The 278285-nt window shown below is 42.0% G+C and overlaps 4 protein-coding genes across 13 annotated transcripts; 3 read left to right on the plus strand and 1 right to left on the minus strand.

Annotated features, from left to right (window-relative positions):
- The first annotated feature begins 3792 nt into the window (after window positions 1–3792).
- On the plus strand, window positions 3793–21452 carry epdr1 (ependymin related 1). 2 transcript variants are annotated; one of them, XM_064942813.1, is made up of 4 exons: window positions 3793–4197; window positions 5580–5788; window positions 14896–14992; window positions 20264–20347. In XM_064942813.1, the coding sequence occupies exons 1-4, from the start codon at window positions 3953–3955 to the stop codon at window positions 20265–20267; spliced, it is 555 nt and encodes a 184-aa protein (XP_064798885.1). In that variant the 5' UTR covers window positions 3793–3952; the 3' UTR covers window positions 20268–20347. The 2 variants fall into 2 exon arrangements, with proteins under 2 accessions (XP_064798885.1, XP_064798876.1); XM_064942804.1 differs by lacking the exon at window positions 14896–14992 and having other exon boundaries at window positions 3802–4197; window positions 20264–21452.
- A 9619-nt stretch (window positions 21453–31071) lies between these two features.
- On the plus strand, window positions 31072–62724 carry stard3nl (STARD3 N-terminal like). Of its 4 annotated transcripts, none has more exons than XR_010452103.1 (10): window positions 31072–31177; window positions 37057–37505; window positions 47953–48030; window positions 48131–48208; window positions 48495–48548; window positions 52358–52475; window positions 53804–53902; window positions 54311–54369; window positions 56980–57035; window positions 60714–62724. XR_010452103.1 is itself a non-coding variant. In XM_064942834.1 (9 exons), the coding sequence occupies exons 2-8, from the start codon at window positions 37311–37313 to the stop codon at window positions 54364–54366; spliced, it is 678 nt and encodes a 225-aa protein (XP_064798906.1). In that variant the 5' UTR covers window positions 31072–31177; window positions 37057–37310; the 3' UTR covers window positions 54367–54369; window positions 60711–62724. The 4 variants fall into 4 exon arrangements, 2 of the variants coding, with proteins under 2 accessions (XP_064798906.1, XP_064798897.1); XR_010452105.1 differs by having other exon boundaries at window positions 56985–57035; XM_064942834.1 differs by lacking the exon at window positions 56980–57035 and having other exon boundaries at window positions 60711–62724.
- Window positions 62725–96497: 33773 nt separating this feature from the next.
- On the minus strand, window positions 96498–219163 carry amph (amphiphysin). Of its 6 annotated transcripts, none has more exons than XM_064942883.1 (24): window positions 219046–219163; window positions 189950–190030; window positions 177071–177125; window positions 166958–167052; window positions 153004–153099; window positions 152398–152505; window positions 151915–152000; window positions 147273–147348; window positions 134114–134196; window positions 130829–130967; window positions 127186–127302; window positions 122478–122579; window positions 122327–122350; window positions 121632–121655; window positions 120950–121180; window positions 119329–119361; window positions 117122–117166; window positions 110162–110392; window positions 109559–109615; window positions 107489–107542; window positions 106554–106607; window positions 98737–98925; window positions 98251–98352; window positions 96498–97823 (listed from the first exon to the last, which is right to left on the minus strand). In XM_064942883.1, the coding sequence occupies exons 1-24, from the start codon at window positions 219112–219114 to the stop codon at window positions 97719–97721; spliced, it is 2256 nt and encodes a 751-aa protein (XP_064798955.1). In that variant the 5' UTR covers window positions 219115–219163; the 3' UTR covers window positions 96498–97718. The 6 variants fall into 6 exon arrangements, with proteins under 6 accessions (XP_064798955.1, XP_064798926.1, XP_064798963.1 ...); XM_064942854.1 differs by having other exon boundaries at window positions 120950–121291; XM_064942891.1 differs by lacking the exon at window positions 120950–121180.
- Window positions 219164–253295: 34132 nt separating this feature from the next.
- On the plus strand, window positions 253296–262463 carry LOC135518063 (zinc finger and SCAN domain-containing protein 23-like). Its single transcript, XM_064942915.1, has 3 exons — window positions 253296–253817; window positions 253959–254019; window positions 260845–262463. Exons 1-3 carry the CDS (start codon window positions 253440–253442, stop codon window positions 261813–261815), a joined length of 1410 nt encoding a protein of 469 aa, XP_064798987.1. The 5' UTR covers window positions 253296–253439; the 3' UTR covers window positions 261816–262463.
- Window positions 262464–278285: the final 15822 nt, after the last annotated feature.

Raw genomic sequence — 278285 nt, forward strand, 5'->3', positions numbered from 1 at the left:
ACAATCTCTCTCTCTTTATTTCTCTCTTGCTTCTCCTTAATTTTGGAAGAAATTAATTTGTTCAAAAGTGTTCAACTTTGGTCTTTCTCTCTCTTTGAGTCAACTACTCGCCACATTTTATACATTGCAGTGCTAGCTAGCTGTAGCTTATGCTTTCAGTACTAGATTCATTCTCTGATCTTCTGATTGGGTGGACAACATGTAAGTTCAAGCTGCAAGAGCTCTGATAGGCTGTAGGAAGTCCTCTGGAAGTTGTCATAATTACTGTGTAAGTCTATCGAAGGGGGTGAGAACCATGAGCCTCCTAGGTTTTGTATTGAAGTCAATGTACCCAGAGAAAGATGGAAGCTAGCTGTCCTCCGGCTACACCATGGTGCTGTTGAGGCTACTGTAGACCTCCTTTGCAAAATAGTGTGTTTTAATCACTTATTTGGTGATGTGATTATATTTAGTATAGTTTTATCCCAAATATAACTTTTTTAAATGTTTTACAATTTACATTTTTATGAAATTCACTGAGGATGGTCCTCCCCTTCCTCCTCTGAGGAGCCTCCACTGTCATGAACACTCGGAAGTCGGCATATTTCCAGTTGTTTTAAATGCGGCATTATAACCAAACCCTCCCACATAGGGATCAATAGCAAAGATTATGGATATACTGACAAGATGCAAGTTACTGCTACTCTGTTTATCTTATACCCTGTTGCTTCGTCCCCTTACCACTATACATATCTACCTCCATCACTCCAATCCCTGCACATGTAAATATTGTATTGGAACTGACTTAAAATATTTCCTGTGTATAGTATGCGTACTTACTTACTTTATTGTGTATTTCATATTCTTATTTCTCGTGTCTTTTTTTCTAGTAATACATTATTGAATATTGCATTGTTGGGTATTGAGTTTGCAAGAAAGGCATTTCACTGTACATTGAAACTTGAAACAAGATACATGTCTCTTCACCCTAACAATATGAGTCGTTGTCCACAAAGTGGCCCAGCGGGCTGTCTAGCTCCCGCCTATCATATCTTTTGATTGGTGGATACATCTCATTATAGTGATATTATTTTGAATATGTCATGAAGGTTGTTGACGTCAACCACCTGTATTCCATGGAGAGAGACGCAATACTACTATGAATATGCATAGCAATCTTGAGACAATAACGATACAGCGTGTTTTCTCAAAGTTGCTGGGATGTGACGTGTCGTACTTATATCAGTACACTAGTAACAACTTAAGCATTACGAAACTTATATTTGATCAATAAACCAAATGTAGCAAACAAGCCATACATGTTGTTGCTAACCAAATTCGAAACTCTCATTTACCGCCATACAAAAACTCATTGGTTGGTGGGCGAATAAAAAAACGCCACCTACTGGAGGGAGACAGATTTTCCGCCGAGTTGGGCCTCTCTTCCTTCTTTGGCAATTAGGTAATGGCGTCTTTTTGTAGGCACCAACACCGCAATGGTTCGTTGAACAAAGCCTATTGGGAAATAGCGTTTTTGTAGGGTTTTGGATAAATGCCCAAAATAAGGTATGTGGTAAACACAAGTTTAGGAGATCTTATAGGTTTTGTTAACATTTACATTTAAGTCATTTAGCAGACGTTAAATTAAATCATCTTAATCAGCTAACTTCACTTTTTGTGAATTATGACGCATTTTATGTAATTTAAAAAGGTACATAAAGCACAAAGCCTTCATCAATCATAAAGGTCACGTTAATTGACTGATATGATCTCATAGAACAAAACGTATAAAATCTCCAAAACCTGTGTTAATCTCAGACCTTATTTTCGCTATATGTGCCAAAACCCTATTCTTTCTGCATAGCAATGGCTGAACAAACCAGAGGTGGGCTAACTAATGTCCGGTTTTTAGGACTTCAAGCGGGCGAGCTCTATTGTCAAAGACAGTACAGTATGGTTTAGAAATTGTGCAATTGTTTTATCTCTGGCGAAACTCGCATCAGCTGATTGATGGAACCAAAACTTTTACAAGCCCGCCCTCTCATGACAAGTTTGATAAAAAAAAACATGCACATAAACAGATCTAGATAACAGTAAGATAAATAAAAAACATAATGTAATTTAGCCTACGCACTATTGTACGGAACGCCGTGTGGGTCTTTGTGCGTAAAATATACTTGACGCGTTAAATAAGCGTTTAATTTGACGCGTAAAATAACACAGTTCTATTATAGAATGTTGTGTGTGCTGAATTTGCACGTGCAAGCCAAGCGCAACATTTACGATCACTGTCACAGCTATACAGTACCGCGTTGGTAATAAGGCATTATTTGTTCGAACGAATGGGAAAACGTCTGTGTAAGCATTCGATATTATTTAATATTAGATCAGGATCAAAAATGTTTGCAAATAACTTTTGGGGTAACTAGCTAGCTTTAGCTTGGTACCTCGCCAGCACCAATACAACCAGCCTGAAAACAATGAACAGTAGAAACTGGAGTCATTTTCATTATTCTTAGCAATGATTTAGGAATCCATGTGAGTAAGTATTAGCTTGGTAGCCACTTGTTGTTCTCCTATTGAAAAAAATAGCTAGCCTGCTACTTAACCCTGTTGCCCAAAACTAACGTTATAATCATGCAGCTAGCTTTATCTAACTACTATATTATGGCTTGACCGTACCGGGATATGTGTTGTGAAGATAGAGTTATCAAGCTCCAAAACATCCACGATGTATTATTTTTCCTCTGGAACAGTGTTCAATACAGATAGTAGGTTGACTGGTACAATAAATGTGGATCAATTCACAGTTGTTTCAGAGTCCCGCAATAAGAGCTACAACTGATACCCCATGTCATTGATCCACAATCCATAGGTAGGCTGTACAGTGAAATAAGTATGCCCCCAATGCAATTCTAAAGTCTAATACATCCAGTGTGATTTCAACATTTTTGTCAAATCAATAAATTATTGTATTTTGTTGAATTTTGGCATAAATATACTATTTGTATTCATTTGCATTACTGTCAATGACATTTTATTTTGAAGGCGAACCGCAAAGTCCACTATTGTGGCTAATCCTTATTGTGGCTAGCTTCACATAAATGGGTCCGCCCACCATTAATCAAGTAAGAACTGTTTTACAAATTAGGGTTATTTTAGATGATGACACCTAGCTACTTGATCTGTCCCCCTTAGCTAGCTAACTATAGCTACTGAAACATATTATGTCGTTTTGCCTTGTTTTGGGGGAAGAACATTGTTTGCATCCATCAGCTAGCTAGCGTTTTTACGATCAGCACTGTCCAGGGAAGGGCAGGTGCGCGAGACAACTATACCAGCATCATAGCATACATATCGATGAATCCTTGTGACATATGAAATACGAGTGATACTGTAATCATTGTGTAATAACTACGTAAAACATGTATGAACGCGATAAATTGTTATGTGACTGCAGTCATATTCAGGTCCTGATTGGTCAACAAGCTTATTTGACACGTCAAATAGTGTTTGAATTGTATCATTTTTGACAAGTCAAGACCCAAACGGCGTTCCATACTATGTATGGACTATTATTTGTTGGCTATTATTTATGTTTATATCATTTATATAAATACATTGTAAAGAAATAAAGATAAGTGGGCAAATATCAATTTTAAACATGTAAATTTCAAAATGCAAAATGTTCCTGTGCTTGTTAAAATCTAAGGTACGACTACATATCATGCTATTTATGTTTACAATAATTAATATAACAATGTTACCGTAAATGTATCCTTTTTATACAAACATGTTTATTATCATAGGACGGATTTGCGACTGCGTGAGCTGCTCTGAAAAAATAAAAGGGCTTTTTATTTGAGTAACGGTATCAAAGACTCTGTGGTGTTACCAACCTGCTGCCACATATCAAATGAAATCAACAGTTCATAATTTTTACCTTCACTTAAATTAATTCCATATCTCCAGGATGACTCATGTTGTACCTCTTGTGTTTGCATTTTGCTTGGGAGCGGTGGTACCTGCTTTGAGCTACCCGGAGACAGCTTTCGCCCCGCCGGTTCAGCCCTGTCTTGCGCCCTTGCAATGGGAGGGCAGATCCGTCGAATACAACCACAACACAGGACGAAATACACGGGCCTCGGTGTCGTATGATGCACAGAACCACAGAATAAGGCTTCTTCAACAGAATAAAAGACATACACCATGCCAGAAGTAAGCAGGCTAATTTGAAACATTCGTTTTTATTCATGAATAGCGTTTGTCCAACTGCTGAGGTCAAGTAAACAAAGGTTAGGTATTGTGGATACTGATGAAATACCGATGATGGCCGCTACAAAGCGTCAATATGGCTTGAGCTGTCCCTCTACCATTTTGATTGCGGACCTAAATAGACAATAACAGCAAAATTATGAAACAAAAATATCCAATCTAAGACATTTTGTGTGATATAGAACCTTTACCAATATAATAAGACTATAAATGTTTTTGAATTCATATTTTAAATAATAAGCATATGTGTTCTTTATGAACTAGAACTGTTTTATGTTCAGACCTATGAGTCAGCACTGCTGACCTTCATGAAAGCAGTTGATCCAGTGCCCTGTTTTTGGATAAGCTCTCCGTACCCCTAATAGGCCTAATATGCTCACCAGACACGTCGCGTGCGCCACAAAATTAATTTAGAAATCCATGTTCAATTATTGCACCCACACTGCTCGCACGCGACCACAAGCGTCTGCGATGCCAAGGGCTAAAATAGAAGTCATTCCTATTGCTGACACCAATCGCGCTGAAAGTCCCGCCTCTCCCATCTCCCCATTGGTTTATAGAAGCAGGTACCCACGTGCCATCTCATTGGTTATACCCACGTGGGTGATTGAAAGACGAACTGTTTTGCCGATTGTCGTGGTAATACTATGAAAGATGCGATCACCATATAAATTCAACGATGAAAGATCCTGCAAGGAGGAGAGATGACTAGAAACGATTCAGTTGGCCGTTTTGTGTTGATTAATGGTCAGAGTAGAGGAGTTTCAGGTAAAATAACAACTCATTGTTTATATCCCAGGACAAATTAGTTAGCAACAGCAAGCTAGCTAAATAGGACAAATTAGCTAGCAAGTGCAAGCTCACTAGCTAAATTGCCATACATGATTAATGCTTTTCGACCTGTCCCCAAATTAATGTCATTAGTTCAGAGTTTATTTTGATATTTTAACCTGCGTGTCGTGATCGCTTTTGGTGTAGGGGGACAAAATACATTTATGCACAATAGCGCATGCGCGCAGCCGGTTTTGGGTTCCATGTAAGTAAAACAAATGACAACAGCCAGAGCCAAAAGAGGAAAAGCGTTTTTCTCACAGCATAGATAGACCTTGAACAATAATCTAATTACTTGGTTATTATCAATGATCAATCAGTAATGCAAAAGGCAATATAGTAGGCCTAATGTTAAAAGGACTAGCCCTGCATTTCTTGTTGAATAGCTACTATTTACCTAGCTACAGTATGATTGATTCAAATCACATGCATTCTCTCCTATTATTACAAACTTGACATTTTAATATTTCCTTTGTTTTGCACTCACTCTCCAGATACTTTGAGTTTATCTACCTGTACAACAGTGGCCTGCTGTTCCAGATCGAGCAGAAGACGAAGCAGTGTTCTAAGATCCCTTTGACCCAGACCTGGGACCCCTTTGACATCCCTATGAACTCCACCTATGAGGACCAGTACTTTATCGGTGGACCTGGAGACATGATCGAGGTGCAGGAGTGGTCAGATAGGAAACCAGCCCGCAAAAGTAAGTAAGTGCCTTTAAACGGGGTATGGTAGTATGGTAGTAGGTTCCAGGCGCACCGGTTTGTGCGTCAAGAACTGCAATGCTGCTGTGTTTTTCACACTCAACAATTTTCCCTGTGACTCAAAAATTGTCCACCACCCAAAGGACATCCAGCCAACTTGACACAACTGTGGGAAGCATTGGAGTCAACATGGGCCAGCATCCCTGTGGAACGCTTTCGACACCTTGTAGAGTCCATGTCCCGTCGAATTGAGGCTGTTCTCAGGGCAAAAGGGGGTGCAACTCGAGTTTAGGAAGGTGTTCCTACACTCACTCCATTGTGTTACCAGGTGCTTGTTGAAAAACTGTATACTTAGAAGGAAGTGAAGCTCCCTGATGAAGGTCCATTGAAGACCAAAACGTTGGTTTATAAATGTTTGGAAGCATCAAGCTCACCTGGCTGGCAAACACCATCTTATTTAGAAGAAACAGGAAATGCTTCAATGTTTACTTTTATTTTCATATACAGAGCAATGTTAAACCAGTAGAAATCAACTTTTTCAAGATGAAAGACAATGGCCAGAGCTTACCTATAATGTTGCACAATGATTTAAGTCATTGTTTTAGTCAAAGTATGATACATTTGGGCTTGAGTGACAAATCCAAACTGCAAATCCGTGTGAATGAACCAATTCTTTTCTGCCTACATTTCGTTTCAGGGCTGGGTTTTATTTGAATGTTACCACCCACCAGCATGGCATTGCTTATTTATTTAATTAAATAGGAAAGTCAGTTAAGAACAAATTCTTATTTACAGTGGCCTAGGAACTGCCTTGTTCAGGGGCAGAATGACAGATTTTTACCTTGTCAGCTCGGGGATTCGATCCAGAAAGTTTTCGGTTACTGGCCCAACGCTCTAACCACTAGGCTACCTGATTATTATCAATCAGAAACAACTGTAAAGTTATTCTTCTTATCGACTCAGAGAACCAAACAGCCTTGTGTTTTACTTGGCCAACTGAGCAATGGTTCAAATACATTTTAAAATATGGGGTGCAAATTTAAAATAGGGGGTGCAAACATATGTTTTTGCACCATTTTTTTTTTACCAGAACATTATCATAATCAATTGGATAATTTATAAATGTTCACTTATTTTTTAGCTAGTCTGTTTAAAAAAATATATATTATAGTTTTATAAATGGTATAAATGTGTGATATGCTCCCCCCATAGCCCCAAGATGAATGGTTTTGATCTTTAAAGTTTTGTTTCACTGCAATTTATAGAAGATGCCAAAACTGGATATAACAATAGGCCAGTGTGGCCCAATTTTTTAAAATTTTCCATTTGTTAGTAGTTACTATCTTGTCTCATCGCTACAACTCCCGTACGGGCTCGGGAGAGATGAAGGTCGAAAGCCATGCGTCCTCCAAAACACAACCCAACCAAGCCGCACTGCTTCTTAACACAGCGCTCATCCAACCCGGAAGCCAGCCGCACCAATGTGTCGGGCGCACTGCACCCGGGCCGCTACAGGAGTCGCTGGTGCGCGATGAATCAAGGATATCCCTACCGGCCAAACTCTCCCTAACGACGCTAGGCCAATTGTGCGTCACGGACCTCCCGGTCACGGCCGGCTGCGACAGAGCCTGGGCACGAACCCAGGGTCTCTGGTGGCACAGCTACCACTGCGCCACCCAGGATGCCCAGTGGGGCAAAGTTTTCCCTAAATCAATACTTATGACATATCCAGCTCCAGAACCAGCCACAGAGCCAGTTGGCTAATATTTTGAATACGGTGTAGTAATTATTTTTTAAGCAACATCTGATAACATTAGCTAGCTAGATAATGTTAGCAAGATAGCTAGCTAGATAAGGTTAGCATTCAAGCTAGCTTCACTGACAGCCTTCAGTGCCCTATTTCTGTTGCAGGGGGTCCGTTCGAAATTAAGAAAATGCTTGTTATTGTTATTAAAATCAATATTTTTCAAATCAAATTGTATTTGTCACATGCGCCGAATACAACAAGTGTAGACTTTATTGTGAAATGCTTATTTGCCCTTAACTCACAGAAACATTTGCTGAATAAACTAAAGGAAAAATAGTAACAAAATAAAATAATAGCAGATAACAATTGATCGAGACAGGTGATGATGACAGACTCCAGTCTCGATGAATGAGAGAATATTTTAAATAGAGAAGATGGAGAAAAATTTGTATTTACTTTAGTAACTGAGCATTTTCTGAATTCAAACTGACCCCCTGCAAATGAACATGGATATTTTATGAGACTTGTGTTTCCACGAATTGAGGACGAAGACCGCAAGGTTGGTCAAAAATTCTGTGCTACACCAAACGGTACCTATTCTGTAACTCGCAGTAAGGGATACCAAAATGTTTTGGTTAAATCACATTATCTGGTGTAACAATCTGTAGCTAAAAGAACTGGTGAATGTACAATGATGGGAGAAGTGGTCATGGTGGAATTGCCATTCCAAAGAAACATACAGTAAGTTCAGGGAACACTTGTCGGTCAGGGAACACTTTGTCATGATCAAACTGCCATTCAGCTCCTCTTGAGTCATCTTCTAACAGGCATGCTTAGGAAAATATTTGCTCAGGAAAAAAAAATCAAGCGTATCAGTTTTTGAGATTTACAACTATTAAATTGTTGTATTTTTGTTTCTCCTCACTGTTAGCTAGCTAGTAAACAAAACTAGCTTAGTTGCTGGATAGCTAATATATGTTATTTACAACTGTTTGGAATCCTATCTTGCGTCATGCCTATAAATTTGTCATTTTGAAATGCATCCACAGTCATAATCATAAGCAATGTCAACCCTCATCAATTATGCTACATAACTAGCTAGTAAAACTATTTAAAGTTGCTGATGTTACACATTTGCTAAAAAGTTACAAATGGGAGGCCTGGCGCATAGTAACAAGTTAGCAGGTGCCAGGCTAACTAGCTAGCAATCTCCAGTCATGTACTAACGTTTGCTGGTAAACCTAGCTTTAGGTGGCTGGTTGTAATGTTATAGCTTGCTGTTTAGTAGCCATATCTACAACTAAAAAGAGAAGAGCTTTTACAATGGAGATACAATAGATGTCTGACTTTAAAACCTCTTCTATTTATAGTCATAGATATGGCTACCTGTAGTTGTTTAGCAAATTTTGTCATCTAAACCCAGCAAAAAAAGAAATGCCCTTTTTCAGGACCCTGTCTTTCAAAGATAATTAGTCAAAATCCAAATAACTTCACAGATCTTCATTGTAAAGGGTTTAACTTCTGTAGGGTAGGGGGCAGCATTCGGAATTTTGGATGAAAAGCATGCCCAAATTAAACGGCCTGCTACTCGGGCCCAGAAGATATGATATGCATATAACTAGTAGATTTGGATAGAAAACACTCTAAAGTTTCCAAACCTGTTACAATAGTGTCTGTGAGTATAACAGAACTGATTTGGCAGGCGAAAACCCGAGACAAATCCATTCAGGAAGTAGTTTTTTGGGGGTTTTGTAGTTTTCTATTCAATGCCATTACAGGATCCATTGACTTAGGACTCAATTTGCAGTTCCTATGCCCTCCACTAGATGTCAACAGTCTTTAGAAATTGTTTCAGGCTTGTATTCTTGTAAATGAGTGAGTAAGACCATGAATGAGTGGACCCTGATGTGTCACAGAGCTTTTTCATGCTCAATCCCGAGAGAGTGCATTTCTTGTTTACCTTTTATATTGAAGACGTTATTTTCCGGTTGAAATATTATAGATCATTTAGGCTAAAAACAACCTGAGGCTTGAATATAAACATCGTTTGACATGTTTCTATGAACTTTATGGATACAATTTGGATGTTTTGTCTCCCTGTTTTGACTGCGTTTGAGCCTGTGGATTACTGAAGAAAACGCGAACAAAACAGAGATTTTTGGACATAAAGAGACTATCGAACAAAAGGAACATTTATTGAGCAAATGAATGTCTTTTGAGTGCAACCATATGAAGATCATCAAAGGTAAGGGATTCATTTACATTTACATTTACATTTAAGTCATTTAGCAGACGCTCTTATCCAGAGCGACTTACAAATTGGTGAATTCACCTTCTGACATCCAGTGGAACAGCCACTTTACATTAGTGCATCTAAATCATTTAAGGGGGGGGGGGTGAGAAGAATTACTTTATCCTATCCTAGGTATTCCTTGAAGAGGTGGGGTTTCAGGTGTCTCCGGAAGGTGGTGATTGACTCCGCTGTCCTGGCGTCGTGAGGGAGTTTGTTCCACCATTGGGGGGCCAGAGCAGCGAACAGTTTTGACTGGGCTGAGCGGGAACTGTACTTCCTCAGTGGTAGGGAGGCGAGCAGGCCAGAGGTGGATGAACGCAGTGCCCTTGTTTGGGTGTAGGGCCTGATCAGAGCTTGGAGGTACTGCGGTGCCGTTCCCCTCACAGCTCCGTAGGCAAGCACCATGGTCTTGTAGCGGATGCGAGCTTCAACTGGAAGCCAGTGGAGAGAGCGGAGGAGCGGGGTGACGTGAGAGAACTTGGGAAGGTTGAACACCAGACGGGCTGCGGCGTTCTGGATGAGTTGTAGGGGTTTAATGGCACAGGCAGGGAGCCCAGCCAACAGCGAGTTGCAGTAATCCAGACGGGAGATGACAAGTGCCTGGATTAGGACCTGCGCCGCTTCCTGTGTGAGGCAGGGTCGTACTCTGCAGATGTTGTAGAGCATGAACCTACAGGAACGGGCCACCGCCATGATGTTAGTTGAGAACGACAGGGTGTTGTCCAGGATCACGCCAAGGTTCTTAGCGCTCTGGGAGGAGGACACAATGGAGTTGTCAACCGTGATGGCGAGATCATGGAACGGGCAGTCCTTCCCCGGGAGGAAGAGCAGCTCCGTCTTGCCGAGGTTCAGCTTGAGGTGGTGATCCGTCATCCACACTGATATGTCTGCCAGACATGCAGAGATGCGATTCACCACCTGGTCATCAGAAGGGGGAAAGGAGAAGATTAATTGTGTGTTGTCTGCATAGCAATGATAGGAGAGACCATGTGAGGTTATGACAGAGCCAAGTGACTTGGTGTATAGCGAGAATAGGAGAGGGCCTAGAACAGAGCCCTGGGGGACACCAGTGGTGAGAGCGCGTGGCGAGGAGACAGATTCTCGCCACGCCACCTGGTAGGAGCGACCTGTCAGGTAGGACGCAATCCAAGCGTGGGCCGCGCCGGAGATGCCCAACTCGGAGAGGGTGGAGGGGAGGATCTGATGGTTCACAGTATCGAAGGCAGCCGATAGGTCTAGAAGGATGAGAGCAGAGGAGAGAGAGTTAGCTTTAGCAGTGCGGAGCGCCTCCGTGATACAGAGAAGAGCAGTCTCAGTTGAATGACTAGTCTTGAAACCTGACTGATTTGGATCAAGAAGGTCATTCTGAGAGAGATAGCGGGAGAGCTGGCCAAGGACGGCACGTTCAAGAGTTTTGGAGAGAAAAGAAAGAAGGGATACTGGTCTGTAGTTGTTGACATCGGAGGGGTCGAGTGTAGGTTTTTTCAGAAGGGGTGCAACTCTCGCTCTCTTGAAGACGGAAGGGACGTAGCCAGCGGTCAGGGATGAGTTGATGAGCGAGGTGAGGTAAGGGAGAAGGTCTCCGGAAATGGTCTGGAGAAGAGAGGAGGGGATAGGGTCAAGCGGGCAGGTTGTTGGGCGGCCGGCCGTCACAAGAAGCGAGATTTCATCTGGAGAGAGAGGGGAGAAAGAGGTCAGAGCACAGGGTAGGGCAGTGTGAGCAGAACCAGCGGTGTCGTTTGACTTAGCAAACGAGGATCGGATGTCGTCGACCTTCTTTTCAAAATGGTTGACGAAGTCATCTGCAGAGAGGGAGGGGGGGGGAGGGGGAGGAGGATTCAGGAGGGAGGAGAAGGTGGCAAAGAGCTTCCTAGGGTTAGAGGCAGATGCTTGGAATTTAGAGTGGTAGAAAGTGGCTTTAGCAGCAGAGACAGAGGAGGAAAATGTAGAGAGGAGGGAGTGAAAGGATGCCAGGTCCGCAGGGAGGCGAGTTTTCCTCCATTTCCGCTCGGCTGCCCGGAGCACTGTTCTGTGAGCTCGCAATGAGTCGTCGAGCCACGGAGCGGGAGGGGAGGACCGAGCCGGCCTGGAGGATAGGGGACATAGAGAGTCAAAGGATGCAGAAAGGGAAGAGAGGAGGGTTGAGGAGGCAGAATCAGGAGATAGGTTGGAGAAGGTATGAGCAGAGGGAAGAGATGATAGGATGGAAGAGGAGAGAGTAGCGGGGGAGAGAGAGCGAAGGTTGGGACGGCGCGATACCATCCGAGTAGGGGCAGTGTGGGAAGTGTTGGATGAGAGCGAGAGGGAAAGGATACAAGGTAGTGGTCGGAGACTTGGAGGGGAGTTGCAATGAGGTTAGTGGAAGAACAGCATCTAGTAAAGATGAGGTCGAGCGTATTGCCTGCCTTGTGAGTAGGGGGAAGGTGAGAGGGTGAGGTCAAAAGAGGAGAGGAGTGGAAAGAAGGAGGCAGAGAGGAATGAGTCAAAGGTAGACGTGGGGAGGTTAAAGTCGCCCAGGACTGTGAGAGGTGAGCCGTCCTCAGGAAAGGAGCTTATCAAGGCATCAAGCTCATTGATGAACTCTCCGAGGGAACCTGGAGGGCGATAAATGATAAGGATGTTAAGCTTGAAAGGGCTGGTAACTGTGACAGCATGGAATTCAAAGGAGGCGATAGACAGATGGGTAAGGGGAGAAAGAGAGAATGACCACTTGGGAGAGATGAGGATCCCGGTGCCACCACCCTGCTGACCAGAAGCTCTCGGGGTGTGCGAGAACACGTGGGTGGACAAAGAGAGAGCAGTAGGAGTAGCAGTGTTATCTGTGGTGATCCATGTTTCCGTCAGTGCCAAGAAGTCGAGGGACTGGAGGGAGGCATAGGCTGAGATGAACTCTGCCTTGTTGGCCGCAGATCGGCAGTTCCAGAGGCTACCGGAGACCTGGAACTCCACGTGGGTCGTGCGCGCTGGGACCACCAGATTAGGGTGGCCGCGGCCACGCGGTGTGGAGCGTTTGTATGGTCTGTGCAGAGAAGAGAGAACAGGGATAGATAGACACATAGTTGACAGGCTACAGAAGAGGCTACGCTAATGCAAAGGAGATTGGAATGACAAGTGGACTACACGTCTCGAATGTTCAGAAAGTTAAGCTTACGTAGCAAGAATCTTATTGACTAAAATGATTGAAATGATACAGTACTGCTGGAGTAGGCTAGCTGGCAGTGGCTGCGTTGTTGACACTACACTAATCAAGTCGTTCCGTCGAGTGTAATAGTTTCTACAGTGCTGCTATTCGGGGCTAGCTGGCTAGCTAGCAGTGTTGATTACGTTACGTTAAAAGAACGACAATAGCTGGCTAGCTAACCTAGAAAATCGCTCTAGACTACACAATTGTCTTAGAACAAAGACGGCTATGTAGCTAGCTAGCTACGATCAAACAAATCAAACCGTTGTACTGTAATGAAGTGAAATGAAAATGTGATACTACCTGTGGAGCGAAGCGGAATGTTGACCGGGTAGTTGAAGTTCTATTCGGTAGGGATTGGCTAGCTGTTGGCTAGCTAGCTAGCAGCATCTCCTACGTTAAGGACGACAAATAGCTGGCTAGCTAACCTCGGTAAATTAAGATAATCACTCTAAGTCTACACACTCTAAACTACACAATTATCTTGGATACGAAGACAGCAAAGACAACTATGTAGCTAGCTAACACTACACTAATCGAGTCGTTCAGTTGAGTGTAATAGTTTCTACAGTGCTGGTAGACAGTGGACGTTAGCTAGCTGCTTAGCTAGCTGCTGGGCAGATAGCAGTGTAGACTACGTTAGGACGACGAAATACGATAATTACGCAATTATCTTTGATACAAAGACGGCTATGTAGCTAGCTAAGAAGAAATTGCCAAGATTAGACAAATCAAACCGTTGTACTATAATGAAATGTAATGAAAATGTAATGAAAAGTTATACTACCTGCGGACCGAAGTGTTTTGTAACTCTTCTGCTTGGCTGGTTACTGTTCGTAATGATTTGTCAACTGGGCTATGTTCTCAAATAATCGTAAGGTATGCTTTCGCCGTAAAGCATTTTTAAAATCTGACACCGTGGTTGGATTCACAGGAAGTTTAAAGTTTAAAGATGATGTAACATATGTTTTGTTTTCTGAATATTTATAATGAGTATTTCAATATTTTGAATTTGGCGCTCTGCAATCTCACTGGATCTCGCAATCTCACTGGATGTTTTCCAGGTGGGACGTAGCGTCCCACATACCCTAGAGAGGTTAAACACTGTTTCTCATGCTTGTTAACGATCGTTACCCCCCCCCCCCCTCATAGCCTGCTTGGTAACGTTATGTGTTAATAACATTTAGGCTACAACACATTTTCCTTCCTTTAAAAGAAAACTACACAGGAAGATATCATGTGGTATGCGCGTGACCTGGAACTGGCTCTCTGCCAGTAGTCTGACTCATTCCCCTCTCATTCAGTCCCACAACACAGTAGAAGCCTCATTCAAATTTCTGTAGATGGTTGACATCTAGTGGAAGCCCTAGGAAGTGAATCTTCATTCATATCCCAAGGGGATTTCAATAGGGAATGGGTTGAATATATACCAACCTCAGATTTCTCACTTCCTGTTTGGATTTGTTCTCAGGTTTTTGTCTGCCATATGAGTTCTGTTATACTCACATACATCATTTAAACAGTTTTAGAAAAACTTCAGAGTGTTTTCCATCCAATACTAATAATAATATGCATATATTAGCAACTGAGACTGAGGAGCAGGCCGTTTACTCTGGGCACCCCTGGGAACCTTTCATCCAAGCTACTCAATAGCCTTTCAGGGGCTCTGACAGTCTTTTTTGGTCATTCTGCTGAAGTGCTTCCTGAAATAGTTGGACAGCGTTGTCAGTCAGGGTGTTCTGACTGACTTGTACATTTCTAAAGGCATTTGACGCTTTAGCAGTATCCTCCTGATGATCCTCAGTCCCTTGAGTTGAATGGCTGAAGACGTAGATCCACTCTGTTTCGTCTCCGTTGTGATCCATGCTCCGTTTGGATCTCATAGGATCGCGGTGCAACTTCTCTCTGCACACACCCTTGCTGCATCCAGATTCCTGTAGTGATGTCTCGGAGTCGTACATGATCTCCAGGTTTCAGTTCAGGTAAGTGCCTTGCACTTTTACCGTGTTGCTGTTTTTGTCTGTCTTTCTGTTTTTCCTTTGCGAATAGTGACTTTGTGAGCACCTCTGGGTGTTAGCAAGTCCTCATGGATGGGTAGGTTGGTTCTGATGCGATGTCCCATCAACATTTGTGCAGGTGAAAGTCCGTTCTGCAGTGGTGCGCTGCGGAAGATCATCAGATTTTTTAGGAAATTCTCCTTTCCAACGTGTGCCTTTTTCATCAGACCTTTGACGATTTTGGCTGAACTCTCTGCTAAGCCGTTGGACCTTGGGTAGTTGGGGCTGGAAATGTTGTGTCGGAATCCCCAGTCGTTAGCGAACTATCGGAATTCGGAACTTGAGAACTGCGGGCCATTGTCTGAGTACAGTTCAGATGCAACCCCATGTCTTGCAAAGACTGATTTCAGGTAGGTGATTACAGCTTTGCTGGAAGTAGTTGGCAGTGTTGCTACTTCACGGTAGTTTGAGTAGTAGTCGGTAACAACAATGTGACTTTTGCCATTGCAGTCAAAAAGGTCAACTCCAACTTTGTAGTAGGTGTCTGTTGGGTACTGGATGAGGGATTAGCGGCTCTGCTTGCTGCTTTGGCAGTTCACATGAAGGTCTGGCTGATTTCCTGGTTCAATCTTGGCCAGTACATTACTTCTCATGCTCGTCGTTTGCATTTTTCCTCACCCAAGTGGCCGTCGTGTATTTTCTGTAGCATTTCTTTACATAGTGTCATGGGAATGATAATCTTGTTGCCTTATGTCTGGAACACTATGTCACCCACAACGGTGCGCTCTGCTCTGCACATCCAGTAATCCTGTACTCTCTTTGGACAGTTGTTTTTCTGTGCGGGCCATCTTATCAGTGTTGTTTCTTTCAACTCTGTCATTGTTTGGTCAGCCGTAGTCTCTCTTTTGATCTGCTCCATTCTCTCAGAAGACACAGGAAGTGATGCTACGATCATGTCAACGTAGGCCTGAATCTGTGTTTTTATGTGTGTCGAAGCTCTCTTTCTTGTTGACTGCTCAAGAAAGCGTGTCGTGGCGAACATGAACTTTCCCGGGGTATAGATCATCTTCACATCATACTTTTGCAGTCGGATCAACATTCTCTGGATTCTCATTGGTAAATCGTTCAGTGGCTTAGATATGATTGACACCAATGGTCTGTGGTCGGTTTCTACTTCGAAGTCTCGTCCTTAGACTTATTAGTGAAACCTTTCACAAGCGTATGTGCTCGCCTGTAGTTCTTTCTCTATTTGTGCATACCTTGTCTCTGCGCCTGTCAAGGTTCTGGACTCATAAGTGACGGGTTGCCATATGTCTTCATGCTGTTGCAGAAGAACTGCACCTAGGCCAAACTGACACATCTGCAGAAATCCATGTGCTTTTCTCTGAATCATAGAACTGTGATTGTCTTCTTTAGGTTTTTGAAGCAGTTTTCCTGTTCATGGGACCATTCCCATTAATTTTTCTGTTCCAGAAGACATCTGAGTGGAGCGGACTGTGCTGACAGTTGAGGTATGAACTTTGCAAGGTAGGGGATCAGGCCCATTAAGCGTCTCACGTCGTCCTGGTTTTTCGGACGCTCCATGTTGTTGATGGCTGATGTTTTCCTCGGGTTTCGTCCTCTGAAAGTACGTCTCCCACGAAGGTAAGTGTTTTCATACCAAACTCGCATTTGTTCTTGTTTAGTTTTAGGTTGACTTTCCGTGGTTGGCAACTTGAAATGCTTTATTGAGATCTCTCGGGTCTAGCCATATCCTGAGATCGCCCTTCTTTTTCACCACAATAACCAGTGAGCTTACCCAGTGTGTAGGTTCATCCATTATTGTCCATCTTTACATATTTTGTGTTCTCCTGGTAAACATCCAAGACCCTCAAACACATCCTCATACTCAGCCAGTAATGATTTTTGGTCATTTTCACTCTGTGACGTCACTACATAACTCTTTTCAACAAATTGAGCTTTTCACATGCATTGATTCCTAGAATAGGCTGTACACTCATTTCCACGATCAGCAGCTGTGCTCTGAACTGTTTTCCTTTGTGCTGTAAAGTTACTATGCAGCTTCCTTTGACTGGTACGTTCTCCCCAGTATAACCAGTAACCTTAATTTTCACCGGGTGTATTTTGCTCTTCACCTTCAGTGTTTTGTAGTCATCCAGCGACAACAGGTTTACCTGTGCTCCAGTATCAAGCTTGAATGATATTATAGTTTCATTCACAGTCAATATCACATTCCATTCAGCTTTTACCACATTGCATATTTCCACAGAATCAACAAAGAATTATTCAATCTCCTCCTTGACTGTGTGAACCTTTTACTTTGTAACCTCAGCTTTGCAGCATTTTGAGACACTATTATTTTTCCAACAGTTGTTGCATGATTTTCCATATGGAGGGCAATTTTTTGGCTTGTGGATAAATCCACATGTAGTGTTTTGATGTCTCTTTTGCTTGTTTTTGTTTTGTAAGTTGTTGTGTGTGGTGCTCCTCTCTTTTTATTGCCTGCGCTGACATCTCAACCCTGCGTAGCTTAGCTTGTGCTCTGGTGGTTTCAGCTGCTCGGCACATTCACTTCACTAAATCTTGCTCATGCAGCAATCTCTCCTTGAGTCCATTATCAAGTATGCCACAGACTATCCTGTCTTTCACTAGTGAGTCTTTCAGATTTTCAAATTCACACGTTTTGCTCAGTGTGTTCAGCCAAATACTGGTCAAAACAGACTCCCTGATTCTGATCATGAGAGAAAAACTTGTATCTCTCAAACGTGACGTTCTGGCTTGGTACAAAGTATCGACCAAAACTACCAACCAAAAGTACCAACCTCAAATTTAGCCATTAGCACAGTCCATGTCAAGTTTGCATCATCTTGCTGAAAGTTATTGAACATGTCCAATGCATCCTCTCCAATAACATGCAGAAAAATGGAAGCTTTCAATTTGTCATCATCTCCCTCTGCTCCACTGGCTGCTAGGTAGATATTGAATCTCTGCTTGAAACGTTTCCAATTGTCAGCTAAATTGCCTGCTAACTGCATAGGAGTAGGAGGACTAAGCCTATCCATGACGGAGAACAGGAACAGTGTCAATTTCTCTTACTTCAGCATGTTGCTCATCAACTTGCTAGTCAGATTCCAATGCAGCCTCGCTCTCGCTGCTGTCACTCTTGCTGCTGCGGCTCGTTGTCCTCGCTCTCGCTGCTGTCACTCACTGCTGCGGCTCGTCCTCACTCTCGCTGCTGTCACTCTCGCTGCTGTCACTCTCGCTGCTGCGGCTCGTTGTCCTCGCTCTTGCGACTACTCACGTCACTTGACTTGTGGTAGAATGTTCAATTTTCGTTGCAGAAACTACCAATCTAACACCATGTTATGTTTGGTCCTTGTATGATGACAAACCGGGGCGTACGTTTAACTACTTTTAATGAACATATACTTCAGCTAGCAACTGCCCGAGTTACACCAGGAATGCACAATCCGTCCGTCAGTGCTCAAACTGTCCGCAATAGGCTGAGAGAGGCTGGACTGAGGGCTGTTGTAAGGCAGATCTTCACCAGACATCACCGGCAACGACGTCGCCTATGGGCACAAACCCACCGTTGCTGGACCAGACAGGACTGGCAAAAAGTGCTCTTCACTGACGAGTCGCGGTTTTGTCTCACCAGGGGTGATGGTCGGATTCGTGTTTATCGTTGAAGGAATGAGCATTACACAGAGGCCTGTACTCTGGAGAGGGATCGTTTTGGAGGTGGAGCGTCCATCATGGTCTGGGGCGGTGAGTCACAGCATCATAGGACTGAGCTTGTTGTCATTGCAGGCAATCTCAATGCTGTGCGTTACAGGGAAGACATCCTCCTCCCTCATGTGGTACCCTTCCTGCAGGCTCATCCTGACATGACCCTCCAGCATGACAATGCAACCTGCCATACTGCTCGTTCTGTGGTTGATTTCCTGCAAGACAGGAATGTCAGTGTTCTGCCATGGCCAGAGAAGAGCCCAGATCTCAATCCCATTGAGCACATCTGGGACCTGTTGGATCGGTGGGTGGGGGCAAGGGCCATTCCCACTAGAAATGTCTGGGTACTTGCAGGTGCCTTGGTGGAAGAGTGGGGTAACATCTCACAGCAAGAACTGGCAAATCTGGTGCAGTCCACGAGGAGGAGATGCACTGCAGTACTTAATGCAGCTGGTGGCCACACCAGATACTGATTGTTACTTTTGACCCTCCCTTTTTTCAGGGACACATTATTCCATTTATGTTAGTCACATGTCTGTGGAACTTGTTCAGTTTGTCTGTTGTTAAATCTTATGTTCATACAAATATTTACACGTTAAGTTTGCTGAAAATAAACGCAGTTGACAGCGACAGGACGTTTCTTTTTTTGCTGTGTTTAGATTAGCTGGGTACCTACCTAATTAAGTCAGCAAACATAAAAATGATTTGATTTCAAAATGAAGTTATTTTGTCAGCTTGTATATTTAGCAATGAGTCCGCTGATAGGAACATCACTGAAAGACATCCAATAGCTCTACTGAACAAGGACAACCATATCTACACACACAATGACTTATTGAAAACAAGCCCAGATTCCCCCAGGGTGAAAATCCCCTTTTTATTAAGGGGTTCAGTGCAAAGTGCTTGTCAGGAGATGACAAGCAACTTATTTCAAAAGGTCAAGGGCATCATGTGAATCAGTCAACGGTCAACACAGATTTTGTCCACTTGACCCCTGGTGGCGATTTTTCCTAGTTGTCTTGCTGCAAATTGGCTCTTGGTGAAATGGGATCGTTTTCACCAGTCTGAGAATACAGACCCTTGCAAAGTATCCTATTTGTATGTTGTGATGTCTAACTCATAATTGTGCATTATTGTGGAAGATATCCATGTGCATAGTGTTTTTTCAAGTATACATTTTAAGGGATTTTCAGAATTTATTGAAAATATCGTGATAGAGGTTGTCAAAGGGCAGTTGGCCAGATTCAAACATAAGCAGACACTAGATATATGTCAAATGCTGCGCCAGTACTGCTAGGCCACATTAGCCACTATGTGACTAATGTTTAACTTCTTAAATCATGTGGAACAGACCACCAAGTCACAGCCTTGCCATGGACTGATTAACCTGTGTGTGTGGGGGGCGGGGAAGCTCATGTTTTTAACCTATGGTATTCTATGTAGACGCAACAGAACATTTTAATGTACAAATTTCCCCTCGGGGGACAATAAAGTCAATCCTAATCCTACCTCTCCCTGCTACACCAGATGAGGCGTGGGTGGGCGTCTACACAGTGAAGGACTGCTACCCTGTCCAAGAGACCTACACCAGGAACAGCAGCATCACTACCTCTACCCGCTTCTTTGACCTCCAGCTGGGCATCAGCGACCCGGAAGTCTTCACACCGCCCAGCAGCTGCCAGTCAGCCCGCCCAGAGAGGATGGACTCTGACTGCTGAGGCCTTCACCTTTCCCCTTTGACCCCATGCTCGTTGACCCCATGCTCGTTGACCCCATGCTCTGTTTTCACATTTCCCCCACTTTTTTTATTTTTAAATTTAACCTTTATTTAACTAGGCAAGTCAGTTAAGAACTAATTCTTATTAGTGCCGGTTTAGGTGTAGGTCCAACTGTCCCGACATCCCGGTTAGAGGATGTAGAATGACCATCAGGAGACAGGGAGACAAGGCACACTTTATTACCAAACACACACACATGGCAAACTGGAAGAGGAGACTATTAGTAGTGTACGTGTTGTAGTGGTTGACTACAAGAGAAGAGCATGTATTACATAATGGCATTACAGGCTAATGACTATGTAATAGCAATGAGGATGACACGTACTATAATGGTCAGGTATTAGCATAAGCTAATGTGGTACACAGTAGGATACAATAGTACACTATGGACAGAGCTACTAGCATGTATTAGCAGCTAGGCTAACAGTATGGCTTACAAAGAGAAGTTTGTAGCAGCCAACTAATGTAGCACACATTATGACAGAATATACAGGTGGGCTAGCATAGCATAGTATACACAAGATACAATTAGTGGCGAGCATATGTAAAATATACAAGATAAGCTAGCATGCCATCTTGGGTTCCATAACAACAATGAAGGGATTACTCCTCATGGCCTGGATACTGTACTGTAGCCAGAACTATGCCAAGCGGGTAGATAACTTGTTTTATGTTACATGGGATTGCAGACAGAAGTAATCCTAACATAACAACTACTGAAACATGTATAAGCATATACTAACATAATAATAATATCAGCCTATAACATGTAAGCAGATGTTTTGTAGTGATTTCTATGTTGAAAATGTTAAGAAGATTTGCTTGTCTATGGTGTATAATGAGGAGCAACCAGATGCTGAATTTGACATATTTATTAATTTGCTTGTTCCAGTTCCTAATAAGCATGCATCCATTAATAAAAATGACTGTAAAAACTGTTACATCTCTGTGGATTGATGAGGAATTGAAAAATGTTATGGTTGAGAGGGATGAGGCAAAAAGATTGACCAATATGTCCGGCTGCACAGCCGATTCGCAAACATTAAGAAATCATGTGACTAAACAAAATAAGAATCTGTACTTTGAAACAAAGATAAATTATATAAAGAATGATAATAAAAAGCTTTGGAGTATTGGGGCAAAAAGGGGCAACCTTGGCTCCATTCATTGAATCAGATGGCAAAAATCCACTGATATTGCCAAGTACTTTAATGATTTGTTCATTGACAAGAATAGCAAACTTTAGGCATGACATGCCAACATCAAATTCTGAACCTACACATCCATTTATAACTGACCAAATTATGAAAGACAAGCGTTGTAATTTTGTATTCCGTAATTTGAATGTGGAAGAGGTGAAACAATTATTGTTGTCTATCGACAATGACAAGCCACCTGGGTCTGACAACTTGGATGGAAAATTACTTAGGGTGATAGTGGATGATATTACCACTCCTTTTTGCCATCTCTTCAATCTAAGCCTTCAGGAAAGTGTGTGCACTCAGGTCTGGAAGAAAGCAAAAGTCATTCCGCTACCCAAGAATAGCAAAGCACCCTTTACTGGTTCAAACATCCAACCAAACATCAGCCTGTTACCAACCCTTAGTAAAGTTTTGAAAAAATACAATGCTATTTCACAGTAAAAATAATAATTGGTCTCTTCACAGTCCCCAAATCCAGAACAGATTATGGGAGGTGTACAGTACTACATAGAGCCATCACTACATGGAACTTCCACATGAAGTTACTCATGCAAGCAGTACAATTAGATAAAACATTTTTTTAAAGAGATAAAAATACACCTTATGGAACAGCAGGGAATGGGAAGACACACAGGCACAGACATATGGATACACTCACATGATAACATACGCACACTATACACACATGCACACGTGTGCATTTTATGTCGTAGATATGTGCTAGTGAAGTAGTGGACTGAGGGCACACACATAATGTGTTGTGAAATCTGCTGTGAATTGAGGACAGATAGGTGGTTGGCCGAAGCCTTAAGGGAGGAACAGATTTGTTTGTATATGACGGTAAAACATTCTTGTGACACAAATTTGTTGGCCCAATTCTTACACATTTTCTCCTGAAACATATATACTTTTTTTCTACCTTTATTTTACTAGGCAAGTCAGTTTAGAACAAATTCTTATTTTCAATGACAGCCTAGGAACAGAACCTGTTCAGGGGCAGAACGACAGATTTGTACCTTGTCAGCTCGGGATTTGAACTTGCAACCTTTCGGTTACTAGTCCAACACTCTAACCACTAGGCTACCCTGCCTCCCCAAAACTCAGCCGCTAAGAAAAATTTGCTCAACTACTAAACTTAAAACCAATCAGAACTCCCGTACATACACCTCGTGATGAAGGCTATGCTTCTATCTATGATGTAAACACAGCTTCTTGTGAAAACGTGAGAAGAGGAACATATACATAGCTAGCTAGCTCCCAGACTGAAAAAATAGAAATATCTGTTTTTGAGTGCACTTGAAATATGTTGCATACAATACGAATTGTCTTGACAATATGACGAGATAAATCTGTTTACCATTTAGCCAATTTATTGAAAGCTAGCCAATGTTACAGACAAGCCTACTGTAAATGTCAACTTGTGTTTCATTAGCCATCTCTCTGTCAGTTAATTAAATTGTTGAATGATGTTTTGGCATGATGCATACAGTATGTCTCATTTCAAATAACTAGCTGCAGGCTTAAAGAAACATACTTTGCATAGAAACCCAAATAAAAGCAGATAGATAGAAAGATGTGTGTGTGTGTCATGTATGCTAGAATGAGGGTTTAAAAGCGACAGCTGCATATTAGCCAATACATATGGCATAGCCTACACATAAAGCATACCTTGTAATACAATATAATATTTTCTAAAAAAAACAGTTGTACAATGTGCTCTGCAATAAGATAACTAGAGTTTGATTTGTAAACCAGATGAGTTCTCAAATAGCATCTGCCCAATACCATGGACGGCATGCATAATGTGGTTGCTTTGGAATATAAGGTACAGAGGTACAAAGCAGTTGGGAAATGAACGTTTGAGTTTCAGATACGTGAGGATATTCAGGTGGTTAAAATGAATAACTTTCCTACTAACAGTGCCGTGGGGGGCTCAATCGTACAGTCCAGAAATGAGAGCGTTGCCATCTATGCCAAAAGCCTGGGCCTCTGATGGAAGCGTTAGAACTGCCATCAATACATGCTTCTTTTTAGGAGCATTTGTGTGCCCGGGCCCCATATTGAAAGGCCCCCACCCATGTACAGTGGGGAGAACAAGTATTTGATACACTGATGATTTTGCAGGTTTTCCTACTTACAAAGCATGTAGAGGTCTGTCATTTTTATCATAGGTACACTTCAACTGTGAGAGATGGAATCTAAAACAAAAATCCAGAAAATCACATTGTATGATTTTTAAGTAATTAATTTGCATACATACATATATATATATATACATACATATATATACATACACATACACATACATATATATATATATACATACACACATATACAGTGCCTTGCGAAAGTATTCGGCCCCCTTGAACTATGCGACCTTTTGCCAAATTTCAGGCTTCAAACATAAAGATATAAAACTGTATTTTTTTGTGAAGAATCAACAACAAGTGGGACACAATCATGAAGTGGAACGACATTTATTGGATATTTCAAACTTTTTTAACAAATCAAAAACTGAAAAATTGGGCGTGCAAAATTATTCAGCCCCCTTAAGTTAATACTTTGTAGCGCCACCTTTTGCTGCGATTACAGCTGTAAGTCGCTTGGGGTATGTTTCTATCAGTTTTGCACACCGAGAGACTGAAAATTTTCCCCATTCCTCCTTGCAAAACAGCTCGAGCTCAGTGAGGTTGGATGGAGAGCATTTGTGAACAGCAGTTTTCAGTTCTTTCCACAGATTCTCAATTGGATTCAGGTCTGGACTTTGACTTGGCCATTCTAACACCTGGATATGTTTATTTTTGAACCATTCCATTGTAGATTTTGCTTTATGTTTTGGATCATTGTCTTGTTGGAAGACAAATCTCCGTCCCAGTCTCAGGTCTTTTGCAGACTCCATCAGGTTTTCTTCCAGAATGGTCCTGTATTTGGCTCCATCCATCTTCCCATCAATTTTAACCATCTTCCCTGTCCCTGCTGAAGAAAAGCAGGCCCAAAACATGATGCTGCCACCACCATGTTTGACAGTGGGGATGGTGTGATGAGCTGTGTTGCTTTTACGCCAAACATATCGTTTTGCATTGTTGCCAAAAAGTTCAATTTTGGTTTCATCTGACCAGAGCACCTTCTTCCACATGTTTGGTGTGTCTCCCAGGTGGCTTGTGGCAAACTTTAAACAACACTTTTTATGGATATCTTTAAGAAATGGCTTTCTTCTTGCCACTTTTCCATAAAGGCCAGATTTGTGCAATATACGACTGATTGTTGTCCTATGGACAGAGTCTCCCACCTCAGCTGTAGATCTTTGCAGTTCATCCAGAGTGATCATGGGCCTCTTGGCTGCATCTCTGATCAGTCTTCTCCTTGTATGAGCTGAAAGTTTAGAGGGACGGCCAGGTCTTGGTAGATTTGCAGTGGTCTGATACTCCTTCCATTTCAATATTATCGCTTGCACAGTGCTCCTTGGGATGTTTAAAGCTTGGGAAATCTTTTTGTATCCAAAATCGGCTTTAAACTTCTTCACAACAGTATCTCGGACCTGCCTGGTGTGTTCCTTGTTCTTCATGATGCTCTCTGTAACATTCATCTCTATGTGGATGATACAGTCATTTAGTCCTGTGCCTCTTCAGTACAGCAGGCCATTCATGACCTTCAGCATGGGTTTGACCAAGTTTGTTGTTCTCTTTGTCTCATAATATTGATCCTGAGGACCTGCATATTTCCTCATTGAAGGGATCCCAAATGTTGCAAGTTCCCCATTATAAATACTTGGGTATTTAGATTGATGATAAGCTCTCTTTTTAAAACACACATTAAGATTGTTTTTTTATATATAAAAAAACGGTCTCGCTTTGGAAAGTAGAAGGAATATTTTTCAAGCAACGCTTCTCTCAGTACCTGATTACGGTGATATAATCGAAATGCCTGCAGCAACCTCTGCTTTAAAACCTTTCGAATCAGTCTAAATGTTCTGATTACCAGAATGGTAGACAGCACTGTTTTTTTATCACTTGGGAACATTTTCGTTACATCACTGCATTTTGTACACAATAGTTCTGTTGGCTGGGAGTCTCTGACTACGAGAAGGGCCCAGCATTGTCAACTTTTTGTATTTAAAGCGGTTCTTCGGAGATGACTTCAGCTCACTTATTAACTGGAGATCCAGCCATTTTTAGACCCACTCTCTGGTCTGGCTGGTTCTGGAGGTCCCGCGGGTCTCCACTGACCTGGGGGAAAAAGCTTTTAGTTTGTATGCCCACAGCTCATGGAATAGCCTTTAGGCCATCTTGAAATTAGACTTGCTTGTCTCCATTGGACAGTTCAGATCAAGTTTAACCTGTAGTGACACCCCATCCCGTGAACGGGACCGTTGTCATCATCTGACACTAATTAGCATAACGCAACGGACATAAATCTTCCTAGAAAATATTCCTATTCATGAAAATCACAAGTGAAATATATTGGAACACAGCTTAGCCTTTTGTTAATCACCCTGTCATCTCAGATTTTCTAAATATGCTTTACAGCCAACGCTAGACAAGCATTTGTTTAAGTTTATCATAGCCTAGCATAGCATTATGCCTTGCTAGCAGCAGGCAACCTTGTCACAGAAATCAGAAAAGCAATCAAATTAAATCGTTTACCTTTGATGAACTTCGGGATGTTTTCACTCAAGAGACTCCCAGGTAGACAGCCATAGTTAATTTTCTCCCAAAATATTATTTTTGTTGGCGAAATAGCTCCATTTGTTCTTCACATTTGAGAAATCGCCCGGAAATTGCGGTCACCACAAACTGAAAAATATTCCAAATTAGCTCCATAATATCGACAGGAACATAGCAAACATTGTTTAAAATCCATCCTCAAGGTTTTTTTCTAATATCTATTCGATAATATATCCGTTGGGACAATTCGTTTTTCACTAGGACCGATTGGAGTAATGGCTACCTCTGTATTTTACACGAGAATCTTTCTCGGAGCCACCATGTGACCACTTACGCAATGTGGCCGCCTACTGCTATTCTTCAACAGGAATGCGTAAAACTACGTCACAATGCTGTAGACACCTTGGGGAATACGTAGAAAGCGTAAGCTCGTTGATGGTACATTCACAGCTGAATTGGGAGTCATTGGAACGCAGCACTTTCAAAACCTGTGGCACTTCCGGATTGGATTTTTCTCAGGCTTTCGCCTGCAACATCAGTTCTGTTATACTCACAGAGAATATCTTTACAGTTTTGGAAACGATAGAGTGTTTTCTATCCTTAAGCTGTCAATTATAGGCATATTCTAGCATCTTTTCCTGACAAAATATCCCTTTTAAAACGGGAACGTTTTTTTTCCAAAAATGAAAATACTGCCCCCTAACACTAAGGGTGTGAGAGTTGTGTTTGTTTTATTTCCTGTGGTCTAATCAGATGGGACATTTACCTAAATCTAATGAATTCTAATAATAGCAGGTTTATATTTTGAATAAATTAATGCAACAGGTTGCAATTGTTAGTTTACCGGTTATGAATATGGGTTAGTGCCGAGGTATCTTAAGGGGACACACACATGGACTTTTAATTGAACACATGTAAATTCTTTGGATAGGAAATGTACTGGAAACTTACTGTACACCTGGGATACGATATGTACGAAAGATTTGACTTTTCATTAATTTGTCTAATTTAGTAAGAAACACTTCTTTGAAGGGTTTGTATGACCTCTGACCTCTGCCCTGACTTTCCAGTGTGGTTTGATGCCATTCAGATGATGAATTTAAGGTAATTTGTAATACTGATTTGAAGGTGATTTATAATACTGATAATTCTGAAGAAGTTTAGAGTTCATAGCCATGTTTGTGAGTTGGACCAACAGGAAGAAGGAGAGGGCGTTTGAATAAGAGTAGGCTGTCTTGTCTATTTTCCTATGACCGTATGGGTGCAATATTTTATTTTTTTACCTTTTAACACATTCCATACATTTGTCAGGAGGATGTAATTTGCTATAAAATGCTGTGGCTCAAATCCCTCGTTGGGCCCACAACGAACCATCTAAGGGTGGTTTGTCGACCAGCTTCATTATGGCAATATATAATCTGTTTTATTAATACATTTTAAATAAAGCTATATCCTGATTGGTGATTGACCTTGATGTGGCATTTCATTATTGATGATTATTTCCATGACAAAAGTGAGAGACAAGAATTAATAAAATAAATAATCACAGCAAAGAAGTTTGTGAGCTAGAAAATGAACATCCTGACTGTCTGAGGCAGGGTGCTCTGCAATCATCCTACTCAAACTATTGACAGGGATAATGTGGCATTTCTTATTTGTCAGTATGAATGAAATGAGTGTGTCCTGCCTTGATGACCGTATTAGATTTACACCACTTGTCCTTTAGATTTTTGTAGTCCTGAATTATTAGTGAAAGCTAAAACGCTTCTTGTCCCAGAATGACATGCTAGCTATAAAGTTATCTGCTCCTGCTAGCTAGTAACAGATCACCTCATTGTAACTAGCTAGCAAGCTAGCTACATTACTAAGGTTGCTGTGTTTACATCTTGCATTAATGGCATCACGTTTCTACAACAAAATAAATTGATTTAAAATAAAATAATTAATAATAATAATTAATAAAAAATACTTTACATGATAGCAGTTTATCGGACGGAAATCTCTCTCTTGAGATGTCACCTGCTGTCTACTACCTTAGATACGGATAACGGGATTAGCAGATGTGATCAGCAGAGATAGTAACATGGATAGTACAGTGTAGTACTCTGAGGCATTTGCCTGTCCAGCTAGCGAACATAAAAGTAACTATTTCAATTTTCTTTGCAAGATTTGACATTGCCAACAAACTCAAATGTGTTCAGAAGAAATAAATATACACAATACGAAAAAAACAGCTTCTCCCTCGACAAAGATGGATCAACTCGAAAACTAAAGTCGATACAGTAGCTTGCTGCCCTTCTTTTTAGGGAGCGTGCAATTGGCATGCAGGAATGTCCCCCAGAGCTGTTGCCAGAGAATTTAATATGAATTTCTCTACCATAAGCCGCCTCCGTCGTTTTTAGAGATTTTGGCAGTACGTCGACCAGCCTCACAACCACAGACTACGTGTATGGCGTCGTGTGGGCGAGCGGTTTTCCAATGTCAACATTTTCAACAGAGTGCCCCATGGTGGCGGTGGGGTTATAATATAAGGTAGGCATAAGCTATGGACAACGAACACAATTGCATTTTATCGATGGCAATTTGAATGCACAGAGATACCGTGATGAGCTCCTGAGGCCCTATTGTTGTGCCATTCATCCACCACCATCAACTCGTGTTTCACTATGATGTATTTATTCCCAGTCACGTGAAATCCATAGATTGGGATCTAATCAATATATTTGAATTGACTGATTTCCTTATATAAACTGTAACTCAGTAAAATCTTTGAAATTGTCGCATGTTGCGTTTATACTTTTGTTCAGCATTTGAATGTCTCCTTGCTCTTCTCCTCCATCATCACTCTCTCTCCACCTCCTCATTGTTCCTTTTTGTTCTCCTTCACATCCAATTTGACTGTCAAAAAATGTTGTCCTACTTTTTCCAATAGTGGCTCATTTTTTCTGCACAATGATAAAGATATGGATAATCTCATAAAGAAAAACCTACTTGGCCAAAAAATATACATTTACTATTAGACTACATATCCCATAAGCCCACACAAGGTCGAAATATTGGGCTCGTTTGAGTAATAAGGTGAACACAACAGACTGTAGACGAAAGTCCAGGAGTGAAGTCGGTGGAGGTGCGACAGCTGAAAGTCGGACACGTAGTTGTCCAACAGGAAGGCAGTATATCACATTTTTTGTCATTGAAAAAGTTGAAGATATATTCCAATGAAGTTAGATCTATAATTGTTTTCTAAATATACAAGTAGGAAAGCATTAAGACAAATAATCCACTTGTTTAGAGAGCAAAATTTAGATTTTTGTTGTTGTAAACTAGTAATATGTTGCATGAGTGTGTTGGGGGCAACTCGCCCCCCCCTACGGGGTAACTGGCCCCTGGGGGCTGGTTACCCCTTCATGGTTATGAATGTGTTTCTACCTGTCATTAGACAATGACTAACCAAGTTTGGGCTAGTTTATGCTAACTTGGTAGCGAGCAACTTCACTGCTAGCCAGCTAGCTAGTTAGCATAAGCTGCTAGGAGTGCTAGCTAGCAACCTCACTACCAGATTGTCTGAATTAGAATACTGTGGCGATCCACAGAAACAGCTGTGTGTTATGAGTTATGCTGTTCATTTGTTGTGTTGGTGGAGCGGCGGGGGGTGGAGCACCGCAAGTTTAAGACCATGCTTAGCTATTGTTCTCTCTCTTACTTTTTTTCTTAACAAGAGATGGTGATGGTTGTTTTATACTGTTATCCTTGGCTTATTTCGCGAGGGCTACACCCAAACAGTAGCCTGTGTTGAGTTGGGTTAATAAAACAGGAATTCGTAAACTCAATCCCTCGGTCTGGACATTTGTTAATTTATGATCTAGCCATGTCATTACAATACATTAAAAAGGTAATGTAACTTAATTGCAGTTGTGAATGTTCCCACTAGTGACTGATAGATTAAAGTTAATGTTACTTTATAGCCTTTTAGCAATTTTACACAGCATTTCATGTCATATTACTGGATAGCTAGCTAAACATTTTTAATGAGAGCTTTTCAATTGCATCTCCCTCTGTTTTCAGTCACAGGTGGGGACTGGATTAGGCGTGAGCAGTGCTGGAGGTGGGCTCATGAGTTGTGCTCCAATTTTAGTGGGGATAGCTTTATTTGTGACCTATGCTCCCGAATGTAATTTTAAAGTCTTGTATTATTCAAACAATATCTAGTGCAATTATACATAATGGATTGTATAGAAAAGGAACTACTAAGAAAGAACAAAGAAAATGTAATTGCAGGTGAGTTAAAAAGACTACATCAAATAGCCCCATAGTGCGGCTACTAATGGTGATAACACCACCCCACCCCCCATATTTTATTGAAATAATTAAAATAAGACAACTAGACTTAGATTTTAAGCATTACTTACTAAATCATTTCCAAATAAAACTGATTCAATGGATTTTAACACACCACTTTTTTGTTTTTGTCCTGGCACTACATAGCTAATTCAAATAACCAACTCATCAAGTTTTGATTATTTGAATCAGCTGGGGAGTGCTCGGGTAAAAGCCAAAACGTGCACCCAGGTGGGGCCCCAGGACCGAGTTTGGGAAACCCTGCGCTAATGCGACACACTTTGGAAGGAGACTTGACAAAAGTGATCCACTCGAACGCGCCCATTATCACCCCATTTCCTGTCCGACGGAATCAAGTATTTCCGCTGTATTCGAGTGACAGTTTAGTCTTCCGCATAATATGCCAAAGACAGTAGGGTGTAAGAAGAAAACGACAGGTAGCTAGCTATACAATTAAAGGTAAGATAACAATTTCACTGCAACACAGCCTATTGTCATTTGCATACGTTCATTAATCGTTATTAGAATATTTCCAGTTTCGAAAACATTCATGAAGAATAATTTCCTTGGGCGCAATACTGCCTGCTCAGGAGCAGATATCCGCGGACTGTCTTGTTTTTTCCTCCAGCGTCGGTCGAGTCTGTATATGTTGTTGTTGTGCTGAATTCGATGCCTTATATGGACATCTATTTAACCAGTTTAACGGATCATAATGATTTAATATCACTAACCCCAATTTGCATTAGGTAAAGTAACTGCACATTTGTGATTAGTTGATATATTTGGAACAGAACTTGCAACAATGTAGCCAAATGCCCAATTACAAGAAACTCACATAGCAACATTAAGCACAACAGTAAGTGGTTAGTTCCAGTAGTCTCGCGTTGCGATAACTCAAATCACGTCGCCTCTTTATAGACGTTGTCTATACTCAATATGCCCCAAACCTAACGCTAGCATTGCATGTTTTCACGTAAAATGTGGCATTTATAAAAACTGAACTAGACGTGAGAATTTGCTTGTCCTCCAGCAAACTTAGACCATGCTTAGGACAGATTCTAGTGGTTGAAGTATTACATTGCAAGGAGGCTAAAGTAGCCTAGTTCATGAATATGACACTTATTCATAACAAAAACGGGTAGCAAGTCATAGTATGCACATTTTTCCTCAATCAAGTAGACATCTAGTTCCAACTATTTATTTCATTTCCATGATCATTGCAGAATAAATGACTCACCTTTTCTGACTGATGGTTTCATGCTATAGGCGAGAGTATATCTCATTTTTCCATTGACGTTTATAGGCTACGTCTGAATACTGTAATGTCATATTTTGAGTAGACTATCATTTCTAAACATAATACATGCACTGAGTGTACAACACATTAGGAACATCCCCTTTTGGCCTCAGAACAGCCTCAATTATTTGGGCTACAAGCTGTCGAAAGCGTTGATGTCACACTGTTGTCAGGATGTCCTTTGGGTGGTGGATCATTCATGATACACACAGGAAACTTGAGTGTGAAATACCCAGCAGCATTGTAGTTCTTTGACACACTTAAACCGGTGCACCTGGCATCTACTACCATACCCCGTTCAAAGGCACTTACATTTTTTGTCTTACCCATTCACCCACTGAGTTGACCACACACAATCCATGTCTCAAGGCTTAAACATACTTAATTGACCTGTTTCCTCCCCTTCATCGACACTTATTGAAGTGGATTTAACAGATGACATCAATAAGGGATCCTAGCTTTCACTTGGGTTCACCTGGTAAGTCTGTGTTTGTATTTAATATGAATCCCCATTACCTGCTGCCAAGACAGCAGCTACTCTTCTTGGGGTCCAGCAACATTAAGGCAGTTATACAATACATTCACAACAGATTTCACATTAAGTGTTTGTCCTCTGGCCCCTACTCTACCACACATATACAACACAAAATAATGTGTACCTGTGTGTGTATAGTGCATATGTTATTGTGTTTGTGTATGCATGTGTCTGTGTCTGTTTTTTGTGTTTCACAGTCCCTGCTGTTCCATAAAGTGTATTTGTATGTCTTGTCTTGTGGGCTGTGCATGGGTGTCCGAGCTGTGCATTCAACATGTCAATACCTCTCACAAATACAAGTAGTGATGAAGTCCATCTCTCTTCCACTTTCAGTCAGGAGAGATTGACATGCATATTATTAATTATAGATCTCTGTGCTGCTCTGTTCTATTTTGTGGCACGTGACCAATTGACTAAACAGTAGACCAGGCGTAACAAAACTAGGGCCTGCAGGACCTGCCTTGTTGATAGTGTTACAAAGGTAGAAATTAGGGCCTGTAGGACCTGCCTTGTTGATAGTGTTACGAAGGTAGAAACTAGGGCCTCTAGGACCTGCCTTGTTGATAGTGCTGTTAAGAAGGTAGAAATTAGGGCCTGTAGGACCTGCCTTGTTGATAGTGTTACGAAGGTAGAAACTAGGGCCTGTAGGACCTGCCTTATTGATAGTGCTGTTAAGAAGGTAGAGTAGTGCTTTATTACGGACATACTTCTCACCATCTTAGCTACTGTTATATCAACATGTTTTGACCATGACAGTTTACAATCCAGAGTTACTCCAGCAGTTTAGTATTGCTCAATTTCCACATTATTTATTACAATATTTAGTTGAGGTTCAGGGTTTAGTGGCACTTTAGTATTGTCAGTGTAACAGTATAGCTTCCGTCCCTCTCCTCGCCCCTACCTGGGCTCGAACCAGGAACACATCGACAACAGCCACCCTCGAAGCATCGTTACCCATCGCTCCACAAAAGCTGTGGCCCTTGCAAAGCAAGGGGGGGAACAACTACTCCAAGTCTCAGAGTGAGTGATGTTTGAAACGCTATTAGCGCACACCCAGCTAACTAGCTAGACATTTCACATTGATTACACCAGCCTAATCTCGGGAGCAGATAGGCTTGAAGTCATAAACGGCTAAAAGTCTAAATATTGCTGTTACATTGTAAAACCTTAAATGTTATGTCATAATTACGTAAAATTCTGGCAAATTAGTTCGTAACAAGCCCAAACTGTTGCATATACCCCGACTCTGCGTGAAATGAACGCAAGAGAAGTGACACAATTTCACCTGGTTAATATTGCCTGCTAACCTGGATTTCTTTTAGCTAAATATGCAGGTTTAAAAATATATATATACTTCTGTGTATTGCTTTTAAGAAAGGCATTGGTGTTTATGGTTAGGTACAGTCGTGCAACGATTGCGCTTTTTTCGCAAATGCGCTTCTGTTAAATCATCCCCCGTTTGGTGAAGTTGGCTGTCTTTGTTAGGAAGAAATAGTCTTCACACTGTTCGCAACGAGCCAGGCGGCCGGAACTGCTGCATATACCCTGAGTCTGTTGCAATTTACCTAGTTGAAAGAAATTCATGTTAGCAGGCAATATTAACTAAATATTCAGGTTTAAAATATATACTTGTGTTTTGATTTTAAGAAAGGCATTGATGTTTATGGTTAGGTACCCGTTGGCGCAACGACAGTCCTTTTTCGCGAATGCGCACCGCATCGATAATATGCAACGCAGGACAGATGGATAAACTAGTAATATCATTAACCATGTGTAGTTAACTAGTGATTATGATTGATTGTTTTTTATAAGATAAGTTTAATGCTAGTTAGCAACTTACCTGTGCTTCTTACTGCATTTGCGTAACAGGCAGGCTCCTCGTGGAGTACAATGAGTCAGGTGGTTAGAGCGTTGGACTAGTTAACTGTAAGGTTGCAAGATTGAATCCCTGAGCTGACAAGGTAAAAATCTGTCGTTCTGCCCCTGAACAAGGCAGTTAACCCACTGTTCCTAGGCTGTCATTGAAAATAAGAATGTGTTCTTAACTGACCTGCCTAGTTAAATAACGGTGTAAAAAAAATAAAGAATCTGTTATGAAAACTTGAATCGGCCATTCTGATTATTCGGTCGACCTCTAATCTATATCGACACATGCTCCAATGATGCCCTTAGCAACTGTTCTCTCTGCATGGTGTTTTGGGAAACGGCCGTTGTCGGAAAGATACATTGTCAAAACACTTGTGAGTTCCATCGGAAACCAGGCCCAGGCAAGTGTTTGAGAAGTGAAAAATCCTTCCTTGTGAATTTTCTCTGAACCCAAACACAAAGATTCAAGCTATGTGTTAAGTACTTGAACATGTTATTACTCCAACCTCTTGAAAGTGAAACACGTTTTCATTTTTGTTAAAAACAACTTTATATCGAAGGAGTGCCTTTTTGATTTGATGACCGTTGGACCCGATGACATGTTTCTGTGCATGAGCTTAGCTAGCTAACATCACAGACATTGCCAAACAGGGAAGTAGGTTCTGCCTATGTTTTGGGGGGCTATGTCAGCTTTAATATGACATATAGATTGTAGCTTCCATCAATGTAATTGTCTGCATCATGATGGGGTTAGGGGAACATAAAGGAAAATATATTTGACATTATTATGTTCCCCTAACCCCACCACTAATTGGAGTAAACTAATGGAAAACAACACTTAGGCTTCTCCTTCCAGCTTATACACACAATATACATTTTACGGACACATATTTTACAATAGTTATTTTTAATCCCATCCTTCAGCTGCTCTATTTCCCCTCCCATCTACAGTGCATTAAGAAAGTATTCAGACCCCTTGACTTTTTCCACATAATGACGGAACGAACAGGTTTTTGGAAATATCACATTTACATAATTCAGACCCTTTACTCAGTACTTTGTTGAATCACCTTTGGCAGCGAGTACAGCCTAGAGTCTTCTTGGGTATGACGCTACAACCTTGGCACACCTGTATTTGGGGAGTTTCTCCCATTTATTCTCTGCAGATTCTCTCAAGCTCTGTCAGGTTGGATGGGGAGCGTTGCTGGTTTAAGTCCGGGGTCTGGCTGGGCCACTCAAGGACATTCAGAGACATCCCGAAGCCACTCCTGCTTTGTCTTGATTGTTTGCTTAGGGTCGTCATCCTGTTGGAAGGTGGACCTTTGACCCAGTCTGAGGTCCAGAGCGCTCTGGAGTAGGTTTTCATCAATTATCCCTCAAGGATCCCTCTGTACTTTCTCCGTTCACCTTTCCCTCAATCCTGACTAGTCGATGCTGCTACCACCTTAGGGATGGTGCTAGGTTTCCTCTAGACGTGACGCTTGGTATTCAGGACAAAGAGTTCAATGTTGGTTTCATCAGACCAGAGAATCCAAGCAGGCTGTCATGTGCCTTTAACTGAGGAGTGGCTTCCATCTGGCCACTCTACCATAAAGGCCTGATTAGTGGAATGCGGCAGAGATGGTTGTCTTTCTGGAAGGTTCTCCCATCCCCAGTCCCCAGATCTGTCAGAGTGACCATCGGGTTCTTGGCCACCTCCTTGACCAAGGCCCTACTCCCCCGATTGCTCAGGTTGACCGTGCAGCCAGCTCTAGGAAGAGTCTTGGTGGTTCCAAAGTTCTTCAATTTAAGACTGATGGAGGCCACTTCTATGCTGCAGACATTTTTTGGTACCCTTCCCCAGATCTGTGCCTCGACACAATCCTGTCTCGGAGCTCTACGGACAATTCCTTTGACCTCATGTCTTGGTTTTTGTTCTGACATGCACTGTCAACTGTGGAACCTTATATAGACAGGTGTGTGCCTTTCCAAAGCATGTCCAATCAATTGAATTTACAACCGGTGGACTCCAAGTTGTAGAAACATCTCAAGGATGATCGATGGAGACGGGATGCACTTGAGCTCAATTTCGAGTCTCATAGCAAAGGGTCTGAATACTTATGTAAATAAGGTATATTTGAAATTTATTTTTATACGTTTGCAAACATCTCTAAAAACAAGTTTATGCTTTGTCATTACAGGGTATTGTATATAAATTGATGAGGGAAAAATGCACTTAATCAATTTTAGAATAAGGCTGTAATGTAACAAAATGTGGATAAAGTCAAGGGGTCTGAATACTTTCCGAATGCAGTGTATGTACAGTATGTGTGCTGGGATGTATGGATAGAATCTGTAGTATATCTGAAGAATAGTATATGTACAGCAATAGTTAAATATGTTATGTACAATATACATTCAGTCACACTTGAGGGAGGCTTTTAATGCAAGTAATGAGGATGTAAGGTTTTAAGCAGAGCCATAGATGGTAATATTAAGTATTATTTTACATGGGGTAATATACTAAAGTAAATGGCAGTGATGCAAATAGGTCTACTGCCTGCATTTGAAGTAAAAGCAGGCAAGCAAATCGAATTGACCCTTTCCTTGATGTGAAATGTAAACCGCATTTACTGAAGCCCTGGCTTTTCTCTTTTTCAGCTGAGGCAGGGATGCATCTGACATCCATCCGCAGTGATCGTCACTGGATGTGATAAGTAGGCGGGCCTTCTTCTGACCAGTCGACGGGGCCAATACCTGCAAGCAGCAGGTGTGGGCACACCCCTTGAGTGGTGGGCGTTGCCAAAGCTCCTCTGCCTTTACTGTCATTGGCTGTGACTGGAGGAGCAACCAAGTAGCTGACTGACGCTTCATTAGTGGGTGGACCCAGTCCAGAGTGAAAGGCGTGGCCAGTTATGGAGAGCATAAGTGGTAGCAGCATGGACTCGAGAGCCACCCTTCGGGGCATAAACACCACACCTCTCTTGGCCCGCATAGAGTCTTATGAGGCGAGCGAGAAGAAGTGCATCTCCGATGTCAGGAGGACATTCTGCCTCTTTGTCACCTTCGACCTCCTCTTCATCACCTTGCTCTGGATCATTGAGCTCAATGTAAGTTTTTTTTTTTAATGCATCATGAAAGTGAATACAAACTCCTGGTAAGTGCAGTCTGGACATGTGCGAACTCTTGCAATGAGGGTTTTCAGTTTTCAATTCAATGACATTACAATGCATCGCTCCTGTAACCTTCATGCTCCGGTTTAGTGCACACTGTCACTACACGATAAATGTATCGATGTATGAATCATTTTGAAACGCTACCTTTTGTGACTGGGAAAGGTTTTCCGTTACTGGTAACGTCTATCCGAAGTGCACTTCATTTACTTGAACAGGATTTTAAAAGCTATATTGCTTTTTCTGAACTTCTACTTAAAATATCAAAAGCACACTCCCCCCGTTTTGCAACCGTTTACTCCAAATGGAAACTGTTTTGCAAAAAAATGGGAGTTTCAATTGGACAACTTCAATTAGGTCCCTTTTCATTCTGTTTGGTTCTTCCTTTGAAAGACGTATTGAATCCACTCCTGGTTTCAGTGTCTTTTCATTGTGGTAAGATAACACTTCTCATTGTTAAACAGAGTAGGCCAGTTGTAACCAGCATTGGCCACTAGACTATGGCCAGCTGATCTCTCCTTAAACCATCAAAACACACTAAAATCACCTGCACAGCTGATCCCATACACACCGCAGCATACATGTTGGACCCCAAATATGCTGGCAAGAGCATCCTGTCTGGTGCAGAGATCAACAAGGCCTATGGTGTCACCACTACCATGTCTCTCCACTTTGGCCTGAATGAGGGCAAGGCTCTTGGCAATCTGGCGAAGTACACTTCCAAGCAAGAGCTTTGGGATGGAGATGCAATATGGCAGTCGTGCCAACATATCTCATCAGCCACCTGGTGGAAGGGACTTTGTGGATCTGAGACTCTTTCCCCTGTTGCCTCCATCATCCTCCAAATCCCACCAACATCTCCCGCCTCAGAGCGCAACTGATCCTTGTTTAGGGACACACATCAAAGCACGCAACAGGCTGTCCAATACAAGGGTTGAAAAATTGGTGGCCATCCTCAACAAGGTTGGACAGTGAAGATGAGGCCTTGGAGTCTGATGTTCAAGAGGTGGACATTGAGGAGGTCCAGGGAAAAGATACGGAAGCCTGAGGAAGACAACCAAAGTTTTAGTTTCTAGACTATCATTTTACAGATGTATGTTGAAAACATTTTTGGGAGATGCAATGGGTCATTGGGAATCATTCAATATTCCCTTTTGTTGTTTAGTGAAATCATCCTATGTGAAGAGTCAACTCATTTAATTAAAGTTCAATTCGTATCAAATATCTTTTCTATTGGAAGGATTTAATCATTTGCAATGTCTAATTATGATAAGGTAAAAGGTTTGTTTCTGTCTCCATATGATATATCCAATGCAAAAAAAATCTTAATTTTTGAATGGAATTAATATTAATTCCTGTTATTTCCCACGGAACGTTTCCACCTCTGAATATTCCCTACTACTATATTATATATAACCCTAGCAGCTGGCATAAGAGATTTTAGAGCTTTACTGGTGTTCAGCGCTTCCTCATTGAGTTTGTGAAAAACAAAACCTTTTATCTTGTTTTCCCCCTTTACTTTTTACTCCATATTATATGTTTTTGTGGGTTTTGGTTGGCTTTTTCTGGGGCAGATTTAGTGGGCACACATGGTGGGTGTCTTTTAGGACCCTCTTTCTTGTTGCTAGTCAACTTTCAGTGGACACCTAGTGAACACTCCACCTGCTTCCTTTTGGTTGTTAATGACTGTTAGTTCCCACTTCTGTTTGAGCGGCTACATTTTTGCATTCTTTTTGGGGAACGTAACATGTCACAAGACTTTCATGAATACAACCAACTTATTGATTCGAGGGTTGAGATCTCTGAACCAATGGCAATTTTTTTTTTTTGGTACTCTGGACTCTGTCCTGGCCTTTCAAGGCCGCATTGAGACAATGACTTATCAGTGACCCAAGACCTGCTCAGATAATCCCTACTATTGTGTCACCAAGCTGTCGTAGTACTGCTGCAAATGCAGATTTTCCCAAGCAGTCGTAATGTAAGTAACCTAATTTATGTTCTTCTAAATGCCTGTCAATCCGATACCTATTATCATCAGTAATCATCTGCCTATGATCCTGAGTTATACCTTTTCTGCCTCGCCTAAAGCCTGTTCTTGTGGGAAGTTGCTATTTGACCACTAAGTGTTAACAATCCGTCTCTGGATAATGTGTGTGAAATGCTTGGTAATGTATGTAATATCAATAGAAGCAGATTTTCTGGGTGATTTTAAATATTGACTGGCTTTCATCAAGCTGTCCACAGAAAAAGCATACAACTGTAACCAGTGCCTGCAACCTGGTCCAGGTTATCAGTCAACCTAACCAGGGTATTTACAAACGTAACAGGAACTAAGTTGATACAAGTGGATAATTACATCTTTACCAATGTTGTAGAAATCTGCTTTGAAGCAAGATCCACACCCATTGAATGTAGTGATCATAATATAGTAGCCATATCTAAAAAACAATGTTCCAAAGACTGGATTTAAAATGGTTTCTAAGCGATCATAGCGGTTTTACAATGATTCCGAATGTTGAAGATGTGGAATATTTGTTGGTCTTTGTGTAATGAGTGACATCCTGATTCTGCACTTGAAGCATTTATGAAATTGCTTATTCCAGTTACTAATAAGCTTGCACCCATTAAGAAAAAGATTGTAAAAATTGATTAAATCCTCTTGAATTGAAAAATGGTATGGTTGAGAAGGATGAGGCAAAAGGAATGGCACATAAGTCTGGCTGCACAACCGATTGACAAACGTACTGCAAATTTGAGAAATCATGTGACTGAATTTAACAAAAATTATACTATGAAACTAAAATAAATGATATAAAGAATGATTAGTAAAAAGCTTTAAAATGACATTTTGGCCAAAACATGCAAACTAATTTTTGCTGTAGCGTTAAGATTTCCCTTCACTGCAACTAAGGGACCAAGGCCAAACCATGTACAACCGCCCCAGACCATTATTCCTCGTCCACTGAACTTCATAGTTGGCACTATGCATTGCGGCAGGTAGCGTTCTCCTGTCATCTGCCTAACTCAGATTTGTCCGTCGAACTGCCAGATGGTGAAGTGTGATTCATCACTCAAGAGAACGCGTTTCCACTGCTCCAGAGTCCAAAGACGGTGAGCTTTACACCACTCCAACCAATGCTTGGCATTGCGCATGGTGATCTTGGTCTTGTGTGCGGATGCTTGGCCATGGAAACATTTCCAACAGTTATTGTGCTGATGTTGCTCCCAAAGGCAGTTTCAAACCCTAGTGAGTGTTGCAACCAAGGACGGCTGATTTTTTTTAAATATTTTTTTATTTTTATTTTTTTATTTTTTTACGCACTTCAGCTCTCGGCGGTCCCGGTCTGTGAGCTTGTGTGGCCTGCCACTTCGTGGCTGAGCCTTTGCTGCTCCTAGAAGTTTCCACTTCACAATAACAGTACTTACAGTTGACCGGGGCAGGACAGAAATGTTTCAAACTGACATGTTGGAAAGGTGACCGTGCTGTGTTGAAAGTCACTGAGCTCTTCAGTAAGGCCTTTCTACTGCCAATGTTTGTCTATGGAGATTGCATGGTTGTGTGGTTGATTTTATACACCGGTCAGCAATGTGTCTGTGTGTGTGTGTGGCTGAAATAGTTGACAGTGCATGACTGCGCAAAAATAAAGCCGTGAGGTCGAAGGAGTTGTCATTAGAGCTCCGAGACAGGATCGTGTCGATGCACAGCTCTGGGAAAGGGTAAAAACAAATGTCCGCAGCATTGAAGGTCCCCAAGATCTGTGGCCTCTTCCATTCTTAACTGGAAGAACTTTGGAAACACCGAGACGCTCCCTAGAGCTGGCCGCCCAGCCAAACTGAGCAATTGGGGGAGAAGGGCCTTGGTCAGGGAGGTGATTTAAGAACCTGATGGTAACTCTGACAGAGCTCTAGAGTTCCTTTGTGGAGATGGGAAAACCTTCCAGAAGGACATTCAACTCTGCAGCACTCCACCAATCAGGCCTTTGTGGTAGAGTGGCCAGACAGAATCCACGACATCAGTAAAAAGCACATGACAGCCTATTTGCCAAGAGGTGCCTAAAGGACTCAGACCATGGCCTGAATGGCAAGTTTCACATCTGGAGGAAACCTGGCACCATCCCTACGATGAAGCATGAAGGTGGCAGCATCATGCTGTGGGGATGTCTTTCAGTGGCAGGTACTGGGAGACTAGCTAGAATCAAGGCAAAGATGAATGTCGCAAAGTACAGAGATTCTTGCTGAAAACCTGCTCCAGAGTTCTCAGGTCCTCAGACTGGGGTGACGGTTCACCTTCCAAAAGGACGATGACCCTAAGCACACAGCCAAGACAATGCAGGAGGCTTGGGGACAAGTCTCTGAATGTCCTTGAATGGCCCAGCCAGAGGCCAGACTTGAACCTGATCGAACATCTCTGGAGAGACCTGAAAATAGCTGTGCAGCGACGCCTACCTGACAGAGCTTGAGAGGATCTGCACAGAAGAATGGGAGAAACTCCCCAAATACCGGTGTGCCAAGCTTGTAGCATCATACCCAAGAAGACTCCAGGCTGCCAAAGGTGCATCAACAAAGTAAAGGGTCTGAATACTTAGGTATATTTAAGTTTTTAATATACATTTCCCAATTTGTCATTATGGTATGTAGACTGAGGAAGAGAATGATAACCAAAAAAACATGTAGGCTAATTAACCTACCGTAGCAAAAATATTTGTGTTTGTCCATGAGGAAAAAGTACAATTTGAGTCTTGTCTTAATCTGATTTGCAGCTTAATTTTGTCCACAAATCTATTGGTTATAGGTGAGTATCCAAAAATCACATTCCCATAACTATATGCATGTTTGTGGCATTGTTTTGATTGGAATACAACAGACAAAACAATGTGTGAGAATAGTCACAGTTCATGCCCCTATCCCTGGCTCTCTATACACAGTGAGTACTACACACACACACACACACACACATCACCTCACTATACACTATTAATGAACACAGTGATTACTTGATCTCTCTAAAACACACCACAGGTCTTTGTTACACGTGAGAGGCATTTGCGCGCAAAATTATATTCTCGCTCGCTTTCTCTCCCCTTTTTCTCTCCCAATTTTCAGTTCAGTTTGCTTTATTGGCATGATGTAACAATATATGTATTGCCAAAGCTTACTTTGGAGGTTTACAATATTAACATACTCTTGTGCCGTTGACAATATTGATTAACAGCAATAACCAAAGGTCAAAATAAGCATAGAGGACATGTGCAGGTATGTTGGTCTGTCAGACACTGTCCCTCAACTTATGGCAGGCAGCAATGTAGTGCGCTGCCAACCCACAGTTGTCTGCGTCCTCACCCAACAGGACGGGTAACCTATCCTCATCAGAAAGGTCTGAGGAAATGGCACTCTTAATTGTTTTATATTTTTACCATTGTGCCAGGAAATGCAGCTCTGTTCAGGTTCTGCTGTTGTGCAGTGGTTGCACAGCCTTTCCTTTACAGGGGGCCTGGTCAAATATCTAGCCATGGTGTACTGTCAATTTAGGGCCAGATAGCACTGCGCTTGTGTTTCCCTATAAGTAATGTAAACTCAGCAGAAAAAGAAACATCTTCTCACTGTCAACTGCGTTTATTTGCCGCAAACTTAACGTGTAAATATTTGTATGAACATAAGATTCAACAACAGACAAACTGAACAGGTTCCACAGACATGTGACTAACAGAAATTGAATAATGTGTCCCTGAACATGGGGGGGGGGGGTTGAAATCAAAACTAAGTCAGTATCTGGTGTGGCCACCAGCTGCATTAAGTACTGCAGTGCATCTCCTCCTCATGGACTGCACCAGATTTGCCAGTTCTTGCTATGAGATGTTACCCCACTCTTCCACCAAGGCACCTACCTGCAATGGCCCTAGCCCTCACCCTCCGATCGAACAGGTCCCAGACATGCTCAATGGGAATGGGATCTGGGCTATTCGCTGGCCATGGCAGAACACTGACATTCTTGTCTTGCAGGAAATCATGCACAGAACGAGCAGTATGGCTAGTGGTATTGTCATGTCAGGATGAGCCTTCAGGAAGGGTACCACATGAGGGAGGAAGATGTATTCCCTGTAGTGCACAGCGTTGAGATTGCTTGCAATGACGACGAGCTCAGTCAGATGATGCTGTGACTCACCGCCCCAGACCATGACGAACCCTCCACCTCCAAATTGATCCCTCTCCAGAGTACAGGCCTCGGTGTAATGCTCATTCCTTCAACGATAAACACGAATCCGACCATCACCCCTGGTGAGACACAACCGTGACTCGTCAGTGAAGAGGACTTTTTGCCAGTCCTGCGATGGTGGGTTTGTGCCCGTAGGAGACGTTGTTGCCGGTGATGTCTGGTGAGGACCTGCCTAACAGGCCTACAAGCCCTCAGTCCAGCTTCTCTCAGCCTATTGCGGACAGTCTGAGCACTGATGGACGGATTGTGCGTTCCTGGTGTAACTCGGGCAGTTGTTGCCATCCTGTACCTGTCCCCAGGTGTGATGTTCGGATGTACCAATCCTGTGCAGGTGTTACACGTGGTCTGCCACTGCGAGGGTGATCAGCTGTCTGTCCTGTCTCCCTGTAGTGCTGTCTTAAGCATCTCACAGTACGCAATGTATTACCTTGGCCACATCTGCAGTCCTCATGCCTCCTTGTAGCATGTCTAAGGGACGTTCACGTTCACGCATCTTTCTTTTGGTGTTTTTCAGAGTCAGTAGAAAGGCATCTATTGTCCTAACTGTGACCTTAATTGCCATTAATTGTTTATTGAACAAGTTGTTTTAAACCATTTTTACAGATCTGTGACGTTATTTGAATTCGTAAAAATGATCTTTGACAGACAGGGTCCTGAAAAGGGAACTTTATCTTTTGTTTTGACTGCGTTGTCGTTTTTGATCTGATTGATTGGATTGTCCTTAGGCTTCAGTGTGTTAGAGGTTTGTGAACTCAGGGCCAGGTAGATGAGGGGACTTATTTACAATGACGGCCTAACGGGGAACAGTGGGTCAACTGCTTTGTTCCGGGGCAGAGCGACAGATTTTTAACTTGTCAGGGATTCAATCCAGCAACCTTTCGGTTACTGGCCCAACGCTCTAACCACTTGGCTACCTGCCGCCCCATTGCAGGGTGTGGTAATGATATGTTTTAGATGTTTCCAAAACTTAATTGCTCTTCTTTGAGTTTTTATTATTAGTGGATATTGACCTAATTCTGCCCTGCATGCATTTTGTAGTTTTCCTTTGGACATGTAGGAGAATTGTACAGAACTCTGCATGCAGGGTTTCAACGGGGTGTTTGTCCCATTGGGTGAAATCTTGTTTTGCAAGTTGACACCACACCTCGTGCACCAATTTTGATGCTGCACGTATTGCCAGTATACATTGATTAAATTATGTAATGTTTTACCCCCTACACCACTTTGTAGAACAGTCCTGTATGCCAAATAGAATCAAATGCCTTTTGGATGTTGATAAAGCAAGCATTTATTTTGGTGGACATGTTTATCTATCAGGGTGTGTAGGGTGTAAATATGATCAGTTGTGTGAAGTTTTGGTATGAATCCATTTTGGCTTTTACTCAAGACATTGTGCTTATTAAGGAAGTTTAGAACTCTTAATACTATAGCAAACCTTCCCCAGTTTACTGTTCACACAAATGCCTCTGTAATTGTTAGGGTCAAATTTGTCTCTGTTCTAAAAGATTGGGGTTATGAGTCCTTGATTATAGGGAAATAACCTACACTTGATCAAATTAAACAGTTTTAATAAAGCCAATTGACATTTTGCACTAGTGAATTTGAGCATCTCATTTAGGGTGCCATCAGGTCCGCATGCTTTTTTTAAATTTGAGAGCCTGACGTTTCTTATAGAGCTCCTAGTCAGTAATTGGGGAGTCCATTGATTTTGATTGTCCTTTATAGCTTTTTCTAATCCATTCAACTTCTCATGAATTTGGCGTTGTTGTGCGTTTGTGTCAATTTGAACGGTGTTGTAGAGTTTTAAAATGGGTTGTCCATATGTCTCCATTTTGTATTGCTAATTCCTCTTTTTTTGGGGGAGGGGGGTCTGATTTAGCCAGAAGTTGTTTGTTTATGGACTCCTCAATTAGTGTCCAGCTGCTTGCTGTTGTACTGTGCTTTTTTTTTGAGTCTGAGTGTACGTTAATAGTTAATGTCTCACTGTAATGAAGGTGTAATGCAACATTTTTGGGGGGTTTCTGTGCGTTGGTTTGATAGTGTTCTGGTATTTTTCCCCCTCTTTATTTTACAACCTGCATAAAACCAGCTGTCATCTGGTCTTTTGTTTTGTTTATTTATCAATTTCTGTTTTGCCTATTTTTTTGTTTTTTTGCCTGAATATATTTCTAGGTTGATGCCTTCTTTACTGTGAGTGAATGTGGTATCCAGAAAGTTATCTGTTTGGATATTTTGGCTACAGGTTGCTTTCTGGTATTCTTCTGTGCTGTTTTGGGCCCATCTGTATACATTTCTGATATTGTACAGCTTACTGGGCTGTGACTGTGTGGTTGTTTCCAAGTCTGTTCTCTTGAGGAACAAGATCATTTGGCTGTGATCAGACAGAGGTGTTAGTGGCTTGACAGTGAATGAGCTGAGAGAGAAAGGGTCAATGTCTGTGATCATATAGTCTACTGTACTGTGTCCAAGAGGTGAGCAGTAGGTGAATCTCCCCAAAGAGTCACCCCATAATCTACCTTTGACATAGTACAGAGCTGCAACAGATTCCTTTCTGTGTTTGTTGACGGTGCTGTCACTGTTGTTTCTATGGGGGAGATGAAGACTGTTAGAAACACTATGGCCTGTAATAAAGCTGTCCCCTCGTGTTGTCGTTAGATCAGGTAGTGTTCCTGTGCACGCATTTGTGTCCCCACAGATGAGCACATTTCCCTGGGCCTGGAAATGGCACGTCTCTTCCTCAAGGGTGGGGGAGATCTCCTCTGAGTAATATGGGGATATATACACTGCTCAAAAAAATAAAGGGAACACTAAAATAACACATCCTAGATCTGAATGAATGAAATATTCTTATTAAATACTTTTTTCTTTACATAGTTGAATGTGCTGACAACAAAATCACACAAATGATCAATGAAAATCAAATTTATCAACCCATGGAGGTCTGGATTTGGAGTCACACTCAAAGTTAAAGTGGAAAACCACACTACAGGCTGATCAAACTTTGATGTAATGTCCTTAAAACAAGTCAAAATTAGGCTCAGTAGTGTGTGTGGCCTCCACGTGCCTGTATGACCTCCCTACAACACCTGGGCATGCTCCTGATGAGGTGGCGGATGGTCTCCTGAGGGATCTCCTCCCAGACCTGGACTAAAGCATCCGCCAACTCCTGGACCGTCTGTGGTGCAACGTGGCGTTGGTGGATGAAGCGAGACATGATGTCCATAGCATCAATGCCTTCCTCTTGCAGGAACTGCTGACACACTCCAGTACATGAAGTCTAGCATTGTCTAGCATTAAGAGGAACCCAGGGCCAACCGCACCAGCATATGGTCTCACAAGGGGTCTGAGGATCTCATCTCGGTACCCAATGGCAGTCAGGCTACCTCTGGCGAGCACATGGAGGGCTGTGCGGCCCCCAAAGAAATGCCACCCCACACCATGACTGACCCAACGCCAAACCGGTCATGCTGGAGGATGTTGCAGGCAGCAGAACGTTCTCCACGGCGTCTCCAGACTCTGTCACGTGCTCAGTGTGAACCTGCTTTCATCTGTGAGGAGCACAGGGCGCCAGTGGCGAATTTGCTAATCTTGGTGTTCTCTACCAGTTTCTACACTGACCCTTTGACCTTTAAAAAAAAATAGTAACTCACACACAAACTTCTCAGGCTTTTTAATCTATGATTGAACTGATATCATCTTGTTCATGGGGCGGCAGATAGCCAAGTGGTTAGAGCATTGAACTAGTAACCAGAAGGTTGCAAGATCAAATCGCCGAGCTGACAAGGTAAAAATCTGTCGTTCTGCCCCTGAACAAGGCAGTTAACCCACTGTTCCTAGGCCGTTATTGAAAATAATATTTTTTTTCTTAACTGACCTGCCTAGTTAAATAAAGGTAAAATAAAAAATTAAATGTAATATTTACTCTGTCTCCAAAGTAACATTTTGACCGGTTGCTCACCTACATTGCCAATGCCGCCAACACAGTTACAAAAATGCATGCCAATCACGGATAACATAGCAAGTCGCATATCTGAATGGGGGAATATTGAAAATGTTTGGTATTTTAAGAATGAACTTGTCATAGATTCAATTAACTCGATGTATTGACTACAGATTTGGGTATTTTGCATCTGTCCTGTCTGTCAAATCCATTTTTTTTTGTCTTCATAGGTGAATGGAGGAATCGAGACACGGCTCGATAAGGAGGTCTTACACTATGACTACCACGCCTCATTCTTCGACATATTTGTAAGTCCATTATGCTGCATCTTTGCTCAGAGTACAGTGCTCATTTGTTATCCAGATCAGGCAGAAATGATGACGTAAATTGCGACTGAATATTCCCTAGCTCCTGGCTGTGTTACGGTTTGCAGCCCTAATCTTGGCCTATGCTGTTTGTAAACTGCGTCACTGGTGGGCCATAGCGGTAGGTGAACCATCCTATGACTCAAACACATTTTCACATTTGCTACTCTAGAGGATGCAGTTTCCCCTGTGCAGGTCCTGTTTTACATGTTCATCGTGCCTGTTTTCAGTCGAGCAATGAATCGAATAGACAGTAATTGCATGGCAACACATTTCCTGTTTTTGTTTTGTTCAATAGTTCACTTATGATGCAGTGACATTTTTCATGATTTCATTTTTTACTGATGTAATGTATTTAATGCCAACTACAAGTAGTAACTGTTTTCTGATTGGTCTTTCCATCACAGGTAACCACAGCAACCACAAGTGCTTTCCTGATCGCAAAAGTCATTTTATCAAAGGTTTTTATTAAAGTATGTCTGATGTAATTTTAACAAGAGGAATGGAAATATATTTCATCATTTGAGTACAATAGGAGGGATATGCACCTTCTCTCTGACAGAGTTGAAGGGTGGTAAGATGTTTTTGATTTTTCATGTTTGGATTGGGAATCGAATAATGTAAGCATTACTGTAGGACTTGGTGTTGGTACAGTGGTTCCTCCTTTAAAAGATGTGAGCTTATGCCGCGGGACTTAGAGGTACCCAGCGTCACGGCTTCATTGCTCCAGACCACCACAAGGGGGAGTTAGGGCACTCATTATGCATTTGGGTCCCAAGGTTTTTATATGACTTCATATTAATGAGGAATTTCACGCGAGCCACCTGTCCCTGGTGAATTTCTTCAGCAAAGATGGCTGACATTACGGGGGAAGCAGATGTAAGTAGTTATAACGTCATAACAAGTTAAGCAAAAAATGTACAATTAAGAGGAATATGGTAGTTAATGTACGATTGTGCGTATTTTTTTGTCAGTTAATTTACGAAAATCGCTATTGAGCAAGTTTTTTTTTTTTTTTTTTTTTTTTTTGGTGTCATATCTAATACCAGGTGTATCAAACTCCATTCTTTGAATGATGCTGTGTCTGCATGTATGTATTACAATTAACAACAGTGTTTACCGCTCCTGGGACATCAATGATTACACATTGTAACTGTGAAATAGACTAGAAACATGATTTAAGTAAAGGCTGCTTTGTAATTCATATATACAGAATAAAAAACAGTACATCCTGCCAGCACACCCACAAGCATGCTGAATGACGCATTGGAGGAAGCGAGGAATGATATTGGAGTAACAATCCAGGCTATTTGATCTGAGACCGGCATAATAATGTAATGAAACAAGCAGGGAGCAGGTTTCGAACCCCCAACTGTATTAATTGGGGTTGGGGCCGATTGTGGCTAAAAACACTATCAAGTGGAAAAAGTATTATTAGTTTTTCACAGACATAGCAGGATGGGCTATTAGCTGAACAATAGACTATTCAACCTTTTAAACTAAATTATTGTCTAATAGCTGAGCCAACATGCAAGTCATTAGGATCTACCTTTCCACATCTACCTACACACGGTTAATGTTCTGGGGGAAAAAATGTGTGTGTGTGTGTGTGTCATTGGTCCCGAGTGGTGCAGCGGTCTAAGGCACTGTCTCAGTGCAAGAGGCGTTTTCTACAGTCCCTGGTTCGAATTCAGGGTGTATCACATCCGACCGTGATTGGGAGTGCCATAGGGCGCACAATTGGCCCAGCGTCATCTGGGTTTGGCCGGGGTAGGCCGTCATTGTAAATAAGAACTGGTTCTTACCTGACTTGCCTAGTTAAATAAAGGTTCAATTTAAAAAACAACTGGCCGCAACCGCAGCGCAATCAATAGGAGGTGAATAGTGGCTGGTGCTGAAAATATAGCTAACTTGTTGGTGTGCAAGTGTTGCACACCAACAGATGGAGAAAACAGTCGAGCAATTCATTTCAACAATAATCTTCAATTAAGCCCTCTTGTTGTTTGTAGTCTATTTCTTCGGACCTATATAAAATAACTTAGCCTACCTCAGCCAGTTATGAAGCTTAACAGCATAAAATAAGTGTGATTTTTTTTTTAAGTAGCCTACTTACAATTGCAACTGGTCAAAAATGTTGCATCCTAGCACTTAGCATTTAAAAAAGACTTCACTTTCGAACTAAAACAATGTAACTAATAATTAAAAGCGCACATTTGTAAATCCCAAACTCTAAAATGAATTGGAAAGGTAGATACAAATTATGTGACCTTTGTGGTTACAATAAAGAATGTAGCCCATCATGCAAATGTTTCCTATTAGCAGGACAATAGCCTTTTTATAGCCCGGCTACTGTCCCTCAACTTGCAATGTATTTGATGCTTAAGTACTGTAAAGTGTAACATTTCTAACTCAAAACACCATTCTTCATTAATATCTTTATGCTTCCGTTAATCTTCTTGATTTTCTTTTTTTCCTGTAGCAATTTTGAGCAACTTGCTCAAGAGCCATGGTTGATTAGTCTGTGAAGATGACGTTTATTGAATGTCTCGCCAGCCTTGATCCATGCCGGGGCTTGCACGACGCAAAGTTATTTGTTTGTCAGACGAGTTATTGGAATCATTGACTTACTCACGCGTTGAAAAGGGCGAGGAACTATCAATGCCAGGCACACCAGTGAGCTCTGGAACTCCACCTCCGACAGGCAGTCAACATATGTGATGGCTTTGTCAGGTCTTCGGTTCACACAGACATGTCCATTCCTCTTCTGACAACAGAGCTTGACCAACTGCTCACCAGGCACAGCAAGGGCCACCTGGACCGTTATGCTGTTCTGCCATTCCAAGGATGTGTAACCGAAGAGATGCCCAAGTGGGCACCGCTGTGGATGTCTATTTCAGCACCATTTCGCACTGCTCTGAGACAAGCATGGAGAAATGTTCAAATATTCTTAAGATATGTGTTGACTGAATATAAGCAAGTGATGTCTGCTTTCTCCAGAAACCTAATGGAAAATGCCCCTTTAGATATTAATATAGTGTCCTCCAATCCTCTTAAGTGCAATTATTGTCGGAGAGTCACATCATTGAAAATAATATTTGTAGATATAATGTTAAGTGGTGTAGGTCTTATTTAAAGAGCATACTGAAGTTAAAGCCTACAACTATTTTAGCACTGTTTCGCGTTGCTCTGAGACAAGCATGGGGACTCTTGAGACAAGCCTACTCCTTCCTCCCCACTGGCGATTTGAACCCCGGTCTCTTGTCTGCACGACACAGGGATTCTTTAGCTAAATAGCTTAGTACTGTACTGCCGACCGTCATGTTGTACAGCGCCATATTTTCCATTCCAGCAGGTACCAGTCAAAAGTTTGGATACACCTACTCATTCCAGGATTTTTCTATATTTGTACTATTTTCTACATTGTAGAATAATAGTGAAAACATCACAACTATGAAATAACACATGGAATCAGTTAAGAACATATTCTTATTTACAAGGACAGCCAACTCCTTCCTCCCCAACGGGCTGCATTCTGTAGTACAGACACAGCCTGTTCTCCCTTATGTAAGAAATTAGGCACTTTCCCATGTTTTACTACAGTATCTATTGTAGACTGCACAGTAGCCTAATAAACACATTTTGTTAATAAAATAATGATAAAAAATACTCTTTCAAAATGCAGATGTTATTTACTTATGGATCCATAATGAATTATTATGGGAATAAATATCACTGATTTACAGAAATATTGGAGTAAAGTTGAAGGCAAAAAATGTTCAATCCTGTAGCCTACTCCCGACTGTCACATTGTACAGCGCCATATTTTCCATTCCATCCTAATGGAAACCCTGAGGGTTTCTTTTTTTCTCTGAATAGGAACACCATAATATCAATCAAATGAATTAAGCCATTTGTTTTAATCAATCCCATATACTATGTTATTACAAAAAAGGTTTTAAATTCTCTGGTAATGCCAATATGGAATACTATCAAATGCTTCTCAAAAATGCCCTCTGGTGGTCAAACTAGCAATAATTTGCAGTAACAGAGAAAATGTCTGACAATTAAATGACGTGCCACAGAATGCTGCGGCAGCACGCAAGGTGTGCCGCAGTATGATGCAACTTTTAAAGGAGGAATCGCTGTACATGTTTAGTGTCTGTGCATGTCAGTTTTTTTTGTCAGTATGCAAGTAACAACATGTTTGCTTATGTGTGTTTTGCCATATGAACTAAGAGCAAATTTAGTTTTTTGTGTGTGCATGTTCCAGCTCCTTTCCCAGGGGGCCTTTGGGTACCTGCTGCCCATCATCTCTTTCATCCTGGCCTGGATAGAGACGTGGCTACTAGACTTTAAGGTTCTACCTCAGGAGGCTGACGATGAGAACAGTGAGTATGGGAAACTCTCCCATTTCACTCCTAGGGTGCATCCCGATAATATCTCCCGTTCACTACTTCCCACAAATCTAAAAGCATTGGCTAGAGGGAGTCTTCACCAGATATTTTAACAAATAAGTAAATGAAGGGAAAGGAAAGTGAACAAATACACACTTTGGGAGGAAGAGATAATTGGGACGGAGCCCTAGACAATCTTCTAAATTGACTTTTTTTGTTTCATACTCACATTTTACAGAAACGGAAGAAATATAGATTTTAAATCATAATATAATATAAAAACATATGAAAAGACAAATGGGTTACATATCCTTTTGTCTTGATTGGAGTCATTTGTATTGTTAAAAGCTCAAATTATTGTAGTGGGTCTCTTTTGAAAAACAAACGTGCAATTGTGCTTGTTGCCACAGTGTTTTCCTTCACCGCATTCAGCAAAACATGACCGCGTCTGTATATACAGTGCGTCCGGAAAATATTCAGACTCCTTCACTTTTTCCACATTTTGTTACGTTACAGCCTTCTCTTAAAATGTATCAAATACATTTCTTTCCTCATCAATCTACACAAAATACCCCATAATGACAAAGCGGAAAACATGTAATTCAGACCCTTTGAGACTCGAAATTGAGCTCCGGTGCATTCTGTTTCCATTGATCACCCTTGATGTTTATACAAATTGATTGGCATCCACCTGTGGTAAATTCAATTGATTGGACATGATTTGGAAAGGCACAAACCGTGTCTAAGGTTCCACGGTTGACAGTTCATGTCAGAGCAAGAACCAAGGTGGAAGGATTTTGTTACAGCCTGAATTCAAAATGGATTATGTTGTTTTTCTCTCACCCATCTACACACAGTACCCCCATAATAACAAAACATGTTTCAAGAAATGTACATTACTTGCAGAAATATCGAAATTACATAGGTATTCACACCCCTGAGTCAATGCATTTTAGAATTACCTTTGGCAGCGATTGCAGCTGTGAGTATTTCTGGGTAAATTTCTTGACAGCCTTTTTAAATTCTTGCCATAGCTTTTCAAGATGATTTTAAGTCAACTGTCACTAGGCCAATCGGGAACATTCAATGTTGTCTTGGTAAGCAACTCCAGTGTATTTTTGGCCTTGTTTTAGGTTATTGTCCTGCTGAAAGGTGAATTTGTCTGTTGGAAAGCAGACTGAATGGGATTTTCCTCTAGGATTCTGCCTGTGCATAACTCTATTCTGTTTGTTTACTCCTGAACTTATTTAGGCTTCTGAAGGCACAAGTGATACTATGTTACAGTGACACCTTGTGTCATCATTGTGTTTTCATCCCATCAGGATTTCTTTCTATAATGGACGCCCCTGAAAGGACCCCCTTCCTGCAACCAGGACCACTTTCAGATGGGCAGTTCTACTCCCCACCCGAGTCTGTGGCAGGTGAGAATGTGTGAATCGAAGGTTTGAGTTGAACTTTTACAGGCCTGTTTGTGGATTGATTTCCATAGAGAATGTTGTAGCTGTTTAAACTGGGTTTAATCTATGTGTGGGATTCACAGTGTATAAGTAAGTGTCTTTTTAAACAACAAATGAGACATTTTGTTTTGGCACCAACGACTGGTATGACAAATATTGGGGAAGCTCTCTGGCGACCAAGACCGTATGAAGTGTCGTCAGAATAATATTTTTTCTCATATCTGTATCCTCTGATATGTCACCGCATGGTGATATTGTCATTTTCAAATCCATTTATTGCACAGCTCATTTACGCTATTTCCTATGTCTGTGTGTTTTGTCATTTTCTTAGATCTATTTGACTTTTTGGTGTTGTGCTTGCTCTGTTTGTAGACTCTGATGAGGAGCTGTTGGATGATAAACATGACCCGGAGAAGGCTCTTATTTAGCAGGTAACTATACTGTCTTTACCACTCAAACTAATGAGGCGGGTAACTGAATAAAATCAAGAGTCTTTTGGTGTTTAGAATGGTGCCTATAACAGGTAGGATTTATTTATAGCATTATAAATAAGCATTTATAACATTCAAGCATTATGGATGTTACATTTGCACGCAAAATCACAACTTTAATCTCTCACAGAATGGACAAACAAAATAGAAATGGACCTTTTGATGTGTCTATAGTACCATTTAGGGCAGTGGTATTCAAACTTTTTCAGCAGGGACCCCAGATCTAATGACACAACCTTAAAATCTGTACATTTTGATTTTTACGTCAACAAATAACCTTAAATTCATTGCATCTTCATCTCTTATCAAAATTAAAAGAAACATGTAAAACATTTCTCTAAAATAGTATTTAGTTAATTATCTTTCTCAATTTTTGTATATGGTCCCATACAATCTGTACCGGGATGTTTTGTTCGCATATTATTATTGGATTTTTTTGGGGTGACCCCACTGCAGTTCCCCCGCACCCCGACTTTGAATACCACTGCCTTAAGTCATCTGCATGCTTCCCAGCCGGAAGAGTTTGTGCATACACTGCTGTTCAAAAGTTTGGGGTCACTTAGAAATGTCCTTGTTTTTGAAAGAAAAGCTTATTTTTTTGTCCATTAAAATAACATCAAATTGATCAGAGAAATAAAGTGTAGACATTGTTAATGTTGTAAATGACTATTGTAATCGGAAAAAGCAGATTAAAAAAATTAAAAAATTAAATGGAATATCTACATATGCGTACAGAGGCCCATTATCAGCAACCATCACTCCTGTGGCACGTTGTTAGCTAATCCAAGTTTATCCTTTTAAAAGGCTAATTGATCATTAGAAAACCTTTTTGTAATTATGTTAGCACAGCTGTAAACTGTTGTGCTGTTTAACCTGTTTGGGCGCATGAACCGGTAGTGGGACACCTACGACAACATCCAGTGAAATTGCAGAGCGCGAAATTCAAAATACAAAAATCGTAATTTTAAACATTCATGAAAATACAAGAGTCATACATCATTTAAAAGCTTAACTTCTTGTTAATCCAACCACGTTGTCAGATTTCAAATAGGCTTTACTGCGAAAGCATACCATGTGATTATCTGAGGACAGCGCCCCACATCAAATACTTTTTCAACCAGCACAGGCATCACAAATAGCAATTAAATAAATCACTTACCTTTGTAAATCTTCCTCTGTTTGCAATCCCAAGGGTCCCAGCTACACTGAATGGTAGTTTTGTTCGATAAAGTCCTTTGTATCCAAAGAAATCTGTTTAGTTGGCGCCAATGATCTCAGTAATCCACTCGTTCAACATGCATACAAACACATCCAAAAAGTTACCGTTAAAGTTCGTCCAAACAAGTCAAACGATGTTTCTAATTAATTCTCAGGTACTCTAATATCTAAATAAACAATAATATTTAAGAATAGTATGTTCAATAGGGAAGATGAATAACGAAGAGCGCACCCCTCATTCACGTGCCAACAAGACAACTTTTATAATGAGACAACTTGGAAAAACTACAACTACTCACTCATTTCTTTTTTTTAAACAAGCCTGAAACCCTTTCGAAAGACTGTTTACATCTAGTGGAAGCCATAGCAACTGCAATCTGGGTCCTATCTATTCCTATTTCCCATAGGCTAGCATTGAAATGGCCTGTGACTTCAACCCAAAAAAAACATTCCGGATGGATTTTTCTCTGGTTTTCACCTGCCATATCAGTTATGTTATACTCACAGACATTTATTTTAACAGTTTTAGAAACTTCAGTGTTTTCTATCCAATGCTACCAATTATATGCATATCCTAGCTTCTGGGCCTGAGTAACAGGCAGTTTACTTTGGGCACATCAGTCATCTGAAATTCTGAACAATAACCAGTATGCTAATAAAGTTAAAGAAGCAATACAACTGGCCTTCTTTAAACTAGTTGAGTATCTGGAGCATCAGCATTTGTGGGTTCGATTACAGGCTCAAAATGGCCAGAAACAAATAACTTTCTTCTGAAACTCGTCAGTCTATTTTCATTCTGAGAAATGAAGGCTATTCCATGCGAGAAATTGCCAAGAAACTGAAGATCCCGTACAACGCCATCTACTACTACTCCCTTCACAGAACAGCGCAAACTGTCTCTAACCAGAATAGAAAGAGCAAGAGGACAAGTACATTAGAGTGTCTAGTTTGAGAAACAGACACCTCACAAGTCCTCAACTAGCAGCTTCATTGAATAGTACATGCTAAACACCTGTCTCAATGTCAACAGTGAAGAGGCGACTCAGGGATGCTGGCCTTCTAGGCAGAGTTGCAAAGAAAAGCCATATCTCAGACTGGCCAATAAAAATAAAAGATTAAGATGGGCAGGAGGAACTCAAAAAGACTACTGTATTTCTGATCAATTTGATGTTATTATAATGGACAAAAAATGTGCTTTTCTTTCAAAAACATGGAACTTTCTAAGTGACCCCAAGAGTAGTGTATATCATGATGACGTTTATGTGCAGGTTGTACTTCAATAAGTTTTTTTCTCGGTTGTTTGTGGGGGGGGTGTACACTTCTTTTCTCAAGGCCAGCTGAAGTTTGGGAGCTGACACGTACGCCCCTTGGTCTGAGATTTGTTAATGGTAGGGATTCTTCAATAAAATGTATCGTTCAACGAGCGATGACTCGTTTTCATGCACCTTTATTCATTGAAGTACTGCACCAACCATCTTAGTAGAACGACTAAGATCTCATCGGTAAAAATGTCAAACTTAATGACAACTCAAGAAATCTTTCTTAGATTAAATCGGACTATTTTTAGGAATTGTATACTGGCTACGGCATCTCAAAATGGACAAATAGTATTATTTGCTGCTTTTTTTTCCATTTTTCAAGAGAAGGTATTTTTTTAAGGGAGTTTGAGCACACTCGTCCGGTTTGCCTCGTAGACTTCGGCTGGCCAGACTGAAACATGCTGACGCCTTTAGGGGGTTAAGTCTATATCGAAATAAAGCAAATATGAAGCAGTATGGATGCTACATTAAATAGACAAGCTTTTTGAACATATTAGCAAAAGTCTTAGGTCAAAACATGGCCGTTCTCAAGGGATTCCAAAACCATAATATAGAAAATATGGCCGTTTCCATGATTACTTTTGAGAGCAAAAACAACCGTTATGGATGTTAGTATGAAATCATGAAATCTATCATGTCATTTGGAGTGTTTTTAAAAAGACAGCATAAGGCATAGTACCTGCAAAATTACTGTTAGCCTTAATAGTATACACAGCCAGGCACCACACTCTTAATAGGTTAACCAGTTGATTGTAGACCCAAAGATAAGTGTTTTTTTTTGTATAAAAAAATAATCTGAAATATTGTAATGCAAATGAGGCATGTGCCTGTACTGCCAATCCACTTTCTGGACACTGGATGAAGTCTGTATATTTTGGGGGGCTCATTTGAAAAAGACACTCCAGGACTATTCCGTTTGTTGATTAGCACTATCTAAAAAAACGTGTACTGCCATGTATGAGATCAATTTCACCATACGTTTTCCAAGATAATCTTAGCTAGAACACATTTTCAAGATATCAACAATTGTGTCACTAAAAGTATGAAGAATATATTTCAGAACAAGCACATAAAATGTGGTGAATGCACAAGCTTCTGAAGCTAAGATATGATAATTCAATATCCATCACATCCACAACCATTATGGATCTCATAATGCTAAAAATGGATACTAAATTTCAAGAGAAACCAATTACAGAGCATATAAAATGATGAAAGAAATGCGGCTTTACAGACAGTTTCAAGATCAGATGTAAAGAGGCATGTTTTACAAAAACTTTTCCTAAAAAATGTAATGTACAGTTGAAGTCGGAAGTTTACATACACTTATGTTGGGGTCATTAAAACTCGTTTTTCAACCACTCCAAAATTTCTTTTTAACAAACTATAGTTTTGGCAAGTCGGTTAGGATATCTAATTTCTCCAATCGTTTACAGACAGATCATTTCACTTATTCACTGTATCACAATTCCAGTGGGTCAGACGTTGACATACACTGAGTTGACTGCCTTTAAACAGCTTGGAAAATTCCAGAAAATGGTGTCATGGCTTTAGAGGCTTCTGATAGGCTAATTGACATAATTTGAGTCAATTGGAGGTGTACCTGTGGCTGTATTTCAAGGCCTACCTTCAAACTCAGTGCCTCTTTGCTTGACATCATGGGAAAATCAAAAGAAATCAGCCAAGACCTCAGAAAAAAAATTGTAGACCTCCACAAATCTGGTTCATCCTTGGGAGCAATTTCAAAATGCCTGAAGGTACCACATTCATCTGTATAAACAACATGGGGCCACGCAGCCGTCATACCGCTTGGGAAGGAGACGCGTTCTGTCTCCTAGAGATGAACGTACTTTGGTGCAAAAAGTGCAAATCAATCCCAGAACAGCAAAGGACCTTGTGAAGATGCTGGAGGAAACGGGTACAAACGTATCTGTATCCACAGTAAATGTACTTGGCTAAGGTGTATGTAAACATCCGACTTCTGACTTCAATGATCCCTTATTGATGTCATCTATTAAATCCACTTCAGTCAGTGTAGATGAAGGGGAGGAGATGGGTTAAATAAGCATTTTTATGCCCTTAGACAGTTGAGACATGGGTTGTGTATGTGCCAATCAGAGGGTGAATGGGCAAGGCAAAAGATTTAAGTGCCTTTGAACGGGGGGGTATAATAGTAGGTGCCAGGTGCACTGGTTTGAGTGTCAACTGCAACGCTTCTGGGTTTGTCACGCTCAATCGTTCCCGTGTGTATCAAGAATGGTCCACCACCCAAAGGACATCCAGCCAACTTGACACAACTGTGGGAATCATTGGAGTCAACATGGGCCAGCATCCCAGTGGAACAATTTCGACACCTTGTTGCCCCGACAAATTGAGGCTGTTCTAAGGGCAAAAGGGGGTGCTACTCAGTATTAGGAAGTTAGTATTAGGAAGTTGTTCCTAATGTTTTGTACACTCAGTGTAAATTGTATTCACAAAGAAATTGGAAAATTATATTATTTTATACCACCACAGTTGCTCAAAGAAAGATTTTGTTCAAGTTAATAAAACAAAATCTCAAAACGGCAAGTTTAACTAGGCAAGTCCGTTAAGAACAAATTCTTATTAATGCTCCGGCACCTTCACCTTTTTGAGAGGATATAACCTTTTTACAAAAGGTTTTATGAGATTGAAAAACAAATTTAGGACGGATCGTAAGACCATTCATTTTTTTGGGTGGAAGATCCACTGCGGCCAAGTTTCAGCCTACCTGACAGAGGCAACCAGGTTTTAGACTAAAATTCCCTTAATTTGTTCAGAGCACTTTGAATAGCGGGTAGTTAGAACGCAAGAATGCGTCTTTTTGCGAGACTTACCTTGAAAAAGGTCATGTCTCGTTTTGTTTTGAATTTTCTCAATGGCGATATTAATCTGATCATTCTTGTAGCTCCTCTCCTTGAACTTGCTTTGCGTCTCAGCCATATTTCTGTCAAAATCGGACTGTTTTTTGCAAATTCTTTTGATTAGACAGAATTGGCTGTAGGGCAAACTGTTTTTCAAGGGAAGTGGGTGACAACGATCAGCCCTCAACAAACTGTTACGATCAGTAGGCTTCCTGTAAAGATCAGTGTATAAAACATTATCTTCACACAAGATCAGAAGATCAAGAAAACTGATTAGACGTGTATCAAATTGCATAGTAAATCTCAGATGCTCAGAACAGGAGTTAAGAAAAGCATGGAACGCCTGGAGCTGTTGCAGCAATTGACCACACCAGGTTCCACTCCTATCAGCTAAAAAACAATATCTGCCATAGTGGGCACGCAATCACCAATACTGGACAATTGAGTGGATAAACATTGCCTGGTTCGACAAGTTCCTGTTTCATGTTGAGTCAGGATTTGGCGTAAGCAGCATAAGTCCATAACCCCATTAAGCCTGGTGGTATAATGGTGTTGGGAATGTTTTTCTGGCACATGTTAGGTCCCTTGATACCAATTGAGCAATGTGTCCATGCCCTGAAGAATTCAGGCTGTTCTGGAGGAAAAGGGATTTCTGACCTGGTACTAGATGGGTGTACTTAATAAACTGGCTGCTGAGTGTGTGTAAATATAAAATTTGAATGACTATTGTCAAAATGTCATTTTGTGAATGTTGACATGAAAATACTTCCATAATACATAATTTCTGGTTTGATTAATTATGTAGGTCATAATATAATTGGTGTTTTTGTTTGCTTATAATATGCTTTGTTTTGTTTTTGAGAAGTACCAGTGGTCATCCTGGGAGGTGAAACCCATTTGAAGATTCACAACCCTGAGTGACTGCGTCTAAAGTTACTCAAGTGCTCACAGCAGCTGCCCCATCTAACAACGGGGAAGACTTACGACCTGCATGTTCTTCATTCCTCCAATGAGAGCTCTGTATTCCTCAGCCTATCACCCTCTACACACCTGCTTCATGTCCCGTCACCTCTTCACTCAAGCTTCCAAACAATTATTTTTAAGAACTGAGTGCATACTGTTTTGTTTTTGTTGCCAGATATAAGTTCCTGATGTGCTTATTCTTGTATCTCTTGCTGATATGGTTAGAAGCTTCAAAATCAGTTCAGAATTGAAGACTGAGAAGTCCGCATGGGCAGTGTGTGCCAATTTCAAGTGTGGCTATAGGGCTGTTGAGCTCTAACGAAGGCACTTGAATATAAATAGATTACTCAGAAAACAAAATGTATTGCTATTAAGCAAACTCCTTCGGACAGCTGTCAAGGGGGGAAATATAGACTACACAACCAACACAGCTTTGCCTGCATATGTAATGACTTCAGTTGGTATCTATATATGTCTGAATGCATGACTTTGGGAACTCAATGACAGTGTTTTTTGATTTCTTCTTATGACTACCCTCTCTTCATCATAGGAAAGGAAGAAATTGTATACAGCACATTTTTTGAATCACTGGAAAATGTTATACTGTTTGTTTTCTCAACTGACCATTTGGAAGTAGAAGGGCATTAGCCCGGAAGCTTCTTAGTAAACTTTCCACTTGGCTTTGCAAAATGTATCAATACACACTTAAAAATGGCAGAATACATTTCTCATGAATTCATATTAGAGTTCAACACTGGTATCTTTTACACCACCTGGAAGTTTCATACTTTAAATCAAAATATCTGCATGGTATGTTTTCAAAGTGAACCGTCCCAAAGCTTTTTATGCAGAAGCAGACTAATGGAGTTTGTGCTCTTATCATGGTGAATGCAGTTCCACACATGGGAATACACAAACAAACAGCTAACACAGAGGGAACTGTTTAATGTAGTTACTCCCACAACAATTTCCATTCACCATAAGACTATGAAAATGGCAATAAAACATGCTTCCTCGGACTATTAACAGATCCCAGTTGTGTGTACATATCACCATGGAAATAACATGGGTAGGATGTAGATTTTACACTGAAATGTATATTTGATCATTTTTATTAGGTTAACCTCTGAAAATGAATGTGTGTTGGCATGTAATGCTCTTAACTTGCATTCATAATTAGTGTATGCTGATGCATGGACCTGTAATCAAGAATTTCAATGCGATCAGTGGTAGATCTGCGTAATAATGTGCTTAACATTTTAAAGTGATTTCCGATTGAGCCTGAAAGAGTTTACAGCACAGCGTGACTGCAGTTTCCGTGAACATGGGAACATTGGCTTTTTATAAAAGGTGCATACTGTAGACGACAAAGCGCAATCGGATTGAATACCCACTAAAGAGAGTATAGTCTTCGCTTTTATTTTTTATTTAACTTGGCAAGTCCGTTAAGAACAAATTCTTATTTGCAATGACTGCCTACACCGGCCGAACCCGGACGACGCTGGGCCAATCGTGCGCCACCCTATGGAACTCCCAATCACGACCGGTTATGATACAGCTTGGAATCAAACCGGGGTCTGTAGTGGCACCACTAGCACTGAGACCGCTGCGCCACTCAATACAGTAAAATAATAAGGTTCACCATTCAAGACACCAAGTTCATTTTAACAGTGACAAGCCTGTGTGCATTTAGGAATTAATGGTTGGTTACCACGTTTGATCAAGAATTGCATTGCTTGTCAATTCAATTAAGCAATAATCTGTATCTAGCTTTATGAGTTATTGGTTTTACTCGTCTTTGTATTTAGTTTTGGATTAAAGTGAAAATTGTATGATTTGTTAATGATGGTATATGTTCTGTTTTTGCATTTAATTCGATTTTAATACAAATAAATTGCACATTGTTAAAGGGCCTTCTTTGGGTGGTGTGTAGAGTTTTTTTAAATTTACATTTCAGTAGCACTTTACATTACAGCACGTAATAAATGCACGTAGCATGATATTAATATAGATTTACAGTGGCTTTCGGAAATATTCATCCCTTTGGAATTTTCCCTTTGTTGTTGCCTTACAACCTGGAATTTAAGTAGATTTTTTTGGTATATTTTTTTGTATTTTGTATAATTTGATTTACACACCATCCCTACCACTTTGAAGCTGCAACATTTATTTATTGTGACACAAACAAGGAAAACAACTTGAGCGTGCATAACTATTCACCCCCCCCCCAAAAAGTCAATACTTTTGCAGCAATTACCGCTGCAAGTCTCTTGAGGTATGTCTATAAGCTTGGCACATCTTGCCACTGGGATTTTTGCCGATTCTTCAAGGCAAAACTGCTCCAGGGCCTTCAATTTGGATGGGTTCCGCTGGAGTACAGCAATCTTTAAGTCATACCACAGATTCTCAATTGGATTGAGGTCTGGGCTTTGACTAGGCCATTGAAGACATTGAAATGTTTCCCCTTAAACCACGTTGCTTTAGCAGTATGCTTAAGGTCATTGTCCTGCTGGAAGGTGAACTGCCGTCCCAGTCTCATCTCTGGAGGACTGAAACAGGTTTCCCTCAAGAATTCCCCTGTATTTAGCACCATCCATCATTCCTTCAATTCTGACCAGTTTCCCGTCGATTGCGGATGAAAAACATCCCCACAGCAATGCTGCCACCACCATGCATCACTGTGGGGATGGGAGGTGTTGGGTGTGCGCCAGACATAGCGTTTCCCTTGATGGTCATAAAGATCAATTTTAGTCTCATCTGACCATAGTACCTTCTTCCATATGTTTGGGGAATCTCCCACATGCCTTTTGGTGAACACCAAACGTCTTTGCTTATTTTTTTCCTTAAGTAATGGCTTTTTTTCTGGCCACTCTTCCGTAAAGCCCAGCTCTGTGGAGTGTATGGCTTAAAGTGGTCCTATGGACAGATACTCCAATCTCCGCTGTGGAGCTTTGCAGCTCCTTCAGGGTTATCTTTGGTCTCTTTGATGCCTCTCTGATTAATGCCCTCCTTGCCTGGTCTGTGAGTTTTGGTGGGCGGCCCTTTCTTGGCAGGTTTGTTGTGATGCCATATTCTTTCCATTTTGGGTTTAATGGTGCTCCAAAATGGGTTTAATGGTGCTCTGTGGGATGTTCAAAGTTTCTGATATTTTATTATAATCCAACCCTGATCTGTACTTCTCCACAACTTTGTCCCTGACCTGTTTGGAGAGCTCCTTGGTCTTCATGATGCCGCTTGCTTGGTGGTGCCCCTTGCTAAATTGTGTTGCAGACTCTGGGGCCTTTCAGAACAGGTGTATGTATACTGAGATCATGTGACAGATCACGTGACACTTAGATTGCACACAGGTGGACTTTATTTAACTAATCATGTGACTTCTAAAGGTAATTGGTTGCATTAGATCTTATTTAGGTTCTTCATAGCAAAGGGGGTGAATACAAATGCACGCACTACTTTTTTATTTTAAATCGTTTTTTTCATTTCACTTGACCAATTTGGACTGTTTTATGTATGTCCATTACATTGAAATCCAAATAAAAATCAATTTAAATTACAGGTTGTAATGCAACAAAATAGGAACAACACCAAGGGGGAACTTGTACAAAGCACTGTACATAAATAATTACTCCAGCCATGATTTCATTTGATTTGTTTCAAGGTGAAACATAAACAAGCTTGTTTTGCCTTTGGCATACAATTCTGCAAATGTATGAACCATAAGCTCTGGTTATGTAAATACTATATTCTCGAGACTCGTACCCACAAATGGAGAAGAAAAAGATGAAAGCAAAAAATGAAGCATCCAGCAGGTTTTAATAACCAACAACTCGTCACACGATTGAGCTGGGGTCATTTATCTTCTTTCCAGTAACTACCATTTCACCTTTAATCAGAAAACCAAAGAAACATATTACACTAGACAACCAGTTCTTATAGCCTTATCCTACTCCTCCTCTTCCTCTGGTGATGTAGAGGTTAACCCAGGCCCTGCAGCCCCTAGCTCCACTCCAGGCGCCCTCATTTGTTGACTTCTGTAACTGTAAAAGCCTTGGTTTCATGCATGTTAATATTAGAAGCCTCCTCCCGAAGTTTATTTTATTCACTGCTTTAGCACACTCAGCCAACCCGGATGTCCTAGTCGAGTCTGAATCCTGGCTTAGGAAGACCACCAAAAACCCTGAAATTTCCATCCCTATCTATTACATTTTCCGACAAGATTGAACTGCTAAAGGGGGCGGTGTTGCAATCTACTGCAGAGTTTATGCTATCCAGGTCTGTGCCCAAACAATTCGAGCTTCTACTATTAAAAATCCACCTTTCAAGAAACAAGTCTCTCACCGTTGCTGCTTGTTATAGACCGCCTTCAACCCCCAGTTGTGCCCTGGATACCATATGTGAGTTGATTTCCCCCCATCTATCTTCAGAGTTCGCACTGTTAGGTTACCTAAACTGGGACATGCTTAACACCCCGGCCTTCCTACAATCTAAGATAGATTATCATGGAACCTACCAGGTACAACCCTAAATCCGTAGCCATGGGCACCCTCTTAGATATCCACCAACTTTCCCTCTAAACTTGCCCTCCAACTTGCCCTCTTAAATTGCCCTCGAAATACACATCTGCTGTCTTAAACCAGGATCTCAGCGATCATTGCCTCATTGCCTGCGTAATGGGTCCGCGGTCAAATGACCATCCCTCATCACTGTCAAACACTCCCTAAAACACTTCAGCGAGCAGGCCTTTCTAATCAACCTGGCCCGGGTATCCTGGAAGGATATTGACCTCATCCCTTAAGTAGAGGATGCCTGGTTGCTCTTTAAAAGTGCTTTCCTCACCATCTTAAATAAGTATGCCACATTCAAAAAATGTAGAACTATGAACCTTGACCAGCACAAAAACATCCTTTTGGGATACTGTAAAGTCCATGGAAAATACGAGCGCCTCCTCCTCCTCATTTCAATAAGCGTTTTTCTACGGCTGTCCATGCTTTCCACCTGGCTACCCCTACCCTGGCCAACATCTCAGCACCCCATGCAGCAACTTGCCCAAGCCCCCTCCCCCCACACTTCTCCTTCGAACAAATCCAGCCAGCTGATGTTCTGAAAGAGCTAAAAATCTGGATCCCAACAAATCTGCTGGGCCAGACAACTTGGACCCTCTCTTTCTAAAATTATCCAGCAAAAATTGTTGCAACGTAACGGCTTTCTTCTACCTCCTTATCTGACGAAGAGGTGGAATAAGGATCGGACCAAAATGCAACGTGGTTCGTTCGATACATCTTTAATATTGACGAAACACGAACAATACAAAACAACAAACGTCGAAAACCGAAACAGCCCTGACTGATGCAACAAACACAGAGACAGGAACAATCACCCACAATCACACAGTGAAACACAGGCTACCTAAATAGGGTTCCCAATCAGAGACAACGATAATCACCCGACTCTGATTGAGAACCGCCTCAGGCAGCCATGGACTAATCTATACACCCCACACAACCCCAAGACGAAACACACTACAAATAAACCCATGTCACACCCTGGCCTGACTCAATAAATGAAGATAACATAATAAATATAGACCAGGGCGTGACAGAACCCCCCCTAAGGTGCGGACTCCCGGACGCACATCAAAACAATAGGGAGGGTCCGGGTGGGCGCCTGTACATGGCGGCGGCTCTGGCTCGGGACGTGGAACCCACTCTATGAATGTCTTAGTCCCCCCTCCTCGCGTCTTAGGATTGTCCACCCTCGCCGCCGACCATGGCCTAGTAGTCCTCACCCAGCACCCCACTGGACTGAGGGGCAGCTCGGGACAGAGGGGCAGCTCGGGACAGAGGGGCAGCTCGGGACAGAAGGGCAGCTCGGGACAGAAGGGCAGCTCGGGACAGAAGGGCAGCTCGGGACAGAGACGCAGCTCGGGACAGAGGGGCAGCTCGGGACAGAGGGGCAGCTCGGGACAGAGGGGCAGCTCGGGACAGAGGAAGCCCAGCACTGAGAGGAAGCCCAGCACTGAGAGGAAGCCCAGCACTGAGAGGAAGCCCAGCCAGGCAGTAAAATCCGGCAGATCCTGGCTGGCTGGCAGTTCTGGCAGATCCTGGCTGACTGGCGGATCTGGAAGAGTCTGGTTGACTAGCAGATCTGGAAGAGTCTGGTTGACTAGCAGATCTGGAAGAGTCTGGTTGACTAGCAGATCTGGAAGAGTCTGGTTGGCTAGCAGATCTGGAAGAGTCTGGTTGACTAGCAGATCTGGAAGAGTCTGGTTGACTAGCAGATCTGGAAGAGTCTGGTTGACTGGCAGATCTGGAAGATTCTGGTTGACTGGCAGATCTGGAAGTGTCTGGCTGACTGGCGGATCTGGAAGAGTCTGGCTGACTGGCGGATCTGGAAGAGTCTGGCTGACTGGCGGATCTGGAAGAGTCTGGCTGACTGGCGGATCTGGAAGAGTCTGGCTGACTGGCAGATCTGGAAGAGTCTGGCTGACTGGCGGATCTGGAAGAGTCTGGCTGACTGGCGGATCTGGAAGAGTCTGGTTGACTGGCGGATCTGGAAGAGTCTGGTTGACTGGCGGATCTGGAAGAGTCTGGCTGACTGGCGGATCTGGAAGAGTCTGGCTGACTGGCGGATCTGGAAGAGTCTGGCTGACTGGCGGATCTGGAAGAGTCTGGCTGACTGGCGGATCTGGAAGAGTCTGGCTGACTGGCAGATCTGGAAGAGTCTGGTTGACTGGCAGATCTGGAAGAGTCTGGCTGACTGGCAGATCTGGAAGAGTCTGGCTGACTGGCAGAGTCTGGCTGACTGGCGGATCCTGGCAGACTGACGGCTCTGGCTGCTTCATGCTGACTGACGGCTCTGGCTGCTCCATGCAGATTGACAGCTCTGGTGGCTTCTTGCAGACTGACAGCTCTGGCTGCTCCATGCAGACTAACAGCTCTGGCAGCTCCTTGCAGACTGGCAGCTCCTTGCAGACTGGCAGCTCCATGCAGACTGGCAGCTCCATGCAGACTGGCAGCTCTGGCTGCTCCATGCAGACTGGCAGCTCTGGCTGCTCCATGCAGACTGACAGCTCTGGCTGCTCCATGCAGACTGGCAGCTCTGGCTGCTCCATGCAGACTGGCAGCTCTGGCTGCTCCATGCAGACTGGCAGCTCTGGCTGCGCTAAACGGGCAGGAGACACCGGCAACGCTAAACAGGCGGGAGACTCCGGCAGCGCAGGAGAGGCGAGGCGCACTGTAGGCCTGGCTGCATGGAGCAGCCAGAGCCGTCAGTCAGCATGAAGCATGGGCCGAGGACACGCACAGGAAGCCTGGTGCGGGAGCTGCCACCGGAGGGCAGGTGTGTGGAGGTGGCACAGGATGGGCTAGACCGTGAAGGCGTACTGGAGATCTTGAGAGCAGTGTTGGCACAGGACGTGCAAGGCTAGGGATGTGCACAGGAGGCCTGGTGCGTGAGGCTGGCACCAACTTCACCAGCCGACTAACACGCACCTCAGGACGAGTATGGAGCGCTGACCCAGGTGCCATCAAATCCCTGACACGTTCCGTCGGGCGAATTCCATGCAAAAAGCACCAACACAGCAACTCCCTCATTTCTCTCTCCTCCAATTTCCCCATTAACTCCTTCACAGTCTCTGCTTCGCTCACCTCCAACACCGGTTCTGTTCTCCTCCTTGGCTCCTCACAATAAACAGGGAGAGTGGGCTCAGGTCTGAACCCTGACTCTGTCACATTCTCCCTGAGCCCCCCCCCAAGAGATTTTTGGGGCTGACTCTCGGGCTTCCATCCGCGTCGCCGCGCTGCCTCCTCATACCGGCGCCTCTCAGCTCTCGCCGCCCCAAAGAAGAACTGGCTGATCCAGGCTGATCCCAGGGTCCTTCTCCGAACAAATTCGCCTCCCAATTCCAGAAGTCCTGTGATCGCTGTTGCTGCCTTTGTTGCTTCTCCTGTGGCTCCTGCCCGTTGACACGTTGCTTGGTCCTTTTGTGGTGGGTGACTCTGTAACGGCTTTCTTCTACCTCCTTCTCTGACGAAGAGGTGGAATAAGGATCGGACCAAAATACAACGTGGTTCGTTCGATACATCTTTAATATTGACGAAACACGAACAATACAAAACAACAAACGTCGAAAACCGAAACAGCCCTGACTGATGCAACAAACACAGAGACAGGAACAATCACCCACAATCACACAGTGAAACCCAGGCTACCTAAATAGGGTTCCCAATCAGAGACAACGATAATCACCTGACTCTGATTGAGAACCGCCACAGGCAGCCATGGACTAATCTATACACCCCACACAACCCCAAGACGAAACACACTACAAATAAACCCATGTCACACCCTGGCCTGACTCAATAATTTAAGATAACATAATAAATATAGACCAGGGCGTGACATGCAACCCCTATTACTAGCCTATTCAACCTTTCTTTCGTATCGTCTAAGATCCCCAAAGATTGGAAAGCTGCCGCAGTCATCCCCCTCTTCAAAGGCGGAGACACTCTAGACCCAAACTGTTATAGACCTATATCCATCCTGCCCTGCCTTTGTAAAATCTTCGAAAGCCAAGTTAACAAACAGATCACCGGCCATTTCAAATCCTACCGTACCTTCTCCACTATGCAATCTGGTTTCCCAGCTGGTCATGGGTGCACCTCAGCCACGCTCAAGATCCTAAATGATATCATAATCGCCATTGATAATAGACAGTACTGTTCAGCCGTCTTCATCGACCTGGCTAAGGCTTTAGACTCTGTCAATCACCCCATTCTTATCGGCAGACTCAATAGCCGTAGCTTCTCAAATGACTGCCTTGCCTGGTTCACCAACTACTTCTCAGATAGAGGTCAGTTTGTCAAATCGGAGGGCCTGTTGTCCGGACCTCTGGCAGTCTCTATGGGGGTGCCACAGGGTTCAATTCTCAGGCTGACTCTTTTCTCTGTATACAACAATGAGGTCGCTCTTGCTGCTGGTGATTCTCTGATCCACCTCTACGCAGACGACACCATTCTGTATACTTCTGGCCCTTCCTTGGACACTGTGCTAACTACCCTCCAAACGATCTTCAATGCCATACAACACTCCTTCTGTGGCCTCTAACTGCTCTTAAATGCTAGTAAAACCAAATGCATGCTTTTCAACAGTTCGCTGCCCGCACCCGCCCACCCGACTAGCATCACCACCCTGGACGGCTCCGACCTAGAATATTTGGACAACTATAAATACGTAGGTGTCTGGCTAGACTGTAAACTCTCCTTCCAGACTCACATTAAACATCAAAAATCAAATCTAGAATCGGCTTTCTATTTCGCAACAAAGCCTCCACTCACGCCGCCAAACTTACCCTAGTAAAACTGACTATCCTACCGATCCTCGACTTCGGCAATGTCATCTACAAAATAGCTTCCAACACTCTACTCTACTCTACAAACTGGATGCAGTCTATCACAGTGCCATCCGTTTTGTTACCAAATCACCTTATACCACCCACCACTGCGACCTGTATGCTCTTGTTGGCTGGCCCAAACTACATATTCGTCGCCAAACCCACTGGCTCCAGGTCATCTATAAGTCTATGCTAGGTAAAGCTCCGCCTTATCTGAGTTCACTGGTCATGATAACAACACCCACCCGTAGCACACGTTCCAGCAGGTATATCTCACTGATCATCCCCAAAGCCAACAACTCATTTGGCCGCCTTTCCTTCCAGTTCTCTGCTGCCAGTGACTGGAACGAATTGCAAAAATCTCTGAAGTTGGAGACTTTTATTTCCCTCACCAACATCAACTATATAAACATCAACTATCTGAGCAGCTAACCTATTGCTGCAGCTGTTCATAGTCCATCTGTAATTAGCCCACCCAATTTAACTACCTCATCCCCATACTGTTTTTATTTTATTTACTTTTCTGCTCTTTAGCACACCAGTATCTCTACTTGCACATCATCATCTGCTCATCACTCCAGTGTTAATCTGCTAAATTGTAACTATTCACTCCTATGGCCTATTATTGCCTACCTCCTCACGCCTTTTGCACACACTGTATATAGACTTTATTTTTTCTACTGTGTCATTGACTTGTTTTGTGTTATTGGCTTGTTTATTGTTTACTCCATGTGTAACTCTGTGTTGTTGTCTGTGTCACACTGCTTTGCTTTATCTTGGCCAGGTCGCATTTGAAAATGAGAAATTGTTCTCAACTAACCTGGTTAAATAAAGGTGAAATAAAAAATTAAATATTACAGTGCCTTGCGAAAGTATTCGGCCCCCTTGAACTTTGCGACCTTTTGCCACATTTCAGGCTTCAAACATAAAGATATGAAACTGTATTTTTTTGTGAAGAATCAACAACAAGTGGGACACAATCATGACGTGGAACGACATTTATTGGATATTTCAAACTTTTTTAACAAATCAAAAACTGAAAAATTGGGCGTGCAAAATTATTCAGCCCCTTTACTTTCAGTGCAGCAAACTCTCTCCAGAAGTTCAGTGAGGATCTCTGAATGATCCAATGTTGACCTAAATGACTAATGATGATAAATACAATCCACCTGTGTGTAATCAAGTCTGCGTATAAATGCACCTGCACTGTGATATTCTCAGAGGTCCGTTAAAAGCGCAGAGAGCATCATGAAGAACAAGGAACACACCAGGCAGGTCCGAGATACTGTTGTGAAGAAGTTTAAAGCCGGATTTGGATACAAAAAGATTTCCCAAGCTTTAAACATCCCAAGGAGAACTGTGCAAGCGATAATATTGAAATGGGAGGAGTTTCAGACCACTGCAAATCTACCAAGACCTGGCCGTCCCTCCAAACTTTCAGCTCATACAAGGAGAAGACTGATCAGAGATGCAGCCAAGAGGCCCATGATCACTCTGGATGAACTGCAAAGATCTACAGCTGAGGTGGGAGACTCTGTCCATAGGACAACAATCAGTCGTATATTGCACAAATCTGGCCTTTATGGAAGAGTGCCAAGAAGAAAGCCATTTCTTAAAGATATCCATAAAAAGTGTTGTTTAAAGTTTGCCACAAGCCACCTGGGAGACACACCAAACATGTGGAAGAAGGTGCTCTGGTCAGATGAAACCAAAATGGAACTTTTTGGCAACAATGCAAAACGTTATGTTTGGCGTAAAAGCAACACAGCTCATCACCCTGAACACACCATACACACTGTCAAACATGGTGGTGGCAGCATCATGGTTTGGGCCTGCTTTTCTTCAGCAGGGACAGGGAAGATGGTTAAAATTGATGGGAAGATGGATGGAGCCAAATACAGGACCATTCTGGAAGAAAACCTGATGGAGTCTGCAAAAGACCTGAGACTGGGACGGAGATTTGTCTTCCAACAAGACAACGATCCAAAATATAAAGCAAAATCTAAAATGGAATGGTTCAAAAATAAACATATCCAGGTGTTAGAATGGCCAAGTCAAAGTCCAGACTTGAATCCAATCGAGAATCTGTGAAAAGAACTGAAAACTGCTGTTCACAAATGCTCTCCATCCAACCTCACTGAGCTCGAGCTGTTTTGCAAGGAGGAATGGGAAAACATTTCAGTCTCTCGATGTGCAAAACTGATAGAGACCTACCCCAAGCGACTTACAGCTGTAATCGCAACAAAAGGTGGTGCTACAAAGTATTAACTTAAGGGGGCTGAATAACTTTGCACGCCCAATTTTTCAGTTTTTGATTTGTTAAAAAAGTTTGGAATATCCAATAAATGTCGTTCCACTTCATGATTGTGTCCCACTTGTTGATTCTTCACAAAAAAATACAGTTTTATATCTTAATGTTTGAATCCTGAAATGTGGCAAAAGGTCGCAAAGTTCAAGGGGGCCGAATACTTTCGCAAGGCACTGTATATGACCCTGATGGTCATCTGCTAACGTTGGAACATCTAGAAAAACAATAAGGGCCACATGTACAGTACTCTTAAATGTCCACTCAGCACAGCCCTTGGATCATGGTTCCTCTCTAATTTTAATTCTAGATTTATGACGTTTAGGGAGTGCTTCCTAGATGCTGTGGTTCGGCATATGCATTGATTGGTCTTGGATTTTTAAACGGGGTAAAACACTGCTGATGCAAAAAGGGGTTTTAAGAAATACATTTGGTTGGTTGACAGATTTGTATTATTAGAAAAACAATATAACAATATTATTATTATCATAATCATTATTATTATTATGTTACAGGTGAGACGTACCCAGAAATGTCAACGTCTTGTCAAGTGCTCAAATCTGTACAGTAGCACCAATTTACAAAAATGTGTTTACAAGGCAGTGATGAAAACTGTTTATATGAGCGCTAATTCAAACATACAATGATATATATATATTTGATACAATTACCCATTCAAAACTGTTGTTACAAAATCAATTCTCAATGTGTTCATTTCATGGTTTCACAAACATAAAACAACTATCTAGTTAATGTTTCTCGGACTAACACATTGTTGAGTTTCCTATTTACTAAAGAACAATCATTAAGACAAAACACAAAGAGTTGTAATATAATCTGTATACATGTCATTCTATACTGAAGACAGGTACATTCTGAAAGATTTTGTTGCTGTTGATGTGATAACACATGTTTAATTCATGTCTCATTTCAGGATAATACTGTTAATTTGTATTTTACTTAAATTGTATAATTTATGTTGTCTCATACCATGCTAATACACTACCAAGCAATGCAAGCAGATGTGGAATTAACCCCAAAACAGTTGTGTGTGTTTTTGGATCAAGAAAACCAATAGACATGATCAGATCCTCTTTCCTATTCAGGCATCATATAATATACAGCTAATCCATAAACTCCACCAATAAAACATTGAAAACCTTAACATGACCACTGGCTATGTCATTATTTTCGTCACCATCCATCAATGATTGAATTGCGTGTTCTTTTTCTTTGTACAAGCACCGAGCTTCCAATGGCTGGAGCCAATCTACAGGGTAAATGAAAAAGACCCAAATAAAACGTGTGTGAAAAGTTGTGGTCAAAGTATAAATCTGTTTTTTGTGTGTTTTTGTTACAACAACCAGGTCTTCCTAACATTTGTCATAACTAGTAAGCCTTACATCCTGAATGTATATGTGCTATAAAATATGCACCTGGGCACACATGGGAGGGGTGGGACCACATACCTTTCTAAGTAATTGCAACGAGAAAATAATTGCTATATTCTAATTAAAATCATTGACCCATAAGAGAACACATGACCAAAGCAAGGCATGACCCATATAGAATTAAAACAACATTATTCTTAATGAGAAATATAATCTAATAAACAAATGTTTGCATAACGAAAGACATGAAAACTGTCTCCAACAATGTATTTAGCTAATTATAAAACTGTCATATTGGCAGTAAACTCATTGAGAATAACAATAGACAAAAGTTATTGTGGGTAGTTTAGGGATAAATATAGTGAATGATCATGAATGTTAGAGATTTGATCACAGTGGGGATTCTGAAAGAGGGGGATTAGAACCCCAAAGTAATAGTATTCTGAAAGAGGGAGATTAGAACCCCAAAGTAATAGTATTCTGAAAGAGGGGGATTAGAACCCCAAAGTAATAGTATTCTGAAAGAGGGGATTAGAACCCCAAAGTAATAGTATTCTGAAAGAGGGGATTAGAACCCCAAAGTAATAGTATTCTGAAAGAGGGGGATTAGAACCCCAAAGTAATAGTATTCTGAAAGAGGGGGATTAGAACCCCAAAGTAATAGTATTCTGAAAGAGGGGGATTAGAACCCCAAAGTAATAGTATTCTGAAAGAGGGGGATTAGAACCCCAAAGTAATAGTATTCTGAAAGAGGGGGATTAGAACCCCAAAGTAATAGTATTCTGAAAGAGGGGGATTAGAACCCCAAAGTAATAGTATTCTGAAAGAGGGGGATTAGAACCCCAAAGTAATAGTATTCTGAAAGAGGGAGATTAGAACCCCAAAGTAATAGTATTCTGAAAGAGGGGGATTAGAACCCCAAAGTAATAGTATTCTGAAAGAGGGGGATTAGAACCCCAAAGTAATAGTATTCTGAAAGAGGGGGATTAGAACCACAATGAAATAGTATTCTGAAAGAGGGAGATTAGAACCCCAAAGTAATAGTATTCTGAAAGAGGGGGATTAGAACCCCAAAGTAATAGTATTCTGAAAGAGGGGGATTAGAACCCCAAAGTAATAGTATTCTGAAAGAGGGAGATTAGAACCCCAAAGTAATAGTATTCTGAAAGAGGGGGATTAGAACCCCAAAGTAATAGTATTCTGAAAGAGGGGGATTAGAACCACAATGAAATAGTATTCTGAAAGAGGGAGATTAGAACCCCAAAGTAATAGTATTCTGAAAGAGGGGGATTAGAACCCCAAAGTAATAGTATTCTGAAAGAGGGGATTAGAACCCCAAAGTAATAGTATTCTGAAAGAGGGGGATTAGAACCCCAAAGTAATAGTATTCTGAAAGAGGGGGATTAGAACCCCAAAGTAATAGTATTCTGAAAGAGGGGGATTAGAACCCCAAAGTAATAGTATTCTGAAAGAGGGGATTAGAACCCCAAAGTAATAGTATTCTGAAAGAGGGGGATTAGAACCCCAAAGTAATAGTATTCTGAAAGAGGGGGATTAGAACCACAAAGTAATAGTATTCTGAAAGAGGGGGATTAGAACCCCAAAGTAATAGTATTCTGAAAGAGGGAGATTAGAACCCCAAAGTAATAGTATTCTGAAAGAGGGGGATTAGAACCCCAAAGTAATAGTATTCTGAAAGAGGGAGATTAGAACCCCAAAGTAATAGTATTCTGAAAGAGGGGGATTAGAACCACAATGAAATAGTGGTAAAAACGATCATAAAGGTCATTACAGATTCAGGTTTAGAGGGGTAAGGTTTTGCTAAGGGATCTCTCTCTCAATTCAATTCAAGGGGCTTTGTTGGCATGGGAAACATGTTAACCTCTCTCACTCTCTCAATTCAATTCAATGGGCTTTATTGGCATGGGAAACACATGTTAACATCTCTCACTCTCTCAATTCAATTCAATGGGCTTTATTGGCATGGGAAACACATGTTAACCTCTCTCACTCTCTCAATTCAATTCAAGGGGCTTTATTGGCATGGGAAACAGATGTTAACATCTCTCATTCTCTCAATTCAATTCATTGGGCTTTATTGGCATGGGAAACACATGTTAACATCTCTCATTCTCTCAATTCAATTCAATGGGCTTTATTGGCATTGGAAACACATGTTAACATCTCATTCTCTCAATTCAATTCAATGGGCTTTATTGGCATGGGCAACACATGTTAACCTCTCTCACTCTCTCAATTCAATTCAATGGGCGTTATAGGCATGGGAAACACATGTTAACCTCTCTCACTCTCTCAATTCAATTCAATGGGCTTCATAGGCATGGGAAACACATGTTAACCTCTCACTCTCTCAATTCAATTCAATGGGCTTTATAGGCATGGGAAACATATGTTAACATCTTACTCTCTCAATTCAATTCAAGGGGCTTTATAGGCATGGGAAACATATGTTAACGTCTCACTCTCTCAATTCAATTCAAGGGGCTTTATAGACATGGGAAACATATGTTAACATTGCCATAGCAAGTAAGCAATAAACAGTAAACATTACACATACAGAATTTTCAAAAGAATAAAGACATTACAAATGTCATATTATGTATATTTGCAGTGTTGTAAGAATGTACAAATGGTTAAAGTACAAATGGGAAAATAAACAGTTCTGTCACGACTTCAACCGACAGTGGCTCCTCCCCCTGTTCGGGCAGTGCTCGGCGGTGGTCGTCGCCGGCCTACTAGCTGCCACCGATCCGTTTTTGCTTTTAGTTTGTGTCTGTCTGTTTTTGTTTACATCTGTGCCCTATTAGTTAATTCCGGTGAGTTTATTAACCTCCGCTGCCTGCTATGCTTTGTGAGGGATTATTTTGCTGTGTTAGCTCTGTTAGGGGTGTGTGTTTTCAACACAGGTTTTTCTTCTCTCTCACAGTCGTTGTACCGTTGGTACTGTATTAGGAGTAGAGGTTTCTCCTCTGTGTGTTTCGTGATTTTCCTTATGTGTGGCGACTCCGCTGGGGTGTTTCCCCACCTGTTGTTGTTGGGTTGGGACTTTATAATAAACGACTGTGCCACTGGGACTTCCTTGCTCTCCTGCTCCTGACTCCTGCACCTACCTCTTCTTAGGAGGCACCTAAGAAATTCAATTCAATTCAATTTGCTTTATTGGCATGACGTAACAATGTACATAATGCCAAAGCTTACTTTAGATATTTACAATATGAAAATAATAAGGAAAAAAATTGTCAACGGGACAACAGTAACAACAGTAACCAAGGGTCAAAATAACCATACATTGACAATAACAATAAGCATACAGTAGAGGACATGTGCAGGTTGATTGGTCTGTCAGACACTGTCCCTCATCTTATGGCAGGATGGCAGCAATATAGTGCGCTGCCAACCCACAGCTCTCTGCATCCTCCCCCAACAGGACGGGTAGCCTACTCTCATCAGAGAGGTCATTTAAAACTCAAATTTGGGAAATTACACTCTCTAATTGTTTTATATCTTTGACATTTTGTCAGGAAATACAGCTCTGTCTCAGGTTCTACTGTTGTGCAGTGGTTGCCCATCCTTTCCTCTACGGGGAGACAGGTTTTCCTGTGTCTACCCTTCTCAATGGCAAGGCTGTGCTCACTGAGCCTGTACTGAGCCTGTACTTTGTCAAGGTTTTTCTAAGGTTTTGATCAGTACTATGGTCAAATAGTTTGCCACGATGTACTGTCAATTCATGGCCAGATAGCACTGCATTTTGCTTTGTGTTTGTGTTTCCCAATAAGCTATATAGTTTTGTTTTGACTGTGTTATAATTTAGTTTATTCTGATTGACTGGATGTTCTGGTCCTGAGGCTTCAGTTTGTTAGTAGAACAAGTTAGTGAACTCAGCCCCAGGACCAGCTGGATGAGGGTACTCTTCTTTGCTCAGTTCTGGGCATTGCAGGGCTTGGCAATGATATGAGATGGGGTCACTATATTTTAGATGTTTCCAAAACTTAATTGCTCTTTTCTGAGTTTTTATTATTAGTGGATATTGGCCTAATTCTGCCCTGCATGCATTGTTTGTAGTTTTCCTCTGGACATGTAGGATAATCTTACAGAACTCTGCATGCAGGGTTTCAATGGGTGTTTGTCCAATTTGATGAAATCTTATTTTGCAAGTGAATCCCAAACCTCGCTGCCATGAAGTGCAATTGGTTCAATGACATATTCAATTAGTCTTAGACCAATTTTAATAGGTATTTCAACTTATTTCAACTTGAATTTGTTTCTTAATGGTGTAGAATGCCCTGCGTGCTTTCTCTCTCAGTTCATTCACTGCCTCATTAAGGTGTCCAGTTGAGCTTATTTTTAAACCTCAGTAATTGTAGTGTGTGCAGCACCCTACTTGTTTTGTACCAGTTGAGAACTTTGGTCTAATTCCCTGAGATCTGGATCTTCTCTGGAAAATCATTATTTTAGTCTTTTTTGGGGTTTACTGCCAGGGCCCAGGTCTGGCAGTACTGCTCTAGCAGGTCCAGGCTCTGCTGTAGGCCATGTGCTGTGGGTGACAGCAGGCATAGGTCATCTGCGAAGAGTAGGCATTTCACCTCTGAATTGTTGAGACTAACACCAGGGGCTAAGGATTTTTCTAGTATAGCGGTCAATTCGCTGATGTAAATATTGAGGAGCGCAGGGCTCAGATTGCAACCCTGGCGAAGGACCCGCCCCTGTTTAAAGAATTCTGTTATTTTCTTGACAATTTTGATGCTGCACGTATTGCCAGTGTACATTGATTTAATTATGTCATATGTTTTACCCCCTATACCACTTTCAATAACTTTGTAGAACAGTCCTGTAGGCCAAATAGAATCAAATGCTTTTTGGAAGTCGATTAAGCAAACATATTTTGGTGGACATGTTTATCAATTGTGTGGGGTGTAAATATGATCAGTCGTGCAATGTTTTGGATTTATACCAAATTGGATTTATACCAAAACATTGCAATTTGGCTTTTACTCAAGACATTCTGCTTATTAAGGATTTTTAGAACTCTTACATTTATAATACTACAGAAAACCTTCCCTGGGTTACTGTTCACACAAATGCCTCTGTAATTGTTTGGGTCAACTTTGTCTCCATTCTCACAGATTGGGGTTATGAGTCCTTGATTCCAGATGTCAGAGAAATAACCTACACTCAGGTTCAAATTAAACAGTTTTAATGAAGCCAATTGAAATGTTAAACTAATGATTTTGAGAGTGTCATTTAGGATGCCATCAGGTCTGCATGTTTTTTAAATTTGAGAGCCTGAAGTTTCTTATAGAGCTCCTAGTCAGTAATTGGGGAGTCCAGTGGATTTTGATTGTCCTTTATAGCTTTTTGTAATCCATTCAACTTCTCATGAATTTGGCCTTGCTCTGCGTTTGTGTCAACTTCAACGGTGTTGTAGAGTGTTTTAAAATGGGTTGTCCATATGTCACCATTTTGCATCAATTTTGACAGAAGTTGTTTGTGTTTATGGACTCCTCAATTAGTGTACTTGCTGTTGTACTGTGCTTTTTTGGTTCTGAGTGTATGTTTCTAGAGTTTTAAAGTTTCATAGTAATGAAGGCGTAATTCACCATTATTTAGGTCTCTGTGCTTTTGGTTGGATATTGTTCTAAGTTTATTCCTTATAATTTTACAATCTGCATGAAACCAGTTGTCATCTGTGGTCTTTTTTTGTATTTTTTAAAATCAATTTCAATTTAGATTCTTTTGCCATTTGCCTGAATATATAGTTGATGTTTTGTACTGATAGATTGATGCCTTCCTTACTGTGAGTGAATGTGGTACCCAGAAAGTTATCTAAGAGTGTTTGGATATTTTGGCTGCAGGTTGCTTTCTGGTATTCTTCTGTGCTGTTTTGGGCCCATCTGTATACATTTCTGATGTTGTACAGCTTACTGGACTGTGACTGTGTGGTTGTTTCCAAGTCTGTTCTCTTGAGGAACAAGATCATTTGGCTGTGATTAGACAGAGGTGTTAGTGGCTTGACAGTGAATGAGCTGAGAGAGAAAGGGTCAATGTCTGTAATCATATAGTCTACAGTACTGTGTCCAAGAGGTGAGCATTAGGTGAATCTCCCCGAAGAGTCTCCCTGTAATCTACCATTGACAAAGTACAGACCCAAGCTTCTACAGAGCTGCAACAGATCCCTTCCATGTTTGTTGACGGTGCTGTCACTGTTGTTTCTATGGGTGAGATTAAGGCAGTTAGAGACACTATGGCCTGTAATAAAGCTGTCACTGTTGTTTCTATGGGTGAGATTAAGGCAGTTAGAAACACTATGGCCTGTAATAAAGCTGTCACTGTTGTTTCTATGGGGGAGATTAAGGCAGTTAGAAACACTATGGCCTGTAATAAAGCTGTCACTGTTGTTTCTATGGGGGAGATTAAGGCAGTTAGAAACAGTATGGCCTGTAATAAAGCTGTCACTGTTGTTTCTATGGGGGAGATGAAGACAGTTAGAAACACTATGGCCTGTAATAAAGCTGTCCCCTCATGTTGTCGTTAGATCAGGTAGTGTACCTGTGCGCGCATTTGTGCCCCCACAGATGAGCACATTTCCCTGGGCCTGGAAATGGCACGTCTCTTCCTCAAGGGGGGGGAGATCTCCTCTGAGTAATATGGGGATTCTGATGGGGGGGATATATATTGCGCAATATATATATTAACCAAATGTGATATTTACCCATTTTGAGGGGATTTGTACCAAATGATCAGTCCTCCAGAGTCTCTGCCTAATTTGACAGAGCTGTGTTTCTGTGACGGCACAACTACCTCTCTGTAGCCTGTGGGACAGTGAGTGACAATGTCAGCCTTATACATCATGTCTCCTGCAGAATGATGACGTCAACATCTTTGTAAGATTTTTGTTGAACTCTAGTTCTACTATTCAGTCCAAAGGTTGATGAGTTAGGCCCTGAATGTTCCACATGCTAACTGATAGTGATTTCATGTTGCAAAAAGAAAGAATAGCAGTCAGAAATACAGTAACTACTAACTAATACGTTGTTAAGAGTGGGATAAACAGGATAACAGCTAACATTTTACTGTTATATGTATACAAATTCCTATTAGTTGAACAAGTAAACTTTTAGTACAATAGGTGTGTGTGTGTGTGTGTGTGTGTGTGTGTGTGTGTGTGTGTGTGTGTGTGTGTGTGTGTGTGTGTGTGTGTGTGTGTGTGTGTGTGTGTGTGTGTGTGTGTGTGTGTGTGTGTGTGTGTGTGCGCGCATGCGTCCGTGTGTGTGTGTGTGTGTGCATGAGTCCGTGTGTGTGTGTATGTATGTGTGTGTTTAGTGCAGTTTAGTGCAGATGTATTGGAGATGATGTTTAACCTCACTTAATCCTACAGGGCTCTCTTGTCCTCTGATGACCTCCGCGTAGCTGCGCTGTTGGGGCCTGTGGCGTGGCGGGAGTAGGCCACACCCTCTGATGACCTCCGGGTAGCTGCGCTGTTGGGGCCTGTGGCGGGAGTAGGCCACACCCTCTGATGACCTCGGCGTAGCTGCGCTGTTGGGGCCTGTGGCGGGAGTAGGCCACACCCTCTGATGACCTCGGCGTAGCTGCGCTGTTGGGGCCTGTGGCAGGAGTAGGCCACGCCCTCTGATGACCTCGGCGTAGCTGCGCTGTTGGGGCCTGTGGCGGGAGTAGGCCACACCCTCTGATGACCTCCGCGTAGCTGCGCTGTTGGGGCCTGTGGCGGGAGTAGGCCACACCCTCTGATGACCTCCGCGTAGCTGCGCTGTTGGGGCCTGTTGCGGGAGTAGGCCACACCCTCTGATGACCTCCGCGTAGCTGCGCTGTTGGGGCCTGTGGCGGGAGTAGGCCACGCCCTCTGATGACCTCGGCGTAGCTGCGCTGTTGGGGCCTGTGGCGGGAGTAGGCCACACCCTCTGATGACCGCCGCGTAGCTGCGCTGTTGGGGCCTGTGGCGGGAGTAGGCCACACCCTCTGATGACCTCCGCGTAGCTGCGCTGTTGGGGCCTGTGGCGGGAGTAGACCACACCCTCTGATGACCTCCGCGTAGCTGCGCTGTTGGGGCCTGTGGCGGGAGTAGGCCACACCCTCTGATGACCTCCGCGTAGCTGCGCTGTTGGGGCCTGTGGCGGGAGTAGGCCACACCCTCTGATGACCTCCGCGTAGCTGCGCTGTTGGGGCCTGTGGCGTGGCGGGAGTAGGCCACACCCTCTGATGACCTCCGGGTAGCTGCGCTGTTGGGGCCTGTGGCGGGAGTAGGCCACACCCTCTGATGACCTCGGCGTAGCTGCGCTGTTGGGGCCTGTGGCGGGAGTAGGCCACGCCCTCTGATGACCTCGGCGTAGCTGCGCTGTTGGGGCCTGTGGCGGGAGTAGGCCACGCCCTCTGATGACCTCGGCGTAGCTGCGCTGTTGGGGCCTGTGGCGGGAGTAGGCCACACCCTCTGATGACCTCCGCGTAGCTGCGCTGTTGGGGCCTGTGGCGGGAGTAGGCCACACCCTCTGATGACCTCCGCGTAGCTGCGCTGTTGGGGCCTGTGGCGGGAGTAGGCCACACCCTCTGATGACCTCCGCGTAGCTGCGCTGTTGGGGCCTGTGGCGGGAGTAGGCCACACCCTCTGATGACCTCCGCGTAGCTGCGCTGTTGGGGCCTGTGGCGGGAGTAGGCCACACCCTCTGATGACCTCCGCGTAGCTGCGCTGTTGGGGCCTGTGGCGGGAGTAGACCACACCCTCTGATGACCTCGGCGTAGCTGCGCTGTTGGGGCCTGTGGCGGGAGTAGGCCACACCCTCTGATGACCTCCGCGTAGCTGCGCTGTTGGGGCCTGTGGCGGGAGTAGGCCACGCCCTCTGATGACCTCCGCGTAGCTGCGCTGTTGGGGCCTGTGGCGGGAGTAGGCCACACCCTCTGATGACCTCCGCGTAGCTGCGCTGTTGGGGCCTGTGGCGGGAGTAGGCCACACCCTCTGATGACCTCCGCGTAGCTGCGCTGTTGGGGCCTGTGGCGGGAGTAGGCCACACCCTCTGATGACCTCAGCGTAGCTGCGCTGTTGGGGCCTGTGGCGGGAGTAGGCCACACCCTCTGATGACCTCCGCGTAGCTGCGCTGTTGGGGCCTGTGGCGGGAGTAGACCACACCCTCTGATGACCTCCGCGTAGCTGCGCTGTTGGGGCCTGTGGCGGGAGTAGGCCACACCCTCTGATGACCTCCGCGTAGCTGCGCTGTTGGGGCCTGTGGCGGGAGTAGGCCACACCCTCTGATGACCTCCGCGTAGCTGCGCTGTTGGGGCCTGTGGCGGGAGTAGGCCACACCCTCTGATGACCTCCGCGTAGCTGCGCTGTTGGGGCCTGTGGCGTGGCTGACGCTGTTCCTGTCTCGTTCCATGTCCGTATTAAATGTGTTACACCCCGTACCTGCTTTGTCTCTCCAGCGTCATTCCACGTGACAATGTGACTCTGAAGGAGGATTTGATCAAGTGATGCTCATTTCCCTGCATCTGTCAAATACAAGATGTGGCCATCAAATTGTCAATGTTATCTTGTCTATAGGCTAACTCTTATTATGAATGAAATTGAATTCGGTGTAGTTTAGGTGTAGTTCCAATGAGCCGGCTGACTGGAATCGTTTGTTTCCCGCTCATCAACTTGGATATGGTTTGCGTTATTCTAAAGGCCTACCCTCCCAAAAATCAAAAGATATTTATCACGTGCGCTGAATACAGGTAGACCTTACTGTGAAATGCTTACTTATAAGCCCTTAACCAACAATGCAGTTCAAGAAATAGAGTTGACTAAATAAGAAAACATTTGAATAAAAAGTAACAATAAAATAACAATAATGATGCAGGGGGTACCGGTACCGAGTCAATGTGCGGGAGTACAGGTTAGTCGAGGTAAGTTGTACATGTAGGTAGGGGTAAAGTGACTATGCATAGATAATAAACAGCGAGTAGCAGCAGTGTGAAAACAAAAGGGGGATTCAATGTAAATAGTCCGGGTGGCCATTTGATTAATTGTTCAGCAGTCTTATGGCTTGGGGGCAGAATCTGTAAATTAGGAGCCTTTTGGACCAAGAATTGGCAGAGAGAACAGTCTATGACTTGGGTGATTGGAGTCAATTTTTTGGGCCTTCCTCTGACACCGCCTAGTATATATGTCCTGGATGGCAGGAAGCTTGACCCCATTGATGTACTGGGCCGTATGCACTACCCTATGTAGCGCCTTATGGTCGGATGCAGAGCAGTTGCCATACCAGGCAGTGATGCAACCGGTCAGGATGCTCTCGATGGTGCAACTGTAGAACTTTTGAGGATCTGGGGACCCATCCCAGGATCTGGGGATCCGTCTCCTGAGGGGGGAAGGTGTTGTCATGCCATCTTCACAACTGTCTTGGGTGTGTTTGGACCATGATAGTTTGTTGGTGATGTGGACATCAAGGACCTTGAAACTCTCGACCCGATACACTACAGCCCCATCGATGTGAATGGGGGCATGTTCGGCCCTCCATGTTTGGTAGTCCACAATCATCTCCTTGTCTCTCCGCTGGTAGTCCACAATCATCTCCTTGTCTCTCCGCTGAGGGAGAGATTGTTGTCCTGGCACCACACTGACAGGTCTCTGACCTCCTCCCTATAGGCTGTCTCATCGTTGTCGGTGATCAGGCCTACCACTGTTGTGTTATCAGATAACTTAATGACGGCCACGCAGTCGTGGGTGAACAGGGAGTATAGGAAGGGACTAAGCACGCACCCCTGAGGTACCCCGTGATGAGGATCAGCGTGGCAGATGTGTTGTTGCCTACCCTTACCTCTTGGGGGCGGCCCATCAGGAGGTCAAGGATCCAGTTGCAGAGGAAGGTGTTTAGTCCCAGAATCCTTAGCTTAGTGATGAGCTTTGAGGGTACTATGGTGTTGAACGCTGAGCTGTAGTCAATGAACAGCATTCTCACATAGGTGTTCCTTTTGTCCAGGTGGGAAAGGGCAGTGTGGAGCGCAATTGAGATTATTATATTATGCGATTGAGATTATTATATTATTATTATTTATTATTATTATTATTATTACATTATTATTATTATTATTATTATTATTTATTATTATTATAATTATAATTAAAAATAATTCATTGATCAGTGGACTAGTAAGAGAATTGGATACAACACTGTGAAATAATAGTAACATAAATAATATTGTGTTAATAACAAAAAGAAAACATAAAAAGGTACACACACTATGTATATATAAATATAAACTCAGAAAAAAATAAACGTCCCTTTTTCAGGACCCTGTCTTTCAAAGATAATTCATAAAAAATACAAATAACTTCACAGATCTTCATTGTAAAGGGTTTAACGTTTCTCATGCTTGTTAAATGAACCATAAACAATTAATGAACATGCACCTGTAGAACGGTCGTTAAGACACTAAAAGCTTACAGACGGTAGGCAATTAACGTCAAAGAAATTAAAACGTAGGACACTAAAGAGGCCTTTCTACTGACTCTGAAAAACACCAAAAGACAGATGCCCAGGGTCCCTGCCCACCTACGTGAACGTGCCTTAGGCATGCTGCAAGAATGCATGAGGACTGCAGATATGGCCAGGGCAATAAATTGCAATGTCCATATTGTGAGACGCCAAAGACATCGCTACAGGAACACAGGACGGACAGCTGATCGTCCTTGCAGTGGCAGACTATGTGTAACACCTGCACAAGATAGGCACATCCGAACATCACACCTGCGGGACAGGTACAGGATGACAACAGCAGCTGCCAGAGTTACACCATTAACACACAATCCCTCCATCAGTGCTCAGACTGTCCGCAATAGGCTGAGAGAGGCTGGACTGAGGGATTGTAGGCCTGTTGTAAGGCAGGTCCTCACCAGATATCACCAGCAACAACGTCGCCTATGGGCACAAACCCACCGTCTCTGGACCAGACAGGACTGGAGAAAGTGCTCTTCTCTGACGAGTCGCGGTTTTGTCTCACCAGGGGTGATGGTCGGATTTGCGTGTATTCGTCGAAGCAATGAGCGTTACACCGAGGCCTGTACTCTGGAGCAGGATCGATTTGGAGGTGGAGGGTCCGTCATTGTCTGGGGCGGGGTGTCACAGCATCATCGGACTGAGCTTGTTGTCATTGCAGGCAATCTCAACGCTGTGCGTTACAGGGAAGACATCCTCCTCCCTCATGTGGTACCCTTCCTGCAGGCTCATCCTGACATGACCCTCAAGCATGACAATGCCACTAGGCATACACTGCTTGTTCTGTGTGTGATTTCCTGCAAGACAGGAATGTCAGTGTTCTGCCATGGCCAGCGAAGAGCCCGGATCTCAATCCCATTGAGCACGTCTGGGACCTGTTGGATCGGAGGGTGAAGGCTAGGCCCATTCCCCCCAGAAATGTTCAGGAACTTGCAGGTGCCTTGGTGGAAAAGTGGGGTAACATCTCACAGCAAGAACGGGAAAATCTGGTGCCGTCCATGAGGAAGAGATGCACTGCAGTACTTAATGCAGCTGGTGGCCACACCAGATACTGACTGTTACTTTTGATTTTGACCCTCCCTTTGTTCAGGGACACATTATTCCATTTCTGTTAGTCACATGTCTGTGGAACTTGTTCAGTTTATGTCTCAGTTGTTGAATCTTGTTATGTTCCTACAAATATTTACACATGTTAAATTTGCTTCAAATTAATGCAGTTGACAGTGAGAGGACGTTTCTTTTTTTGCTGAGTTTAGCATTAGTAGAGCATGAATCAGCTATTTTAACTAGCTAGCTAGCTAGCTAACTGAGCGCTTCGGTGTCCTGACATTCTCATTGGTAAAAACAAAAATCTTCATCAGATGATGACCCATTCCAGGACGTTCCTGTGAGCTTCCATATGTCCATGTTATCCTGAAATCATTTTAAGGTATGTGGGTGAATTCAGATAATTTCAGTCTGTCACTGTAGTTCATATTAGGGCTAACAATGTTAAAAAGATCGGGTTAATTTTTCCAACTTTTTGTTAAGAATCGCGCAACATTTCAACGTCCTGCTACTCATGCCAGGAATATAGTATATGCATATGATTAGTATGTGTGTATAGAAAACACTGAAGTTTATAAAACTGGTTAAATCATGTCTGTGACTATAACAGAACGTGTGTAGCAGGCAAAACCCCAAGGAAAACTGATCAAAATAAATAAATATCACTCCGCCAGTTGTCTGTATTGTCTATGGCAAGGGAAAATAGATAGCTCCCAGTTTACAATTCTTACAGCTTCCACAAGATGTCGCCAGTCTTGGCAATTGGGTTGAAGTTATTCATTGGTGAAATGAAGAATAGGCACTTCCTGTCATCAGGGTACACCAAAGGAAGTTTTGATAGAGAGAATATCGACAATCATTTCAAGACCTGCTGCTATTGAATACAGATCGCCCCGTGATCAATTTGATCGATTATTAATGTTTACTAATATCTAAAGTTGGATTACAAAAGTATGCTAGCGTCTAACCTTGCTCTAAGTTATTAACAAGGTATCTTGGTCTTTTGCACAATACATTATAGCTTAGGAAGGTTTTTTAAATAGTAGCATGCCCCCTATTTTACGGTCAACATTTCCTTCCTCCCGTAGGGCTCAGAAAGCATATGTGATCGAAGACCTGCGCCTTTTCCGCATCCAAACAAACTGAGCTTCTGAAGAACTACAGGCTCAGGCATGGACACAGTCAATCACTGCCTTGTCTCTATTAACATTTTCTTCAAAACACTGAGTCACATTTGTCCGAACAACATCCAACTGACCAGTCAGTAAAGTGAGGAGAGGTCTTCTCTTTTTGATGTGAAGTGTGCAACCCTCACAGTTCCTCAACTTTTAGATGTGAAGTGTGCAACCCTCGCAGTTCCTCAACTTTTAGATGTAAAGTGTGCAGCCCTCGCAGTTCCTCAACTTTTAGATGTGAAGTGTACAGCCCTCGCAGTTCCTCAACTTTTAGATGTGAAGTGTACAGCCCTCGCAGTTCCTCAACTTTTAGATGTGAAGTGTACAGCCCTCGCAGTTCCTCAACTTTTAGATGTAAAGTGTGCAGCCCTCGCAGTTCCTCAACTTTTAGATGTGAAGTGTGCAGCCTTTTAGATGTGAAGTGTGCAGCCCTCGCAGTTCCTCAACTTTTAGATGTGAAGTGTACAGCCCTCGCAGTTCCTCAACTTTTAGATGTGAAGTGTACAGCCCTCGCAGTTCCTCAACTTTTAGATGTAAAGTGTGCAGCCCTCGCAGTTCCTCAACTTTTAGATGTGAAGTGTACAGCCCTCGCAGTTCCTCAACTTTTAGATGTGAAGTGTGCAGCCCTCGCAGTTCCTCAACTTTTAGATGTAAAGTGTGCAGCCCTCGCAGTTCCTCAACTTTTAGATGTAAAGTGTGCAGCCCTCGCAGTTCCTCAACTTTTAGATGTAAAGTGTGCAGCCCTCGCAGTTCCTCAACTTTTAGATGTGAAGTGTACAGCCCTCGCAGTTCCTCAACTTTTAGATGTGAAGTGTACAGCCCTCGCAGTTCCTCAACTTTTAGATGTGAAGTGTACAGCCCTCGCAGTTCCTCAACATTTAGATGTAAAGTGTGCAGCCCTCGCAGTTCCTCAACTTTTAGATGTAAAGTGTGCAGCCCTCGCAGTTCCTCAACTTTTAGATGTGAAGTGTGCAGCCCTCGCAGTTCCTCAACTTTTAGATGTGAAGTGTACAGCCCTCGCAGTTCCTCAACTTTTAGATGTGAAGTGTGCAGCCCTCGCAGTTCCTCAACTTTTAGATGTGAAGTGTGCAGCCCTCGCAGTTCCTCAACTTTTAGATGTGAAGTGTACAGCCCTCGCAGTTCCTCAACTTTTAGATGTGAAGTGTGCAGCCCTCGCAGTTCCTCAACTTTTAGATGTGAAGTGTACAGCCCTCGCAGTTCCTCAACTTTTAGATGTGAAGTGTGCAGCCCTCGCAGTTCCTCAACTTTTAGATGTGAAGTGTGCAGCCCTCGCAGTTCCTCAACTTTTAGATGTGAAGTGTACAGCCTTTGCAGTTTCTCAACTGAGAATGCATATATACTGTCACGCCCTGGCCATAGAGAGGTTTTTATTCTCTATTTTCGTTAGGCCAGGGTGTGACTAGGGTGGGCATTCTAGTTTCTTTATTTCTATGTTGGTGTGGTTCCCCATCAGAGGCAGCTGTCTACAGTTGTCGCTGATTGGGGATCATATATAAGTTCTTTTTCGTTTGGGTTTTGTGGGTAGTTGTTTTCTGTTTAGTGTCTGCACCTGACAGGACTGTTTCGGTTTCGCCTTTTTGTTATTTTGTTTGAGTGTTTTGAGTATTAATTTATCATGAACACTTACCACGCTGTGTTTTGGTCCACTCCTTCATACGACGATCGTTACAGAACTACCCACAAAAAAAGGACCAAGCAGCGTGTTCAAGAGGAGCAGGGATCCTGGGCCTGGGAGAAAAGAGAGTGGAGGACATCCTGGGTCTGGGAGGAGGTTATGGCAGGGGACAAGACCCTGCCATGGAAACAGGTGGAAACAGCGAAAGAGGAATGGCGACGATAAGAGGGGAAACGGCTAGTACGGAAACCCTCGAGGCAGCTCCAAAAATATTTTTGGGGGTGGCACACGATGAGAGTGGCAGAGTCAGGGTTCAGATGAGCCAACTCCTCGTGCTTACCGTGGGAAGCGTGTGACTGGTCAGGCACCGTGTTATGCAATGATGCGCGCGGTGTCTCCAGTGCGCATTCATAGTCCGGTGCGTTCTATTCCAGCTCCCTTCATTGGCTGGGCTAGAATGGGCATCCAGCCAGGACGGATTGTGCTGGCTCAGTGCTCCTGGTCTCCAGTACACCTCCTTGGACCAGGATATCCCGCGCGGATCTGCGCACTGTATCTCTGGTGCGTCTGCACAGCCCAGTGCATCCTGTGCCAGCGCCACGTATTTGCAGGGTGAAAATAAACATCCAGCCAGGACGGGTTGTGCCAGATTTACGCTCCAGACCTCCAGTGCGCCTCAACAGTCTTGTACGTCCTGTGCCTTCTCCTCGCACTCGCCCTGAGGTGCGTGTCTTCATCCCGGGACCGGTCCCACGCATCAGGCCTCCAGTGAGCCTCCACAGTCCAGAGCTTCCGGCGGCGTTTCACAGTCCGGAACCTCCAACGACGGGCCACAGTCCGGAACCTCCAACGACGGGCCACAGTCCGGAACCTCCAACAACTGGCCACACTCCGGAACCATCCAACAACGGGCCACACTCCGGAACCTCCAACGACGGACCACACTCCGGAACCTCCAACAACGGGCCACAGTCCGGAACCTCCAACGACGGGCCACTGTCCGGAACCTCCAACGACGGGCCACAGTCCGGAACCTCCAACGACGGGCCACAGTCCGGAACCTCCAACGACAGGCCACAGTCCGGAACCTCCAACGACGGGCCACAGTCCGGAACCTCCAACGACGGGCCACAGTCCGGAACCTCCAACGACGGGCCACTGTCCGGAACCTCCAACGACGGGCCACAGTCCGGAACCTCCAACAACAGGCCACAGTCCGGAACCTCCAACGACGGGCCACAGTCCGGAACCTCCAATGACGGGCCACAGTCCAGAACCTTCAACGACGGGCCATCTTGGACTCCATCTTGAGAGGCACAAAACTGTCCTCTGCATATTTGACAAGTGTGTTTTTAGAACAAATGTTTATGTAACCATTGCATCTCATAGCAGCTGAAACACAATCCTCATAGTCTGAAATCTTGCTAAAATATGATGACCTGTCAAATACCCAAGATAATGTCTAAGTCCTTGAAGAGGACGATACTTTAGAAGAATCAGAAGAATTGCAAAATGTAATTTTGCTGAAATTGGAGAGTATTTCCAATGTGTCTAACAAGTGTATCAATGAGGTGGTAGAGGAGTTGCAGTTCATATCAAATGTTAATGGTCACATACACATGGTTAGCAGATGTTATTGCGAGTGTAGTAATTCCGACAGTGCAGCAATATCTAACATGTAATCTAGCAATTCCACAACAACTAACTAATACACACACATCTAAGTAAAGCAATGGAATAAGAATATTTACATATACATATATGGATGAGCAATGACAGAGCGGCATAGGCAAGATGGCATAAAATACAGTATATACATATGAGATGAGTAAAGCAAGATATGTAAACATTATTAATGTGCCATTATTAAAGTGACTAGTGATACATTTATTAAAGTGGCCAATTATTTCAAGTCTGTATGTAGGCAGCAGCCTCTCTGTGTTAGTGATGGCTGTTTAACAGTCTGATGACCTTGAGATAGAAGCTGTTTTTCAGTCTCTCGGTCCCAGCGTTGATGCACCTGTACTGACCTTGCCTTCTGGATGGTAGCGGGGTGAACAGGCAGTGGCTCGGGTGGTTGTTGTCCTTCATAATATTGTCTGTGACATCGGGTGCTGTAGTGTGCCCCCGGTGATGCGTTGTGCAGACCGAATCACCCTCTGGAGAGCTTTGCTGTTGTGGGTGGTGCAGTTGCCATACCAGGTGGTGATACAGCCCAACAGGATGCTCTTAATTGTGCATCTGTAACAGTTTGTTAGGGTTTTAGGTGACAAGCGCCTTCTTCACCACACTGTCTGTATGGGTGGACCATTTCAGTTAATCCGTGATGTTTACACCGAGGAACTTTCCACCTTCTCCACTACTGTCCCGTTGATGTGGATAGGGGGGGTCGCGGCTAGGAATGCCGCCTGGGCCTGCAGCCTTGCGAGGGTTAACACTTTTAAATGTCTTACTCACGTTGGCTATGGAGAAACAGAGTCCACAGTCCTTGGTAGCGGGCCGCGTCGGTGGCACTGTATTATCCTCAAAGCGGGAAAAGAAGGTGTTAAGTTTGTCTGGAAGCAAGACGTCAAGTGTCTGTGACATGGCTGGTTTTGCTTTTGTAGTCCGTGAGAATCTGTAGACCCTGCCACATACAGTGCCTTGCGAAAGTATTCGGCCCCCTTGAACTCTGCGACCTTTTGCCACATTTCAGGCTTCAAACATAAAGATATAAAACTGTATTTTTTTGTGAAGAATCAACAGCAAGTGGAACACAATCATGAAGTGGAACGACATTTATTGGATATTTCAAACTTTTTTAACAAATCAAAAACTGAAAAATTGGGCGTGCAAAATTATTCAGCCCCTTTACTTTCAGTGCAGCAAACTCTCTCCAGAAGTTCAGTGAGGATCTCTGAATGATCCAATGATCCAACTAATGTTATTAGTCACATGTGCCGAATACAAGAGGTGTAGTCCTTACAGTGAAATGCTTACCTACATGCCCTTAACCAACATTGAAGTTAAAAAAACATATGAATAAGAAATAACAGTAACTAGTAATTGTAGATCAGCAGTAAAATAACAATAGCGAGACTATATACAGGGGGGTACCAGTACAGAGTCAATGTGCGGTGGCACCGGTTAGTTGAGATAATATGTACATGAAGTTAGAGTTATTAAAGTGACTATGCATAGAAGATGATAACAGAGAGTAGCAGCAGTGTAAAAGGGGGGGACAATGCAAAAATGTCTGGGTGGCCATTTGATTAGATGTGCAGGAGTCTTATGGCTTGGGGGTAGAATCTGTTTAGAAGCCTCTTGGACCTAGACTTGGCGCTCCGGTACAGCTTGTCATGTGGTAGAAGAGAGAATAGTTTATGACTAGGGTGAATGGGGTTTATGAAATTTTTAGGGCCTTCCTCTGACATCGCCTGTTATAGAGGTCCTTGATGGCAGGAAGCTTGGCCCCAGTGATGTACTGGGACGTACGCTCTACGCTCTGTAGTGCCTTGCGGTCGGAGGCCGAGCAGTTGCCATAACAGGCAGTGATGCAACCAGTCAGGATGCTCTCGGTGATGCAGCTGTAGAACCTTTTGAGGATCTGAGGGGGAATAGGTTTTGTTGTGCCCTCTTCACAACTGTCTTGGTGTGCTTGGACCATGTTAGTTTGTTGGTGATGTGGACACCAAGGAACTTGAAGCAATCAACCTGCTCCACTACAGCCCCGTCGATGAGAATGCTTGGTTGTCTTTTTCCTGTAGTCCAGAATCATCTCCTTTGTCTTGATCACGTTGAGATAGAGGTTGTTATCCTGGTACCACACGACCAGGTCTCTGACCTCCTCCCTATAGGCTGTCTCATCATTGTCGGTGATCAGGCCTACCACCGTTGTGTCATCGTAAAACTTAATGATGGTGTTGGAGTCGTGCCTGGCCATGACCAGCCTTTCAAAGCACTTCATGGCTACAGACGTGAATGCTACGGGTCGGTAGTCATTTAGGAAGGTTAACTTAGTGTTCTTGGGCACTGTGATTATGGTGGTCTGCTTAAAACATGTTGGTATTACAGACTCGGAAAGGGAGATGTTGGAAATGTCAGTGAAGACACTTGCCAGTTGGTTAGCGCATGCTCGTAGTACACGTCCTGGTGATCCATCTGGCCCTGCAGCCTTGTGAATGTTTACCTGTTTAAAGGTCTTACTCACATCAGCTGCGGAGAGTGTGATCACACAGTTTTCCGAAACAGTTGGTGCTCTCATACGTGTTTCAGTGTTATTTGCCTCGAAGCAAGCATAGACGTAGTTTAGCTCTTCTGGTAGGCTCGCGTCACTGGGCAGCTCTCGGCTGTGCTTCCCTTTGTAGTCTGTAATGGTTTGCAAGCCCTGCCACATCCAACGAGTGTCAGAGTCGATGTAGTATGATTCAATCTTAATCCTGTATTAAAGCTTTGCCTGTTTGATGGTTCATCGGAGGGCATAGTGGGATTTCTTATCAAATTCTGGGTTAGAGGCCCGCTCCTTGAAAGTGGCAGCTCTAGCCTTTAGCTCAGTGCGGATGTTACCTGTGATCCATGGCTTCTGGTTGGGGTATGTACGTGCGGTCACTGTGGGGACGACATCATCGATGCACTTATTGATGAAGCCAATGACTGATGTTGTGTACTCCTCAACGGCATCGGAGGAATTTCGGAACATATTCCAGTCTGTGCTAGCAAAACTATCCTGTAGCTTAGCATCTGCTTCATCTGACCACTTTTTTTATTGATCAAGTCACTGGTGCTTCCTGCTTTAGTTTTTGCTTGTAAGCAGGAATCAGGAGGATAGAATTATGGTCAGATTTGCCAAATGGAGTGTGAGGGAGAGCTTTGTATGCGTTTTTGTGTATGGAGTAAAGGTGAACCAGAGCTTTTCCCCTCTGGTTGCACATTTAATATGCTGATAGAAATTTGGTAAGACAGATTTAAGTTTTCCGGCTCTCTGTGAAGCATAAGATATTATATATTTAATTACTGACATTGGTTTTATAGTTTAAATATGACTTTTATGATGTTTCTTGTGTCCTTGAGTATTTAGAAAAGTGCTTGTCCTATTTAAATAAATATTAGTATTAGGGTTGCACATTTTGGGGACTATTCAGGAGGTGGAAACTTTCTGTGGGAATTAAGGGAATATATGGGAATTAACAGGAATATATGGGAATTAATGGAAATACATGCAAATTAATATTAATACTATTTAAATGTAGATGTTTTTTTGCATTGGATATATTTACCATACCATATGGAGACAAAGTAAAAAGTTTGTTTCTATCCCCTCCCCTCCCCTCCTGCAGATGACTCCTCAACCATTTTGAAAAAGAAGGTCGTACTGGTTCTGCTCACAGTAGACATAATTGCAAATTATTAAATCTTTCCAATATTTTTTATTTTTTAAATGAAGTTACGTATTGAACTTTAATTAAATGACTTGACACTTCACATGGGATGATTTCAATGAACATCAAAAGATAGAGAATATTGAATGATCCCCAATGATCCATCGCATCTCCCAAAAACTTTTCAACATACATCTGTAAAATGATAGTCTAGAAACTAAAGCTTTGGTTGTCTTCCTCTCAGGCTTCCATGTCTTCTCCCTGGACCTCCTCAATGTCCACCTCTTGAATATCAGACTCTGAGGCCTCGTCTTCACTGTCACTTTCCAACCTTGTTGAGGATGGCTCGTTGTCAGGCTCAAAAAGCCTCAAATTTGCCCGGATGGCTACCAATTTTTCAACCCTTGTATTGGTCAGTGTGTATTCCCGAACAAGGACCAGTTGCGCTCTAAGGCGGTTGATGTTGGTGGGATTTGGAGGATGATGGAGGCAACAGGGGAAAGAGCCTCAGATCCACAAAGTCCCTTCAGGTGGCTGATGAGATATGTTGGCACGACTGCCATATTGTATCTCCATCCCAAAGCCCTTGCTTGGAAGTGTACTTCGCCAGACTGCCAAGAACCTTGGCTTCATCCAGGCCAAGGTAGATTGCTGCTATAACTTGATGACCCTTCACATACCTAACCATTTCCTTGGCTCTTTTGTAGAGTGTATCCATTGTTTTCAGTGACATGATGTCCTTGAGGAGTAGCCAATGGGTGTGATGTGAGGGTAGGACTCCTCTACTTTAGACCAAGCAGCCTTCATGTTCGCAGCATTGTCTGTCACCAGCAAATACCTTCTGTGGTCCAAGGTCATTGATGACTGCCTTCAGCTCATCTCCAATGTAGAGACTAGTGTGTCTGTTGTCTCTTGTGTTTGTGCACTTGTAGAATACTGGTTGAGGGGTGGAGATTGCATAGTTAATTATTCCCATCAGAGATGATTGCAATGCAGTGCTTTCTCTATGATTTGCTTGACCTTCACTTGAACTCTATTGAACTCTGCATCCAGCAAATGAGTAGATAAAGCATGTCTGGTTGGAGGGGTGTATGCTGGGTGAAGAACATTCAGAAATCTCTTCACCTCAGGATGGTAAGTTGGTGGTTGAAGATATCCCTCTGCCTGTTTGGCCCTGTCCAGGGGTATCATCGGATGGGGCCACAGTGTCTCCTGACACCTCCTGTCTAAGCCTCCAGTATTTATGCTGCAGTAGTTTATGTGTCGGGGGGCTAGGGTCAGTTTGTTATATCTGGAGTATTTCTCCTGTCTTATGCAGTGTCCTGTGTCAATTTGAGTATGCAATTTAAGTATTACTTCAACTTGATATCGAAGGAGTGCCTTTGATTTGACAGGCTGCTCATGCACAGGCCAGTGCGACACAACGTCGCCATAACATCACCTACAAGCGTGATCGGGCATTTCTATTGGAGAAGCCGTTGAATGTCGATGACCCCGCCACGCTGTGCAACTCACAAGTTCCTGTTTTTCATGAACAACAAAAATCGTATTTGGATATTTTTCTTTGAAAATGATTTTGAATATTGGAATGTATTTGGAAAGTATTGACATGTATTTTCAGATAGAAGTGTATTTCCAGATACAAATATTTAAATACTCCATGCATTTGTACCCGGTCTGTTTGGTCCTCCAGGGTATTTGGAAAGAAGTATTTGAAAATAGTTTCAAATAGTATTTAGTGGAAATGATTAGAAAAATACTTTCAAATACTTCAAATAGAAGTCGTTGATTTGGCCAGAAAATAAGTATTTAAAATACAAATACTTAAATACGCATGTATTTGAACCAGATCTGCAAATAATTCCCAATCAACGAGGAGCTGTAACATATTAACTATTCTTTATTCACCTTTAGATAAATAATCACAGATATGTATATCACAAAAAAAGGTTATACAGTGAGGGCTAACTGTACGAAAACAGGAGTGACGTCATATACATTGCTATACTGAACAGTTGGACTATTGTGACCCTACAGTATATAAACCAATTACATAAATTGCATATCTGATTTCTCTCCCAGCACCTTCCCAGTGATCTTAAACTTTAAAAATATAAAGTTAAATAAATACAATTTATCATAACATTTCATTCACAAATAAATAACTTCATATGTCTTTCCACTGGTTGACTTGGTTTCTTGTATATATGTAATTGCAGATATAAGGTATAAGGATATACACATTAACGTTTTATGTTAGGGAGCTACAGTGTTATTTTTTTATTTTCCTTTGAGAAAGCTGCATCTGCCAGTTCCCGGATCTCAGCTTCATCACAAACATCATTTTTCATGCTGGAACCTCATCGGACGTCCCATTCCAATGCTCAGCTTCATCACAAACATCATTTTTCATGCTGGAACCTCATCGGACGTCCCATTCCAATGCTCAGAATTTCAACGTCAGTTATGTTGTTTCGACAAGAGTCTTGTCAATGAACAATGTCAACACTGAGTACTCCCAAAAAAATAATCACTGCAGCCGCACACATACAGCCATGACACTACAAGAGAACACTAACAATGATGCAAGGTAACATTTATGGCTGAAATGTCAGAAAGAAAACACTTAAAGTAACACTCAAGAACAGTTAGATAGATCATAGCACTACAGATTCTTAGAAATGCCACTGCAGAGCAACAAAATCAATACAATACACTTGGTGCAGAGAAGATAACTTATTTTTTTCTTCAGGAGGCATTTCTCATTTTAGTTTATCCTTGAAACAGGGATTTACATGTGGAGGTCACCACACTTCCAACAAAGCACACATCAATTCGCTGCTGCTTAAAGGTTAACAAACAAAAAAGGGGTAGACCATACTATCGCATCATGCTCATGTTATTTTTCGTTATGCTCCGAGCAGGTACTAGTGTTTATCCACACTTGGTTTGTTTTTTTGTTGATTGTTTGTGTCCTTTCCTCTATCAGTGACGGTCTGTCTTGCAGACAAGGTCACAGACAGGTTAGCAGACGCTCGGCTAGACGTTGTCTGGAGAACACAGGCCCCTCCCCCACAACTCTTTTCTCCAGGCTCAGATGGTTACTCCAAGCGCTGTGTGAAGTTTTCTGGGAAGAGTCCTTTGTGGGCACTGGCCCCAAGGTGCGACCATTCGCTTTCCTTGATACCTGTAAGCCAACCCGCATCCTGGAAAACATAGAGAAAGTGAGGCAAGGGGTGAATTTCATTGGCCATGGATATGCCTGTGTACTCGGCATAAAGCTAAACTACTCTATTTGTGTATGTGTTAGGTAGACAAGGACCCAGCTCTATTTCGGTCCTTTTACTTCCTCAAAAGCCTATCCTTTCAGTGTTCACAGATCTATGAGGCATAAGCAATATGGTTATGGCTCCACCAAGTGGATCATCGGGAATACTGTTACATGGAATCTGGTCACTGTACTGGAGTGCTGTGCTAGTTTTTTTTTTACCAATGATCTGAGATCCACTCTATTTTACCATATTTCTGATATTCTATGGACGTGAAGTGCTCAGTATTTGTACAGGATTAATATAGCGTTTTTAGAATTTGAAAGCTCATTTAATACAGTATGAATACAGAGTTTTTCCTCACCTGATCTTCTGCTGTAGCCGTGGGAACAACCAGAACCACGTCACCTTTCTTCAGCTCCAGCTCGTCTGAGTTTGCAGCTTCAAAGTCATGCAGAGTCTCCACCTACAGGATAGGAGTTCATAATACAGCATGAGAGCACGTGTGTGTGTGTGCATCCAAGTGTGTGTTGATAACGGTATACAACAAAATACAGTTATTCTATTTTGAGTGTTGCCAGTTTCACACTATAGGGCCAAACCTGGCAAAGCCCAGCTGTACTATGAATCCACCATAGTCGCTGGAAAGACCAACTGAAAAGAAAATATCCTACCTAGCCAGCACAGTACAATTCAGGTCAGTCTTTTTGTGTGAATCAGGGAGGTCTTGTGTGTGTTTGTGTGCGTGTGTGTGTGAGAGGGCAAGAGTGAGAGGGAGACTGACACAAAAAAGGAGTATAATGGGTTAGTGTGTGTGTGTGTGTGTGTGTGTGTGTGGACCAGGGAAAACCTTGTAAAGGAAGCCAGGAGGGAGTCCTGGTGGGCCGTCGGAGGTGGTGATGTCTTTGGCCGTCTGGGTGTCCGCTGTCACTCCGTTGTCGCTGATGGTCGTTGGGGAAATGTCAATAATGTCGCGGTCATCGTCTCCTTCGTTGCTGGAGGCTGGCTCAATCACCACTGAGGGAATAGGCATCTTCTCCTGGTGAGGAAAGAAACCCGTTAACGGGACACAATAACACACACAAATCCACACATTTATACATGCTAAAACGTAGCCATACAAGCAGTTAACATATTCTTCAAGAAATAAATAGAATGATTTTCACACCACAGATCCACATAGTTTCGAAACATGGTTTCATTGGATTAATATGTTGGCATTTCAGTGTCTATTTTCATGAATACCATCCATGTTTACATCAATGGCTACAGTACATCCCAATAGTTCTAAAAAATGTTCCTTTCCTTGTCTCTTTTCCTTCATGACCATTCATCACAAACATGATGACCTTGTGTAAACAACATGGTGGCAACCAAACCTCGAAGGTCATCAAGCAAAGTCGGTGAGGGATCAGAGGACATGACCAAGAGAAATTCTGGGCCCCAATTATATTTTTTCGTTGTATACTGACATACCGGTAAGATATTTAAAGTTTGCACAGGACAGCGATTACTCACCTCGAACTGGACGAAGATTTTGTCTTTAACGAGTCGGACGCAAAGGATTTAAATCCCTGTCATTCACAGTAGCGATATCAGGGACGTAGGTCGGGGAGCCTTCTAAAGATCCGATGGCGATAATAAAATCTGTGTAATCTGGGTAATCTGCCTTCACCATTGGTCCAATCATTGGATAAATCTAGGATTTAGTAGAGTTAGACTATTTCATGATAAGCTGTAGACCACACTATTTACTGAGGTGGTAAGGGTATGTAACAACATTTGCCACACTGATCCTCGACATGGGGGCCCCTCGGGTAAGTGCTCTGTCCCCTCCTGTACTCCCTGTTCATGGCTAGGCATGACTCCAACACCATCATTAAGTTTTCCGATGACACAACAGTGGTAGACCTGATCACCGACAACGATGAGACAGCCAATAGGGAGGTCAGAGACCTGACAGTGTGGTGTCAGGATAACAACCTCTCCCTCAACGTGATCAAGACAAAGGAGATGATTGTGGACTACAGGAAAAGGAGGACCGAGCACACCCCCATTCTCATCGACGGGGCTGTGGTGGAGCAGGTTGAGAGCTTCAAGTTCCTTGCTGTCTACATCACCAACAAACTATCATGATCCAAACACACCAAGACAGTCATGAAGAGGACACGGCAAAGCCTATTACCCCTCAGCAGACTGAAAAGATTTGGCATGGGTCCTCAGATCCTCAACAAGTTCTACAGCTGCACCATCGAGAGCATCCTGACTGTTTGCATCACTGCCTGGTACGCCAACTGCTCGGCCTCCGAACGCAAGGCACTACAGAGGGTAGTGCGTACGGCCCAGTATATCACTGGGACCAAGCTTCCTGCCATCCAGGATCTCTATACCAGTCGGTGTCAGAGGAAGACCCTAAAAATTGTCAAAGACTCCAGCCCTAGTCATAGACTGTTCTCTCTGCTACCGCATGGAAAGCGGTACCGGAGGGTCTAGGTCCAAAAGGTTTCTAAACAGCTTCTACCCCCAAGCCATAAGACTCCTGAACAGCTAATGAACTGATTACCCAGACTATTTGCATTGTGACCCCCCTCTTTTACGCTGCTGCTACTCTCTGTTTATTATCTATGCATAGTCATTTTAACTCTACCTACATGTACATATTTCCTCAATTAACTCGACTAACCGGTGTCCCCGCACATTGACTCTGTACCGGCAGCCGTGTATATAGCCTCGCTACCGCTATTTTACTACTTCTCTTTAATTATTTGTAATTATTATATATATTTTTTAAACTATTTTTTACTTAACATTAACATTTTCTTAAAACTGCATTGTTGGTTAAGGGCTTGTAAGCATTTCCCAGTAAGGTCTACCTACACCTGTTGTAATCGGCGCATGTGACAAATTCAATGACTTGATTTGATCAACGAGTCAGAGCATCTCTGCTCTTATTCTTATACCGTTTGAAAATATGGGGGATTATTCCGTTCTATGGTATTCAGAACAGAGGCATTTATAAAGGTGGGAATAGATTCCCACTCAAATGGAATTAGATTGTCATCAATCTACATGTGCGAATAGCATTTGATAGGTAATGTAATTTTCAACAAATACAGCATGGAAGTGATCACCACAAACGAATACACAGTAAAAAATTAAAATAATAAATAATAATAACAATAAACACCAGTGCAATAAGGTGACAACATTATTTTACAGTTCAGAATGTGAGAAGTTTGGGAGATTTTTGGTATTTTCTCTACTGCTCAAAGACTACTTGAAACTAGGCAAGATATGTTCATCTGTCTCCTAATCATTCATACCATTTATCGGTCTGTACATAAGACCGTCAGATCACAATATTGATTTTAGTCCAAAAAGTCTGGACGTTACAATTCTTCTGGCATGGGGAAAATGTCACAGTAGCTGGGGTCAAATGTCAAATAAATCAATCATATAAACTCACTTAACTTAAAAAAAACATTCAACTTTATGAATTATCATATCATAGACATACAGTATGGAATGATTTTGCAATAAATATAAGTATTTCTATGTACGTAACCAATATTTACCGTAACAACCCCATTCGGTTCCGCTCAAAACATCTTGAATAGTCTGATGTTGCACAGGTCATATCTGTTTTAAATTATTTGGCACTCTACAGAACCCCAAGGCTATTTTAAGTTAGCATTTGTATAATTAAGTAAAATCCCTTGTTTTCAACATTTGGCTGCTTGTATTACAATTGCACCCCAACCCTAGCAGCCATGACAAAACATTATGTGTCTAGCAAGAGACACGAATAGTGACACTTGTCAGTGTTAAGCCAACATATAGTGATAAATTATTGGACATTAATTTAATGGCCAGGAGAGTAGAAAAACATATACATGTTGTGGAAAAAACGACTTTCACCCCTAAAAACCTATGTTCAAACAAGCTAATAGTGAGATGTTTGACTGAACAATTTCAAGCAGGGAGAGAACTTCAACATTGGCATATACTGTTTCATCACACTAGTTGGTTTCTGTTTGAAAAAAATAAATATGTTACAATTACCCCTGGTCTCCCCTACTAGCAGCACTGCAAATGATAGTTTAACCACCAGAATACAACACAATATATACATTCAAAATATATACTGCAAAAACAGCACTATTCAATACAAAACAATATATGAACATAAAATATTTAGAGCATAGATAGGTTGGTTATAGGGCAAAACAGACGGGGTTGGCTTAGGTTGTTGACAACTTGTAAACTATATTCCTACGATTCCCCACACGGCAGCTTCTTGTCATTGTTGCCATCTGAATCCAGAATCACAACATACAGACTTCTGCCATTGGCGCGTACGCATCGTTTCCGTGACGTTGCCAGCTAACCCGTCTATAACGACACGGAAAACATAATTCTATCAGAACTGCTATTTGAATTTTGAATTTAAGGGGTAAAGTTATAAGTGATAATAACAATGTATGTATGAACAAACAGGATCTGGAAGAATTACACAACACAGGTTTTTTATTATCCTCATCGGCAGACGGGGTGCTACAGGGTTCAATTCTTGGACCGACTCTCTTCTCTGTATACATCAATGAGGTCGCTCTTGCTGCTGGTGAGTCTCTGATCCACCTCTACGCAGATGACACCATTCTGTATACTTCTGGCCCTTCTTTGGACACTGTGTTAACAACCCTCCAGGCAAGCTTCAATACCATACAATTGCTCTTAAATACAAGTAAAACTAAATGCATGCTCTTCAACCGATCGCTACCAGAACCTGCCCGCCTGTCCAACATCACTACTCTGGACGGCTCTGACTTAGAATACGTGGACAACTACAAATACTTAGGTGTCTGGTTAGACTGTAAACTCTCCTTCCAGACCCATATCAAACATCTCCAATCCAAAGTTAAATCTAGAATTGGCTTCCTATTTTGCAACAAAGCATCCTTCACTCATGCTGCCAAACATACCCTTGTAAAACTGACCATCCTACCAATCCTCGACTTTGGCGATGTCATTTACAAAATAGCCTCCAATACCCTACTCAACAAATTGGATGCAGTCTATCACAGTGCAATCCGTTTTGTCACCAAAGCCCCATATACTACCCACCATTGCGACCTGTACGCTCTCGTTGGCTGGCCCTCGCTTCATACTCGTCGCCAAACCCACTGGCTCCATGTCATCTACAAGACCCTGCTAGGTAAAGTCCCTCCTTATCTCAGTTATCTCGCTGGTCACCATAGCATCACCCACATGTAGCACGCGCTCCAGCAGGTATATCTCTCTGGTCACCCCCAAAACCAATTCTTTCTTTGGCTGCCTCTCCTCTGCTGCCAATGACTGGAACGAACTACAAAAATCTCTGAAACTGGAAACACTTATCTCCCTCAGTAGCTTTAAGCACCAGCTGTCAGAGCAACTCACATATTACTGCACCTGTACATAGCCCATCTATAATTTAGCCCAAACAACTACCTCTTTCCTTACTGTATATATTTTATTTATTTTGCTCCTTTGCACCCCATTATTTTTATTTCTACTTTGCACATTCTTCCACTGCAAATCTACCATTCCAGTGTTTTACTTGCTATATTGTATTTACTTCGCCACCATGGCCTTTTTTTGCCTTTACCTCCCTTATCTCACCTCATTTGCTCACATCGTATATATACTTGTTTCTACTGTATTATTGACTGTATGTCTGTTTTACTCCATGTGTAACTCTGTGTTGTTGTATGTGTCGAACTGCTTTGCTTTATCTTGGCCAGGTTGCAATTGTAAATGAGAACTTGTTCTCAACTTGCCTACCTGCCTAAAGGTGAAATAGATAAAATAAAAAAACATCATTCTTTGGGGATGCTTTTCTGCAAAGGGGACAGGACGACTGCACCGTATTGAGGGGAGGATGGATGGGACCATGTATTGCGTGATCTTGGCCAACAACCTCCTTCCCTCAGTAAGAGCATTGAAGATGGGTCATGGCTGGGTCTTCCAGCATGACAACGACCCAAAACACACAGCCAGAGCAACTAAGGAGTGGCTCCGTAAGAAGCATCTCAAGGTCATGGAGTGACCTAGCCAGTCTCCAGACCTGAACCCAATAGAACATCTTTGGAGGGAGCTGAAAATCCGTATTGCCCAGCGACAGCCCCGAAACCTGAAGGATCTGGAGAAGGTCTGTATGGAGGAGTGGGCCAAAATCCCTGCTGCAGTGTGTGCAAACCTGGTCAACTACAGAAAACGTATGATCTCTGTAATTGCAAACAAAGGTTTCTGTACAAGATATAAAATTTGGCTTTTCTGATGTATCAAATTGATTGCAAATTAATTACTTAAAAATCATGCAATGTGATTTTCTGGATTTTTGTTTTAGATTCCATCTCTCACAGTTGAAGTGTACCTATGATAAAAATTACAGACCTCTACATGCTTTGTAAGTAGGAAAACCTGCAAAATCGGCAGTGTATCAAATACTTGTTCTCCCCACTGTAGTTGTACAATTTAGATAATGCATTGATATATAGCTAGCTAGCTTGCTGAAATGATAACAGAGAGAACAAACAATATAGCTATTTGATCATGTCCGTGTGCAGTGGTGAAAAAAGTACTGAATTGTCATACTTGAGTAAAGGAATACATTGGGGCAAAAAAGTATTTAGTCAGCCACCAATTGTGCAAGTTCACCCACTTAAAAGGTGGTTCACCCACTTAAAAGGTCTTGGCCATAGTGGAGTTTGGAGTGTGATTGTTTGAGGTTGTGGACAGGTGTCTTTTATACTGATAACAAGTTCAAACATGTGCCATTAATACAGGTAACGAGTGGACAGAGGAGCCTCTTAAAGAAGAAGTTACAGGTCTGTGAGAGCCAGAAATCTTGCTTGTTTGTTGACCAAATACTTATTTTCCACCATAATTTGCAAATAAATTCATAAAAAATCCTACAATGTGATTTTCTGGATTTTTTTTCCTCATTTTGTCTGTCATAGTTGACGTGTACCTATGATGAAAATTACAGGCCTCTCATCTTTTTAAGTGGGAGAACTTGCACAATTGGTGGCTGACAAAATACTCTTTGCCCCACTGTAGATACCTTAATAGAAAGTTACTAAAGTAAAAGTGAAAGTCACCCAGTAAAATAGTACCTGAGTAAAAGTCTAAGAGTATTTGGTTTTAAATATACTTAAGTATCAAAAGTATATGTAATTGCTAAAATATACCTCAAAAGTGTCAAATTCCTTATATTAAGCAAATCAGACGGCACCATTTTCTTGTTTTTAAAATTTACGGATAGCCAGGGGCTCACTCCAACACAGACATTATTTACAAATAAAGCATTTGTGTTTAGTGAGTCCGGCTGACCATAGGCAGTAGGGATGACCACGTGTTCTCTTCATAAGTGCGTCAATTTCACCATTTCCCTGTCCTGTCAAAATGTAAGGAGTACTTTGGGTTGTCAGAGAAAATGTATGGAGTAAAAAGTACAATATTGTATTTAGGAATGTAGTGAAGTAAAAGTAAAAGTAGTCAAAAATATAAATAGTAAAGTACAGATACCCCAAAAAACGACTTAAGTAGTACTTTAAAGTATTTTTACTTAAGTACTTTACACCACTGTCTGTGTGCAGTCCAAATACTAATGATTAGAATCTGACTTGGTTTCACTGGAATTATCAAATGGCAAGAGTCAGACAAACGTCAACCCTCAACATTTCAACAGCTCGTAGAGGCACATTTCAGTTGAGATCTCTCGACCGGTAGGTTGGTTTTCTTATTATGAAATCATTATTTTCACCTGTGCTAACTGAAAATGGTGCTCACAATAACTTTCATGAGCTGGCTAAGGTTAGCATGCTAGCTCGTTAAACTGGCAGCTGTCAGCCAGTGACGTATTTGTTGTTATTTCTCTGCTACATGTGGAAATCACCACAACGTTCCCCATTTCTAAATATGTATTAACAGCCTGGGTCAGTCTTCGAGGTGGAACCGAAACAGTCATTTCTGATCTAGGACAGGAATGACTCTAAATAAGTGCAGCAACTTCCTCTGAGGAGGGCCTTTACATTTGAACGCCTCATGTTCTTGGAACATATACCTTGTAACATGAAAGTATTACAACAATCAACACTATTTTCTGGAGCCTATTTCAGGCTTAAGTGACTCAACGGACTTTCGGACAGGTCCCAATAGGTCCTAGTTACTGAGCTTGGTTGAATAAGGCAAATGTGGGATCATGGATATTAGGGTTTTGGGAATGGGGGTTTTGGGAATGGGGTTTTGGGAATGTGGGATCATGGATATTAGGGTTTTGGGAATGGGGGTTTTGGGAATGGGGGTTTTGGGAATGGGGGTTTTGGGAATGGGGGTTTTGGGAATGGGGGTTTTGGAATGGGGGTTTGGGAATGGGGGTTTTGGGAATGGGGTTTTTGGGAATGGGGGTTTTGGGAATGGGGGTTTTGGGAATGGGGGTTTGGGAATGGGGGTTTTGGGAATGGGGTTTTTGGGAATGGGGGTTTTGGGAATGGGGGTTTGGGAATGGGGGTTTTGGGAATGGGGGTTTGGGAATGGGGGTTTTGGGAATGGGGTTTTGGGAATGGGGGTTTGGGAATGGGGGTTTTGGGAATGGGGTTTTGGGAATCTTGGGATAATAATTACCGGAGTCTCCTCCACAGGGGACTCCTTCATTTCCTCCGGGGTCGGAACGGATTCCTACGTACAAAAGAGAGTTGATTCACAATCACATCTGGGGGAAAAAATATTCAAGCCTCGAGGATGGCCTCTCTCGACTCTCCAGATGTAGTTTGGTTATTTCAAGTTATTTGGTATGTTTCCTTTAATTTTGTGTACTCCTATGTCACAGGTGGATAGCTCATAAAAAATGGTTGGAATGGAATGGTATCAACCATGGAAAACATGTTTGACATGTTCGATACCATTCCATTCCATTTATTCTCTATTACTATGACCCTGTCCTCCCCAATTAAGCTGTCACCAACTGACTGTGACCTATTTGCTATACTTCTAAATAAATATAGCATTTTGATATTTTATATATAATGTGGCATAACTGTGTGACATAACTATCAATTTATGTTAGATTCTGGGATTTTAAAGCATGGAGCTTTATGTGGAATACATGGAACAGGGGTTTGGGGATATAGCCAAGCTCATATGAGACTGGGTGCTATTCACACAAACCCAGATTTTGGTGAATACTGTTGTCTGGAATAAACATTATCCCCTGCCCCACGTTAATGATGGAAAGTGACAATTTATGTCACAGTATACATTGCGTGACATTTCTACAGTATAAATGCTAATTTCGAATGGCACATGAAATCCAAGGTTTGAGTTTGTTTTAATAGCATCCTCTGTGTACTTTGGAGTGAGTCAGACCTCAAAGTCATACCACTCTGTCCGGTATGACTCAAACTTAAAGCTTATATGAGACACTGTGTCAAATACAATTGAATGTTTAAGATTCTACAAAACATTGTAAAATATGACTTGAGGTTCAAACTCACACAAGATACTCGGCCAAATATGATTTTAGCTTCCTTTTTGCCAAATTTGGCATAAGTTATAGTTACCGGGGGAGCTGTTTCGCTGGGGGAAGTTTTTTCAGCCTCTTCAATTGGGAGGATCTAAGCGCAGAAAGAGGTTTTAATGCACCTCGCTAGCTACCTAAGCTTTTTCACTACAGCCTTTAGCATTGAATTTGCATTTGATATATTGAGATGAATCTGCATCAATTACATACATAACAGCGGTTCTCCTTTGTATTGATATTGTTAGTATAGCATTCATGCAAGTGCAAAACGTAAAGTACTGAGATGCTTTGAGGAATCGTTGCATCCAGTCATTGCTGTGTTGGCAAGGAAATGTTTGGTCCATTCTTTCAAGGTACAGGCTATCCTGGTGTATCAAGATTCTGCACAGATTCTGTGGTTATTATATTATTATTATATTTTGTGGGATATACTCTTGTTCAAGGAAATTATAAAAAAAAATGAGCATCTATATCAAGGAAAATCTCAAATCAAATGAATGAAAATAAGGCTACTCATCTTTTTGAAGTCGTTTTGATACATGGTTGGCACATGGAAGAAAGTAAATGGATATACAGACATTTCCTCCACTCCCATGTCAAGCATGACAATAAGAGCCATATACACACAGCAATTGTAATTACCCTTCGTAAATTAGCAACTCCCCAAGGCACATACCCAATATATACAAACGTATGTGGACACCCCTTCAAATTTGTGGATTCGGCTATGTCAGCCACACCCGTTGCAATCTCCATAGACAAACATCGGCAGTAGAATGGCCTTACTGAAGATGTCAATGACTTTCAACGTGGCACCGTCATAGAATGCCATCTATCCAACAAGTCAGTTTGTCAAATTTCTGCCGTACTCGAGCTGCCCCGGTCAACTGTAAGTGCTGTTATTGTGAAGAGGAAACGTCTAGGAGCAACAACGGCTCAGCCACAAAGTGGTAGGCCACACAAGCTCACAGAATGGGACCGCAGAGTGCTGAACCGCGTAGCTTGTCAAAATCGTCTTTCCTCGGCTGCATCACTCACTACCGAGTTCCAAACTGCCTCTGGAAGCAACATCAGCACTAGAACTGTTTGTCGGGAGCTTAATGAAATGGGTTTCCGTGGCCAAGCAGCCGCACACAAGCCTAAGATCACCATGCACAATGCAAATGGTCGGCAGGACTAATCTCTGGAGTGATGAATCACACTTCAGTATCTGGCAGCCCAACGGACTAATCTGTGTTTGGTGGATGCCAGGAGAACGCTACCTGACCCATTGTTTAGTATCAACTGTAAAGTTTGGTGGAGGAGGAATAATGGTCTGGGGCTGTTTTTCATGCTTCGGGCTAGGCCCCTTAATTCCAATGAAGTGAAATCTTAATGCAACAGCATTCAATGACATTCTGGATGATTCTGTGCTTCCAACTTTGTGGCAACAGTTTGGGGAAGGCCCTTTCCTGTTAAAGCATGACATTCCCCCTGTGCACAGAGCAAAGTCCATACAGAAAGCCTTCCCAGAAGAGTGGAGGCTGTTATAGCAGCAAAGGGGAGATCAACTCTATATCAATGGCCATGATTTTGGAACGAGATGTTAATTAAGACGAGTAGGTGTCCACATACTTTTGGTCATGTAGTGTATCTCTTTGCGATGTGTCTAGTGCTTGCCCCAGGTTCCAACCTGGAGTAGGATTGAACAGCTCATACACTCAAATATAACAAGTCTGCCACAATGTATAAAACTACACATACCAGCCTCATAGGAACAGAACATGAGCATATTTTGGAATACACAAGAATAGTATGTGCATGCATGACATCCCAACAGAAACATATGGTAGATCATTAAAAATGCCACCCTAATTCTTCGATCACATTCCGACACAGACACACACACATTTCCCAGCCAAGATGACTATGATGCACTCAATACAATCAGTTATTCACAAAGTCTCGACGCGGACAATCTCTCAACCTCATGACACTTTGACAATGGTGATGGTAGGGTTTGGGCCCGGCTACTGAAAGAAGATGGACTTCAATGTAACACTCACAGAACCGAGTCACAGAACAGTAATGGGAGGGCGTGAGTGGACAAAGGGGAGGATCTTACACATACCTCAGTTGGTGAAGCCCCCTCAGGCTCTGCAGATGTCACTGGAGACCCCACAGTGGACTATACCAAGAGTGAGTTAGAGAAGAATGTAATATTTAAGACTTGAATCCTGTCATACTTTACAGATGTGTTATAAAACAATAAAATGGGAGTTGTGGAGTGGATTGAGGTCAAAACAAAAAGTACGAAGTTTAAAATGGTAAGTTTTAAAATCAAGGAGAACATAATTGAATGACAAGGAAGGTGTGGATAATTGCAAAGTAAAATTTTTAAAACATAGGATATCAGAAAGCATCTCCACGGATATAATGAATGGGATGACAACGATGATGATAATGACAAAGGTGAAAACACTGATGATGATGACGATGATGATTATGACGACGATGATGATATTGACAATATGAAAATATTGATGATGACGACGATGATGATGATGATAATAAATCCGATGATGATGATGACGGTGATGAAAAGGTTCCCTTAAACAGAGGGATACAACTATGAGGATGACTTGGACCATAGATGGCTGGGGTATGACCCATGCTTGTGATGACGAGAGTGCTACTTCACAGCTACTGTATATAATAGCTAACTGTCACTCACATCAGGCTTCTCCTCTCCAGGGCTGGTGGCACTCTCGGCTGCCTCAGCCTCACTAGTCGGGGAAGCAGCCTCCTGGATTTCCCCTGCCTCGGCCGCTGCCTCTGTGGCATCTGAGGTCTCAGTCCCAAGGACCTCCGGGGCCACAGCAGTCTCAGCTGTTGCCTCCCGGGCCACAGCAGTCTCAGCTGGGGGCGCAGCAGCTTCAGGGGCCATGGTGGCATTGCTTTCATTCTTTCCACAAAGACAGGCGAGGGAAGAACTGATCAACATCCCCTGTCTGTTACAGCAGCCCCCACAACCCCCCTGTCCCAACTCACCATACCTCTTTTGTACTTTTTGATTATGCTGTGTAGCACCTTGGGTGCAACAAATGCACTACCGTTAAAATGAATTATTATCATCATCATCATCATCATCATCATTATTACCTGGATAGGTATGGCTGGTTAGCCCTTTTACCCTCTGTATAACTATACAACATAAACATTCCGAGTGGAACTGCAGCACAGTTTCCTTTAATCTGCTAATTGAATAATTGAATCAGTTACAACAGAGAATACAATGTGTTTGAAGCTCTTAAAGGCAGACTTAATAACATGACATCATACAAGGCAACCTTACAGATATCACAGAACTCAAATCAGAATAGATTGTCACGGTTGCCTCTTTCCAGTGTGGAAATACCTCAAGGGAGGGCACAAATTGGGAAGAGCTAATAGGGGCAGTCTTGACAGATTAAAATGTTGTTGTTGTGGAGGTTTGTATTCAGGAACTTGTTCCTCTATGTACAGTATGATGATTCAATATTGCCGAGTATAGTTTAAACGTTGCTTCAGAGTACAGTTTGAGCATTTTGGCAGCAACACAAAAAAACAAAAAACATAAGTGTTTTGGATAACATATTCAACATAAGTGTGAACACATCCAAAACTGCACTTAAAGATGCACTATGCAGAAATCACTCCGCCATTTCCTGGTTGCAAAATTTCAGTCATTGTGTCAAAAAACATTGTACCGTCTAAACCGCTGTGAAATATATTTTCCATAACCCAAAATATTTTATTTTCAGCTGTTTGAAGATGGTGTACAAAATCGAAAATAAAAGTGGCAAAACATTACCGTAGGAACGTGAAACATAGAAATAGCGCACATGGAACAGATCTAAAGCGTCATAGACTTGCTTTCAATTGAGAATGACAGATCTATAACTCTCATTTCTATGTGAATTTGGAGGGGTCAACCAAAAACTAACATATTGCAGCTTTAACAAATACAACTGAATGAATGTGAAGATGGCGCCGAAGAACATGGCTGACGTTTTACATTCTCCCAACCAATTGTGCAATTCTGTTATTTTTTGTGCTTTTTGTGTAACTTATTTTTTTACTCATTGTGTACATAATGTTGCTGCTATCGTCTCTTATGCCTGAAAATAACTTCTGGACATCAGAAAAGCGATTACTCACCACGGACTGGAAGAAACTTTTTCCTTTAACGAGTCAACGAGAAGGAAATCCTGCTTTCACTGGAACAGGCCCAGATCCACGCCTTTTACGTGAAGAAAAGACGCCGGAAAAGAGGACGCAGATCGGGGCTCCTTCTGAGAAGTCGGAGGCGAGCGAGTAAACTCCCAATGCCTTCCATTCTCCTTGCTAATGTGCAATCGTTAGAAAATACAATTGATGACCTACTATTAAGATGATCCTACCAACGGGACATTAAAAACTGTAACATCTTATGTTTCACTGAGACGTAGCTGAACGAAGAAACGGACAATATAGAGCTGTCAGGATTTTCCATGCACCGGCTGAACAGAGACGCTCCCTCTGGTAAGACGAGGGGCAGGTGTGTGTGTCGTTTTGCCAATAACAGCTGGTACGCAATGTCTAATATTGAAGAAAGCCTCGAGGTATTGATGTATTGCTTGCCTGAGGTAGAGTACCTCATGATAAGTTGTAGAACACACTATCTAAAAAGAGAGTTCTCATCTGTATAATTCGTAGCCGTCTATTTACCACCACAAAGCGCAGCTGGCACTAAGACCGCTCTCAACCAACTCTTGCCATAAGCAAAGAAGAAAATGCTCAAATTGGTTTGACCAAATTTTTACCAGCATGTAACATGTGCAACCAGGAAAAAAGAAATCCTAGACCACCTCTACTCCACGCACAGAGAAGCATACAAAGCTCACCCCCGCCCTACATTTGGCAAATCTGAATACAATTCTATCCTCCTGATTCCTGCTTACAAGCAAAAACTAAAGCAGGAAGTACCAGTGACTCGCACAATACAGAAGTGGTGAGATGACACAAATGATATACGACAGGACGGTTTTGCAAGCACAGAGTGGAATATGTTCCGGGATTCATCCAATGGCATTGAGGAATACACCACCTCAGTTATCGGCTTCCTTGTAACTGCATCGATGACCTCGTCCCCACAGTGAGTGTATGTACATATCCCAACCAGAAGCCATGGATTACTGGAAATATCCGCATCAAGGTAAAGGCTAGAGCTGCCACTTTCAAGAAGCTGGAGACTAATCCGGATGCTTATAAAAAATCCCACTATGCCCTCAGACAAACCATCAAACAAGCAAAGTGTCAATACAGGATTAAGATTGAATCCTACTACACCAGCCCTGACGCTCGTCGGATGTGGCAAGGCATGAAAACTATTATGGACTACAAAAGGGAAACCCAGACGTGAGCTGCCCAGTGATGCGAGCCTACCAGACGAGCAAAATGCCTTTTATGCTTGCTTTGAGGCAAGCAACACTGAAGCATGCACAAGAGCACCAGCTGTTCTGGATGACTGTGTGATAACACTAACTGTAGCCGATGTGAACAAAACCTTTAAACAGGTCAACATTCACAAAGCTGCTGGGCCAGATGGATTACCAGGAAGTGTACTCCGAGCATGCGCTGACCAACTGTCAAGTGTCTTCACTGACATTTTCAACCTCTCCCTAACAGAGTCTGTAATACCAACATGTTTCAGGCAGGCCACCATAGTCCCTGTGCCCAAGGAAGCGAAGGTAACCTGTCTAAATGATTACCACACCGTGGCACTCACGTCGGTAGACATGAAGTGCTTTGAAAGGCTGATCATGGCTCAAATTAACAGCATTCTCCCGGACACCCAAGACCAACTCCAATTCGCATACCGCCCCAACAAATCCACAGATGATGCAATCTCAATCGCTCTCCACACCGCCCTTTCTCACCTGGACAAAAGGAACACCTATAAGAGAATGCTCTTCATTGACCAAAACTCAGCGTTCAACACCATAGTGCCCACGAAGCGTATTATTAAGCTAAGGACTCTGGGACTAAACACCTTCCTCTGCAACTGGATCCTGGACTTCCTGACGGGACGGCCCCAGGTGGTAAGAGTAAATCAAATCAAATCAAATTTATTTATATAGCCCTTCGTACATCAGCTGATATCTCAAAGTGCTGTACAGAAACCCAGCCTAAAACCCCAAACTGCAAGCAATGCAGGTGTAGAAGCACGGAGTAGGCAACAACACGTCTGCCACGCTGATCCTTAACACTGGGGCCCCTCAGCTGTGTGTGCTTAGTCCCCTCCTGTATTCCCTGTTCACCCACGACTGCGTGGCCAAACACGACTCCAACACCATCATTCAATTTGCTGACGACAACAGTGCCTGATCACCGACAATGATAAGACAGTCTATAGGGGGGAGGTCAAAGAACTAGCAGTGTGGTGCCAGGACAACAACCTCTCTCTCAATGTGAGCAAGACAAAGGAGCTGATCGTGGACTACAGGAAAATGCGGGCCGAATAAGCCCCCATTAACATCGACGGGACTGTAGTGGAACGTGTCGAGAGCTTCAAGTTCCTTGTTGTCCACATCACCAACGAACCATCATGGTCCAAACATACCAAGAGAGTTGTGAAGCGGGCACAACAAAACCTTTTCCCCTCAGGAGACTGAAAAGATTTGGCATGAGCCCTCAGATCCTCAAAAGGTTCTATAGCTGCACCATCGAGAGCATCCTGACCGGTTGCATCACCACCTGGCAACTGCTCGGCATCTGACTGTAAGGCGCTACAGAGGGTAGTGCGAACGGGCCAGTACATCACTGGGGCCAGGCTTCCTGCCATCCAGGACCTATATAATAGTCGGTGTCGGAGGAAAGCCCATAAAATTGTCAGACTCCAGTCACCCGAGTTATAGACTCTTTTCTCTGCTACCGCACGGCAAGCGGTACCGGAGCGCCATGTCTAGGACCAAAAGGCTCCTCAACAGCTTCTCCCCCAAGCCATTAGACTGCTGAACAATTCATAAAAATCGCCACTGGGCAATTTACATGAACCCCCTCTTGTACAAAGCTGCTACTCGCTGTTTGTTTGTTACCTATGCATAGTCACTTCGCCCCCACCTACACGTACATATTACCTCAATTAGCCTGTACCGCTGCACACTGACTCGGTACCGGTGCCACGAGAAGCCTCGTTATTGTGTTACTTTTTATTATTACTTTTTATTTTAGCCTACTTGGTAAATATTTTCTTCTTCTTGAACTGCACTGTTGGTTAAGGGCTTGTAAGTAAGCATTTCACTGTAAAGTCTACACTTGTTGTATTTGGCACATGTGGCAAATCAAGTTTGATTTGATGACAGTACACAAACACAACACTGTAACGGAATGGGGTCACCAAAAAATGTAAATAAATATCTGAAGTGAAGCCCTAATTGACTCATTAAAATACTATTCCCTCAACAGTATTACATATATATCTACAGTTGAAGTCGGATGTTTACATACACTTAGGTTGGAGTCATTAAAACTCGTTTTTCAACCACTTCACAAATTTCTTGTTAACAAACTATCATTTTTGCAAGTCGGTTAGGACATCTACTTTGTGCATGACAAGTAATTTTTACAAAAATTGTTTCCAGACAGATTATTTCACTTAGAATTCACTGTATTACAATTCCAGTGGGTCAGAAGTTTACATACACTGAGTTGACTGTGCCTTTAAACAGCTTGGAAAAATCCAGAAAATGATGTCATGGCTTTAGAAGCTTCAGATAGGCTAATTGACATCATTTGAGTCAATTGGAGGTGTACCTGTGGATGTATTTCAAGGCCTACCTTCAAACTCCGACTTCAACTGTGTGTATGTATATCTATATAATGCCATTGAGGGAATAGTATTTTAATAGATATACACACACACACACACAGAGGCAGGTTTATTAGGTACACACATCACTGAACAAAAAATATAAATGCAACAATTTCAAAGAATGTATTGCGTTAGAGTTATATTTAAAAAAAATATGTCAATTGAAATACATTCCTTAGGCCATAATCTATGGATTTCACATTACTGGGAATACAGATATGCATTTGTTGGCCACAGATACTGAAAAACAAGGTAGGTACGTGGATCAAATAACCAGTCGGTATCTGGTGTGACCACAGTTTGCATCACGCAGCGAAACACATCTTTTTCATATAGAGTTGATCAGGCTGTTGATTGTGGCCTGTGAAATGTTGTCACACTCCTCTTCAACAGCTGTTGCTGGATATTGGCGGGAACTGGAACACGCTGTCGTACACGTCGATCCAGAGCATTCCAAACATGCTCAATGGGTGACACATCTGATGAGTATGCAGGCATGGAAGAACTGGGGCAGTTTCACCTTCCAGGATGGTGTACAGATGCTTGTGACATGGGGCCGTGTATTATCATATTATTAGTATTATCACATGTGGTGATGACGGCAGTTGAAACAGCCTGAATTCAACAGCCTGAATTCTTTGGGGCATGAAAACTTTGCTCAATTGGCATCAAGTGTGGGGAACGTTTTCCTGTGGAAATACAGAAACACAAACACAAAAGCTGCCAGTGGAGGACGCCTGTGAGGTGTCTGTTTCTCAAAGTAGACACTAATATACTTGTCCTCTTGCTCAATTGTGCCCTGGGGCCTCCCACTCCTCTTTCTATTCTGGTTAGAGCCCGTTTGCGATGTTCTGTGACGGGAGTAGTGCACAGCGTTGTACGAGATCTTCAGTTTCTTAGCAATTTAGTCTCACCAGAGGTGATATTCAGATTTGCGTTTATCGTCGATGGGAATGAGCGTTACACCGAAGGCTATACTCTGGAGCGGGATTGTTTTGGAGGTGGAGGGTGTGTCACAGCATCATTGGACTGAGCTTGTTGTCATTGAAGGCAATCTCAACGCTGTGCGTTACAGGGAAGACATCCTCCTCCCTCATGTGGCACCTTTCCTGCAGGCTCATCCTGACATGACCCTCCAGCATGACAATTCCACCAGCCATACTGCTCGTTCTGTGCGTGATTTTCTAGAAGACAGGAATGTCAGTGTTCTGCCATGGTCAGCGAAGAGCCTGGATCTCAATCCCATTGAGCACGTCTGGAACCTGTTGGATCGGAGCGTGAGGGCTAGGGCCATTCCCCCCAGAAATGTCCGGGAAATAGCAGGTGCCTTGGTAGAAAAGTGGGGTAACATCTCATAGCAAGAACTGGCAAATCTGATGATCCACTGCAGCACTTAATGCAGCTGGTGGCCACACCAGATACTGACTGTTACTCCCCTTTGTTCAGGGACACATTATTCCATTTCTGTTAGTCACATGTCTGTGGAACTTGTTCAGTTTATGTCTCAGTTGTTGAATCTTGTTATGTTCATACAAATATTTACACATGTTAAGTTTGCTGAAAATAAACGCAGTTGACAGTGAGGATATGTCTTTTAATTGCTGAGTTTACACACACACACACACACACACACACACACACACACACACACACACACACACACACACACACACACACACACACACACACACACACACACACACACACACACACACACACACCTATAATAAAGCAAATATAAGGACATAAAAGTTAGTAATGGAAGAGCAAAAATGTCTGTCATATTGACACTTGACTTACCAGCTTATCAAAATCCGCAACAAATGTTGGGGCTGTTGCTTCCATCTTTAAGATAAGTTGGTGGAAAGAGAAAGAGAGGGAGAAAGTTAAAACTACACTGGCAGCAAACCAGCAGTAATAAAATATCAGAGCATATAAAATGTTAGTTTTGAAAGGTAAGTTATGATGGGATAATTTTGGGGAGAGTATTAGTGAGGGATTGACAAAGTGTTTGTAACCGGGATAGAGTGGAGGGTAAACTCATGTAAGCATAGTTCTCTTTTTAAACAATGAAGAGTTTTTGCAGCAATTACACTATATTCGCGTTGTTAGCAAATTTGCCCAACTACATTATTGTTGTTAGCATAAGTTTACCCAACCTGTTTTTTTTACATACCTGGTTAGTTTACAAAACTGTTTAGTTCTCGTTTATTGTAATATCCCTAAATGCTACAACCATGTAAACTTCATACTATTCTACTACTAAGACAGTCTTTAGCTTCTTTATGCACAAGAGGAACTGTTTTTTATATATCTGGAAGTTCAATGTTATGGGTCAATTGCAACCAGTATTCGTGGTAATGTGTTACAAAAGTAATGCGTTACTTTTTCAAATTGGGGAATATTATTGAAGTTACTTTGTTATACAACGCGTGCGTAACTAAGCCCAACAACTAGCAGCATCAGGAGATAAGCTTTTGCGACCTCCAATCTTCTAACGTCACTTTATACCTAATTTAAATACTTCAGTTGTTTAAACTAATCTGCAAGTAAGTGAACTACATGACAAATAGTATGTGAACACCTTCTCGTCGAACATCTCGCTCCAAAATCATTGGCATTAATATGGAGTTGGTCCCCCCCTTTGCAGCTATAACAGCCTCCACTCTTCTGGGAAGGCTTTCCACTAGATGTTAGAACATTGCTGCGGGGACTTGCTTCCATTCAGCCACAAGAACATTAGTGACGTCGGGCACTGAAGTTGGGCGATTCGGCGTGGCTTGCAGTTGGCGTTCCACTTCATCCTAAAGGTGTTCGATGGGGTTGAGGTCAGGGCTCTGTGCAGGCCAGTCAAGTTCTTCCACACTGATCTCAACAAACCATTTCTGAATGGACCTCTATTTTGTGCACAGGGACATTGTCATGCTGAAACAAGAAAGGGCCTTCCTCAAACTGTTGCCACAAAGTTGGAAGCAAAGAATTGTCTAGACTGTCATTGTATGCTGTGGAGTTAAGATTTCTCTTCACAGGAAGTAAGGGGCCTAGTCCGAAGCATGAAAAACACCCCAAGACCATTATTCCTCCTCCAACAAACTTTACAGTTGGCACTATGCATTCGGGCAGGTAGAATTCTCCTGGCTTCCGCCAAACCCAGATTTGTCTGCCAGATGGTGAAGTGTGATTAATCACTCCAGATAACGCGTCCAATTCCAGGAAGCTTTACACCACACCAGCCAATGCTTGGCAACACGCATGGTGAGATTAGGCTTGTGTGGGGCTGGTCGTCCATGAAAATCCATTTCATGAAGCTCCCGTCGAACAGTTCTTGTGCTGAAGTTGCTTCCAGAGGCAGTTTGGAACTCGGTAATGAGTGATGCAACCGAGGACAGATGATTTTGACAAGCTACGTGCTTCGTGAGCTTGTGTGGCCTACCACTTCGCGGCTGAGCTGTTGTTGCTCCTAGACATTTCCACTTCACAATAACAGCACTTACAGTTGACCAGGGCAGCTCTAGTAAGGCAGAAGTTTGACAACTGACTTGTTGGAAAGGTGGCATGTCACGTTGAAAGTCGTTGAGCTCTTCAGTAAGGCCATTCTACTCCAAATGTTGTCTATGGAGATTGCATGGCTGTGTGCTCGATTTTATACAGCTGTCAGCAACGGGTGTGACTGAAATAGCTAAATCCACGAATTTGAAGGGGTGTCCACATACTTTTGTATGTATATAGTGTATAATATTTATGGTCAGTTTTAACAAGTAATTCCATTCACAGGATGAAAATAAATAAATACGCGACACAAATGGAGATTATCTTAAACCAAAAAATGGTAACATCTCCTCCTAATGATCTGTTGCAACTGATCCAACTTGATCCTGTCCTCTACCATATTATATTTTAGGTTTTTAATGACAAAGCATCTGCTCGAACTAACAAGGCAGTGATGAATCCTTTTCTCAATATCATCTTGTGATCACTAAAATAGAAATTTGGTCGAGACTAATTACCTGGGGAAATCCGTTAAATGCATTGTTGGTCACCTAAATCAAATCACAGACACACAATTAGTATGGGAGGCTTTTGGCATGGCTGCTTTGAAATGTCTTTTAATTATGCGGCAAGTGATGGAATGTTTTTTATCAAATTGACAGAGTGGAACCGACAAGCAGACAAGCAAGCAGAGGAGAGAGAGGAGAAGAGGACTGGGATTCTGTGGCGCTGCAGGATCCAGGTAGGGTTGCGGGACAGCACTTTTTATTTTATCATTTGTACATCTGTGGGAGGGAAAATAAGGAAGAGGGGATTCTGTTTGCTCTAGACTACTCTACGCTATTCTCTACGTAGAGGGGGGAGGAAGTCAGGTACCTCTTCCTTCTCTGTATCTATCTCTTGGTACAACTTTCCGTATCTCCTGTTCGCGACCTCGTCTTCGGACAGGTCCGAGTTATCAGGCTCTCTGTGAGCTCGGCGGACGACTCCTTCCTTAGCTACTGCTTCGCTTCTTGGCCCGGGAAAGGAGGCGAAGAGGTCCCCTGCCTGGCTGCCGTCACCCCCTGAGGAGAAGAAGCCACTGCTGTCGCTGACTTCCTGCCAGGACCCGCTGTCGGTGGTGGCGCCCCCTGTCTCTGCGGAGGGAGCTGGGAAACCTGCCCACTGGACTGAACCATTGTTAGCGAAAGGGTCTGCCGCCCACCCTGCCCCAACTTCCCCGGTCGTCTCTGCGAATGGATCTGTCGCAAACCTAACTTCCCCACCTCCCCCTTGAGTTACGGCAAAGGGACCAGACTCAAATCCCCCTCCCACATGAGTTTCCGCAAAAGGATCAGACACAAAATCCCCTCCACCGCCTTCCCTCTGAGTCTCCGCAAAAGGATCTGAGGCAAATCCCCCAGGCGTCTCTGCAAAGGGGTCAGACTCAAAACCACCTTCCCCAGGGATCTCCACAAAAGGATCGGTCCCAAAATGGATCACCTGATCACCGGTTGAGCCCTGTTCTGGGACACTGGTTGGATCCGCAAATGCTGTTCCTGTTTCGGCAGTTGGTGCCTGTTCTATTGGTTGGGCCCAGTCAGCTGTGAACCCTGCATGGCTTGCCAGAGCCATCTCCTCCTGTAAAGGGGTGGCCCGATCACTTGAAGCCCAGTCTGCAAAGCCTTCCTGGGCTGTGCTACGGTCTGTGAAACCCTGGTCTGCGGCGGAATCCAGTTCATCGTCAGTGCTGGCCCATCCCCCGTTCTGCCCCACTGAGTCCCCCCACTCCTCTGTTGTCTCATATTCTGAACCGAAACCTTCTCTGCCGGCCGGCCGGACCAGGTACAGGCCAGGTTCGCTGCCTTCAGGGGTGTCCTCAATAATCTGGCCATGCTCGTTGGTGATGCGCAGGCCCGGTGTGGATTTGCGACGAGCTCTCCAACCTGCCTCGTCTCCCTCTGAATCTGCCTGACCTGCTCCCCACCCTGCCTCCCATCCCTCTCCTGACCCTGCCTCCCCTTTCCTTGCCTCCCCTGCCTCTCTCCATCCCCATGATCTTGCCTCTGGTGGCCCCTTCCCCGGCTCCTGCTGGTCGCCCCCCACTGCACAAGGATCACAGTTGGGGGTAAGTTGGGGGTTGGGATCCCAGCTGCTAACCTCGTCTCCAGCTGCGGCCGTTTCGGCCCCCTGTGGCTGCTCTGCTGCTGCTGCCTCCCCTGCCTCCCCGCCCCAGCCGTCCGCTGCAGGCCAGCCTTGGGCCTCGTCCTGCACTGTGGTCGCTGGAACCTCGCCGGCTGCCGCCTCGGTGGCAGACGGGACAGAGTCTCCTTTTGCCGGGGCCGAGCCGAAGTCAGCAGCCCAGTCGGTGGCGAAGCTGGGGTCTCCCGCCTGCTCGGGGAATGCGGGGAACCCAGGGTTAAAGTCGGCAGTGTTCGGGGCCTCGCCACCGCCGCCCCCATCCTCCTCCACACCCACAGTACTCATAGACCCAGAATCCATCTGGAAGGACCAAGCCGGTGCGTGAAGGTAAGGTAAAGAGAGCACAGAGAGTGTTTATCACAAGAGGACAGAGAGAGAAGGTAAAGAAAGAAGACAAGGCATAGACACAAAAGAAGACAATTGTGACTGTGGATTGTGGCTAATGGAGTGGTCTGTGGTGGAGTCTATTGAACAGTTCTGGATTGTGACGAAGAGTGAAAAACATACAGGTATCAAACAACTGGCTTGATGACAGGTACGACCAGAGGTCACAGATATTAACACGTTTAAGGCACGTAAATATTTTCCGAAAGAGATTTTGATTGGTGATTTGGAAGTCAGGTGTGGATGTATTACGTACAGGCTGTGCAGGTTCAGCATTTCCCTGGGGAAAAAACATTTGTATTTAATGTCAGTTTCATCAGTATACTACTGTAAAAGTACTACTAATACTATTTTTTTTATCAATAAGAACAAAGTTAAATATAACTTTCATTCATTGTTACACATACAAATTGTAATAAAAATATACATGGAGTAGCATAAGAATAAGACAGGGGCAAGTTAATTGCTTGGAACTTAACTTGCAATCTGCTATTTGGTATTCTTAAATACTGTTTCATTGGAGGAAAAACACTTGGCATAACAAAAGCCACAAAATGGCTACTTTGTTTTAATATTAGTCTACTGAGCATGCAGATCACCATGCCAATCAAAGCTAGCAGAGGTCAGGGGTCCTACGTGTTGAGACTGATAGCTTTTGCTCAATGTTTTTTCTTAATTTTTCACTTGATTGAAACACTTGAATAAAGATCCGTGCTAAATGGGGACATGTGAAATGGGTTGTAGTCTTGTATTTTTCAAAACTCAGAGACTACGACCGGTCAATTTTTTAAAAAGGAATGTATACTTGATTCTCTAACATATCTAGGTATAATATATATTATTATAGTGTATTGTAACTAACTAATGACTATCTCGTACATCAAGGTTATAAATGCCATCAAGCAACCAATCAACCAACGAATCAATCAAGGAGGACATTACTGTACTTACTGTCCACAAATCCCAGGGTAGTTGCTGTAGAACAAAACATCTGATTATTCACTATGAATGACGAGCTCTATGTGCTCTATTGGTGTGCACGTATATTACTAGAGAGAACATAGCATTGTGGTATAACAGATGAAAATGGAGATAACTGGACCTGTGTTATGGGTGGTGCAGCCTGTCCGATAGTGGCGTTGCCGTCAGGCTTGAATGGATCAAAGTCCAGATCCAGGAGAGATTCTCCGGGTCTTTCATTTGGCTGAAAATAATAGAATTCAAGTGTTGGTTGAGTTAACAGCTCTCTAACACAACCGTACTGAAAGGCTGGACATTTGAGATCAGGAGCAGTATCTGACATACATCTCAGAATAGGAGTGCTGGTCTAGGATCAGATTCATCCTCCCTGTCTTTGTAATCTTATTCATTGTGATGTCAAAGGCAAAACTGATCCTAGAACAGCACTCCTACTTTGAAACCCTTCATATGGCCCCAGGTTATTTGTATGCTTTGTAGTTTATAAGGGACTTGTAATCTTGACGCCACTCTCTTAATAAACCCTTGACCCCTCCCCTCTAAAACAATACATGTTTAATATATCCCACTCCCACTGGTGGAAAACCTGCAAACACTGTGACCCACCAGGACCAGGAGCAAACAGTACTGTAATAGATGGAATAATGACGGGGCATGCTAGTGGAGACCTCTGCGTCTCAGGTAGTTGTGGAGAGTAGTTTAGTGCCCAGTTTGAATACTTTGAAAAAGCCAGATAGTTGCATGCACAAAGCTAAGTATAGACACAAAAGAAGACAACTGTGACTTGTGGCTATTGAAGTGGTCTGTTGTGGAGTCTACTGAACAGTTCAGGGCCCGTTTCCCCAAAACATCTTAAGGCTAAGTCCATCAGTAGAACATTCGTAGGAGCATCGTTAAATCTATGAGCCGTTTCCCCAAAACCATAGTTACTAAAGTTGCAATTGAAAATGTTAGTTATTTACCAACTGCCTCAGAACAGTCTTAGAATAGCTCAGCGTTTTTTCCCTACCACGTCACTGTATACACAGAAGAGCACCGCTAAACATACAACACATGACTAAAATGATGTGGACACGTGCTGTTCGAACATCTAATTCCAAAATCATGGCCATTAATATGGAGCTGGTCCCCCTTTGCTGCCATAACAGCCTCCAGTCTTCTGGGAAGGCTTTCCACTAGATGTTGGAACATTGCTGCTATAACAGCCTCCACTCTTCTGGGAAGGCTTTCCACTAGATGTTGGAACATTGCTGCTATAACAGCCTCCACTCTTCTGGGAAGGCTTTCCACTAGATGTTGGAACATTGCTGCTATAACAGCCTCCACTCTTCTGGGAAGGCTTTCCACTAGATGTTGGAACATTGCTGTGGGGACTTGCTTCCATTCAGCCACAAGAGCATTAGTGAGGTTGGGCACTAATGTTGGGCGATTAGGCTTGAATTGCAGTCGGTGTTCAAATTAGGGATGTGGCGGTCACGGAATTTCATCAGCCGTTGACTGTCAAGCAAATAACTGTCAGTGTCTTAACTAACATAAACACATTTAGCTGGACACAGCCTACAAGGCACTGATGCAGACCAATTCTGAGGTGCATAATGAAGATATTGGAAGAACTGTCCACATTTACTTTTCATCACCCAACAAGATGAGTAGGCTTAACGAACAGCAAAAACACTAGCCTATGTCAATCTACAATCCCCCATAGTACAATATTGACCTACTCTATTCTGTGCGAGAAATAAATATTCCAAACATAGACTGGGAGAGTTGTGGGATGCGATAGATCCCAAATGAATACAATCACTAGCATAAAAAAAAGCAATGTGGCTGACGCAACACATCAGAACGTTTATCTTAAAATTTTGATAAACTATTCAGTTATTTCCTCACATTATAAGTGCTTTTATTATAAAGGTGCATTTTTATGGTGAAATTATTTTCCCCAAGCTTGACTCTCACGCACTGCTCATGTATCCCAGTTAGGCTTTACACCCCAAGCGGATCAATGTGCTTAATTTTAAGAAGTAATTTGGCCACTTTAGTTGTGATACAAACCTTATTAAAACATATAGGGCTATGGGCTAGGCTAAATGACTATGATTCATGTCATCTATCCATTTAAATAGCGAATGGAGGACATTTTTTCCGTGGTTATTTTTCATGCCAGCCAGGTAGGCTATACTACTGTTGTATAGATAAGCAATGTGCTTAATATAAGGAAAGTTGAGAAATAAATATAGTCGGCCTAGCCCATAGAAAGCTGATGGGATCCTCCTATTTTTAATAGAGGCCATCACTGTTTTCTTGCTCAATTGCATAGCCTATAGAAATGTTGCACAACATGACCTCATGGATTCTCGTTAAGTGTTTGATTCGATTTTTGAAAACATTTACATTGATGTCAGTGATTAGAGGGACATTAGATTGCTGAGTACCAGGCAGTTATGAAGTTTGGTAGGCTACTAATGACCATCAGCAGCATCAGAGCTTGGAGAAGCCTAATTACCGTGACTAAATGGTCACATTGAATTTGACTGCCTTCATGACTCGTGACCGCAGGTGTGGCCGTAATACGGTCACCGCAACAGCCCTAGTAATAACACCCATTTGACTCTAGTGGGAAATTATCGCTCTCCCCTTGCCTCCTTATGTGCTCTTAACAAATTGTCATTCCTGCTGTCTAACTCAGCTGATAACTAAACAACTCGCCCCAATTTTAATGAGCAACATTTTTCGTCTGAGCTGCGACTGAGTGACTGGTGGGTTGTTTTAACTATCATTGACATGGATCATGCCCTCTAATTGTTGGCCTGTTTAACACTAGAACCGCCTGGCCTTTCAAAATGAAAGGACCCGCTAGAGTCAGGCATCCCCTTCAGCGTACGCATCAGATGCATGTCAACTTGCAAGATGTGCAAACATGCTTGAATATGCAAACACGTCTTTATTTTAAATCTGTACACCGTGAGTGCTGCTTTACCACTCTCCAGCACTGATGTGGAGTACAGATCCACTGGTATGTTTTGCACAAAGGGGGGGCAGCTCCCGCCTTTGTTTGTTTACGAGCAGGCTCGTCTTCTTTGCAATCAATTCTGTGCAACTTCCAGCGCTTTAATTTACAGTTTTAACAGTAAGTAGGCTACTGTGGCTATTTGATCATAATGAGGACCTACCAGAGTGGACTACCATCAAAAGCAATGGAGAAAATGCACCGCGGAACATTTTAACATGGAAATAGCTGCTCTATAATTCAGCCTACAGTAGCAGTCAATGTACGGAGCTCAATGCAAATCAAATCAAACTGTATTGGTCACATACCAGATGTTAATGTGAGTGTAGTGAAATGCTTGTGCTTCTAGTTCCGACAGAATACTTGTTAGATATTACTCCACTTACAAATTCACAACGACTATCTTATACACACAAATGTAAAGGCGTGAATAAGAATGTGTACATATACATATATGAATGAGCGATGGCCATGCGGCATAGGCAAGATGCAGTACATGGTATAGAATACATATATATATATATAGTGGTTAGAGCTTTGGACTAGTAACCCGAACTGACAAGGTACAAATCTGTCGTTCTGCCCCTGAACAGGCAGTTAACCCACTGTTCCCAGGCCGTCATTGAAAATAAGAATTTGTTCTTAACTGACTTGCCTAGTAAAATAAAGGTAAAATAAAAAATACAATAAAAAAGGCCCATAGATGACTTCCTTATTCTCTTTTTGTTTACAAAGCTCTAATACACAAGCTTCCAACTTTCCTAACTTAATTACTAACGTATAAAAGAATGAGCTACCGAACCCACTCGCAGGATTGATTAACTCTTGAGGTTCCTCTGGTCTCCACTGAGTTAGATAAATTCCACGTTGAGTTTTAATGCACCTCACTGCTGGAGCAATTTGCAGAACTCATTACAATTAGATGTTCTGGTGCCGCTTGGGTAGTTTAAGGTGTTAAATTGAGGACGTAGTAGCTGAGGACTAAACGTTTCCATAAATGTTGTATTGATTGCTGTTTGGTTTTACATTGTATTGGTTGTGATCAGTAAACCCTTGGGAATGAGACCCTGTTCTCAATGGGTTTCCCTGAATAAATATAGAATAATAATAATACAAATGTAATAAAAAAGGAGATGACTGCATTAAAAGATACATAGCCTACCGCCAGTAGAGGTTACATAGGCCTATATATGTAAATGACATTGAAATAATCAATTAGTATTCATTCAATTGAGTTTTATTTTGCTATTTGGCTAATGTCTATAATTTTTGCCTAAATATATTTCATATTGTGTAGCCTAACAGGTGCGCAATGATGTGCCAAATCTTGATTTAGTGCATTATTATAGGATATGCATTAGAATAAGCCGTCTCAATATTTGCAGCCAATAGGTGACAATTCCTCTCTGAGAGCTGATCCGTAATTAGTATTATGGAATAATTCAAATACTAAAGTAAGATTTGAATGGAGAAAGCTGATCCAAGAGCAGCGTTGCCTTTCTTTCGATCCTATCAGTATCGACACATACGTCAATAACGCACTTAGCGAACCTTCTCTCTGTGTGGTGTTTTGACAAACGCATGTTACATCTTAAGCCGTTGCAGGAAAGATGCAACGTTAAAACACTCGTAAGACTAAGTTCTTTCAGGAAACCGGGCCCTGGATTGTGATGAAAACGCTCTCTCTAAGGTCATCTAGACAGATGGGAATGTTCCACTGCATAGCTTTCACAAATACAATCATGTCAATGCATGTCCAAGGAAAGGAGAGCATAAGAATCCCTTGTTAAAATGGTGAAATTGGACCCAGGAGGTGACTGACCTGCGAGGGCGTAGCCGCGGGTAAGAACTGGCCCCCAAACAGGTCGATTATCTGCTCCTGGTGCAGCTCCTTGGTCGGGGTCTTGGGTGGCGGGGGCACTGGTGGTCCCTTTTTGAACTGGGGAGGTGGAGAAGGGTGCCAGAAGCATTAGAGTTTTGGTGTTGGGTAACATAGATATCCTATGAAGTGTTCTATTTAGTTCCGTGGTGGATACATTCTTGGGGTTGTTAATGCCACTCCATGTCAGACATACTGCAATTCACTGATTCACCTGTATCTCACATCATCATTGACTGTGCTGTACATGTATTCAACATGTGACTATACTATGGCAATCTAGACAATCATAGGAGAGTGACCAGATTTGTATATAACCACTGAACCTTATACAACTTGCTCTTGGAAGATGTTTTACAGATATATATGTATGACTTGCATGAGTACTTAAAGAGGTTTTAAGGGACAATTTGGTTGCCAAGGTAATATGGCATTACAAATTAAATGGGCTCACAGAACATATCCATTTTAATCTTATGTGAATATATGAAATATAATTGACTGTAGTAAGTAAACTGTATACATTCTGGTTGGTTTTAATCAGTTAGATAACCATGAAGTAGATACTGTAGATACTGTAGTGTAGTAGATACTACAATACCTCTGAATGCCTTAGGAAACACTGATAGGTGAACATGCTAATGCTAAATATGTCTACTACTCATACTAGTCAGGGATCTACAAACTGAGTGTGACATGCTAACTTACCATGGCACATCACATGCAATGTGCAGGGAAAGAGACAAAGCCAAGGACAGGTGAACATGAGAAGACAACTAAAATCGTTTCCCAAAAAACTTTGCTGTGTTCAAATTGGATACGTGAAATACAGGCAATATTTTATTTTGTACATCAAAAGCACAAAACATTGTTGGTACAACTGTACAAAATAAATGTTAGTCTGGTGGTGGGGTATGTATCGTAGAACCGTCGACGCACAGAGAGTTCTGCAGTGCATTCGGAAAGTGTTCAGACCCCTCGACTTTTTCGACATTTTGTTACGTTACAGCCTGATTCCAAAACGGATTAAAAAAATATCCTCATCAATCTACACACAATACCCCATAATGACAAAGCGAAAACAGGTTTTTAGAAATGTGAGCTAATTTATAAAATAAAAAATACTGGAAATATCACATTTACATAAGTATTCAGACCCTTTATTCAGTACTTTCTTCTGCATGGGAGGTGTGGAACCAGCCATGACTAAGCATTGTTAGTGTCAGAGATATAAAGAACTCTGCCATGTCTGTAAAGGTTAAGCTTTCGGCAACACACACTTCAAAGTGTGTGGTCGATAGTTTCATTATTGCAATAATTAATCGAATTGATTGCTTGAATAATTGTCCAAGACTCTCTTAGTATACATGAATGCAATAATTAATCGATGTTAAATAAAGATTGATTGCTTGAATAATTGTCCAAGTCTCTCTTAGTATACATGAATTTCCACAACAGATTACAGCATCGCTCCTTCATCCACAAGCTTGGCACATCTGTATTTGGGGAGTTCTTCTCATTCTTCACTGCAGAGCCTCTCATGCTCTGTCAGGTTGGATGGGGTGAATTACTGCACAGCTACTTTCAGGTCTCTCCAGAGATGTTCGATTGGGTTCAAGTCTGGGCTGTGGCTGGGCCACTCACGGACATTCAGAGACTTGTCTCGAAGCCACTTCTGTGTTGTCTTGGTTGTGTGCTTAAGGTCGGTGTCCTGTTGGAAGGTGAACGTCCTGAGCGCTCTAGAGCAGGTTTTCATCAAGGTTCTCTCTGTACTTTGGTCCACTTATCTTTGCCTCGATACTGACTAGCCTCCCAATCCCTGCCGCTGAAAAACATCCCCACAGCATGATGCTGCCACCACCATGCTTCACTGTAGGGATGGTGCCAGGTTTCCCCCAGACGTGATTATTGGCATTCAGGCCAAAGAGCTCAATATCGGTTTCATCCGACCAGAGAATCTTGTTTCTCATGGTCTAAAAGTCTTTAGGTACCTTTTGGCAAACTCCAAGCGGGTGGTCATGTGCCTTTTACTGAGGAGTGGCTTCCGTCTGGCCACTCTACCATTAAAGCCTGATTGGTGGAGGGCTGCAGAGATGGTTGTCCTTCTGGAAGATTCTCTCATCTCCACAGAACAATTCTGGAGCTCTGACAGAGTGACCATCGGGTTCTTGGCCACCTCCTTGACCAAGGCCCTTCTCCCCCAATTGCTCAGTTTGGCAGGGCGGTGGTTCCAAACTTCTTCCATTTAAGAATGGAGGTGACTGTGTTCTTGGGAATTTTCAATGTTGCAGACATTTTTTGGTATCCTTCCCCAGATCTGTGTCTCGACACAATCCTCTCTTGGAGCTCTATGGACAATTCCTTCGACCTCATGTCTTTGTTTTTGCCCTGACATGCACTGTCAACTGTGGGACCCCATATAGACAGGTGTGTGCCTTTCCAAGTCATGTCCAATCAATTGAATGTACCAGAGGTGGACTCCAATCAAGTTGGAAACAGGATGCACCTGAGATCAATTTCAAGTCTCATAGCAAAGACTCTGAATACTTATGTAAATAAGTTATTTCTGTTTCTGCCATTATGGGGTATTGTGTGTAGATTGCTCAGGATTATTTAAAACAAATCAATTTTAGAATAAAGTTGTAATGTAACAAAACGTGGAAAAGGACAAGGGGTCTGAACACTTTTCGAAAGCACTGTTCTCCATGTTGGCATCCAAGAACAACAAGTGTCTGGCATTTGGGGAACAAAAATCATCTGGGTTTTGGGTTCCTATAGGGAGATTTGCATGGGGTAGTGTGTTTTGGATGTTTAAGACACTCCTCTTTGCACACACACACACACACACACACACACACACACACACACACACACACACACACACACACACACACACACACACACACACACACACACACACACACACACACACACACACACAAACAAACAGTACCTTCATAACTATCAACACATCGCAACTTAAATATAACACTACTCTTAGTAGTTAAACCATGGTGTTTAAAAATGAATGTGACACCACATGAGATATTATTACTCACCATTATAACAATACATACAAAGTGTGCGGGAAAGAAATAGAGCCATAACAAGTCAATATGATCTCAAACTGCCTCTACAACTACAGTGGGCTAAACAAATCTGATTCTCAAATAAACAGGCTGTCATTGATTAGTTTGACTTCAAATGTAATGATCTCTTGTTGAACCAGAATTAGCTGGAAATGAACTACTGAACAGGTGTTTGGTTAGCATACGTCAAAGGAAGACTCGCGGTGGTGTAATTGTACATGGATAGTGTACAACTGAGTAGACTAGAGCGTCACACAGTATACTGAAATACTTTGGTCTGGCGCTACATGCGTTTGGTTAGAGCATGTTACCAACAGGGGTGGACTTTGTTGATCTAGCCAATGGAAAACACACGATTCAACTAATCAGCCAATCATAAAGGCTTTGATTAGTTGAACCAGGTGTGCAAGTGCTAGGGTGGAACAAATACCTGCATCCAGGACTGAAGTAGGAGATTTCTGTGGCTGTCAATAGGAGTGTATTGGGGTAAGGCATACCTGGCCTGAAGGAGATTTGGGCCGGGGCGGGCCGGGAGAGGCAGGCGCCAGCATGTGGTTAGGAGTGTCCACTGGGCTCTCGTCACTGTCGCTGTCCGGTGGCGAGGGGGCCCGAGAGAGTCGCAAAGGTCCTGAATCACTGAGGAAAAGAGGATATAACAATGAAGATATATATTTTTTTACTCATTAACACATGCGCCAACAGGAGAAAGGCTAACTCAAGGAATATGGCTTGTCTATATTTGTGGTGTGAGGGGGTAAAACTGTTATCGTCATTTAAATTAAACGTGAAAAGTGCACAATGGTGAGGGTGCAAATGCTGGGATATGATATGCTATGTGTGTAAATATACTCTAACACATAGAAAGCAGCTATTTAGTTCATTTGCAAAGTTTAAATTAAAATACATTTAAATGTTGCATATGTGAGAAACATTCCCTGCGCACATAATCCTTTGGATGTTGGGTTGCAATTTGTATTTTAAATCAATTAACATAATGGAATGAGGTTAAATAGAATACATTATCCATAGATGACTGGAATTGGGTGTGGACCTTCTAATTGCGACCCCTGGGAATCAACACAAGATCAATGTTAACAAATCAGCTAATGCTAATAGGTTAGTCAAAGAGGTTTAAAATAAATCAATATTTTAGCTTCATATTACCAGGTTAGTCTCATTGAGATTAAAGATCTATTTTTTAAGAGAGACCTGGACAGAATAGCACATAAAGATGTTTATATTGTCACATACATCGGATAGGTGCATTGAAATGTGTTGTTTTACAGGGTCAGCCATAGTAGTACGGCACTCCGGGAGCAAATTAGGGTTAAGTTCCTTGCTCAAGGGCACATCTGATCCAGAGAATGTTTGGGAATCTCTGGATTGACGTGTACGACAGCGTGTTCCAGTTCCCGCCAATATTCATCAACTTCGCACAGCCATTGAAAAGGAGTGGGACAACATTCCACGGGCCACAATTAACAGCCTGATCAAATCTATGCGAAGGAGATGTGTCGCGCTGCATGAAGCAAATGGTGCTCACACCAGATACTCTGATCCACGCCCTTAAGTGTTTTTTAAAGTATCTGTGACCAACAGATGGATATCTGTACTCCCAGTCATGTGAAATCCATAGATATATATTTTTAAATTTTACCTTTATTTTTGACAGGGAAGACATTATTATTGAGACCTCGGTCTCTTTTCCAAATGTGCCCTGTATAATACAGTATAAAAACACATATTATACACAAAATAAATATATCTACATATTAAAATACAAAACCATAAATAAAACTTCGTAAGCACAAATAAAACATCACAAATCACCCAGAAAACATTCATCCACAAATAAGTTCCCAGTCAATTCTTTAAAATAGCCAGAATGGCACCAGGTCATCAAGATTAAATGTATTTAGAATTTTGTTCCAGCAATACAGTGCATTAAAACTAAAAGTGGATTTACCTAGCTCGGTGCAGACCCTAGGAACCAATCCTGTAAATGAATCAGGCAACTCGGGTGTCTATACTTCAACAGCACAGTTAGATGGAAGTTCATGAAGTAGGGCATAGGGATGTAGAGATCTATGGGTCTTTAGTCCAGACAACCTTTTCTGCTCTGAAAGGCACAATCTGTTTCTGTAGAACAAGCCTACTTTAAATATTAGCTTCTTAACCAGCTCATCTACAATTCATTTGGAAAGTATTCAGATCCCTTGACTTTTTCCACACTTTGTTACGTTACAGCCTCATTCTAAAATGTTGGTGCAGCGGTCTAAGGCATTGCCTTAGTGCTAAGGCAACCTTCCGGTTACTAGTCCAACGCTCTAACCACTAGGCTACCCTGCCGCCCCAGGCTCTATCACAACCGGACATATTTAGGAGTCCCATAGGGCGGCACACAATTGGCCCAGAGTCGTCCGGGTTTGGCCGGTGTAGGCCGTCATTGTAAATACTGACTTGCCTAGTTAAAAGAAGAAATTAAGATGGGCAAAAGAACACAGACACTGGACAGAGGAACAATGTCAAGAAGGCCAGCATCCCGGAGTCAACTATTCACTGTTGACGTTGAGACGTTGAGGTGTTTTGCGGGTACTATTTAATGAAGCTGCCAGTTGACGACATGTGAGGCGTCTGTTTCTCAAACTAGACACTAATGTACTTGTCCTCTTGCTCAGTTGTGCACCGGGGCCTCCCACTTCTCTTTCTATTCTGGTTAGAGCCAGTTTGCGCTGTTCTGTGAATGGAGTAGTACACAGCGTTGTACGAGATCTTCAGTTTCTTGGCAATTTCTCGCATGGAATAGCCTTCATTTCTCAGAACAAGAATAGACCGATGAGTTTCATAAGAAAGGTCTTTGTTTCTGGCCATGTTTTTGAGCCTGTAATCGAACCCACAAACGCTGATGCTCCAGATACTCAACTAGTCTAAAGAAGGTCAGTTTTATTGATTCTTTAATCAGGACAACAGTTTTCAGCCGTGCTAACATTATTGAAAAAGGGTTTTCTAATGATCAATTAGAATGATAAACTTGGATTAGCTAACACAACATGCCATTGGAACACAGGAGTGGTGGTTGCTGATAATGGGCCTCTGTACGCCTATGTAGATATTCCATTAAAAATCAGCCGTTTCCAGCCGCAATAGTCATTTAAAACATTAACAATGTCTACACTGTAGTTCTGATCAATTAAAAAATGTCAAAAAACATGGACATTTCTCGAAGTGACCGCAAACCTTTGAATGGTAGCGTAAATATATATATTTTTTAATGTGAATCACATTTGTATTTGGCATACCCCCGACGGCATTGCACTTACCCCGTTCTCCGGTTTGGGAATACCTGGTGAAAAGCATCTTTTGTTTCCAAAAAGTATTCAAATTGTCAATAAAAGTTATGCCAACAGAGTGGCACTAGTCAGATATGAAGTGCTAAGAGCCTGCTGAAACTTTCACAGCCGTGACCCAGCGACGGGACCAGAGATAATCGGCTGCTTTTCAGGGCCTTTTAGGGTGTTGAACAGCTCAATAAAATCCTGTTTCATTAGCTCCGATTGACCCTTTTTGATATAATTTGATCCCACAACAGCCCTCTAGTATGTATAAGCTGGAAGTAGAAACCTAAGTGTTGTTGTCCATTAGTTTACTCAAATTAAGGGAGGGGTGGTAGGGTTAGGGGAAATTAATAAATATCTGGGAGTTTGGAAATGATGCAAACAATTACATTGATAGAACACATAATCTATCTGCAATATTAAAGCTGACATATGAAAACTGCTCACCTGGGCGCTCCCTGTATGGTGAACATTTTGTCAGAGTGTTGCTCTCCCAGCTTGGTCATCACTTCATACAGCTGCTTACAGAGCTACAACAGCCAGAAGAGAGAGATAGAGGAAAGAGAGAGACAAATGTTGATGTGATAAAAGTGTTAAAGGTAGAACATCCAACTCCTTTCTTTTCATGTTAGCATGGGCCTCGCACGTATCGCAATACCATATCAATGTCATTTATACAAGGGGGGCCAGTTACCAATAGTGAAATACTACTTTTGTCATAGTGCACCAATCCCGCCATGTTGCCTCGTTCCTTCCCTGTCCCATTCAGTTCAATCATAAACAACAGACAGCAAAAGAAAGTCTGTAACCACTAAATATCATAATGAAGTAGTCACTGTTATTTATTATTTTTATGAACTTTTACTTATTCAGCTTAGCCCAATTGAGACCAAGGTCTCATTCCCAATGGTGCCCCGGGTACAAAACTTTTCTCAGAAACGGGAGAGTTTTTGTAACAAATAAACCACTACAATCAATCAAAACAACAGCCATCCTCAATGAATTCATTCAACACAAGTCCTAAACCGCCCTAGTGGCACCAGGCAATCAACATGCAAGGAATTTTGTAGGTTATTCCAACAATGGGGGGCACAAAAACTAAAGGAGGATTTACCTAAATTTGTCGAAACCAGAGGGACCTCTGCGAGTGGGTTCGGTAGCTCATTCTTTTATACGTTAGCAATTAAGTTAGGAAAGTTGGAAGCTTGTGTATTAGAGCATTGTGAACAAAAAGGGAATAGTGAAGTGATCTACGGGACTTTAATGAGGACCAGCCAACCTTTTGATACAGGATGAAGTGATAAAGCGAAGGGCGCCATGGTAGACAGCATTCAAAGGTTTAAGAGTAGTGGCTGCTGCAATCTGGTAAATGAACTGTCAGGAAAGTTGACTACCATCTGCTTCCTGCTACTTAGATAAAGGCAAGATTTTATTCAAAAAAATAAGCTTTGCTTTTTAACTAGCTCATCCATGTTGTTTAAACATTAAATCATTGTCAATCCAGATGGCCAGATATTTATCGGTGGAAACCCAATCAATTGGAGAACCATCCAATGAATAAATATGTCATTCATCTGAAACATATTTGCGACAACTAGAGAGCATATTTAGTCTTGCCGCATTAAGTACAACTGTTAAACCAACCAAGGCAACAAAGTCACAAAGACTGGTTAACATTTGGGGCAATTGCAGACATAACAGTGTCATCTGCGTACAGATAGACCAATATTATTTACATAAATAGTAAAGAGCACAGGTCCCAGTACCGACCCCTGCGGTACACCTTTTGTACTATCCAGGAAACTAGACTTGACACCATCAGAAATCACGCACTGAGTCCCATCTGACAGATCATTCTCAAACCACTTGCACAAAGTCTGATCCTATTTCAGTCATCCTTTGAATGAGTGTGATGGTCAACAGTGTCAAAGGTCTTGGAACGGTCTATGAATAAGGCAGCACAGTGCTGTTATACATGCTGACTCGATGGCCAAGTTGTGTATGTGAACGTTACAAAAAAAATTAACAAATACATGTTATTCAATCATTTCATCCAAACTGCTTGTGCGGGTCAACATCTATGATGCAAAACGCTAAAATGGATGTCCCGCCTCGACCACAAGCTTCCAACTTACCTAACTTCACAGGGTTGGTTAACTCTGGAGACTCCTGTGGTGTGTCCAGAGTTAGGTAAACCAGCCTTTAACTTCCTTGCACCCTATGTTTGGAATCATCTCCAAAATGCTTTGGTGTTACTAGGGCAATTGACAGAGAATTTTTATAATGAAGAAAGATTGTTTTTTATGTTTTTGTGTTGTGCGGGGCTCATTTGCAAAAGAGACTTTCGTCTCAATATGACATCCCTGTTGAAATAAAGGTTAATAAAATCCCATCTCCTTATTGGTTTTCACAAAGATACAGCCACACGTGGTTGCTTGAAAGACAAACGAGATACTAATTTGAAACTACAAACTAAAAACTAACTAGGTTTTCCTTTTTATCTGTGGATTAATCGTCTGAGTAAAGAAATACAAGATTTTTGTATGAGCCAAGTCAAAATTCTACAAGAAAACAGCTAAACCCAATGTACATCCCTCAGGACAAACTGCTAGCAACAGCTATCTAGCTTTTAATGTCCATTCATGTTTTATGTGCGTTTCCACCTGTCCCCAAATGAATATAGTTGGTTCATAGTTGGTTTTGGTATTTTAACCTGCATGCCAGGATCTCGTCTGGTCGGATTGACAAAATCAACATGCGCACAATGGCCAGTGTAGCGAGTACGAACTAACACCCTGATCTTGGGAGCTTTTATAAATATTTGTAGGTCTTTTCAGACTTTATTGAACAGAGAGAGAGGATGACAGTGGGGAAAGATAGAGAGAGGTTGTGTCAAAGGGCAGTGTTCCGGATTCAAACATATGTCGTCACCGTAGGCTGCGGCACAGACCGCTCGACCACCTGAGGCCACCTGCCCACTCCCTTCTGACACAAACCCTCTTCCAACTTTCCTGTCTCTCTCTCACTGTCTCCCTTCAATAAGATGAAAAATGTTGGACGACACCACTCTACAACTGTTTTTCTTCTACATTTCTAGAGACATCATACAGTGACTCAGTCTCGTACTACCATCCTGATCTCGCGGATCCATGTAGCTAAACATATGTATTAAAAATGAAGGCTGTGGGCGTATCCCATCCCACGCCGACACAGTTTGTGTTCTTGCAGCAGCGGCTAAACCACCCCAGACTTCATCTCTTTAGAAATCTTGACCCCAGTGACCACTCCTATAATACAGTATAAGCAACCGGTGACTGACTCATTTTTTATCTTTATTTAACGAGGCAAGTCAGAACAAATTATTATTTCTTATTTCAATGACAGCCTAAGAAAAGTGTGTTAACTGCCTATTCAGGGTCAGAACGCCAGATTTGTACCTTGTCAGCTTGGGGGTTTGAACTTGCAACCTTCCGGTTACTAGTCCAACGCTCTAACCACTAGGCTACCCTGCCACTCCATGCTCAGAATCGGCAAATGCTACGTCCTTCCAACAGTACACCTGTGCATCTTTCACATCCCAGTGCACAACAACATGGAAAATATGAAATATCAAAAACATGGATTTCATCTTGAGATACAATTATCTTTAAAATTCATCTCTTGTGGACAGACGCATGCCAAATCACATTTTATTTGTCACATGCACTGAATACAAAAAGTTACAGTGAAATGCTTACTTAAAAGTCCTTAACCAACAATGCAGTTAAGAAAAATAAAATTAAAACTATAATGAGGCTATATACAGGGGTACCGGTACCGAGTCAATGTGAAGGGGTACAGGTAAGTCAAGGTAATTTCGGTAATATGTACATGTAGGTAGGGGTAAAGTGACTATGCACAGACAATAAACAGCCAGTAGCAGCAGGGGTCAATGCAAATAGTCCGGGTAGCCATTTTATTAACTGTTCAGCAGTCTTATGCCTTGGAGCCTTTTGGACCTAGACTTGCGCTCCGGTACCGCTTGCCATGCGATAGCAGAGAGAACAGTCTATGACTGTGGTGGCAGGAGTCTTTGACAATTTTCAGGGCCTTTCTCTGCCTTGGTGTTCTTGGGCACAGGGACTATGGTGGTCTGCTTAAAACATGTAGGTATTACAGACTTAGTCTGGGACAGGCTGAACATATCAGTAAGTACACTTGCCAGTTGGTCAGCGCATGCTCTGAGTACATGTCCTGGTAATCCGTCTGGCCCTGCGGCCTTGTGAATGTTGATCTGTCTACAGATTGTGTTCGTTCCATGTTAATTAATTCTGTGTTCCCGGTCCAAAATGACCGCCCCATTATAGCTGATTCTAAATACATAATAATATCACCTAATGTTGTGTTAGATCTTTTTTTTCACCTTTATTTAACTAGGCAAGTCAGTTAAGAACAAATTCTTATTTTCAATGACGGCCTAGGAACAGTGGGTTAACGACAGATTTGTACCTTGTCAGCTCGGGGATTTGAACTTGCAACCTTCCGGTTACTAGTCAAACGCTCTAACCACTAGGCTACCCTGTATGCCTCATTGACATCAGCTCATTCAACTCGTTTTTGGGTTTTAAAAAATGCATAATGTATGGATTATTTTGACTATAACAAATACTTAGATGAAACACATTGTGCTATTTATCACAGACTACTTTGTGTCAAAGTTGAACAAGAACTCTCTCTTCCTCCCCAGTGTCATGATCAAAGATACGATCAAGAGTCTCACATACAGTATATCGTTTGGTCATTGTGCTGCAACATAATGAATTGTGAGCAAGGCCTCAAAAAAGCTTTATATACCAAAGCTGCGAGAAAAGTTCTATATATTCTTGAAACAATGTTGCGATTGTTTGTGAGAATGCCAACAGGTGTGGTTCTCGTGGGGGAAAGATTCTATTGGGGAAAGGTTCCCTTGGGGGTTGCCATGGAAGCCAAGAAGGGGAGTGAGGTGTACGTGTGTGTGTTCAAACACACATGCATGTGGGAGTCTGGGAAAGGAAGTCCATCTAATGAATGGGCATGTGACTGAACTCAATTTTGTACACAGTAATTGTAGTCACACCTACTCATTTCTAATGACCGGTCATTTTTTACCGGGAACACCACAGATGTACAAAAGTTCAATAAAACACCATAAAGTATTCTGTGTGTTCAGATGCCCTGTGTGGACAAAGTCATGGAACCGTATGTGGAAAGACCACCAGAGGGCAGGCTGGGCTCATGGATAGTAGCCCAACAAGGCATGGGAGACAAGGTAACCAGAGGCAATTAAGCACAGCTGACGGTACTAATGACATACTCTCCTTCCCCTATAAGAGAGAGAATGGAACCAGCAGAGAAAGTGGGGAAAACTATCTCTGGAAGATGGCCACCGAGAGAGAGGAGCTATCCAGGAAGAACCACTAAGACGGTGACAATCCCGTGACTTTTTGTTGTAGTTTAAAGATAATCATATTGTGTTCCTGTTTCATCTGGAGAAGAAGATGTATGTTTTTCCTTGGGAGATTTTCATTGATTATGTTGGAGTGTTTGTGTTGACCAAATGCCCTCAATAGAGAACTGTGTTAAACCAAGAAAACCTACTCCTGACTAGTTTATTCCACCTTCCCGCTTTAGAGTGACGCCCAATTACTTGGTCCGCTCACACTTATGACAATCAGATTAAATTAACTACATTTTTCAAAGAGAACTTGTCAAATCGGTCCAATTCGACCGGAACACAGCAGGAGTGTTATTAAAGGTCTTACTCACATCGGCTATGGAGAGCATGATCACACAGTCATCTGGAACAGCTGGTGCTCTCATGCATGCTTCAATGTTGCTTGCCTCAAAGCGCAAATAGAAGTAATTTAGCTTGTCTGTTACGCTCGCGTCACTGGGCAGCTCACGGCTGGGCTTCTCTTTGTAGTCCGTAATAGTTTGCAAGCCCTGCCACATCCGACGAGCACCAGAGCCGGTGTAGTAGGTTTCAATCTTAGTCCTGTATTGACGCTTTGCCTGTTTGATGGTTCGTCTGGAGGGCATAGCGGGATTTTTTATAAGCATCTGGGTAAGTGTCCCGCTCCTTGAAAGCGGCAGCTCTACCCTTTAGCTCAGTGCAGCTGTTGCCTGTAATCCATGGCTTCTGGTTGTTATCCTCTCTGGCCCACCCGGGACGCAACCGCACCCCCTGCCAACAATAAATGCAAATGCGCTATGCCAAATGCTAATAGCACTCGTTAAAACTCAAACGCTCATTAAAATTCACATGCAGGGTACTCAATTCAAGCTACACTCGTTGTGAATCTAGCCAACGAGTCAGATTTGTAAAATGCTTTTCGGCGAAAGCATGAGAAGCTATTATCTGATAGCAGGCAACACCCCGAAATACCAGAAGGGGACATAAACAAAGGAATTAGCGTAGCCGGCGCTACACAAAACACAGAAATAAAATATAAAACATTCATTACCTTTCACGAGATTCTTTGTTGGCACTCCTATATGTCCCATAAACATCACAATTGGGTATTTTTTTCGATTAAATCGGTCCTTGTGTACCCAAAATGTCCATTTATGAAGACCGTCAGATCCAGGAAAAACACATTTTTTTAAACGCGACGTTATTTTTTTAAATTAAAAAAGTTGTCTATAAACTTTGACAAAACACTTCAAACTACTTCTGTAATCCAACTTTAGGTATCACTAAACGTTAATAAACGATCAAATTGATCACGGAGCGATCTGTATTCAATAGGCACAAGTTTGGGAAACGTAGCCAACTTTTCCGGTTCCATTGTTTACAGCTGTGGACTTGACAACCGGATGTGGCTATTACTCAGATGACCAACGATTTAGTTGAATGGAAATCACAACACTGGCGACATCGTGTGGAAGCTATCGGAACTGTATTCTCAGCCTTAAGTATTTTTCCTTCCAATAGACAATACATGGACTGGCGGATTGATTTTTTTCTCCGTCGATTTAGTGACCAGGTTTTCTGGCGATTTTGACCACGGAACTCGTTCTGTTATAGTCACAGACACCATTGAACCAGTTCTAGAAACTTCAGAGTGTTTTCTATGCACACATACTAATCATATGCATATACTATATTCCTGGCATGAGTAGCAGGATGTTGAAATGTTGCGCAATTTTTAACAGAATGTTGAAAAAAGTAGCCCGATCTCTAATAATTATATATGTATGTACAGTCACTATGGGGATGATGTCATCAATGCACTTATTAATGAAACCAGTGACTGATGTGGTATACTCCTCAATGCCATTGGATGAATCCCAGAACATATTTCATACTGTGCTAGCAAAACAGTCCTGTAGCTTAGCTTCTCCGTCATCTGACCACTTCCGCATTGAGTGAGTCGCAAGTACTTCCTTCTTTAGTTTTTTTGTTGTAAGCAGGAATCTGGAGGATAGAATTATGGTCAGATTTGCTAAATGGAGGGGGAGGGAGTGCTTTTTACTCGACTCTGTGTCTGGATTAAATCTAAATCTAGATCTAGAGTTTTTTTCTTCTGGTTGCACATGTTACATGCTGGTAGAAATGAGGTAAAACAGATTTAAGTTTTCCTGCAATAAAGTCCCCGGCCACTAGGAGTGCCACCTCTGGATGAGCATTTTCTTGTTTGCTTATGGCCTAATACAGCTCGTTGAGTGTGGTCTTAGTGCCAGCATATGTTTGTGGTGGTAAATAGACAGCTCCAAAAAATACAGATGAAAACTCTTGGTAAATTGTGTGGTCTACAGCTTATCATGTGATACTCTACCTCAAGCGGGCAAAACCTCAAGACTTCTTTAATATTAGATTTCGCGCACCAGCTGTTATTGACAAATAGACACAGACCCCCACCCCTCGTCTTACCGGAGGTAGCTGATCTGTCTTGCCAATGTATGGAAGACCCAGCCAACTGTATACTCTATTATCCATGTCGTCGTTCAGCCACGACTCTGTGAAACATAAGAAATTACAGTTTTTAATGTCCCATTGGTAGGATAATCTCGAATGGAGCTCATCCAGTTTATGCTCCAATGATTGCATGTTGGCCAGTAGGATGGATGGTAGAGGCTGGTTACTAACATTCCAACGAATTCTCACGAGGCAGCTGGATCTGCGTCTCAGGTATCAGCGTCTCCTCTTCATGTTAATGATGGGGATTTGGGCCTGGTCTGGGAGCAGAAGTAAATCCTTCACGTCCAACTTGTTAAAGAAAAAGCTTTGTCCATTCTCAATCAAAGGCCTAACATTATTGGTAGTAGGATCTGTGGGATGACACGACTAATGAGGAACTTCCTTCCAGTACGCACATTTTTATTCACTGATCATTTGGACAAATCACGATTTCGCAGGTGCTTGCTGGGTGACCGATAGTACTCAAAAATAAAGGACTAATTAAATAAATACAAATAAATCAGGGTTGTGGTCAATTCCAATTGAAGGTAGTCAATTCAGGAAGTGATTTAAATGTAAAATTCACAAATGTAAAAACCTTTCAAATAAATAACTTATACTTTCAGTTTATTCAGATGCCATAAAAAATGATATTGAATTGTAATTTCAGTTCTCTTCCTGAATTAACTGCCTTTCAATTGAAGTGCGAACCAAATACAAGGCGACACTCTATCTTAACTCCACATTTACTGGATTGGTTGAAAGGTGCAGAAGGATTAGAAAGAAAAAGGCCATCAGAAGTGTTTATTTGACATCTGCAACTTTAGGTTAAATTGATTCAAACTCTGAAGTAAATGAAAAATGAATTAATGAGGCACAATTTATACTTTTCCCTGCAGAGGGCAGTCTAAAACCAGAAGCTAAAATGGATGTCTGTCACCGCAAATGTTGAACTTCGAGATAAAAATGTCAGGACACACACACACACACAATGTGGATGGGTAGTGAGGATAGGAATTGCAAGAGGCTATAGTTTAGGGAATAGGGTACCATTTGGGACACAGCTGAACTCATATTATATTTCCATTGCCTACAAAGAATAACGCTAAAAACAACAGCTCAAATGAGTAGTGTAAGATTAATACGTTGACACACCTTAGTAACACAATGACCTTTATATTCACCAGTAATACTGCTGACAGCCAATACAATATGATAGGCCTAATATGTGGCAGTTACTGTAGTCCTTTCCCTAGACCTCAGTAAGACAATTACAATCTTACATGACAGTGCTGTCCCTGCTAGTTGGAAATGCAGTAACTTTGAACACAGGATAATAAGGTTTAAGTGGGTAAGTGTGAGCAAACCATGTGCTGGCCAAAAGTTATTTCAGGAAGTCAAATAAAAACATCATCATTGATGAGTATTTTCCTCAGTGCACTTCATTGATGGAGTTCAAATAGCATTGAGCCAAACACAGATTGAGTCTGTAATACCTTCATGTTTCAAGCAGACCACCATAGTCCCTGTGTCCAAGAACACAAAGGCAACCTAACTAAATGACTACAGACCCGTAGCACTCACATCCGTAGTCATGAAGTGCTTTGAAAGGCTGGTCATGGCTCACATCAACACCATTATCCCAGAAACCCTAGACCCACTCCAATTTGCATACCACCCATCTCTATTGCACTCCACACTTCCCTTTCCCACCTGGACAAAAGGAACACCTATGTGAGAATGCTATTCATTGACTACAGCTCAGCATTCAACACCATAGTACCCTATAGTACTAAGCTAAGGATCCTGGGACTAAACGCCTCCCTCTGCAACTGGATCCTGGACTTCCTGATGGGCCACCCCCAAGTGGTGAGGGTAGGTAGCAACACATCCGCCATGCTGATCCTCAACACTGGAGCTCCCCAGGGTTGCGTGCTCAATCCCCTCCTGTACTCCCTGTTCAACCACGACTGCATGGCCAGGCACAAAGCCAACACCATCATTAAGTTTGCAGACGACACAACAGTGATCACAGACAACAACGAGACAGCCTATAGGGAGGAGGTCAGAGACCTGGCCGGGTGGTGCCAGAATAACAACCTATCCCTCAATGTAACCAAGACTAAGGAGATGATTGTGGACTAAAGGAAAAGGAGGACCAAGCATGCCCCCATTCTCATCGACATGGCTGTAGTGGAGCAGGTTGAGAACTACAAGTTCCTTGGTGTCCACATCAACAACAAACTAGAATGGTCCAAACACACCAAGACAGTCGGGAAGAGGGCACGACAAAGCCTTATCCCCCTCAGGAAATTAAAAAGATTTGTCATGGGTCCTGAGATCCTCAAACGGTTCTACAGCAGCAACATCCAGAGCATGGTGGTTGCATCACTGCCTGGTATGACAATTGCTCGGCCTTCGACCGCAAGGCACTACACAGGGTAGTGCGTACGGCCCAGTACATCACTGGGGCTAAGCTGCCTGCCATCCAGGACCTCTACACCAGGCGTGTCAGAGGAAGGCCCTGAAAATCGTCAAAGACACCGGCCACCCCAGTCATAGACTGTTCTCTCTACTACTGCATGGCAAGCGGTAACTGAGTGCCAAGTCTAGGTCAAAAAGGCTTCTCAGCTTTTACCCCCAAGCCATAAGACTCCTGAACAGGTAATCAAATGGTTACCCGGACTATTTGCATTGTGTGCCCCCTCCCAACCCCTCTTTTACGCTGCTGCTACTCTCTGTTTCTCATATATGCAGTCACTTTAATTATACATTCATGTACATACTACCTCGATTGGGCCGACCAACCAGTGCTCCCGCACATTGGCTAACCGGGCTATCTGTATTGTGTTCCGCCACCCACCACCTGCCAACCCCTCTTTTACACTACTGCTACTCTCTGTTCATCATATATGCGTAGTTACTTTAACCATATCTACATGAACATACTACCTCAAATCAGCCTGACTATCCCGTGTCTGTCTGTAGCCTCGCTACTGTTATAGCCTCGCTACTGTTATTTTTCACTGTCTTTTTACTGTTGTTTTATTTCTTTACTTACCTATTGTTCACCTAATACATTTCTGGCACTATTGGTTAGAGCCTGTAAGGAAGCATTTCACTGTAAGGTCTACACCTGCTGTATTCGGCGCTCGTGACAAATAGACTTTGATTTGATACCCCTGAACCAGTATTCCTCAGAGGACACAGAGTTGTAAATTCAGTCCAACACAGTACTGGCATGTTTCTTTCAGGTGATTTATCAAAGGTTAACGAAAACAGCGTTAGCAGTTTCTGTCACTCTCGTAGCATTCTCCTGACTTGCCTTAGTAACATGTTCACATTGGTATTCTGAAGCTCTATGACTATGTTCAGAATTCAATATTTCAATGGCAAACCAGAGACAAAGAGATCTGAGTTCTGGTTCACAGGCTTGCCATACCTCTGATATTTCCCACACACAAACAAATTATGATTGACTAGCATTTCTGAAGGAAAGAGGAAGGCCTAAATTATAATGTTTCACTCTTGATCACTGACAGGAAGAGAGGTGTTATTACAGAAACTGCAGGAGCAAATTTGAAGCTATAATGCTAGGTTTTCAGCCCATATTTGAAGTGAAAGGATTTTAATGTTCTAATTACAAGTGTTAAGTGCAGCAAAATCTTAATATAAACCCTTTATTTCTAGGTAAATAATTCTACATTTGACAAAAAATGTATTCTGCTCAAGGAGACACATGTAAACGTCTTGTGTAGACGTTTTCAATTCCACATTAAGTCATTACCAATTTTCATGCTCCTTGAATCAGCAATTTGTCCATTTCTATTTGAATAAATTGTTGAATTAGTAATTTGGTGTATGTCTTAGTGAATGGTGGAAAGATATCAGAACATTTAAAAAGTAGGCGATATGATCAAGGCTAATGTGATATGATGTAAGCCCACGATTAGGCTATAGAAGTAAAGAGCGGTGATGGTTGTTTTGGAAAACAAGAATTACAGTTACTTGCTCATCTTCACTGTCTGGTGCTTGAGGTTGGTCAAGCGGTTAGGGCTGCCTCACTGAGAATGTATGCAATCTCCTGCCTGCGTGGGATTGGAGCCCGGCCCCACCGGTCTAACCACTAGGTTACCTGGGGCGACAGGTAGCCTAGTGGTTGGAGTGTTGGGCCAGTAACCCAAAGGTTGCTGGGTCAAATCCTTGAGCTGATGAGGTAAAAATGTGTCATTCTGCCCCTGAACACTGTTCCCCAGTAGGTTAACTGACTTGCCTAGTTAAATAAAGGTTACACACACTATGTTCCCTCTGTCTCCCAGCTCTCTTCTGTATAAAATGAATTTCAAAAAATAGTGGGAAGAAAAGTATGTGAACCCTTTAGAAATACCTGGATTTCTGCATAAATTGGTCATAAGATTTTATCTGATCTTCATCTGAGTCACAACAATAGACAAACACAGTCTGCCTAAACTAATAACACACAAACAATTATAATTGTTCATCTATTTATTGATCACACCGTGTAAACATTCACAGTGCAGGTTGGAAAAAGTATGTAGACCCATGGTTTTAATAACAGGTTGACCCTCCTTTGGCAGCAAAAACCTCAAACAAACGTTTTCCGTAGTTGCGGATCAGACCTGCACAACGGTCAGGAGGAATTTTGGACCATTCCTTTTTACTAAACTGTTTCAGTTCCACAATATTCTTGGGATGTCTAGTGTGAACCGCTCTCAAGGTCAACAGCATCTCAATCGGGTTGAGGTCAGGACTGACTGTGCAACACCAGAAGTGTTTTATGTATCGTAGACTCTTCAACAGAGATGTTAGCATCTTCCAGAGATTTCTGTAAGTCTTTAGCTGACACTCTAGGATTCTTCTTAAACCTCATTGAGCATTCTGCACTGTGTGCTCTTGCGGTCATCTTTGCAGGACGGCCACTCCTAGGGAGAGTAGCAACAGTGCTGAACTTTCTCCATTTATAGACGATTTGTCTTATCGTGGATGGATGAACATCAAGGACTTTAGAGATACTTTTGTAACCTTTTCCAGCTTTATGCAAGTCAACAAATCTTAATCTTAGGTCTTCTGAGATTTCTTTTGTTCGAGGAATGCTTCACATCAGGCAATGCTTCTTGTGAATAGCTAAATCAAATTTTGTGAGTGTTTTTGTATACGGCAAGGCAGCTCTAACCAACATCTCCAATCTCGTCTCATTGATTGGACTCCAGGTTAGCTGACTCCTGACTCCAATTAGCTTTTGGACAGGTCATTAGCCTAGGGGTTCACATACTTTTCCCAACCTACACTGTGAACGTTTTATTGATGTATTCAATATAGACAAGAAAAATGCAACAATTTGTGTGTTATTAGTTTAAACACACCGTGTTAAGTCTATTGTTGTGGCTTAGATGAAGATCAGATCAAATTTTATGTCAAATGTATGCAGAAATCCAGGTAATTCCAAAGGGTTCATATACTTTTTCTTGCAGCAGTATATATGTTTGGATACGCTAAGCATACTGTAGATGAACATTCAGAGACACCCATGGTAAACCTCATGGCACATCATCATACTGAACAGTACTTTATCCCTTGTGTTGATGCAATGTCAGAAGAAAGAGACTCAACTTTCAAAAGCACCGCCCACCGCAAATCGCCTTGAGAATTTATATTTTTGATACTTACCACAGAGATTTCCCGGTGGAATTTGGCCTCCAGGTTCGTCACGTTCTTGAATGTGTTCACGTAAAAACCAACTCGGCTAGAAGGGGGGGGGAAACACATCTGTTACCATGGTGATGTTTTTGTCACCAACAAACATCTTCATTAAAGCCCTAAAAGAGCTCTTAAATGGACAGCCTCAGCTGTAAGGCGAATGCTGCTAGAATGAAGAATTCCATACATTCGAATGAACAGTTACCATAATGATATACTTTTCAAAAAAATAAAACCATATCAAACTGGTAGTCAGAGATACAAAACGCTGTTTAACTACAGTCCCCTATACATGGTTATTGCCTTCTAAGGAGTTTCCTGGCCACTGTGCTCTTTGGGATTTGAGGCTGGGTTTCTGTAAAGCACTTTGTGGCAACTGCTGATGTAAAAAGGGCTTTAAAAAATACATTTTGATTGATTGATACATTGTTTAACAACTAGTTCGCAAAATGTTAGATATGTATTTTAAATTGCGATCTGTTGCTGCTATTTATGTGAACTCCTAGCACATCTTCCTGCTGAACATATAAGCAACAAGTGCCAATTTCAGAAAAAGGTCAACCAAAGTGTACAGCAAACATTGCGTTGACCATGTGAGGATCCTCTCTCCGCAATGCCCTCTAGCACTACTCAACTCTTGTCATTTTGCATTGAAGCAGGCAGGAGACCTGTGGTCATTCATTCACACAGAAGCACAAACACATACAGGGGTTGAATTGATTCTGACACATATCCTGAACACATATACTGTAGCTCAGCAGTTGAAGCAGATGTTTTAACAAAAGGATGACTGTCATTATAATGACAGGGCTAAAAATAAAAGCATTGCAATTCCCATCCATGAGTAGAGCAGTGCTAGAGGGCATTGTAGAGAGGATGCCTTCTCATTGGACAGATTAGGTAACCACGGCTGCAAGCATTCTTCTCCAGTGAGCAGCCAGTGTGCTCAAGATGGCAACACACATACAGTGTACACACACAGGGGCGGACTTTGGGATTTGTAGGCCCCCATGACTGTTCAACAAAATCATGGCTACTGAAAGAAGAGCTGTTCGGAAGTGGCCTTTTTTAGTTGAACGAAGTAGAATGAAAAGGTTTCCTGAAAATAGTAGTCTTTACATCAGCACATCATTTCAACGGAGGGACAAACCAATTCTTTTGTTTTTGAAAGCAATTTGTGGGCCAGAAGAAAGGCAGTTATTTTTGAATATGATAGAATGTATTTAGAAATGATAATGGTCCAATCTGGTTTATTTCTTATTCATATTTTTAAACTGCATTGTTGGTTAGGGGCTTGTAAGTAAGCACTTCACTGTATTCGGCGCGTGTGACTAATAAAAAGTGATTCGATTTTTGATTTTGAATATCAACCAGTACCTATATTTTGGAAGATTTTTAACCATTCTAGCACAGATACAAACTGCAACCAAGTGTCTATGTTCATAAGGCTAATAAGAAAATATGTCAAATTACTTGAATATGGGAAAGGTGTAACAATTTTTTATTTTATTTCCAAAAGTGTGTGAAATGCATCAGAAAAGGTATTGGAAAAAACTTTTTGAAAATACTGAAAAATTGAAAAGACAGCCAGGTAATAATTGTGTGTGTAGAATAAAATAAATGCATTATTTTCAATTGCGGTTTTGTCACACTCCCTTCTAACGTGTCCTGCGCAGCTTGTACGCGTTGTAGAGGGAAATAGAAAGAGTCTTAGCTCTTCTATTACTGTACGTATTATTAAATGAAATTATGCCAAGTTCACGAGGCCCCCTGATGATGTGAGGCCCTAGGAGTTGCCTAATGGTAAGTCTGCCACTGCGACCCACAGCACATACATTCGGAAAGTATTCAGAACATTCCCCTTATCCACATTTTGTTACGTTTCAGCCTTGTTCTAACATTTATTAAATATCTTTTCCCCTCATCTCTACATACAATACCGCATAATGACAAAGCAAAAATAGGATTGTAGAATTTTTGCCAATTTCTAAAAAATAAATGAAATATCACAGTATTCAGACCCTTTACGACCGAGCAGCGTTGGCAGCGATTATAGCTCTAAGCTTGGCACATCTGTATTTGGGGAGTTTCTCTCATTCTTCTCTGCAGATCCTCTCTGTCAGGTTGGATTGCTCAGTTTGGCAGAGGCGTGCGGCTCCAGGAAGAGTCTTTGTGGTTCCAAACGTCCTCTATTTAAGAATGATGGAGGCCACTGTGTTCTTGGGGACCTTCAATGCTGCAGAAATGTGTTGGTACCCTTCCCCAGATCTGTGCCTCGACACAATCCTGTCTCGGAGCTCTACGGACAATTCCTTCGACCTCATGGCTTGGTTTTTGCTCTGACATGCACTGTCAACTGTGGGACCTTATATAGACAGGTGTGTGCCTTTCCAAATCATGTCCAATCAACAGTTGGACTCAAATCAAGTTGTAGAAAAACTGTTTTCGCTTTGTCAATATGGGGAATACTGTGTAGATTGATGAGGGAAAATAATTATTTGAAACTTTAATGAAGTTCATTCATGAATAATGAGTAATCTTCAGCACAGTAATTGCATTTCAATTAAGGTCTTCAACTTATTGTTAACCATTGAGATCCGTGATCTAGAGTCCAGATACGCAAACATCTTTAACCTAAGAACAATCAGAATCAACTAAAAGCACAGTATACTGTATGTGCTTTGATAATGCTAGACAGTCACACCTAACAATGTGAACCTGACAATTACATAAGAGGCACCATCCTAATGGTAAAACAGATTATAGTAACCGGTTGTACAGTCATTGCCTAAATTAAATCATAAGAGGCAGCATGTGACCACATCCTAATGGTAAAACAGATTATAGTAACCGGTTGTACAGTCATTGCCTAAATTAAATCATAAGAGGCAGCATGTCACCACATCCTAATGGTAAAACAGATTATAGTAACCGGTTGTACAGTCATTGCCTAAATTAAATCAGAATGCTTGATGTTAATCACTACTCCAATCTCCAGGCATTCAACGTTCAAAAGGATCTAGAATGAAAGTTTCCCCAAAGATTTTCACTTTCCAATCCCACAGCTTTCGTATATTTAGAATATGGTCCTCCTTGTGTATATTTTTTAAAGGATTTTTGTCAGTACAGCGGGAGATGTAGAGAGGGTGGCCGAGGTGGGGCTGGGACCTCTGTCTACAGGGAGCATATGTGGTCCGGTATCGGGAGCTTAGACCGCTACACCGGATCCACTACACATGCAGTTATTTTTATTGGCCAGTCTTGGTGAACACCTATTAACTTCGAGAGAGATTTTGGAAGACAGGTCTCTTTTGTTAAATAGACAGCTATATTAACAGTCCAATTCATTGCACAATAGCAGTTGGCTCCAGTTGGCAACCTAGCTAGTCACCATCTGGTTAGGCGTTTCCCTAGTCACAAGGCAATTCTGCTTAGCCTTCTGTGTGAGACTGGCTACCTCATTGATAAGGAGGAAAAACAACATGTTATATGAACATTGAGGACACCTGCACACACACACAACACAATGGACAATATCTCTCCCCCAGAACAGATCAAATTCCCTAACACCTTATCTCACCACTAGTTTAACTGCATGTCTGACAGAAACAGAGATCGACTGAAAGGGAATCTGATTTTATTATTGCGATTCTGTCAGCACATTTTCAGGCAATCCCCTACGTCTGAAAGCACCATGATACTATTATGCTGTGTGTTGAATTCTATTTATATTTAGGGCTTTCTATAGCTGTAAAGCCACAATTCATTGTTTCCATTCACATTTCATTATTAAATGTATATTATTCTGTACATCACGACTGTCATTCACACATATAGGAAAAGTAAATCAGTATAATATATTATTTTAAACAAACGTACGATAGACAGACAAACACAGACACAAGCTAATACCTTGGCTACAATAATGATCATATCAATCGTTTTAAACTAGTGCTTATTCTGGGAATAATCTTCTGGTCTAGGCATATCTATGGAGACTTGTTGACCCATGGATATACATGGACTTCATCACGAGAGACTGACAGAGAGAAATAAAGGTATCTAGAGTCACATCTCGACTGACAGTCACCTAGGAACTATAGAAGAAATCTTGGGTTGCATTCCAAAAGGCACCATATTCCCTATTTAGTGCACTACTTTGACCAGGGCCCACATGTAGAGCACTATGCACAGAATAGGGTTCCACTTGGGATGGATGTAAAATGATTAACACATTTTTATTCACGACTTTAAAGGATTTATATGTTAAAGCACCTAGAATAGAACAATAACAATACAAAAATAACACTGCATAATAGTACTGTAGTATATTATATATTTATATTTTTTTTACAGTATCCGAAACCATTAGTTTTGATTTGTAATTGACCATGGGAAGAGGAGCTACAGCATAAAGACCACAATGTTGGTTTATCTATACGTTTGAATTAGGGTCGTATTAATTAGTGCACATCGTACCAAAACGTTTTTCAACGGAAAACAAAAACAGCGCTTCTTATTGGACAAATCAGGTTAGGCCACTCTCCATGTTGGCCCATTTCCTTCCATATGGTGCGTAGTGAATGTGACCCAGGTGTTGATTTTAGTTTACCTATCCCAGAGAGTTGGTAGCTCGTCCTGCAGATCAACATTGAGCTCATCAAACACCTTCTGGGCTTTTTTCAACTCGTCCTCTGCCTGAAGAGAGAAATACATAACGAGGGGGGAAATATTAACATCTCTTTCCTGCCATAACCAGCACCTTGAAGATGAACTGCACAAGGATCCTCTTTTACACTTGAGACACAGTACTTTACCCGTCGTGTACTGTCGTGATGCTCTTAGAAGACTGCCATAAGAATGACGTAACCTGACGTCCAGTATGTTAATGAACACCCACTTTCAATTATGGTTGGAGACTAGGCTGTTGTTAAATGGCTCTAGTCTGTTGGGTTTACATCACAAAACTATTGGAAAGGTGAACTATTATAGCATATGAGGTATTTTCGTTTTGGTAAAAGAGTTGTGTTCCTCTTCACTACAATGGTAAAGGCGGACAGAATAGCACATTGTTGCATTACTGCACAAGACTTACCTTGGAGACCTTCCGATCACTTCTATTGACCACCGCCTGAATGGTCTCGAGATGGTGCCGTGCACTATCGTAGTCAATTAGCTTTCTGCTTCTTTTCGCCACACGGATCTGGCGGTGAGTAATTACCACACGGACCGGTTTTAATACAATACAGTAGTACACAAAGTCCTTCCCCTAAGCAAACGTTCCAAGCATAAAGGTGTCAACAGGTTCTGAGGCTGTGACCCAAATGGAACCCTATTCCATTTATAGTGCACTACTTCTGACCAAGGGCCAGGTCAAAAGTAGTGCGCTACATAGGGAATAGGGTGCCATTTGGGATGCACAGTGAGCCACAGGGAAAAAAGCCTGAAATCTCTCTAAGTCTTTGGGACCGTGAGCATATTACGAATATGCCGGAATAGCTAATAGCTAATTTATTACAAATAGTGCTGTACTATAAACAATATTGGATAAATAAATGACAAATACATAGCTAGTGTTTCAACATTTATCAATTTGATTGAGTTGGTCAAAGGCAAGAGTCAACTCGTGTAGCCCAGGACTGCTATTAGTTTCTATGACGACAGAGCCAAGGCTAAGCTGTTTTTATGCAGTACACTGTACCTTGAGGTCGGGGAACTGTTGCAGGTACGTGTCCAGTGTGATAAGTGATGAATCAACCAGCTTCAGATGGAAGTCCTCCCATAAGACATCACAGCTCTAAAAGAGAGACACAGAGAAACATTTCAGTTAGCCAGATGCTGAACAAGATGAGAACAGGCATATGGTGTAATATACAGTCTACCTACATTTAAAGTTTTAGACATTATTAGAACCTTAAAGTAGTCTAATGTCCAGATGAAACCACTTCCCATAACATCTGTTATGTAGATCCAGCCATATGCCTCCACCACAAATGAATAGAAAATATAAATGAACCAGGAAGTTAAGACGGCGCCAATCTTTTCCATTAATTTGGGATTGAGGCATATACAGTTGCTGCGTCTACACAACAGATAGTCTGGAATGTTGACATATCGCAACATTTGTCTACTTTTGAGATCTGAAAACATCTGACAAACTTTAATTTAAGAGCGAAATGTCCCTCAAAAGCAGTATCTGTATTATGCAAAGGTTCAGTAGTGCATTTAGCTTGCTATAGTGTACATACATATTCAAATAATGTTTCTATTTTTGTCTCATGTTCAGCATCACACACTCAGTGTCCCTGTTTCCACAGACTCCCAAAGGGTTTGTCTTCATGTATGTTGTCGAGCCGCTTCATGGGGTGATATCAGTGCCAATAGATTCAACTCCATCACAGTGATTGTATCCCATCACAGTGATTGTATCCCTATGATAGAGTTTACAGTGATGAAGGGGGTAAATGAAAAGGTGGATGCTAAATACATGATGTTCTTCCTGCAACAGTTGTGAGTGAGATGAATTAACATACAGTGCCTTCAGAAAGTCTTCACACCTAGGGCTGTTACGGTGACCATATTACCGCCACCCCGGTGGACACGAGTCATGAAGACAGTCAAATTCCACGTGACCGTTTAGTCACGATAATTAGGTTTATCCAAGCTCTGGTGATGCTGATGGTCAATAGTAGCCTACCAAACGTGCTAACTGCCTAGTACTCAGCACTCTAATGTCCCTTTAATCTGTCTGATATCAATGCAAATGTCATCGAAAATCTAATCAAACACTACATGAGAGCCCATGAGCTCATGTTGTGCAACATTTCTACAGGCTATGCAATTGAGCGAGAAAACAGTGATGGCCTCTATTAAAAATAGGAGGATCCCATCAGCTTTCTATAGGCTAGGCCTACTATATTTATTTCTCAACTTTCCTTATACACATTGCTTATCTATACAACAGGAGTATAGCCTACCTGGCCTGCATGGAAATAAACCACAGGAAAAGAGGAAAAGAGTACTTCATTTGCTATTTAAGTGCAGAGATGACATGTATTTTTCCCCTGGCCCTGTTTCAAGACAGGTGCATGATAACGGTCCATTCTAAATCAAAACAAATTTCACACATATATTATTTAGTATATGTAAAGACAAGATTAAATCGAGAATAGTCTGATATTAGACTATGACTTGTGAATTTTATATTATCACTTGTGAATGACGCCCAGCGTAAGGCAAGAAACATGAATCATAGTCGCACACCTCATGTAGCCTAGCCCATAGGCCTATATGTTTTGATAAGGTTTGTATCACAACTAAAAGTGGCCAAATAACTTCTTAAAATTAAGCACATTGATCCGCTTGGGGTGTAAAGCCTAACTGGGATACATGAGCAGTGCGTGAGAGTCAAGCTTGGGGAAAATAATTTCACCATAAAAATGCACCGTTACAATAAAAGCATTACATACATAAACACAGTTACGGTCACTTTTGACAATGGTGTTTTCCTGCTAATGGAACATATGCTTATAGCCTACTGCCATGTGCACATTGATGCACTTATAATGTGAAGAAATAACCTAATAGTTCATCAACATTTTAAGATAAACGTTCTGATCTGTTACGTCAGCCACATTGCGTAAAAACATATTTTGCTTATGCTAGTGGTTGTATTATTTGAGATCTATCGCATCCCACAACTGTCCCAGACTATGGCTGTGTTCGAATACCCAAACTAACATACTGTATGCTACATACAGTGCCTTGCAAAAGTATTCGGCCCCCTTGAACTTTGCGACCTTTTGCCACATTTCAGGCTTCAAACATAAAGATATAAAACTGTATTTTTTTGTGAAGAATCAACAACAAGTGGGACACAATCATGAAGTGGAACGACATTTATTGGATATTTCAAATCAAAAACTGAAAAATTGGGCGTGCAAAATTATTCAGCCCCTTTACTTTCAGTGCAGCAAACTCTCTCCAGAAGTTCAGTGAGGATCTCTGAATGATCCAATGTTGACCTAAATGACTAATGATGATAAATACAATCCACCTGTGTGTAATCAAGTCTCCGTATAAATGCACCTGCACTGTGATAGTCTCAGAGGTCCATTAAAAGCACAAAGAGCATCATGAAGAACAAGGAACACACCAGGCAGGTCCGAGATACTGTTGTGAAGAAGTTTAAAGCCGGATTTGGATACAAAAAGATTTCCCAAGCTTTAAACATCCCAAGGAGCACTGTGCAAGCGATAATATTGACATGTACTAGGAATGACATTTAGCATGAAGTCACCCAGGTGTCCCACACAAGTTGCACCAAATGTACCCAAGTGGCCCGAATTGGTGAACAGTGCAAAACAATTCTAACACACAAAAAATATACATAATGTTTTAAAAAATATTAGAAAAAACGAGGCAAACTGAACAAGTTGTGCAGGTGATGGCCCCATATGAACACCACTGGAGGCAGGAGTAGAGGGGGCAGAGGTAGAGCGAGCAGCTTGGCACCGGGGGCTCCCAGTCGGAGTCGCTATCACTGTGAAAGAAAATATTTAAAAATATTTGTATTGTATGAGCCTTTTATCATCACATAAAATAAACAGATATGTATTGTATAGAGCAGAGGGAACAGTTACTAAGGTGACTATAGCCAATGTGTACTTTACACATTTCATGACACATTTCATTGCAAATTGCATTTCATAAAACGGCATGAGCACTTACCCGTCCAGAAGTAGTCCTGTCTTTGCAGAAACAGCTCTTCAATGTTTGAATCATAGCACTCAAAGATTCCTCAAACAAAAAATCTGTCTCACTTTCCCCATCAATCTCTTATATAATCTGGTGCAATTCTGTATACTTAGACTTGGACTTTGCTCTTCCTGATTTATTCTCCATGATGTCTTCAATGAAATCGTTAAAAAAACACTTTCCAAAATACTACTTTCCAAAACACTGCTGTGCATAACAAGCGTGACTGCAACTGCTCTGATGGTCAATGGCGAGAATGAAGTTTGTTACGCGTGCGTTTACAAACAAGGGATGGTGGTCCAACCCATAACCATCACATACTGGCGTTTACCTCAGCTATTTGGCTATCTACCCAGCTAGATTTCAAGAAGATCAGTGGTCATTGGGCAGAAATACAGTCAATCAACAAAGCTTTGCAATGAAGTCATTGCTCGTTGTCTTCAAATCAGTTCACTTTGGTCAAAACTCCCCGCAAAAAAAACAATCACATTTGGCTGTGTTGCAAACATCTAGAGGATTGCAATGAAACCAACTATGACGAGATAAACAATTGAAAAAGTTGACTGTCAGATTGTCCATTTGTCAGTTCAGAGCGTTGTCAGATTTTCTGTTTGTCAGTTCAGAGAGTTGTCAGACTGTCCGTTTGTCATTTCAGAGCCTTCATTGGCAGAGTAGAGGGCTGGGTAGGCAGGATCTGTCCTTCACACCAATGAAACCGGCTTCAGCTCTTTGTAAATCATGGACCGCTGGCTTCAAACGGAGGGCTTGGAATGGGTGGAGAAAAACAATCACAGCAGTAGGGGAATGGGCCAGTCTACTTGGACCTCTGCCTCATCTTTCGCCTTTTACGCTTCAGCCTGCGCATACGCTTCTTCCTCTACTTTGCTCTCATCTTGTGGAGATGTGTCTCTACAGCAAGGACACCAAATTGAAAGAGCACGGAAATAGTGTCTACTGCTTGTATACTTCGTATTTTGGCGAATGTAGGATGACATCCGAGAACTTTTGGCATACTAAACTCAGCAAAAAAAGAAACGTCCTCTCACTGTCAACTGCGTTTATTTTCAGCAAACTTAACATGTTTAATAGTGGGTTACTCAAAACTGTAACCGTTTCCTCATGTAGTCTTACAGCCACATCTGTTTCTGTTGATTGCTGTAATATGAACAATAAAGTTGTATTGAATTATATTGTATTTCATTGGGCCCTCAGACGTGGATTGATTATCAGCTGTGAACAAATTCACTGGTGACTTGATGGAACTATCAGAGAATTTCAATTTGGCTAAGAGGAATTTGACCGAAACATAAATTCTGGTTGAACTATGCCTTTAAGGGTGGCAGGTAGACTAGTGGTTAGAGCGTTGGGCCAGTAACCGGAAGGTTGCTAGATCACATCCCCGAGCTGAAAAGGTACAAATCTGTTGTCCTGCCGCAGAACTAGACTGTTCCTAGGCCGTCATTGTAAATAATAAGTTGTTCTTAACTGACTTGCCTAGTTATATAAAAAAAATTAAGGGGCACTCTGGTCTTTTAGTTAAACAATCACTACTTTCAATGACTAGATCATAACTCCCCACATCTCAGAGAACATTAGTATATTAAAAAGTGTAACTGACAGCTTTTAAACTACTTTGCAGATATGAAACAAACAGACAATCATAACATCAGTAAAACATATCAGATTCCCAGTTTATGCTGCAAAACCAACTTCACAAGAGGTTTTAAAAATAGGTTCTATTTGACTCAACGCTCCATGATGTACACTAAGCCATTGTTGGTAGAATAGATGGATGCAGTTCAATGCATAATTAATATAATTCACCAATACATTTCTTGGTTGTAAATAATGGCTGGACTGGTCTTTGTATTCATATTTATTAAGGATTCCCATTAGCTGCTGCCAAGGCATATCTACAATACAAAATCCATGTGATTGTCTGTGTAGAGTGCGTGTGTTACGTGTATGTGTGTCTGTGCCTGTGTGTGTGTGTGTCTCGTCACAGTCCCTGCTGTTCTATAAGTTGTATTTGTATCTGTTTTTTAAAATCTGATTCTACTACTTGCATCAGCTACCTGATGTGGAATAGAGCTCCATGTAGTCATGGCTCTTCGTAGTACTGTGCACCTCCAATGGTCTGATCTGGACTTGGGGATTGTGAAGAGACCTCTGGTGGCATGTCTTGTGGGGTATGCATGGGTGTCTGAGCTGTGTGCTAGTAGTTTAAACAGCAGCTCGGTGCATTCAGCATGTCAATACTTCTTGCAAAAACAAGTAGTGATGAATTTAATCTCTCCTCCACATTGAGCCATGAGAGATTTACATGCATATTATTAATGTTAGCTCTCTGTGTACATCCAAGGGCCTAGCCATGCTGCCCTGTTCTGAGCCAATTGTAATTTTCTTCAGTCCCTCTTTGTGGTACCTGACCACATGACTCGACAGTAGTCCAGTTGCGACCAAACTAGGGATGTAGGACCTGCCTAGTTGATTGTGTTGTTAAGAAGGCAGAGCAGTGCTTAATTATGGACAGACTTCTCCCCATCTTAGCAACTGTTGCATCAACACGTTTGTACTATGACAGTTTACAATCCAGGTACATTGTTTTGCTGCCTCCATCCATTCAGGATGGTTCAGTTTCTACTCAATATAACAATGTAGAAAATGGATGGCTGTAAATAAGTCTGGGAATGTCAGTACAATCAAACTAGCAAGGACCCAAGTCAGTCATAACGTGGCTAAAAGGCTAGTGCACGTGTCAAATACAAGGCCCGCGGGTCAAATAGAACACACAAGTCAGTATACTGTAAATGAGTCAACAGTTGAGTCCTCTGCTTCATGAAATCACAGCCTGATGCGCTCGCATCGGTGAATTAAGTTCAATTGCGCTGCTTTCGTGTGTCCTTACAGTGGGACAGTGTACAGACACACGCCACAGTTCTAGCTTGACAATGAATAACTAAAAAACAACACCTGCAACAACACACCATGCAAAGGAGATGTAGGCATATTGCAGCAACATTTGAGCAGTAGCCCGGCTACTCAACTATAATACATTTTGAGTTCACCATATAGCAATGCTGCATTCAACCGCACTGGTGCAGTGCAAAAAAAATGAAAACCGTGTTTTAAAGTTTAAACAACCATTTAGCTACATTTTTGTTATTTGGAGTTATAAAATACTTTTTGATTAGGGTCGCAGCATACACTACATGACTCAATGTATGTGGACACCTGCTTGTCGTCAAACATCTCATTCCAAAATTATGGGCATGAATAAGGAGTTGGTCCTCCCTTTGCTGCTATAACAGCCTCCACTCTTCTGGGAAGGCTTTCCACTAGATGTTGGAACATTGCTACGGGGACTTGCTTCCATTCAACCACAAAAGCAGTGGTGAGGTCGGGCACGGATGTCTGGCAATTAGACCTGGCTCGCAGTCGGTGTTCCAATTCATCCCAAAGTTGTTTGATGGGGTTGAAGTCAGGGCTCTGTGCAGGCCAGTCAAGTTGTTCCATACCGATCCCGACAAATGTTTTCTGTATTTAGCTCACTTTGTACATGGGGGCATTGTCATGCTGAAACAGGAAAGGGCCTTCCCCAAACTGTTGCCACAAAGTTGGAAGCATAGAATCGTCTAGAATGTCATTGTATGCTGTAGTGTTAAGATTTCCCTTCATTGGAATTAAGGGGCCTAGCCCGATCCATGAAAAACAGCCCCAGACCATTATTCCACCTCCACCAAACTTTACAGTTGGCACTATGCATTCGGGCAGGTTCGTCTGTCAGACTGCCAGGTGGTGAAGTGTGATTCATCACTTCTGACAACGCGTTTCAACTGCTACAGAGTGGCGGCAAGCTTTACACCACTCCAGCTGATGCTTGGCATTGCACATAGTGATCATAGGCTTGCGTGTGGCAGTTCAGCTATGGAAACCCATTTAATGAAGCTCCCAACGAACAGTTCTTGTGCCAACGATGGTTCCAGAGGCAGTTTGGAACTCGGTAGTGAGAGTTGCAACCGAGGACAGACAATTTTAACGAGCTCCTCGCTTCAGCACTCGGCGGTCCCATTCTGTGAGCGTGTGGCCTACCACTTTGCGGCTGAACCGTTGTTGCTCCTAGACGTTTCCACCTCACAATAACAGCACTTAGTTAATTGTGGCAGCTCTTGAAGGGCAGAAATCTGACGAACTGACTTGTTGGAAAGGTGGCATCCTATGACGGTGACGTTAAGTCACTGAGCTCTTCATTAAGGCCATTTTACTGCCAATGTTTGTCTATGGAGATTGCATGGCTGTGTGCTGAATTTCATACACCGGTCAGCAACGGCTGTGGCTGAAATAACCAAATCCATTCATTTGAAGGGGTATCCATACTTGTGTATATACTGTGTAGTGTAGTATGTACATCTGCATGCATAGCATGAAGTTCTAACAAATATTATGCATCTCTGCTTTGTTTTAATATGTTAAAATGCTACATACAGCATCCTATGTACAAAAGTGGGCATTAAAAAGGGCCATTCATTTTCTAAAAAAAACAATTGGCAGTTTGGGTTGTTATCTAGCTAGCTAACGAGCTGCTGCGAGGATGTGATGCCATTGGAGGAGTGGGTAAGTGACTTGACTTTTTCCCCTCGTATCGTTTTTCAGTGGCTACAGTAGTTAGAGATGCAGGTGTCATTAGGTTAGCTTGCAAGAAATGTGAATCGCTTTGCAAGCTAGCTATGCTGAACTTGGTTGGGACAAGCATGCATTGGCAGGCAAGCTGCAGAAGCACGGGCAGGCGACTTACTATTCCCTATCGTTTCAGTGCAAGTCTGATGGCCAACAAGCTTAAAGTTTGAAAGGGTTTATCTAATGTTCCCTCGTTAGAGTTTAGCTTATCTCGCTCTGGCTAGCTCTAGTTGATCTTGTTGTTGTCGATTTGCATAGGCAATTGAGGGAGAGACAGCCTACCTTTTCATGGTTGTTTGATCAATAGGACTGAAGTTCCCAAATGTAAGAGGACTCCCGTGGTGTTTACATTTTAGCAGAAATACATTCAAGTGGCTTTTGTAAAATGCGTTCTAATGATCTAAAGTCGCGCTGTTGCTATTGCCTGTAAACACCCAGTCCAGTTCAAAGTGAATGATGGCAAATGGCTTACTTGCATATAGGCCTACTGTAGCTCTGGTTGGCTATGGTGCACTGGTCTGCGCAGACTCCGGTCCTGGACAAGACAGATGTTTTTATTATTTCTTGCCGTGTCTATTTATTATCCAAACGCATGGCCGTTTTCCCACTGTATACTGCTATAGAATGTTCACATTCCCAAACATTCTATGAATTTACGAAAATTACCATATGTAAGTGCTCGTTCTTCCTGTGGGTGTATATGACTTTAATACGATTTCATGTTGTAAAACACTGTCACTTCCACTTTAAATATTGCAGAAATTCATTCAGTTGGTATCATATCTCTTTACTGCTTTCAATAAAGCATTTCTTTAAAATTGAAGGTTTTATTTGATTCCAAAACGATCATTTATTCCTCCCATGATCAATATTGATGGATATTGTCAGGGTGCTATTGTCCTCTTGACTTGACTCAGTTCAGGAAATGGGTCAGTGTCTAGTATGCTCTATGTATGCTGTTTATGTACACTACCTTGACTCAGTTCAGGAAATGGGTCAGTGTCTAGTATGCTCTATGTATGCTGTTTATGTACACCACCTTGACTCAGTTCAGGAAATGGGTCAGTGTCTAGTATGTTCTATGTATGCTGTTTATGTACACTACCTTGACTCAGTTCAGGAAATGGGTCAGTGTCTAGTATGCTCTATGTATGCTGTTTATGTACACCACCTTGACTCAGTTCAGGAAATGGGTCAGTGTCTAGTATGCTCTATGTATGCTGTTTATGTACACCACCTTGACTCAGTTCAGGAAATGGGTCAGTGTCTAGTATGCTCTATGTATGCTGTTTGGCTCTGTCATAACCTCACATGTAACCTTGACTCAGTTCAGGAAATGGGTCAGTGTCTAGTATGCTCTATGTATGCTGTTTATGTACACCACCGTTCAAAAGTTTGGGGTCACTTAGAAATGTCCTTGTTTTCCATGAAAACGTACATGAAATGAGTTGCGAAATGAATATGAAATATATGCAAGACGTTGACAAGGTTATAAATAATGATTTTTAATTGAAATAATAATTGTGTCCTTCAAACTTTGCTTTCATCAAATAATCCTCCATTTGCAGCAGTTACAGCCCTGCAGAGCTTTGGCATTCTAGTTGTCAATTTGTTGAGATAATCTCAAGATTTCACCCCATGCTTCCTGAAGCACCTCCTACAAGTTGGATTGGCTTGATGGGCACTTCTTACGTACCATAGGGTCAAGCTGCTCCCACAACAGCTCAATGGGGTGACTGTGCCGGCCACTCCATTATAGACAGAATACCAGCAGAATTGTCCTGTTGTAGGAGGAAATTGGATCCAACTACCACAGGGTATGGCATGATGTTGCCTTCCTTCTTCAAGATCCCTTTTACCCTGTACAAATCTCCCACTTTACCACCCCCAGACCATCACCCTGACCTCCACCATGCTTGACAGATGGCATCAAGCACTCCTACAGCATTTTTTTCTGCATCTCACGAAAGATCTTCTTTGTGATCCGAACACCTCAAACTTGTATTGTCCATAACACTTTTTTCCAATCATCCTCAATCTTTTATTTTTATTGGTCAGGCTGAGATATGGCTTTTTTTTGCAACTCTGCCTAGAAGGCAGCCTCTTCACTGTTGACGTTGAGACTGATGTTTTGCGGGCACTATTTAATGAAGCTGCCAGTTGACGACACTAATGTACTTGTCCTCTTGCTCAGTTGTGCACAGGGAATCCCACTCCTCTGTCTATTCTGGTTAGAGCCAATTTGCGCTGTTCTGTGACGGGAGTACAACACAGCGTTGTACGAGATCTTCAGTTTCTTGGCAATTTCTCGCGTGTAATAGCCTTAATTTCTCAGAACAAGAATAGCCTGATGAGCTTCAGAAGAAAGTCCTTTGTTTCTGGCCATTTTGAGCCTGTAATCGAACCCACAAATGCTGACGCTCCAGATACTCAACTAGTCTAAAGAAAGCCAGTTTTATTGATTCTTTAATCAGGACAACAGATTTCTGCTGTGCTAACATAATTGCAAAAAGGTTTTCTAGTGATCAATTAGCCTTTAAAATTATCAACTTGAATTAGCTAACACAACGTGCCATTGGAACACAGGAGTGATGGTTGCTGATAATGGGCCTCTGTACGCTAATATAGATATTCCATAAAAAAAATCTGCCATTTCCAGCTACAATAGTAATTTACGACATTAACAATGTCTACACTGTATTTCTGATCAATTTGATGTTATTTTAATGGACAAAAAATGTCCTATTCTTTCAAAAACATTTCTAAGTGACCCCAAACATTTGAACGGTAGCGTATGTTCTGTGTATTTATTTATAGGGCATAATGCACATGAATCAACATCAATATTACAATAATGCAACAACCATGTAAATGTGCTGGGGTTTAGCCAAAATATCATTTGCACCCGTAGTCCCAAGGCATCTAAGGACAATTACACAACCACAATACAAATACTCACTAAAACAATACAACATACCAATAATATATAATTCAAACAAAAACAACAACACTATCATCAACTGTCGTTTTATATAGAGGAACCACAGATAACTCATGTGTACAGGTTTGGATAGATTTTTAGCCATGCTTTCAATTCAAATTTAAACCTAACTTTGGATAATCCAAACTTAACAACCTTCTTCAGATGTTTCTTAAATGTCAAGTTCGAGTCCAAAATTAAACCAAGATACCTGAAGTTAGACACAACTATCAGATTATCCCCCATTAATAACATGAACAGCTGGTTGGGAAGAATCAACGGATTTCTTACAGAAGTACATACAAACAGTCGATATTTAGATGCAGGCAAGAATTTGTCATGCATTTAGAAACATGTACCATAGCATCAGTTAACTTGTTAACAACCAATTGTCAATGTTTTGTGTGTACATACAGAACCGCATCGTCTGCATACTGCATGTTAACTTGTGGGCAAGCAAGTGGGAGATCATTTATATAGATGGTAAACAGAAGAGAGCCTAATATTGACCCTTGTGGGACCCCAATTTTATAGTAAAGAGAGTCTGACTGAGTGTCCCCCAAACAAACACTGACTTATGTTTGTCATAAAGGAAAACATCCAACTAATGACATCAGTGGACACATTAAGGGAGGATGGTTTGGATAGTTGAACCTTATGATTCACAGTATCAAGGACCGTTTTAAGATCCAAAAAGACTGCACCGACTTCACCAATGGTTAGATCTGAATCCAAATGGCATTTTATGTATGGAGTTGCCCTGAACTTGGTGATCAGTCAGACGATCAGCTACTTTTGACTGTAAGAATGCTTGTATGTCAGTACATTTCCACCAGTGTTGGGTTTAAAACAGATATAACAGATAAAACAGATTTAAAACAGGTATCACTGCAGCAGACTTCCAAGCATTGGGGAAGAACCCATATTTGACAAGACAGATGAACTAGATGTACAGTTGAAGTCGGAAGTTTACATACACTAAGGTTGGAGTCATTAAAACTCATTTTACAACCACTCCACAAATTTCTTGTTAACAAACTATAGTTTTGGCAAGTTAGATAGGACATCTACTTTGTGCATGATGCAAGAAATTTTTCCAACAATTGTTTACAGACAGATTATTTCACTTCTAACTCACTGTATCACAATTCCAGTGGGTCAAAGGTTTACATACACTATGTTGACTGTGCCTTTAAACAGCTTGGAAAATTCCAGAAAATGATGTCATGGCTTTAGAAGCTTCTGATAGGCTAATTGACACAATTTGAGTCTATTGGAGGTTTACCTGTGGATGTATTTCAAGGCTTACCTTCAAACGCAGTGCCTCTTTGCTTGACATCATGGGAAAATCTAAAGAAATCAGCCAAGACCTCAGAAAAAAAATTGTAGACCTCCACAAGTCTGGATCATCCTTGGAAGCAATTTCCAAATGCCTGAAGGTACCCCGTTCATCTGTACAAACAATTGTACGCAAGTATAAACACCATGGGACCACGCAGCCGTCAGAGCGCTCAGGATGGAGACTCGTTCTGTCTCCTAGAGATGAACGTACTTTGCTGCAAAAAGTGCAAATCCATCCGAGAACAACAGCAAAAGACCTTGTGAAGATGCTGGAGGAAACAGGTACAAAAGTATCTATATCCACAGTAAAACGAGTCATAGATCAACATAACCTGAAAGGACCCTCAGCAAGGAAGACGCCACTGCTCCAAAACCGCCATAAAAAAGCCAGACTACGGCTTGCAACTGCACATGGGGACAAAGATCAAATCATACTTTTTGTAGAAATGTCCTCTGGTCTGATGAAACAAAAATATAACTGTTTGGCCATAATGACCATTGTTATGTTTGGATGAAAAAGGGGGAGGCTTGCAAGCCCAAGAACACCATCCCAACAGAGAAGCACGGGGGTGGCAGCATCATGTTTTAGGGGTGCTTTGCTGCAGGAAGACCTGGTGCACTTCACAAAATAGATGGCATCATGAGGCAGGAACTGGTTCTTCCAAATGGACAATGACCCCAAGCATACTTCCAAAGTTGTGGCAACAAAGTCAAGGTATTGGAGTGGCCATCACAAAGCCCACAAATTGCCCTATAGACAATTTGTGGGCAGAACTGAAAAAGCATCTGCGAGCAAGGAGGCCAACAAACCTGACTCAGTTACACCAGCTCTGTCAAGAGGAATGGGCCAAAATTAACCCAACTTATTGTGGGAAGCTTGTGGAAGGCTACCCGGTAGCAATGCTACACTAAATTAGTATTTGGTATATAAACTTCTGACCCACTGGGGATGTGATGACAGAAATAAAAACTGAAATAAATCATTCTCTCTACTATTATTCTGACATATCACATTCTTAAAATAAAGTGGTGATCCTAACTGACCTAAGACAGGGAATTTCTACTTGGATTAAATGTCAGGACATGTGAAAAACTGAGTTTAAATGTATTTGGCTAAGGTGTATGTAAACTTCCGACTTCAACAGTCTCATTCCAGACCTCGCAGGCCGTCGGTCGATAAATAAACAAGCAAGCCGTCTGGTGAGTATCAATTGACCTTTGATCCATAACACATTCATATGGAGTTGGTCTCCCATTTTTTTTTATGCTGTCTATGTATTCTCTATGTATGCTTGGCCGAGATAGAAACATGCTCACATACAGTATGTATTATCTACCATTTTAGATAATTTTGGACTACAGCGTGTGGAGCCGTGGTCCAGTGGTAACACTCCTGGTTCCATGCATATATGCAATTTTCTGCCTGAGACTGGGGTCCATTTGTACTTACTTCTCACTACTTCTCCACTGTTTCTAATATTTTTGTCAATAAAGCATAACAAAATATGAAAGGAGAGTGACTCTCCTGTCTCCTTTAAAAAATGTAATAAAAATATAATTATGGACCACAAGACTATAGCGATTGCTGTGGCTTCGGCTAATGGAGATGCAAAAAATTAAGAAAGAATTTAGGCTAACATGATTCATTTCAGACTAAAGCAAAATCATAAATACTGATAAGTGATCATGCCTCCCCCAATATAAATTACTGACATACAGGTATGAAAACCCCAGAGAGAATCATGACTTTTGAGTGAACCCTCCTAGCCTCCGAGTATCTGGAGTGAGCCTTCCTAGCCAATCACAAGTGGTCGCATTGAAAATCGACCATTACCAATGAACGAAAGACTGAAAGAACAGAGGGATATGAGAATGAAAGAAGAAGAAAAGTAGCGCTCACCTTCCCGATGCTCAAGACATCGTCCTTCCCGTGCCAGTCCGGCTCGTAGACTTCATGTAGGGACTCTGTCAGGTTCATGGAAGCCTGTTGCATTGCTAGAAGACACCATCAACATGATAAGAGCCTCAAACAATCCATCGGACCAGGTTCCCAGACACAGATCAAGGCTAGTTCTGGATTTAAGAGAACTTCCAATGAAGATTATCCATTTCGTACCCTCTTGGAATCCAGGATAAGGTGTAAAGCAACCCAATACCACTGTACTGTCCTACCAAACAAAGAAAAAAATGATGATCCAATCGCTTTGATCAGATGATGGAGATCAAAGTGATCAGCATCAAAAAAGAAGACTGAACACTGCCATGTTGACCTGGGGCTGTATCCACAAATCATCTCAGAGTATGAGTGCTGATCTACGATCTGTCCATATAATCGTATTCATTATGATCGAAAAGGAAAAACTGATATTAGATCAGCGTCATAGTAAACATCATTTTAGTCTGTAAAAATAGAATAGTTGTGCGAAAATATCAGCTTGATTCCCCTTGCAGCTGCTGACTAGTCATAATGGAAAAAAAATGTTCATTTGTATATTTTACGTTTTAGTCATTTAGCAGACATTCAGTTAATGCATTGAGGTACGACAACCACTTGTGCATTCTCCTTTCAATGGAAGAATGGTCTAAGATGCCCCCCCCCAATGTGTTCTTCTATTAGTTTTCAGATTTTTGTTTAGCTTCATTTAGTTTTCTGATCCACATTACTAGTTTTTATTTACTTTCAGTTTTATAAAAACATTTAGTGTTAGGGACAGAAAGTTGATCATTCTTGGGAGGCTCGGAGCCATTTAAGTGATGTATAGTTTTTGTGCTTTTGGTGGTCACTTTCTGCCAGTGTGGGGCAGTAATGCAGGTTTAAAGGTAGACTCAGTGAGATGACGTACCGTAGATGCACAAAATAAACAGTTGTAGTGGGTAGACAACCAGGAGCGTTCTCCACTCTTTTGGTCCCGTAGCTACCACGTGGTAGCAGCACATACGCAGACACTCCGTGTGAGAGCAAAGTTTAGCCTTATGCTCATCTCAATGGGCGCGTTCCAGCAGATCAATTTTGTCAAGTCGCCACCGCCTTTCAAAGTGTGTTGCATTCTGGGGATACATTTCTTTTCCTAACTTGCGCCTACATGTCAACTCCATGAACTTTGCAAAAATCGTGTGATCAAAGGTCATGAAGTTTTGACTGCAGTTGACTGCATTTGCTCTTCACCAACTTCATTCTGCAGCTATTTCCTGCATTCTGTACAAATGTGTTATTCAATGCGTTTCAATGGGCTACAGCAGTAAAGGCCAAATGCAATGTTTAAAATGATTGTGTAAATACACTAAACGTTTAGAGTCACTTAGAAATATCCTTGTTTTTGCAAGAAAAGCAAATAAAATAACATCAAATTGATCAGAAATACAGTGTAGACATTGTTAATGTAGTAAATTAATATTGTAGCTGGAATATCTACATAGCAAAACACCAGTCTCAACGTCAGCAGCGAAGAAGCGACTCCGGGATGCTGACATTCTAGGCAGAGTTCCTCTGTCCAGTGTCTGTGTTCTTTTGCCCATCTTAATCTTTTATTTTTATATGGCTTTTTCTTTGCAACTCTGCCAAGAAGGCCAGCATCCCGGAGTCACCTCTTCACTGTTGACGTTGAGACTGGTGTTTTGCGGGTACTATTTAATGAAGCTGCCAGTTGACAACTGGTGTCTGTTTCTCAAACTAGAAACTAATGTACTGGTCCTCTTGCTCAGTTGTGCACCGGGGCCTCCCACTCCTCTTTCTATTCTGGTTGTAGCCAGTTTGCGCTGTTCTGTGAAGGGAGTAGTACACAGCGTTGTACGAGATCTTCAGTTTCTTGGCAATTTCTTGCATGGAATAGCCTTCATTTCTCAGAACAAGAATAGCCTGACGAGTTTCAGGAGAGAGTACTTTGTTTCTGGCCTTTTTTAAGCCTGCAATCGAACCCACAAATGCTGATGCTCCAGATACTCAACTAGTCTAAAGAAGGCCAGTTGTATTGCTTTTTTAACCAAAACAGCAGTTTCTGCTGTGCTAACATAATTGCAAAAAGGTTTTCTAATGATCAATTAGCCTTTTAAAATTATACACTTGGATTAGCTAACACAATGTGCCATTGGAACACAGGAGTGATGGTTGCTGATAATGGGCCTCTGTTCACCTATGTAGATATTCCATAAAAAAACTCTGCCGTTACCAGCTACAATAGTCATTTAAACATTAACAATGTCTACACTGTATTTCTGATCAATTTGATGTTATTTTAATGGACATAAAATGAGCTTTTCTTTCAAAAAACAAGGACATTTCTAAGTGACCCCAAACTTTTGAACAATATAGTGTATTTTTTTTAATACCTACAATATTCCTAAAATTCCAAATCAAATGGCTAAATGATCAATTTTATGACCATCTTAAAATAATCCCATATGTTAGCTTAGTAGATATTGTGATCTAAGGGCTTAGGCATACAGAAGTTAGGGTGTTTTTATGAGACTCGAGAAATGTGACCAATGACATGACAGTGGATATATACAAATAAATGTGACATTCACACAACAACAACAAAAAAGCTTGAAAACCCCATTAGAAAACAAAGACTGAACATAATTATTTCATTTTGGAGTCAAATATAATAGTTTCAGTATATATACATTATTTTATATCAGTTCACTAAAAAAATTGTTTGTTGTTGTTTTAGTTTCTAATAATAATCTTGAGACGAACAACCACCGATATAAACAAAAACTTCTGACATTTTTTAGAACTGTTTTGTTAGCATTTTAATGGCTATAGGGAAGGCTGGTCATGTGGGGATGTTCCTATTGAAACATGTATATAGATTTACGTTGCTAACTTTTTTAATTAGTAAAGATTAGAACTCAGTCAGATCAAGAATATAAGCATTCTGAACTTTGACCAATGCTGGGCGCAATATTAAGATGTTGACCTGTAATTTATTATCTTTATTGTGTAGAAAATAGATATTTTTTTAAATAATATATATTTTTTTATAATTCGAAAAAGAATACCAAGGTCTGGACGTCGGTGTCCTCATGTTGACCCCTACCTTTTAGAGAGAACAGTTATTACATGTTCAACAAAATCTCTTTCTCTGAGCAATTGTATTACTGTCATGTCTTGTTATGTCTGTTCCTGTCCTTTCTCTTCACTCTGTCTCTCTCTGCTGGTCTTTTTAGGTTACCTTCTCTGTCTCTCATTCTTCAGCTGTTCTACATCTCCCCTAACTAGCTCATTCACTCTTTCCCACCTGTTCCCTCTTCCCCCTCTGATTAGGTCTCTATTTCTCTCTCTGTTCCTGCTACTTTCAGTGTCTGATTCTTGTTTGTGTTTTTGATGCCAGAAGCAAGCTGTCGTCCCGTTTGCTTCCACCTTGTCCTATCCTGTCGGAGTCTGCCTGGCAGGTGCATCCTGCATTATACTAACGTTCTTTTTGTTCCATTGACTACGTTGGAAGAGGATTTATGCCATTCCTGTTTTTCATTAAAGAACTCTGTTTTCTGTTAAAACCGCTTTTTGGGTCTTCACTCAAGTACATAACAGAAGAATCAGACCAAGAATGGACCCAGCGGCTCCGGACCCTTTTCACTCCGCCGTCGAGATCCAGGGAGCGATGCTAGGCAGACACGAGGAGGAATTGTCTGCTGCTCGACATGCCGTTGAGACCCTGGCCGTCCAAGTCTCCGACCTCACAAGACAGGTTCACCAACTCCACCTCGATCCACCGACCACTTCCAGGGTTTCCGAGTCTCCGGAGCCCAGGATCAACAACCCGCCGTGTTACTCTGGGGAGCCCACTGAGTGCCGCTCATTCCTCACTCAGTGTGATGTGGTGTTCTCTCTCCAGCCCAACACTTACTCCAGGAGCGCAGCCCGCATCGCCTACGTCATTTCTCTCCTTACCGGACGGGCGCGTGACTGGGGCACGGCAATCTGGGAGGCGAGGGCTGAGTGTATTAACCAGTATCAGGACTTTAAGGAGGAGATGATACGGGTTTTTGACCGTTCTGTTTTTGGGGAGGAGGCTTCCAGGGCCCTGTCTTCCCTATGTCAGGGGAATCGATCCATAACGGATTATTCTATTGAGTTTCGCACTCTCGCTGCCTCTAGTGACTGGAACGAGCCGGCTTTGCTCGCTCGTTTTCTGGAGGGTCTCCCCGTCGAGGTTAAGGATGAGATCCTCTCCCGGGAGGTTCCTTCCAGTCTGGACTCCTTAATAGCTCTCGCTATTCGCATAGAGCGACGGTTTGATCTTCGTCGCCGAGCTCGTGGAAAGGAGCTCGCGTTCTCCGTTGCTCCCCTCTCCACATCACTGCCACCTGCCGCATCACTGCCACCCTCCTCCGCCGGCTCGGATGCTGAGCCTATGCAGCTGGGGGTATCCGCATCTCGGCCAAGGAGAAGGAACGGAGAATCACCAATCGCCTCTGTCTCTACTGCGGCTCCGCTGGTCATTTTGTCACCTCATGTCCAGTAAAAGCCAGAGCTCATCAGTAAGAGGAGGGCTACTGGTGAGCGCAACTACTCAGGCCTCTCCTTCTGGATCACGCACTACCTTTCCGGTCCATCTCCGCTGGCCCGGTTCATCTGCTTCCTGCAGTGCCTTGATAGACTCTGGGGCGGAGGGCTGTTTTATGGACGAGACCTGGGCTCGGGAACATGACATTCCTCTCAGACAGTTAGGGGAGCCCACGGCCTTGTTCGCTTTAGATGGTAGTTCTCTCCCCAAGATTCAGCGTGAGACGCTGCCTTTAACCCTCACTGTCTCTGGTAATCATAGCGAAACCATTTCTTTTTTAATTTTTCGTTCACCTTTTACACCTGTTGTTTTGGGTCATCCCTGGCTAGTGCGCCATAACCCTTCTATTAATTGGTCTAGTAATACTATCCTATCCTGGAATGTTTCTTGTCATGTGACCTGTTTAATGTCTGCTATCCCTCCTGTTTCCTCTGTCTCTTCTTCACAGGAGGAGCCTGGCGATTTGACAGGGGTGCCGGAGGAGTATCACGATCTGCGCACGGTGTTCAGTCGTTCCAAGGCCACTTCTCTCCCTCCACACCGGTCGTATGACTGTAGTATTGATCTCCTTCCGGGAACTACTCCCCCGGGGTAGATTATACTCTCTGTCGGCTCCCGAACGTAAGGCTCTCGAGGATTATTTGTCGGTTTCGCTCGACGCCGGTACCATAGTCTCCTCCTCCTCTCCCGCCGGAGCGGGTTTTTTTTTTTTGTTCAGAAGAAGGACGGGTCCCTGCGCCCATGCGTGGATTATCGAGGGCTGAATGACATAACAGTTAAGAATCGTTATCCGCTTCCTCTTATGTCTTCAGCCTTCGAGATCCTGCAGGGAGCCAGGTTTTTCACCAAATTGGACCTTCGTAACGCCTACCATCTCGTGCGCATCAGGGAGGGGGACGAGTGGAAGACGGCGTTTAACACTCCGTTAGGGCACTTTGAATACCGGGTTCTTCCTTTCGGCCTCGTTAACGCTCCAGCTGTCTTTCAGGCACTAGTTAACGACGTCCTGAGAGACATGCTGAACATTTTTGTTTTCGTTTACATGGACGATATCCTGATTTTTTCACCGTCTCTCTCGATTCATGTTCAGCACGTGCGACGCGTCCTCCAGCGCCTTTTGGAGAACTGTCTTTATGTGAAGGCTGAGAAGTGCACTTTTCATGCCGCCTCTGTCCCTTTTCTCGGTTCCGTTATTTCCGCTGAGGGCATTAAGATGGATCCCGCTAAGGTCCAGGCTGTCATTGATTGGCCCGTTCCTAAGTCACGCGTCGAGCTGCAGCGCTTTCTGGGCTTCGCTAATTTCTATCGTCGTTTCATCCGTAATTTCGGTCAGGTGGCAGCTCCCCTCACAGCCCTTACTTCTGTTAAGACGTGCTTTAAGTGGTCCGTTTCCGCCCAGGGAGCTTTTGATCTTCTTAAGAATCGTTTTACATCCGCACCTATTCTTGTTACACCTGACATCTCTAGTCAGTTTGTTGTTGAGGTTGACGCGTCAGAGGTGGGCATGGGAGCCATTCTTTCTCAGCGCTCTCTCTCTGACGGCAAGGTCCATCCTTGCGCGTTTTTCTCTCATCGCTTATCGCCGTCAGAACGTAACTATGATGTTGGTAATCGCGAACTGCTCGCCATCCGCTTAGCCCTAGGCGAATGGCGACAGTGGTTGGAGGGGCGACCGTTCCTTTTGTCGTTTGGACTGACCATAGGAACCTTGAGTACATCCGTTCAGCCAAACGACTTAATGCGCGTCAGGCTCGTTGGGCTCTGTTTTTCGCTCGTTTCGAGTTTGTTATTTCTTATCGTCCGGGCTCAAAAACACCAAGCCTGATGCTTTATCTCGTCTCTTCAGTTCTTCTGAGGTCTCCACCGACCCCGAGGGGATTCTCCCTGACGGGCGTGTTGTCGGGTTGACTGTCTGGGGAATTGAGAGGCAGGTAAAGCAAGCACTCGCTCACACTCCGTCGCCGCGAGCTTGTCCTAGGAACCTTCTGTTCGTTCCCGTTCCTACACGTCCGGCCGTTCTTCAGTGGGCCCACTCTGCCAAGTTAGCCGGCCACCCCGGCGTTCGGGTACGCTCGCTTCCATTCGCCAGCGTTTCTGGTGGCCCACTCGGGAACGTGACGCGCGTCGATTTGTCGCCGCTTGTTCGGTCTGCGCGCAGACTAAATCTGGGAACTCTCCTCCTGCCGGCCGTCTCAGACCGCTTCCCATTCCCTCTCGACCGTGGTCTCACATCGCTTTAGATTTTATCACCGGACTGCCTTCATCAGCGGGGAAGACAGTTATTCTTACGGTTGTCGATAGATTCTCTAAGGCGGCTCATTTCATTCCTCTCGCTAAGCTCCCTTCTGCTAAGGAGACGGCTCAGATCATTATCGAGAATGTTTTCCGAATTCATGGCCTTCCGTCTGACGTCGTTTCCGACAGAGGCCCGCAGTTCACGTCTCAATTTTGGAGGAGTTTTGCCGTTTGATTGGGGCTTCCGTCAGTCTCTCGTCCGGCTTTCATCCCCAGTCTAACGGTCAAGCCGAACGGGCCAATCAGACTGTTGGTCGCATTTTACGCAGTCTTTCTTTTCGTAACCCTGCGTCTTGGTCAGAACAGCTCCCTGGGCAGAGTACGCCCACAACTCGCTTCCCTCGTCTGCTACCGGTCTATCTCCTTTTCAGAGTAGCCTCGGGTACCAGCCTCCGCTGTTCTCATCTCAGCTTGCCGAGTCCTCGTCCCCTCCGCTCAGGCTTTTGTCCAGCGTTGCGAGCGCACCTGGAAGGGGGTCAGGTCGGCACTTTGCCGTAATAGGGCGCAGACTGTGAGGGCCGCTAATAGCGTAGGACCAAGAGTCCTAGATATTGTTGCGGTCAGAGAGTATGGCTCTCCACTCAGAACCTTCCCCTTAAGATAGCTTCTCGCAAGTTGGCCCCGCGGTTCATTGGTCCGTTCCGTATTTCTCAGGTCATTAATCCTGTCGCAGTGCGACTTCTTCTCCCGCGCTATCTTCGTCGCGTTCACCCGGTCTTCCATGTCTCCTGTGTTAAGCCCGTTCTTCGCGCCCCCGCTCGTCCCCCCCCCATCCTTGTCGAGGGCGCACCCATCTACAGGGTTCGTAAGATTTTGGACATGCGCCCTCGGGGCCGTGGTCATCAGTACCTAGTGGATTGGGAGGGTACGGTCCTGAGGAGAGGAGTTGGGTTCCCTCTCGGGACTTGCTGGACCGTTCGCTGATCGATGATTTCCTCCGTTGCCGCCAGGTTTCCTCCTCGAGTGCGCCAGGAGGCGCTCGGTGAGTGGGGGGGTACTGTCATGTCTTGTTATGTCTGTTCCTGTCCTTTCTCTTCACTCTGTCTCTCTCTGCTGGTCTTTTTAGGTTACCTTCTCTGTCTCTCATTCTTCAGCTGTTCTACATCTCCCCTAACTAGCTCATTCACTCTTTCCCACCTGTTCCCTCTTCCCCCTCTGATTAGGTCTCTATTTCTCTCTCTGTTCCTGCTACTTTCAGTGTCTGATTCTTGTTTGTGTTTTTGATGCCAGAAGCAAGCTGTCGTCCCGTTTGCTTCCACCTTGTCCTATCCTGTCGGAGTCTGCCTGGCAGGTGCATCCTGCATTATACTAACGTTCTTTTTGTTCCATTGACTACGTTGGAAGAGGATTTATGCCATTCCTGTTTTTCATTAAAGAACTCTGTTTTCTGTTAAAACCGCTTTTGGGTCTTCACTCAAGTACATAACAATTACTCTAAAATAATATAATTTTCCCATTTATTGGAGCAGACAATATAGCTCCGTTTTTGAATTATGTAATACAGTCATTTTTGCTCATCTTTATCAAAGGTGTCAATCATTTTGGGCCCCACTGTAGGTAAATAGGTTACTGTTCATGAAAGTACATGTGAGCATCATACACAATATGGCAAAGTGAGGGCTTTCGGTTTTAATAATTAATGACAAAGCAAAAAAAGGTTTTTAGACATTTTAGCAAACGTATTCAAAATTTTAAAAAATTATATCACATTTACATAAGTAAATGTCTTCTTGGGTATGTTGCTACAAGCTTGGCACACTTGTATTTGGGGCGTTACTCACATTCTTCTCTACAGATCTTCTCAAGCTCTGCCAGGTTGGATCGGGAGCATCGCTGCACTGCTACTTTCAGGTCTCTCCGGACATGTTCGATCGGGTTCAAGTCCGGGCTCTGGCTTGGCCACTCAAGGGTTGTCATTCCTGGGTTGTCTTGGCTGTGTGCTTAGGGTCGTTGTTCTGTTGGAAGGAGAACCTTCGCCCCAGTCTGAGGTCCTGAGAGCTCTGGAGCAGGTTTTCATCAAGGATCTCTCCGTACTCTGCTCCATTCATCTTTCCCTCGACACTGACTAGTCTCCCAGTCCCTGCCGCTGAAAAACATCACCACAGCATGATGCTGCCACCACCATGCTTCAATGTAGGGATGGTGCCAGGTTTCCAGACGTGACGCTTGGCAGTCAGGCCAAAGAGTTCAATCTTGGTTTCATCAGACCAGAGAATCTTGTTTCTCATGGTCTGAGAGCCTTTAGGTGCCTTTTGGCAAACTCCAAGTGTGCTTTCATGTGCCTTTTACTGAGGAGTGGCTTCCGTCTGGCCACTCTACCATAAATGCCTGATTGGTGGTGCAGCAGAGATGGTTGTCATTCTGGAAGATCATTCTGGAAGATTCTCCACAGAGGAACTCTGGAGCTCTGTCAGAGTGACCATTGGGTTCTTGGTCACCTCCCTGACCAAGGCCCTTCTTCCCCCAATTGCTCAGTTTGGCCAGGCGGCCAGCTCTAGGAAGAGTCTTGGTTGTTCCAAACTTCTTCCATTTAAGAAAGAGTGAGGGCACTGTGTTCTTGGGGACCTTCAATGCTGCAGACATTTATTGGTACCCTTCCCCAGTTCTGTGCCTCAACACAATCCTGTCTCGGAGCTCTACAGACAATTCCTTCAACCTCATGGTTTGTTTTTTGCTCTGACATGCAATGTCAACTGTGGGACCTTATATACACAGGTGTGTGCCTTTCCAAATCATGTCCAATGAATTGAATTTACAGCAGATGGACTCCAAGTTGTAGAAACATCTCAAGGATGATCAATTGAAAACAGGATGCACCTGAGGTCAATTTCAAGTATCATAGCAAAGGGTCTGAATACTTATGTAAATAAGGTATTTCTCTTTTAAATGTTAGAAATTTGCAAAACATTCTAAAAACGTGTTTTCACTTTGTCATTATGGGGTATTGTGTAGATTGATGAAGAAAAACATTACATGTAATCCATTTTAGAATAAGGCTGTAATGCAACAAAACTAGTCAACGGGTCTGAATACTTCCCAATGCCCTGTATATGTGTGTTATGACCTATGAGTGAATGCGTATCTTGCGTAAACATTTGCTCTGCAGAGGCTTACCTTGTACAGCTGCCAGGTATGTGTGTGTGTGTACGTACGTACGTGTACGTGTGTGTACGTGTGTGTGTATGTGTATGTACGTGTGTGTGCCTCACCTTTCACTGCCGCCAGATATGCCTTCATCTCCCTCTGCAGCCGGGAGCCCTCCGTCTGTAGAGAGAACAGCAGACAAATGCATGAGGGCTGAGTGTCACACACACACACACTTTACTGGAAGAACAGCTACCCACATGCATCACACAAGTTGTGTAACGAAACTAATGGTAACATAATGTAAAATGTCACACATCCTTCCAGAAGTAATAGGCTGTACCAAATGGCATCATAAATTTACTCCCAAGACTGATCTCAAACCAGTCGCAAAGATAAGCAATCTTTCAGTTTGATTTAGCGTCAGGGGCTGAGGCTAAAAATCGATTTGTCTCAGAAAACAATAAGCCATCATTCCATTTGTTTATTAATGTTTAGTTCTGTAAATGTATTTTAAAGGAGGTGCATAATGATTTTACCTAGCGGAACATTTTAGAAGAACTGAGTGCAAACATTCCATCATGGCCATGGTAGGTAAGTAATGCTGTAATTTCAGGACCATGGACAGGGGATGGCCAGTTGAGGGCTGCTCATGCCTACACACAAACATTCCATTATGGCCATGGTAGGTAAGTAATGCTGTAATTTCAGGACCATGGACAGGGGATGGCCAGTTGAGGGCTGCTCATGCCTACACACAAACATTCCATTATGGCCATGGTAGGTAAGTAATGCTGTAATTTCAGGACCATGGACAGGGGATGGCCAGTTGAGGGCTGCTCATGCCTACACACAAACATTCCATTATGGCCATGGTAGGTAAGTAATGCTGTAATTTCAGGACCATGGACAGGGGATGGCCAGTTGAGGGCTGCTCATGCCTACACACAAACATTCCATCATGGCCATGGTAGGTAAGTAATGCTGTAATTTCAGGACCATGGACAGGGGATGGCCAGTTGAGGGCTGCTCATGCCTAAACACAAACATTCCATCATGGCCATGGTAGGTAAGTAATGCTGTAATTTCAGGACCATGGACAGGGGATGGCCAGTTGAGGGCTGCTCATGCCTACACACAAACATTCCATTATGGCCATGGTAGGTAAGTAATGCTGTAATTTCAGGACCATGGACAGGGGATGGCCAGTTGAGGGCTGCTCATGCCTACACACAAACGTTTTGTCCATGGTCCTGAAATGACAGCACTGCTTGTACAATTGATGCAGTGCTATGGGAGTAAGGGGGTTCATGATATTTTATGAAGACAACAGTGTCCCATAGCTTTTTTTCTCATTCAGACTTTGCGTGGCATAGCATATCATCATGATTACATCAGTGGAGCTGGGACTTACCATTATGACTTCTAGGTTATAGCTTTTCCTAGCTTTGCATGGCATTTAGGTTTGGCTATTACAATCCTTTAAATATCTGCATACTGTCACTGTATCACACATGTTGTGTGCTCTACATAGCTCTGAGTTTTCCCTTTGAACCGTTCTCTGGTATCAGCCTCCCTTGTTGTAGCTCACCCTCGTATTACCATATGAAACATTCTGTATTGAATGTGTTTTCCCTTTGAACCGTTCTCTGGTATCAGCCTCCCTTGTTGTAGCTCACCCTCGTATTACCAGATGAAACATTCTGTATTGAATGTGTTTTCCCTAGCTTTGAACCGTTCACTGGTATCAGCCTCCCTTGTTGTAGCTCACCCTCGTATTACCATATGAAACATTCTGTATTGAATGTGTTTTCCCTAGCTTTGAACCGTTCTCTGGTATCAGCCTCCCTTGTTGTAGCTCACCCTCGTATTACCATATGAAACATTCTGTATTGAATGTGTTTTCCCTTTGAACCATTCTCTGGTATCAGCCTCCCTTGTTGTAGCTCACCCTCATATTACCATATGAAACATTCTGTATTGAATGTGTTTTCCCTAGCTTTGAACCGTTCTCTGGTATCAGCCTCCCTTGTTGTAGCTCACCCTCGTATTACCATATGAAACATTCTGTATTGAATGTGTTTTCCCTTTGAACCGTTCTCTGGTATCAGCCTCCCTTGTTGTAGCTCACCCTCGTATTTACCATATGAAACATTCTGTATTGAATGTGTTTTCCCTTTGAACCGTTCTCTGGTATCAGCCTCCCTTGTTGTAGCTCACCCTCGTATTACCATATGAAACATTCTGTATTGAATGTGTTTTCCCTTTGAACCATTCTCTGGTATCAGCCTCCCTTGTTGTAGCTCACCCTCGTATTACCATATGAAACATTCTGTATTGAATGTGTTTTCCCTAGCTTTGAACCGTTCTCTGGTATCAGCCTCCCTTGTTGTAGCTCACCCTCGTATTACCATATGAAACATTCTGTATTGAATTCACAGCTTTTCCAAGTGGTATTCTCCGTCTGACACATTTTTGGGGGTTTGGACCGCTGCCTTGTTAGCACGGCGTGGTCCGTGCGTGGTCTTTGCAAAACCTGGCTGGTGTAGCGTTAGCAACAGCAGATGTGGCGGTACCAGCCGCTGTATCCAGTTTGACACAGCGCTCACGTGTGAAGTTTCTCCTAGGTACAGATCTAGGATCAGCATCACCTCCCTCTAACCTTAACCATTAGTGGGGAAATGCAAAACTTCACCCTGTTCCTAGCAAAGTGGTGGTGGTGGAACCAGCTGCTGTAATGCCAGGGCTGATTCATGGTGCTTTTGCACAGCGGAGTGAATCAAACTCAGGCTACTGCGGGGGAGCTGGGAATTTAGCACCTAGTACCTCCCCTCTGGACTGCTGCCACTTAATTTGCATACACACACAGACACACTAGAGAGTGCATAAGTAGGTAATCGTGCTATGCACACCCCAACACAGACACAGACACACACACACACACACACACTCCCTCAAAAAAACATACACGTGTAACGGGGGTTAGTGTGCTGCTAACAGCTTAGCTTCCTCCACTGTCCGACTGACCCATACTGGGCTCGAACCAGTGATCCTCTGCTTCACAAAACAATGTGCAAACCCATTGAGCCATACAAAATGTACCTCTTGGATGACTCCATTGGCAAAATTTCAAGCTAGCTGTGGAGTGAGCTTACGGTACATTCTTAACTCCATTACACATGCATAATAAATAAGATGTGATATATGCATGTGTACACACACACACACACACACACACACAGTCTCTCTCTGAAAATCCCATCACAACAATCTATGGATATTTACCATTCGGGTCTAAACTGACACAAATAAACCACTAAATGTCACTTTTGGCTATGGCTGTATCCTACACGGCAGAGAGATACAGCTAAATTCTCCAGCTGCCATTTTGATCAACTGCTCAGGTCTACCAGTGTCATCAGTATTCGGAATTGCATCAGAATGCTAGAGTGCTACAATTTATCACAGTGGAGAGGAGGAACTGGGAGTGGACAGATGGATGGGACAGAGTTAAGGCAGGTACACCTCCAATAGACTCAAATGATGTCAATTAGCCTATCAGAAGCTTCTAAAGCCATGACATCGTTTTCTGGAATTTTCCAAGCTGTTTAAAGGCACAGTCAACTTAGTGTATGTAAACTTCTGACCCACTGGAATGATGATACAGTGAAATAATCTGTCTATAAACAATTGTTGGAAAAATGGCAAGTCCTAAACGACTTGCCAAAACTATAGTTTGTTAACAAGAAATTTGTGGAGTGGTTAAAAAACTAGTTTTAATGACTCCAACCTAAGTGTATGTAAACTTCCGACATCAGCTGTATATCAACGAATTGGCGAGGGCACTGGAACAGTCTGCACCCGGCCTCACCCTTCTAGAATCTGAAGTCAAACGTCTACTACTGTTTGGTGATGATCTGGTGTGTCTGTCCCCAACCAAGGAGGACCTACAGCAGCACCTAGATCTTCTGCACAGATTCTGTCAGACCTGGGCCCTGACAGTAAATCTCAGTATGACAAAAATAATGATGTTCCAAAAAAGATTCAGTTGCCAGGACCACGAGTACAAATTCCATCTAGACACCGTTGCCCTAGAGCACACAAAAAACTATACATACCTCGGCCAAAACATCAGCGCCACAGGTAACTTCCACAAAGCTGTGAACGATCTGAGCGACCAGGTAAGAAGGGCCTTCTATGCCATCAAAAGGAACATAGAATTCCACATACCACATCTGGCTAAAAATACTTGAAGCAGTTATAGAACCCATCCGCTCACCAACCAAGAATTCACAAAATGGGACAAACACCAAATTGAGACTCATGATTGCAGAATTCTGCAAAAATATCCTCTGTGTGCAACGTAAAACACCAAATAATGCATGCAGAGCAGAATTAGGCCAGTATCCGCTAATTATAAAAATCCAGAAAAGAGCCGTTAAATTCTACAACCACCTAAAAGGAAGCGATTCCCAAACCTTCCATAAGAAAGCCATCACCTACAAAGAAATAAACCTGGAAAAGAGTCCCCTAAGCAAGCTGGTCCTGGGGCTCTATTCACAAACAGACCAGCAATATAATTAGACCCAACCATATCATGAGAAAACAAAAAGATAATTACTTGACACATTGGAAAGAATTTACAAAAAAGCAGAGCAAACTAGAATGCTATTTGGCCCTAAACAGAGAGTACACAGTGGCAGAATACCTGACCATCGTGACTGACCCAAAATGAAGGAAATCTTTGAATATGTACAGACTCAGTAAGCATAGCTATTGATAAAGGCTGCCACACACTGCCACAAAATGAGGTCTGGTGATTTCACCACCAGAAATTCATGCCATGTCTTGAACACGTGTGTGTGTGTGTGTGTGTGTGTGTGTGTGTGTGTGTGTGTGTGTGTGTGTGTGTGTGTGTGTGTGTGTGTGTGTGTGTGTGTGTGTGTGTGTGTAATGAGCTGGCAGGAGTGTGTGCATGTGGGAGCAAGCCTTTCACACTACTCATGTCACACAATAGGATTGCAGCAGTAATCTAGACCATATTAATTGATTTTAATTGACTAAATACTTCTTCTGTTTTATCTGCTTGCAGGTTTCACTGTGTACAGTCTTTGCCATGTCCGTTGTACATTGTGATGTTTCTCTGTTTTCTTGGGCATAAAGTGATTTGAACGGTTATATGCTATAGAAATAAAGTTATAATTATTATTGTGTTATAATAATATATCAATACCTTAATGATAGTAATGGTAATGGTAAAACCTAATCCAAAGCAACAGAGTTAAAATGTACTCCGTTGCTATTCAAATCAAATCACATTTTAATGGTCAAGTACACCTATTTTGCAGATGTTATCACAGGTACAAAGAAATGCGTATGTTTCTATCTCCAACAGTGTAGTAATACCTAACAGTACAAAACAATACACACAAATTCCCCCAAAATTAAAATAAATATCAGAACGAGCAATGTCAGAGTCTGGAATACATATGACCAATGTTGGAATCAAATTCACAACCCTGATGTTGCAAGTATTGGACCATGCTCCAACTAACTGAGCCATAATTTGATTAACAATGTTGCATTAGTAAGTAAGCCCTGTCCAAGCCAAATGGCCCATAGGGCAGGAGTTTATCTTCTGTTTCTGCAGCGTGAGGCAGCTATGTCCTGGACAGGAGGACACTAGTCTGTCGCAAAGCCTTAACCCAAATCTATATGTCCTTAAAGGACATATAGTGCATTCAGAAAGTATTCATACCCCTTGACTTATTCCACATTCAAAATAGATTAAATGTATAATCAAAAAGAAAGGAGGACCACTCTTCATATAATTAGTTAAAATGCCTTTATTAGTATGGCACGTTCAATAGAAACAACGTTTGTTTTTAAACCGACTCGTTTCGTCTGCAGGGCCTTCGTCAGGGAGTACAAAAAAAGGAGTACAATGTCCTCTTTTTAACAGCTTTTCCAATTACCCCTAATTGGAAGAAGGAGTGGTTACAAAATTGATTGGACACATCTAGTAAACAATACTATACACATTAAAAAGTGAAATACTGTAGGTATGTTATCAAAAAATTTAACTCCAAGCTAGAAGTATCAGAACACTTAGAAAGGTAGTTCTAACCTTAAATATGACTGGGAGAAGTGTCAAGAATAAGAAATATATTCCATAGTACACTAGAACACAGCAAAACATGAACAACAACAGTCTAGGCAATGAAGATACCCCATGGCAAGGCACTACATGTCCCTACACCATGGCAACCCTGCCTCCCTACAAGCTATGGGTAATGATCATATTCTGGCCTCTATTAGAAAAGGGGACCGTCTTAAACAGTTAAAACAAAGGGAACGTTTTTGGATTTACAAACTACAGGCCACTAAATACCCTGGTTTAAATGAAGATATGGATTTACAAACTACAGGTCACTAAGTACCCTGGTTTAAGTGAAGATATGGATTTACAAACTACAGGTCACTAAGTACCCTGGTTTAAATTAAGATATGGATTTACAAACACCAGGCCACTAAATACCCTGGTTTAAATGAAGATATGGATTTACAAACTACAGGCCACTAAGTACCCTGGTTTAAATGAATATATGGATTTACAAATTACAGGCCACTAAATACCCTGGTTTAAATGGAGATAAAGATTTACAAACTACAGGCCACTAAATACCCTGATTTAAATGAAGATATGGATTTACAAATTACAGGCCACTAAATACCCTGGTTTAAATGAAGATATGGATTTACAAACTACAGGCCACTAAATACCCTGGTTTAAACGAAGATATGGATTTACAAACTACAGGCCACTAAGTACCCTGGTTTAAATGAAGATATGGATTTACAAACTACAGGCCACTAAATACCCTGGTTTAAATGAAGATATGGATTTACAAACTACAGGCCACTAAGTACCCTGGTTTAAATGAAGGTATGGATTTACAAACTACAGGTCACTAAGTACCCTGGTTTAAATGAAGATATGGATTTACAAACTACAGGCCACTAAGTACCCTGGTTTAAATGAAGATATGGATTTACAAATTACAGGCCACTAAATACCCTGGTTTAAATGAAGATATGGATTTACAAACTACAGGCCACTAAGTACCCTGGTTTAAATGAATATATGGATTTACAAATTACAGGCCACTAAGTACCCTGGTTTAATTGAAGATATGGATTTCTCACCCTTCCTGTAGGGTCGTGATGGGTCCATTTGCTGTCATCTAGTGGACATTTTGCTCAATTGCCCTCAGCTATTTTTAGACTGTTGTTGTTCATGTTTTGCTTTGTTCTAGTGTAGTATTGCTTACTAGGTGTGTCCAATCAATTTTGTAACCACTCCCTCTTCCAATTAGGGCTAATTGGAAAAGCTGTTCAAAAGAGGACATTTTATTCCTTTTTTTTTGTACTCCCTGACGAAGGCCATGCAGGTGAAACGCGTCAGTTAAAAAAAAACTGTTTCTATTGAACGTGCCATACTAATAAAACCATTTTAATTGATTATATGAAGAGTGCCTTGGTCCTCCTTTCTTTTTGATGACCAATTTACCCCTTTTACCAAAGAGCACCTTCTATCTACCAAAATGTACTATTGGGTACCTTAGTAGTGCTTCCCTTCCTTTTCTACTAGATAAAAAAAATGTTTTCTAACCCCACTACATACAATACCCCATAATGACAAAGTGAAAACATGTCTTTAGAAATGTTTGCTAATTTATTGAAAATTAAATACAGAAATCTAATTTACATGAGTATTCACACACCTGAGTCAATACTATGTAGAAGTAGCTTTGGCAGCGAATACAGCTGTGAGTCTTTTTGGGTAAGTCTCTAGCAGCTTTCCAACATGGATTGTACAATATTTGCCAATTATTCTTTTAAAAAAATGTCAAGCTCTGTCAAGTTGATTGTTGATCATTGCTAGACAGTCATTTTCAAGTCTTACCATAGATTTTCAAGCCAATTTAAGTCAAAACTGTAACTAGGCCACTCAGGAACATTCAATGTGGTCTATGGAAGCAACGTCAGTGTAGATTTGGCCTTGTGTTTAGGTTATTGGCCTCCTGAAAGGGGAATTTGTCTCCCAGTGTCTGTTGGAAAGCAAACAGGTTTTCAACTAGGATTTTGCCTGTGCTCACAGCACTGTATTCCGTTTCTTTTTATCCTAAAAAAAACTCCCTCGTCCTTGCCGATGACAAGCATAGTCATAACATACTCATGTAGCTCAGTTGGTAGAGCACGGCGCTTGCAACGCCAGTGTTGTGATTTCGATTCCCATGGGGGACCCCTTTGAAAAAAAAGTAAGAAAATGTATGCACTCACTACTGTACTTAGCGTCTGCTGAATTACGTAAATGTAAAAACATGATACCATATGTGAATTTATGAAGAGTGGTACTCAGTGATGTGTCGTGTTGGATTTGCCTCAAACGTAACACGTTGTATTCAGGACAAAAAGTGTTTTTTTGCAGTACTTTAGTGCCTTGTTGCAAACAGGATAGGAGCTTTATACTGGCTCTCTTTCTTTCACTCTGTAATTTAGGTGAGTAATGTGGAGTAACGACAACGTTGTTGATCCATCCTCAGTTTTCTCCTATCACTGCCATTGAACTCCAACGGTTTTAAACTCACCATTGGCCTAATGTCGCGACTGGGTGTATTGATACACCATCCAAAGTGTAATTAATACATGTACCATGCTAAAAGGGATATTCATTGCCAGATTTTTTTTGTTTAACCAATAGGTGGCCTTCTTTGAAAGGCATTGAATCTGTGTTTGAAATTCACTGCTCAACTGAGGGACCTTTCATGTAATTGTATGTGTGTGGTAGAGAGATGAGGTAGTCATTCTCAAATCATGTTAAACACTATTATAGCACACAGAGTGAGTTCATGCAACTTATTATGTGACTTGCTGAGAAAGGTTTTACTCCTGAACTTAGGCTTGTCATATGAAATGGGTTGAATACTCACTGACTCAAGACATTTTCATTTGTATTTAATTTGTAAAAAAATATATATATATAATTCCGCTTTGACATTATGGGGTATTGTGTGTAGGCCAGTGACAACAAATCTACATTTAATCCATTTTAAATTCAGGCGGTAACACATTTGGAAAAGGTCAAGGGGTGTGACTTCAAAACATCTTAACTACTTGTGACTGTAGGATAATTTACAAATCACATTTTGGCACTCTGCCACTGTGTCCATTCCAAGATGTGCTGTTCATTAACAACAACAAAAATCTCTCAAATTTTGTGAACAAATTTGTTTACATCCCATTTCTCTTTTGCCAGGATAATCCAACCACCTGACATGTGGCATATCAAGAAGCTGATTAAACAGCATGATCATTACACAGGTGCACCTTGTGCTGGGGACAATAAAACAATGCCACACATGTCTCAAGTTGAGGGTTGAGGGAGTGTGCAACTGGCGTGCTGACTGCAAGAATGTCTACCAGAGCTGTTGCCAGATAATTGAATGTTAATTTCTCTACCAAACGTTGTTTTAGAAACTTTTGCAGTATGCTCAACCAGCCTCACAACCGCAGACCGTGTAACAATGCCAGCCCAGGACCTCTACATCTGGCTTCTTCACCTGTGACACGGACAGATGATGAAACTGTGAGTTTGCATAACTGAACAATGTCTGCCTGCACCAACTGTCAGAAACCGTCTCAGGGAAGCTCGTGTGTGTGCTCGTCGTCTTCACCAGGGTCTTGACCTGACTGCTGTTCGGCATAACTGACTACAGGAGGGCAAATGCTCACCTTTGATGGCCACTGGCACACTGGGGAAGTGTGATTTTCATGATTTAATCCTGGTTTCAACTGTACCAGGCAGATGGCCTACAGTAAGTTATTTTTATTTTTTATTTATTTTTAATTCACCTTTATTTAACCAGGTAGGCCAGTTGAGAACACGTTCTCATTTACAACTGCGACCTGGCCAAGATAAAGCGAAGCAGTGCGACAAAAACAACAACACAGAGTTACACATGGGGTAAACAAACTTACAGTCAATAACACAATAGAAAAATCTATGTACAGTGTGCGCAAATGTAGCAAGATTAGGGAGGTAAGGGAATAAATATTCCGTAGTGGTGAAACAATTACGATTTAGCATTAACACTGGAGTGATCGATGTGCAGATGATGATGTGCAAGTAGAGATACTGGGGTGCAAAGAGCAACAATAAATAACAATATGGGGGTAGTTGGGAGGGCTATTTACAGATGGGCTGTGTACAGGTACAGTGATCGGTAAGCGACTCTGACAGCTGATGCTTAAAGATATATCTCCTTCTCTAAATCTCCAGCTTCAGTGATTTTTGCAATTTGTTCCAGTCATTGGCTGCAGCGAACTGGAAGGAAAGGCAGCTAAAAGAGGTGTTGGCTTTGGGGATGACCAGTGAAATATAACTGCTGGAGCGTGTGCTACGGGTGGATGTTACTATGGTGATCAGTGAGCTGAGATAAGGTGGGGCTTTACCTAGCAAAGAGTTATAGATGACTTGGAACCAGTGGGTTTGGCAACGAGTATGTAGCGAGGGCCAGCCAACGAGAGCATACAGGTCGCAGTGGTGGGTAGTATATGGGGCTTTGGTGACAAAGCGGATGGCACTGTGATAGACTACATCCAATTTGTTGAGTAGAGTGTTGGAGGCTATTTTGTAAATGACATCGCCGAAGTCAAGGATCAGTAGGATAGTCAGTTTTACGAGGGTATGTTCGGCAGCATGAGTGAAGGAGGCTTTGTTGTGAAATAGTAAGCCGATTCTAGATTTAATTTTGGATTGGAGATGCTTAATGTGAGTCTGGAAGGAGAGTTTACAGTCTAACCAGACACCTAGGTATTTGTAGTTGTCCTCATATTCTAAGTCAGAACCGTCCAGAGTAGTGATGCTAGTCGGGCGGTTGGGTGCGGGCAGCAATCGGTTCAAGAGCATGCATTTAGTTTTACTAGCATTTAAGAGCAGTTGGAGGCCACGGATGGAGATTTGTATGGCATTGAAGCTCGTTTGGAGGTTTGTTAACACAGTGTCCAAAGGGCCAGATGTATACAGAATGGTGTCGTCTGCGTAGAGGTGGATCAGAGACTCACCAGCAGCAAGAGCGACATCATTGATGTATACAGAGAAAAGAGTTGGCCTGAGAATTGAACCCTGTGGCACCTCCATAGAGATTGCCAGAGGTCCGGACAACAGGCTCTCTGATTTGACACACTGAACTCTATGTGAGAAGTAGTTGGTGAACCAGGCAAGGCAGTCATTTGAGAAACCAAGGCTATTGAGTCTGCCAATAAGAATGAGGTGATTGACAGGTCGATGAAGATGGCTGCACAGTACTGTCTCTTATCGATGGTGGTTATGATATCGTTTAGGACCTGGAACATGGCTGAGGTGCACCCATGACCAGCTCAGAAACCAGATTTGTAGGGATCAAGATTTTAGTGCTCTTTCAGAACATGTGGGTGAAGGAGAAGCGGGGGGGTCGTGGGCAAGTTTACGCGGGGGGTGCAGATCTGTTGGTCGGGGTAGGGGTAGCCAGATGGAAAGCATGGCCAGCGGTAGAAAAATGCCTATTGAAATTATCGATCATCATAGATTTATTGGTGGTGACAGTGTTTCCTAGCCTCAGTGCATTGAGCAGCTGGGAGGAGGTGTTCTTATTCTCCACGGACTTTACAGTGTAGTGTCCCAAAACGTTTTGAAATGAGTGCTACAGGATTCAAATGTCTGTTTGAAAAAGCTAGCCTTTACTTTCCTAACTGACTGAGTATATTGGTTCCTGGCTTCCCTGAAGAGTTGCATATAGCGGGGGCTATTCGATGCTAATGCAGTACGCCACAGGATGTTTTTGTGCTGGTCAAAGGCAGTCAAGTCTGGGGTGAACCAAGGGCTATATCTGTTCTTAGTTATACATTTTTTGAATGGGGCATGGTGATTTAAGATGGAGAGGAAAGCAATTTTAAAGAGCAACCAGGCATCCTCTACTGACGGGATGAGGTCAATATCCTTCCAGGATACCCGGGCCAGGTCGATTATAAAGGCCTGCTCTCTGAAGTGTTTTAGGGAGCGTTTGATAGTGATGAGGGGTGGCCGTTTGACCGCGGACCCATTACGGACGCAGGCAATGAGGCAGTGATTGCTGAGATCCTGGTTGAAGACAGAAAAGGTGTATTTAGATCATTTTTACTGGAGAAGCCAACAAGTGCTCAGCATGTGTGGGAATTCCTTCAAGACTGTTGGAAAAGCATTCCTCCTGAAGCTGGTTGAGAGAATGCCAAGAGTGTGCAAAGCTGTCATCAAGTCAAAGGGTGGCTACATGGAAGAATCTCAAATATAAAATATATTTTGATTTGTTTAACACTTTTTTGGTTACTACATGATTCCATGTGTGTTATTTCATAGTGTTGATGTCTTCACTATTATTCTACAATGTAGAAAATAGTAAAAATAAAATAAAGAAAAACCCTTGAATGAGTAGGTGTGTCCAAACTTTTGACTGGTACTGTACCTTCAAATAAAAAGTGAAATTCTGTACTGTTGCCTCATATAAAACATTTGATCTCAAATCAGTGATCCTGTAGCCAAATTATGTTTATGAGAAATTATCTAGTTTGATGGGATGGGCAGTTTGTTATATTTAAAGTTACAAGAGAGAAAAGAGAAACACATTTGATATAAAGTAATTAGAACATCAATCAAAAGGGCATTTTTTATGTAGTAGGGCAAAAGTGCTTCAGCACCCTTAGGGCTCCATCTGCTGTCCAAATACATGTATGAAACAAGAGTGTCTGGAGAAGGAATCCGTTCACCAGGCATCATAATATTGTTTTTAATTTGTATGCAATCAGAGAAACATCAGGTCCCATTTTGAGAGTCTGGGAGAACTGGACCGGGGATCAAACTCCCAATCTCAGGGTGGACACTCTAAACAAAAGGCCACTGAGATGGTAAAGACATTGGCCTTCCTCACCTCCTGTCGCTTGAAGTTCTGGACGGCTTGATCAAAATGGTCATCTTTCGTCTCATCCGCCTTTCCCAGTTTCTGCAGTACCTGGAACCAAGATAACACAAGATGTCGGTGAAATAAGCATCAATTATTAATTAAAGGTCCAATGCAGTCGTTTCTACCTCAATATCAAATCATTTATGAGTAACAATTAAGTACCTTACTGTGATTACTTTCAAAAACAAAATGGTCAAAAATTAACAAAAATAGCTTCTTAGCGAAGAGCTATTTCTCAAGCTAGAATTTTGATAAGACTGTCTGGGAGTGGACTTAGCGAATGACTTATTTGGACAAGCCACATGTAACCCGAAAACTAGCTGTTATTGGCAGAGAGGTTTGTAACTCTGTTATTGGTCTACTAACTTATACCGCCTGGTGATGTCACTAAACTACATCCCACCAAAACAGGCTGAAATGTCAGGCAGTCGTTTCAAACAGCTCTTACACTAAAAGGACATTATCATTATTTTCACAATTTCAAAATAATATTCCTACCTCAGTGTGGAAATATATGCCAAACATAGGAAAATCCTGTTTCTGACTCTGCACTGGGATTTTAAATGTTCGGATTGGAGGAGAAGCTGATCCTTGATCTGCATTAGGGGAAACTCCACCCCGGAGTTTAGTACACACTCATCTATTTATAATCAAATTTCATTTAAGTTGCATTTAAAATCGCAGCAACAACAACAACAACAATAGCACAACAATAAAATAAAGGTAATAAAAAAACAATAGAAGGCAGCAAATTACAGACTAGATTGAATGGCCTAGGCCATTTGACCATAATTGATTTAATTAATCTGAAGGGAAGCACTTCATTTTGAGAGAATATACCGTTATATTCTACATTTTGCAGTTGTTGTTTTGTTTCCCTATTGTATGGATATCACAGGTATTGTTCTGCTGAAATTGATTGTATATATTTAATGGTATATTTAATCTTAAGGGAAAACCATTTCAGAGGGGATACTTTTATAAGTCTTTTCTATCCTTTTCTATATTTATAATGCGTTATTCATAATTTGGGGTATTGTAGTTAATATTGGGATATTGATATTGATTGTCTCGAGTGAATTAATTAAGATGAAGGGAAGGGGTTAATCTGGAGAGGATACATGATATATTCCATCCTCGATATTGTCACGTTGGCATAAATGATTTGGGACGAGACCAGTAAGCATCTGCGCAAATGGCACAAAAGCCAAAACACACAGCACACGTACTCACACGCACCAACTGGACATAGTAAAAATAAAGGACACCCCAATGGAAACCACACAGCACACGTACTCACACGCACCAACTGGACATAGTAAAAATAAAGGACACCCCAATGGAAACCACACAGCACACGTACTCACACGCACCAACGGACATAGTAACAATAAAGGACAGCCCAATGGAAACCACACAGCACACGTACTCACACGCACCAACTGGACATAGTAACAATAAACGAACGTTGTATGTCAGTAATTCATTATGGTAAGTATACTTGAAACTTGTATCTCATTAGTAAGTGGTGACAGAAGTATTGATTGATGAAATTGTGTGGAAAATGGGGTGGTGAAATGTACTTCTGTCACGGGCAAAGAAATAAAAAATAGCTGATGATGTTAATTAATAATAATTTCAATCCGAATGTGCAAACTGTCTGTCACGTCCGTTGTTGCAGCGTGGTGCAGCGTGGTAAGCGTACATCTTTCTTTATTTTGATGAACACCAACAAAACAACCAAGGATAACGCAGAGTGCCTGGAGGGCCTGGATACAGCCCTTAGCCGTGGTATATTGGCCATATACCACAAACCCCAGGTGCATTATTGCTATTATAACCTGTTTACCAACGTAATTCGAACAGTAAAAATAAATGTTTTGTCATACCTGTTGTATATGGTCTGATATACCACGGCTGTCAGCCAATCAGCATTCAGGGCTGATGAGAGGGACTATATGACACACTGAGGAGTCCACAACAGGGGGGTAGGGGAAACACGAATGGTAGGGAACGCCCTCCTGGGGAGTGACTGTCAGAGACAAACACCCTCCTCCTCTCCCCCGCCTCTCCCTGTGTATCATGTTCCCCTCTCCCAAACAGCCAGGGAGATGACACAGATAGTCATGTGACATAAGCAGACACCACTGCTGTATTTGGTTACTGGCCCAATGATCTTAACCTCTAGGCTACCTGCTGTCCTAATACAGACTGCCAACCATACCGCACCAGTCAAGTGTGGACACACCTACTCATTCCAGGGTTTTTAATGTATTTTTATTGTTTTCTACATTGTAGGATAATAGTGACGACATCAAAACTATGAATTAACATATGGAATTCTCTAGTAACCAAAAAAAGTGTTAAATCAAAATATATTTTATATTTGAGATTCTTCAAAGTAGCCACCCTTTGCCTTGCACACTCTTGGCTTGGCATTCTCTCAACCAGCTTCATGAGCTGTCAAAGGCAAAGGGTGGCTACTTTGAGGAATCTAACATATTAAATATATTTTGATTTGTTTAACGCTTTTTTGGTTACTAGATGATTCCATATGTGTTATTTCATAGTGTTGATGTCTTCACTATTATTCTACAATGTAGAAAATAGTAAATATAAAGAAAAACCCTTGAATGAGTAGGTGTGTCTTTACTTTTGACTGGCACTGTAGTTCCTCTCTGTTGTATATGTGTGAGTCATACAGTTCGCTTTGTTCTTCTCTCTCTCATCCCCACTATTCCAGCAGTGCTTAATTGAGCCAGATCCTGCCGGAACAAGACTTCTCAGATTTGACTTTGTTTGTTCCGACACCTATTGGCCCAGATCCGGTACCCCTCGTGGCATGATTTATTCATTATTTCACTGTTCGCACTGTACACATTCTAATGAAAGCCATCAGCATTAAATCAAGTTGCCTGCTCATTATTTTTCCCGCCCCCCCCAGAAAGACCATCATGTAAAAGCGTGGTGATCCTTCTGTGTAATAATAACATAATAACACAACACAAAAGTCTATTTACAGTGTGTGCAAATGAGGTAAGATCAGAGAGGTAAGGTAACAAATAGGCCATAGTGGCGAAATAATTACAATTCAGCAATTAAACACGGAAGTGATAGATGTGCAAGTAGAGATACTGGGGTGCAAAGGAGCACAAAAAAATAGCAATATGGGGATGAGGTAGTTGGGTGGGCAATGATCTGTGAGCTGCTCTGACAGCTGGTGCTTAAAGTTGGTGAGGGAGATATGGGTCTCCAGCTTCAGTGACTTTTGCAGTTCGTTCCAGTCATTGGCAGCAGAGAACTGGAAGGAAAGACGACCAAAGGGGGAATTGGCTTTGGGGGTGACCAGTGAAATATACCAGCTGGAGAACGTGCTACGGGTGGGTGCTGCTATGGTGACCAGTGAGCTGAGTTATGGTGGGGCTTTACCAAGCAAAGACTTATAGATGACCTGGAGCCAGTGGGTTTTGGCAACGAATATGAAGCGAGGCCAAGCAAACGAGAGCATACAGGTCACAGTGGAGGGTAGTATATGTGGCTTTGGTGACAAAATAGATGGCACTGTGATATTGGTATTTTACCAAATAGGGCTATCTTCTGTACACCACCCCTACCCTATCACAACACAACCGATTGACTCAAACCTAGGATGGTAAGAAATAGATTATATGGACCTTAGAGTCCTTTAGGTATTGTCTAACCAGGTTTTTCAAATATTGCACCCTTTCTCCCCCTGTTACTGTGTATAAAGCACTCAGTAGTCAGTACTGCTTACTTGACAAGCATGTAATATACCATATGTCTATCTATTGTTGGGGCTGTAACCCTGTCCAACAATAATCCAATTGAATCATAAGCAACATTCCATATAGGACCCTCATATAGGACCACATGGCCAAGATGCTCCATCTCAAAAGGTTATAGCAAGCCGAAGATACAAATATAGAATGTGACTCTAGTTAAATCATCCTTGGTTCTTAATCAGGCGTAGCTACTAGTTTCAGAATGGTCACCTTATCTGATATTATTTTTCATTCGTACAAGGTGTACAGTTTGAGCAAGGTTTTTTGGTTTGTCAACCTCTAACCTTAAACTCACATTTTGCTCCAACTGTAGTTAACCACAACCCACCAGCCTTCCTCGAAGGCTGAAAAAGAGACATGAGAAGCTGAAGAAAATATTGAAAACTTTGCATGGATATTATGGAAAATACACTTGCATTTTCTTACTTGCGTGCCAATGGTATACAGTCAAAAGGAGACTGTAAATATAGGGCAACTGCGAGGGTTCTTTGTTGGTTCATTAAGCAAATGCTAATATGAATGATGCGTCAGACAGACATCCCTTAGGTACCCTCTTTTGAACAGCTCGTCAGCTGTTTCACGGGGCAGTCACTCCACTGAAACACTCTACTGCACCAATAGAATCACATTCTCAACAATAGAACATGCAAATAATAACCAAGTAAAGCATCGACATACTGTGGACATATTCGACTACGGTCCTGGAGTGCAGAAACACATCTGGTTTCATTCTTTGCTTCTAAACATGGACACTTGGGCTGTGTTAATTAAGATATGGCGTAGTAGATAAACGTTTTGCAACGGTACCTCCTTTTTTCACTTCACCTCAAAAAGCTTTCTGCCAATGACAATCACAACCTCCAGTCCCCGGGATTAGGCTAATGCTCTGAGTCACTGCCTTTACTCGATAGTCATGACCTGTTCTGTGATAACTCTTTATGAATTCTCCCTTGGCTGTAAAAATCTGAAATATGTACACTATCCTTCAGAGTTGTTCGCTCGAGTCACATGACTTGGACTCGAGTAACAAGAGTAGGCTACTTGACTTGGAGCCTCAAGACTCTGGACTCAACTTTGACTTGAGAGTGATGACTTGACAGGTTTTAGAATGTCGAAATTATATGGATAGATTTTGTAATGTTTTGTCACTCATTTTCTGGCACAGAGTCTACATGGATTACTTTTCACGCAGCAAGAGACAGTAGCTGCAGCATAGCCCTTGCAACAACAAAAAACCTGCAACAGATTGGCTAGTGAAACTCAGTCTGCCCTCTGATTGGACCAGCAAACTGTCAATCAACACAGGTCGGGTGAGCTAGCGAACAGATTGCTGATCGGCAGTAGAGCTATAGGATTGGGTGCAGCACAAAATGTCGAATTGTAGGGAGAGAGGATTGCCATAATGGATAAATACGTAACTCCAAAAATAGTTCAGTGATCAAGAATACTAACTGTTTACTTTGCTAGCTCACCAGCAATGGGGCATCAATTACTAGCATAGGCCTACTGGTCTTTTGGTATTCATAATAGCTTGAAATTGATCATTTACTTATGAAGCTTGCATTTTGAATTTGTTGTTAAAATTCATTATTACTGTGGCTAAGACTCACCATAGGCACAGCTTTCCACTTGCGCTCTCCAAACTCCAACCAGTGGAGTGCTTTTTTTCTCTTGTTGAAATGTTTGCTGTTGCTTTCACACATTTAAATGTATATGTGGTAAACCTATATTCCATGTAATACTACGATAATTGCTAGTGTTTCATCATTCCACCCCATACCATTTATTGCAACACATAGACATTTCTGTTTTCTGTGCAGAAGGCCTACGACACCTTTTCATTTAGCCAACCATGTGTTACCCTGCTCTGAGTGGGTGCAATGTTCATTTGTGCTCCGTCTCTGTCATTTTTGTCGTGTGTCGTAGGAGCATGGGCACCTCAGTGTGCATAGGAATAGGCTACGTGGCTTGGAGTCAGAACATTGAGTAAGAGAAAATTATTGTTCCATGTTAGCATGGCGTTGAAATATCATTAACAATCATTAAGTTTGATTAAGACAAATGTTCAAACGGGCGTGGAAATGTCCATTTACATTGTAGAACCCGTTTTATTGGTTGTAATTGTATGGTCCTGGGGGCCAAGTGCCTATTGTATGTACCTATTGGAGCTCCTGTTAGACAGATTTGATTTGGTTTCTCAAGGGAAGACTGTGCGATCTGTCCCGCTACCTGTCTCTTTTCAAATAGGACAGGTTAAAGGCTGATGCAGAGGCTAGTTCTTCTGGGCTATTCCCTGTGTATATTTGGTAAATCTACTTGTATATTTTGTATTATAATGGTGCTTTCACCATTGGATCACCAAGATCTGTAAATAAATGTACACTCTGAGCATGTCAACCTGCCTTGCCTTCTGCTGATTTCCTGCCCTTACAGACTGCTAAAAGGTCCCTATTTTAAAATGAGCCTACATAGGCTAATCAAAATGTGTTGTAGACAAAACAAGATTTTTTTTTTATATGCCTTGAAGAAGAAAAAAACGTGGCTTTCTTTTAGACAACTTGTGACTTAAAACATGCTTGTGACTTGGTCCCACCTCTGCTCAGTAAAATCACAAAAACAAAGTAAGGGTCAAATCCAACAAAGATCTTCAGGAAAGAATCAAACAGAAAAGCTGATGAGCATTCTTTTAAAGGCTATAATCATTGAATATGCCACCACTATATGGTCAGGATAGGTTAGTTGCATTCATTATCTAGTCAATTTTACCAACAGGCTTACATTGCAGATTAACTAGCAATTGGTGATTAATTGGTGATTATTTCAAGCAAGCCTTGACAATGCTCATTTCAATTGACCAACGGAGGCTGGTGATTATTTTAACACCCCAGGTTATTTCATCCAGCTAAGGTGTCAGTCGGCAACACAAGCACCCAAACCCCATTACTATGTGGTCTACCTGTATTCGTCCCTGAGCTCTGTTTACACCCTGGGCACAAAACCTAGAGGGGAAACGCAATCCAGCAGAGACAGCTAGCCTATCAAATATTAACATCTCGGCTAAGCCAGGAGTCTCAGTCTCACAGCACAGCAAAGTCACCGAAAGCCAGACATTACAAGAATGCTATTCGCAGCAATGCTAGCTCAATGGAATGCTATCCTCAACACACACGAGCCATGCTAGCCATTAGCGACCTGCTCTGCTAGCTATATCATAAACTCAGCAACAACAAAAAAGAAACGTCCCTTTTTCAGGACCCTGTCTTTCAAAGATAATTCGTAAAAATCAAAATACCTTCACAGATCTTCATTGTAAATGGTTTAAACACTGATTCCCATGCTTGTTCAATGAACCATAAACAATTAATGAACATGCACCTGTGGAATGGTCGTTACGACACTAACAGCTTACAGACGGCAGGCAATTAAGCTCACAGTTGTGAAAACGTAGGACACTAAAAAGGCCTTTCTACTGACTCTGAAAAAGACCAAAAGAAAGATGCCCAGGGTCCCTGCTCATCTGAGGGAACGTGCCTTAGGTACGCTGCAAGGAGGCATGAGGACTGCAGATGTGGCCAGGGCAATAAATTGCAATGTCTGTACCGTGAGACGCCTAAGACAGCGCTACAGGGAGACAGGACGGACAGCTGAATGTCCTCGCAGTGGCAGACCACGTGTAACAACACCTGCACAGGATCGGTACATCCGAACATCACACATGCACGACAGGTACAGGATGGCAACAGCAACTGTCTGAGAATCTCTCCATCTGTGCTCAGACTGTCCGCAATAGGCTGAGAGAGGCTGGACTAAGGGCTTGTAGGCATGTTGTAAGGCCGGTCCTCACCAGACATCACCGGCAACAACGTCGCCTATGGGCACAAACCCACCGTCGCTGGACCAGACAGGACTGACAAAAAGTGCTCTTCACTGACGAGTTGTGGTTTTGTCTCACCAGGGGTGATGGTCGGATTCGCGTTTATTGTCAGATGGAATGAGCGTTACACTGAGGCCTGTACTCTGGAGCAGGATCGATTTGGAAGTGGAGGGTCCGTCATGGTCTGGGGGCGGTGAGTCACAGCATCATCGGACTGAGCTTGTTGTCATTGCAGGCAATCAACGCTGTGTGTGACAGGGAAGACATCCTCCTCCCTCATGTGGTACCCTTCCTGCAGGCTCATCCTGACATGACCCTCCAGCATGACAATGCCACCAGCCATACTGCTCATTCTGTGCGTGATTTCCTAGAAGACAGGAATGTCAGTGTTCTGCCATGGTCAGCGAAGAGCCCAGATCTCAATCCCATTGAGCACGTCTGGGACCTGTTGGATCGGAGGGTGAGGGCTAGGGCCATTCCCCCCCAGAAATGTCTGGGAACTTGCAGGTGCCTTGGTGGAAGAGTGGGGTAACATCTCACAGCAAGAACTGGAAAATCTGGTGCAGTCCATAAGGAGATGCACTACAGTACTTAATGCAGCTGGTGGCCACACCAGATACTGACTGTTACTGTTGATTTTGACCCCCCTTTGTTCAGGGACACATTATTCCATTTCTGTTAGTCACATGTCTGTAGAACTTGTTCAGTTTATGTCTCAGTTGTTGAATCTTATGTTCATATACATATTTACACATGTTAAGTTTGCTGAAAATAAATTCAGTTGACAGTGAGAGGACGTTTCTTTTTTGGCTGAGTTTACATGTTAAACTTTTGAGTTCATAGTTTTGACAATGGATACCCCATTATTGTGAAAGAGACAAAAAGTGGAGTACGTTCCTTAGCCAAGATACCGGAGCATATCCCTTTGCTAAAACATTACTATGGATGGAGCTCTGGTGCAGGATTTCAACACTCCGACTAGTACACCTCATCACCATAGTGGTCTTAACAGGTCAGCCACTGCCAAAATGTTTATGTCTCTTCACGGCAAATCACTGTTGAAGTGGGTGGAGATGAGGTGGCGATATACGCTTACTGTTGTGTATTTTATCTGCAAGGTTATATTGTTACCAGTCACACATGAATCACAATCAAACCTGACCAACCCAACTGTTCCACAGTAGAGATTAGATTATAAAGAACAACACTGAATACAGGACCAGCACAACACTAACAGAGATGATTGTGTCAACAGGAGGAACAGTGAATATACACTGACAATACACAGGAGTCCTTCTAAAATAACAACACTGAATACAGGACCAGCACAACACTAACAGAGTTGATTGTGTCAGCAGGAGGAACAGTGAATACACTGACAATACACAGGAGTCCTTCTAAAAGAACAACACTGAATACAGGACCAGCACAACACTAACAGAGTTGATTGTGTCAGCAGGAGGAACAGTGAATACACTGACAATACACAGGAGTCCTTCTAAAAGAACAACACTGAATACAGGACCAGCACAACACTAACAGAGTTGATTGTGTCAACAGGAGGAACAGTGAATACACTGACAATACACAGGAGTCCTTCTAAAAGAACAACACTGAATACAGGACCAGCACAACACTAACAGAGTTGATTGTGTCAACAGGAGGAACAGTGAATACACTGACAATACACAGGAGTCCTTCTAAAATAACATTTTTTTTGCCAGATTGGAAACCAAGCAGAGACTTTAATATTGTAAACTTAGATTCATGCTTTTGACAAGGTTTTAATGTCTCATAAACCCTTGTAGCAGTTGAAAATCCATTATAGGTGTATATAATTGGGACATGATGTGTCTTGTCACTTGGGATTGGCATTGGTTGTTTCTTTCACCCTACTTCTTCACCATGTGCTCCATCCTGCCCTAGGATCTCATATCAGGGCCAGGCTACATCCAATACCTTCCCCCTGATAACAAAGGACTCCTTGTCCTTTCTCTTGTTCCTGCAGGCCTTCTCCAGGTTGAAGTTTCCCCGAGATGAAGATCTAGGATCAGCTTCTCCTACCCAATCCTAACCTTAAAATTAACCCTTTACACTCATGGGAATTAACCTATAGGGCAAAATTGAAATGTTTCTTACAAAATAAATATGGAATGCATAACCAAGCTAGCATTTAAAAGGGAACAGTTTGGAAGTTATGAGGAAATGATTACACTAAAAGGTGAGGACTCAACACTTAACTGACACAAGACTGAATCCAAACATGAACACTGTTGATTTTATGTTCATTTGACAATTACTGCACTTTTCTCTGCATTTGTTGATAATAAAATCGGAGATACTCTGGATACATTCAGTAACATGATAAGATTATTCTTGGAAAATGGGGGGTCGGTGCAGCATGAGACCAAAAAATGACACAGGTTTGAGTGAGAGGTCTAACTGGTGTTTCAAAGTGGCCATACACCTCTCCAAAGTGTGCACAGTTCCCAAATCATTTAAATGCACTTTTATGACTCAAGAGAAGAGACCTGAACTTTAAGGTGCTTTTTTGAGCTGTCCTAGCTGGGCCGTTGCGGAACTAGAAAAAGCACACTTGTAGTTGTTTGGAACACGAGATCTGCATCCAAGCCTTCACACAATTACTGTTGTGATTTACGCAATCCAAAAACGGTCCATAATAAAATCGGAATCTGGGTCAGGTGGGCATAATTGAAAAGACTGTTCTATTGCCAACATGCCTAGCTAACTTAAAAAATGCAATCTTACAGTGTCAGGCTTTCACAAGGCAATTCAGAGAAGATCTTAATTTTCTGCGTATAGAATGGAGTCATGAATGCATTCAGATATGCATTCAGATATGTGGTCCGTGACAAATTGTCTTCAAAACACAACAAACAGGCTCATTCTGTTCAGGACAACCAACGGCAGAACACCATGTCATCTTGTAACTGTACATCAAACATAGTGATCATAAACATTGACACTGTGCATTTGGACTCACGGGTGTTTGACATCGAAGCGGCATTTTTTTTAAATCCTCAACGTCTCATCTTTCAAAATAATTGAGTCCTCATAATTTAAAGCCTTTTCCTTACTCAGACAACAAAACATTTGCAAAAGTTGCCCAATTAGCAGAGTGATGGGGCAACTTCTTGTTGCGCCGTGCTGAAGTTCAGAACGGCTAAACCTATACAGAGCTGTTAAGCGGAGACCCTGAGCTCTGACGGCACGTTACTGTAAAACCACTGCGTTACAATTTAAGAGCTTATCAGTGTCCAAATCTGCCATTTTCAACCCATACGCTGCATTTGGAAAGTATTCAGACCCCTTGACTTTTTCCACATTTTGTTATGTTACAGCCTGATTCTAAAATGGATTAAATAAAACATTCCTCAGCAATCTACACTATTACCCCATAATGCCAAAGCGAAAACAGGTTTTAGGACATTCTTGTAATAAAAATAACAAAAACAGACATACTTTTATTTACATAAGTATTCAGACCTTTTGCTATGAGACTCAAAATTGAGTTCAGGTGTATCCTGTTTCCACTGATCATTCTTGAGATGTTTCTACAACTGGATTGGAGTCCACCTGCGGGAAATTCCATTGATTGGACATGATTTGGAAAGGCACACACCTGTCTATAAAAGGTCCCACAATTGACAGTGCATGTCAGAGCAAAAACAAAGCCATGAGGTTGAAGGAATTGTCCGTAGCGTTCCGAGACAGGATTGTATCGAAGCACAGGTCTGGAGAAGGGTACCAAAATGTTGAAGGTCCACAAGAGCACAGTGGCCTCCATCATTCTTAAAAAGACGACATTTGGAACCACCAAGTCTCTTCCTAAAGCTAACCGCCCGACCAAACTGAGCAGTCAGGGAAGAAGGGCATTGGTCATGGAGGTGGCCAAGAACCCGATGGTCACTCTGAATGAGCTCCAGAGTTCCTCTGTGGAGATTGGAGAACTTACCAGAAGGACAACCATCTCTGCAGCACTCCACCAATCAGGCCTTTATGGTGGAGTTTGCAAAAGGCACCTAAAGGACTCTGACCATGAGACACAAGATTCTCTGGTCTGGTGAAACCAAGATTTAAATCTTTGGCCTGAGTGCCAAGTGTCACGTCTGGGGAAACCTGGCACAATCTCTAGGGTGAAGCATGGTGGTGGCAACATTATGCTGAGGGGATGTTTTTCAGAGGGACTGGGAGATTAGTCAGGATCAAGGGAAAGATTAACGAAGCAAAGTACAGAGAGATCCTTGATGAAAACCTGCTCGAGAGTGCTCAGGACCTCGGAAAGTGAACCTTCGCCCCAGTCTAACAGGGCAAAGACCCGAAGCTCACAGCCAAGACAATGTAGGAGTGGCTTCAGGAAAAGTCCTTGAGTGGCCCAGCCAGAGCTCAGACTTGAACCCGATTGAACATCTCTGGAGAGACCTGAAAATAGCTGTGCAGCAACGCTCCCCATCCAACCTAACAGAGCTTGAGGGGATCTGCAGAGAATTATGGGAGAAACTCCCCAAATACAGGTGTGCCATGCTTGTAGCGTCATACCCAAGAAGACTCGAGGCTGTAATCATTGCCAAAGTACTGAGTAAAGGGTCTGAATATTTATGAAAATGGGATATTTCAGTTTTTTTTGTGTGATAAATTTGCAAACATTTCTAAAAACCTGTTTTTGCTTTGTCATTATGGGTTATTGTGTGTACATTGATGAGGAAAAACAACAAATGAAACCATTTTAGGATAAGGCTGTAACCTAACAAAATGTGGAAAAAGTGAAGGGGTCTGAATACTTTCTGGATGCATTGTATACGGGTACGAGTGTAAAGAGCTACAGGGAAAAATACAAAACCCAAGATCAGTTTCTAGAAGCATCTTCACCCGGAGCTAGCAAACAACGTATCGTCTTTTCCTTATTAAACACTTCAATCTAGAATTTTACTTCCATGCAAATTCAGCTTGGTTTTATACAATGCATTGTGGAGAGAAACAAACCTTTAGTCCTTCTACCAATCAGTCAGTCAGTATCCGAGCACTTTATTCCACGTTTCTTCATTTTGATCGTAAAAATACAAAAGTAGAAAGTCATCCTAATTAATTAATAGCTTTTGTCGGTGAATAAAAATTATTAGAGAAAAACAACAGTCCACTCCTGTGCGTTAGCTCACGGACTGGACCAGTAGAGATGGGTTGAAGTCAGTCAGTCTCTCTCTCCGGCTTGTCGGCGCCCTCGTTTTCTCCCTCCCTTATTGTCCTTCCTTACAAAAATATGAAACAACTAAATAAAAACGTAGTCTTTAACAGTATAATAAACATGATCGCTCAACAGCCAATAATGAGACTCAGCACTATTGAGTGGAGTCGACAGGTCTTGAATGAGGACAAAGCATTTGCCATAACATTGAATCAAATCTTATACAATAAAGTAATACTAATATTAAAGTATTATTTTTAGGCCTACCTATGCCTATAGCCTATAGTCACAAAAGCACCACAGTGTGCAAATAACAAGCGAACCTTAAACAGCACCATGGACAGCACCACTCTGCACATTGCAGACAAGAAAAACATCAAAACAATCTACTCACACTCTCTGCCTCTCCTTGTTGGGTCTAATAAAGCTGGAGATGACATTTCTCTGCGGAATGGAATCTCCTCAGCACATATTCCTTCCACTCATTCCTGCATTTCCTTGTGAGGTCATTCTCCACGGAAAGTTGTACAAGGTGGGCTCTGCGAGGGTGAAGCATGCTCCTTCGGGATCACTGAAAACATTTTTCAATGTAGAAAAATAGTTCTCACACATGGCAGTGGAGGTTCCAAACTTTAAAGCAGACTTCATCGCTACCATGACACTTAGAAATGCCTCCATGGTCTTGTGGAAGGTGGTCAGAAGAGTTTTGTGTCCATTTCCAATCCTCTGCAGGCGAGGACCCATTTACTCGTGTGTGGAGGAACTGTTGGGCTACCATGAGAGCGATCAAACTGAAGCTGGGCTTTGATATGGCAACCTCACTGCCTCGACTTCCACATCTGCGGGAAAAGCTTGTGTGTTTTCAATCTGTGCCAGCAACTTGGATATATCCTTGGGGGATTTGAAGATGACTTGTACAGTGGCCAGGTCTAGCAGTGGTCGAGCAGGCGTTTCAGTGTCTCCCCCTCGTAATGAACTCTAATGGTGGGCTTTCTTACAAATTTGTAAAGAAGATTACAAATGTTGAAAGAAATCTCAGATGGATCCTCGGAGGAAATGGCCCACCACCAGATGAAGCTGGTGGTAGAAGTTTCTACACTCACCCGACAAATTAAAGCTTGACTTCTTGTTAATCCAGCCATGGTGTCAGATTTCAAAAAGGCTTTACAGCGAAAGCAAACCATGCGATTATCTGAGTACAGCTGGGGCGGCAGGGTAGCCTAGTGGTTCCCCGACATCACCGAGGCTCCGTTGTAGACTTTACTCAGGATTTTGCCTGTTCTCAGTCCAGCCTTGGTCTGTTCTGTGATCACAGTTTCTGTGAGAGTTTTGGCATCACCTGCATCTGCAGTGGCTATGGTCAGAATGCGCTCTTTTATTTCATAGTTTCCATCAACAAACAGAAGTACGATTGAAATGTTTTCGCAGCCGTGGAGTCTCTTGTTCGGTCCACTTTATAGAAGAAAACGAGTCCCCTATTACTTCCCCGACAATATGCTCGGTCACTAAGTTGCTCATTTGTTTTATTCAGTCGTTCTGGACGTCGTGGCTCATGTAGGTTGCGTTGTGCGGAATGGTTGGTGCCATCTTGGCCACTTCTGGGTCATTTTGGGGGGTGACAACACCCCACTGCCTTTCTCTGTCATGCGTCATGATCTCTTCTTAGAGGGAGTTTATTAACGGATAAAAATGCAATAATGTCAACAACAGAGCCAAGGTAATATCTACAACGATCAAGCTGATCCATGTTAGCGCAGGAAGTATCCACACTGGTTGTCTCTTGGTGCATTTCCCTCTCCCTCTACATAGCCCTTACATGTTAAGTGTTACTTCGAGGTGGCAGGTTTGTTCTTTTTCTGTCTCTAATGCGTGCTTCCAATAGAACCCTTTAATGGTAAAGGTGGAGTCTGATGACACAGTCGTGCTGGACTGAAATTTGTGGCGGGGGAAACAAAAGACTAAGTCAGTGTAACACTCGTCTTCCTCCTCTTCTGAGGAGGAGTAGCAAGGATCGGAGGACCAATGCGCAGCGTGGTACATGTTCATGATGAATTTATTAAACACAGAACACTAAAACAAAAATAACAAAGAGGACTGTTTTGTTTCGTGTCATTCGGTCTGGTGACATACACAAAGACAGAAAACAATCACCCACGAAACACAGGTGGGAAAAGGCTACCTAAGTATGAATCTCAATCAGAGACAACTAACGACACCGGCCTCTGATTGAGAACCATACCAGGCCAAACGCAAAACACAACATAGAAAAACAAACATAGACAACCCACCCAAATCACACCCTGACCATACTAAAACAAAGACATAACAAAAGAACTAAGGTCAGAACGTGACAGTCAGCTTGTACTGAATATTCTAGCCAATCTCGATTATGGTACCATGTATTAGCAAAAGACTGCTTCTTCCCTGAATAGAACTTACTGGAAACACATCTAATATCACCCGATTGGGCTTCTCAACCCCAAGGTCATTTGGGGCTGCTTCTCTGGATGTGGGTGGCTCTGGCTTGTGTGCTTTAGCATGGCTATCAACTGCTGCTGAGCTGGGTGGGGGCAAGGAGGCAGGTGGCGGGACTGGGAGGGGGGCTCCGCTAGCTTCACCATTGACAGAGACTAGGCTAGCCCAACTCTGTGGCCACATTGCCATGATCGCCATCAATTGTAGCAGTGATTTCAACGACTGGAGTCTCAGCGCCACTTGTTGCGGCAGATGATGCATTATTTTTCAACCAATTTCTAGTATCCATTTTGAAGGTAGCCAGACCTACTGATCACTGAGGCACACTGTTGTGTTTAACTAACGCTCCACCCTCTACTAACTCGAAATGTAAAACAATAAATACATACGCTCATCTAAGTGGGCCAACACCTATTGACGTACCGCCATCTTATTAAATTGAGTGTTGAAATCAAAATGGCTACCTACTCTAATTAAGGGATGATGAATAACCTGGATACTGTACATACTTATTACTTGGAAATCCACTAAAATGTATTTTGTCTAACTTAATGGTTGAATATACAGAAGATTAAAAGTATAAATGAAAATGGGGAACATTTACCCAAAGAGAAAACATAGGCATCATCCTTCAGGATTAAAATAAATCATCCGCAGAAGCCAGTAAGGAAGGCAGTGTATTGGAAACGTGTTGAAAGTCTAGGGCTGTGTCTCAAATTGCACCCTATTCCCTACATAGGGCTCTTATCAAAAATAGTGCACTTTGGGCCCTGCACTACAAAGGGGATAGGGTGCCATTTGGGACCAAGAATGGATGGATGTCAGTATAAACAAGACCTGGGAATACTCCATTTGGATGGCGGCTAAAATTAGCACTATAATTGGTCCATTTCAGAGAAAATTGTGCTCTGATTCATGGTGTCCATTGATACATGTCTGTGTGTGTGTGTGTGTTCATCTTCAAATCCCTCTGCCTTCGCCTCACCATTGCAGCTAATGCACAGTTAGAATTTATGGTTTCATGACTATGCTAAAATTGCACACAAAAAATAACCAGTGCATTCACTTTTAAGGGCAAACACTGTTGTAAATGACAATCAAATGTGGTATTTTATTAGGATCCCCATTAGCTGTTGCAAAAGCAGCAGCTACTCTTCCTGGGGTCCACACAAAACATGAAACATAATACAGAATGACATAATACAGAACATCATTAGACATGAACAGCTCAAGGACAGAACTACATACATATCAATGCACACACACAAACTATCTGGGTCAAATAGGAGAGAGGCGTTGTGCCACGAGGTGTTGCTTTATCTGTTTTTTGAATCCAGGTTTGCTTTTTATTTGATCAATATGAGATGGAACGTAGTTCCATGCAATAAGGGCCCTATTTAATACTGTACGTTTTCTTGAATTTGTTCTGGATTTGGGAACTATGAAAAGACCCCTGGTGGCATAAATGCTGGGATAAATGTGTGTCAGAACTGTGTGTAAGTTGACTATGCAAACAATTTGGGATTTTCAACACATTAATGTTTCTTTTAAAAGAAGAATTGATGCAATCAGTCTCTGAACTCTCAGCCAAGAGAGACCGGCTTGCATTGTATTTATATCAGCCCTCTGATTACAATGAAGAGCAAGACGTGCCGCTCTGTTCTGGGCCAGCTGCAGTTGAACTAGGTCTTTCCTTGCCGCCACTGGACCACACAACTGGACAATAATCAAGATTAGACTAAACTAGAGCCTGCAGAACGTGCTTTTTGGAGTGCAGTGTCAAAAAAGCAGAGCATCTCTTTATTACAGACAGACCTTTCCCCATCTTTACAACCATTGAATCTATATGTTTTGACCATGGCAGTTTACAATCGAAGGTAACACCAAGTAATTTAGTCTCCTCAACTTGTTCAACAGCCACACAATTCATTACCAGATTTAGCTGAGGTCTAGCACCAACCTCTTGAAGCTAGGGGCACTATTTTACGTTCCCAAAGTAAACGGCCTATTTCTCAGGACCAGATGCTAGAATATGCATATAATTGACAGCTTAGGATAGAAAACACTAAAGTTTCCAAAACTGTAAAAATATTGTCTGTGAGTATAACAGAACTGATATTGCAGGTGAAACCCTGAAGAACATCCAACCAGGAAGTGCCCTTCTGCTCCTTTGCATGCCTATCCTCCATTTAAAGGGATATCAACCAGATTCCTTTTTCTACGTCTTCCCTGAGGTGTCTACAGCCGTTAGACGTAGTTTCACGCCTTTGTTGAAAAATGAGCGTAAACGAGCACATTGCGTAAGTGGCCAGCTGATGGCTCTCAGAGTGATTCTTGCGTAAAATAGAGAGGTAGCCAATTTTCCTCCCCGTCCTACTGAAAAGCCAACTGTCCCGGTTGATATATTATCGAATAGATATTTGAAAAACACCTTGAGGATTGATTATAAAAAACGTTTGCCATGTTTCTGTCGATATTATGGATATAATTTTGAATTCTTTTCGGCGTTGTTGTGACCGCTATTTCCGGTGGATTTCTGAAAATAACTTGACAAACAGAGGTATTTTGGGTATAAAAATAATCTTTATGGAACAAAGGGAACCTTTGCTGTCTAACTGGGAGTCTCGTCAATGAAAACATCCGAAGATCAAAGGTAAATGGTTAATTTGATTGCTTTTTTGATTTTCGTGACCACGCTTCCTGCTGCTAGCTGGACATAATGCTATGCTAGGCTATTGATAAACTTACAAACGCTTGTCTTGCTATCGCTGTAAAGCATCATTTCAAAATCTGAGACGACAGGGTGATTAACAAAAGATAAAGCTGTGTTTCGCTATATTTCACTTGTGAATTCATGAATATGAATATTTTCTAGTAAGATTATTTGACCGTTGCGCTATGCAAATTAGTGTAGTTGCTGACAATTCTCCCGGATCCGGGATGGGTAGTTCCAAGATTAAGGATTTGTACCAAATACAATGCTCTTAGTTTTAGAGGTGTTCAGGACCAGTTTATTACTGGCCACCCATTCCAAAACAGGCTGGAACTCTATGTTAAGGGTTTCAGTGACTTAATTAGCTGTGGTTGCTGATGCGTATATCGTTGAATCATGCTTTGCGTGTCCACATATTCAATCAATCCTTATCCCAGTCTGATGTTCCCACATGCTTCAAGAGGACCACCATTGTTCCTGTTCCCAAGAAAGCTAAGGTAACTGAGCTAAACGACTATCGCCCCGTAGCACTCACTTCCGTCATCATGAAGTGCTTTGAGAGACTAGTCAAGGACCATATCACCTCCACCCTACCTGACACCCTAGACCCACTCCAATTTGCTTAGCGCCCAAATAGGTCCACAGATGATGCAATCACACTGCACACTGCCCTAACCCATCTGGACAAGAATAATACTTATGTAAGAATGCTGTTCGTTCACTACAACTCAGCATTTAACACCATAGTAAACTCCAAACTCGTCATTAAGCTCGAGACCCTGGGTCTCGACCCCGTCCTGTGCAACTGGGTCCTGGACTTCCTGACGGGCCGCACCCAACTGGGGCCCCACAAGGTGGCGTTCTCTGCCCTCTCCTGTACTCCCTGTTCACCCATGATTGAGTGGCCATGCACGCCTCCAACTCAATCATCAAGTTTGCATTACCAACAACGACGAGACTGCCTACAGGGAGGAGGTGAGGGCCCTCGGAGTGTGGTGTCAGGAAAATAACCTCACACTCAACGGAGGGAGCACCCCCTATCCACATCGACGGGACAGTAGTGGAGAAGGTGGAAAGTTTTAAGTTCCGCACAGACAAACTGAAATGGTCCACCCACAGAGACAGTGTGGTGAAGGCACAACAGCGCCTCTTTAACCTCAGGAGGCTGAAGAAATTCGGCTTGTCACCAAAAATACTCACAAACTTTTACAGATGCACAATCAAGAGCATCCTGCCGGACTGTATCACCGCCTGGTACGGCAACTGCTCCGCCCACAATCATAAGGCTCTCCAGAGGGTAGGGAGGTCTGCACAACGCATCACCGGGGGCAAACTACCTGCCCTCCAGGACACCTACACTACCCGTTGTCACAGAAGGCTAAAAAGATCATTAAGGACAACAACCACCCGAGCCACTGCCTGTTCACCCCGCTATCATCCAGAAGGCGAGGCCAGTACAGGTGCATCAAAGCTGGGACAGCGAGACTGAAAAACAGCTTCTATCTCAAGGCCATCAGACTGTTAAACAGCCATCACTAACATTGAGTGGCTGCTGCCAACACTGAGTCAATCTCTAGCCACTTTTATAATAAAAAATTAGATGTAATAAATGTATCAATAGTTACTTTAAACTATGCCACTTTATATCATGTTTACATAAAATACATTACTCATCTCATATGTATATACTGTACTCTATACCATCTACTGCATCTTGCCTATGCCGTTCGGCCATCGCTCATCCATATATATTTGTATTCTTATTCATTCCTTTACACTTGTGTGTATAAGGTGGTTGTTGTGAAATTGTTAAATTACTTGTTATATATTACTACATGGTCAGAACTAGAAGCACAAGCATTTCGCTGTATGTGACAAATCAAATTTGATTTGATGAAGATGCATTACTGGGCTGAACACGCTAACAACAAGTGGCTATTTGGACATAAATGATGGACTTTATGGAACAAATCACTCATTTATTGTTCGAACTGGGATTCCTGTGAGTGCCTTCTGATTAAGATCATCAAAAGGTATGTGAATATTTAATATTTAAATGGTGGATATTTCTCTGGCTGGAATGGGCTCAGCTCCGTTCTCAGATTATGCTTTTTCCGTAAAGTTTTTTTAAAAATCTGACACCGCGGTTGCATTAAGGAGAAGTCTATCTTTTATCATTGTTTATTATGAGTATTTCTGCAAAAATCACCAGATGTTTTCGAATCAAAATATTACTGCACGTAACGCGCCAATGTAAACTGAGATTTGTGGATATAAATATGCACATTATCGAACAAAACATACATGTATTGTGTAACATGATGTCCTATGAGTGTCATCTGATGAAGATCATCAAAGGTTAGTGATTAATTTTATCTATATTTCTGCTTTTTGTGACTCCTATCTTTGTCTGGAAAAATGGCTGTGTTTTTTTGACTTGGCTTTGACCTAACGATCATATGTTGTGCATTCGCTGTAAAGCATTTTTTAAATTTAACACAATGGGTAGATTAACAAGATGTTTATCTTTAATTTGCTGTATTGGACTTGTTAATATGTGAAAGTTACATATTTCTAAAAAACATTTTTGAATTTCGCCTTTTCAGAGGAATGTTGTCGAGGGGTTCTGCTAGCGGAACGCCTGCACAAGAAAGGTTACGTTTTTTCAACAACAAATTATGGTCAATAATATCAAAGGCTGCACTGAAATCTAACAGTACAGCTCCCACAATCTTCTTATTATCAATTTCTTTCAACCATTCATCAGTAATTTGTGTCAGTGCAGTACATAAGCATAAGCATGCTGAAAGTCTGTTGTTAATTTGTTTATAGAGAAATAGCTTGGTCAAATACAATTTTTTCAACAGTTTGCTAAGAGCTGGCAGCAAGCTGATAGGTCTGATGTTAGAACCAGTAAAGGCCACTTTACATTTACATTTACATTTAAGTCATTTGGCAGACGCTCTTATCCAGAGCGACTTACAAATTGGTGAATTCACCTTATGACATCCAGTGGAACAGCCACTTTACAATAGTGCAATAGTCCACTTTACCACTCTTGGGTAGTGGAATGACTTTGGCTTCCCTCCAGGCCGGAGGACAAATACTTTCCTCTAGGCTCAGATTAAAAATATGACAGATAGGAGTGCCTATAGAGTCAGCCACCATCCTCAGTAGCTTTCCATCTAAATTGTCAATGTCAGGAGGTTTGTCATTATTGATCGTTAACAATCGTTATTTCCACTTCTCCCATGCTAACTTTACAAAATTCAAACTTGCACTGCTTTTCTTTCATTATTCTTTTTTTTTATACATGAATATAATTGTTCACAATTTGTCGTGGGCATTTCCTGCCTAAGTTTTTCCACTTTGCCAGTGAAATAATCCCCAAAAATAATTGCCGACATCAAATGGTTTTGTGATGAATAAGCCATCTGATTCGATGAAAGTTGAATTAGTCTTTCTGCCCATAATTTCACTTAAAGTACTCCAAAGTATTTTTTCCATCATTCTTTATATCATTCATCTTGGCTTCATATTAAAGTTTCTTCTGCTTTTTGTTGAGTTTAGTCACATAATTTCTCAATTTGCAGTAAGTAAGCCAGTCAAATGTACAGCCAGACTTATTAGCCACTCCATTCGCCTCATCTCCTTCATACAGTTTTTCAATTCCTCATCAATCCATGGAGCCTTCACAGTTCTAACAGTCAGTTTCTTCTCAGGTGCATGTTTATGAATAATTGGAAGAAGCAATATCATAAATTAATCAAGTGCAGCGTCTGGATACTCCTCATTAACCTCTCTTGGGTAGGGGGCAGTATTTTGATGTCTGGATGTAAAGCGTGCCCAAAGTAAACTGCCTGTTACTCAGGCCCAGATATGAAAGGATATGCATATAATTGATTTGGGTATAAAACTCTAAAGTTTCTAAAATTGTTAAAACTATGTCTGTGAGTATAATAGAACTGATATGGCAGGCAAAACCCAGAGGACAAACATCCCAGAATTTTTTGGGGGCCTATCACTATTTTCAATGGCTATCACTTTTGTTATAAGGCCAAATTCTCCCAGATTGCAATTCCTAGGGCTTCCACTAGATGTCAGTCTTTAGAAAGAGGTTCAGGCTGGTTTTTGGAAAAAATTACCCAGAAATTGTAGTTTTTCTAGGTGGCTCACATTTTGGCTGTAGTGTTTCCAAGCGCGTGGAAGAGAGCACGTACTTTGGTATTTTTCTCCGGTAAAGACAACAATTCTCTGTCTTAAATTTGATTGTTTATTTACCTAAATGTTTGATTATAAACGTTGTTTGACTTATTTGGAAAAGTTTATTAGTAACGTTTGGGATTCAATTTGTATGCATTTTGATGGAGGGAAACTGGGTGGATTATTGACTGAAGCTCGCCAGCTGAACTGAGTTTTGTATGGATATAAAGAAGGACATTATCGAACAAAAGGACCATTTGTGATGTAACTGGTACCTTTTGGAATGCCAACAGAAGAAGATCAAAGGTAAGGCATTTTTTATATTGCTATTTCTGACTTTTGTGTCGCACCTGCCTGGTTGAAATGTTTTTCATGTGTTTGTATGCAGGGAGCTGTCCTCAGATAATCGCCGTAAAGCCTTTTTGAAATCTGACACAGCGGCTGGATTAGCAAGAAGTAAAGCTTTATTTTGATGTATAACACTTCTGATTTCATGAAAGTTAAATATTTATAATACTGTAGTTTGAATTTCTCACTCTGCAATTTCACTGGATGTTGGCCAGGTGGGACGCTGCCATCCCACCTGCCCATAAGAAGATAATCACATCAGACCAACAAATATTTTTAACATCATCCACATAAGAGTCACAGCAAAATATTTTGCATGATATCTTATACACTATTTAAGGCCCAGCTGTTGAAACTTTGGCTTTCCTGTATAGAGCCACTATATTGTGATCACTGCATCCAATGGGTACAGATACAGCTTTAGAACAGTATCAATACATGTGGATGATCTTGTTCCTGTAGTGTTTGTAAACAACCTGGTAGGTTGACTTGATACTCCCCATCCCGGATCCGGGATCGTGAATAAAGCCTCAAGCTCATTAGCATAACGCAACGTTAACGATTTCTGAAAATCGCAAATGAAATGAAAATAATATGCCTGCTCTCAAGCTTAGCCTTTTCTTAACAACACTGTCATCTCAGATTTTCAAAATATGCTTTTGAACCATAGCAAATCAATCATTTGTGTAAGAGTATTGCAAGCTAGCTTAGCATTTTGCGTAGCATTTAGCACGCAACATTTTCACAAAAACCAGATAACCAAATAAATAAAAACATTTACCTTTGAAGAGCTTCGGATGTTTTCAATGAGGAGACTCTCAGTTACATAGCAAATGTTCAGTTTTTCCTGAAAGAATCTTTGTGTAGGAGAAATCGCTCCGTTTTGTACATCACATTTGGCTACCGAAACGAACCGAAAATTCAGTCACCAAAACGTCAAACTTTTTCCGAATTAACTCCATAATATCGACCGAAACATGGCAAACGTTGTTTGGAATCAATCCTCAAGGTGTTTTTTCACATATCTCTTCATTGATATGCAGTTCGTGGAAGCCTGCTTTCCCCTCAGAATCGCATGGAAAAATACCAACAGCTGAAAATGACGCACCAATTTCGACGGAGGACACCGGGCGGACACCTGGAAAATGTAGTCTCTTATGGTCAATCTTCCAATGATATGCCTACAAATACGTCACAATGCTGCAGACACCTTGGGGAAACGATAGATAGGGCAGGCTCATTCCTCTCGCATTCACAGCCATATAAGGAGACAATGGAAAACAGAGCCTCAAAAATCCTGCTCATTTCCTGGTTGCCGTTTCATCTTGGTTTTGCCTGTAGCTCCCGTTCTAGGGCACCCACAGACAATATCTTTGCAGTTCTGGAAAATTCAGAGTGTTTTCCTTCCAAAGCTATCAATTATATGCATAGTCAAGCATCTTTTTGTGACAAAATATCTTGTTTAAAACGGGAACGTTTTTCATCCAAAAATGAAATTGCGCCCCCAGAGTTTCAAGAGGTTAATAACCTGAACCAGATAACAGGCACTGGTTACAGTAAGAAGCTTCCTCTTGAGCAGACAGCTTGATGAAAACCAGTCAATATTCAGGTCCCCAAGAAAGTAGACCTCTCTGTTTACATCACATACATTATCAAGCATTTCACACACATTATTTAGATACTGGCTGTTAGCACTTGGTGGCCTATAGCTAAGCAAAGAAAAGGCTTTAGATGTGCCAAGTGAACCTGCAACACTTGAATAACACTTGACATAAGATCTTCTCTAAGCATTACAGGGATATGGCTCCTCCCCCATCAGCATTTCTGTCTCTTCTATAAATGTTATATATATATATATATATATATATATATAGCTACTGATGTATCAACAAATTAATTATCTAAGTGAGTCTAATATGGCTAATATATGAATGTTATTTGATGTAAGCAAAGTTATTGATTTCATTAACCTTATTTCTTAGGCTACATATACGGTTGAAGTCTTAAGTTTACATACACTTAGGTTGGAGTCATTAAAACTCATTTTTCAACCACTCCACAAATTTCTTGTGAACAAACTATAGTTTTGGCAAGTCGGTTAGGACATGTACTTTGTGCATGATGCAAGAAATATTTCCAACAATTGTTTACAGACAGATTATTTCACTTGTAATTCATTGTATCACAATTCCAGTGGGTCAGAGGTTTACATACATTAAGTTGACTGCCTTTAAACAGCTTGGAAAATTCCAGAAAATTATGCCATGGCTTTAGAGGCTTCTGATAGGCTAATTGACATAATTTGGGTCAATTGGAGGTGTACCTGTGGCTGTATTTCAAAGCCGACCTTCAAACTCAGTTCCTCTTTGCTTGACATCATGGGAAAATCAGAAGAAATTAGCCAAGACCACAGAAAAGAAAAAAAATTGTAGACCTCCACAAGTCTGCTTCATCCAGCAATTTCCAAATGCCATAAGGTACCATGTTCATCTGTACAAACAATAGTATGCAATATAAACACCATGGGACCACGCAGTCGTCATACCGCTCAGGAAGGAGAAGCATTCTGTCTCCAAGAGATGAACGCACTTTGGTGCGAAAAGTGCAAATCAATCCCAGAACAACAGTAAAGGACCTTGTGATTAATAATTTTGCACGCCCAATTTTTCAGTTTTTGATTTGTTAAAAAAGTTTGAAATATCCAATAAATGTTGTTTCACTTCATGATTGTGTCCCACTTGTTGTTGATTCTTCACAAAAAATACAGTTTTATATCTTTATGTTTGAAGCCTGAAATGTGGCAAAAGGTCGCAAAGTTCAAGGGGGCCGAATACTTTCGCAAGGAACTGTATATACATTCAGCAGTCCATTAATAAATTGGTGTGTGTGTGTGTGTGCTGCGGGTTTGAGGCTACGAACCCATAGGCTTGGCTCTCTCATCCCTTCCAGGCTTCTGGGAGGGAGGGTGGAAAATGAGCCTGTCGGAGCGGATGTACGCCCTCATGCAGCTATCATGGCTGGGATCAGTTCTTTCCTCTTCTGGCACACAGCTTCAGGATAGTCCTCGTTGAGGAAGATATACATTCCTCTCAAGTCCTTGGCTCTTTCCAGAACAGCTACCTTGTCCTTGATCCTCAGGAACTTGACCACTATCGGCCTGGGCCTATCACCTAGACCGGTGGTGAATTTTCCAGTCCAGTGGGCACGCTCTACCTCAATCTTCCTGTGGACCATCTTCAATTTCTCAGAGATCATTTTCCTCACTTCGTACTCAGACTGCATCCAGGTCTCATGTGGAGATTCTGCAATTCTGTCCACAACCATGTTGTTTCGCCTTGATTGTCCCTCTGATTTATCTGTCATTGTTATCAAGGATTCACACACAGAACTGATGTCCTCTCTCCATGACTTACAGATTGCTGTCATCTTTCCGTTCTCCTGTTTCAACTCATCGAGCTGACCCTGGGAGAACTGCAAATTGTTCTTCATGTCCTGGACCTCTCTGCTCAGGTCATAGAATCCACCAGTATTTGGACAAAACACTTGAAACTATTTTCTTGTTGTTGTAACAACTGCTTATAGGTCTCTTTTTGTTTCTTTAAAAGATCCTTCACATGTGATAGAGAGACACCACTGACACTGTCCTCAACGGTACTCCCGCTGGCTTTGGTCTTTGTCATGGTAGCTAGCAATGTATGTTAGGCTGTTACCCTTTGCAGTTCCAGACAGGGCAGGTCACGGGGAAAATTGAAAACAGCAGGGATCAAGACGGCCACAAACCCGGGACAATCCGCGGTCCCAGCCACAATGACTAACTGCATCGCAGGCTGCGTTCAAGAACACCTTGCTAACTTGGCATCCAGCTGGCTAGCATTTAGGCTAGCTGCGATGCCAAATAGCTTCTCAGACCCGTCCTTGGTCAGCAGGATCCATGGAAAGATACAAGCAGTCCCAGCAACTGGTGCCAACTGCGTCGTGGGACCCACATTAAGAAGCTAGGTAGCTACCACTCGTTCCGAGTGAAGATCCAGTGAAGGGGGCTTTACCATTCTTGGGTAGCGGAATTACTTTTGCTTCCCTCCAGGCCTGATGGCAGACACTTTCTCGTAGGCTTAGATAGTAGATATGGAAAAAAGTGGGTGTAAAACATTTGCTGGTATAAATTAATATTGGATTGTGGTGGTAACATCTAGGGTAAAGCTGATTATAGAATATGAGCAGGCCTGATGTTGACAAAAAGGTGCATTCATTCAATAAAGTTTGATTGAATACTTATGATGAACTTCAATATGCATTCAAATGGAAGGTCCGTCTTAGAATAGAATAAGAATAGCATATTGAATATCAAATGAAAAAGCACTCCGAATGTAAGTGTAGTATACTGCAAGCCAAAACCTTTCATAAATCTTACACGTCCCTTACTTAGGCTAAAAAAAAAAACGTAACACCAGAACAGTGGTGATTTCAGCACCATGGACAGCACACTCAGAGGTAGACGGTCTACGCATCTTGCCTGCCACCCCACAGATTTTAGACATGTTGCTGCAGCTTTGTCATATGGCAGACGCACCTCCAGGAAACAAATGTATGTCCAATAAAAATGTTGACCGCGTGTCATCGTGAATTTCCCCGGCAAAAGGCCCATGTGTGTCTGTCAACGCTATTGAATTTAGAGGAGGGGTATTAAACTAATGTTTCCACCTGTGCTTGAGTTCAGAAAACATTTGTTTGAGAATACCGTGGGTTTAATAACTAGGCTACCGCATACACTTGGGCCAAGCAATAGGTGTAATTAAAAAGCCGTTTTGGCTGTAATGTATATATTAACTAAGACTGTTCTGCACGTTCTTCACCTCGAGTCTGCCATTAGGAGAACAGTAGCACGAGGGGATATTATAAGAAAGACAATCCTCTTACTGCGGTCTGTGTGTGCGTGTGCGTGTGTCTGATCTACAACCAGGGATACTCTCTTTACCAGCTTCACAGGCCGTTGATTTTCATCTGTGTTCATGTCAACGTCCCATTTCATATCAAACCAAATTTGCTCTGCATGTACAATTTAAATGAGGCAGGTCAAAACAGGTTGTAAAAACAACAACTGGCTAAAACCATTCAATATTGCCCTGTAAAAATGACTAGCTTGCCTAAAGATACAAGCCATAATAAACATAGATCCCATTTTCGGTAAGACAAAAGCCTGTAAAACAATAGATTAAGATGACTTTATTGGTCAATTGCACACAAGGTCCAACCAAAATTTGACTTCCGCTTTGAACCCATCTGAAAAAGACACATATAGACATGTTTTTGGAGCAGAACTCACACTGTGCGCCCAGGGAGCTGTTGTTTTGGTAAGTGCATTGCTCAAGGGCACAATGGCAGGCAATGGCATCTAGGATTTGATAACAGCAATAACAGTTGCCTCATTTCCGAGGGATTTTTCCCATCGGACCCGGGATTCAAACTGGCAACCCAGTTGTTGGCTCGCCTCTCTAACTGCTAGGCCGCCCCTAGCCTAGGCAGTTTCCCTTTTTCAAGCTTTTGGCCAAAATTCCATTATTAGTCTACCTGGAGTCTGTAAATACAAGCAAGGCCCTAAAAATACCCGTTCTTAAATAGAAAGGATTGGCTGAGTATTATCTCTACTACTGTAAACGCAGGCATATAGGCTACGCCACAGCCTAAAAACGCATCGTTGAGCACGAGTAGGGAAGAGAACCACCGCTATATCGTTCGTGCTGCAGTGAGCAGGGCATTCCCCATCTCACCATCTCCCCTTCCCCTGACCTTGCAGAAAAACACGGTTTTGACACACAACTTGAATTAAGGTTATGTATTTAATTGGGCTATGAGCGAAATGTAAACGAAACAACACAAGCATGGCTCGAAATGGAGGAGGCTGATCTTTAACAACGAATGAAATGTTTCAGACCTCGCTATGACGTTTAGTTGACGTGATATTCGCTATAAGATTGATGTAGGCTCATTCCCATTTGACAGGCTTCAGAAAAGCAGTGTGTTGGCCTCTAACCTCAAAAAAGGCCCAACCTCCGTTCTAAGGGCCTTCCGTTCATTTAGTTCGTATATTAAAGTGGATACTGTAATGGAGCCTTCAAAGCCTCGCTGTGAAATGGCAGTAGGGGATAATATTGCATACGCGACATTACAATTGTCGCCATGCATCTAGGCTAAATGCAGAGGCTAGAACATAAATGTTGTTATAGTCAAGCAAAATATATCAGGGAAGGTATTTTAATCATGAGACATATTCACTTATCCGTGCACGATTAGCCTACGCCGACTACAATTTCTACATACATCCATCCATACACCTGCTCCTCCCAGCTACCCGAGAACAACCGTCGGACCGCTCCTCTGGGCACAAACGCGGTTTAGCACAAAGCAGGCACAGGATGTCGATTTGAAATGTGTTAAACGCTTTACCTTTTCCTGCGCCCTGCTTAGCCGTTTCTGGACGTTTTTGGCGAAAATCCCCGTCTTTATTTCGGCCATGGCTGCTGATACTGCAACGGGATGAGCGTCGCTTCAGTTTAGCACCTAGGACAGAGAAATGATGACGGACTTGGAAGGAGGGGAGGTTCAATTCTTAAAGCCACAGTACAAAAATGCACACGCTCAACCAAACGTCCCAGTTTAGTATAATGATTATTATATGTTCTGGTTTGTATATTACGATTAGTTATAATGTATTTATCATGACAATATATCAACATGATGCCTAGCTGGACCAGGATATTGTTATCCCGTTTCTGCTTCAAACAGACATACAATGTAGCCTATAGGCGTAGACTTGCTCCAACCCTGCCCCCATTGTACATGTCGCTTGCTCGTGAACAGCGAAAACACTTCTGGGTTGCGTCAAAGCTTTCGTGGACATGAGCTCGTGTGGATAGTCTTATGTAGAAAACATACAGTACATGAATGAGTGGTAGGCCTAAACAAATACCCCTCTGCCTATATGATTAAACACATAGGCACTACTTTCACATTCCGTGCCTTTTAAAACCGGAAAAGTCAACGCCAAAAGCTGAAAATATCGTGCTACAATAATAGCCTACATATAATTGCAGTTGCAATTGTAAATGTAGAATGTGTACATCAGATGTGTATGCAGTGATACAGAAGGCATATGATAAGGTAATATTATTATAAACTTATTCTGAATGTAGCATAATAACTTGAATCATTTGTTATTATTAGTTCTATTGGCACACAATTCCAAGTACTGTAGGTTCCCAATTAATATTAGTCTAAAACTTGAGGTGTGTGTGTGTGTGTGTGTGTGTGTGTGTGTGTGTGTGTGTGTGTGTGTGTGTGTGTGTGTGTGTGTGTGTGTGTGTGTGTGTGTGTGTGTGTTGGGGGAGGCCTGGGGATGGACATGTGCTGCTGATGTGGGATTCCACATCAATCCCTATACTAGCCCCTAGCTAGGTGGAGCATGGTAGCTCCATCTTGCACTCTGATAGACCAAGTGGAATTGTTTCCATATTTTGGACACCTGTCCAATCCTTTCAGATATCCACACGTGGTCAGGGACGTGACCATGAACCCGATGGTCACTTTGATAGAGCTCCAGAGTTCCTCTGTGGAGATGGGAGAACCTTACAGAAGGACAACCATCTCTGCAGCGCTCCACCAATCAGGCCTTTATGGTAGAGTGGCTAGACAGAAAACACCCCTCAGTAAAAGACACATGACAGCCCACTTGCAGTTTGCCAAAAGGCACTTAAAGACTCTTAGACCATGAGAAACAAGATTCTCTGGTCAGATGAAACCAAGATGAAACTCTTTGGCCTGAATGTCAAGTGTCATATCTGGGGAAAACCTGGCACCATCTGTATGGTGAAGCATTGTGGTGGCAGCATTACGCTGTGGGGATGTTTTCAGCGGCAGTGACTGGGAGATTAGTCAGGATCGAGGCAAAGATGAACGCAGCAATGTACAGACAGATCCTTGATGAAAACCTGCACCAGAGTGTTCAGAACCTCAAACTGGGGCAAGGTTCACCTTCCAACAGGACAACAACCCTAAGCACACAACCAAAACAATGCAAGGGTAGTTTCAGGACACGTCTCTGAATGTCTTTGAGGGCCCAGCCAGAGCTCAGACTTGAACCCGATCGAACATCTCTGGAGAGACCTGAAAATAGCTGTGCAGCAACACTCCCTATCCAACCTGACAGAGCTTGAGAGGATCTGCAGAGAAGAATGGGAGAAACTCCCCAAATACACATGTGCCAAGCTTATAGCATCATCAGCTGTAATTGCTGCCAAAGGTGCTTCAACAAAGTACTGAGTAAAAGGTCTGAATACTTATGTAAATGTGATATTTCATTTTTTATATATATATATAATTTTGCAAAGATGTCTAAAAAACATTTTTTGCTTTGTCATTATCGTGTTTTGTGTGTAGATTGATGGGGGGAAAAAACGATTGAATCCATTTTAGAAAAAGGTTGTAATGTAACAAAATGTTCAAATACTTTCCGAATGCACTGTATATGTGTATTAAAGTAGTTGTCACAACTTCCACCGAAGTCGGCTCCTCTCCGTGTACGGGCGGTGTTCGGCGGTCAACGTCACCGGCTTTCTAACCAACATCGCTCCATTTTTCATGTATCCATTTGTCTTGTCTTGTTTCCATACACACCTGGTTTTCATTTCCCCAATCAATCTACTTGTATTTTACCCTCTGTTTCCCATCATGTTTTGTGTGTAATTGTTTCATGTTATTTGTGGTGTTTTATTACGAGCTTTACTTTTGTTATGTTCCGTGTTTTGAGCGCATTTGATTTATGTAGTGCTCTCGTTTTGGAACTAAAATAAAAGTGTGCCTGTTTACATCTCGCTACTCTCCTGCACCTGACTTCGCATCTCATACACCCAGTAGTCTCATACACCCACATGACAGTAGTAAAAAGTTAAGTATTTGTTCCCATATTCATAGCACACCATTACTATACTGTGTAAAAATATAAACGCAACATGAAACAATTTAAAATATTTGTCTGAGTTACAGTTAAGGAATATAAGGAAATCAGTCAACTGAAATTAATTCAGTAGACCCTAATCTATGGATTTCACAACTGGGAATATGGATATGCTTCTGTTGGACACAGAAGTGACCACCATTTGCCTCATGCAGCATGACACATCTCCTTCGCATAGAGTTGAACAGACTGTTGATTTTGGCCTGTGGAATGTTGTCCCACTCCTGTTCAATAGCTGTGCGAAGTTGCTGGATATTGGTGGGAAATGGAACATGCTGTCGTACACGTTTATCCAGAGCATCCCAAACATGCTCAATGGGTGACATGTCTGGTGAGTATGCAAGCATAGAAGAACTTCAGCTTCCAGGAATTGTGTATAGATCCTTGTGACATGGGGCCATGCATTATACCATAACACTTCATGTTGATCTTAAATTGTAGGCAGCAGAAGATTTGGGCAAATGGAAAGTCTTTGTGTTACAGAAGAATATTCCGCCCAAAACTTTAACATCAAATAATGGACACTGGGACAATATATTTACACATCTGAATGTTGGGAATGATGAGAGATTGAATATGGAAAATGAATATCTATTTTGTGATTAAAATTGTTATAAAAGACGTTATAACGAAAATATTGTAACTTCAAGAGCTTTTACACTGTGTATATCAGGTTTACATTCTTTACGTTTTGTAGAAAATATCAAGGATAAAGAGAATGTTTTTGTGACGATAGGATTGTGACTTTATTTCTCTAACGAGATCATACTAATTCTGATACCTTGCCTTGAAACTATCCACACCCCAGGCAGCCCAGAGAGGGTGTGAGAATGACAAAATTCCCCCTGTTTTACCCGAGGATATAAGAAGATTGAGTTAAGAATTAACATATCAGACTAAAACGGACCACAGCTGCAGCTAGGTCTACGATAGTCACAACGCCGGAACGCAACACAAGGTTGAAGAAGACAAAGGAACCTCTTAACAATCAATGTTACGGCTGAGTAGCTGTTCTAAGTACTGTATTTCAGGAGATTAATTTAAGTAGGACCATTCTGTTATTCTCTTCAAATCATCATGTCCTACAGTGCTCTCATCACCACTCTGGGGATCATCGACACGGCTGATTAGCCGTCCTCAGGAGACCACTCTTCCAGAACGAGTGCAAGTAAACAGACAGCTAAGAAGGACATTGTGACCTCCTGTGGACAATCAGAGACTTACACCATAGAATGAAGGAGAAGGCCATCCGAAATAAGTGGAACCCTTTCCACAAAGGCCTGGGTCCAAAAGAGATACCTGACGAAGAAATTCAACACATAAATACATGCATTACTTCTTACCCAAAAGAGCAGCAGTTCGGGGCAAGGTATTAGTGTTATTGCGAGTGTAGTTCTCAAATGTATCCAAGTGTTGCTTCTCTTTCTGTCTTGCTCTCTCTCTCCCTTTAAATCTCCATCTTGCGTAACAAGTGTCATATTGTGCTAGTCCGCTACGGACTTGTCGTCGTATTAAGTTTCCAATCCATAACCTATACCTTGTGTGTGTGTGTGTGTGTATCTTATGTTATCATTTAGCTTGTTAATAAATAAATAATCAAATCAATTTGTGGAATGATCAGTGAGGCCCTGGTTTGTGCAGATTTACAAAGTCTACGACGTTCAGAATGAGACTGATATGAGGGAATTATTCATTAGTGACTGTTGTGATATCTACATATTTTTGAATTAATTCGGGAGACGCTAACTCATTAAAAAACTTTTCCCATGGTGCCCCCAAATTCCTAATGAGTTAATTGTTACATTATTAATTTAATCGAGTATCAATTAAACATATTTAATTAATCAAATAAATAAGTCATCAGATTCATGATAGTCACTTCACGACATATTGGAGCCCCGTGCGAGGAATCTAAGATAAAACTAGGCTTTACTGTTGAATTCAGTCTATAGGAATTGTGTAGCAAGATACGTTATACACCAATAGGGCTGTAGGCAGGAGATGGCATGTGTATGGTTCCTTTTCATCCAGATACTAGTAGGGACAGATTGACTCCGGTGTTGTATATCTGACGAAAAGTCAGTGTGTAGGGGATTTAATGAATGCTACGAGCTAGGAAGTGTGGGCCAGCCGATGTATTCTGAGGAATAGACTAGTTGGGCCAAACGTAGTACTATTTCTGTCTCTCGCGTTTCAGGAGTGAGTAGATTCGGTCATTAATTTATTTCTTGAGCGAGGACAAATGGGCCAGCCAATTTTGTCAATTTTAGTAGATATAGTCGTTTGACCGAAACTGACTTATTATCTCTCCATCAGTAGTGTGAGTAGACCAACGGCAGGTATTTTCTTTTATGTTACCGCGTGTTCCGGTACAACAGTGCTAGTGAAGGAAATGCCAAAAAAGGTTGAACGTGAGACATCATTAGTAAACCCATTCCCTGTTAAAGTGGACCCTATTCCGGTACAATTAGGTCTAGCTTGCACTAGATGCTAAGCTAACAAAGGAAGAGTAGCCATTTTCCTTTGTTTACGGTGAAATCCCTCTCCGTGCGGGAATCCCGTTTGATCCCTTTCTGGGATCAGTGACCTTTGGGCGACAGAAGTTCCGCCTTTTGGGGACTCCCGTTTTCGATCAGTGACCCCTGGTGGTAATTAATCCCCAATATTATTATTATTATTTTTAAATGCATTCCATTGAGGCCCAACGTTGTCTCACATTTGGAACAAGTGGTTACTCTTCTGATATCCAGCCAATCACAACTGATTAAATATCGGTGTCTCATTCAATTTAACAAAGTTGTTAAAATGGCCAAACTTACCTTTTCAGGTTAATCATTTGGATAATATCCAAATCAATTTGTTCTAACCAATGAGACATTTTTCCACATTGACCTAGATACAGCGCTTTCAGGTTAATTTAAGTTTAATTCCCAAATAACCTATACAGGTTTGATTCATCATTAAAATTGATGAATCAATTCAAGTTGCTTTTGCAAGCTCATTGGAGCCAATTCCCACATTACTGACCTAGTATTGTTGGAAGTCCCACCTTTGCTGGAATCCTGTGTGGTTTCAGCTTTCAGGGAGAAGTGACCCCTGGTGGTGACATATCAACAGTAATTATGGGGGGGGGGGATTAATGTAAAACCACTTGTCTTCTCACACCTATTACAATGGGGTAAACTGTATGATATCCAATCAATCTCAACTGACTGGATATCATGTTTCATTCCATTTAAAATGGCCAAACTTACCTTTTCAGTTTGATCAGTTGGATAATATCCAAACTGATTTGTTCCAACCAATGAAACATTTTAAACTTTTCCACACTAACCTCGATGCAACACTTTCAAGTTAATTAATGTTGAATTCCCAAATAGCCTACACATTATTATGATTATTAGTTATCGGATGGGGTGCCCCGCTAATAAGTGAACCCTCACCCACGGAAAGATTGATCGCTGACTTCTGCAGCGACGCAAATCCTAACTATGTCGAAGGGCTGAAAATGTTAGATTAGGATGACATAAGCAAAAAAAACTGCAGAAATTGTGATAGACCATCAGGCACAGGCCTTGTGAAGGTTCTCTCCAGTTTATCCCTAAAATATGCCCACCAGCAGAGATGGACAGTGCTCCAATACCTCAGTGCCCAGCAGAGACACAAGCAGGAATCTGTGGAGATGAAGGGACAGGTGGAGAGAACCAGGAAGTTATCGATTAAAGCCGACAAAGACGATACTGTTGGCCGAGGAACTGCATTTGAGAACAGAACAATTGAAAGATCTGGCAAGCACCTACGATTAAGAAGTTGCACAAACTCTTGAACAAATCCATATTCTACAGGAACAACTTGTTTTAGCCAAAACTAGATACGAGTCCACGCAAAGCTAGATGTATCTAACGAGCTAGCTAGAAACCCGCGGTGAGCATCTTGATGCCCTGCAAACAGTTGTGAATGAAACCACTCAAAGCAATAATGTTCTATTCCAAAAGCTGCAGACCAAAGACGATTAGTTAATGAACACAATGACCAAGTTGGAGGACAAAACAGCAGAACTCATTGAAGTCGATGATTTAATGAAGGATGAGAAAGACCAGGTGACAACGTTGGGAAAAGTTACCTCTAAACAAGCGGAGGACATCTCATCATTGAATCTCCCGCTCCAATCTCGAGACCTCTCCCTGCAAACCATAACAGATAAGTATGAGGCCGAACAGAGCAAGTGCGACACTCAAGTGTCTAATATAAATACCCTAAGCTCCCAGGTGGACTTTGCGATGCAGCAGGACAACACCCTAAGGTACCTTCTGGAGCAGTGGTTCCCAAACTTTTTATAGTCCCATACCCCTTCAAACCATCAACCTCCAGCTGCGTACCCCCTCCAGCACCAGGGTCAGAGCTCTCAAATGTTGTTTTTGCCACCATTGTAAGCCTGCCACACACACCCACTATACGATACATTTATTAAACATAAGAATGAGTGTGAGTTTTTGTCACAACCCGGCTCGTGGGAAGTGACAAAGAGCTCTTATAGGACCAGGGCACAAATAATAATAGAGAAATAATCAATCATTTGAAATTCAATAATCAATAGTTTTGCTCTTTATTTAGCCATCTTACAACTTTATTTGTTCATCAAAAATGTGGAATAACTCACCACAGGTTAATGAGAAGGGTATGCTTGAAAGGATGCACATAACTCTACAATGTTGGGTTGTATTGGAGAGAGTCTCAGTCTTAAATCATTTTCCACACCCAGTCTGGGCCTGTATTTATCTAGACACTGATGTCACCCCACTCCCCGTGTGACATAGCTCCGCCATTGCCTTCAAACTACTTCGAAGAGAACGTGTGTCTTGGCATGCTGATGGCATTTGTGGATGGCTGTTCTTACCGTCAATGATCACAGAGGCAGGGTCTGCTGTAACGCGTATCCATGTATCACCACAGGAAATGTCTTTGCACGAACATAATGTGTTGCTAACGCATTCAATCCTGAATGGTGACCTGGTATCAATGCAACACCAAGATGAGTTCCTCGCGACTTTGATAGCTTTCTTGTCTGATCCAGTGTACGAACTGGCCTTGGCAGGCTCACACGACTTGCGTTCGCTGTACGCAACTAAAAAGCACCTCACACTTGTAGGGGGGATAATGATAGCTCATGCCCACGACGAGCCATGTGGAGGCCATAGGGGGGTCAAGGCTACATGTAAAACATTGTGACAGGTGGCCCACTGGCCTCACATGGAACAAGATGAGGCACAATACGTGAGGGGGTGTCTAGTTTGCTGTCAGTTTCAACCCTCCAACGACCTCACAGAGTGCCCTTGCAGAGCAAGGGTGTGTCCTACCCCTGGAGCTCGATCCAGATCAACTGGGTCGGCCCAGTTGCCAGGTCGGCAAGAGGCAACAAGTATCTCCTCACAGTGACTTGCTCATTCACAAAGAGGGTGGAGTGCCTGCCCGCAACCAATGACACAGCGGAAACCACAACAGTACTTTTGCTCAACCACGTTTTCAGTCTATTCGGCCTGCCAGGAGAAACCGTGGACAGTGACAGAGGAATTAATTTTTCGGCAGCTGTAATGACCAAACTGTGGCGGCTCCTGGGAGTCAAAGCTAAACTCCACATCGTGTACCATTGATTTGATACAATATAGCATTTCAATAGTTCAAGACAAGACAGATAGAAAGGGAGGCAGACAGGCTAAGTAGAGAGATAAATGTGATTGAATGAACCAGAATTTTCATCAGTATATTTTCTACTGTTTTTATTTGTCGGCTTTATGTATTTTTAGTAACAGTAGTTGACAATGGCCAAAGGTTGCATTGGCCATCTTTGAGTTCCATGCGCTCATTTAGGCTATGTAGCCATGGTCGGAGACATGCCTCATGCCTCATGATGAAGTAAAACATTCAGGTTTCAAACAATTAACAGTTTTCAAAAGGAATAATGCCTCCAGCTCACATTGTAAAGTGATGGTGACGCGCTGATAGCCCGCCTGCAGTTTGTTTTTACTACCGTTCAATTTGGGCGGCATCAATTTAATCTATCTGCTTTTCGTTTTTTTTGCAGCAAAAAACAGCCAATTACTGGCTTATGGAAACCCTGGTAGTTAACTAGTCTAGCTAGCTAGCTAAGTTAGCTAAACAACTACAGGTAGCATATGTATGACTAAAAATAGAAGAGGTTTTACAGTCAGAGATTTATTGTATCCCTATTGTAAAACCTTTTCTCTTTTCAGTTGTAGATATGGCTACTAAACAGCAAGCTACAAAGTTACAACCAGCCACCTAAAGCTAGGTTAATCAGCAAACCGTTAGCACATGACTGGTGAGAAGTTATCAGGGGAAGTATGAAGCGAGTGAACAAAGACAGCTTTGCTCTATCCAATCACAGGGGTACAGCCCGCCCTTCTCTTCTCTCTACAGACAGGCAAACTAGCCAGTTGAGTTATTTAGAGCATGGAGCATGATCCTGAGAAGGAAGATGAAGCTCGTGGTCATTAGAAATATTATCTATGTCATTCCAGGTCATCCAGGGAAGCATTCTGGATCTTAACGCTAACTGTTCGGTCAGAAATCACGGGAATTTGTCGAGCTATGAAAATATTGTCTCCCTCCTATGAAAATATTGTCTCCCTCCGGAGGCACGTGTTGCTAGGCAACAGTTGCCTTGGTAACCCTGCTCCTTCCATTGCTAAAGCCAGTGAGAGAAACATGCAAAAAGTTTTTTTCTAGAAAACTAAATAAGCACTGCACTTGCTAGATTCATGTTAGATAATAGATAAAGCAAGGAAAGTGAACTTCAAAACTTAATTTAGTTTTATTGGAATGTGCAGCTGTTGTTGGTTAGTAATAAATCTAGTACTAAACAGCTCTATCTATTGATTGTTAGCAGCTAACAGTTGTGTGGTTGAGGTCAGTAGTTGTGGTCAGTAGTGGTCAGTGGTTGTGGTGAGTTGCTGCGATGTTGTGTTTCAGTAGTTGGTGGTCAGTAGTTGTGTAGTCAGTAGTTGTGTGGTTGTAGCCAGTTGTTGTAGTCAGTAGTGGTCAGTGGTTTTGGTAAGTAGGTATGTGGTTTAGTATTTGTGGCCAGTAGTTGTAGTCAGTAGTGGTCAGTAGTTGTGTGGTTGTGGTCAGTAGGTTATGTCAGTTCGCATTGCTGTAGACATCAGATAAGGCAGCTAGTATTTCTGGAAAGCAAAGACGCTGCACAATACAACGTGAACACGTGTGGGACAAGCGAGGTTACTCTGCCTCCAGAGCGTTTTCATGGTTTTCTACAGTAGCAACAGCGACTCAGCGGGAGGATACAGACCGGACCAGGAGAGAGGGAGATCTATGTTACCCGGAGCGACAGGACGACCTACGTCGACCAATAGCAGGGCCTGTTGGCACTGTGGTTGCACATTGCGCATGAAAAAACACTGTCCTTACATGGAAAAGGACAGCGCAGCATGGGCTTCAACTACATACACAGCTGACCAGTCCACAGCCAGGATTACTTCAAGTGTTGTGGGGAGTGGGGTTTACCTGGAGTTCAAAATGGCTGACTTCGAGTGTGAGGTCATGGTGGACTCGGGGGCCCAGGTTTCAATGGTAAACAAACAGGTATGGAGAACTTCTACTGGAGGTAAGAGTGGTACACTGCAACCATAACACAGCACAATTAAAGTAACAAACGGACAGTATCTGTCAGTCCTGGGGAGCTGGTCCATGAACATGACAGTTTGAATCAGACCTGGGATTTTGTAGTCACTAGCGATGCAGACCAGTGTGCACTGATAGGGACAGACCTCCTGGTAAAATACAGGGCTGTACCTGATTTGACAAAGAAAACATGTTGTGTTTTGTGGAAGCAGATTCCGCTGATTTTCAGGGGAGCGCCAGGGGGAAGGTGTAAAGTGATGATGATGAATGACACGGTAATCCCTTCCAGAAGTTAAATGTTTATAACTGGTAAAGTTGAAGGGACAGTAAACAATTACAAAACGGAGGGTCTTCTTGAGCCCTGTGTTAAAGTCACTGATACAAGTAACCTGTTGGTAGCATGTAGCGTTTGCAGCTCAGTTAAGGAGAAACTGCCCGTGCTTGTGATGAATCCGGATTCACAGTTACTGAGGGAGGGCACTGAACTGGGGCTTTCTCTATCTGGGAGAACTGTCGTGAAGATTATATTGTTGCTAACCTACAGGATTCTAACCAGCCGACATATTTTCCCACCACAGCAAAGTGGGACGTAGAACAGTGAATGTAAGAGCTGGGCATAGATTGCAGCCAGCGAACTGAGGTGCAGCTGAGAGTTGTAAAGGAAATGGTGGGAAGGTATGTGGGAGTGTTTCGATTTTGACTTGGGCTGCACAAAACTAGTCCAGCATAGGATTGACACAGGGGACACCAGGCCTATCAAACAAGCGTTGAGGTAGGTGCATGTTCATCTGGAAGCCCAGTTTGACAAGCATTTGCAGGACATGGTAGATAGGGGAATAGTTAACCCATTCAGCAGTCCATGGGCAGCACCAGTGGTGTAGTAAGGAAGGACTGCTCAATCAGGTTCTGTGTGGATTACAGAAGGTTAACCGAGAACAGATCTTTAACAGATGCTTATCCACTTCCTAGTCTCTTCCTCTTATTGGTGTCCTTTAGTAGTGGTTTCCTTGCAGCAAATCGACCATGAAGGCCTGATTCACCCAGTCTCCTATGAACAGTTGACATTGATATGTGTCTGTTACTTCAACTCTGTGAAGCATTTGTTTGGGCTGCAATTTCTGAGGCTAGTAACTCTGATTCACTTCTTCTCTGCAGCAGAGGTAACTCTGGGTCTTTTTTTCCCATGGCAGACCTCATGAGAGCCAGTTTCATGATGGTTTTTCATGATGGTTTTCATGATGGTTTTCATGATGGTTTTTGCGACTGACTTGAAGAAACTTTCAAAGCTCTTGAGGCGGTAGCACTTTCCTGTAGGTTCATGCTCTACAACATCCGCAGAGTACGACCCTGCCTCACACAGGAAGCGGCGCAGGTCCTAATCCAGGCACTTGTCATCTCCCGTCTGGATTACTGCAACTCGCTGTTGGCTGGGCTCCCTGCCTGTGCCATTAAACCCCTACAACTCATCCAGAACGCCGCAGCCCGTCTGGTGTTCAACCTTCCCAAGTTCTCTCACGTCACCCCGCTCCTCCGCTCTCTCCACTGGCTTCCAGTTGAAGCTCGCATCCGCTACAAGACCATGGTGCTTGCCTACGGAGCTGTGAGGGGAACGGCACCGCAGTACCTCCAGGCTCTGATCAGGCCCTACACCCAAACAAGGGCACTGCGTTCATCCACCTCTGGCCTGCTCGCCTCCCTACCACTGAGGAAGTACAGTTCCCGCTCAGCCCAGTCAAAACTCTTCGCTGCTCTGGCCCCCCAATGGTGGAACAAACTCCCTCACGACGCCAGGACAGCGGAGTCAATCACCACCTTCCGGAGACACCTGAAACCCCACCTCTTTAAGGAATACCTAGGATAGGATAAAGTAATCCTTCTCACCCCCACCCCCTTAAATGATTTAGATGCACTATTGTAAAGTGGCTGTTCCACTGGATGTCATAAGGTGAATTCACCAATTTGTAAGTCGCTCTGGATAAGAGCGTCTGCCAAATGACTTAAATGTAAATGTAATGTAAATGTACATTTTTCAGATTAACCTGCTCCAGAGCACTCAGGACCTCAGACTGGGGCAAAGGTTCACCTTCCAACAGGACAATGACCATAAGCACACAGCCAAGGCGACACCGGAATGGCTTTGGGACAAGTTTCTGAATGTCATTGAGTAGCCCAGCCAGAGCCCAGACTTGAAACTGATCGAACATCTCTGGAGAGACCTGAAAATAGCTGGGCGGCAACACTCCCCATCCAACCTGACAGAGCTTGAGAGATTCTGCAGAGGAGATTGGGAGAAACTCCCCAAATACACATGTACCAAGCTTGTAGCGTCATACTCAAGAAGACTTGGACTGTAATCGCTGCCAAAGTGTTTTCACAAAGTACTGATTATTGGGTGTGGATACTTATGTAAATGTCTTATTTCAGTTTTTTATTTATTTTTATAAATGTACAAAAAATGCTAAATAACTGTTTTTGTTTTGTTATTATGTTGTTGTATGTAGATTGATGGGGGGGAAACAATTTAATCAATTTTATAAGAAGAATGTAACGTAACAAAATGTGGAAAAAGTCTGAATACTTTCCGAATGCACTGTATAAGTACCATTGACTTGCATTGGATTTGTGCCACAAATGCTAAAAAGTTACCATTTGAAACGGTGGACCACAAAACCAACGCATGGGTTTTGTTGTCATACCTTGTCCATAGATTGCTCACGCGGCCAAAAGGTCGCTGGTTTGAATCCCCCAAGCCAACTCGGTGAAAAATCTGTAGATGCGCCCTTGAGCAACGCACATTACCCTAATTGCTCCTGTAATTCGATCTGGATAAGAGCGTCTGCTCAATGACAAACATTTAAAAAATACAATAAAATAAAACATTTCACCTGGAACAGCACCATCTAGTGGTCAATACCTGATCATATTAGAATGTAGGATGGGACATAAGCCTAACAACTTCCATGACTAATTTCACTTAGCGGGTTTAAAACCATCACAAAATTCACTAGGTATACAATGCATAGGATGAAGAAACAATACTCTGAGCCGCAGCTCCATACTGCTTGTCAGACATAGAGAATTGATACTATCAACTTGTTGTTGGGGATTGGCATGGAGTATGGAGGTTCTGTGGGTGGTTTTTGACCATTTCTTTGGATTCTTCATGTCTAACTCTTTGCTTGAATCAGAATCAATCACTGTTAGAATCGTCTAACTCATTGTTAACTTCCAAATCAGATGTTTGGTACCATATAGCTCACCAATTTACACGGATGGTCCCGGGAGTGTGACTGTTTGAATGCCTGCTGTTTGTTGCTGTTTCCATCTGTGACCATCTGTGACCTGCCCTGTCTAGAACTGCGTGGACTAACAGCAATGCCTGTTAGTCCACGAACAAGACCAAAGCCGGTGGGAGTATCATTGAGGATAGTGGTGTCTCTCTATCAGAGGTAAACAATATTTTAAATGAACAAAAATAGTTCCACAAGCAGTTGTTACAACGACAAGAAAATAGTTTCAAGTCAGATACTGGTGGAGTCCACTAATAAAATAATGGACAATCTGACCAGAGAACATGAAGAAAACAGTAAGATGACCGCAATATGTAAGTCATTGCCATGATGGCAATGACAGAGAAATCAGTTTATCTCAAGGGACAATCAAGGTGGAACAACATTGTTGTGGACAGAATTGCAGAATCTCCACGAGTCCTGGACCGATTCTGAGGACAAAGTAGGGGAAAATATCACTGAGAAACTGAAGATGGACCACAGGAAGATTGAGATCGAGCAAACCCACAGGACTGGAAAACCTACCACCAGCCCAGGTGACAGGCCCAGGTCGATAGTGGTCAAGTTCCTGAGGTTCAAGGACAAGGTAGCTGTTCTGGAAAGGGCCAAGGACTTGAGAGGAACGTACATCTTTCTCAACGTGAGCCAGAGGATGAAAGAACTTATCCCAGCCATGAAAGCTGCCAGAGTGCATAGGGACATTGCTAACATCTGTTTTAACAGGCTCATTATCCACCCTCCCTACCAAAAGTGTGGAAGGGATATCAATCAATCAATAAAAATGGATTTATGGATCCCTTTTTTACATCAGCAGATATCACAAAGTGCTTATACAGAACTCTTAAACCCCCAACAGCAAGCAATGTAGATGTAGAAGCACTGCGGCTGGGAAAACTCCCTAGAAAGGCAGGAACTGAGGAAAAAACCTAGAGAGGAATGAGGCTCTGAGGGGTAGTCAGTCCTGTTCTGACTGTGCCCGGTGGAGATTATAAGAGTACATGGCCATGAAGGCCAGATCGTTCTTCAAGATGTTCAACCATTCATAGATGATCAGTGGGTTCAAATAATTATCACAGTGGTTGAAGAGGGTGCAATAGGTTATCACTTCAGGTGTAAATGTCAGTTGGCTTTTCATAACTGAGCATCCAGAGGTCGAGACAGGTCCGGTACAAGGTAACTCGTCCAGTGAACAGTTCAGTGCTCAGGTCCTCCGGGAGGGGAGAGAAAGAGAGAGATGGGAGAATTAGAGGGAGGATACTAAAGTTCACACAGGACACCAGATATGACAGACTGACCCTAGCCACCCCGGCACATAGATTATTGCAGCATAAATACTGGAGGCTGAGACAGGGGAGTCGAGGGACACTTTCGCCCTGTCCGACGATACCCCCGGCAGGGCCAACCAGGCAGGATATAACCCCACCAATTTGCCAAAGCACAGCCCCCCTATGAGAGCAAAGCCTGTGTGTTCGTAGCTTTAAACCTGCAGCACACACACTTACACACATCAACTGATTGCTGGACTGCTGAATGTATCTCAGACTGGGCAAATAAAAAGAAAAGATTAAGATGGGCAAAAGAACGCAGACACTGGACAGAGCAACTCTACCTAGAAGGCCAGCATACCGGAGTCCCCACTTCACTGCTGGCATTGAGACTCGTGGTTTGTGGGTACTATTTAATGAAGCTGCCAGTTGAGGACTTGTGAGGCATCTGTTTCTCAAACTAGACACTCTAATGTACTTGTCCTCTTGCTCAATTGTGCACCTGGGCCTCCCACTCCTCTTTCTATTCTGGTTAGAGCTAGTTTGCGCTGTTCTGTGAAGGGAGTAGTACACAGCTTTGTACAGTTTCTTTGCAATTTCTCTCATGAAATAGCCTTCATTTCTCAGAACAAGAATAGATTGACGAGTTTCAGAGTAAAGTCTTTGTTTCTGGCCATTTTGAGTCTGTAATTGAACCCACAAATGCTGATGCTCCAGAGACTCAACTAGTCTAAAGAAGGCCAATTTCATTGCTTCTTAGTCAGAACAACAGTTTTCAGCTGTGCTAACATAATTGCAAAAGGGTTTTCTAATGATCAATTAGCCCTTGGATTAGCTAACACAAAGTGCCATTGGAACACAGGAGTGGTGGTTGCTGATAATGGGCCTCTGTACGCCTAAGTAGATATTCCATTAAAAATCAGCCATTTCCAGCTACAATAGTAATTTACAACATTAACAATGTCTACACTGTATTTCTGATCAATTTGATGTTATTTTAATGGACAAAAAATTGGCTTTTCAGTCAAAAACAAGGACATTTCTAAGTGACCCCGTCCATTATCATGTCTACAAAGTTTCTATTGGTTTTTAGTCATTTTAATGTAGATTGAAGAACCCTGGAGTCTATACAAATATTCAATGCTATTAATGTCTTGTTAGTCTTACCTTTTTACCGGTAACACTTCCTTTAAAGGGGTCCTACGTATCGTAGTTAATTATAATAACACATAGTTACACTGCAATAAGGACACGGGGACATTCAGCTTTGGCACAGGATGGACAGTATTCCAATAATGTGTCGTTAAGCCATCAAGCAATCCATTTATCAACTGACAATCACTGGGCGCATGCCGACTATATGAAATACCCATGAACAATGGTAGCCAATAGGATTACAGGGAACATGCCAACACGCGCGCACGCACTCACACACGCACGCACGCACGCACGCACGCACACACACACACACACACACACACACACACACACACACAATCACTGCAGTAGGCTAGAATTAATTAATTCAGAACAAATATAGATGTAGCAATCGCAGATTGCACGTTTAATAGTCTCTTCAATCTGTAAATGCTTGTTGCCATGATTGTTGCATGATTGTTGCAAGTTTCCACTAAATTCACCAATTTGGTGTTGAGTTTACTCTCAGCTGCATCTGATTCAGTAATAACTGTCACAAGGTTGTAATCTCTTGTGGATGCGCTGCGATTTCAAAGGTTGGGAGGCTCAGTAGGCTCTAATTACATACCCGACACGTGAATGCACACGCTTCGAAATCTCAACTCAGTGTTGTTGCTCGCACCCCCAAAAAGGGTACCATCTGGGTTAACTTGGTTGAGTTTCTAATAACAGATCACTGAACAAAAATATAAACGCAACATTCAACCATTTCAACGATATTACTGACTTACAGTTCATATAAGGAAATCAGTCATTAGGCCCTAATCTATGGATTTCACATGACTGATAATACAAATATGCATCTGTTGGTCACAGATATCTTTATAAAAATGGTAGGGGTGAGGATCAGAAAACCAGTCAGTATCTGGTGTGACCACCATTTGCCTCATGTAGCGCAACACATCTCCTTCGTATAGAGTTGATCAGGCTGTTGATTGTGGCCTGTGGAATGTTGTCCCACTCCTCCTCAATGGTTGTGTGAAGTAGCTGGGTATTGCGCGAACTGGAACATGCTGTCGTACACGTTGATCCAGAGCATCTCAAACATGGTCAATGGATGACTAGTCTGGTGAGTATGCAGGCCATACTCACTGGAACATTTTCAGCTTCCAGGAATTGTGTATAGATCCTTGCGACATGGGGCCATGCATTTTCATGCTGAATCATGAGTTGATGGTGGTGGATAAATGACATGACAATGGGCCTCAGGATCTTGTCCCGGTATCTCTGTGCATTCAAATGGCATCGATAAAATGCAATTGTGTTCATTGTCCTTAGCCTATGCTTGCCCATACCATAACCCCACGTCCATCATGGGGCACTCTGTTCACAACGTTGACATCAGCCAACTGCTCACCCACACGACACCATACACGTGGAGGTGGCTTATGGTAGAGAAATTAACATTAAATTCTGTCAACAGCTCTGGTGGACATTCCTGCAGTTAGAATGCCAGTTGCACGCTCCATCAAAACTTCAGACATCTGTGGCATTGTATTGTGTGACAAAACTGCACATTTTAGTGAAGCCTTTTATTGTCTCTCATGCTGTTAAATCAGCTTCTTGATATGCCACACCTGTCAGGTGGATGGATTATCTTGGCAAAGGAGAAATGCTCACTAACAGGAATGTAAACAACTTTGTGAAAAAGATTTGAGAGACATACACTTTGTGCGTATGGAAAATTAATTTCAACTAATGAAACATTGGACAAACACTTTACATGTTGCATTTATATTTTTGTTCAGTGTAGTTACCTATGAGCAATTTCTATAAAATTACATGTAGTAAAAACATTTAGTAAAAAAACAACAGAAATATTACATTTACATAAAATTCAGACCCTTTACTTAGTACTTTGTTGAAGCACCTTTGGCAACGATTGAAGCTTTGAGTCTTGGGTATGACGCTACAAGCTTGGCACACCTGTATTTGGGGAGTTTCTCCCTTTCTTCTCTGCAGATCCTCTCAAGCTCTGTCAGGTTGGATGGGGAGCATCGCTACACAGCTATTTTCAGGTCTCTCCAGAGATGTTCCATCCGGTTCAAGCCCGGGCTCTGGCCACTCATGGACATTCATAGACTCCTGCGTTGTCTTGGCTGTGAACCTTCGCCCCAGTCTGAGCTCCTGAGTGCTCTGGAGCAGGTTTTCATCAAGGATCTCTCTGTACTTTGCTCCGTTCATCTTTCCCGCAATCCTGACCACTGTCCCAGTCCCTGCCGCTGAAAAACATTTAACTCACCTTTCCCCCGATTGCTCAGTTTTGCCGGCGGCCAGCTCTAGGAAGAGTCTTGGTGGTTCTAAACTTCTTCCATTTAAGAATGATGGAGGCGTTCTTGGGGACCTTCAATGCTGTAGATATTTTTTGGTACCCTTCCCCAGATCTGTGCCTCAACGCAATCCTGTCTCGGATCTCTACGGGAACAATTCCCTTGACCTCATGGCTTGGTTTTTGCTCTGACATGCACTGTCAACTGTGGGTCTTTATATAGACAGGTGTGTGCCTTTCCAAATCATGTCCAATAAATATAATTTACCACAGATGGGCGATCAATGGAAACAGAATGCACCTGAGCTCAATTTAGAGTCTCACAGCAATTCTTATGTAAATAATTTTTAAAAATGTAAATTATATAAATTTGCCAAAATTTCTAAACCTGTTTTCATTTTGTCATTATAGGGTGTGTAGATCGATGAGGAAAAAAACTATTCAATCCATTTTAGAAAAAGGGTATAACGTAACAAAATGTGGAAAAGGGGAAGTGGTCTGAATACATTTGAATGCATTGTTGGCCTGCTCAATAACATCAAAAACTATGATTCTAGTGGTGACTATTAGCTATTTTAGAAACATGGGATTGTCGTTTTCTTCCCTTTTTAACATTTCAAGTAACAATGGAAATCGACAACTCTTTCCTTGACTCTGTCTTCATCCGTTTCTTTCTTGTAAGCATTTTCCCATCCTGGAATCTAACACCTTCACTGCAAAAAGTCAGCTCTCAAAAACAAACAAAAAAAGCAATAAAATGAGGGACATATTACTTCAAATAAGCTAAATTATTAACAGAACAGCAAAATTTTACTTGACAAAATGTTTTAAACTAGTAAAAATATCTAGTCTCAAAGAACATACAGCAAATCTGAAACCTAGTGCGTTCAGACTAAAGACAAGTAATTTGTCTGGATACAAAGAAAAGATTTAAGAATTATCTTCTCAATATGTAGGAAAATGTGCTTAAATTTAGAATCCAATGCTATTGCAATCGTCTTGAAATAAGGCAAAAAATAGCATATTGTGCTGAAATGAAGTAATCCTGACTAAGATAAATGTACTTGTACTACTACTAGAAATGAGATTGGCTTGCTTAAAGAAAGAATGAATCTCATTTCTTTTCACTTCTTTATTGAGGACTCAGTATATCCAGAGGCTGTATATGGGCAGAACGAAGGATGCAAAAACAACAAAGTCCATTGGTGGTCAGGGTAAAAATGTAAGACCAATGGGAAGATAACAAACATAACAGTGCTTTAAACCTTCTTATAATAAACAAACATCCTGCCTATTTATTAAAGGTTATCGGATCATGTCTGTGCTTATATTAGCAGCTGAAAAACACATTTAACCACATGGTAAATAGTTAAGTAATTAGCAACTAAATCATAGTTTATAGACGCAAAGTGTCAGGTTGACATAGGTTATGAGACATTAGCATACTGTCTTCCCTTTCCAGTTAATGCAGGAATGATTTACCAAGCTAGCTAATGTTAGCTAACAAAATTAGACTACCAGTATATCATTAACGTTGACGTCAATTACTTTAAACCAAAAGCTAATGAAACTAACGTTAACGCTAAATTGCCTCCCATATTGAAAATCGTAGTTCATCTTTGCTTGCCTAGCTAAGATTGTAGACGATAACTGACACCGTGGATAATTTAGCTTTGCCGTCTCTGGCCCCCTTTCTATTCATTTTCTATTGTCAATAGAAAGGTCGCCAAAGACGGCGAAGCTATATTATCCATGGTGTCAGTCATCATCAGTCATTAGGGCACATTTACACCTCATTAACACTATTTCAATCTAACCAAAGATCAAGTGTTTTCAACGAATGGCCGTTCGTGCAGTTATTAACTGCTAACAGTCAACGTTACCTAGTTCAAATTAGCATGCTAACTTGGTTTGCCAACTTTCCAATTCATATGAACGTTAGCTAACGTTAGCTTACTAAGAAGAAAGGTAGACGGGGATAAACAAATGAATGTTACCTTTCAATACTGTGGTTGATATATGATCCATGCCTGGATATGGGTCATCCAGTCCATCTTCATTCATTGTGTTGTTAGATGACTCAAAGACTTGGACCGTCTATGACTTTTTAGTTATATGTAGCTAGATAATGTGATAAACATAAATCCGTTAAGCAATATCACAGGGAGTGCTGAATATCAGCACGACTGTGATTCGGTTGTAGGGAGGAGGCCGCAGGCCGAAGATAATAATATTCAGTATAACAGCACGAACTCGAGTGTGATGTTGCTTTTATACAAAACTTCTACAAGCGCGATTTATTAGTTGACAGTAATAAGCGACAACAGATTATGATTTGTTTATTTATTTGGCTCCGCCAACACACATAACGTAAACTCACCCCATTCCGTACAAATGTGCGCAACTGCAACATTCAAACGAGGCTGCAAAGAAAACTAATGGGACTGTGTTGACGTCAACATCGGGGGTGTGAACTAGGTTTCTATTCAAGCGTTGATCGACATGGTAATGGCTCTATAGTATTTGAGAAAAGTTGAAAAAACGGACCCTATGTTACATCTAGATGTGTCATGCCATAACGTACAGCATAAAGCAACTATTTCTGTCTCACAATCTCTCTCCACCAGGTGTAGCACTTCTATCATCCTTTAAAAACAATAAATGGACAGTGACGGGGATAAGGGGGGGATACATAGTCATTTTTTTGTCTTCATTGCTGTTAAGAGAATTCTGTTCTCCTGTTCAACCAATTCAATTATATTACTCTCAGTCTGTTATATCAGGATTTGTAAGATACTGATAGAAATTAAAACAGACAGAGGCCCAGTCTACCAAAGTTAAATGTTTATTGACGGAACGTCCTGACGTGCTCAGTACAAAGACCTTCAATTTATAGTGACACACATACTTCCACACAAACCATCAAATCCTGCCCTCCCCTAAGATAGGGAGAGACCTGAGACTGGGAAGTTCTCAGTGTCCCAGCCAAGGTCGGTCCCGAATCTGGCTCAGACAGACAGTCTGTTATCCAAATACTAGACACATTGTTCCCAAAACGTTGATTCGGACTAAGAACTACACTCCAGGATATATTATTATTCCACTGACTAAAACCACACACAGTATTATTGTCACGCCCTGGTCAGTATATATTGTGTTTGTCTGCATTTAGTTGGTCAGGCCAGGGTGTGACATGGGTTTATTGTGGTGTGTTTTGTCTTGGGGTTTTTGTTAGGTACTGGGTTTGTGGCTTAGTGGGGGTATCTAGCAAAGTCTATGGCTGTCTGGAGTGGTTCTCAATCAGAGGCAGGTGTTTATCGTTGTCTCTGATTGGGAACCATATTTAGGCAGCCATATTCTTTGAGTGTTTCGTGGGTGATTGTTCTTGTCTCTGTGTTTGTTGTTCACCAGATAGGCTGTATAGGTTTCCACGTTCCGTTTGTCGTTTTGTATTGTTAGTTATTTCATGTCGAGTTCCCTTTCATTAAAGAACATGAATAACCACCACGCTGCATTTTGGTCCGCTTCTCCTTCGACAGACGAGAACCGTTACAATTATAATATAATAATCGAATGATTCTAACACTTACACACATGTATTATGATAATCTAATGATTCAAATTACACACATGTATTATGACAATCTAATGATTCAAATCAATTTCATACAATCACATGGTTTCAGACTTATGGTTTAAGGAGTGTAATATTCTAATCATTTAGTAAAACACATTTCCTTATCAATTGCATGCGATCATCATTCTCAAAGCCGCTGTTTACTTCTAAGATCACTTTAGCACCGCCTTAAAAACCTGATTCAAATTCGACACAACCTTCAAATAGGTATGTAATGACACATGACATAAACTCTTTATAGTGTTTTATTTACATTTTAGAGGCGATAAGGTGATAAGTTGGACAGATCGAGTGAAAAAAAGCAATTTTCCCTCATCTCTCCTTCTCACTATCACGCATTAGTTTCGCTTCCCCACCTGCCATTTTTAAAAAGACCCGACGGGGCTCATTGCCTGATTGAATTATGCAGAAACGGGCAGCGTTTAGGTCATGTAATTGATTCTGTTGGAAAGGAAATTGTGCTTTACAATGGTATTGACATTACAGTTGATCTAGAAGTATTACGTTTTTGGGACGCTAAAATAAGGGCAATTGTACAGACCAAGGCGATGTACGAGTTTATGTGAGTGTACATTAGTTCCCTAACTGGTCTGGGACTGGACTGTTGCCAAGCACCACATATCCATTTTCTACTTTGTGTAGGTCTCTACACGTTACCGTCCTCTCCTGACGACCATTCATAATTTAACTCAAATGTTATTTGTGGAAATATGTGCATTTTTGCGGTGCGAAGTTTGTTACAATTTAAGATAGATAAGGATCGTTAATGTAATTAACGGTTATTAGAGTGATACATGTTAAAGGTCCCAGTGCTGTTGTACTCTCCTCCAATCAAATGACTTGGTCGTATTATAAATACCTGTGAAAATCATTTTCAGTTCTTTCCGCCCTTTTCATCGAAAGCAGTGGGAACGTTTTACTTGTGTTTGCTTTTAGTAACGTTCAAGTTGCTTTAGTGGTGCGTCATCTGCTGCGTTTTTAGTACTTTTTAATTGATACTGTTATTGAGCCATATCAGTAGATTGCACAGTCGCAGCCCTGATTTCTGGTTGCTCTGTGGTATTGACGGATGCTCTGAGGAATATAGAGTGTACAATTCCTTCTATCATCATGTGAAGAGAAACCACCTTCAACACCTACTTGAAGGCACCCAACCAGGTAAACAGCCATCGGAGGAAAACCAAAGTCATACTGTCCATTAGGCTATTCGATAATTTTATGGCTAAAGCTGTGTTAATGTGAAAATAATCGATGATAAATTGGAACAAAACACTTAAATAGCTCTATTGGTGAAACTAAATACAATTTCAAATAATAATCTGTTTCTTTGATGTGTGGTACACAGGACACCATTCAACCTAATCAGCTTCTAGCCAACTCCAGCATCACTGATCAGCAACTCCATACACCTGACTCGGATGAAGGGCAAAGGGGCATTGACCAACATGGAGCTGTCACTGTGCAACAAGTAAGTTACTCGGTTGGTGGCAATCTACTGAAATTGACCATATTTTTTTTAAGTGCTTAGATTTACTAATAGCATAGTCAGTCTTCGCAACCACTTCTCCTGTCACAAACATTATACTTGTCATGAACTAGTAATGTCCAGCTGGCACAGGACGTACATCAATTGTACCGGAACTATGGCACACTTCGCACGGTGAGTACGAGGAGCTGGCACAGGACCTACTGGGCTGTGGAGGCGCACTGAAGACCTGGTGCGTAAAGCCGACACACATGGCACCGGACAAATGACATGCTCCTCAAGGCGATTGTGGAGAGCTGGCACAGGACTTACTGGGCTGTGGATGCGTACTGGAGACCTGGTGCACAGATTTCACCAGACTAATAGCACACTCCTCAGGACGAGTACGGGGAGCTGACTCAGGTGGCATTAAACTAATTACACGCTCCTTAGGGCAACTGTTGTGCATCTTCCACCAACTCAACAGCTCTCTCCGCTCTTTCTCCTCCAATGCCTCCATCCACTCTCTGACGGTCTCTGACTTTCTCCTTTCACTCTCCTCCAGTTGCTCCCTCTTCTCCCAGACTGGCTCTGGTTCACTCCTCAGCTCCGCTGACCACCCCATGTGCCCCACCCTATGTGCCCCACCCCAAAAGAATTCAGGCTGTCTTTTGGGCTTTCTCTGTGGCCGCGAACCCCGGCGTCGTCTTTGTCCTCCCCTTTTTCTCCTTGTGTCTCCCGCCAAAGAAGGCGATCCAGGATCTCTTCCCAAGTCCAGGATCCCTTCCCATCCAGAATCTCCTCCCAAGTCCATGTTACCCTCTCCTCCTGGGCACGCTGCTTGGTCCTGTTGTGGTGGGATATTCTGTCACGATCGTGTGTAGAGACGGACCAAGACGCAGCGGATGTTGAGTTCCACATAATTTATTATAAAGTGAAACTTAGCAAAACAAAACAATAAACAATAGAACAACGAACCGTGACTACAGAGGTGCTACGTGCACTAACTCAAAACAATATCCCATAAAACACAGGTGTAAATAATGCTACTTAAATATGATCCCCAATTAGAGACAACAATAGCCAGCTGCCTCTAATTGGGAATCATACCAAAAACCAACATAGAAAACTAAACTAGAACCCCACATAGAAATAATAAACTAGACTAACCCCGCAGTCACGCCCTGACCTACTCTACCATAGAAAATAAGGACTCTCTATGGTCAGGACGTGACACCCCTCCTCTCCCCTGTAACTATTCCCCAGGTTGTTGCTGTAAATGAGAATGTGTTCTCAGTCAATTTACCTGGTAAAATAACGCTTTAAAAAAAAGTTATTCTGGGTGTAGTGAAATGCTTGTGTACCTAGCTCCAACAGTGCAGTAGTATCTAACAAATCTAAAATAATGGAATTAATAAATATATAAATATTAAGATGAACAACGAACCGTGACTACAGAGGTGCTACGTGCACTAACCCAAAACAATATCCCATAAAACACAGGTGTAAATAATGCTACTTAAATATGATCCCCAATTAGAGACAACAATAGCCAGCTGCCTCTAATTGGGAATCATACCAAAAACCAACATAGAAAACTAAACTAGAACCCCACATAGAAAATATTCACTAGAAAACCCCCAGTCACGCCATGTCCTACTATACCATAGAAAAACAAAAGCTCTCTATGGTTCAGGGCGTGACAGTTGAATGGGATGGCCAATTTAGAGGACAAAACAAAACTTAACTCACACATACACACAATAAAACTAAATCCTATTTGGTGGTACATGTATAAGAAGACAGCATATAGTCATTACAAGCAGTGTAGTTCAGCCCAAAATAAATATTGAGTGGAGTACAGCACAGAGTAGCAGCAGATCATCAACCCAGTTATGAAGCTGGACTAGACCATTTATCCAGTATCGGCTGCCATATTTTGGAAAAACAATGGACTTCTATTGGAGGTATTGTATCGAATCTTTTCCGTATGTATTACATTCCCCAAATCCCGTAACCACATTTGAAAGATCATTTCCAAAATTGCAATATGGGCCTTTTGGCTAATAGAGTACAAAGAGAGACAGCATTCCCCTCCTGGTTATTCCCATCGACTGTACCAAACATTGCGATCAACGCCAGGACAGCGGAGTCAATCACCACCTTCCGGAGACACCTGAAACCCCACCTCTTCAAGGAATACCTAGGATAGGATAAGTAATCCTTCTCACCCCCCCCTTAAATGATTTAGATGCACTATTGTAAAGTGGCTGTTCCACTGTTCCATTGGATGTCAGAAGGTGAATTCACCAATTTGTAAGTCGCTCTGGATAAGAGCGTCTGCTAAATGACTTAAATGTAATGTAAATGTATAACTCTATCAATGGTTGTGTCTGGCATTCACTGAACTGTGATTTATATTCCTGAGTGCTTCTACCCAGTCCTCATCTGAGATTTCTGAACCAAGCCCTTTTAATAGTGTCTGTGGATATCAATTCTTAAATGGATAAATATCTCTATGTGGGCCTGTAGCACATCACACAGTCTAGAGACCGACCCTTTTGAAATGGGTTTGACAAGGATCAAGCTGTCTAATGTAGGACTATTTGGCTTCATGCCATACTGTGGGATATGTATCCTTAAGATATTCCTGATTTGGAGGTATCTGAATAAATGTGTTGTTGGCATGTTGAACCTTCCCTGTAATAGTTGAAATGAAGCTAACTGACCATCCATGTATAAGTTACCAATTGTTCTGAGCCCCTTCTCCCTCCACTGTGAAAACGCCACATCATCCAATGCAGGGTGGATGATTCAGGCAAATCGGGCTGTCAATGTAAACAGTGGGTATGTGAAGAAAATACCTCATCTGTTTCCAGATCCTAAGAGTATGACAAATGACCGGATTAGAGTCATAAGTGGCTTTTTTCACATATGCTGGACAAGTGCAGGGAGTGAGGAACGTTGACAGGAGGCCTGCTCAATCAAAAGCCATGAAGGCATATCATTCTGTCTCATTGCAGGTAAACTTTACCTCCTGATAGACACAATGTTCACATTAGCAGCCCAATAATACAGTTTGAAGTGAGGAAGGCCAAAGCCCTCTCTATCTTGTACTTGCATAAATGCTTTTTAGAAATTCTGGCTGCCTTGTTATCCCATAAAAATTGAATTAATATTGAATCCAGTTTCATAAAATAGCTTTGTGGTATGAAATTGGGTAGACATTGGAAGAGGTAAAGAAACCTGGGTAAGGACAACCATTTTAATAGCGTTTATACGACCAACCAAGGAGATAGGCAGAGTTTTCCAAAAATCTATATTTTGTTTAAGCTGATATATTTTCATGTTCCAATTCGCTTTCAATAGCTGATCAAGGTCTCTTGTCACTACAATGCCAAGGCTTGTGAACTTGTCCATCACTGTTCTAAACGGAGTAGAATGCAGAAATTGCATATCCACAGGCCGTGATATCGGCATCAATTCGCTTTTTTGCCAGTTTATCTTGTAGCCAGAGAAGGAGCCGAATGTATTTATCAAGTTAAGTAAGGGTGGAATAGAAGTTTTAGGTTTGGACAAAAACAAAAGAACATCGTCTGCATATAGGGAAATTCTGTACTGCGTGTCTTTTATTTGAACCGGAGCTATATTGGCACATGCATGAATGAGAGGAGCAAGGGGTTCCATGGCTGTAGCGAAAAGAGCAGGCAAAATAGAGCACCCAAACCCTGTCGGCAGCCCTTGAATAGGTGGAATGACGGGGACATTTCCTGATTGGTTACCACGGACGCCACTGGGTGTGCATAAATAATTCTTAACCAATTAATAAATTCCTTTCCAAACCCGAAATGGTTTGTGCAGGCTGAAATATGGTGCATTGGGATGCTATGTCCAGTGGTAAAGTCATCTTGTTGACAATGATTTGTGGTTCATCTGCATCACCCAGACAATAGTTGTAAATTGACCGAGCTACAACCCCATTCTAAATGTTTTTGAGACATACGGTAGGAAAAAGCTTTATAATCTACATAATGTGTTCCTGTGTAGGGCAATATGTACACCCACCCTCTTGCCAGGCACATCTCCTACCTCTCCCCTGTACAAAGTAATAATCTGCCCCCCCCCCTTGCGTCAAGGACAGACGCGGGTTTATCGCTATGTTTGTTGATATCCCTATTTCTGTCAATCTCTTCCCTAAGGTTCTGAGGTGGCAACTGTCAAAGTGGATTACTGTGAAGAAGGGCCATCCAGAATGAGCTCCTCCACCATGACGACAAGGCCGAGGGAGTGGAACAGAAGTGGGGAGGGTAGCGGCCACCAATCCGAGCTGAGGAACGGGAGCTCTGAGGACCTAGTTTAGGATATTTTGTATTTTCACACTGATGATATGTTTCCATTGATGAACTCTGAATGATGGCAGTGAGAAACATGGACTAACATTGCAATGCCGATTTAAACTTTTCTTCAATTGCCTTTGAAATGGTACAATTGAGAATATTTAACTCAAAGAAAAAAAGCTATTTGATGACACAATTACCGATGGAATGAGTATTTTGAAAAAGGAACAGTCATTCCATATAAGTTGTTACTATGATGGTCCCACTTTAAATGAACCACAACTTATAAAGGCTTTATATAGCATACATAACGTCCTCATTAGAACTAAAGTGCATTGCCAAATGTGACATATATCTCTGTCAATTCTCAGAAAAGCTGTGCTTTATAAAGGGTCATAATTATACATAAAAGTAAAATGTTATTTGTGTGGTTGCTGAACTCATGTCAGGCCATAACTGAAACTGTCTTGAGAAAATATGTTCTCCCGGAAACTCACCTGTTATAATAACGGCAGCAGAAAAGTTTATGCACTAATGTATTTATTCCATGTTTACGTGACATTTACATCACCAAGGACAGAAAAGGCTCTACGCCAGGTATGGCTGTTGCACCACATTTTGTTCCATAAATCATTATGTTAATCCCAAGAAAAAATACCTTACAAAGAGTTACATATTGTAATGCTTATGGTGACATGACACATGACATTGGTTGTCTTGAGGAAAGCCCCCAAATAGGGCAAGTAATGTCACATATAAGGCCACCATTTATGGGTCTTTACCATTTTACGAAAATGTATTTATTCTTAAAATGGCAAATTTGATATTCAAATGAGAATAATGTGAACAGATTGGATGCATGCATGGCTATTTTTCTGTCGCCTGTGTGGCGGACGCAGGGTCACGTAATAAAGCCATGAATAGCTGTAGCATTAATCTCACCATCACTGTTTTTATCATGAGAACGTAACCAAAAATCCAGTTCCTTTTTGATTGGAAGGATTTTTATTTTTTACCTTTATTTTACTTGGCAAGTCAGTTAAGAACAAATTCTTATTTTCAATGATGGCCTAGGAACAGTGGGTTAACTGCCTGTTCAGGGGCAGAACGACAGATTTGTACCTTGTCAGCTTGGGGATTTGAACTTGCAACCTTTTGGTTACTAGTCCAATGCTCTAACCACTAGGCTACCCTGCCACCCCAGTAGGTTACCCTGATTTGTATGGAAAGCCAAGTATACTACTGCAAGTAGGCAAGTATACTACTGCAAGTAGGCCTGTATACTACTGCAAGTAGGCCTATACTATATACCGGTATTGATGCAGGGACTGGTTTGGGTTTTTACATTACCTTCAATACCAGTATTTGAATGTTTGGATTGTTAAATGTTATACGCCGTGTGTAATAGTTTTATAGTTTACTCTGCTACTTGAGTCATCCCTCTCTCTCTCTCTCCATCCCGCTTTCCACACCGACCTAGCCCCCTTTCACTCAAGGAGCACATTTGTTGTTGCTTGACCAAGAGACACTTGTGTTCAGTCGGCATGGTCAATGCAGCACATGCAACAATGTTGATAACTGCGCTTCTGAATATAAATCTATACACTATTAGTTTGTGTTTTTTACATCTGCAAACAGATTCCAACAGTTCACCCAAGTGTTTTGATGTCAAATCGCAATTGCAACATGTGGTAAAAAGAAAATGGCTCGTTTTTTCCCTAATATCGTGCAGCCCTACATGGCAGTGCTGAAATGATCTCAAATGAGTGCAGGAAATGCATACATTTATTAAAATGCAGGAAATGATTATTGGTTGAAGTTGAATTGAACAGTATAAAACGATGAGAAAGGAGAAAGACCCATTGAAATCACTTAGAATATATGTGTTGCCACCCTAGGGTTACGCACTACTCATAAAGCTAATTTAGAACCTTTATTATTCATAAACAGTACCATCATACATATCGTAATATATTTTGGCCATGTTGCAAACGTAGCTAGCTAACTTAAAGCCCCTTGTATTGTTTAAAATTGAAGGTGTAACATGGAAAACAAAATGTATTTATGTTATTTCATTACCAGATCATGTTGTGAATAAGCCCACTAGACTATGTCATTTGTTGTCATTATATCCAGAATAATTCATAGGAATAGAGTTGGGTTTTGAGCAATATTCTATCAAAAAAATGGCTGATTATTATCAATAGATTATCAACAGCTGTAACAAGTTGTTCAGTATAGGAAATCCTCACTGGTACCCTAATTTATATCACACCCTGATCTGTTTCACCTGTCTGTGTGCTTGTCTCCACCCCCTCCAGGTGTCGCCCATCTTCTCCATTATCCCCAGTGTATTTATACCTGTGTTCTCTGTTTGTCTGTTGCCAGTTAGCTTTGTTCGTCAAGCCAACCAGCGTTTTCCCCCTTGCTCCTGTCTGTTTCCAGTTCCACCATTCGGCCTGCCCTGACCCTGAGCCTGCCTGCCATTCTCTACCTTGTCACATCACACTGGATTATTGACCTATGTCTGCCCTGACCCTGAGACTACCTGCCGTTCTGTACCTTTTAGACTCTGATCTGGATTACCAACGTCTGCCTGCCCCTGCCCTGCCCCTGCCCTTGACCTGTCTGCATCTGCACCATGCCTAAAACGTGATACCATGACAGACTGACCAGGTGAATCCAGGTGGAAGCTATGATCCCTTATTGATGTCACTTGTTAAATCCACTTCAATCAGTGTAGAATAAGGGGAGGAGATAGGTTAAAGAAGGATTTTTAAGCCTTGGGACAATTGAGACATGAATTGTGTATATGTGCCATTCAGAAGGTGAATGGGCAAGACAAAAGATTTAAGTGCCTTTGAACGGGGTATGGTAGTAGATTCCAGGCGCACCGGTTTGTGTCAAGAACTGCAATGCTGCTGGGTTTTTCACGCTAAACAGTTTCCTGTGTGTATCAAGAATAATCCACAACCCAAAGGAAATCCAGACAACTTGATGCAACTGTGGGAAGCATTGGAGTTAACGTGGGCCAGCATCCCTGTGGAACGCTTTCAACACCTTGTAGAGTCCATTCCCTGGTGAATTGAGGCTGATCTGATGGCAAAAGGGGGGTGCAACTTCATATTAAGAATGTGTTCCTAATGTTTGGTAGGCTCAGTGTAATTAGCATGTGAATGTCAATAGTTGCTGTATGGGTTCGGTAGTGTTAACATTAAAAGTGAATAACTTCTACAATATGTCTGAAATAAATGAGTCAGGACAGCGTTTTTCCCCCATTCTACATATGCAATCCAAAAACAGTCAGGAATAAGTCAATTCTAGCTCACCATCTGGTAATTGATGAGAACTTGTATGTTGAAATATTTATAATATTCATGAATATCAGTTTTGTAAATTCAGACTTCATTTGACAAGTAAATAATAAAGAGAGCATACATGTGGTTGTCTGGTTCTTGCCTCTTGCAGGGGTTCCACTCAATGATGTATATAAAGCCTCTTGCAGGGGTTCCACTCAATGATGTATATAAAGCCTCTTGCAGGGGTTCCACTCAATGATGTATATAAAGCCTCTTGCAGGGGTTCCACTCAATGATGTATATAAAGCCTCTTGCAGGGGTTCCACTCAATGATGTATATAAAGCCTCTTGCAGGGGTTCCACTCAATGATGTATATAAAGCCTCTTGCAGGGGTTCCACTCAATGATGTATATAAAGCCTCTTGCAGGGGTTCCACTCAATGATGTATATAAAGCCTCTTGCAGGGGTTCCACTCAATGATGTACACTACCGTTCAAAAGTTTCACACTTGGATTAGCTAACACAACGTGCCATTGAAACACAGGAGTGGTGGTTGCTGATAATGGGCCTCTGTACGCCTATGTAGATATTCCATTAAAAAATCATCCGTTTTCAGCTACAATAGTCATTTACAACATTAACAATGTCTACACTGTATTTCTGATCAATTTCATGTTATTTAATGGACAAAAATTTAGATTTTCTTTAAAAAGGGACCCCAAACGTTGAATGGTAGTGTATATAAACCCCGGATTGTGCCTACTATGTACTGCACATTGGGAGGCTTTGAATGCACCGGTCGGTCATATTGGTCCTCCCCAGTAGGAGCAGTCCTCCATAGGAATTAATGGAATTCTACAGTATTTCAATTCAATGTTTCAAGGACAAAATTACATGTATTTAAGTATTTTTGTTGTTGTAGTGTGGACAGTAACATTAGTAATCTTTACAAATTATAATTGAAGGAAAATTGTTTCATATTTTGTTGTGTTTAGAGCACATAATATAGTTTAAAAGTACGCATTAAAGTGTCTGTAATATAATACATGTGGCAAAAAGAAATGTAGACCTTAATAAATTCATTTCTATACCTTCCAAAATATTTTACAACGGTGGAGGAGTGCCAAGATGGAGGCACCTTGGCTTCAACACAGCGCCCCCATTTAGTCATCTAGTGTATATATAAATCTTTGACAACGTTTACATGCACATCAATATCCTGTTATTATTTAGGGTACTCAAGTATTCTGTTTTTGAGTTGATGCATATAAACATCATATTCCGTTTACAATAACCCGAAAAAGCTTGTATCCCAGTTATGAGAAACCCGGATAAGATGCCTGGGATACACTGATCTAAAACGGTATACTGTGGCATGTCGAACCCAGATGGAATATCTACATAGAGACTGAAAAACAGCTTCTATCTCAAAACCATCAGACTGTTAAACAGACATCACTAACATTGAGTGGCTGCTGCCAACATACTGACTCAAATCTCAAGCCACTTTAATAATAAAAAATGTGATATAATAAATGTATCACGAGTCACTTTAACCAATGCCACTTCATATAATGTTTACATACCCTACATTACTCATCTCGTATGGATATACTGTACTCTATACCATCTACTGCATCTTGCCTATGCCGTTCGGCCATCGCTCATCCATATATTTATATGTACATATTCTTATTCATTCCTTTACACTTGTGTGTATAAGGTAGTTGTTGTGAAATTGATAGATTACTTGTTAGATATTACTGCACAGTCGGAACGAGAAGCACAAGTATTTGGCTACACTCGCATTAACATCTGCTAACCATGTGTATGTGACCAATACAATAATTTAGCCTACTAGAATTAATTTACTACTGGCTACTTTCATCCCTAGTTTCTCCTTATAATTTCAGACATTTGGTAGGCCATATAATAATTTCAGACATTTGGTAGACCATATAATAATTTCAGACATTTGGTAGGCCATATATTAATTTCAGACATTTGATAGGCCATATAATAATTTCAGACATTTGGTAGACCATATAATAATTTCAGACATTTGGTAGGCCATATAATAATTTCAGACATTTGGTAGGCCATATTATAATTTTAGACATTTCGTAGGCCATATAATAATTTCAGACATTTGGTAGGCCGTGTTATAATTTTAGACATTTCGTAGGCCATTTGTTTGTCAACTATAGTTTGATACATGCAGCTTCTCTTCTGTCATAACTTGTTGCTCCAGAAGACTAAATAAAGTAGTGCTCACCAGAATAATGTCTTACATCGATAGAATAAATGCATTGGTAATCTAAAGTTGTCTGTTTCATTTGGGGACCGGGGAGAAAACACAATAACTCCTAAACAGTGGGACGATTGGTCCAAAATGTCCAAATATTATCAGCTTGACCAGTTTTAAGGAAATCAAATGCTGAGAAAATGGCTAATCACATATGGGTGCATATTTTGTGGTTGAAATACTGTCTGCATGCATAACAATGTTACGCTGCATGTGAGCGGTTATAGATTTAGTGTCAGTGTCAATATTTCAGTTACTATTCCATTTAACCAATCTACTTAACTGAGGAATATTCTGATTATTCATGGATACTCATGAGGGGAATATCAACGGTGCATGCAAATGGCTTATCGCGAATGCGACCTTAAGCGGGATATGAGCTTCTACCCGGAATACTGTGCACATGTAAAGGTGGTCTCCTGCAGTATATAGTGGTTGGTTGGTTACCAACAAAACCAAAGTGTGGACAACTATGCTTGTTTGTTGTGTATTTATTCAACCCTTTTTGTGTATTTCTTCCCTTATATTTCCAAGTACATCTCTGCAACAGAAACTCCAACACAGTGTTTTCATTGTTTGTCAATGCAGATAAGTTTGATTATATGTCAATTATTTATACTAATGTATATTTTGTTATTAAACTGTTGTAAATATGTTGTTGAATAACTATTTTTACGAGTCCACATGAGGGCGCACGGGGTTAAGTAATTAAAAATTGACCAGCAAATTCATTTCTTTCAACTATCCAGTAAACACGTCGGAGATGAGGTTGGTGTGGGGTTTTTGTTGAATAAAATTTAACGGATATATCTTGTAATTGAACAAAATAGTAAGGTGGCCAATAACTGGGAACAGTATGCCGAATATTAGGCACCATGGCTGCTGTTTAAAACTTTTATTTTGAAAACTGAGTGTGGGGTACAGGAAGTATCTCTTCTTCGCCCCTTTCCTATTGTTTGTAGCTTAGCCAGCTAGCAAGCTATTCTCCCGATGTACGAACTCTTCACACATCGGTATTTCCAAATCCTTAGTACCACCCAAATATTATGATATATTTTCAAGTATCAATAAACGATTAACTGTAACTACAGACTAGCCCTGAAAATGAGCAGAATACCCGGACCCATGTGGAATTCCAAGGCTTTACACGAGCAGTTAGCGTCCATCATGGGGGCGTTGACCAATGCAGCGGTGGCGGACATATGTGAAGTCGTGGATGAAGGTTATGCGATTTTGCATTTAGAAATATCAAGAAGCTACAAGGAAAACGAGGACCTCAAGAAGAAACTGCATTTGATTGAGTCTATAATTGCGCGAGGAATCGATGGAAAAGCTGGAACTCAAGCTGTTGTTGTTACTGAACCCGTCCCATTAGGTGAAGGTCCAAAACTGTCGCAGCAGGAGGACACATGTCATAAAAGTAATGGGATAACAATAACGTCTGGAGATTGCTACTTTGTAGAAGAAGAAGAAGAAGAGGAGGTAAATTTCCATATTCAAGTCTTTCAGAAGCTAGCTATATCCCTATGTGTATTGTTTATCCACTAAATTCTCATCGAACAATAATACAGAATTGTACATTATGTGAATTTTCGTTTGCATTCAAATTATGATTTGTTTCAGTTACCCGATGTGGTACTTATCAAAGATGAGGACTCCGAGGACAGTGACACACATGAGGAAGGTAAATAGAGTGCAGATCTGTGGTGTTGTTCTAGAATGATGAAGAAGGTATGTTGATCAGTTAATCTCTCGAAGACAGACACACTTAAAGTAACTGGCGTCTGATGCAATTACGCAAGAATTTCGTTTTGGTTTTCCCAGATTCGTTAGTTATAGCAAAGACAGTACAGTATGAAGATGCTGTAAAACTTCAATTAATAGCCCTGGCATTTATTTGTTTAAAGGGATAATCCACTTCAAACAACTAATTCATATTAGGTAACAGTGTTAATTAAATAACACTAATATGTGAAAATGTTTTTTGTGAACAAATGTTTCATTTTGTTGTAATAACAAAAATCTGTTGCAGCTGAAGTCTACTACAAACCCACAATGCTGTGTTCTCTCTCTCCCAGGCTAGGTATTTAGCTAGAAAACATAGCTACACAAAATAATACCAAAGTCAAATTTCAGCATGTGAAGTAGCTAGCTAGCTGTAAAATCACCTAAACAAACTGCACTATCTATTTAGGACTCCATCACACAGAGTTCAACTTGCAGTTAGTCTTTGCAACTGAGCTATAACGGCATATCTGCCCAGAGTGAGAGCAGCGTTGCTTTCCCGCCCAGTCTATTAATTTATTTTCATTTAACCTTTTTTTAACTAGGCAAGTCAGTTCATAACAAATTCTTATTTACAATGACGGCCTACCAATAGACAAAAGGCCTCTTGCTGGGATTAAAAATAAATTAAATAAAACATATAGGACAAAACACACATCACGACAAGAGAGACAACACAACACTACATAAAGAGAGACCTAAGCCGATAACATAGCATGGCAGCAATACAACATGATAACAACATGGTAGTAACACAACATGGACTTGACAGTTCATGCAGCTTTAGTATTTTGATCATAGAGTTCTGTTCATAGAATTCCAAACGCTTCATGCATCTACACCAACATTTAAATGTGTCCACAGTGTGTCTGGATTCCCTATTCCCATGCTATATTAAAATGCCACTATGCATTCTACAAACGGTGGAATAGGCAAAATATGATAACACAACAACTGATGGCAGTAGCTAACTAGCCAGCTGACCTATGTAGCGAGCAAGAAATGCCAACGGAATTGCAAACAGGTTAGCATAACTCTAACCCCAAATATATATATATATAGCTAGCTGGCTAGAAATTATGAGGCTAGCAAGCATGTTCGTCACAGGCTAGGAACGTATTTCCTCCAACATTATAATTAAAAGGTGCCCCCCTGTCTTCTGGAGACTTGTGGGAGGAGTGCTGTTGACGTCTCCCACTGTATGCGCTTTCGGTAGACTGATTGCGTCTAGACTGAGGTGAAATCCGCACACAATACATCCCTGACCACCTTCTGAAGAGGTCAGACAGATCTGAACATATTCAGACCACCAAGCGACTTTTGTAAGTATCAAGTGCACACAATTTCCTGATTTCCACAAGCAGACCACTTAGAAGTTAAATCATGGGGAAAATTTGTATTTAGGGTTTTTTATAGGCTTTCATCAAATTGACAGAGGAGTTTCATGTTTTTTATTTCTGGGGGTAGATTAACCTTTTAAATCACTGAAACCAACAGGTGCTTATTAGAGACAGGCATTTCCTTAATGAATACTACTTTACTCATTTGCATAGTTAATTGTTTAATTCTAACATTCACTTCCAGCATTTTAATACATTTCTTCATTTCCTGAGCTAATGTGTGATCATTTACACACAGTGTCACATTTCTTTTGTCTTAGTATGCCTCTATTTCTGGAGGGGGAAAAAATCCTTGACAGAATAATTATTCTCCTCCTTGACTATACATTTTCTTCACTTCAACATTTCAGATTTGGAGTCCTTAAGGAAGGTAAAAAAAATCCCTAACCAAAAAAACATTTTGTTCTCAAACATAATTAAAATCCCAGTGCAGTTATCACAAAATATTAATTTCCGTGTTATTGCCGAACTAGACTATATGGCTATACAAGCCTAGGAAATCATTTTAATAAAACCAGAGAGGAAGAGGCTAACATATGGAATTGTTTTAAGATGGTCATACCAAGGATCAGTTAGCTATTTGATTTATAATTTTATGTATAAAAAAAATATCTTAAAAAATGTATTTGATGAAACATTGAATTTGCCCTTACTGCTATTAGCCCATAGAAACGCATTGAATAACAGCTTCATACATGAATAAAAAGATAGTCAACAAAACTATTGTTCTGAAGGGTCAGGAAACTATGATATATAAGAAAGATCAGGAAACTATGTATTTACGTTACAGCCTTATTCTAAAATGGATTAAATTGTTTTTTCCCTCAACAATATACACACAATACCCCACAATGACAAAGTAAAACCCTTTTCTTTCTTTTTTTGCAAATGTATAAAATACAAAAAAACTGATATACACATTTACATAAGTATTCAGACCCTTTACTCAGTACTTTGTTGAAGCACCTTTGGCAGTGATTACAGCCTTGAGTCTTCTTGGGTATGACGCTACAACCTTGGCACACCTGTATTTGGGGAGTTTCTCCCATTCTTCTCTACAGATCCTCTCAAGCTCTGTCAGGTTGGATGGGGAGCGCCACTGCACAGCTATTTTCAGGTCTCTCCAGAGATGTTCGATCAGGTTCAAGTCCGGGCTCTGGCTGGGCCACTCAAGGACATTGAGTCTTGTTCCGAATCCACTCCAGCATTGTCTTGGCTGTGTGCTTAGGGTCGTCATCCTGTTGGAAGGTCAACCTTCGCCCCCAGAGGCCCTGAGCGCTCTGGAGCAGGTTTTCATCAAGGATCTCTCTGTACTTTGCTCCGTTCAGCTTTCACTCGATCCTGACTAGTCTCACAATCCCTGCTGCTGAAAAGCATTCTCACAGCATGATGCTGCCACCACTATGCTTCACTGTAGGGATGGTGCAAGGTTTCCTCCAGACGTGATGCTTGGCATTCAGGTCAAAGGTGTCATCAGACCAGAGAATCTTTAAAAAATCTTAACCTCTTTGCTTTGTTATTTTGCGGTATTGTGTGAAGTCTAATTCTAAAATGGATTCATTAAAATATGTAACAAAATGTGTAAAACCTCACAGGGTCTGAATACGTTCCGAATGCTCTGTACTTCCATATATTTCTTTTTACTGGTACCCTGCTACCTTCAGACTAGTCTTGTGAGGCATGTTGGCATCTTAGAGCAAAATGACTGACATGTTTATGAGAGACTCACCTTTCCATAGAGGGGTCAGTGTGTTGCCCAAACTGTTCGGACGCTACAGTCAGAAGTTGTCCGATCGGCTGTACCGACTTCAAAAGTCCCTTGGCGCTTGTGGTGGTTGTAAAGCAAAACAGAGAGCCTCATCGTGTTCGTGAGAGTCTCCTCTTTTCCATAATAGTTTGAAAGGCTAAACCGTTCTGACACTACAGACGTTTTCATGAGAAGACCGATTTTCGGGATGTCTCCTGGTCTGAAAAACACCACTCTTGCTCTGCCACCTTTCACCGCAGGCGTGGAAGACATCGGCTGATGCGGTCGATTGAGACGCAGCCCATGCAAACAAATCTCTAGCTTCAACTGACAGATTGATGTTTTTTTGAATGATACTTGTTAGATTTCCGTAGGGGTGCGACATCGACTTTTTAATTGTCTGAAATCCTATCAATTATCAACATTTTACTCTACTGTGTTCTATGTCTGTAAAGGGTCGCGGTAGAAATAACCGCAGGGGGGGGCAATAGCAATTTAAACGCTAAGAAATATTGTCCATTTGTCACGTCCCTAATCTGGTCGAACGGTCATCTCGCGGTGAGATGTGCATGTGCAGGCGGTCAAATCAAAAGCACTCCTTCGAGATTAAGTTGTTTTTGACGAAAATGAAAACGTCAGTTTGTCACTGTCCCGAGGTTGGAGAAATAACATGTTCAACTACTTAAGACATTGGCTCAAATCTAGGTTGTACCTTTAGATTTTGAGAAAATTAACAGCTAAGGTATAATTTTTCACTTCTCTCATTGACTTCTTAAACCCCGGCCTAGTCTGCTTGGTCTGTTTCACAAACATTCCTGGAAAGTTTTGTGATGTTGGGTTTAGAAACTCTGTGGTTATATATACGTACATACATACATACAGACAGACAGACAGACCAGACCAGACCAGACAACCAGTACCAGTCAAAAGTTTGGACACACCTACTCATTCAAGGGTTTTTCTTTATTTTTATTTTTTTCTAATTGTAGAATAATACTGAAGACATCACAACTATGCAATAACACATGGAATCATGTAGTAACCAAAAGTGTTAAACAAATCAAAATATATTTAACATTTTAGATTCTTCAAAGTAGCCACCCTTTGCCTTGATGGCAGTTTTGCACAATCTTGGCATTATCTCAACCAGCTTCACCTGGAATGCTTTTCCAACAGTTTCGAAGGAGTTCCCACATATGCTTAGCACTTGTTGGCTGCTTTTCCTTCACTCTGCGGTCCAACTCATCCCAAACCATCTCAATTGGGTTGAGGTCAGGTGATTGTGGAGGCCAGGTCATCTGATGCAGCCCTCCTTCACTCTCTTTGGTCAAATAGCCCTTACACAGCTTGGAGGTGTGCTGGGTCATTGTCCTGTTGAAAAAGAAATGCAAGTCCCACTAAGCGCAAACCAGATGGGTGGCGTATCGCTGCAGAATGCTGTGTTAGCCATGCTGGTTAAGTGTGCCATGGGGCAGTAATCATTTAGGCAGGTTACCTTTGCTTCCTTGGGCACAGGAACTATGCTGGTCTGCTTGAAACATGTAGGTATTACAGACTCGGTCAGGGATAGGTTGAAAATGTCAGTGGAGTACACATGCTCTGAGTACACGTCCTAGTAATCCGTCTGGCCCACCGGCTTTGTGAATGTTGACCTGTTTTAAAGGTTTTGTTCACATTGGCTACCGAGAGCGTTATCACACAGTCATCCAGAACAGCTGGTGCTCTCGTCCCTGCTTCAGTGTTGCTTGCCTCGAAGCGAGCATAAAAAGCATTTTGCTCGTCTGGTAGGCTCGCGTCACTGGGCAGCTTGCGTCTGGGTTTCCCTTTTGTAGTCCATAATAGTTTTCAAGCCCTGCCACATCCGACGAGTGTCAGAGGCGATGTAGTAGGATTCAATCTTAATCCTGTATTGACGCTTTGCTTGTTTGATGATTCGTCTGTAGTGTAGCGTCCGCGTCATCTGACCACTTCCATATTGAGTGAGTCACTGGTACTTCCTGCTTTAGTTTTTGCTTGAGAGCAGGAATCAGGAGGATAGAATTGTGGTCAGATTTGCCAAATGTAGGGCGGGGGAGAGCTTTGTATGCATGTCTGTGTGTGGAGTAGAGGTGGTCTAGGATTTTTTTCCCCCTGGTTGCACATTTAACATGTTGGTAGAAATGAGGTAAAACAGTTTTAAGTTCCCCTGCATTAAAGTCCCCGGCCACTAGGAGTGCCGCCTCTGGATGAGCATTTCCTTGTTTGTTTATGGCCTTATAGAGTTGGTTGAGAGTGTTCTTAGTGCCAGTTTTGCTTTGTGGTGGTAAATAGATGGCTACGAATAATATAGATGAGAACTCTCTTTTTAGATAGTGTGTTCTACAACTTATCATAAGGTACTCTACCTCAGGCGAGCAATACCTCAAGACTTCTTTAATATTAGACATCACGCACCAGCTGTTACTGACAAAAAGACCCACACCCCCACCCCTCATCTTACCAGAGGTAGCGTCTCTGTTCTGCCGATGTATGGAAAATCCCACCAGCTCTATATTGTCCGTTTCTTCGTTCAGCCACGTCTCAGTGAAACATAAGATGTTACAGTTTTTAATGTCCCGTTGGTAGGATAATCTTAATAGTAGGTCATCAATTTTATTTTCCAACGATTGCACATTAGCAAGGAGAATGGAAGGCATTGGGAGTTTACTCGCTTGGTTGGGAGAATGTAAAACGTCAGCCATGTTCTTCGGCGCCATCTTTTCTCTCATTTTATTTCTCTCATTTTTTTGCACAAATTTGTTTACGGCCCTGTTAGTGACCATTTCTCCTTTGCCAAGATAATCCGTCCACCTGAGAGGTGTGGCATATCAAGAAGCTGATTAAACAGCATGATTATTACACAGGTGCACCTTGTGCTGGGGACAATTAAAGGCCACTCTAAAATGTGCAGTTTTGTCACACAACACAATACCACAGATGTCTCAAGTTTTGAGGGAGTGTGCAATTGGCATGCTGACTGCATGAAATGCCACCAGAGCTGTTGCCAGAGAATGAAACGTTTGTTTCTCTGCCATACTTTCAATGTCGTTTTAGAGAATTTGACAGTGCGTCCAACCGGCCTCAGAACCGCAGACTACGTGGAGGTCCTGGGCTGGCGTGGTTACACATCTGGCTTCTTCACCTGCGGGATCATCTGAGGGCTTATTTCTGTCTGTAATAAAGCCCCTTTTTGGGGAAAAAAAACACATTTTGATTGACTGGGCCTGGCTCCCCACCCATGGCTGCGCCCTGCCCAGTCGTGAAATCCATAAATTAGGGCCTAATGAATTTATTTCATTTGACTGATTTCCTTATATGAACTGTAACTCAGTAAAGTCTTCAAAATTGTTGCATGTTGCATTTATTTTTGTTTGAGAGAGCGAGAGGGTGATTTTGTTGTTTATGCTCTCAGATTCAGATAGTGGGGTAAAACGAGGTCATCATAACCCCCTCCTACTGGTATAATGTGTCCTATAAAACCATTCAGAAAGTTAGCTCCCGCCATGCAGTTCTACTCTGTATGTAGTTATTAATCTTTATGTTTGATATTTTCCTCCAGGTGTTACTGTGTCATCCGTGGGAGGAGATAGTGTGACTCCCCATACATCCCCCAATGCCAGAAAGGAAGGGAACAGTCCAGCACAGTTCAGGAGCAGGAAGATTGACTGGCAAAGGAATGAAGATAACAGTATCTTCCAGGGTGAGCAAAGGAAAGAGACATTGAAGCACAATCTCAAGCGCCCTGCATCTAGATTAAGTATTGGGAAACGGGTGATCTTGGGCCCTCAATACACACTGAATGAAACCCCCAATCAGCCTGGTTCCTCTGGCCACTTAGGGGGCAATGGGATGGAGACCGCAGAGCTGGTTTGCTCCTATGCCTCAAAAACAGACTCTGATGTGCTTGTGGTCCACCCAGAGCCTCCGCTTGTTCCCACTGTATCAGCTGTCACCTTTAACAGTCAAGTAGGGACTCACAGCGATAGGGGGGATATCGACATGATTGACTCTCAGCCTATTGAATTAGAGATGGACATGTGCTCCACGTGGAACAAACAGGCTAAGCAAGAGATGACTTTCTCTCAGCTCCAACAAAACCTCGAAAATATCTCAGGCATGAGTCCCGATCACTGTCAACTGACACAGGGAATGAACACAGCATCGAATTTTGATGGACCCGACATGATGAATTTTGCCATGTATGAGAAACAGTCTAACCATCCCCAATGGAGCGAGGTCCAAGGGAGCGCTGACAGCAGGGAGAAGCGTTTTGTTTGCCCTTTCTGTCACAAGTGTCTGATGACGTCTCAGAACCTGGAGGTGCACATGCGGATTCACACAGGAGAAAGACCGTTCAGTTGTGCCCAGTGCGGGAAAAGGTTCACCCAGTCAGCCCATTTGAAAACTCACCAGAGTGTACACACAGGAGAACGGCCGTTTGCGTGTACACTTTGTGGGAAAAGTTTCATAGTGAAATACAGTCTCACATTACACCTGAAGAAACACCACTCCAATGTGAGGCCTTTGTAAAGTTAAAACAAAAGTGATACGCATTAGAGTGCACTTCTAACCATTTACTGTTCAAAAGCATACAAATCAATGGGAAACTGAATGAAATTGATTGGATCACAATGACATGTTTTATCTATTTAGGTATTAGAATATTGCATTTTGTATTATGTATTTGGGTGCATCTTGCCATTCTAAATAAACTAATATGGCAGCATAATGACAAAATAATTTGTACCATTATGATTACACTGTGTACTAAGAACAATCGAAGACAATAGCGAATCAGTATATCAACATAGTTGTTTTCTAAAACACCCTGTTAAAATCAACAATGGTAAATCAATGCGTTAATTTGTAGACAAGAGATACATTGAAGCCTTTAATCAGCTGTCAATGCATGGGAATGTTACCTGGGGAGTGTAAATGCTTGTTTTCACTTTAGTGTCATTTTCAATTTATTTGCATATTTAGCCACACCAATTTTAGGTTTAATGTTTAGACTTTGAAAACATGTAAGAAAAGATGACCATTTCATGTTCCATTATGATATTGTTATGTGTAGATCAATCCACATAATTAAATAGAACAGTATTACATTGTATCTCTTGACAACAATTGTGTTTGGATCCAAGGTTTTGTTGAAATAAATGGCGATAATCATCTTTATCTCGCATCTCTATATCTCTGTATCCTCGATTCAAAAATGCTGAGAGACCCTCATATGCATAGTAACCTAAATGTACTGTTAGTTATAATTTCATTTCTCTGGATTAATTATTATTCAAATAACCCTTTTCTGACTGTGGTGTATGTCTCTGGTCCATGGTGGATGGGCGCGTGCGCAGTATATGCAATGATTTTCAAAAACAACTGCGTTGGCTAACAATTTTGAAACGTGGTTGACGTAATACTGTCGCGCAGTCTTGCAATGCGGAAGGCTTCTTCGTTTAGATTAGGTTGGAGCCTCTGTCACAACTGTTATTGTTCTGACAATAGAAACCTTATAACAACATCAACTGACTCGTAGACAAATGCTGTTTAGGTTAGAAAGTTGTTATAACAAGATGTCAGTCTTTTCGCCGGCCACAAGGTCGACTTCAGTTCCTTTTCACAAACCGCTCTCCTCCATTATGGAGGTCTTGGTAACCGCTGCCATGGCAAATGTGTGGAGGATGGATACGCCATTTTACGCTAGGAATTAAGTCAAAAAGCAAACACATTTTTTTAGGCAGAGGATACAAATCATGGAGAAGCGTAATGAGCAAGGACATGGAATGGAGTCAGTAGCGCACAAACACTCCGTCAGAAATCACCTCGATCCCAGTGAGACCAGTCATCAACTCAGGGAACCTGGCTGTTTACAATTAGCCTACAATGATTTAACCAATGTATTTATATCACCACTATTCTACTAGCCACTGCAGTTATTTCTATAGTTTTCATGGGTTTTCTCCTCAATTCTGTATTGCCACTTTAAGCTAAACACCAGGTCAATGTTTTACTCTTTGTGTTTTTAGAGGCTGATGACCACTGGAGTCCAGTTGGCAAAGAGTTGATTTTTGTTGCGATGGAGAGCATACAAGCAAATAAGAGGAAGATCATGTAAAACAATATTGTCTATAGTATATTAGCAAAGCTAGGAAGATGACTAAAAACATGACAAAATGTATAATATCGGATCTTGGAAATTTTAAGTATGATTTCAGGCACCCTAGTTAAATGCAGCACTGGTATGAGAATAATATTGAGTTCTTCCTAATGTGTCCTTACATTATTGTTACTTTATGGAATTGAGAGTTACATGCTCTTCTTGATATGGTATTGAAAGATTTTAAGAAAGGATGAATCTGGTTCCCTACAGTCTATGTTGAAGAGGAGGAGGAGGGAGGAGAGGGGGAGGGGCCAGACACCGTAAGCCTACAGGATACAAAGGGAGAGTAAGTGCAACGGAGGCCTGGAATAAAAAGTCAAATGGAATGGATGGTTTATCTATACTAGAAAATACCAACCCATCATAGAAAGACTGTGCAGGTGTGTGTGCACCATGTTAGGTCCTTAGTGATGTAGCTCTCGACGGCCCCGTCAATGTGGAGGGGTGTGTGCTTTTCCCCCTCTTTCTCCTATTGTCCACAATCAGCTCCTTGGTCTTACTGACGTTGAGGGAGAGGTTGTTGTCCTGGCACCACACTGCTAAGTCTCTGATCTCCTCCATGCATGCTGACTCATCCCCTTGTCCTCAGCAAACTTGATGAGGGTATTGGAGTCGTGCACTGCCATGCAGTCGTGGGTGAACGGGAATTACAAAAGGGCTGTTGTTGAGGGTCAGCGTGGCAGAGGTATTGTTACAATCTCTCCTCTCCAGTAGAAGAGAGATTGACTTCGTCACTACTTATTTTTGTGAGAGGTATTGACATGTTGAAAGCACTGAGCTGTCTGTTGAAATGACTAGCAAACAGCTCAGACACCCATGCATACCCCACAAGACATGCCACCAGAGGTCTCTTCACAGTCCCCAAGTCCAGAACAGACTATGGGAGGTGCATATAGCACTACGTAGAGCCATGACTACATGGAACTCTATTCCACATCCGGTAACTAATGCCTTGGCAGCAGCTAATGGGGATCCATAATAAATAAAAATACAAAATGTGGGGATTACAGACTGGGACAAGGAGATGGTGAAAATTACCATGAGTATGCCTGCCAGCTGTTCTGCTCATGCTCTGAGAACGTGCCCTGGAATATTGTTGGCCCGCAGCCCTGCTGGTGTTGATCTGATTAAAGAGTCTTCTCACGTCAGCCTCGGCGAGCGAGATCACCCAATCCTCTGTGTCGGTGACTGCCCTCACACCCAGCTCAATGTTGTTGTTGTGAAAGTGTGCATAAAGCAGTGAACCCTCACCGTGGGTACAACATCATCGATTTTCTTATGAAGCTGGTGACGGAGATGGTTAGCCCGTCAATGTTATCGGTGGAGTCTTGAAACATATTACAATCAGCACTTGCAAAGTAGTCCTGTAGCATAACTTCTGATTCTGTTGACCATTTCTCAACGGAGCGAATTGCTGGTACTTCCTGTTTCAGATTCCACTTGTAAACAGGAAGCAAGAGTACGGAGTCATGATCTGATTTGCCAAATGGCGGGCGTGGGAAGGCCTTTGTATGCTTGCTTGTGGGACTTTATCGCCCCCAGTGATGTTGGAGACGTGTTGATGGAAGTTGGGCATCACATGTGAAGCCAAATTAAAATCACCTGCAACCAGAAAGGCAGCCTCTTGGTGTAGGTTTTCCTGCTTGTATATAGCTTTGTACAGTTCGTTAGCGCCACCTTGTTATTTTTGTTGTTCTAAGTTAAGATAACAGCTGAAAACTCCCTCAGCAGTTAGAAGGGTCGGCATTTGATCATCAGGTATCCCAAGATGGGCGAACAGTGGGTCAACACTTCCACCGCGCTGGAATTAGCACACCAGCTGGTATTGATGAAGAGGCAAACCCCTCCCCCCATCGAATTCCTCGACTCCACTGTCCTGTCCACCTGGTGAATGGAGAATCCATCGAGTTGGATAGCCGTGAGCGGTAACTTGTCCGAGAGTTATGTTTCTAAAAAAACAAAGAATATTGGTAGCAAATCCGCGATCCATCTTATTATCAAGTGGCCAGTAGAATGGACAGAAGAGGTTTTCCCCTTAACTTCTTCGATATAGTGGGCGCTCTTTTAATTTTTGGATAAAAAATGTTCCCGTTTTAAACAAGATATTTTGTCACGAAAAGATGCTTGACTATGCATATAATTGACAGCTTTGGAAAGAAAACACTCTGACGTTTCCAAAACTGCAAATATATTATCTGTGACTGCCACAGAACTGATGCTACAGGCGAAACCAAGATGAAATTTCAAACAGGAAATGGTCCAGATTTTGAGGGCGCTGTGTTCCAATGTCTCCTTATATGGCTGTGAATGCGCCAGGAATGAGCCTACACTTTCTGTCGTTTCCCCAAGGTGTCTGCAGCATTGTGACGTATTTGTAGGCATATCATTGGAAGATTGACCATAAGAGACTACATTTACCAGGTGCCCGCTTGGTGTCCTCCGTCAAAATTATTGCATAATCTCCAGCTGCGTGCATTTTACCATTTGCTTCAGAGGAGAAAGTCAACTGCCACAAATGATTTATCATCGAATAGATATGTGAAAAACACCTTGAGGATTGATTCTAAGCAACGTTTGCCATGTTTCTGTCGATATTATGGAGTTAATTTGGAAAAAAGTTTGGCATTGTAATGACTGAATTTTCTGCTTTTTTTCTTAGCCAAACGTGATGAACAAAACGGAGCGATTTCTCCTACACAAATAATATTTTTGGAAAAACTGAACATTTGCTATCTAACTGAGTCTCCTCATTGAAAACATCCGAAGTTCTTCAAAGGTAAATGATTTTATTTGAATGCTTTTCTTGTTTTGGGGAAAATGTTGCCTGCTGAATGCTAGGCTTAATGCTATGCTAGCTATCAATACTCTTACACAAATGCTTGTGTAGCTATGGTTGAAAAGCATATTTTGAAAATCTGAGATGACAGTGTTGTTAACAAAAGGCTAAGCTTGTGAGTGAATATATTTCTTTCATTTCATTTGCAATTTTCATGAATAGTTAACGTTGCGTTATGCTAATGACCTTGAGGCTATGATTACGCTCCCGGATACGGGATTGCTCAACGCTAGAGGTTAACCAGGATCACCCCTCTCTTGCCTCTTTAACTCTGATGTTTCCTCATGGGTAGCCCAAAAATTGGGTCAGAATTACAGAAAGAGCCCAGGTGAATGGAGAATCCATTGAGTTGGTATCTTGTCCGAGAGCCATGTTTCTGAAAAGCATTGCAGTTCCGTGAATCCCGTTGGTAGCAAATCCGCGATTGGAGGTCATCAGTCTTATTGTCAAGTGACTGTACATTAGCCAGTTGAATGGTGTGAAGAGGTGGCCGGTTTTCACTTCGCATTAATCTCACCAGGATCTCCCATCTCTTGCCTCTGTAATGCCGGTTTCCTCTTGGGTAGCCTGAAAATTGGGTTAGAATTACAGAGAGAGCCCAGGGCAGATGATTCGAAGTCAAAGTAGAAGCTGGAATTGGGTTTTAGTCCGGAGTGGCTCAAACTTAAGATCTCCATGCAGGGATCCAGATTGCGGACTTAAGAAATAACTTGAGGCATTGGCATACATTGCCATATTTTTTTTAACCCCTGGAATTCTTTGATGTTTCTCCTTGATGTTCTTGTTGAATCTGATTTTAACAGCCAGCATTTCGTTGCCCATTATAAATAGATATGGAGACAATGGACAGCCTTGTTTTTCTCCTCTTAACAGCGCAATCATTTGTGAGAAGTAACCATTATTTACTATTTTACACCTGGGGTTGCTGTACATAACTTTTAACCCATTGTATAAGAGATTCACCGAAATTAAAGTAGTCCAGGTATTGACAGTTGAAGTCGGAAGTTTACATACACTTAGGTTGGAGTCATTAACACTTGTTTTTCAACCACTCCACAAATGTCTTGTTAAAAAACGATAGTTTTGGCAAGTCGGTTAAGACATCTACTTTGTGCATGACATAAGTATTTTTCCAACAATTGTTTACAGACAGATTATTTAACTTATAATCACTGTATCACAATTCCAGTGGGTCAGAAGTTTAATACACTAAGTTTACTGTGCCTTTAAAAAGCTTGGAAAATTCCAGAAAATGATATCATGGCTTTAGAAGCTTCTGATAGGCTAATTTACATAATTTGAGTCAATTGGGGGTGTACCTGTGTATTTCAAGGCCTACATTCAAACTCATTGCCTCTTTGCTTTACATCATGAGAAAATCAAAATAAATCAGCCAAGACCACAGAACAAATATTTGTAGACCTCCACAAGTCTGGTTCATCCTTGGGAGCAATTTCCAAACGCCTGAAGGTACCACGTTCATCTGTACAAATAATAGTACGCAAGTATAAACACCATGGGACCACACAGCTGTCATACCTCTCAGGAAGGAGATGCGTTCTGTCTCCTAGAGATGAACGTACTTTGGTGCAAAAAGTGCAAATCAATCCCAGAACAACAGCAAAGGACCTTGTGAAGATGATGGAGGAAACAGGTACAAAAGTATCTATATCCACAGTAAAACATATCCTATATCGACATAACCTGAAAGGTCGCTCAGTAAGGAAGATGCCACTGCTCCAAAACCGCCATAAAAAAGCCAGACTACTGTTTGCAACTGCACATGGGGACAAAGATCATACTTTTTGGAGAAATATCCTCTAGTCTGATGAAACAAAAATATAACTGTTTGGCCATAATGATCTTTGTTATGTTTGGAGGAAAAAAGGGGAGGCTTGCAAGCTGAAGAACACCATCACAACAGTGGAGCACAGGGGTGGCAACATCATGTTTTGGGGGTGCTTTGCTGCAGGAAGGACTGGTGTACTTCACAAAATAGATAGCATCATGAGGAAGGAAAATTATGTGGATATATTGAAGCAACATCTCAAGACATCAGTCAGGAAGTTAACGCTTGATCACAAATGGGTCTTTCAAATGGACAATGACCCCAAGCATATTTCCAAAGTTGTGGCAAAATGCTTAAGGATAACAAAGTCAAGGTATTGGAGTGGCCATCACAAAGCCCTGACCTCAATCCTATAGAAAATGTGTGGGCAGAACTGAAAAAGCATGTCTTAGCAAGGAGGCCTGACTCAGTTACACCAGCTCTGTCTGGAGGAATGGGCCAAAATTCAGCCAACTTATTGTGGGAAGCTTGTGGAAGGCTACCCGAAACGTTTGACCCAAGTTAAACAATTTAAAGGCAATGCTACCAAATACAAATTTAGTTTATGTAAACTTCTGACCCATTGGGAATGTGATGAAAGAAATAAAAGCTGAAATAAATCATTCTCTCATCTATTTTTCTAACATTTCACATTCTTAAAATAAAGCGGAGATCCTAACTGACCTAAGGGAATTATTTACTCGGATCAAATGACAGGAATGATGAAAAACTGAGATTAAATGTGTATGGTGTATGTAAACTTCCGACTTCAACTGTAGGCCTAGGCTACATGAGGTATGTGCCTATGATTAGAAAAAGTTACAAGTGATAGGCTAATATTGTCACCCATCAGATTATTCTTGATTTAATCTTGTCTTTATATATACTAAATAATATATGTGTGAAATTTGTTTTGTTTGAGAGTGAACCATTATCATGCACCTGTCTCAACAGGGGCAGGGGGAAAAAAAGACATGTCGTCTATGCACTTAAATAGCAAATGGAGGACGCTTTTCCCGTGGTTCATTTTCATGCCAGCCAGGTAGGCTATACTCTTGTTGTAAAGAGAAGCAATGTACTTAATATTAGGAAAGTTGAGAAATAAATCAAGTAGGCCTAGCCTATAGAAAGCTGGTGGGAACCTCTTCTTTTTAATAGATGCCATCACTCTGTTTTCTCATGCAATTGCAGAGCTAATAGAAATGTTGCGCAACATGAGCTCATGATCTCTCATGAAGTGTTTGATTCGATTTCCAATTACATTCATTTGCATTGATGTCAGAGTGATTATAGGGACAATAGAGTGCTGAGTACCAGGCAGTTAGCAAATTGGGTAGGCAGTTAATGACCATCAGCAGCATCAGAGCTTGAAGAAGCCTAATTGCCGTGACTAAAAGGTTTCGTGGAATTTGACTGCCTTCATGACTCGTGACGGCCAGTAATACGGTCACCACAACAACTCTAGTAAAGAGGTTGTGTAAGGTAAGGGGGCATAGTGAGTGTTTCCCAATGTGCTTTCTAGAGGTTATGTATTTGAAGGCTCTAAGGGAGGTGGTAAGTGAGAAGGCGGACTGTGTTTTACCCTCTGTCCTCTCTGGAGGGGTTAGTGTGTGAGGGCTCTAGCCTGCTGCTTCTGATGCCCTCTGAGGAAGAGCATCCTGAAAAACATGACCTTCCTTTCACCAGGACACACACACATCAACCTCCACATATGTCCGTTGATTTAGTCTGCCCTACTCATAATACTCATAACAGTTGTTGTTTTTTAGAGATTAGTGTGTTCACTGTTCTAGGAAGTTGATGTGTGTTCTCAGTTTGATTTCATCAGTTTGATTTCATCCATTTGATTTCATCTCATTCCCAGACATTTCCGCCCAAATGCGTGAACAGTCTGGTTGACCAACGTGTCAAACTTGGCCTTGGTTAGCCAATACAGAGTGCCAGGAGAATATCCCAGCACATAGGCATTGGCTCAATCGCCTTAATCTACCAACCAATCATCTCCCATAACAGCTTCCACCTAACCATCCCCTGTATGCTAGCACACCATAAGCAGAGGTACACCATTCTGTGATTAAATGACAAACACTTTACTCAGTAGGTCCCATAGAATTCTATGGTCACTCCCAGTAAGGCCAACTTTGAGTGGTTGATATCCCAAACTTATATGCGCTGTGTGCAATAGCCTGGGGATGACCATGTTTGTGTGGTTAATGTGTGATCTATCTGTGGTCAAAGGGAGCTGGGGTGCAGGCGGTGGGAGTGGTGCTCTTGGAGGTGTTTGGGGTGGAGAAGACAGTGGACTCAGTGGAAGACATCCCAGCCACTTGGCAGTGTTGGCACTGCTACTTTCTACATGATGGGTAAGTGGACATCACGTCCACTTACACAATCTATCAAGCGAAATGAAATATGGCCTTTTTCTTTTGTCACAAAATGCTTTTACAGTAACCCGGCCTAGACTAGAGAAACCTGGGACATACAGGGCACCACTGCTCTTGTCATCTCTTTCCCCTTCTGTGATATCACATGCTGTTCCTGTTTAGGCACCTGGCCAGCTGAGCCCCAAATACAGACACACAGATACACACACACACACACACACACACACACACAGATACACACACACACACACACACACACACACACACACACACACACACACACACACACACACACACACACACACACACACACACACACACACACACACACACAGATACACACACACACACACACACACACACACACACACACACACACACACACACACACACACACACACACACACACACACACACAGATACACACACACACACACACACACACAGATACACACACACACACACACACACACACACACACACACACACACACACACACACACACACACACACAGATACACACACACACACACACACACACACACACACAGATACACACACAGATACACACACACACACACACACACACACAGATACACACACACACACACACACACACACACACACACACACACACACACACACACACACACACACACACACAGATACACACACAGATACACACACACACACACACACACACACACACACACACACACACACAGATACACACACAGATACACACACACACACACACACACACACACACACACACACACACACACACACACACACAGATACACACACAGACACACACACACACACACACACACACACACACACAGATACACACACAGATACACACACACACACACACACACACACAGATACACACACACACACACACACACACACACACACACACACACACACACACACACACACACACACACACACACACACACACACACACACACACACACACACACACACTATTAGCAATGTACAGGAGTAGTGGAAGGCAAAGCATGCCTCATACCTGCGGCATCACCCGGAGCTCCGCGCCATGATACACGACTTCTTGCACTTCCCGTTACGAGAGACGTCCTCATGTTCGCCTGCGAGGACTACTACTCCCGCCAACCCCCGTGGGGTACCTTCAACACCTCCTCACCTTGAGGACACTCACAGTGGCTGAGTCTCAATAGTGTTGTACCTTCCTCTCACAGGCACTTTGAGGACAAAACTCTTCTGGTTAGCGCTCAGGATAAAATATGAACGCTTTAATGGATTCTTTTATTTCACTGTCTACTGGTTTTGTTGGTATGAGCTGCACTGAAACAAATTCCAATCAACTCTGTTGATATGGCAAGAGTTACAGTTCTGTCAGTTGGTGTGAAGAAAATAAAATGTATTTTTCTTGTCTTGTATATTTTCCATGCTTTATTTCTGTTAAAATTAAGAACTTTATCCTTGAGTGCAAAGAATTCAGTAACTGCTACTGTGTTTCTGTTCACCCCATACATTTGCAAGAAAAGTTATAAATGAAACTAATGCTATTGTTTGGATAACTTTGCTGCCCTGATTTCCTACGATATTGTCATGTATACTTCCAACACATATAAATTATTTAAATCTGAAGAAAGAAAGGAGGGAAAGAGGATACCTAGTCAGTTGCACAACATAATGCACTCAACCTAAATGTGTCTTTCGCATCACTGACAGCTGAAAAAGATGTTGAACTTACATAACGCAATGCATTTAAAAACCACAAAATAGTTTCATTGTGTAACATGAACATGAACATATAACAACCTATAAACAAATTTAACATAAACAAACATTTAACATATCAAGAAAACAAACAATCGCAGATCTTTTGTTGTTGAAAAACATCCCTCATTTTGACGTCACAACAATCGACTTCAACGATGACAGTCTCACATGCTGACCACACCGGTCGCGTCACGTGCGCGAGCATTGCAAAATAAATCTACACATACATGCTATCATTGCACCCACACTGCTCGCGCACGCCAATGTGCGTCTGCATTGCCAGGCGCTAAAATAGATGTTCTATTTGTGACACAGAACGCACTGCAAGTCTTGCCTCTCCCATCTTCTCATTGGTTTTCATGAACAGATATCAACGTGGGTGATTGAAAGGTGACCTGAGGTCGGTTGTGGTAATTCACCTTATTATGAAAGTAAGTTGCCAATTGCCATATAAGTCCAAAAAAGAAAAAGAAGCCTGGAAGGAGGAGAATGACTAGAAACGATTCGGTTGACCATTTTATGTGTGGATTAATTGTCAGATATTCTAATCATTCAATTAACAGACAATTCTCACCTATCAATATCCCAAGACAAATTAGCTAGCAACAGCAAGATAGCTAGCTAAATTGCCATAAATGTTTAAAGCTTTTCGACCTGTCCCCCAATTAATATAATTAGTTCAGAGTTTGTTTTGATGCCCAACCTGCATGTCGTGATCGCGTTTGGTGTGGGGGCATGGTGTCAGACTGAAGTATGTAGCGAACATAGAGAAGCGGAAGAATATTCAGTTTGCCTTGTCAGAGATATCGCCTGTGACTAATTTACATATGTAATAACGTACAGACAAACATAGTTCCATGTTAAACAAAACCAAGAATTTACACCCTTTTAGTCAGATAGGCTTCCTGCAATAATCAATGTGTCTGTGTATCAAAGCCCCCTACATTTTAAACACTGGTTCGATGGGAAGAGCCATTGCTACACGCAGGCCTTGTATCCGATGATTGTCTTGCAGCATTTGGCCCAGGACTGTTTCTTTCATGGTTGCTGTATCAACAAAAAAAGGGAGAAAAATCCATATAAGTATATTTAGGCCAGAGTGAAATTGACTGGCTTAAGGGCTCCAGGGTTGATTTGAATCACATGGTAGTATTTACATAAAGTATAACATAATGTTAAAGAGTAAAACAATTAGAAAATATTATGTTTGATTCATTAGCAAACAACTGAACGATACACTGTGTGTTTTAAAAGCCCTTATGAATCCTATACTTTAGGGGAGCTGCAGGCCTACACACAACTAGACACTGGAACTCCTCGATTAGCAATGCTGATCGGTATTTATAATACACAAAGACCTGCAATGCTTTTACAGTCAATCACGCTTTTAGTGGATTAGTTTGATTATTTTCTTCATGTTTGAGGTTAAAACAGTTTACCCAAGCCTGCAGATTATATGCCGGTGTGATCTGTTTTTTCAATAGAATACTTTGCTGAGCCTACTTTCAACTGGCCTTTACCAAATAGGACTTAACAACCAGGACAACGTGGTTTTTGATGTTGCACAACCTTTAAACTTCAACCCCTAGCTCTGATCCAACCACAAATGATCTTTTACTATGCACCGTCTTTTAAGGAGGGACACTGTTTGTTTCTGAAGTCATCTACAATGTTAACACGTTCCGGTTCGAATCCCTGCTGAATAAGCGCTTACTGTACTTCTATTGGGATCAACAGTGCCTTTGACCAGACCCTGTGTGAAGCACAAGCTGGCTCCAGAATCTGGAGAGGCTTTATGGACCACATATTTACATTAAGAAACATCATGTAGTGATGCTTGGAATGGAACAACCTGTTAACTGCTTTTACAAAGAAAACTCCCCCTCTAAAAAGACATCCAGCACAGACTACAGTAAGTGAGACACTCCTGACAGCATCCGTGATGTGTATATAAGTAGCAATACAGCCCAAAGACATCTACAACAACAATGGGAAATCAGTCCTACAGCTGGAGAATCATCGAGACTGACATCAACTCCCTATCCACAACCATTTCCAAAGGCCTGACAAGGTCTCAAACCAGGACCTCTACAAGACCAGTTCAGATGTATAAGAGACATAACTCAAAGAACACTCCTTGTCTCGGAAACGTTCTGAGGATGGAACCTAATTCCATAGCCAAGAATGCCATAATGCCAAAGACCACCTGGTGCCGCACTGTGAAGGGTCAATTGAAGACCCTCGGCCCATCTAGCAGGGGCTTGGAGTTAGGCACCTGCTGCTGAAGGATTTGCTGGTGGAGCTGCCGCACAGAGGCCATCACTGCAGGAGTCAGCAGCAAGAACCACCTCCTCAATCTTGCTTTGCACCCTCTAAAGCGAAGAGGAGTCTTCTTCCCCACAGCAACCCCACTTCCTCCAACCGAAAGTTGAGACACAGGGCAAAATCTAGAATTAGTATTGATGAAATCAAGTCCAGACCTTAGATAGGACATCGTTTTGTCCATAGGGTAATGCCTATTGGCTGATAAACCCTTTCCTTTAGAAATATGTTGACAATGTACTTACGATAGCCCTACACTTTAAGGAGTCTTGGACATGAGGCAGGTGCATTTCTATTAACAATAACTTATACAAACCAGTCATATCAATGGATATAAGGATAGGAATAAAGAATAAAATGTATATTTGTTACAAATTGAAAACTAGTGGGCAACAGTTACCGTCTTTTTTGACTCGATCTCCCCAAGTCCAGGAGCATCTCTTCTGTTACCGTAATGATCTTTCTTGACGGTATTTTGCAATAGGATGAACCTGTGGAGAGAATATCTTTTAGTTGAAAATGTATTAACATTTTAAGGAGGCTTTGTCATTCACCAAAGTTTTGACACGTTTTTATAGGGTTCGATGTGCGCTACCGTAAGGAGACAACAAACAGCATATCACAATGTTATAATAAGCAACACAAAATCAAGATGTCCGGCCTTGGCCTATTCAGGGACTTCAAGTGATTAGAGTACACTCCATGCATAATGTACTATAACATAACTGTTGTGAAAAAGTGAATACACAAGGAGAAATATGTGGCTTTAGATGAACTAAAACATTTATTTGAATTCTGACTGTAAATAAAGGTAAATATGTACACAATAACACTTTTTGGTATTAAGACATTTGGACTTAAACATAGGCCTACTGCAAATATCACGTCTATATTACCGTTGAAAATGTTCCCTAATAAAATAGTTGCTAGACGAAACATGCAGCATCCTCCGACTGCTTCCCACCTGCAGCGCACCCACCACAATGTTCCTTTTGGGAAAACATGATCGGATACCATTTAAATAAATCATATCTATGTGACATTAATGTCACAATTTAATGTATGAGAATGACTGCCAGTCACTCTCATAACGACAACACCAGTTTCCTTCATGTATATGTCACATGGGAGAAAAGCCACCAGGCTCTAGGATCTGTGTTCAGCAGGCAGTGTGAAGTAAAGGCAGACACAAATAAACATCCATTCAGTGCAGTAAAGAGTGTGATATTCCGTTTTGTTTAATGATATTTCCAAGTTATGAGGTACCCTGTTCAGATGGGATGGAACTTTTGGCCCACATCATGACGTCACAATGTGATCTGATTATAATAGACCAATGACAGTTCACCTGGGCAAGTGGGTGGGGCTGTAGACAATCCTATCAGCCAGTCAACGGCCACATTTTATCAATGGCAATTTGAATGCAGAGAGAAACCGTGATGAGATCCTGAGGTCCATTGTCGTTCCAATCATCCGCCACCATCACTTGATGTTTCAGCATGATAAAGCACGGCCCCGTGTCAGAAGGATCTGTACACAATTCCTGGAAGCTGAAAATGTCCTAGTTCTTCCAAGGCCTGCATACGCACCAGACATGTCACCCATTAAGCATTACAGGGATGCTCTGGATTAACATGTACAACAGCGTGTCCAGTTCCCGCCAATATCCAGCAACTTCGCACAGCCATTGAAAAGGAGTGGGGCAACATTCCACAGGTCACAATCAACAGCCTGATCAACTCTATGCAAAGGAGATGTTTTGCGCTGAATGAGGCAAATGGTGATCACACCAGATACGGACTGGTTTTCTGATCCACGCCCTACATAAAAATAAAAAAAAGATATCTGTGACCAACAGATGCATATCTGTATTCCCAGTCATGTGAAGTCCATAGATTAGGGCATAATGAATTTATTTCAATTGACTGATTTCCTTATATAAACTGTAACTCAGGAAAATCCTTGAAATCGTTGCATGTTGCCTTTATATTTTTTTTCAAAGGGTGTAGATGGCTTCAGCTCTAAGATTGTAGGCTATGCTCCAATGACAGTTTAAAACAACCTCTAAAGGTGGAAGTGTAAAGGTAAGTAAGCTGTTAGGTAAGCACAACAAGATGGCATTCACACAAAAATAATATATTCCATTATCGCAATGCCATTTGGCCTATCGTTGAAGATAGGGGAAAACATTCTCAGCCTCTCTATATGTAGTCCAAGAACAATTCACTCCCAGCCAACCCCCCAATAACACTTCTCTCTCATACTTGCAGAACACATTGATGGGGTTCAGCTTGGGGTTATGATAGGGGATGCACCAAATGATTGATGTATTATAAGAATTGATTATGCTTATGTTGTATTAATAGAAGGGGAAGGGCTATAAGACCCCTCCCCCACTACATATATAGGGCCCTGGACTACAGATTAGCAATATATATGCATTATAAGGTTGAATTTGTTCAACAGTTATATTCTAGTCTCTGCTTCTTATAAGAAACGGTCTGAGAGATGTGAGAGTTATTGCAGTCAAAACAGGGTGTCTGTGAGAAAGCGCCTCAAGGCTAAAAGAGATTCATAGACACAGAGCCTTCAAGCTGCATACTGGACCCTATTCCAACTAAACTACTGAAAGAGCTGCTTCCTGAGCTTGGCCCTCCTATGTTGAACATAATAAATGGCTCTCTATCCACCGGATGTGTACCAGACTCACTAAACGTGGCAGTAATAAAGCCTCTCTTGAAAAAGCCAAACCTTGACCCAGAAAATATAAAAAACTATGGGCCTATATCGAATCTTCAATTCCTCTCAAAAATTTTAGAAAAGGCTGTTGCGCAGCAACTCACTGCCTTCCTGAAGACAAACTACTGTATACAAAATGCTTCAGTCTGGTTTTAGACCCCATCATAGCACTGAGACTGCACTTGTGAAGGTGGTAAATGACATTTTAATGGCATCAGACCGAGGCTCTGCATCTGTCCTCGTGCTCCTAGACCTTAGTGCTGCTTTTGATACCATCGATCACCACATTCTTTTGGAGAGATTGGAAACCCAAATTGGTCTACACGGACAAGTTCTGGCCTGGTTTAGAGCTTATCTGTCGGAAAGATATCAGTTTGTCTCTGTGAATGGTTTTTCCTCTGACAAATCAACTGTAAATGTCGGTGTTCCTCAAGGTTCCGTTTTAGGACCACTATTGTTTTCACTATATATTTTACCTCTTGGGGATGTCATTCGAAAACATAATGTTAACTTTCACTGCTATGCGGATGACACACAGCTGTACATTTCAATGAAACATGGTGAAGCCCCAAAATTGCCCTTGCTAGAAGCATGTGTTTCAGACATAAGGAAGTGGATGGCTGCAAACTTTCTACTTTTAAATTCGGACAAAACAGAGATGCTTGTTCTAGGTCCCAAGAAACAAAGAGATCTTCTGTTGAATCTGACAATTAATCTTAATGGCTGTACAGTCGTCTCAAATAAAACTGTGAAGGACCTCGGCGTTACTCTGAAACCCTGATCTCTCTTTTGAAGAACATATCAAGACCATTTCAAGGACAGCTTTTTTCCATCTACGTAACATTGCAAAAATCAGACATTTTCTGTCCAAAAATGATGCAGAAAAATGAATCCATGCTTTTGTTACTTCTAGGTTAGACTACTGCAATACTCTACTTTCCGGCTACCCGGA

This window comes from Oncorhynchus masou, chromosome 3, assembly GCF_036934945.1.
Source record: "Oncorhynchus masou masou isolate Uvic2021 chromosome 3, UVic_Omas_1.1, whole genome shotgun sequence".
Classification (NCBI taxonomy): Eukaryota; Metazoa; Chordata; class Actinopteri; order Salmoniformes; family Salmonidae; genus Oncorhynchus; species Oncorhynchus masou.

Bases quoted from the DNA above. Each gene is read 5' to 3' on its own strand.
- epdr1 (XM_064942804.1), top strand. From the start codon at position 3,953: ATGACTCATGTTGTACCTCTTGTGTTTGCATTTTGCTTGGGAGCGGTG. The intron at 4,198-5,579 runs GTAAGCAGGCTA...CTCACTCTCCAG, and splicing joins AGACATACACCATGCCAGAA to ATACTTTGAGTTTATCTACC. The intron at 5,789-20,263 runs GTAAGTAAGTGC...CTGCTACACCAG, and splicing joins TAGGAAACCAGCCCGCAAAA to ATGAGGCGTGGGTGGGCGTC.
- stard3nl (XM_064942834.1), top strand. From the start codon at position 37,311: ATGGAGAGCATAAGTGGTAGCAGCATGGACTCGAGAGCCACCCTTCGG. The intron at 48,549-52,357 runs GTTTTTATTAAA...TGCATGTTCCAG, and splicing joins CAAAAGTCATTTTATCAAAG to CTCCTTTCCCAGGGGGCCTT. The intron at 52,476-53,803 runs GTGAGTATGGGA...TCATCCCATCAG, and splicing joins GGAGGCTGACGATGAGAACA to GATTTCTTTCTATAATGGAC.
- amph (XM_064942854.1), bottom strand. From the start codon at position 219,114: ATGGCCGAAATAAAGACGGGGATTTTCGCCAAAAACGTCCAGAAACGG. The intron at 152,001-152,397 runs GTAAGTCTTGTG...TTCTCTCTTCAG, and splicing joins GTGATCGGAAGGTCTCCAAG to GCAGAGGACGAGTTGAAAAA. The intron at 117,167-119,328 runs GTAATTAGTCTC...CTTATCTTAAAG, and splicing joins CATTTAACGGATTTCCCCAG to ATGGAAGCAACAGCCCCAAC.
- LOC135518063 (XM_064942915.1), top strand. From the start codon at position 253,440: ATGAGCAGAATACCCGGACCCATGTGGAATTCCAAGGCTTTACACGAG. The intron at 253,818-253,958 runs GTAAATTTCCAT...GATTTGTTTCAG, and splicing joins AAGAAGAAGAAGAAGAGGAG to TTACCCGATGTGGTACTTAT. The intron at 254,020-260,844 runs GTAAATAGAGTG...ATTTTCCTCCAG, and splicing joins CAGTGACACACATGAGGAAG to GTGTTACTGTGTCATCCGTG.